Raw genomic sequence first — 281479 nt, forward strand, 5'->3', positions numbered from 1 at the left:
GGATGACTTGGAGGAAGCCGCTCTGACCTATTCCACCAGCCCTTCTGGGCCCCAGGGCTGCCCGGATATTTCTGGCTCTCCCAAAAGAACACAAAACTTTACCCACTAATGTAAGCATACAAATCTCCATCCAACAAAACAAACAAACCTAACAGTTCCTCTAGGACTACCCTGCTTTCCTAATACGGGCATCTGGAATTATACCCTGGGCATCCAATCAACATCACAGTCCCACTCCCAGGAGGGGAAGAGGGACTAACCCCGGGTGGCAGGTAAAGGTCACAGTCTCACTGAGGTGGCTTCAGACGTTGGACATGGGCACAGCTGTCCCTCTCGGGAGCCCGCCTGTGCCTTTTTCCTCCCCCAGGCGCGTTACCTGCTAAGCTCCCAGGCCCTTCTTCTGTCTCTGTACCTTGTTCCCTGAGGCCGGGCGCCCAGCCGCTCACTGCTGCTACCTCTGTGACTTTCTAAGTAAACTTTCTTTTATAACTTGAAAACAAACAAGTGCTGGATGGGCCCTTTCAGGGGTAGGTTCACCAGATAAAATACAGGAGGCCCAGTTCCTCTGGAATCTCCCGTAAAGAATAAATACCTCTTACAAAGTTGAAGTATGCTCCACAGCTCATTTAGGATATACTTTTTTTCCCCTCTTTTGACTTTTATTATTATTATTTTCAATTTTATTAATTTTAGAGAGAGAGGAAAGGAGAGACAGAGAGACAGAAACATCTCTCTGTTCCTGTATGTGCCCTGACCCAGGATTAAACTGGGGATCTATGCATATCGGGATAATGCTTTAACTAACCAAGCTATCCTGTCAGGGCTAGGATATACTGATATACCTTTTGTGTGTGTGTGTGTGTGTGAGAGAGAGAGAGAGAGAGAGAGACAGAGAGAGGGACAGATAGGAACAGACAGACAGGCTGGGAGAGAGATGAGAAACATCAATTTTTTGTTGCGGTTCCTTAGTTGTTCATTGATTTCTCATATGTGCCTTGACTGGGGGGCTACAGCAGACCGAGTGACTCCTTGCTCAAGCCAGCGACCTTGGGCTCAAGCTGGTGAGCCTTGCTCAAGCCAGATGAGCCTGCGCTCAAGCTGGCAACCTCGGGGTCTCAAACCTGGGTCCTCCGTGTCCCAGTCCAACGCTCTATTCACTGCACCACCGCCTGGTCAGGCTATGCTGATATACTTATGCTAAAAAAAATTTTGTTGTTTTTCAGAGATTTAGACTGAACTGGCCTCCCAATTTGTTTATTTTAATTTTTATTTATTGATTTTGGAAATAGAGGAAGGGAGAGAGAGAGAGAGAGAGGCAGGAACATCGAGCTGCTCCCAGATGTGCCCTGACAGGGGATCAAACGGGTAACCTCTGAAGAGGATGCTCTAACCAACTGAGCTCTCTGCCCAGGTCTGGCCTCCTTATTTTTATTTGCTCAATCTGACAACTTTTGGTAAATATGGTAAACAACGAGGAAAGGGGTGCTCATCAGTGTCTTTAAAGGCAGTGACAAGCCCTAGCTGATTGGCTCAGCGGTTGAGTGTCAGCGCGGTGTGTAGAAGTCCTGGGTTTGATTTCCCGCCAGGGCACACAGGAGAAGCACCCATCTGCTTCTCCCCCCTTCCCCCCTTCCTCTCTGTCTCTCTCTTCCCCTCCTGCAGCCAAGGCTCCATTGGAGCAAAGTTGGCCTGGGTGCTGAGGATGGCTCCATGGCCTCCGCCTCAGGGGCTAGAATGGCTCCGGTTGTAATGGAGCAACACCCCAGATGGGCAGAGCATCGCCCCCTGGTGGGCATGCCGGGTGGATCCTGGTCAGGCGCATGCGGGAATCTGTCTCTCCGCATCTCCGCTTCTCACTTCAGAAAACAAAATAAAAAAAAATAAATAAAAAATAAAGGCAGTGACATCTGTCAGGGAAGGGCAGTGCTGCTGATTCAAAGCATTGGAACGATGTCATTTACATGTGAATACTCAGCTGCATTTGTACTCAGAACACATGAAACTGAAATGGCTGCTGATCAGTAGTATCAACCTTTAAAAAGCTACCTGGGAAGCTGAAGTCAGGTTCAGCCTTTGGAAAACACCTCTGCCTGGACTTTTTGTTCTGAAGGAGTTTGACCTGGTGATTTCCCCTCCAAGGAGTCATTTGCAAGAACAAAAATTGTAAGTAAGCTTTAGGGATCAAGATGTTCATTCAGCACTGCCTATAATAACTGCTATCTCTCTAGATATAGATAAAGATGACTGTATCTGTCATAATTGCTAACACTCACATGGCAGTGTTGTAAGCGAATTGCCGAGTCCTTATGGTAAGACTAAAAGCCAGGGAATAACTATCCAATATCAGAATAGTTAGTGAGCTGATGGTCTACCACCAGGCAAGGCATAAGGCGGTCATTAAAACTAATGATTATTACAACACAGAGGATCCTTAAGGTATGATGATGACATGGGGGAAAGCAGGATATAAAATTAAAATTAAATCTTCTTACCTATGTATAGAGAAGACACTAGAAGGGAAAAATTGCTCTGATTGTTAGGTAATTTTGTCTTCCATAGTTTCTTTTTTCTAAAATCCTTAAGTGCCTTTAGTGAGTGTAAGTTAATTTTTTCATTTAAAAAAAAAATCATCCAGAATCTTCCTTTTCTTCCCAGGTATAAAGATAGTATTTAATAAGCGCCAGGCACAGACCCACCACAGAGCAGTCGGAATGCAGAGATGAGAAACACACAAAGCCTGCCCTCCAGGGTCATAGAACCACAGCACTTTCATGTAGCACCCACTAATTAGCCGCTCAAGACTCCCCTCCTCAGGATGCTCTTGAGGGTACCTTCTCTATACCTACCTACCTGATTTCTCCACTAGACCATGAGTTTCTTTTGTCTTTTTTTTTTTTTGTGAATGAAGGGGAGATAGTGAGGCAGAATCCTGCCAGGGGTCGTCAAACTTTTTATAAAAACTGCCCACTTTTGCAGTGCTGGTCAACCTGGTCCCTACCGTGCAACCAAACAGCACTGGATTAGCCCATCATGAAAGCTGGAACGCCCACTAGTGGGCGGTAGGGACCAGGTCTACCAAGCACTGCAAAAGTGGGCGGTTTTTATAAAAAGTTTGACGACCCCTGGACAGGATCCATCCAATAACCCCAGCTGGGGCTAATGCTCAAATACCGAGCTATTTTTAGTGCCTAAGGCTTATGTGCTCTAGGGAGCTATCCTCAGTGCCCAGGGTCACACTGGAACCAACCAAGCCATGGGCTATGGGAGGAGAAGAGGGAGAGAAGGGAAAGAGGGGTGGGGGAGAAGCAGATGGTTGCTTCTCTGGGGATCAAACCTGGGATGTCCATGTGCCAGGCCAACACTCTATCCACTGAGCCACCAGCCAGGGCCAATTTTCTTAAGGTAAAAAACTGTGACTCTTTCCCTCGATTCCCCAGAACATGTGATTGGCTTCAAGAGATGGAGGGTCCCTCACCCTCTTTAGTTTGTCGTTTTGATTTTCTTGCCTTTCTTTCTTGCCTTTTCCGGGTCTGGCCCAGCCTCCAGGAGACTTGACAGATGCCACATACAAGAAAGAGGAGGATTCCTTTGCTGTGGATGTCATTGTGGTTGCACGCATCTGACCTGTCAATACGTGTGCGTGCAGGGACTTGAGCTGATCCACCAGAAATCTTGGACAAGCAGTCACTGGTTTATTGTTAAGTGACCCTATAAAAGCAACTTTATGCATGCTGGAATTGAGCAGTTTGGGGGTAAAAACTGTACTCATTTAAGTGTAAAAAGAAGAAAAAGAAAAGAAAAGTGGTGCATTTATAAACTGTGTAGCCGGTTAGAGCAGGGATCAGCAAGCCTTTTCCAGAAAGGGCCAGCTGTATATGTTTTAGGCTTCGCCGGCCATATGGTCTCTGTCACCATGACTCGACCCCGCCCTAGAGCAGGAGAGCAGCCACAGACAAGAAGGAGAAGGGTGGGTGTGGCTGCGTGCCAATAGAGCTTGATTTGTGGACGCCGGAGTCGGAATTTCAAATCATTTTCATATGACATCAATTATTATTTTTTGGATTTTTTCCCCCAACCACTGAAACATGGAAGGTCTTGCCCTGGCCAGGCAGTTTGGTTGGTAGAGCATCCTTTCAATACTCCCAAGTTTGCGGGTTCGATCGCCGATCAGGGCACATAAAAAAAAAAAATCAACCAATGAATGCGTAAGTAAGGGGAACAACAAATTAATATTTCTTTCCCTTCTTCTCTCTCTAAAATCAATTAAAACTTTTTTTAAATAGAAGAAACATTCCTAGCTTACAGGCTGTTCAAAAACCAGTGACGTGTAGGGTTTGGCCTGGCTGTTTGCAGAATCCCCCATTACAGCATGGGTTGGGGGCAGGCTCACCTGCCTGAGCTCACCTGCAGCCTTGCCAGCCACTTACTGGGGCCCTGGGGGAGTTCCTAACCTCTCGGCCCTCCGGTTTCCTCGGGTGGAAGGTGGGAAATCACTGTGGCCCGAGCACAGGGCCTATGAAGCTTGAACTGATGCTGTGTGCACACTGTAGGAGCCCTATAATGCAAATGCATGCATGGCCAGAGAGAGAGAGAGAGAGAGACAGAGAGACATGGATTTCTTGTTCCACCCATCCATGCATTCTTTGTTGATTCTTGTGTGTGACCTAACTGGGGATCAAACCTATGACCTTGGTGTATCAAGACAATGTTCCAACCAACTGAGCTAGGGGAAGTCATGATTGTTTCCAATTGTAAAGAATATTGGGAAATAGCCCTGACTGAACAGCTCAGGTGGCAAAAGTGTCATCCTGATGTGCAGAGGTTGCTGGTTCGATTCCCGGTCAGGGCACATGCAGGAGCAGATTAATGTCTCTCTCTCTCTTTTCCTCTTCCCCTCCCTCTCTCTCTAAAATCAACTTCTAAAACAATTTAAAAAGGAATATTGGCTACCTGGTTATAAGGGATGGTGAGAATCCGTGATTTGCTTCTCCCATATACTTGTGCAGTATGACAGCCCTCAATTCCCACATGCACCAACATCCCAGGGAAGACTTTTTTTTTTTTTTTTTTTTTTTGTATTTTTCTGAAGTTGGAAGGGAGGCAGTCAGACAGACTCCCGCATGTGCCCGACCGGGATCCACCCGGCACGCCCACCAGGGGATGATGCTCTGCCCCTCCGGGCGTCGCTCTGTCGCGACCAGAGCCACTCTAGCGCCTGGGGCAGAGGCCAAGGAGCCATCCCCAGTGCCCGGGCCATCTTTGCTCCAATGGAGCCTCACTGCGGGAGGGGAAGAGAGAGACAGAGAGGAAGGAGAGGGGGAGGGGTCGAGAAGCAGATGAGCGCTTCTCCTGTGTGTCCTGGCCGGGAATCGAACCCAGGACTCCTGCACGCCAGGCCGACGCTCTACCACTGAGCCAACCGGCCAGGGCTCCAGGGAAGACTTTTATTTCCTGCATTTCTTTTTGTGGTCCTGGAGACAGAGGAATTGTATTCCCTTTCATTTGGTGCATGCAAAGTGCTGCCCTTGTTTATTTTTTGTTTGAATTTTTTCTCCGCACGCCTTCTTCTCTCCGAGAAGTCTGATCCATTGGTCTGGGCTGGGGCACTGACAGAGGTATGTGTTTTCAAAAGTTCTTCAGTGAGTCTAATCTGTGCCAGGGAACCACTAACCTAAGGTGTTATTTCAGCATCTAGTATCTTTCGGCTCAAAGTGGCCCATGGGCCAGCAGCCCGGGCACTGCCTGCTAGAAACGAAAGGTCTCAGGCCCCGCCCCAGGCCCCCGAACCAGAACACACACTTGAACAGAGTCCAAGTGACCTGTGCGCTCATTTCTGCTGCGGAAGCGCACACCTCTTGTGCTTGGAAGTGAGTTTGGAGACCTGCTGCTATCGATGGGCTCTTATTTAAGACCCAAGGTGCAGTGAGCTTGTTTTTTCTTTTTCTTTCTTAATCTAGGGCTCTCACAAAGCAAGGATCCTCTGCAGTTTTCCATCTGGCACAGCCCAGAGGGCCAGACTGTGCCAGGAAAAACAATTTAGGACCTGAAAGGCCACCCGGGACCTCTTTCCCCATGACCCCGGAGGGTGGACGTCACTGGTACTCATGGGGCTGCCAGCGGTGGGCTGTGGATGGCATTTCTTAATATAGTTAGTCAACAGCTATGTTTTCTGAGTGCCACAGAGGACTAAAGGAATGTCAGTAAATGTTTGGAATGGAGGGAACGGATGGCTTTGAGAAGGACATTTCCCAGGCCTTGGAAGGAGACTGGATATTACAGAGGGGAGCTAGCATGGACACAAATCCCCATACACAGGTCTGCTCAATGCTTTTTCACCGCGTAGATATAGTGGTGTGAGCAGAGAGCTAGCATTGCCTGAAGAAGCTCTGGCCTTGTGGTCCTAGGAGCCTGGTCTTGTTCAGGCCACAGGCAGCGCTAGCCGCTGCTGGAGTTTGCCCTTTGTCTTGGTTTACTGGCCTGTACAAAGGGCGCATTGCTGCAGCGAGCTGCATTTCAAAACTCGGTTGCGCTGCCTTGTCGCTCCGAGCACTTCCTTCCTTCTTTCCTCCGGAGAGCTCAAGAAGTGGTTCTGTCCTCAGCCCTCCTTTGTCTCATCCCTTAGAAACAAGGACGGTAGGAGAGCCCGGCCCCAGGGGTCAGGCCCCACTTGGCCATCACCGGTAGGAGAGCCTGGCCCCAGGGGTCAGGCCCCACTTGGCCATCACCGGTAGGAGAGCCCGGCCCCAGGGGTCAGGCCCCACTTGGCCATCACCGTGTGACCTTCAGCTGAGCATTTCACCAGGGGTCCTCAGCTGGTAAAATGGGAGCACATACCCTTCTCTACAGGGTGGCTGCTGAAACCCTGTAGCAATGTATTGAGGAGTTCTCTGAAAACTAGGTTCAGGGGCTCAGTTGCTGTTTATACTCTAAATCAGGGGTAGTCAACCTTTTTATACCTACCGCCCACTTTCGTATCTCTGTTAGTAGTAAAATTTTCTAACCGCCCACTGGTTCCACAGTCATGGTGATTTATAAAGTAGGGAAGTCACTGTACTTTATAAAATTTATAAAGCAGAGTTACAGCAAGTTAAAGCATATAATAATAATTACTTACCAAGTACTTTATGTCGGATTTTCGCCAAGTTTGGCAGAATAACTCTTTATAAAACAACTTACTATAGTTAAATCTATCTTTTTATTTATACTTTGGTTGCTCCGCTACCGCCCACCATGAAAGCTGGAATGCCCACTAGTGGGCGGTAGGGACCAGGTTGACTACCACTGCTCTAAATTAACATCTCTCTTTCTCTCTTTTTAAGAAAGAGAGAGAGAGAGAGAGAGAGAGAGAGAGAGGAAGAGAAACAGGAAGGGAGAGAGATGAGAAGCATCAACTCATAGTTATGGCACCTTAGTTGTTCATTGATTGCTTTCTTATATGTGCCTTGACCCGGGGGCTCCAGCAGAGCCAGTGACCTCTTTGCTTAAGCCAGTGACCTTGGGTTCAAGCCAGCTACCTTGGGGTCATGTCTATGATCCCACGCTCAAGCCAACGACCCTGCGTTCAAACTGGTGAGCCTGCGCTCAAGCCAGTGACCTCGGGGTTTCGAACCTAGGTCCTCAGCATCCCAGGTTGACTCTCTATCCAGACCTATGTATATAGGCCAGGCCTATAACTTAAAAAAAAAATTAATTTATTGATTTGAGAAGTAAAGAGAGGAAGGGAGAGAGAGAGAGAGAGAGAGAGAGAGAGAGGGGGTCATTGATTTGTTTTTCTACCCACCCATGCACTCATTGGTTGATTCCTGTATATGCCCTGACCTGGATCCCACCTGCGGGGGGGGGGGGGCATCAGGACAATGCTCTAACCAGCTGAGCTACCTGGCCAGCACAGGCTTATAACTTCCACAGTAAAAGGCCTCTCTGTGCCTTAAGCAAGTCCTGTCCATTGTTTTTGTGCATCTAGGTTAACATACCTCTGAAATGGCAAATCACCCTCTTTTTCAGACACTTGGAGGCATAATCATCCTCAGTGGAGCACATGATTTTAGCTATCCTATAATCCAACCTCCATCTTGCCTTCTCCCACCTTCATTTAATCTTAATTCCAAATGCAAGAAAGAAAATGCAAACTGTCAGCAGTGAGCGTGATCGGTCTGGTGAGCCTCGCTTCCTGGTGCATCCTCTGTCTGGCTCAAACGCAGTTTTACAGAAATTCCTGACGGGTTTGGACGTTCTGTTGACACAGCCTACCATCCATGCAAAAACAACAACAACAAAACAAAAACAAACAAAAAATAAAAATACTTGATTGGTTAAAATAATTTTTTTAAACTTATTGATTTTAGAGGGAGGAAGGAAGAGACAGACAGACAGAAATATTGATCTGCTCCTGCATGTGCCATGACCGTGCTCGAACCTACAGTCCCCACGCATCGGGATGGCACTCCAGCCAACGGAGCCATCCAGCTAGGGTTACATTTGACTGTTCTGACTCACACGTATCTGACTCATCCATAGGTGCGCTTCTGAAGGCCCCCAGTGACCTTGCTGGTTGTCAGATCCAAGGCCGCCTGTCAGCCCTCTTCTTACACAATCAGCTGATTGCTCTCTCCTCCTGGAACCTTCCCGGGGGTGGCTTCCGGGGCTGGTACTCTCCTGGCTCTCCCCTATCTCCTCAGCTCTTCTGCTGATGCCTCCTTCCACTCCTCCCTGACCTCTGAACATTGCCATGCCCCCGGGACCCATCCTTGAACTTCTCTCTCCACACCCACAGCCTTGCTGATCTCACCCAGTCTTGTAGTTTAAGGTCTATCTCTATGCTGACAACTCCCGATCTTATATCTCTAGAGTCATGCTCCTCAGCTCCAGGTTCTTTGATCAGATTGCCTACTTGACATCTCTGCTTGGACGTCAAGTAGATGTTTCCGTGTTAACCTGTCCAAGGTAGAGCTCCAGCCCTAAGCCCCCAAACCTCTGCCTCCTGCCGTCTTCCCCATCAGTTTCTGGTGACTCCCTTTTCCAGCTGCCCAGGTGCAAAGCCCAAGACAGCCAGGACTTCTCTCTTGCTCTCAAACCCATACCCACCTACCAGCAGATCCTCTCAACTCTCCCTTCAAGCTGCTGACCGCATTTTGCTGCCTTCACTGCTACCTGGCTCTGGGTTCACCCCTGTTCTTCCCTCCGTAGCTTATTCTGATCTCACCAGACTGGCTTCCTCACTGTCCTGTGTCAGCACCAGGCTGGGACCTACCTTGGGGCATATACTGTTCCTGGGATCCAAAGCTCTCACCCTAGATATCTATTGCAAGACATGCTTGCTCATCTCCGTCACCCTTTTGTTCAAATGTCACCTTCCTGTAGGCTTTACCCTCAGCGCTGGATTAAAATTGCAACCCTGGGGTTATATAATGATGGAAGGAGACTTGACTTTGGATTGTGAGCACACGATACAGTATAGAGATGATGTATTATACTTCAAGTATACAGAACTGTATACTTGAAACGTATCTTTTTTTTTTTTTTTTTTGTATTTCTCTGAAGCTAGAAACGGGGAGAGACAGTCAGACAGACTCCCGCATGCGCCCGACCAGGATCCACCCGGCACGCCCACCAGGGGGCGACGCTCTGCCCACCAGGGGGCGATGCTCTGCCCCTCCGGGGTGTCGCACTGTTGCGACCAGAGCCACTCTAGCGCCTGAGGCAGAGGCCAAGGAGCCATCCCCAGCGCCCAGGCCATCTTTGCTCCAATGGAGCCTTGGCTGCGGGAGGGGAAGAGAGAGACAGAGAGGAAGGAGGGGGGGGGGGTGGAGAAGCAGATGGGCGCTTCTCCTGTGTGTCCTGGCTGGGGATTGAATCCGGGACTTCTGCACCCCAGGCTGACGCTCTACCACTGAGCCAATCGGCCAGGGCCTGGAGAGAATTTTTGAATTTAATTGAATCCAATAGAGGACACGTCTGGAAACAAGATCTCAACAGACTGAGAAAAATGCTTTCAAGAAATGAGTTTGCAGCTTCGTTTATGCATTTGGAATTAGGTTGAGAACTAAGGAAGATTGCATGAAAGTGGGAGAAGGCAAGGCAAGGGCAGGCTTACAGGGTAGTTAACAAGGCTATATGCTATGGTGAGGGCTTGAGAAGGCAAGGTCTGAAAAGAGTCATTTCGAAGGTGTGTTAACCTAGGTGCACAGAAACAGGACTTGTTTAAGATTAACCTTTTACTAGAGAAGTTACACGCCTGGGGTCTGACTACTCACCATGACCTGTCCAGTTAGGAATTTATGACCAGATTAACCTATGAGGTTACTTCCTGTAAAATCCTTTTTTTTTTTGAATCCACAGCCCAATGAGAATATAAATTCCATAGGACAGAGAGTTTGCAGTTTCATCACTGCAGTATCCTAGTGCGTAGAGTAGTGCCTAGCACATAGTAGGTGCTTAATAAATACTTAGTAAATGAATAAATGAACAGATGTTATCCTATTTATTTATTTTTTATATTAAGTGAGAGGCAGGGAGGCAGACAGACAGGCTCCTGCATATGCCCTGACTGGGATCCACCCAGAAAGCCCCCTACTGGGAGAGGCTCTGCCCAGCTGGAGCTGCTGCTCCGTTGCTCAGCAACTGAGCTATTTTAGCACCTGAGGTGAGGTCATGGAGCCATCCTCAGCAGCTTGCCTGGGGCCAATTTGCTCAAACCATTTGAGCCATGGCTGTGGGGGTGAAGGTTGGGGGCGGGGTGTACCTGGGGGCAGGGAGAGAAGGAGGAGGGCTGGAGAAGCAGATGGTGGCTTCTCCTGTGTGCCCTGACTGGAAATTGAACCCAGGACTTCCACGCTCCAGGCCGATGCTCTACCACTGAGCCAACCACCCAGGGCCTCCTATTGATTATTTTAAAGGTGGGTAAGGATCTATTGTATGAATGATGTAATAATAATAGCACAGTGATTGGTAACACTCTTATATGATATAGACATTTATGGATTTAGTTGCTTCACAAATTTATAGTCTTTTATAAATTTAAAGTCCTTTATGAATTTACACTTCACAACAATCTTATGAACTAGGTTTGACAGTCACTCTCACTTATTAGATTATAAAACCAAGGTTTAGATAGATTTATTCCCTCTCCCACAGTCACACAGATAACAGGTCATGGCCATCTGTTGCATCTTGAACTAGTACCTTTCACTACTACTCGTGCCAGACTAGTACAGAATGTGTATATCACGATTTACTTAATCAGTCTCCTACAAATAGACACCATCTTGTGCTTCTCAGATGGGCAAGTAAGGCTCAGAGAGGTCAAGATGCTGTTCAAAATCATATAGCCTGAATTCAACTCCATCAGTCCATCAACTGAATCTGAGGTCTGAATTTTCAACCACTACATCGTCTCACCCGCTAAAGCGTCCTTCTCTCCCAGGAGGACTAGGGTTAGGAGGGCTTTTCAGGTGGCCCACTTCTGCCACTTGGCGATGTCCTTCCTTCCCAAGGCCCTTCCTCGACCACAGTTCCTCTCCCAGTCTGGAACCCTCTCCCAGTGGCCCTAGGCCATGGACATGTATATAATAACCCACTTAACCCTTGAGTGGTTCACCTGCCCGCCAGAGGGAATGTCACTGTGTCCAGGTTCCTATTCGGGAGTGTTCCACCTTTGTATCTCTCTGTCAGAGGTGTCAGGGACCACCTGGGGGACTTAGCTGACATTCATTTATTCAGTCACTTTTATTGAGCACTTCTATGTGTCTGGCACTATTTGGCTTCATCCAAATCCAGACAGAACCTAGATTGGCCACTAGTATATCTACTACTGTCTTAGCAGATACAGCGGTCTTTTTCTCTGTAAACATGGTCCCTGCCTTTGACAGTCTAGTGGTGGGACAAACATTGTTAAATACTCAGCCTAAGTTAGAGACCAAGTGTGATTACCATCGTCACTGAAGGTGCAGAGAGCTAGATGACTTAGATGCCGGGAGGGGACCCCTGATAGCTGATGGATGAGTAATTAGCTAAGAGGACAAAGAACTTTCTAGAAAAAGGGACTGCCTATCTAAAGGCGCTAGGGATAGCAGGGACCACAAAAAGCCAGGATGGCTGGGGCAGGGGAAGGGGAACTTGGTGGGAGATGAGGCTGGAAGGTCTTGGACTTGTCAAGGAGTTTTGGTTTTATCTCAAGTACAGTTGGAAGCTGTCTAAACTGGGAGGTGTGGTAAGAATGTAGCCTGGTAATGCTGTAGCCTGATTGGCCGGATCATAACGGATTTATATTCTGGACAGCTCTGGTTGAAAAGTAGAGACCAGGGTAGCAGGGACTAAAGGAGACACACAAGAAGGGTTGGTGGCCCTGAAAGAAATAAAGTAGTAAATCTGAGAACTATTCGGCCCAACACCATGCCTCTCTCTAGGGTCAGTCCGTGTTCAAAGACTGGGTGATGGGCAGTGGTGGGGTAGGCAAGAAGGCCCATTTCACTGATCAAGGTGGGACACTCTGAAGGCCGGATCTAGCCCTGGAGCTTCCTGTAAGATGACCAAGATCTTAAAAGAGATAAAAAATGTACAAGCACCCCTTCTCATAGTCTTCAGTCTAACGCTCTCCCAACTGAGCTATTTTGGCATGCTCCCCTTCTCATAGTCTTTAAAAAAACTTTTAAAAATTTAATTTAGAGGGAGAAAGGGAGAGGGAAACCTCAGTTTGTTGTTCCATTTATTTATGCATTCATTGGTTGATTCTTATATGTGCCCTGACTAGAGATCGAACCAGCAACCTTGGTGTATTAAGATGATGCTCCAACTAATTGAGCTATCCAGCCAGGGCACACATTCCCATTCTTAGTGGAGAAGAAGCTTGAGGCCGACACTTTCCCAGGGCTCCAGAGAAGTGTGGGTGGGTCCCTCGTCCCAACAATATGCAGGGAGGACTCTGTTCTACCCTGGGCAGGAGTCCCAGTGCTTGGAACCTGCCTTTCCTATCACATCCCTCCCACAGCTCCAGAAGGTTGGTGAGTGTGGGAGGACCTCTTGGCCCCAGGAATGCTGGTCTTAGCTTTCCCGTGTACTTGCTCTGTGACCTTGGGCAAATCTCCTTTCCTCTCTGGGTTCACTTCTTACTGGTAAGACAGGAAGGTGGAGTAATCAGTGACTCAACTTTTGGAGCAGATCACAGAGCCTTTGAGAGTTTGTTGAAAGCTATGACCATTATGTACATAATTTCTGGCAGCTCCAGGGGCTCCTGAAGCCATGGGGTGGGGCGAGGTGGTGAAGTACCTGGGATTCAAGAATCCTTGGATGAGACAGAAAAAGCACCATTTCTGAAAGCCTGCTTGAGGACCAGTGCACCATAGTCCTTTAAGGCCATCATTACTTTCCCGCCTGGAGACAGAACTTAAGTGATTTGCCCAAGCTGGGACAAGCTGAACTAGGACCCTCCCTTGTCTGTCTTTTAGAAGCCAAAGACCATTATTCTCAATAAAATGAGAGACATCTCTATTCTCCTTTCCTGGTCCCCACCACACCTCATAACACCATATAGTTTAGATCGCATAGTTAAGCTCTGTTGCAGTTTGAAGTGCTCTCATGAGGCAGGGTGTATTTGGGAGGTAAGGTGGAGAACCTGCAGCTCAGAGAGGCTAAGTGGCCTGCAAGGTCACACAGCAAGTGTGCAGTCTAGCTGAGAGGTGGAGACAGAGGACAAGTAGGATCTTCCTTAAGTGCCAGAGTGGAAAAGCCTCCCCTAGCTATAACTTGGGAAACCAAGGGAAAAGGTGGGAGGAGGCTGTAATTAAGGCAAGAAGGCAGGCCCCTAGGGTTTGGGTAGGGTAGGCTGGGGTTGTGAATCAAAGGCGCTAAGGCTGAAGGAAATGGTCTCCTGAAAGTGGTACACCCTTACTTAGCCTTGATGCTTCCAGTCCCGCCCTTTCCCACCTCAGTTGAAGGGGACCCAGAGTGTGGGTCAACGTCCTAAGCTTGAGAAGGCCCCTGGATGTTCATGTCCCCACCCCAGTTACCACCATCCTGGGCCTGGGTATGCCTATCCTACAGGGAAAGCAGATGAGCTCACTGTTCGCCTGGATCTCCCACTGCCCGCGGCGGTTCCGATGAAATACCTTGGGGGAGGGGCTGAATACAGCTCAGGGTACAGAAATATTTTTGATGAATGAAACCCAGTGGCTTTTGGGATCACTCCCAAAGGACAGGCAAAAAATGCCCACATCGCCGCATTAAAAATGTAGAACCACTTGGCTAAGGCAGCCCCCAATCCAGTCCGGTGTTCTCAGTCCTCAAGCTCAACAACCTGAGCCCCGGCACAAACAGGCTCCACATTACTAGGCGGGGAAGGCGCGGCGCCTTTAAGAGACTGCGGGCGGTGCTGCCCCCTGGCGGCCGGCGCGGCAGCGCTTCCTCCGCCCCGGCGGGTCCAGCGGGCCGGCCGGCCGGGTCAGCGCGGCCGTGGCGGTGGGGTCGGACTCGGCGAGTGCGCGCGAAGACGGGGCCAAGGAGGAGGAGGAAGTAGCGGCGGCGGGTGAGGACCGTGGGCGGGTCGGAGGCCGCGTGCCGGGGTCCGAGCGCACCGGGAAGGGCACGCGCCCGGCCCGGAACGGCCGTCTGCGCGGCCGGGGCTCGGAGGGTGGGCCGGCCGAGGAGGCAGGGAGGGAGGAGGCACTTGGGGGCGGCGAGCAGCCCGAGCGCGGGGTCGATCCTCCGCCGCCGGCGCCGGAGGGCGGGTTGCTCGGCCCCGGGCCGGAGAGAGGCGGGCCGGGCGGCGCGGGCGGCTCCGGCCCTGCCCTGCCCGGTGCGGCGCTCGCGAACTTGCGCGCCGGCGATCCCGGCGGGCGGGCGGGCGGGCGGTGGGGCGGCCCCGGCGCGGCGGCAGCCAGTGGCACGCCGCGCTGAGCGCCGCTCCCCCGCCCGGCGTCCGCCCCGCCCCGGCCCGCCCCGGCCCGCCCCTCCCGGCAGGACTGCGCGCCCGGAGCCCCGTTCCGCGTCCCCGCCGCCGGGAGGAGGTGCCCGCACGCTCGCGGCGCGCGCCGGGCCGCCAGACTCGGCCTGTGGGCGATTTCCTCCGGACCCGAGCTGCCCGCCCGAGGAGGAAGATGCAGACCTTTCTGAAAGGGAAGAGAGTTGGCTACTGGCTGAGCGAGAAGAAAATCAAGAAGCTCAATTTCCAGGCCTTCGCCGAGCTGTGCAGGTAAGGAGGGACGGGGCTCCGGCGTCCGGGGACCCCTGGCCCGAGCGGCTCAGCCCCAGAGGCTCTTTAGGGAGGTTAGAGCAAAACGGGAAGGAGCGGTGCGCAGGGACACTGAGTCCGGGGAGCCAGGTGGTTGTGGTGGCCGCCGGTTGTGCTCGAGGTAACCGGTGGCCAGTACGGGCGGCGTGGCACTGAGCAGGGCTCTCAGGTGCACTGGGGCCGGGTGGGGAAGCCTCCAGCCGCCTAGGGCGCGGTGGGATCGCTGCTGAAGGTGGCGGAGGGACCTGCGAAATCGGGGAATCCAAGCTCTCTGCCTGTGGCTGGAGGTTACTTTTGTACCGGAGTGTTTTTTCCTCCCGTGGCTCCTTTCCTTTCTCTTCGTGGAGAAGGGCACCAGTGTTCGTATGTTTGCGGATCACCTACTATGTGCCCCGTGAGTGCCGCTCTGGAAGCTGTCATTGCATGTCACTGGGTTACGCTGGTGTGAAGCGAGTAGCAATACTTGGCATATATAAAATACATATGTGGTGATTTGCTGTCTCATTAGAGCCTCGCACCAGCCTTGAGAATTGGCCGGGGTGGTGATTCTGGGCCACGTGTATGAGATGGGGGACGCTCTGCAGTGAGGTTGGGGTACCATGCCAGGGGTCCCAGAGCTAGGGAGTGGCTGGTGCAGAGGCTGGGTAAATGCCTGTGTCATAGCACCGGCCTTCCGCTCTCCACCCCCTTTCTGCTCCCCCCAGTGCTAGTGCTCAATGGTGGAGACCCAAGTGTTTCAATAAGGTGATATTCATAATTCATTACAGAAGCATGCAGTGTTGGGTCAGGTATGCCTTACCTTGCCCCACAGCTATGGCTTTGCCTTTGAGAAGCCGAGTTAAATCCTGTTCTCAGTAAAATCAAATGAGAATTCGGCCCCTCAAGCCTTTTGCAAACTCTGGATGGAAACCTTTTGTTATACGGTGTCTCCACTTGATAGATCAGATTCTTGAAAATTGGCCCCACTTGCATTTCCATCCCTGCAGGGTCTCCAAACACCATGCAGAATCGAACAGTTGTGTTTCTGTATCTTCTGGTGTGAGGAGCAAGCGGCTGGTCAGAGCTAGCTGGGCTTGGAGCACTTCTGTGCCCCTCTTGCCTGTCCCAAGGGCCTGGTGTCCCTTTGCCCCTTGCCAGCCCCGCTGGCGCTCTTCTCCGGGCAGCCAGAGGGGCGCACTCTGCACAGCGCAGCTCCTGGGTCTGCTTCCCTGGGGCTGGGGATGGAGTTGGCTGCCTCCTCGCAGGCCCTCTTTCCCAGGAAAAAGCAAGCTTTCCATGGTCAGTAGGGCATGACGAATACACGAGGAAATGAGGAGAAACTGGAAGCCAGAAGTTTGGAAGTGGGTCTGAGGACTTTTGGAACATTAGAAAGGGGCATTTGAACATTGCCTGCGGGATATACTTGTTGGAAGATGTGCCCTAGCCATTGAAGAAATGTGGAGAAGCCCCTTTGATGTGTTTCTTGAAGTCTAGTTCTGGTATGAGGTGCCAGAGATCCCCTGCAGTCATCTAAGACTTGGGAGATCCCAGTTAAGACCTTGTACCCTGTTCCCTGAAGTCTGGTTGTATTTGTGTCATCTCGTGTCTGCAGCTAAAGCAGGAGGCTTGTCATCTGGTTGGTATGTTTTGCTCTGTAATTAGAAGGCTCTAGCTGAGGCTCGCGGCTATATCCTCCTCCCAGACTTGCAGATTGGCCTTCCCTCCTCGTGGACCCCCTGCCTTTAAACAAGGGGTTCAGGGCAAGCTATGATGTCAACCCTTCAGGGGAAATCCAGCGCGGAGTATTAATTCTCTGAAAGGGTTGCTGTCCTCAAAATAGTGGTTTTGAGGAGAAGAAAGTGTCTAGGTCATCCTAGAATCTCAGGAAGCCCACTTTGTGTTTTCATTAGGAACGTTGTAGGTATTTTGCCGCTGAAGCTTAAGAAGGAAAAGAAAACACCAAAAATAGTTTTTTCTGTTTCTTCTCTCCTTTTTTATTTTCTGCAGCAGTGCCCCCTGGTGGCCACGTTTCTATACTGGGTACAAAATGCTCCCACCCTGCAAAGGGTGGCCAGAGCCCTTGGCTGCTGTTGTGTAGATGGGAAAGCTGGTGCAATGTTAGTGAACCTAGAGGTGATGTGCACGGACCGTGTCATGTTTTCACCGTTCACGATCTGGGGGTACGGCACTACTATTTTGATGGATGATGAGTTGTCTGTGAATTTCCCAATGAAAAAGTCCAGAGATGTTTGAAAATGACTTGAGGCTCTGCTCTGAATGTTTGGGGCGGTGTCCGCGCCAGAGAGGCTGACCCGAACAGACCAGGATGAGTTGTTTAGTTGAATGTCAGGCCATGTAAAAATCTTCGAGCAGGAAGGGATGTTGGATGCGCATTTCATCTAGCGCTTTTTTTTTTTAAACAGATGGGGAACAGGCACGAGAGAGGGCAGGTGCCATCCCTCTCTTCCTCTTCTTTACCGTCTACGGTGGATCCCGTCAGTGCCCTTGAAACCCACACGGAAGGCCAGCCCCTTTTCTCTTTGAGCACCGCTGACAGAAGGGTGGCCTCCCTCATTTTCAGTGGACTCCGGTGGCTGCCACCTTGCCCTGGGGACACTTTTCCTTGTGAGGCTGAGTCGTGCCTTTAGGAAGTATGGTGAATGCCTTGTTCTCCGAGGGGCATGCGTTGATGGCATCAGTGGGTATTTGGGGCCCGGTCCTGCTGGGACACCTGAGGTAGACATAAGGGCCAGCCCTTCAAACTCTTGATGCCCCAGCCTTCTGACTCGTCAACAATGTGCCTTTGACTCAGCTTGTTTTTTAGCGATACGATGTGTTCCTGCGACGCCCGTTTCTTCACCTCTCCCCAGGGGCCTGACTTCTTCCAGTCCACTCCCCTTCTCTTTCCCAACGCTGGAGCAGAGCTTGACGCCACCTCACACTCGCTCTGTGTTTTTTCACTGTGTCCAGAGGGGACTTCAGAGGAACAGCAGGAAATGAAGCTGTTGGTTGGACATGTTGGGTGACTTCTGTTTCAGCTTTCCACAGGGCCCCATTTGGAACTGCTGGCCGAGCCAGCTTCCCTTTGTCCGTCTTTCCTGTGTCCGTCCTCCTGCTCCTCGCCTTCTCCTCTCCTCTCTCCTGTGGCGGGACCTGTGTCGCAGGGGGTAATGGAAAGGCATGTGACTTTGTGGAGTTGGCTGGTGTAAACTGGGAGGGAGCCTCTGGCCACCTTTGCCGTCGTAGTCACTGACTTTCTAGGGTGATCCTTCCAGCTCCCATATCTCTCACCTCATCCTCCCAGCAGCCCAGGGAGAGTGGGGCGGGGAAACTGAGGCTCGGGGAGTGTAAGGAACTTGTACAGCCAGTTGGGCTTCCCTGAGTCCAGTCCTGAGGGATCTGAACCTAAGAACGTGACTTCCTTGTGTGTCTTTTCTTTGCCCAGGTTAACCCGGGGCTTCCTGGAGGTTCCCAAAGCAGAAGAAGGTCTGAGAGGTTCTCGGCCTTGAGAAACTTGGGGGCCAGCTGGGCCGACTGGCTGCCAGGAAATAAGATGCCTGTGATGCACTCTCGGACCATGTTATTGATGCCGCTTTCCCTCAGGGACTCTGTCCAGCTCCCCCAGAAGGAGCGGGCCGCGGTGCCCTGTGGCTCTAGTTCACCAAGTGCCTTCTGGAGTCCGGGTCCGGGGGCAGGGAGTGAGTGGGGGGCAGGGAGCAGAGCCCCGACCTCCGGGAGCTACAGTGCAGTGTTCACAGTGACTGGCCTCGCCTAGGAGGCACGGTGGGGAGCTTGGGGCTCCCTTGTCCCTTCCCCTCAGGGCCTGTGCTCCTTCAAAGGGGCCCTTTTCTGCTGCGATTGCTTACTATTCTTCTTTTTTTTTTTTTTACAGAGACAGTGAGACAGTGAATGAGTCAGAGAGAGGGATAGACAGGGACAGACAGACAGGAACAGAGAGAGATGAGAAGCATCAATCATTAGTTTTTCATTGCGCGCGTTGCAACACCTTAGTTGTTCATTGATTGCTTTCTCATATGTGCCTTGACCGTGGGCCTTCAGCAGACCGAGTAGCCCCTTGTTGGAGCCAGCGACCTTGGGTTCAAGCTAGTGGGCTTTTGCTCAAACCCGTGCTCAAGCTGGTGACCTCGGGGTCTCGAACCTGGGTCCTCTGCATCCCAGTCCAACGCCCTATCAACTGCACCACCTCCTGGTCAGGCATTTTTTCTTTTTTTAAAAAAAATGAATTTATTGATTTTAGAGAGAGAGGAAAAGAGAGAGAGAAACAAACACAGAGAGAAATTTTGATCAGTTTCTGTAAGTGCCCTGACCGGAGATCAGACGGCAACATCTGCATGTCGGGAAGATGCTCCACCTGGCCGACATGGCCAGGGCAGTGGCTCACTGTTCTAAGCTGCAATTCTTTCCGGAGATTCTTAGGGAGGGGAAGGAGGATCTTTCTCAGGATCGAGTGATGCGGGTCTGTTTGTGTTCTGTGCGCATGCGGCCCCTCTGTGGGGGTGTGGGGTGTGAGGAGGACTGGGTCTCCTTTGCAGCAGTGACAGGGACTGTCATGACCCAGCCTTGCGAATGAACACCCCCCACCGGCCCCCGAAGTGAAGTGGGCTCACAGTGGGAGAACGCGGCCATCCGGGCACTGCTGTCTGTTAGTGAGACTGCCTGGGTCCCGGGCCACTTGTGACCCTGGGCACAGGACTTAAGCCCTCTGTGCCTCAGTTTCCTCGTCTGTCAAGTGAGGATAATAAGGAGTCAGTGAGCACATGTGAAGTGCCCGGAACTCTGAACAGTGGTTGCTGCATGTCGCCCCCCCGCCCCGGCCCCCATTGTTGTCCTTACAGAGCGGGCGAGGGGGCTTCTGCCGTGGCTGCCTCTATTCTGGGACCGTTGGCCTGCGTAGATTTCGTGTTCTTGGCTTGAGCAGTTTGTGAGTGACCCTGAAGTCCATGTGGATGCTGACTGGTCATCCTGAGGGGTGTGTGGGGTATGGGGGTGCAGGGCTGGCAGGAACAGCTAAGGAGGGGCTTACCCTGTGGTCTTCTCCTTTTATACATGGCCTGGCCCATCCAAACCTTCCAGCCTCTGGGAGGCAAGGGCGCCGTCCTCACCTATTTAACACATAGGGAACCAGAGAAAATTAGATGTTAATGCAAGATGATATTTTCATTTTCTTTTTAAGTTTGATGATTCAAGAAGAGTTGTGTTGCATTTCCTGAAAATGCCAAGAGTCTCCATGAGCAATCATGTTACTATTATTAGCTAACAGTTACTGTTTTTGTTATGATTTTGAATATTTAATACATTTACATGTTTAAAAAAAATCAGAGGACTCAAAGTACACAGTGAAAAGTCAGTTTTCTTCTTGTTTTCGATTCCGGTCACTCAGGGATAGTGGCTTTTGTCAGTATCTCTCCATAGGTGTCTTGTACAAACAGGGTCACACACGTGCGCAGGTCTGTGCGTGCATACTGTTCTGTTTGTTTCATGGAACACCATGTGTTAGAGAAGTTGCACATTGCTGCGTCATTTGGAGACAGGTCTGTATTATTTGTTTTGTTTCTTTAATGGCTGTGGGGCCCAGCTTTTAAAATGATAGACCGTGTTTTCTTTTTTCTTTCTCTCTCTCTCTCTCTCTCTCTCTCTCTCTCTCTCTCCCCCCCCCCTCCTTCCCTTCCTCCCTCCCTTCCTTTTTTTTTTTGTGAGAGAGAAGGAGAGGGACAGACAGGAAGGGAGAGAGACGAGAAGCATCGGTTCTTCCTTGTGGCATCTTAGTTGTTCATTGATTGCTTTCTCATATGTACCTTGACTTGGGGGACTCCAGCAGGGCGAGTGACCCCTTGCTCAAACCAGTGACCTTTGGGTTGAAGCCAGTGGCCATGAGGTCATGTTGACGATCCCACACTGAAGCTGGATGAGCCCGTCCTCAAGCCGGCGACCTCGGGGTTTCGAAGCTGCGTCCTCAGTATCCCAGGCCGACGTTCTGTCCACTGCGCCGCCACCCGGTCAGGCCAGGCTGTGTTTCTTGCCGTGTGGTTGGCTTCTGCCGGTGCAGACGGTGGGGCAGCGCATGCCCGTCCCGCTGCCTGGATGCTCGCTGCCAGGTGAGTGAGCGCTGAGTCGACGGGCACGGGCAATTTACTTTTTCCTGGAAGTTCTGAAGTGGCCGCAAAGACATGCCATTGCTCACAAGCGCTAGTGAAGGAGGAGGCTGTGACCTACACCCTCCCCAGCATCGTGGAGAAATGGGTTTTGAACTTGGTCACACGAGCAGGTGAGAAAGGGTGCTTCTGAATTGCATTTCTTTTATGACATCGATATTGAGTTCCCATTGTGGGGGCTGAATGCACTAGGCAGGTGCTGGGCAGAGCGGGGCTCCCCTGCATTCAGGCTGGGGCGCCATTTCTAACCTTTGGGAATTCCTGCCCCTACTGGCTGTCTCTCGCACACGATCTAGCAGGTTTGGGTCATTCAGTAAATGCTCAGCGAAAGGCCTCATGAGTGTGATTCCTGAACAGTTGGATGTAAACAGGGTTTTTGTTCCTACTCATACTGTGAATTCAGCTGGTACACTAGTTTTTTATTTTGAAGGAATGTTCCGGGGCTTCCTTCTAAAAAGTAGGATTCATTTTAGAAAGCAGATCCTTCTGGAGCTGGGTAGCTACTCCATCCCTGGCGAGGGCAGGGTCTTAGCCGCCTCCCCGCTTTGTGCATGACCCCCCCTCCCTCCTTCCCTCCGCTGGGCCTGGGCCTGGGTGTGGGCGGCCCTGCTTTGGGGAGAGCACTGGGTTGGATTCCTGGTGGGGAAACCCAGGCTCAGCAGCAGGGGTGGCTTGCCCAAGGTCACAGAGTGGGGTGCGGCCGGGGTGTGCCAGCTCCAAGGCCGGTGCCCCTTCCCTGCCGCCTGTTGAGACCTCCTTTCAAACGGCACTTCCTCGGTACTGTGAGCGGGGTGCCGATCGGAGCCGCCGGGCCAGGCCGTTGCCATCAGGCTGTGTGAAGCCCGCCTCGTGCTGTGTCCTGCCTGCCCCCAGCCGCCCTCAGAAAGCCGCTGTCCTTGTGGCCTGCACCGCCCTAGCCAGACCTCGTGGACTGAATGGACTTGGAGGCCTGTCATGGTGCCAGGCTGAGGATAGTGACAGCTCTTGGGGGAGCCCTCATCCCCCATTTTTAAGGCTCAGGGGGTGACTGTCATCGGTTATGGAATTTGAGAAACACTCCTATAAGGGACCCCCAGACTCCTGTCTTCCCCCCCTTCCAGGGCCCTGGGTGCTGGGTGCCCACTCTTGGTGGCCAGCAACTGTCCCACCCTGTTAATTGCTCTTGGTGTTCCTAGGAAGCCGGCTGTCGGAGCCCAGGTAGACTAGGGCACTGGCCACTCCTGGAGGGAGAAGCAGGACACGCATGGCCAAGTCCCTCCAGAGACGGCTTCTTGGGAGAAGCAGGACACACATGGCCAAGTCCCTCCAGAGACGGCTTCTTGGGAGAAGCAGGACACACATGGCCAAGTCCCTCCAGAGACTGCTTCTTGGGACACCTTGATTTCCCCTTTCACTCAGAATCTTCAGCCCCGGAGATCCCACTGCTGGCTCGTTCTTTCTCTCTCGACACACTGTGGTGTGTTCCTTACCTATCTCTCCTTTGAAAAGCTGGTGGTTCCGTGAGGGTAGAGACTTGGGCAGTTATATTCACTGCTGAAACCCCAGTGCCTGTACTAATGCACATAGTAGGGGCTCAAGATAGCACCTATTAGTGGATGGAGGGATTGACTGGTGGGTTTTGGAAGCCTTTTCCATGCCCCTATGGCTCAGCCAGAAACCACTTGTGACTCTGGAGTGCTCTGTGCCAGGAGGGAAACCTCAGGGGTGAGAGGAGATGGGGGGGGGTAGAGGAAAGTAGGGGAGTCGGGGGAGATGGGAGGGATGCGGGGTGAGGTGATGGGTTCCAGGTCAGGAAGCAGCTCAGTGGCTTATTCACTCGGTGAATTCTGAGCCCCCCCCCCCCCCACACACACACACACTGACCCTGTGCTGGTGCTGGTGCTGATCCATGCCCTTGTGCACCCAGGTGCGAGCTGAGGAAATGCAAGTAAGCCTGCACGTGGGCGTACAAGGTAAGATCAGAGCCAGGAAGCCTGCAAACAGGAGAGAGCTGTGGCCGGGGTGGCTGCAGCCACTGTAGCACTCTGGTCAGAGAAGGGCTCTCTGAGGGGGCGACAGTTCATGAGAGGGTCTGAGAGCCCTTTCTTCTAGAAGTAAAGAGCAACGGGGCGGGTGATGTCAGCTGCCTAGAGGCCACACGCCCTGGCCTGCCTGCTGCAGCCCTGGGTTCTGTGTGGACCCAGGGCAGCCGTCTAGGGAAGGGCAGGCCGGGCTCCACATTAGACAGGTGGGCAGGGGAGACAGCAGGGTGTCCTTCAGTAGTCTTATTCTCTGACTGCGGGGGGCAGGTGGGGGGCCCTCAGATGGCCCTTCACCCGAAGCCGCCATTGTACTCGGGTCCAGGACGGGAGGCCAGACGCTCCACTCTGGTCTGGCCCGGTCCAGCCTTTGTGTTCAGGAGGAGGCAGTTCTGGGCCCTGAGGGCCTGGGGTGAGGGGCTGGATGGGGACCCTGTGGCCCTTGGAGGCCGTAGGCCATGTGTTTTCCCAGAGCTCCGTTTGGGCCTCAGGTGCCCAGGGTGGGAACCACATCAGACGCTGGTTCTCTTTAATAGTCAGTTACCTCTTCCTGGGCCAGTGTTTGCCCAACTTGCTCAACAAAAAAAGCACCTGGAATCACACGTCCCCGGAGACTCCCCTCTACCAAGACGTCTCCGTGGCAGGGGTCTGGGAATCTCTCTTTAATAGGTACCTTTGTGGTTTCTCTGGGAAATGGGAGCTGTCATAACTGGGCCTCCCCCCAAAAATGTCAGGCCTGTTTAACACCAAGTTAAACAGTTGAAAATGAACTCTACTGTGGGGCCTTTGTGGGGACGGGCTCTCCAGGAGGGCGTTGGGGCTGTAACTGGTCCCAGGTTGGTCTGTTTGGGGAGCCCTTGTGTGGACAGCCAGCTGCCTCTGAGCCTTATCCCAGGCGGGGGGCAGGGCGGGAACCCCCGGGTGGTCTGCCCAGCTCCGCCTGTGCTTGCTACCTTGTGGACAATCCACTTTCCCCTTTAAAAAAACGGGGCGCCCTGGAATGTATTTCAGGGTGGATCCTGAGTCTGGACAGGAGCTGGGTTCTGCTCAGGAGGCGTTCCTGGGGGCTGGCCGGCTGCGGGGCCGATCGTCAGGCCCGGCCCGGGCGCACGGGGCAGCGGCTGCGGGGCCGATCGTCAGGCGCGGCCCGGGCGCACGGGGCAGCGGCTGCGGGGCCGATCGTCAGGCGCGGCCGGGGCACACGGGGCAGCGGCTGCGGGGCCGATCGTCAGGCCCGGCCGGGGCACACGGGGCAGCGGCTGCGGGGCCGATCGTCAGGCCCGGCCCGGGCGCGCGGGGCAGCGGCTGCGGGGCCGATCGTCAGGCCCAGCTGGGGTGCACAGAGCAGCGGCTGCGGGGCCGATCGTCAGGCCCAGCCCGGGCGCGTGGGGCAGCGGCTGCGGGGGCCGATCGTCAGGCCCGGCCCGGGCGCGTGGGGCAGCGGCTGCGGGGCTGATCGTCAGGCCCGGCCCGGGCGCGTGGGGCCGATCGTCAGGCCCGGCCCGGGCGCGCGGGGCAGCGGCTGCGGGGCCGATCGTCAGGCCCGGCCCGGGCGCGCGGGGCAGCGGCTGCGGGGCCGATCGTCAGGCCCGGCCCGGGCGCGCGGGGCAGCGGCTGCGGGGCCGATCGTCAGGCCCGGCCCGGGCGCGTGGGGCAGCGGCTGCGGGGCCGATCGTCAGGCCCGGCCCGGGCGCGTGGGGCAGCGGCTGCGGGGCCGATCGTCAGGCCTGCCCCGGGCGCGTGGGGCCGATCGTCAGGCGCAGCCCGGGCGCGTGGGGCAGCGGCTGCGGGGCCGATCGTCAGGCCCGTCCCGGGCGCACGGGGCAGCGGCTGCGGGGCCGATCGTCAGGCCCGGCCCGGGCGCGTGGGGCAGCGGCTGCGGGGCCGATCGTCAGGCCCAGCTGGGGTGCACAGAGCAGCGGCTGCGGGGCTGATCGTCAGGCCCGGCCGGGGCGCGTGGGGCAGCGGCTGCGGGGCTGATCGTCAGGCCCGGCCCGGGCGCGCGGGGCAGCGGCTGCGGGGCCGATCGTCAGGCCCGGCCCGGGCGCGTGGGGCAGCGGCTGCGGGGCCGATCGTCAGGCCCGGCCCGGGCGCGTGGGGCAGCGCAGCCCGCGGACCTCCCTCCGCACTTGGCTCCGCAGACCCCTCGGCTCCCCTCAGCTGCGGCCCGTTCGGGTCTTGGGGTCCGAACCATGAAAGCAGGGCGTGGGCATGTCCAGGAGGCCCTCCACGCCTCAGAAGGCCTGTGTTGAGGCTCGCGCCTCTGCTCGCTCTGAAGTCAGCGGCTCGCACCAGGTTTCAGAGCCCAGCGAGGGCCAGCCCTGTGGCGATGGAAGTCTCCCCTCCACGTCGGGCGGTCTCCATTTGCTGGATGAGAACACCAAGGCCCAGGGTGGGGCCGGGTGACTTGCCGGTCACACAGCGTAGTGGCCGAGCTGGGACTCACCCTTGCGGCTGACTGATGCCTGAAACCGTGCTGTTCCCACCCTGCCAGGTTGCCACCGTCTTGAACTCAACATCCGGGCACTATTGTCTTGATACCCCATTTCAGAAGAAAGTCAAGGTTTTTTTTCTGAGCCTTCTCTGCGTGCAGGTTTTGGGCCCAGAGGGTGGTATGGCTGTCAGCTTGGAGCACAGGACTTGCCCAGCTGGCTGTGGATGACTGACGGCATGACTGATGGGGCCAGCCAGTCCGTCTGTCCAAGCCTCCGCTCCTCCATCTGTACAGTGGGGGAAGGCCACTTACCTCTAGGGCGAGTGAGTATGATGGGTGCTTAATACATGATAGGATTTCCCTTTCCTCCCCAGGGGGCCACCTCCCGTCCCCTCCTAGCCCTGAGCTGGGACATGGGACCTTTGAAATGTTTTTGGCGGGCGCCCCAGGTCCACGCAGACTGGTGGCTTTCCTTCCTCCTCCCCCTGTCCTTTTCTGGTGTGGGGTCTGCCAGAGCTGGTGACCGGGACACGACCCGCATCCTGGCTCTCCGCTCCCTGGGACAGCCTGGAGGGGGTAGGAGGGGACGGGGAGGGTGCCCCTGTAGGAGTTTCGCTTTCATTTCTGCCTCGCCCGGGGTGTGGAGGTGAGGAAACATCCGGTCCCCACCCTGGCGCTCTCGTCCTGGTGCAGGTTCCTGGGCCACCCCGTCCCCCTGCAGCATCTGGGGTGGGCCTAGCCTTCTCCTGTGAAGAGCACCCTCATTGTTCCTTCGTGCAGTCTCACAACGTGTATTATTATTTTTTCTGCTTTTTTTAGAGAGAGAGGGGAGGAGGAGAGAGATGAGAAACATCAACTAGTAGTTGCTTCACTTTAGTTGTTTGTTGATTGCTCCTCATCTGTGCCTTGATGGGGGGAGGGGCTCCAGCAGGCGAGTGACCCCTTGCTCAAGTCAGGGATCTTGGGCTCAAGCCAGCGACCTTGGGCTTTAAGTCAGTGACCTTGGGATTATGTCAGTGATCCCATGCTCAAGCCAGTGACCCGGCGCTCAAGCTGATGACCTCAGGGTTTTGAACCAGAGACCTCTGTGTTCCGGGTTGATGCTCTATCCACTGCACTACCACTGGACAGGCCTGACATGTTGTATTATTGGGGGCCTGCTGTGTGGCCAGTCCCTCTGGGTTCTGGGGACCCAGTGAGCACTGCAGGTCTCCTCTGGTCCCAAGAACACAGCCTGAGGGCTCCGCCCTGCAGTGCACAAAGGTACAGGTTGTGTAGGGTGCTCTGTTCTCTCAGAAGGGTTGGGGGGACTCTTGGGAGAGGAGGGGACGCATTGCGAGTCCCTGGAAGCTGGTTTGGAAGGGAAGCTCCTCCCTCTAGGACCCTGGGCTCGTGGGCATCTCTGAGAGGGATGTTCAGTGCTGTGGGACAATTGGTTTTTTTCTGGATGGAATTTCGTTTTTTATACCCCAGTCTGTATTACAGGTGGGAAAACAAAGACCCAGAAAAAAACGCAGTTAGTCCCATATTGTAGTGCTAGTAGGTAGGGCAGCTTGATTTTGAACTTGGTTTGGCTGACACTAAAGCTTCTTTTCTTTAAGACTTTATTCTTAAAGCCCTAACATTCATCATGGGATCCTTGAAAAGAAGAGGTGTTACGACCATTCTGTCAGATGTTTCCACCTCCCTGTGGGCATGTCTGGGCAGGAGCTTCAGGATCCTGTTGGGAAGGAGTTCTGTTTCCCGCGGAACTGGCCCCCAGGCCTCCGGTCCTCTCGCGTTGACCTGCACTTGCGGTTAAGGTTTGGTCACTGGGTCCAGGCCTTAGCCTCTGGGCCTCACGGAGGCTTCCCTGCTGGTGAGTGAGGCTTTGTTCCCTTGCAGGGGGACTGATGTGGCTGCCCTGGTGTGGAGAGGGCAATGGGGTCCTCCTCCACATGGGCACACCAGCCTTTGCTGGGGATTACAATGTGGTCCCTGCAGGTGTTATTTTCAGAGGTACAAGAGCAGTTCCGCCCCAGAAATCCCGGTTGCTCCGTTTCTGGAGCTCCAGCTGTGGGCCTGACGCCTTGCTGGAAGCCTCCCAGTCCATGTGTGGAAACTGAGGCTCAGAGAGCCTAAGACCTTCTAGGGAAGGGGTCTCCAAACTTTTTACACAGGGGGCCAGTGCACTGTCCCTCAGACCATTGGAGGGACGGACTATAAAAAAAACTATGAACAAATCCCTGTGCACACTGCACATATCTTATTTTAAATTAAAAAAACAAAACGAGAACAAATACAATATTTAAAATAAAGAACAAGTAAATTTAAATCAAGAAACTGACCAAGGCATATATGAGAAAGCTCATATATGAGAAAGTTCAATGGGAACTATGGGCCTGCCTTTGGCTAATGAGATGGTCAATGTCCGGTTCCATATTTGTCACTGCTAGCCGTAACAAGTGATATGGCACGCTTCCGGAGCTGTGACATGTGCGTCCCGCATCACCGGAAATAGTACTATACCTGAGCAACGCAGCGCTTTGCGGCGCCGTCACATACAGTACTCCAGGAGCACAGGATGCGGATGCATCTTCTGCTCCTCTCATTGAACACCAATGAAAGAGGTGCCCCTTCCCGAAGTGCAGCGGGGCCATATGGCCTCAGGGGGCCGCATGCGGCTCCCGGGCAGTAGTTTGGGGACCCCTGTTCTAGGGTGTCGTGGCTGGCCCCTCCTGGGCTGGGGTTTGCACAGCAGCCTGTGTGGGTTCTAAGCTCATACTCTGACCATTACAGAGTGTTTTTTCTTTGTAAGCGAAGGCAGACGACAGGAGGGCTTGATGGCTTTCTTTTTGTCTGAACTCTTCTCTAATGACCTGTCCTCGGTGTTTCTTAGTCTCTTGCTTTTCCCCTTTTCCTTTCAAGTTCAATCGGGTGCCTTGCTAGCCTGGACCTGGGAGAGGTAGGTGCCGACCCAGTTGATACCCACTCAGGCCGGGGAGGCAGGCCATGGCTCTGCCCAGCCCCAGCCGCCGTTCAGGCTGAGTGGGCTGCCCGGTTGGCGAAGTGCTGTGCTCCAGACAGCTGGTCAGCGTCCCAGGGCCCTGCCGTTCTCACCTCATCCTGCTCTTTCCTTGAGATGCCCTGGGCTGCCGTGGATGAGGCTGTGTGGCCCACTCTTCCCTTTAAACTGCCACTCATGTTTGTTCCTGGGGGTCACCTTCGGGACCTTGCTGCTTTATCTACTGAAGTTAGAGGCCTAGAGGTCTTGGAAGCTCCTTGGAAAGACCCCCGAAAAGCCTGGGCGCTGACTCTCAGCTTCAGAAGTGGGGGATGCTTGCTGCATTCTGGCTGTGTGACTTTGGGCCAAGTGACTTAACCTCTCTGAGCCTTTATTTTATTTATTTTATTTTTTTTTGCATTTTTCCGAAGCTAGAAACAGGGAGGCAGTCAGACAGACTCCCGCATGCGCCCGACTGGGATCCACGCGGCACGCCCACTAGGGGACTATGCTCTGCCCATCTGGGGCGTTGCTCTATTGCATCCAGAGCTATTCTAGCGCCTGAGGCAGAGGCCACAGAGCCATCCTCAGCGCCTGGGCCATCTTTGCTCCAATGGAGCCTTGGCTGCGGGAGGCGAAGAGAGAGACAGAGAGGAAGGAGAGGGGGAGGGGTGGAGAAGCAGATGGGCGCTTCTCCTGTGTGCCCTGGCCAGGAATTGAATCCAGGACTCCTGCACGCCAGGCCGATGCTCTACCACTGAGCCAACCGGCCAGGGCTTATCTGAGCCTTTATTTTAATTTTATTGTTTATTTATTTACTTGAGAGGAAGAGAGATCAATTTACTCTTTCATTTATTTATGCATTCATTAATTGATGCTTGTATGTGCTCTGCTCGGGGATTGAACCTAAAACCTTAGTGTATCGAGGTTGATGCTCTAACCAACTGAGCTACCTGACCAGGGCTCTGAGCCTTTAGTTTCTGTCTCTGAAGTGGGCATTTTAAACATTTCTATCTTTTTTTTTTTTTTTTTTAATTTTATTTATTCATTTTTAGAGAGGAGAAAGACAGAGAGGGAGAAGGGGGGAGGAGCTGGAAGCATCAACTCCCATATGTGCCTTGACCAGGCAAGCCCAGGGTTTCAAACCGGCAACCTCAGCATTTCCAGGTCGACGCTTTATCCACTGCGCCACCACAGGTCTGAAGTGGGCATTTTAATACCAGCCTGCAGCTGGATAGTTCTGCAGACTGGGTGAGCTGTGGCAGCCTGAGTCGCTAGCACAGAGCTGGCCCTTGCTGAGTGCTCAGTTAAGGTAACTCAGTAACTCGTGTCTGGAATCCGTCATGAAAGGCTGATGAGCTGTTTACCAGGAGCTTGTGTCTGACCATCCATCTCTGGGCAAGTTAGGAATGTAGTTCCCGGCTTTGGGGTAGGGCAGTACTGGGTTCTGCGGGGTGTCCTGTGGACAGCGTGTGGCTTGGTCAGTGGTGGGATCCAAATCCTGACTCAGCCTCTTACTGGATGGGTGACTGGTGGGTTTTGGCTCCTTTCTTTGGGCCATGATTTCCTCCTTGGTAAGAGCCGGGGCGTGGGGGGGGGGGCTCGGCACACAAACGTCCTCCTTTCTGGTGAGGGCCAGAGACTAGTGCTGAAGGAAGACGGGAGGACCGTCCCCCACTCCCCCAACCTGCAGTCACACTGTCATGTCCGCAGGCGGTGGCAGAGTAACCCCTCTGCTGGTGAGTGCAGCGGTCCACCATCTTTGAGCCGGAAGGGGTCTTTCCAGGCGAGGCCCTGCAGCTCCGAGCGGCGGGCCTTGCTGGGCCGAGCACCTGGCGCTGGCCCCTGATGGGCTGGGCTGGAGCTCCCGAGCCCACAGGCTTCTCTGGGGAACCTCAGATCAAATGCAAGGCCAGGGTCTGTACTGCTTGGGGCCACTGTCCGCGGATCCTGCCCCCCGGGTGATTTTGGTCCATGGGCTCGGGCAGTCAGGAGCCCCTGCCCCCCCTGAAGGGACAAGCTCTGTGGACTTGGGATGCTCCCCCAGGAGGGTGGGGAGGAGGTGGGCGGCCATCTGGGATGTGGGCAGTTCTGGTCTCTGCACCAGCAATGAACTGGACCGCCCTGAGAGTGAGACCAGGGGACTAGGCCCAGTGTCTCCAAGTCTGTCCCCATTGCTGGAGGACACCGTGGGGCAGGCATGTCCTGTGTCTCTCTCACCCAGTCAGCTGACAGATGTGGAGAGCTGTCAGGATGAAGTTGATCTGAGCGGAGAAGCCATGTGTGGCTGATTCCTGCACGTCGCCGGGGGGTTTCGGTTCCGACAGAAACTTGGTGCCAGCGGGGTCAGTAGTGAAGGGGCCCCTGTAAGTGGAGAGTCCAGGCTTCAGGCATAGGTGGGCTCAGGGCCTCAGTAGCTGTTCTCAGGACTTGGGCTCCCGTCTCCCTGGTCTCTGTGAGCTGGCTTCACTTTCCGGCCCGCGTCGTGCGAGGTGAGTGCTCACAAACGGACCTTTCTTCTGAGCCAGGCATGCGCTGATGAGTTCTTTGTATGTTGCCTCATTTGATCTGCATGACAACCTGTCCAGGGGGCGTGTTGAGTGCCCTTGTTTTCTAACTGCAGGAGGCCCAGAGGGGTCAGGTAACTTGCCCGGAGTCACACACTTGGTGGGTAGCGGGGCATGGGGCCAGACCTGGGCAGGCTGGCTGCACGGCAGGGGCGTGTCCCGAGGGACCCGAGATTCGTTCTGCTCGCCCTGATCGGTCAGCCTGAGCCACACACTTGTCTGTGAACCAGTGGCGAGGGACTGCCCCGTTCCCCAGCACGTGGCCTGGGTGTGGGCAAGGGGCACCTCACGCAGGAATCTGAGACTTCTCCCTACAGGTAGTGGGATGGCTGTAGGGCAGCGAGCGAAAGGTGAGTGCCTCTGCCACCCTGAAGCTTTGCCCACAGCCCCAGGGCCAGGGCCTAAAGAAGGTGGTGAAGAGTGCCCCCCACAAGCTGGAACCCAGCACTGGGCCCCTGGTTCCGTCTTCCTGCTCAGACAAACCTGATCCTGGTTCATGCTCACGGCCCGTCTGACGCAGGCAGGTCTGCGGGCTCTGGGCAGGGCCTGGTCCGGAGCAGAGGCTCCTGGGATTCTGCCTCGAGGGAAGGGGCTAGGAGCCCCGGGGAAGGCTGCCAGGAATCTGGGCTGAAGGCTGATGAGTCCCTGCCGCGGCGCTCTGCAGAACCTCCGTGTCTTGACATGGTGTTTTGTGGGTAACAGTCCTGTGTTAGCATTGCCACTTGCTGTGCATTCCTGCCCCGTGTGGGGACTCTTTATTATTTTTTAAAATTTAATTTATTGATTTTAGAGAGAGGAGCAAGAGAAAGGGGGGAGAGAGGAGCCGGAATTATCAACTCAAGGTAGCTGCTATTCACACGTGGCTTGACCGGGCAAGCCCAGGGTTGTGAACCCACGACCCCAGCATTCCAGGTCAACGATCTGTCCACTGTGCCAGCACAGGCCAGGCTGCGGGGAGCCTTTAGAAGGTGTCTTCCGTATGCAACATAATTGAACGACAAAATAACCTGAACATGTTATCTTTGAATATATGTATCTTGATTTATTGATGTCGCCCCATTAAAAAAATAAAATTATTAAAAAAAAAAAAAGAAGGTGTCTTCCTCTAAGAGCCTGCAGGATTCTGCAGCTGTGAACCGATGGTGCTGTGGCACTGGAGGGGGGAGCGTGTGTGCAGGACGTTCGGTGCCCCTGTCCTGGCCCTCCCATCCAAGCAGGCCTGGGGGGCAGCACCCTGGGAACAGTTCCACCTGGAGGGGGGGGAAGAATGGCGAGGGGCTGACTCCCCCCCCCCCCGCCCTGCACTCCTGAGGGCTTCAGGTGGAGGGGGTGGGCAGGGAGCTGGGAGAGGGCTCAGGGGGCTGGGGCCCCATGAGGAGCCCCTTTCTGGAGCCAGCGGGAGGTGAGGCCCCTTGAGAAGCCGGGGCTGCCTGCCCGTTGCCCTGGCCCTGGCTGCTGGTGCCTCTGCTCAGGTGCTCCCGAATTCTCATAGGCCAGTGGCTCTTCCTAGTGTGTGGCCTTTGGTGGCAGGTGGGAGGTGGTGCCGGTAGGAAGGCTCTCCTGGGCCCTCTCCTCTTTGCTGTGGACACCATGGACAGCAGGCGGGACTGGCCTGCCGGGTGTCAGTCCCCAGGTAGCCTCCTGGGCCCTCTGAGGCTGTACGCAGTGGCGAGAGCTGGGGCCAGGGGGCTCAAGCCTCTCTCCACCGTGGAGAGGTGTGGCCTTCATCGGAGCCCCCAGCTCCGAGGCCCGGGAAGCACATTGGTGACCCACTGCTTCTGGTCTAGCCGTGGGACTGCCGTGAGGAGCTGAGCTGCCGGGCTGTGCGGTCTGCTGTGGGATGCTGAGAGGATGGGTCACTTCAGTTTATCAGATGATGAGAACAGAGTGCTTGAAAACAACAACCAAGCTCAGGGCCTTTGGTGACCTGTCTGCGTGCAGTTCCAGCGTCTCTCTTGGGTAGACTCATATCTGATTTGTGAATACCACTGAAAAACTTAGGTCAAAAAGTAATAGGCCCTGGCCAGGTGGCTCAGTGGATGGAGTGTCATCTCAGCACACCGAGGTCTCGGGTTCAATTCCCGGTCAGGGCACACACATGAGAAGCAACCAGTGAGTTCACAGCTAAATGGAACAACTTAGTGGAACAAACCAGTTGATTCTCCCCCCCCCCCCATTCAAATCAGTGGGAAAAAAAAGTAATAATATACATGGTCAAAAATTAAGCAGTGCCAGAGAGTATACAGTGAACTTTCGTCTGCCTCACACTCGCCCCCAGTCCCTGGAGGCAGCCGCGTGACCACGGACCTGACACACATGCTGTGTCTGTACAGCCAGTGTGTACGGACACACGGAACACCGTGACGGCCCATCATCTGTGCGCTCCTACGCTTCACCTTTCTTTGTTTAATAAAGCTTAGGGATGATTTGTCCCTATGACTTCGACCATCATTGTCTAAAAAGTGATATTTCATCTGACCTGTGGTAGCGCAGTGGGTGAAACATCGACCTGGAATGCTGAGGTCGCTGGTTCGAAACGCCAGGCTTGTCTGGTCAAGGCCCATGTGGGAAACAACTGTGAGTTGATGCTTCCTGCCCTTCCCGTCTTCCCTCTCTCTCTCTCTCTCTCTCTCTCTCTCTCTCTCCTCCCTCTTTCTAAAATCAATAAATAAAATCTTTAAAAAATAGTGATATGTAAATACAGCTCCACTTTCCTGTTCTAGGGCAACCTCAGCCTTGAAAAAGGCCTTTGTCGGTCTCTGTCTGGGGTCCTAGGCTGGCCCCTGGCTCATGGTTTTCCTTCCCCCAGTCTGCCTGGGCTGCCGTCACGAACACCATGCGCGCTCTGCACTTGGCCTTGTGCCTCTTTGGGCATCCAAAGCAAGGTTCTCAACAGAGGTTGGGTGGTTGAGGGAGACTGTGTATACCAGGGAAATGTTATTTTGTTATTTTTGAGAGAATGTAAATGTTGTGGAATAGTTAGTACAGCCAGCATCGTTCAATATCAAAAGACAAGAAAGAACTTACAGTGAAAGGAGTCCTGTCCCAGCTGTTTCACCCCCTCCGAATCAGTCCCTGTGTGCATATCTATATGACCACTTTTACATAAACACATGTGTACATATATGCTCACATGCAAGCATGTTTACTTGAACTTTTTTTTGTTGCAGTTTTATAACTTTATTTGACAGTAGTTCGCAGTCACATGAACTATTTGTAGATTTTTGAAAGTGGTGACAGGTATGTAGGTAACCAAGGGATAGAGCTGGGGTCAGGAACCTATGGCTCGCGAGCCAGATGTGGCTCATTTGATGGCTGCATCTGGCTCGCAGACAAATCTTTATAAAAATGTTAAAAATATAAAACATTCTCATGTATTACAATCCATTCATTTCCTACCACTCATGTTCATGGTTGTGGGTGGCTGGAGCCAATCACAGCTGTCCTCCGGGACAACAACAAATTTTTATTGGATAATGCGTATGGCTCTCACAGAATTACATTTTAAAATATGTGGTGTTCATGGCTCTCTCAGCCATAAAGGTTCCGACCCCTGGGATAGAGCTTGTTTGGTGAATCACCACCCTCATTACCTTTTCTGGACAATGCCACCTGGATACGTATGGGACATTCCTTATTCCTCCGGCCCAGACAGCTGTATTGGGCCTGGTGCCCATGCGCACATCTGGAGTTACCATCTCTTTCATGGCAAATTCCTGGATCTCCTTGACTGCCCGAGGGGCATGCTTCTTGAAACCCACTCTGGATGCATCTGTGAATGTTGATGGTGTGTTCTCTGGTCATGACCTGTTGATGGCAAAATGTCCCTTCTTCTCGCCTCCCTTCTTTGTGGGAGCCAGTATGCTGGACGCCTGGACCTTTGTGGTATTTATTTATTTATTTATTTATTTATTTATTTATTTATTGTATTTTTCTGAAGTTAGAAGCGGGGAGGCAGTCAGACAGACTCCCGTATGTGCCTGACCAGGATCCACCTGGCATGCTCACCAGGGGCGATGCTCTGCCCATCTAGGCATTGCTCCCTTGCAGCTGGGGCCATTCTAGCGCCTGAGGCAGAGGCCATAGAGCCATCCTCAGTGCCTGGGCCAACTTTGTTCCAATGGAGCCTTGGATGCGAGAGGGATAGAGACAGAAAGGAAGGAGAGGGGAAAGGGTGGAGAAACAGATGGGCGCTTCTCCTGTGTGCCCTGGCTGGGAATCGAACCCCGGACTTCCACACGCTGGTTCGATGTTTTACCACTGACCCAACCAGCCAGGGCCCTTTGTGATTTGAACCAGCCCCACGCTCAGGCAGACCCAGATCCCTGTATGCAGCTTCCCGTAGCTCAGGGTTCCTCGGCCGCTGCTCTGTTGACCTGTTGCGCTGGATCCTTTTGTCTTGTTAGGACGTTTGGCAGCGTCCCTGGCCTCCACCCACTCCTCCACCAGTGTGACAACCAAAAATGTCTCCAGGGATCGCCAGATGTCCCCCAGGGCACTCAGCCAGAACCGCTGTAGGTCCCGTTACAGCCCTTTCTGTTCCCAGCCTGGCTTTGTTACCACCCACCCACTCTGGTGGCTGGCTCACTCCTCACACTCCGGCTGAGGCCTGTGTGGCAGTGTGCTCGTGGGCGTTGGGCACTGGGTATGGCTTGTTCTCTGGCCTGGGGGTCAGGAGGCCTGGATGGAAGATCATGGCTCCTATTTCTCTGAACCTTGATTTTTCTCATCTTTAAAATGGGGCTGCATAGCCCTTGCTTTGGGGCTGGGCGGATTTGAGATGCCAGTATGTGGAGCCTCCCCACCCCCAGTGCTGGCCTAGTCACAGAGTGCCTGGTGACAGTGTGTTGATCTGTTGACTTTCCTCTCAGTCTGCACCTTGGTTGTGTTGAGTATAAACTGTAGGGACCCTGGGGGCAGAGGCTCCAGAGCTAGAAGGCAGCCACCGGGGCAGAGGAAAGCCACGGAGGCCAGCCACCCGGCTAGAGCCTGTGACATTTCAAAACCCGGAGAGCTGAACAGGGTCACGTGCCAAGGCTGGGCGGGCCAGCCTGCCAGCTGCTTGGTGCGTGCACGTGGGTCTGTCGGCTCTGCCAGGAGCGGTGTACGGAGAAGCGAAGAGCGGCACCTTTCCCACCATCCCCTGAGCCCAGCAGGGACCAGTGTGACACGAGGGTGGGGTTTAGACTGCTCTTCAGCCTCTAGTTGAATGGCTTGTGCTCTTCTCTGAGCTTCAGGTTCCGCACCTGTACACGGGGGCAGTGCGGTCCGAGGGCTGAGGGACGCTGGGCACGGGCTGGGCGCCCGCGGCGTGCCAGGCAACACTCGGTCCCCCAGCGTGCATTCCACTGTCATGCCCATTCCTGCACAGGCGGGGAAACTGAGGCACGGGTGCGACCTGGCCGTGGGAGGCCTTGTCGGGAAGGGTCCTGAGCTCGGTCGGGGTGGGGGGCAGTGAGGCTGGGCCTGAGGCTGGTGCTTTCCCCGGTGTGCTTTGTCCCTCTCCCCTCCCCGCGGGGACTTGAACGATAAAACACTCGTGGGGCGGACGCTGTAATCACGCTGCAAGGGACACTTGAAATGATATCTGCGTTTAGAAAGCTCATTTTAAAGCGCGTTTCCCCCTTCTTAATTACCTGCAATCAGCCAGCTCGTGTTCAGGGGCTTCTCTCTCTCCCTCAGCTGAGCGGCCATCTGCTGTGCTTCCTGCATCTCTGTTCAGCATGCAGTAGCCCATCTCCTTGGCCGAGGTACCACTGTCCTTGGCTGCCTAGAGGCCCAGACGCCACCTTTCTGTGGAGACTGATGGGACAGGGACAAGGGAGAAAAGTGGAGTGTGATGCCAGGCTCTGGCTGGGCGACTGGTTGGGTGGTGGCGGTAACTTTCAAGATTGAGGCGCAGGTTGGAGATGGTAGAATATGATGTTTTGGTTTAGATATTCTAGTAGCCAGAATTCTTGTGGATGCAGGTAAGAGAAGACCCAAATCAGATGAACTTAAGCAAAAAGAGAAATTCTTGGCTCAGTTTACCAAATGGCACAAGAAGGGTCCCTCAGGAAGCGGAGGCATGCTTCCTGCCCCCTCACTCCCCGCTGGGACTCTGCCACCAGGATCTTTTCTCAGTTCTTCATCTGTTTCTCTTTCTTACCTCAGGACCTTTGCATATGCTGTTGCTGCTGCCTGGCAGTCTCTTTCCCCTGATCATGTCCTTAGATCTTAGCACAGTTCCCGCTTTTGTGTCTCAGCCTCTCGAGTGATGATTCAGAACATATCTCACGTACTCCTCTGTTGTTTGCTTGTTCACCCTCCTCTCTATGCTGTAAGCTCCTGGAGGACCAGTACCCTTTCTGTCATATTCACTGTTGTGTTCCCAGTAGTGAAACTGTGATGGGCATATAATAATTGGTGCTCAAGAAGTGTGCACGAGGCCCGGGCTGGATGGCTCAGTTGGCTGGAGCATCCTCCCAAAGTGCAGAGGTCGACGGTTTGATCCCATCAGGGCACATACAAGAGCAGATTGATGTTCCTTTTTCCCTCTCTCCCCCTCTCCTTCCCCTTCTTCCTCCCCCTCTCCCTCTTTCTTCTCTCTTTCTCTCTTAGATCAATACAATAAACATTAAAAACAATAACAACAAAAAGGTGTGTAGTTCCTTCGGTTTTTAAAAAAAGAAGTGTAGCCTGACCAGGCGGTGGCGCAGTGGATGGAGCATCGGGCTGGGACGCGGAGGACCCAGATTTGAGACCCCAAGGTCGCCAGCTTGAGCGCGGGCTCATCTGGTTTGAGCAAAAGCTCACCAGCTTGGAACCAAGGTCGCTGGCTCGAGCAAGGGGTTACTCAGTCTGCTGAAGGCCCGCGGTCAAGGCACATATGAGAAAGCAGTCAATGAACAACTAAAGTGTTGCAATGAAAAACTGATGATTGATGGTTCTCATCTCTCTCTGTTCCTGTCTGTCTGTCCCTATCTATCCCTCTCTCTGACTCTCTGTCTCTGTAAAAAAAAAAAAAAAAAAAAAAGTGTACATGAAAAAAATGAATGGATAGAAGAACACCTTGGATAGTGAGAAAGCAAGTCATCAGGAAGAATTTAGTTCAAGAAAACCTGACAAAAGAAAACAAAAAAGTAAGCCCCTTCTGCACAGCCCGGTGTTGTGGATGTTAGGATCACTCCGGAGAGTTGTCCAGCAGATAACATCCTGAGTCAGGGATGCGGGCTGGATGTTCAGAGAGCCCTCCCCCCAGTACGTAAGGGTAAGGGCGTAAGGGCCGGAACAGAGAGGGCTGTGTGCCTTCTCCTTCTGCCAGGAGGACTTGTGTTCAGAAGGAGGCGTGGCCTGCGGGCCCTTCCAGCTTTCCCTCTGACCCTTGGGCTCCTCAGTGGCCGTCTTCTTGGGTGGCCTTCTGGCAGGGTCATGCAAGGAAGAGCCTGCCAGGGTTGTGGGTGATGGGCAGCAGTGGGGTGTTGCAGATGAGGTGCCAACAGGGTGGGCAGATGTTGGGAAGTGTGGAGGAATCAGCCTTGGGGGGCGGGCATGGAGCCGGCTGTGCTGGGAGGAGAGGGGTGGAGTGTGGAGGAATCAGCCTCGGGGGGCGGGCATGGAGCCGGCTGTGCTGGGAGCAGAGGGGTGAAGTGTGGAGGAATCAGCCTCGGGGGGCGGGCATGGAGCCGGCTGTGCTGGGAGCAGAGGGGTGAAGTGTGGAGGAATCAGCCTCGGGGGGCGGGCATGGAGCCGGCTGTGCTGGGAGCAGAGGGGTGGAGTGTGGAGGAATCAGCCTCGGGGGGCGGGCATGGAGCCGGCTGTGCTGGGAGCAGAGGGGTGGAGTGTGGAGGAATCAGCCTCGGGGGGCGGGCATGGAGCCGGCTGTGCTGGGAGCAGAGGGGTGAAGTGTGGAGGAATCAGCCTCAGGGGGCGGGCATGGAGCCGGCTGTGCTGGGAGCAGAGGGGTGAAGTGTGGAAGACTCAGCCTCGGGGGGCGGGCATGGAGCCGGCTGTGCTGGGAGCAGAGGGGTGAAGTGTGGAGGAATCAGCCTCGGGGGGCGGGCATGGAGCCGGCTGTGCTGGGAGCAGAGGGGTGAAGTGTGGAGGAATCAGCCTCGGGGGGCGGGCATGGAGCCGGCTGTGCGGGGAGCAGAGGGGTGAAGTGTGGAGGAATCCGCCTCGGGGGGCGGGCATGGAGCCGGCTGTGCGGGGAGCAGAGGGGTGAAGTGTGGAGGAATCAGCCTCGGGGGGCGGGCATGGAGCCGGCTGTGCTGGGAGCAGAGGGGTGGAGTGTGGAGGAATCAGCCTCGGGGGGCGGGCATGGAGCCGGCTGTGCTGGGAGCAGAGGGGTGGAGTGTGGAAGACTCAGCCTCGGGGGGCGGGCATGGAGCCGGCTGTGCGGGGAGCAGAGGGGTGCAGACTGATGCTGAGGAGGTGGGCAGACCAGTGTCACCGAGGCTGTGATGGCAGGGTGGACCAGGGAAGCCGCAGGAAGACTTTGGGTGGCAGTGAGGTTAAGAGTCATGCCTTAGATGCAGGGGGTTACTGGCTGGGAAGGGGGGTGCAGGGACAGTAGGGTGGTGGCCTGGTAGCCCTCAGGACAGCAGTCTGTGTCTCTTGGGGCAGGGAGGCTGTCCTTTGTCACACTCAAGCATTCCTCTCTTCTGGCTGGAATCAGGGCTTCCTCTTTGATATTTCTCACTTCTGCCCAGGGCCCTGGCTCTCGGCTTTGGGTTGGTGACTGCTGTGACACCCCGCGTGGGGCTCACTGAAGGATTTCTTGAGCTGTTTGGGGCCTGTTACCATGGCTCCCAGCTGCAGAGCCTGGCAGGGCTTGAGGCTGGGCGGGAAGGAGCAGGGGCCTGTGCCCGCCTGTGCCCGCCTGTGCCGAGCAGGCCCCGGGCCCTCGGCAGCCTGGGGCTCACGCTCCCCCAGCCCCTGGCCTGTGCTCTGCAGCCCCTTTGCTCTTCTGAGTCCTGTGACCTGCCGATGGCTCTTTCTCATTGCTGGTGCAGAAAGCTTAGAGATGGGGAGGGCTCCAAAGACACGAGCCCTGCCACCTTCCCCGTGTACCAGTCTGCCCTCCCTGCCCGCCAGCCCTCAGCACGGGCAGTCTCCCCTGCCGGGTAGCCTTCCTTAAGGACCTGGCACCTTCCTCCTGCCATGGAGCTGGAACCTGCTTTCTTGCCCTTCTGCTTTGTGGAAGGGTGCCTTCTGCTTGGGGAGTGTGGATTCGGGTCACGTTGTCCTCGGCAGGCGCTGTCAGCTCTGTGGGAGGGAGACAGGCATGCCAGCTCCTCCTGCTTCTGGGTCTTAAGTGACCCAGGGCGTGTTCTGTCCCCACTCTGTCTGAGGCCAGTCACACTTCCCAGAAAGTGCCTTCTGGGCTCTGCTGCAGGCCGCATGGGCGTGGCACCCCTCTCCCAGCCTCCTGGGGCCACAGGTCTGGGAGGGAGGTCAGCCCATGCCGGTGGCGGGTGGGCTGGGGGGAGCCCCAGCCCTGTCTAGAGCAGTTTGTCCTCAGAAACTTCAGAAGCCTCACCCCCAGCCGGCGTGGCTGGGCCCCCAGCCTCAGAGGTCGGTGGTCATTTGCTGTGTCTTTGGGTGCCTTTCTTTCTTCCTCTCTTTCTTTTGTTCTGTCTTTCGATTTATTGATTTTAGAGATTGGAGATGGAGGGAGGGAGGGAGGGGGGGAGGGAGGGAGGGAGAGAGAGAGAGAGAAAAGAGGGGAAGAGCAGGAAGCATCAACTCGCTTCTCTTGTGCGTGCCTTGAATTAGGCAGGCCTGGGGTTATGAACCAGGGATGCCAGCATTCCAGGTTGATGCTTTATTCACCCCCCGCACAGGCCAGGAGGGTGCCGCTCTTTGATTTGTGTGTGTGTGTGTGTGTGTACGTTATATGCATACTTATGTATATACGTGTGTGTGTGTATTTTCCAGCTTTATGGAGGTATAATTAACAAATAAAATTGTAAGCTGTTTAAAATGTGCGGAGTGATGATTTGATACAATGTATACACATCATGGAGGGATTTTCACCACAGAGGTCATTAAAACACCTATCACCTCACATATTTACCTTTAAAATTTTTTTTGGAGAAACACTTCTCTTAGCAAATTTCAATTGTATCACACAGTGTTACCAGCTAGGGTCAGCATGCTGTGCACGAGATGCTGAGGCGTTGTTCATCTTAGAGCCGGCAGTCTGCACCCTTTACCAGCCCCTTCCCCTTGGCCCCCAGCCCTAGCCCTGGGCAGCCACCATTCTACTCTATTTCTGTCAGCTCGACTCTTTTTTATTTTAAGATTCCACATGCAAGTGTTACCATGCACTATTTGTGTTTCTGTATTCTTAATTTCTCTGAATTTCATTCCTTGAAAAAATAGGACAGTCACACTCGCTAAGGCAGCTGTTAAAATGAATGCTAAGTTGACCTTTGGAGGGCCAGCTCATAGGACCCGTGGCTCCACCTCCTCCTCTGTCCCCTCTCGCCCTGCCTGAGGAGAGCTGGTGGGCCCAGCAAATACTGCTGTTGCCTCTCGTGTGTTTGGGTTGTGACAGGGCCTTTGGAAGCCTCCCTGCAGTCGAAGGTCTCGGGCACCAGATAAAGCCGCTGCCTGTCTCTCAGTACTTACCTCCGCGCCTTGGGAGGGGGCGGGGCCTGTTGGTGAGGGCCGAGTGGACCTCCTTGATGCTAGTGTTACCTGGGTGCTGAGTTCAGGCTCCCCTTGCCTCGGTGTCTGGGGGTCTTTGTAGCTGGACAGAGCCACCTGGCAGGGTCTGAGGGACATGGCCTTCAGTGTAGCCCTGTGGCCTTGGAGTGGGGGGTGGGAAGGTGTGGCTGCTCTGGGCATCTCTCATGGTCCTCCGGTCGGACCAAAGGGTCAGCAATTATGACCCCTTCCCACAACTTATGGCCACGACTTCCAGGCCTCGGGCCTCAGGTCTCCATCACCCAGGCACCCTCTTCCCTGGCCCCGGGTGCCTCTTCCCCTGGGGGGCCCCATGCTGGTGTCTGGTAATACCCATGTGCCTTTGGAACCCTGTGGGCACCGTGGGGGGTGAGGTCCAGCCTTCTCCTTGTTGACTGTCGAGGCTCCCACCAAACCACTGCACGAATCCTCATCTGCCCACGGCCCACATGTGGACATTGCGAAGGAGCGCGCAAGACTCGTGGGGTCGCAGAGCGGCAAGAGCCTTAGTTTTGAGGTTGACAGGAAAAAGTCACTCTCCCTTTTCCAGTGTGCCCTCAGAACCCGAATACGGTACTTTACATGGCAAAAGAGACTTTGCAGATGTGATTGAGGTTAAGGATCTTGAGATGAGAGGCCATCCCAGGTTATCTGAGAGGGCCTCCTATAACCACAAGGGTCCTCAGGAGAAATAGACAGGAAAGTCCGAGTTAGAGATGATATGATAATAGAAGCAGAGATCGAAGTGATGTGGCCACAAGCCGAGGAATGCAGACAGCTTCTAGAACTGGAAAAGGCAAAAGGCACAGTTTGTCCCCAAGGCCCCAGAAGGAGCCCGTGGTGCTGACTTGTGTCGGACTCCTCACCTCCAGAACTGGAAGAGAATACATTGTATTGTTCAGCCAGTGTGTTGGTGTTGATTTGTTACAGTAGCAATAGGAAATGAATACAGCATTCATATACTGTACAGGTATATATATATGGGGCCTGAACGGGAAGCGACTGAGTCAAGGTCGGAGCCAGGCTCCCTCCCCGAATCATAGGCCTCGGCCCTGCCTTCGCCCTGGCTTTCCATAAAGAGCTGAGGGTTTGGGAAAATATTTGAATAAGGTGCTTCAGGGTTTCAGTTTTCTGAGTTTGGGGTGGGGGTAACTTGAGGCCCAGGTAACCCCAAATGCCCAGAGGCCCTGACTTTTCCCCAGCTGTGCCTGGTACTCGGCCGGCCCTCTGCTGATGACCTATCTGGTGACATCCTTCCTGGTCACCTGCAGGAGCAAAGCTCAAAGAGCAGTCTTCATTTTTTTTGCTTTTTAAAACTTCTCTATCTTCCCAACATTACAACAGTTTTTCCCTTCTTTTACTTTTTCTTTTTAAAGATTTTATTTATTAATTTTTTAGAGAGAGGAGAGCGAGATGGGGGCAGGTAAGTAGCAGGAAGCATGTAGTAGTTGCTTCTTGTATGTGCCTTGACCGAGCAAGCCCGGGGTTTCGAACCAGCGACCTCAGCGTTCCAGGTCGATGCTTCATCCACTGTGCCACCATGGGTCCGGCTCAAAAGGCCGTCTGTCTTCTGTCACCTTCCTCTGCCCCTGCCACCCCCAGATCCTTGCTGTATTCAGGGGACTGTGATTCACACACCGGTTTGCTGACTTTGTTTTCCTGGCCTCCTGCTTCTCTAGGCAGGGCTTATGGCTTGGAGGTCCATGTTTCCGGGCCAGCCGGGATCTGGACAGAGACGCCCAGCGAATGTCTGCTGACAGAGAACTCGCGCTTGTCTGGTTGGAGACCCAGCGCAGGGAGGAGACTCCCCTCCCCGCAGGAGCCGCAGGGGCGCAAAGAACCCTTTCTGTGGTCTTGTAACCCACCCTCAGCCCAGGAGGGAGCTTTCAGTTGTGAGGGAGTGTTAGCAGCAGGAACGGGATGGAGATGCTCACTTTCCCGTGGGGCACAGACGTCAGAACGCAGGCGCGGACACACACCTGTGTAATACTTGTGTTACTTTGAAGATAAGTGCTTAAAAAACAACAGCAAACAGATTCAGACCTTCTTGGGCAGTCTTCTCCCTCCCCCGTGGGTCCTGAGGGGGAAGTGTCAGCACAGGAATTCTTGTCGTTCCCCTTCCTGCCGTAGCTTACCTCGCTCTTCAGGCTGATGTCACAGCTGCTTACAGACTGAGTCATTAGCCTTGAGGCAGAGGCTGACAGCTGGTGGTGGGGGTGGTGGGAGCCTGGAACCAGCCGTTCCTGCAGCCCCTGTGACCCCCCCCCCCCAATCCAGGGCCTGTCCCTAATTAGGAGAAAGAAAAATTACAGCACCTGCAAGGGCATAGTGAAAGCCTTAAAGAGACATCCAAGTAGAGAGTTTTTATATTAAGAGGTGGCAGTGTGTCAGGTGGCATCGGGGGAACTTCAGCATTTGTTTTCAGATGAAAATCTGGGGTGATTTGCAGTCGGAAAAGCCGACACTTTGGATGCAGAAGAACTAACTCATCCTTGGATGATCTTCAACCCAGCCCTGCCTCAGTTTCCCCGTCCTGAGCGTCGAGGGTTGTTTAAAGCCGCCTCAGCAGCCGAGGCCCCTCAGTCCTGGCGGTTCTGCCTTCCTCCAGGAGGTGCCTGGAAGGTGACTCACTGTCTCTGGCTTCAGCCCACATCCTGGGTTCCTGAGAAGCCACGTCCCGACCCTGTGGGCTCCATACGGTTCTGAGGGAACACACTGACTCATGCCGCGTCTGCGCTGCGGGCACCCCGTGGCCCACCCTCCCCCTGCCTCCTCCAGGTGGGACACCTGGTGTAGGGGAAGGTCCTCAGTCACAGGATCTGGTGACTCTCCAATCAGGGGAAGGGTGTCACACCCCCCCCCCCATAAAAAGACATATGGTAGCTTCTAGTTTATCTAGTGCTTTCCTGGAGCTGTCCAAACAATTCAATATTTGTGCTGGCTTTAAAATTCTGTTCGTACGTTGCATTTATATCGAGTCACCATTTCAGTCGCGGCACTGTTAATAGGAGGAAAATCCAGATTCTGAAACTAACAGCCAGTGAACCAGACAGGCAGGGACGGCTCGGGAGGCTGGGACACTCGCTCGCTCAGAAAGTGCTTGCAGTTTTTCTGTGGCTAACCAGTGAGATAGATGCCCACCCCTCAGCGCCCCTCCAGACTGGGCTCTGCAAGCCACGCCGGACACTCCCCTAGAGCTTGGACCAACAAGCGCCTTCTCCACACCTTCCCCATCCTCTCCACCCGCTCCGCTCCCTCAGCCATGGCTCCAGCGAATTGGCTCCAGGAGGGAGCTGGGAGCTGAGGACACAAGGGAGGACGGGCGGGCGGGCGGGTGGCTGGCTCCTTGTCCTCTGCCTCAGGCACTAAGATTTGCTGCTCAGCTGACAAGCAATACCCCAGATGGGCAGCCAGTGCGGTGCCCCACAAGGGGCTGGCCAAGTGGATCCTGTCACTCTGTCGATGGGGGGGGGCATGTGAACACATGCGGAATTCTGTCTCTCTGCCTCCCACTCCCCCCCCCCCACGCTTAATTTAAGAGAGAGAGAGAGAGAGAGAAAGAGAGAGAGATGCCTGACCGGGCGGTGGCGCAGTGGGATGCGGAGGACCCAGGTTCGAGACCCCGTGGTCGCCAGCTTGAGCGCGGGCTCATCGGCTTTGAGTACAGCTCACCAACTTGGACCCGAGGTCGCTGGCTTGAGCCAGGGGTTACTCGGTCGGCTGTAGACCCCCCCACCCCCACCCCCTTCCTGGGGTCAAGGCACTCACGAGAAAGCAATCAATGAACAGCTAAGGTGTCGGAACGAAAAAACTGATGATTGATGCTTCTCATCTCTCTCCATTCCTGTCTGTCTGTCTGTCCCTATCTATCCCTCTCTCTGACTCTCTCTCTGTCTCTGTAAAAATAAAAAAAAACAAAACAAAAAAACAAACAACAAAAAAAAGAAAGTGCTTGCAGGGCACCGGCCAGGTTCAGGGTCTGCAGTGGGCACAGGATGTGTAATAAAGAACACAGTCTCTGGGGCACAGAGCCGTCTTAAGTGTCGACGGCTGAAGGGCTTAAGAGCCATCACTGCCGCCCTGGGAAAGGACAGGCAACAGCCTCCCTGTGCATATGACGTTTGAGCTGTTCTTGATGGACTAGCAAGGGTTTGCTGGAGAGGAAGGACTCCTTAGCAGAGGGAACAGCTTGTGCAAGTGCACACACTGTCTGGCCTCGGTTCCTCACCGGAGGGTTTGATGCGAGGAGGGACGGTACTACCTTCCCCCAATGCCTTGGATGCTGTACCGCCATATGCCACGTGCCAAGTCTTATGATAAGAATTTGGGGTACAGATGGGGCACAAGCCCTGTTTCCTCAAGGAGAGTTTGTCCGTCAGGATCAGCCCGGTTAGGCTGCAATAACAAGCAGCCCTGAGAGGTTTGCAACAAAGGTTTATTACAGCTTGTTGGGCGTTCACTCTGGAGCTGGGCAACTCTCTAGGACTGGTGTCCTCCCTCTGGTGGCTCAGTGCTCGTCCTCCCTGTCCCGCATTTCTTAACCTCAGCACTGTGGACAGTTTATATAATTCTTTGTCCATGGGGCTGTCCTGTGCATTGTAGGGCCTTGACCTTCTGGATGCCACTAGGACTTTTCCCTAGTTGTGACCATCAAAAATGTCTTCAGGTTTTACTACATGTTCTCTGGCGGCAGTCCAGAACCACGACTCGCCGAAGGTCCTCTTAGTAGTTTCTGTCTGGTTCCCAGCCCGGCTTCATTGCCACCCAGCCAGGTTTCTTTCCAGGAATGGGCCAGAGCCGGCTGGGGAGTCCTCCGTGGCCACGTGCTCCCACGGTCGCTGAGGTCCGGGAGCGCTGGGCACATAGATCTGCCTAACCTGGGGTTGGGGGTGTCCAGGGGAACGCCCAGGAGGAGGAGAGCTGCCAGGACGGTGGCCACTGCCATGTCCGCCGCAGAGATGTCCAGGGGAATGCCCAGGAGGAGGGGAGCTGCCAGGACGGTGGCCACTGTCATGTCCGCCGCAGAGATGTCCAGGGGAATGCCCAGGAGGAGGGGAGCTGCCAGGACGGTGGCCACTGTCATGTCCGCCGCAGAGATGTCCAGGGGAATGCCCAGGAGGAGGGGAGCTGCCAGGACGGTGGCCACTGCCATGTCCGCCGCAGAGATTTGATCTCGGCAGCCTCCGGACCTGCGTCGGCTGCTGGGGTGCTGCGGCGGGGGGTGCGGTGGGGGGCGGCTCCTGAGGAGCTGACCTCGCGTGTGTGCGGGCGGTGATGCCGGCCGGGCACCTGAGGCAGCGGGAACGGTGCGCTTCTCTGCACACACATGTTTAGGGAACCCTGAGTCCTTTTGAAGGCAGCGAGAGGCAGGGGGAGGTTGCCTGCAGGCCTTGTGGATGCTAAAGGGACCCATATTGGGGTCTCGGAAACCGGCTGATGACCAAAGTGTGCTACAAATGGCTGGATGAGGATGCGCTGGCTCCCTGCTGGCGTAATTACACCGCCTCGGAGTGGGTTTGAGCTCTGGGTGCAGGTGCAGCTTCTGTCTCCTTGCCCATTGGTGGGAGGGAGTCTGTGTTTCCGGTTGATTCCCGCTACTGTGACATTGTTCCTTGGAGGCCTGGCTTCCCTCCACAGCTGGGTAGCCCGGTGGGCCCCCTTTTCCATGGTGGCTCGCCTCTGCTGTGGCTAGCCCTCCACTGTGCCTGAGTGGGAGGAGGTGGCTGTGGCCTGCATATTACAGGAAAGCAGTTCTTGATGAAGGGCCCTGGTTTTACAAACTTTTCTCTGGTCGCTGCTCTGCCTTCTCAGAGCTCCTTGAATTCTCCCTGCTGTCACTGGACTTACTCTCCTCGTTGGTCCGAGGGGGCCTCTGTGTCTCTGCTTGCTCTGCTTCCCCTTCTGATTCACCATTTCTCAGGCTTTTCTTGTCAGTAACCCTGGGGTCTCAGACCTGCCCAGGGAGGTCCTATTGGATACCAAAGTTCATACCCATTTAACAGATGTGAAAGCTGAGACCCAAGGTGGCTCAGCAACATGTCCTGTTCCTGCTGCTGGTTTCACGAGGTCCTGCAGGCCTGCTGCTCAATGGGGGTCATAATCCCAAGGTGTCCAGTGATAACCTTCCTGATGTCATATCCAGTGGCCTGCACTTGGGGCCTTACGTGGCCTTGTGGCGTGGGCACGTGATGCTTCTCCCTCTTGACGGCCCTGGGGAGCTCTTCTGGAGCTCCCCTGCTTTGGGTCCTCTTCATTGGGTTCCTGCGCCAGGTCACTCAGAGTAATTTCTGTCATCTTCAGGAAGTGGTAGCTGCTGCCTGTCACTGAGAACCTGCTGTCGTAAGCAAGACAGCGGCAGTGATGGAAACCCAGTGTCACCTGGCTTCAGCAGAGCCCCGCAGCTGCCAGTCCAGAGGAGTGGGCGCTGGCCGGCTGGGCGGGCTTTGCCTTCTGGCGAGAGAACACGGGCCTTTCCTCCTGGCGTGGCCTCGAGAGTCAGGGCACACAGAGACGGTGGTGGCTGTGCCCCTTGTGCTGCTGACAGCCCCCGGGACTCTTCCCGGGAAGGGTCAGGGCTGTCCTGGCTCGGTCTCACACACATCCTACCACGATGCGAGGTGCCAGACCGCGGACGTACCCACCTCTGGAGGGAGCGCAGTCCCTCGCTCGTTGGCTTACCCGTCAGAACCACCCAAATGGGCAAAGGAGGGTAGTTTGGAACAACAGTAGCGGAAGCCCACAGTCCCAGTGTGGGCCTGGCAGCCCCGTAGACTGGGTTCTAGGGGTCTCCTCACTTGTAAGGAAACTGAGGCACCAGGTACCGTTGTGCTGGCTCCGGGTCCTCCTTTGGGGACTACCCGCCTCTTCCATTTCTGTGGGTTGCTCAGACGGCTCCTGAACTGGGTGCTGAGTCAGCCCTGGGCTCTCTCCCGCCTCCTGGCACCTCCACGGCCGGAGAAACGGCAGCCTGGCCGCTCCTTGGGGGATGCGCTTTCCTGTCCTCTCCCGGTGCTGGTGTGTGGTGTGTGAGCTCCTGGACGCTCCTGGTGTGTGAGCGTCACGGCTATTTCTGGTCCCTTTGTGCCCTTTGCTCCTGTTCCCAGACCTGGGAGGGGGCCCCGCCTGAACGAAACCAGCCCCTCTCCCCCTTTCTGTGGGCGGATCCGGTCCTGTTACCAGCAGCATGAGGACTTGCTCCTGGTGGGCGGGCAGCTGTTCCCACACCTGCGGCCCCTGAGCAGCACCGGGGGGCCTGACAAACCCTGAATTACCCACTGCCACCCCCCCCCCCCCCCGCCCCTAGACCTCCGGAATCATAGGCTTCAGGACTGGACGTTAAATTACTAATTTTGACAAGCTCTAGTGGTGACTCTTAGTCATCTGGCCTGGCGTTTGGGACCCACAGGCAGGGGGGCGAAGGCCAGGCCTGCTGTGATATTCCAGCCCCTGCAGCATGGCCAGCCTGCACCTACTGTCCCATCTCCCACGCCCCTGCCTGCCCTCAGCGCGTGCTCTGCTCCCACACCCCAGGACAGGCATCTTTCAGGAAGCAGGCGCTCCTCATGTTACTCAGCTTCTAGTTTCCCTTCAGTTTTTGTTCAAATGGCAAATGCTGCCTCCTCCACGAAGCCTTCTTTGATTGTTCTCCCTCCTTTCCTGAAAGGATAGTTTATTTGTTTGTAAATGAGTATTTTATATTCCCCATGGCTGTGCTCTCCTTGGATTTGGTGGGGGGGGGGGGGAGGAAGGAGGGTCCTTGTTTAAAATGGATCCACATTTTGGTGGTTATCCAGTTTTGGGAAAAATAGATTTATAAATATGAGTTGTGGGTAGACTGTTCTAAATTTTTTTTTCTTAAGTGAAAAGTGGGAGGCAGAGTGACAGACTCCCGCATGTGCCCCAACCAGGACCTACCTGGCAAGCCCCCTACCAGGCAATGCTCTGCCCACCTGGGGCCTTCACTCCGTTGCTTGGCAACTGAGCTATTTTAATGCCTAAGGCAAGGCCATGGAGCCATCTTTAGTGCCTGGGGTCAGCTTGCTCCAACTGAGCCATGGCTGCAGTAGGGAAAGAGAAAGAGAAAGAGGGGGGGGGGAGGGAGGTGAGAGGAGAAGGGGTGGAGAAGCAGATGGCTTCTCCTGTGTGCCCTGACTAAGAATTGAACCCAGGACTTCTACACACTGGGCCGACGCTCTACTGCTGAGCCAGCCAGCCAGGGCTGACTGTTCTAAACTTATTAATGCAATATTTATCAAGAAAACAAGAGCTTTAGAGCCTGTAGAATTCTTCTCCAGGTGCAGGTTTTAAATACACTTCTTTAATTACTTTAACTTTTATTGTTCCTTTTTGTTATTTTGGGAATAATATCTATATTTATTGTAGAAAACTAGAAAATACAAGAAAGTATAAGGGGGAAAAACTCGTCACTGGACTGCTGCAGCCCCAGTTAACACTGCAGTGGGGTCCCTTCCGTCTGTTTTCTTGGTACCGTGTCTTTAAATGGGCTTAGAATCCGAATCAAATGTTCCCATGGCTGACAGTCTGATGGCCCCAGAGCTGGTGCTATTTTGGCTGCTCTTAGAGAATTTGGAAGCTTTCCTAGATACATCCTGAGCTCTCTGCTTCACTTCATCAATCAGTCGATTGAGTCATGTCATTACTGGGCACTGGGAATGCTGGCAACTGGAGTTTTACCTGTCATTTAAAAGATAATTCAAAAAAAACGTTATTTCTCCAGTTTTGGAGATTACGTTAGAAGTACGCGGCACAAGACTCAAGAGATGTGTGAGAATGTACAGTGAAAAGGAAGTCTTGCGCCCTCCCCGGCCACACTTGCTATTGACCAGAGACTACCAAGCATCCCCAAACTACGGCCCATGGGCTGCATGCAGCCCCCTGAGGCCATTTATCTGCCCCCCCCCCCACTTCCGGAAGGAGCACCTCTTTCATTGGTGGTCAGTGAGAGGAGCACTGTATGTGGCGGCCCTCCAAAGGTCTGAGGGACAGTGAACTGGACCCCTGTGTAAAAAGTTTGGAGACCCCCGGGCTACCCTGTGACCATTTTCTCGGAGAACTTTTAGATTCGTTGTGTGTACTAGATGTTGTGCTTAAATTAACCCAAGTCATGGTGAGCTGCACACAGGGTTTTCCCACCTTGCATTTTCACATAGCGGTGTCTTAGCGATGACTCATGCCTTCTGTGTGTGTGCCTGGAGTACTTCCTCATTCATTTTAACTGCCACCTGGTATTCCTTCCATGAGCCTGCTCCCGCTTGGGGGATTTCGATCATTTGCTGATCATCTGCTATCGCAGACAGTGTGGCAGTTAACAGCCACAGCCTGAAACACTTTGCACATATTTGCCTGTCTGTGGGGTGGGATCTGGGATCCTGGAATTGGGGTATCCAGGAGGAGTGGTTAGCGTCACTTGACAACAAGCTCTGGTTTCTCTTACACACCCCCCCTTTCTTCCTCACCCCCTCTCCCTCTTCCCCTTTGGTGTTATGATTCAACTTCTACACTTTCTGGTCATGGCTGGATTTCAGGAGCCTGCTGCTTGGGAAAAGAAGATTGTGGGGACCTCTGTCTTGCTGGAGTCCCTGATGAAGAAAGGTGCCCAGCAGGTTTGCATTGTCTTTCCTGAGTAGGTTGCGGTCCTGAGTGGGACCCCACAGCCAGGGAAGGAGCTTTTCACCTGCCCCCTCCCAGTCTTCCCCGTTACACCACGGCCCGGCCCGGCCCTGCTCCGGGTCTCTCTCAGCTGGCTCCTCCGAGCAATGGGCTGTCATTGCCCCTCCCTCAGTGCAGGGGGCACTCGGGGTGCCTTAGCTCCCGAACCATCCATCCAGGGGGTCTAATGCACGAGGTGTGGTTCCCTCTTTTCTGCCAGAGTTGCAGTTTCTCCTGTTTTGGGAGCTCTGAGCTAGAGAACTTGTTCTTTCCTGGGAATTCAGCCCTACTTAAGGTTTTCAGCCTGTCTGTTCTCAGGATTACTTTGTTTCTTTTATGTTACTGGTTCCATCTGTTTTCAAAGTTAGAGACCTGTTTGTTTTTAGGACTGGGGGAGGGAGAGCTGTCTGGGATGATGTCACATATGGAAAGGAGCGCTGGCTTTGGGAGGAGAGTGACAGGCACCCTGGGCTAATCTGGATGCGGCAGGATTAGCTCGCTGGGTGAACCCAGTGGAAGCTCGCTGCACATGGTGTGGGTCACGTACACACGCCCTCTGTCTCCTTCAGTGTCCTTCTCTCTCCCATCAGGCGGACCCAGTCCCGTCATTTGGAGTTCTCCTGGGGACTGCTCCCCCGGCTGTTTCAGATTTCTGTCCAGAAGCAGGGGCAGTGGTGAGGAGGTACACTGAGCCCAGCCTGGCTAGTTACAGTCGTGTGCCAAGTGACCGGCGCTTGACCGTCACGGTTGCTCGGCGGGCCAGGACTCAGAAATGGTGAGGGTTGTGAGCTGCTGACTGGGCGTGGCACACGTTTCTGGTGATGCTGTCCCGGGCTCTGGGGGCCCAGGGCTCTGCTGTTGTGCGCACTTTGTCCCCTCATAAGGTTGTGGAAGCAGATGGGAAGTGGCCACCATTCCTTCCAGTAGTGCAGAGGAGCTGCATGGTGGTGTGGACTCCTGGACCAGCCGCTGGTTCTCAGGTTGGGTTCCTCGGCACTGGGGGTTCTGTGGAGGTGTTGGGGCTGAGGAGCAGGAGGCTGGCACTGCCAGCAGTGTGGCCTGGTGAGTGCTCTTGCTCAGCCTTGCTGTCTCAGGGGGTGGCTTCTGAGGAGCAGGAGGCTGGCACTGCCAGCAGTGTGGCCTGGTGAGTGCTCTTGCTCAGTCTTGCTGTCTCAGGGGGTGGCTTCTGAGGAGCAGGAGGCTGGCACTGGCACTGCCAGCAGTGTGACCTGGTGAGTGCCCTTGCTCAGTCTTGCTGTCTCAGGGGGTGGCTTCTGAGGAGCAGGAGGCTGGCACTGCCAGCAGTGTGACCTGGTGAGTGCCCTTGCTCAGTCTTGCTGTCTCAGGGGGTGGCTTCTGAGGAGCAGGAGGCTGGCACTGGCACTGCCAGCAGTGTGGCCTGGTGAGTGCTCTTGCTTAGCCTTGCTGTCTCACAGGGTGGCTTCTGAGGAGCAGGAGCCTGGCACTGCCAGCAGTGTGACCTGGTGAGTGCTCTTGCTCAGCCTTGCTGTCTCACGGGGTGGCTTCCTCGTGAGGCTCTGCTCCTTGCTCTTGGAAGGCGCTGGGAAGCCCTTGTTGAATGAGTTAACCAACAAGTGTAAGACTGGTAGGTGTCCCCTCAGCTGTGCTGTGTGAGGTGACGGTGTCTGCTCACTGTCACCCAGATAGTGACAAGCTGAGAGAGGCCTGGAGGCATTGGGCTGTCCCCTGTCCCCTCCCTTAGATGGTGAGCCCCTCAAGGGCCTGAGTCTTGGCTGTTGCATTTGTTGTGCCCTGTGAGTGCCAGGCTGGGCTGGTTGTGGGAACCGAGCTGTGGTTGACATATTTAGGTATACGGAGCATCCGTATGCCAGGTGAGCACCATGGCTAGGCATGGGGGACTCACAGTTGTTGAATCTGCCACAGTTCCTGCTTCAGGGAAGGAAGTTGGGCGAGTCAACTCAGTTCCTGACCTCTGCTGGTCATGGCGCCCCGAGCACCCACAGGAGGCCAGCCTTCTTCCAGGAAGACGCTCCTGGGTGTGGTGGTCGGCATGCCACCTACGGTCCATACAGACCCCTGTGCCTTCTCCAGTCCCTGCCCCCCGAGTGACAGCCCATCAGTACTCCGGAACAAAGGGCCCGGGGGGTGGCACCCAGAGTTCTCAGGAGCATTCTGGCTCTCAGGTGGGGTGAAGGCATGGTGTGGCAGGGCTGGCTTCCTGGGGGGTGTTTCTGTCTGAGCCCAGTCCTGAAGGCTGGGGTGGAAGGTGGGCACCGAGGCCTGGAGATGTGGCTCAGCCCTGTAGCCCTGTGTGCCTGCACTCACTGTCAGCAGAAGTTTGGGGTGGGGGAGGTCAAGGTGTGCTCTGTGGAGATGCCACCCCAGGCTCTGTAATGGGGTTGGGCGAGTCAGGGCACTGGTATGGGAGACCAGAGGCCAGGGGATTGTGGGCGGGGGGCATGGGAAGAGACAAGGCCGAGGCTCGGGGGACATTGTGGAGGGCCGAGATGGTTGAACTGGTTCAGAGGCCGGGCCGGGTGTCAGTGGGAGCCAGAGATGGCCAGGGTGGCCAGGCAGCCGGGGAAGGACCGAAGGTTCTGGGGCCTCCTGCGTGAGGGCGGGTGGACGGGCTGGAGCGTGGCGGGCTGGGGCTGACCTGGGAGGCCAGGCAGCCGGGGAAGGACCGAAGGTTCTGGGGCCTCCTGCGTGAGGGCGGGTGGACGGGCTGGAGCGTGGCGGGCTGGGGCTGACCTGGGAGGCCAGGCAGAGGTGTGTGATCAGCTGTTGGTGGTGGGCAGTCTTGGGCAGGGTCTTGGGCAGCCTGGGCTGAAGCTAAGCCAACAGAGGCCTGGCTCCGGGATTAAAGAAGGAGACAGCTGGCTGTGAGGAAGACAAAGTGGGGTCTCGGTAGGACTCTGGCCAAGTCCTTCTGAGGAACCAACCCTCTCTTTCTGCCAGAGGTGGTTTTGAAGACTTTGAAGGTGGCCAGCAGTTCATAGACCTCCCCCTGACAATGAGGCCATTCTGGGAATCATGGCCTGAGAGGGGCAGCTGCCTGCTCTCCTTGCTTTCTTTCCTTCAGCTGGCTGCAGAGAACATTCTGGAAGGATGCTCCCTGCCTGCTGAGTAACCTTTGTTCTCTTTGTTTTCCTCCACAGGAAGCGAGGGATAGAAGTCGTCCAGGTGAGTACAGACCTTGCCTTCACCACCATTCAGGCCAGGGCCTGTCCGTCCGCGCCCACCTTCCTCTCCCCCCGGGGGGTGGCCGCCCGCCTCCCTTCACAGGCACTGTGTCTTTCACTTCTCCCCTGGGCCCGCTGGCTTCTCCCCTGGGCAGGGCGCTGGCTGGGCTGGTAGTCGCTCAGGTTCGTGGGGTTGCTGTGGCTTTGTCCGTGGAAGGCACTGGTGGGGGGGACAGGGTGGCGTGCGCCGTCCCGATGCCCCCACGTTTTGTCCTTGTCTGTCCTCGGGCTCTGCTGAGGAGCAGGAAGGAGCCCCCTCCACCATGGTTATTCAGCCCGCTGCGGATGAGCCCACTTCCGTCTCAGACCTTCTTGTGCGTAGTGTCATCTCCAAGACCACGCCTGTCCCCCCCTTCCCAAGCCAGGGTATGTCCCTTCCCCCATGTCACCCCTTGTCTGCTGTCAGGCCACAGCTGCCTTCCCTAGGGGCCCCTGGCTCCTGTGGGTGGACTGTCAGTGGGCGCTGTCCAACCCCCATGTTGTCTCACCTGCTGCGGTGGACCTGGGTCAGGTGCTCATTGGCTGAAGGAGGGAGGAAGGAAGGACAGATGAAGAGAAGCCCTCCCAGGTGCTGGGGCTGGCTCTGTGGCTCGGAAATAAGTGTGCAGGCCTGACAGCGCCCATGGGGGGCTGGCGAAGTGGGGTGAACTGTCTGGCAGCCCCAGTGGAGGGCTGCCGAATTCTTCCTTCCGCCCTCCCTTTTCTGCAGCTGGTGGCTTGAACTTGTCACCCGGAGGCTGAGGTTTGTTTTGGGGGAGGAGCCAATTCCTGGAAGCCTTATCGTCAGCTCTAGTTTTCATCCAGGCTCATCTGGTCTCTCCAAAGCTGTATGATCGGCCCTGAGCTTTTTCTGACCTTTAATTTCACCATACATCAAAACGGGGAGGTCCTAATTCAGGAATAGCCAAGCAGTTTGCCTTCAGTGCCCTTTCTGATTGATTGGCAGTAGTTGCCTGGGGTATTCTGAATCTGTGAAGGGCTGAGGCAGGGATTGATTGGTAATGCCTGCTGGGGTCTGCAGTGGGTGGAGGGCACGCAGTCGTCTAGCTGTCATTCTGGGGCCAGGTGTCTCCGAGATTGTTCCTGCCCCAGGATGCTTGGCTTGCTTTGTCTGTTAGTCCAGAAAGGTGGTTACCTTGGAGTGCCTGGATCCTTTGCAGATGTGCTGTTCCCACCACTGAGGCCTGGACCTGTAGTCAGAGTTACAGTTGGAGCTTAGTATGCGAAGGGCCAGGTGCTTCCCCGAGGTTAGCTCCAGCCTCTCTTCGGGGCCCACGAGGAAATTTCTTGTGGGAGCCATTTTTAGAGGAAGTAACTTTACGTGCTCACCAACAAACACACTGCTTAAGAGGGGAAGAAATGTGCCCTTCCCCCAACACCTGATCTTTCCGAGACACAGTGGGGTGCCATCCCCACCATAGGGGGACAAGGGGCCTTGGGGCCTCAGGGTGTGAGGGGCCACTCAGGGGTCAGTGTTTCACGGCTTCCTCAGAAAGATGTAGGCTAAAACCTGTAATCCACCTAGTCTGAGAGTGGAGCTCGAGACTGGAGCCGTTGTTTTAGAACGTACCAGGCAGAGTTGTGAAATCTTTCTGCACGTATCTGGCTGTTCATTTCGGTGGTGTCTTGCTGGAGGAAGTGGTGGCTGGGGCCAGCACGAAGCCAAACTGGACGCCTTCCCCACCAGCATCTAAAAATACAACCCACCGCGCCGCCGCTCTGTTCACCTCCTCCTGGCATCCTGCGTGTCTGGAGAACTTGAAATTTCAGGACATAGAGGAACATTGGAAGTGAATCCACTCAGCTGGTTTTTCAGAATCAGCCAGGCTTCCATGTGCCAGGTCCCCAGGCTGGTGGCCGCCAGCTGCTGGGGATGAGCTTTGCCATCATAGGCACCGGTGATTCATGACGAGGGGGAAATAGGCATGCCACCACCCACCACCCCATGTTTCCCGTGCCAGGTGCCCTGGTGGGCATTCTCCCGTTTGTACAGCCACCCACTGATGTGAGTGGTCGTTGTCTTCATCTCTGTCCTAGAAGATGAGGACGCTGAGGCCCAGGTGTTGTGACTTCTCATGAGGAACTCAGCTGGTAAGTGGTCAGAGCTGGGATTTGAATGCGGTCCGTTGTCACCAAGGCCTGCACAGTGACAGACTGCTCCATTTACCAGATGCTTACAGGCCTGTTATTGCCTCGGGGTTGGCTACCATTTTAAAAGGGGATGTCGGGAATGAAGACAAAGGCTGGTAAGATCTGCGGTGTTTGTCCCTGTCGTGGGAGTTACGTCTCTTCCTGCTATTAAATGGCAGTGGTGACAGTATGAATGTTTCACATTAATGGGGTACTTTGGGGTGCTAGGCAGTGATGGCTTTTACTTAAAAGAAGCATGTGGATGTGACCTCTCCAAGGTGGTGGTGGGAGCACATTTAAGAAGTTAATCCTGCAGCTCCCCAGCCTCCCTGTCCTCATTGTCACAGCTGAGCCACCGGGGACGGAGCCTGTAGACTGTCCTTCCCAGCCACCCCTTGCACCTCGGCCCTCCTCCCATCTCCACGGAGACAGAGCACCAAATGGTGAGACGCAAGACGCCCGGCTTCACAGTTCTGGCTATATGACCTTGGGTCAGTTGCCTAGCCTCTCAGCACCTTCGTCTCCCCATCTGTAAAACGGGAATGATGGACTCTGTCCCCTGGGATCGCTGTGAGGACTAATGCCGATAATTCGGGTAAAGCAATAGCTACGCCACCTGGCACGTGAGATGCTGGTCATCTACACAAGAACCGCAAACTCTTGTTATCAGATGCGAATCTGGTGTGAGACATGGGCATAAAACCCCTGGGCACCACGTGGCTGGTCCTTGTGATCCTGGGGCATGCGAGGGACTTTCAGTTCTTTGCTTGCAGTGAAACTGAGAGAAGACCTGAGCAGGTTGTCAGCTGACAGAACCTTAGCAATGATTTCTGATAATTAAGTACTGTAATTTGTGGCATATAATTCTGAAGGAACTCAGACGGTGCTGTGGAAAATCTCTTTCCACTTCATCTCATTTACTTGAATGTGCGGTCTCAGCACTTGTAGCGATAAAAATGGAAAAATAGAGATAGAATCGATACACGCAGTCTTATTCTAACAATAGGTATCATCTGTCCATCTGTGGTGTATGAATCAGTTAAAATGTCCATTCATCTCTTCTAAGATGTATTTCTAACAAGGCTTAATATTTTGTGCTTACTACTTATACAAATTTGTTATATGTTTCTGTCGTGTTGGTCAATTATGTACTATTAGTAATTTTGATAGCAAATCTGTCCAGAAGAAAATTTTTGACACTTAGAGCTTTATGGTCACATGAACTTAAAAGAATTTAAAACATTTACATCCTTTTTTTTTTTTTTTTTTTGGCTTTGTAGTATAATCATCAGTTAAAGGCCTTTGAACATTAAACACACTGATACTAGAAACATCTCTGAGGGATGTGAACGGGAAACCAGAGGAGGCAGAAGGAACATTGCTAACTTTCCAGGTGTTTGAGAAGAATTTGATTTTGTAATTTTAAGATGGATGATGGTCACTCTCAAATTGCTATATTTAGATTCCATTAGATCCATTTAAAAGAGAAACAATAACAGTTTTATTTTGAAATGTTAATATTTATAATATGTTGGAAATTACATCCTCTACAAGTATTTAAACTTATGATGAGAAATTTTAGATGTCAACTTGAAAATGTGCAAATAGAAACATCGCATTAAACATTTATTTTGGGGGTTTGGTTTGAAGGCCACTACTTGTGACATTATCCCATTTACTTCTCAAAATCAGGCTCTTAGGCAAACAGTGCCTCAGAGAGGGCCAGCGCCTGCTCTCAGGCTGTCCTGCAGAGGCCCTAGGGGGCTGGGCCGCTCAGCCTCTGGGCCTGTGTGCCTACGGAGACCCAGAAAGGCCTTGGCAGCGGGCTGGTCTGCAGGCTGACTGGCCTCCCTAACCTGGGTCTGTTAGGCCAAGGGATGCTGATAGTAAGGAAAACGTGCAGTTCTCCGCTCACCTAGTATGAGAAACCCTAGGTGAGACCGGGGCAGGGAGGGCCAGGAGCGTGACGGCAGTGGTCTCGGGGACCTGTCCTGACGGCGATGGTCTCGGGGACCTGTCCTGACGGCGATGGTCACGGGCACCTGTCCTGACGGCGGTGGTCTCGGGGACCTGTCCTGACGGCGGTGGTCACGGGCACCTGTCATGACGGCGATGGTCACGGGCACCTGTCATGACGGCGGTGGTCTCGGGGACCTGTCCTGACGGCGATGGTCACGGGCACCTGTCCTGACGGCGGTGGTCTCGGGCACCTGTCATGACGGCGATGGTCTCGGGGACCTGTCATGACGGCGATGACCTGTCATGACGGCGGTGGTCTCGGGGACCTGTCATGACGGCGGTGGTCTCGGGCACCTGTCCTGACGGCGGTGGTCTCGGGCACCTGTCCTGACGGCGGTGGTCTCGGGGACCTGTCCTGACGGCGATGGTCTCGGGGACCTGTCCTGACGGCAGTGGTCACGGGCACCTGTCCTGACGGCGATGGTCTCGGGGACCTGTCCTGACGGCGATGGTCACGGGCACCTGTCATGACGGCGATGGTCTCGGGGACCTGTCCTGACGGCGATGGTCACGGGCACCTGTCCTGACGGCGATGGTCTCGGGGACCTGTCATGACGGCGATGGTCACGGGCACCTGTCATGACGGCGATGGTCTCGGGGACCTGTCATGACGGCGATGGTCACGGGCACCTGTCCTGACGGCGATGGTCTCGGGGACCTGTCATGACGGCAGTGGTCACGGGCACCTGTCCTGACGGCAGTGGTCACGGGCACCTGTCATGACGGCGATGGTCTCGGGCACCTGTCCTGACGGCGATGGTCTCGGGGACCTGTCATGACGGCGATGGTCATGGGCACCTGTCATGACGGCGATGGTCTCGGGCACCTGTCATGACGGCGATGGTCTCGGGGACCTGTCATGACGGCGATGGTCACGGGCACCTGTCATGACGGCGATGGTCACGGGCACCTGTCCTGACGGCGATGGTCTCGGGGACCTGTCCTGACGGCAGTGGTCACAGACGCCTGTCTCGATGGTGACGGTCTGCAGGCACTCTGCCTCGGTTTCTCCTCCGTACCCCTGTGATGAGGATGCTGGCTGCACAGCTTCCCACCTCAGGCCCCTCTGCTCCCCCTGCCCCGGAAACAGCTAGCTGCTAAAATGACCAGTGCCAAGTGTAGCACAGTCTTCCCTGCCCCTCCGCCCAGTGAGCCTTTTCTGGAAGGGGGAAGCATTCTCTGGCCACTGGGTCATCTGTGGCCTGGGGGGCTGGAGGGGTGGTCCTGGGCCTCTGCTGCCGGTCGGGCAGGAGACCCGCGTCAGCCTTGCAGGACGTGTCATCTGGGAGCATTTTCCACTCACACCTGATCTGTGGGAAGGCCTGTGAGGTTCCTTCATCCCTGGTCATCATCGGCCCTTTCTAGAACAGCCCTGAACTTGGCGGGAGAAGAGCCCAGGAGAACACGTACCCGCTGCCCCGCCCGCCCCTCCTCTGCCCCGCCCGCCCCTCCTCTGCCCGGCCAGCTCTCCAGCTCTCGTGCTGCCTCTCCCCGGGTGTTTGCGAAGTGCAGGGGGAGAAGAAGATGACTCTCAGCACCTGAGGAGTTGGCCTTTTAGTTTTATTTTAAAATGCAAATGAGCAAGCTATCAGTGTGAGAAGGGCTGTCGCTGATTACAGGTTCGCCGTCCTCCTTCCAAATCCCTTGAGAATCCAGACGTTAGGAAACGCAGCGTTCGGAGCAGCTGCTCTCTCAGACGGGCACGGAAGCACGTTCTCCCAGCCTGCCAGAGCGCCCACGTGGGCGGCGTGCCCTGCTGGGGGTCTCTGCAGAATTGTTGCTTGCCTGAAGGAGATGTTGGGGTCCTTTGTCTCTGCGTTTGCCCTCTTTCTGCCCAGACAGTTCAGGGATGGAGTTGGGTGGTGGATGACCAAGGAGGAAGGGAAACATCGAGGGAGACGCTGAGAGCAGGCCGTGGGCCCGGGGCTGAGGGACTGGGTGCTGGACCTCTGATGGCTGCCCCCAGCTCCTGCGCGTGCCCAGAGGGCTGGGAGGCCTTGTGCGTGCTGTGGTGCGGGCCTGCGAGGACATGGGGACATGGGGACATGGGGGCCGGCGTTTAAAGGGGGGAGTGGGCAGAGGGCTGGGAAGCCCTCGTAGGGAAATGAATGCCTCGTGGCAGAGAATACATTGGGTGCAGGTGTGGGTGGTGTGGTGAAGTGTTTGAACGTCATTTCAGCAGGGAGTAAATATCACGTGAAGAAGGACCCAGAGGCTGAGCAAGGGGGTCTGTTGACCTGGAGTCACTTGGAGGCTCTGGGGCCTTGGCCATGAGGGAGTTGGCAAGTGACCAGGTCAGACTGGGTGGCAGGGCCGGACCACAACAGGCCCCAGTGAGTTGTTCCTGGGGCCCTGGGTGAGGGGGCACTGAGGGGCTTTTATGGGGGACAGGTGCCTGCTCTAGTTGGGGGCATGGGCAAGGTCCCCCTGGGAGGCACAGAGGTGGCGATTGGACGGGGCTGGACTGGAGGGCGAGGAGCTGCTGGGTTTTCTGGTAGGAGGCTGGGGCCGCAGCCGAGCGGGCGTGTTGGGGTCCGGTAGGAGTTAATGCGGTCGTGGAGGGCCGAGGAGATAGATGGATGGCAGGGTGTGGTGCCTGCGTAGATGTGGGGGGTGATGGGGAAAGGGGTCCGTTCCCAGACTCGGGGTGCAGACAAGCGGCGGGGAGAGAAAGCTGGTTCGGGCAGGTACGTTGAATGAAGGTGAGGTAATCTCAGCAGCTGCCTTCTGCCTTTAGAGCCAGAGGGAGAGTCACGGGCCGAGAAGGATGCTTCTCTCCGAGGATTATAAATGCTGAGTTCTCTGTTAAACTTTAGAAGATGATTTTGGCGCATATCCCACATAGGTGGGTTATAATACTGAGACTTGTGGACACAGATAAAAGTGAAGTGGTTACCAGGGGGAGGGGAGTAAAGAGGGTCAAGTATATGATGACGGAAAATGATTTGACTTTGGGTGACGGGCATACAACACAATCAACCGTTCAAATGCTATGGAGATGTTCTCCTGAAACCTATGTACGTACTTTTTTTTTTTTTTTTTTGGTATTTTCCCAAAGTTAGAAGCGGGGAGGCAGTCAGACAGACTCCCGCCTGCGCCCGACCGGGATCCACCCGGCAGCCCACCGGGGGCAATGCTCTGCCCATCTGGGGCGTCGCTCTGTTGCAGCTGGAGCCATTCTAGCACCTGAGGCAGAGGCCACAGAGCCTTCCTCAGCACCTGGGCCAACTTTGCTCCAATGGAGCCTTGGCTGCAGGAGGGGAAGAGAGAGATAGAGAGAAAGGAGAGGGGGAGGGGTGGAGAAGCAGATGGACGCTTTTCCTGTGTGCCCTGACTAGGAATCAAGCTCGGGACTTCCACACGCTGGGCCGATGCTCTACTGCTGATATGTACTCTAATTGATCAGTGTCACCCCATTAAGTTTAATTTCTAAATTAAAAATAAATAAATAAATACACTTGTTATTTGGGTAATATTTTCACACGGTTCAAAAATTGTTTATACGACATGCAGTTAAAGGTGTCAAGTGGTTACTTTCCCGCTGGGTTCCCTCTGCCGTCCACACTCCCCAGGGTGTCCCAGCGGGCTGACCCCAGTGGCCTCACTGGATTGTATTTCCAGGTAATTGAAGTCCAGGTAGAGCTGGGCGCCTGTGAGCATTTCTTCCTTCCCTGTGCTCCCTCTGCCCGGTGCACTCTGGGGGCAGGTGTACGGGGATTTGAGAATCTCTGTTGCTTTGGTGTCTACAGGAGACTTGGCATCTCTGCCGCTGAAAGAGCCCACAGACCCCTCCCTCCTCATGGGCGGGTGCTCCCCGAAGGCCACCAACATGTGCCTCTGATCCTGACCCCTGACAGGAGGCCCGGCACCCACAGGATGGGGAAGTTGGCTCTGCACCAGACTTTCCCACGTGACCATTTGGGACCATTATTGAGATACAGCTTGTTCTTGGCTTTGCCTGACCTTCCGCGGAGCCCAGGGGTCTGGGCTTGAGTTCTGATGGTCTCTGTGTCATCTTACTTTCCTCATTTTAAAAAATGGGGTGACCCTCACCACACAGGACCTCCGACACCTAATAGAAGCTTAAGGAATGAGTTTGTTTTTCCGAATGCTTTGTTATGAGCAGAGTGGCTCATGGCTGGGGTGAGGGGAGGGGCACAGCTGTGGGCGAACCGCTGCTGCTTAGAAACGTTGTAGCCACTGCGGAGAACGTCGTTCCCCCACCCCCCACAGGAGCGCTGCTGCGCTTCCGGTGTGGATTTTAGCGTAATCCCTTTTTAAAAGGTAGGTTTTATTTTGTTTAAAATTTTAAATACAGATTTAAAACATTGAAAATTATTTCCATTCTCAGTCATTTACTGAGGATATGTATTTAACAAAAAGTGTTAAGAGAAATTTATGTGTAAGGAGGGCCATCATAGAGTTTTTTGAATAACATACACAGGGCAGAAGAAGGAGCTGTGTAAATTAGGGTCTCCTCATTCAGATGAGGGTCTAGCCATTCACAGAGATCACGTTCTGGAGGACCAGCATGGAAAGATGCCCGTGAGATGACGTCAAGTGCTGCTGACGTCCGCTGGATGGTTTCCGCTCCGTCCGTTTTAGTTTTACTCTTGAGCTTTGTAGGCTGACCGTTGCAATGGGACGGCCTCTGGCGTTGGTGCGGCCCTGCATGCCTCGGGGGGCCGTGCCTCTCGGTTCGGGGTGTCCTTTCCCCCCCTTGGACTCGCTGAGTCGACTTGAGCAAGTCCTTAAAACAAAGCGCTCCTGCTGGGGGAGCTGGGGGCCGAGCTCCCAGGCCCGTGCTGGCTCCCCACGGAGCCGGGACCCCATCTCCCCAGGCTCAGCGGCCTCACTGGAGCGTCTATAGCACGTAAGCAGTTCCCATGGAAGCCAGGACGGGAGGAGAGGAGGAACGGGGGAGAGCGGGATGGCACGGGGAGGGCCAGGGGCACAGGGGATGAGCCAGAATCTTTCAGAGGCTCATTGCGACCTATTTGGAGGTTCTGCTGGGGCGAGGTTGTCCAGAGTGGTCTGCCAATGTCGGCATCGCCGCTGCCCTCACCGGGCGCTGGGTACAGTGCCAGCCCCAGTCACGGGGTCAGGCCCCCCGTTAGGCCTGGTGCACACTGGAGCAGCAGAGGCTCCCGTGCAAACAGTGGGCGCTCGTTGGAGTTGGGGGCCACCGCCTGGGGCGTGCTCAGGTCCCGGGGCAGAGACTTGGGCGAGATGGTGCGTTGATGGGTGGTCCTGGCACCGAGTTCCGGGCCCATGGCCGCCCAGCTGGCGCCGTGGGAAGCAGCGTTGGGACAGGCGCTGCCTTCAGCTTCAGCTCAGTATGCCGACCACGAAGCCTCCTTGAAGCTTTCGGTTGGCTAAGAAGCTGGCATCTCCCTCTCCAGCCCCTCCCCATCTAATGTTTCCATGGGTGCTGTTAGACCCGCTCAGATGCCACCTTGCCTGACACCTTCCTGCTGCCCCAGCGGGCCCTGCCGCCAAGCTCGGCTGCCTGTTCCCTTGTTCTCCCGGGCCGGAACCTCCCTGTGTCCGAGGGGTGCCAGGCCCAGCCCTGGGGCGCTCTGTTTGCTGGGAGAGAGCCAGTTCCCCGGGCCAGCCGTGAGGGTCTGTTTGTTAGACTCCTGATCATTCTTTCCTCGGTGACTCCTATGGGCTCATTTTTGCAATCTTGGGAAATAAAGATCGGCCTAAATGTGAAAACCCAGAGATAATTATTAAAACAATTATTTTGGTATATTTTTCTCAATTAATTTTCTCATATCTTTACCCAAAACAGGCTATTTGTTACATAGTGTACGAATCCCAGTTGGGCTGTTCCTTGCGACCTGCATTTAGGGCAGGGGTCGGACCCCTTTTTGGCTGAGAGAGCCATGAACGCCACATATTTTAAAATGTAATTCCATGAGAGCCATACAGCGACCCGTGTACGTTAGGCATTATCCAATAAAAATTTGTTGTTGTCCCGGAGGACAGCTGTGATTGGCTCCAGCCACCCACAACCATGAACATGAGCAGTAGGAAATAAATGGATTGTAATACATGAGAATGTTTTATATTTTTAACATTATTATTTTTTTTATTAAAGATTTGTCTGCGAGCCAGATGCAGCCATCAAAAGAGCCCCATCTGGCTCGTGAGCCATAGGTTCCCGATCCCAGATTTAGGGGATGGGCAGTCGTTGAAACGACGAAGTTCCTGGTGTGCTGTTTCGACTGGCGCTGCCCGGGGTGTCTTTGGACCTCAGTGTTTGTTCCCATCTCAGGTTCTCTCTTTGGATTGACCTCTAGAAGTGACATTACTGAGTCTAAGGATCCAGGACTTCATAGGTGGCCGTGCCCATGGCTTGATGGCTGTCTCTCTGCATTCCCACCTGCTCTGCTTGCATGGGTGCGTCCCAGGCCGGTGACTCAGTGGTTATTTGTCACAATGTCCCCATACCTGGTCCAGTGTTAGACGCGGAGGGTAGGAGGCCTAGGGATGTCCAAGCAGTGTTGGCAGCAGCCGACGCCTCTGTGGGGATGAGGGTGTGGCCATCATTCCGTCAACTGGCTCGTGATTAGAGCGGCTGACGTTGATCGAACACTTGCTGCATGCCATCCAAGTTCATAGGATTTACTTGTATTAATTCATCTGTTTCTTGCAACAACCTGTGAGCTGTGCGATGTTGTTGTCCTGTATTACAGAGGAGGAGGGAACAGAGAAAGGTGAGGTGGTCTGCCCAAGCTTGCAGATGCTGAGTGGAGGGACTGGGATTGGGATCAGGGCAGCTTGGCTCCAGAGGGCTTATTTACTGTTGTTATTTTTACTTTCTATTACGGAAAAGGAGTCACATGACGCACCAACTTAGGGAGCACAGCCTGATGAGCCCTTGCGTGCCGGTCCCTCAGCGTGATGGACGTCAGCACGTGGTCATTGTATGGAGACCCTGGTCCCCACTGACGGTCTGCAGGCAGGTCTCCGTTCTGTCGGCTGCTGCGTGGAGGTTTCGGTGTGTGCCCCGCAGGGAGGACGAGCCCTCCACCCTCACTTCAGGCCGGGCCGTTTGCTGGCCCCCGGGCGATGGGACTGGCCCCCTGCTCTGCCCCTGCCCTGCGGGAGTTTCCAGTCCCTGAGGGGGGAACGAAGGACCGCACTGGCCAGGGGCAGGTCCTCGGAACCCCGGCTGTCATCTTGTCAGCCTCAGGTTCTCGGGGAGACTGAGAGGAAGCCGAGACGCGTGTGACTTGATGGGGTCCTGAGGAATTGTTCAGATGGGAACCCCTTTAAGAGTGGTCAGCATAACGGTGTCAGGGCGGGGATGCCAGGGGTGCGGGTTCAGCCTTCCTGTGTTTGGGGACTTCTCCAGGCGCTTCCATGTGTTAGCTAATTTAATCCTCGCCCCAATCCTGGGAAGTACTGTTATTAGCACTCTAACTAGCTCTGTTTAGTGGATACACTTGTATCACCCCCACTTCACAGATGAGGACACAGAATCAGAAGGAGCTCCCCTTGCTCCCTCAGCCAGCACAGGAGGCGGAGCTGGCGTTCGAGCCGTTGGCGTTCCTCTCTTGACCGCCACACCCCTGCTGATTTTGCAGAATTTCCCGAAACCAGTGCTGGGGTGTCTTGATGTGTCTCCTGGCCTGGGCCCGGCTGCTGTCCGAGTGCTCTTTCTCAAACAACCCCCCCCTTGTCACGGCTTGGCTGCAGCGCCTGGGTGCAGGGTGAAGACCCATTGGGAGGGGTCCACGAAGCCCTTGATAGCTGGTTCCTGCTCTGCAGAACCAGCCCAGACCACACTGTCCAGGGCATCCTCAGAGCACCTCCACGCAGCCTGTCCAAGCAGCCATCACACCCCACTTCCTGTCCCACCCGGACACTCATCAACCTGCCCGACCAAGCTTGTGGCCACTGGAAGCCTGGCCCTCCTGTCCCAGAGAGCCCCTGCCTTGTCTGGGCCCCCAGCCTCAGAGGCATGGATGCTGCCAGTTCACGGCATAGTTCCGTACTGGGGGGTCTCGTCCCCTCCGCTTAAGCTCCTTAGGATCATGGACCATGTCCCGTTCCTCTGGGGGCTATGCCCACCTCATGTGCATTCTGGTTTATAGCTGTATCTTATCAAGAAATCTTTGGAAATCAGTGGAAAATAATGAAATACTACAGAAATATATGATTGGAAAAGTTTCCCCATCATCTCATCATCTCGTTCTTCAGAAGTGACTACCGTTAATGTCTCCATTGTTTTCCTCTGCCTATACTCCCCCTCCCCTGTTCTCTAACACCTATTTAAATACCTTTTAATACTTTTTTTTTTGAGAGAGAGAAGAGAGACAGAGGAAGAGACAGGAAGGGAGAGAGATGAGAAGCATCAATTCTTAGTTGTGTCACTAGAATTATTCATTGATTGCTTCTCATAATGTGATTTGACCAGGGGCTCTCCAGCCAAGCCAGTGGCCCCTTGTTCAAGCCAACGACCTTGGGCTTCAAGTCTGTGGCCTTTGGGCTCAAACCAGTGACCATGGGGTCATTTCAGTGATCCCATGCTCAAGCCAGTGAGTGACCCTGCGCTCAAGCCAGTGAGCCTGAGCTCAAGCCGGAGGAGCCCATGCTCAAGCTGGTGACCTTGGCGTTTCAAACCTGGGACCTCAGCATCCCAGGTTGACACTCTGTCCACGGTGCCACCACTTGTCAGGCAATACATTTTAATACCTTTGAAATTGAGAGGTGAACATTTAATGTGATAGGTCTGACTAGTGGTGCCTTTGAACATAGGACAGAATGATGGCACGTTTGAATACTGTGACAGGCTCGGTCTGCTCTCCACAGCGTGTGAGGCTGAGGCTGGGGGAGGAGTCTTGGCCCCATATTTTCTGTATCAGGTTGGTTTATTGTGTAGCACCATTTTGAGAGGTCAGAAAGTACTCATGAACTGAACTGGAGTTTCCCTTATTCTTGGGAAGAGCTAATTTGTTAGATAAGTTGCCATTTTAACTATTCTCAGAAGAGATAAATTAGTTGCTTTCACTAACTTTATAGTCCAGGCATGTTTCTGGCTTTTAGTGTTCTGTATGCTTTTTTTTTGAGAGAGAGAGAGAGAGAGAGAGAGAGAGAGGGAGGAAGGGAGACAGGAGGGAGAGGAAGGGGAAAGAGAGAGAGAGAGAGATAAAGAAAGGGAAGCATCAATTTTTGTTCCACTTAGTTGTGCATTGATTGCTTCTCATATATGCCTTGTCTGGGGATCGAACTGGTGACTCAGGTTTAAGCCAGCAGCCTCGGGGTCAAGCCTGAGACCCTGTGATTGTGCCAGCAACCATGGTCTCAAGCCAGCCACCTCAGATTTCTAACTGGTTAGCTCAGGCTCAAGCCAGAGAGCCCAGGCTCGAGGCTGTGATCCTGGGCTCATGCCAGCAATCCCAGGCTCAAGCTGACCTTGGGTTCCAAACTGGACCTCGGTGTTCCAGGTCGGCACTCTGTCCATTGTGCCACGACCGGTCAGGCTGTGTGCTTTTTTACGCTCTCTTCCCCAGAGGATAGGTTAGTAAAATAGAGCAGCATCAAGGCCGAGTAACAGAAGGAGATACAATGTGCACAGACAGACCCGCTGCTGGGAGGGAACGCCAGGTGCTCTGAGCTTCCCAGTAGCCAGTGCGTGCGGGAGAGGAGAACTCTGAGTCCTCAAAGGGAGTAAAGACAGGAGAGGATTGAACCTTCCTCCCATAAATGTTGAAGAATGTATCAATGTCAAATAGGAAATCTTTGTCTTGGCCTGGATTAAAGGGAGAATTACAAGAAGCAGTAGTATGGTGGCCATGAGTCTCTCATGCAAGGACACTGTACTTTGCAGGGACCTCTCCTGACCCCAACGCCCAGCCCTCTGCCTGACCAGCTCCCCTTCTCCAGCACCCTGTCCACCTGGGGCTGGACTCTGGAGCCATCAGGATTTGCATTCAGCTGCCAGTGGCTGATTGGAAACAACAATGTCCTAAGTAACAGCACGTTTATTTCTGTCCGTGTCAGGGGGCCGGGCGCAGGCACCCAGGGCCGGGGCTGCATGAAGTCATGCGGACAACCCTTTTCTCTGTGTGTGTGCCGCTCTGCCCTCCACACTGGCTTCCAGGCTCCGGGGCCCCTCCTTGCTGAAGACGGCTGCTGAGGTTTGGCCATCATGTTCACATTCTAGGGAGCAGGAGGGCAGTGAGGAAGTAGGGCACCCTCATGTCTGTTCTCATTGGGTGACCTCCCTAGAAGTCCCAGCTTACACTGCTGCCTGCCTTGCCTTGGTCAGACTGAGCATTCTTTTTTTTTTTTCTTTTTTAAGCGAGATAGAGAGAGAGAGAGAGACAGACAGACAGACAGTAAGGGAGAGAGATGAGAAGCATCAACTCATAATTGCAGCACCTTAGTTGTTTATTGATTGCTTTCTCCTATGTGCCTTGACTGGGTGGCTCCAGGCAAACCAGTGACCCCTTGTTTAAGCCAGTGACCATGCTGTCATGTCTATGATTCCACGCTCAAGCTGGTGAGCCCACGCTCAAGCCAGGTGAGCCCGTGTTCCAGCCAGCGACCTCGGGGTTTTGAACCTGGGTCCTCAGTGTCCCAGGTCAACACTTTCTCCATTGCACCACCGCCTGGTCAGGCAGAACCGAGCATTCTAACATCAGGCACCAGCAAGCTGGCAACTGTGGCCTTTTTGCTGGACACGCTGTCACCTCACATGAACTTGGGGTTCTGTTACTAAAGAAGAGGATGGGTGTGGGCCTACCGCCGGCCATGTGCAGCTCCGGTCTTAGAACTGGACAGGTTGCATGGGTCTAAATGGGGTGTTGTGTCAGTGAATGACTGGGTCGGTAGATGAGCCAAAATGAAAGGATCTCTCTTGTTTGATTGGTTGTCACAAGTAAAGAGAAAGTCAAGAAGCCAGAGCTGTCTGCACTAGAAATTCCATCCATCTGGTTTGCTTAGAGCAGGGCTGACCGGGCTGCTTTTCCTGCCGTGGGGCAGCGAGGTCGCAGCTTGGGTGTTCCCGTGTCCCCTCCTGGTTTGGCACCCCGGGGCCCTCTCCTGGGCACAGTGCCTGCTGGGGTGGGAGCCCCGTGTGCCCTCGCTGGGTATGTTTGAGGCCACAGCTTGATTTATGTCCCACTCTTTCCTGGGTCTCCCCAAGTCCAGCCAGGATCAGGTGAAGGCATTGCCTCCGAGGGGTGCTGACCTCCGGCCCTGACCGCACCCCCGGCGTGCCAGCTCACCGTTCGCTGGGGGAGGCCTGGGGAGTCTTGCTGCGCTGCTGAGCTTACATGGCTTTCCCAGAAGCTTGTGAACCCAGAGCTGTAACTTGGCTCCGTCTGTCCACCCATTCAGCCCCCCTCACTGTGAGAACTCCCCTGGGAAGCACCATGGCCCCCACCTCTCTCCCGAGTGCCCTGATGTCCTGTGCTCGTGGCAGGCACGGGCAGCCTTTTCAGGGACCCAGTGGCTCCCCTTCCACGTGGGCCTGTTTTCCAGCACGGCCGTCAGTCTGAGTGTTCCCTTTTGAACTTTCCGTGATGGCCTCGGAGCATACCCTAAAAGGAGATCCCGGCTCGCGCTGTGTCTGGGAACTTGGCGGTGGTGTGGGGCTCCGTCATCACGTCCACAGAAGCCACTCGGGAGGCGCTCAGCTGTCCAGTGGGCATGGGGGTTGTGGGCAGGTGTCCTGGGGGGCATTTAGGGCTTCCCAGCTCTCAGGATGACTGTCTGGGCAACAGTCAGTAAAATTGCATCAGAGCTCTGAGATGCCCACGGGACAGTTCAGAGCGTTTGGGTGTCCCAGCCCAGGTGACTGGTGTCTGTGCCTTGCCTGCACGCCCCGCGTCAGGTGAGAGCACCGAGGTGAGACAGGCGGTGTCTCTGCCTGGGGCCTCCCGGCGAGCCAGCTGCAGAGCTGGGGCTGGGTCCGTGGTGTGCAGGGGCAACGCTGGTGCCTTCCCTGCCCAGGAGGCTGCCTCCCTGGGCTGAGGCTGGTGACTCGACCCCTGGGTCGCTGTGCGACCTCTCTCAGACTCCTCTCCCCGGAAAGGCTGGGATTGGTGAGGGAGTTGAAGTGGGAGCAGGTGGGAAGGCCTCCCTGGGCACAGGTGGTGGGGTGGTCAGGCCCTTTCAGCAGCTTGCTGGTTTTCTTGTTCCTGAGTTCACTTGAGGGGTCTTGTGAAGCCCACCCGCTTGTCTCATTTGGCAGGTATTAGGCCTCAGAGCCTCTTCCATCCCTGCTGGGTGGGGCCCCTGGGTCCCGGCCAGGAGGGATGGGTTCCCTGGGTGCACTCCCTTCTCCCTGCCAACTGGAAGGAAGTTATTTGCGGTGTTTTGACAGGATCGTCAAAAACCTGGATGGGAAAGGATGCTTTTAGGACTGAGCCCGTGGGCAGGGGAGCCTGCCCCGGAGAGAGAAAGGGCATACTGCGTGGGGGCATATTTGTTGAACTTTATAAAGGGAGGTCTGGCCCTCCTTTAAGCCCAGGACTTGATAAAATTGTATGCAGACTGAATATTCTGGGGTGACTCTTTTGAGCTATCACTTCATTAGAAATGTGGGTGCCCCAGGCCAGCTCTGGGCCTCCGCCTCTTTACTCTGCTGTCTGGGGTCTCAGTGCCCGCATTTGTCTGATGGAGACGGTGACCCTGGACAAGGAGGAGATAAAAACCCCTGAGGTGTGACGCGGCCAGGCCTCGACCTTGACAGTGAGCCAGTCTGTTCCCAGCGCAGCCCAGGGACCCTCCAGCTGGGTTGTGGACCCGTTCACCGCTGCAAACAGCACGGAGCTGTCAAGGGGCCAGGGCCGCTGGCCAGAGCTCACCTCGGGCCTGTGGGATTCTGTGATCCTCTTGGACGGGTGTGGAATGTCTTTCCAGAACGTCTGAAGAGTCCTGTGTAGCTGGTGGGAGCCAGTGTGTTTACACGCAGCCCAGAGGTCACCAGCAGGCACACTTAGTGTTCTTTGAGTTGTTCTCTGTGTGTAGAAATAGAACATGTATTTATATTTTTTAAACAAAATTGTTAGCCTTTTGTAATCTCCCCACAAACACACTTAGCATATCAGTAGCATTTCCCCTTTTGTTAAACGTTCTAAGCTCCTTTCCTTCCTTTCTTCCTTCCTTCCTTCCTTTCTTTCATCTTAGAGAGAGAGAAAAGTTGGGGAGGGAGGGAGAAACATCAATTTGTTGTTCCACTCATTTATGCATTTATTGGTTGATTCTTGCACGTGTCTCGACTCGGGATCGACCTGCAGCCCCGGCATGCCGGGACGACGCTCTTAACCAGCTGAGCCACCTGGCCAGAGTCAGCCTGTTTTCTTCATGGCTGCGTGATACTCCCTCTGTAACCGAAGTTGATGGATTCTCTTGGAGAATGTCGGTGACGGTTCTGTTTTGTCACTGTAGTAAACAGTGTTGCGATGAGTGTCTGGCTCTGCTGTCATTGAGGCAAGCCTGTGATTACTTTTTGGAGTTACGCAAATAATAAGGCATATTTATAGCTTTTGAAGTTTATAAAAGTAGTATGTACTTCTTGGGGGGAGAACCCCCAAACGTTATAGAGAATTTTGGAGAAGGACCATGGCTTTGGAGTTTTTCGTTCTGGTCTCTGGATGCATTCAGGTATGTGAGTGGCATCTGTTTCTCCCTCTTGTGTCCCCCTCCCTCCTTTCTTTCTGGCTCTGGCCCCAGACCCCTTCTCTCTGCCCTTGGTTTTGTTCTGTGTGTGTTCCTGACGCAGGGAAGGGGACGGGGAGTGTGGACTGATTGGGTCCCGGGTGCTCTCGGGTCCTGCTTCTCGCCAGCACCCCTGGGATGCAGGCCACTTCCTGGGCTGGTCCATCTGCATGGTGGCCCTGCGTCTCCTCTGCGGAGGCCCCTCCTGCTCTCAGGCCTGTGAGCCAAGGAGAAGAATCAGACTACACGAGACACCTTGGGGGCTGGGGAGCTGCCACCCCCCTACTCCACATCCCTCAGAGACAGCAAGTGTCAGGTAGTGGCCTGGGACCAGCCCTATCCCCACACGAGTGTTGGTGGCCTGTTTACCAGCAGGGCAAGTTATTTGCCCTTTGGGCTGCAGCTTCCTCACCTGGAAAAAGGTTGTCATGGCACCGACCTCTAAGGTCAGGAAGACCAGTGCAGTAGAGCATCGAGTCCCCTACCTCTGTCCCGTCCCAGGGTCCGTGTGCAGTAGTCTGTAGCTGCTCCTGCGTTGGGAGTCATCCCTGCCCTCTGGTCACCAGTACAGACTGGGGGGGGGGGGGAGTAAATACACCAGCCCCTCTCTCCTCCTGCCCTCTGGTCACCAGTACAGACTGGGGGGGGGGGTAAATACACCAGCCCCTCTCTCCTCCTGCCCTCTGGTCACCAGTACAGACTGGGGGGGGGGGAGTAAATACACCAGCCCCTCTCTCCTCCTGCCCTCTGATCTCATCCTGGTGGCCCCCCTGGTGGCCCCCCTGGTGGCTGAACGGAGCTGGGAGCTGGGGACCCTGAGTAATTCAGTCCTCCGAGGTCAACCTCCTGCACACAGCAGGGTGGAGAATGGGCGGAGGTCAGCGGGGAGTGACCAACATCCCTCTCCCCCTGCCTTGTCACTCTGTGGAGCAGCATTGTGTCCTGTGTCCCCTGAAGTGCCAGCCTTGAGCAGTCAGGAGGAGGACCCAGGGTTCTCTGTCCCTCCCCAGACTCCAACATGGCACCCCAGCTCCGACTTTCCCGTTTGGCTCCCCCAGGTGACCCTGTGGCTGTCACCCCACGGAGTTTGTTTTCTGGCTGTGACTGATTGTTGGAGGGAATCATACCCGCAGGACTGGGGCCCCCAGGCTGGGCCCCTAGTTCTTTCCACCTCTGGGTGTTCACCCAGGCCTCCAGCAGCAGCCCTCCCCGTCCCCTGGGGGCACTCAGGGGCCACGTTGGTGCCTGTGTCTCGGGGAGACAGGAAGCCGACAGCCTGGTCAGCAGAGTGGGGGTGGAAGGAGCCGCCTCCCTGGAAGCTGAGGCTCCTGCTGACACATATTCCCAGAGCTGATGACTCTCCCGCTCGGTTGTAGCCACTCGAGACACCGTTAGTATATTTCTCACCTGGAAACTCGGGCCATGGAGCCTGCAAGCCCGGAGAGAATGACCTGTCGGTGTTCTCAACTGTGGGACACTTGTGAGAGGAGAGGGCATTGAGTCAAGGCCGCTGGCGTGGGAGGCCCCAGGGCTGGACAGCAGGAGCCCTGGCATCAGGGCCTGGCTCTGGTCCCTTCTCTGTGAAGTGGGCTGGTGGCCCTGCTGGGGTCTCTGGGGTCCCACCCGACTGCCCCCACCTGCCAGCCTCTGACTCTTCAGAAAGCAGAAGTGGAGAGCTCCCACCCGGTATTCTCTCCATCGCTGTCCCATTTCTTCCCCTTTCATCTTTGCATTTATTTTTTTTGACAGAGACAGAGTCAGAGGGACAGACAGGAAGGGAGAGAGATGAGAAGCATCAATTCTTTGTTGTAGTATCTTAGTTGTTTATTGATTGCTTTCTCATGTGCCTTGATGGGGGGGGGGGCTACAGCAGAGTGAGTGACCTTGTGCTCAAGCCAGTGACCATGGGGTAGTGTCTATGATCCCACACTCAAGCCGGTGACCCTGCACTGAAGTTGGTGAGCCCGTGCTCAAACCGGTGACCTTGGGGTTTCGAACCTGGGTCTTGGTGTCCCAGTTCGACGCTCTATCCACTGCGCCACCGCCTGGTCAGGCCCCTTTCATCTTGAAGACGGCCTGGTGAGTTGTCACACTCTCACTGATAAGTCTGGGATCTGAGCCCCCCTGTCCCCTTGGGTGGTGAGTGAGTGCGTGTGGGCGTGAGAATTTGTTGATCCAGTTGAAGGAGGCCCCTTTGATGCTTTAAAATTATTTATTTATTTATTGACTTTTTGAGAGAGGGAAGAAGGGAGAGAGAGAAAGAAACATCGATTCTCTGTCACACTTACTCATGCCGCCGTTACTGACTCTTGCATGTGCTGTGACTGGGGGTTGAACGCGCAACATCAGCATGTCAGGATGATGCTCCATCCGAGTTACCTGGCCAGGACCTGATGCTTTTTAAACAGGGCAGATTTCTCGAGAATTCAGCCAGCTCCCCACTTTGTACTTCATTCGGGTGCGATTTCTGTGTGTTACAGCAAATGCACATGTGGCTGCCTGTGTGTGCACAGTGGTTGCCAGCAGTTTTGGAGTTGGACCCACCTGGGTTTGTGTCCTGTCTCTGACCTTGACCAGCTATGTGACCTTGGGCAAGCCTGTGGTGCAGTCTAGTTACAAGGGTCATCGTCATAACGGCGTGAACCATACCTGCCCCACTGTCTCCGCGGTGGCATTTGGGAAGACCGGATAGGTGGACCCAGGCGTAAGCGCGTTACACACTGTAGAGCGACCGGTGAGGTAAGCCGCCGTGCGGGGGTGCTCTCTCCAGCAGTACCCAGCCGTGGAGGCGCGGGACGCGTTCCTGGCAAGCCCCATTTTGTAGCCTTGCAGCATCATGCTGAAAAAATGCTCACATGCGGTTTATTTAAGTTTAAGTGGGGCAGATTCTGAAATGGGTTTGTTTATTGTCCAAGTTGAATTTTTAATTTCTCATAAATTCCCCATAAATTGCTGTAGTACATTTGTATTTATTGAACCTGTCAGGGTTGTTTATGGCACTGAGGCCTGGGCTCCCGTGTTTGTGGGCTGTTGCCATGGCGATGCAAGGGTCTGAGGCTCTGCAGGAGAGGCCCTTCGCGGAAGCCTTGTGGAAGGTTCTGGAATGGGCTGGTGGAGTGAAGTAGAGCTGTGGGAGCTGCACTGAGGTCTGGCCTTGGCGAGCTATTTAAGACTGGATTCCAGCACTTGCCAGTTGGCTCAGCAGTAGAGCGTCAGCCTGGCTTGTGGAAGTCCCAGGCTCAATTCCCATTCAGGGCACACAGGAGAAGTGACCATCTGCTTCTCCACCCCTCCCCCAGTCCCTTCTCTCTCTTTCTGTCTCTCTCTCTTCCCCTCCTGCAGCCTTGGCTCAGTTGGAGCACGTTGGCTCCGGAGGCTGAGGATGGCTCCATGGCCTCACTTCAGGCACTAAAATAGGTTGGTTGCTGAGCAACAGAACAATGGCCCCAGATGGGCAGAGCATCACCTGTTAGGGGGCTTGGCAGGTGGATCCCGGTTGGGGCACATGCGGGAATCTGTCTCTCTGCCTCCCTGCTTTTCTCACTTATGGAAAAAAAGACTGGATTCTATTCCAGCTTTACCACATCTCAGTCGGTCCCCCTTCCCTCAGGGACCCACAGCGACATCCTTCTCTAATGCTCCCACAATCCCTTGCTGCTCCAGCATGGTCTGGGAACTAGCAGCCACTGCACTCAGGGGCACCTGTGGGAAATGCACCCACTCCCAAGGCCTGCTGGGTCGGAGTCAGTAGCTCAGAAAGATGGCAGTGCCTCCTTGCGTGTGCCTGCTACACTGCGGTCAGCTGACCTGTGTGGGGCACCCCTGAGGCTCCCTCACCCCAGGACAGGGCCCAGAGGCCTTGGCTTGGTTCATTTTTGTCCCTACTACCATCCTACCCTGTGATCTTTCTTACTCCATTTCCCTCATCTCCCTCTGCCTTGCCAGCAGTGAGCATCACCCCACAACCCTGCCTCACGTGGCCTGTTCCCCTGCTTTGCACATGCCAGACTTAGCTTGCGCTGTCCACCCTAGCCTTCTTTCTCTGGGGAACTATAGTCATCTTAGAAGAAGTAATGCCTGAGACACCTCTTCCTTGAAGCCCTCTCTGCTTTCCCTGACTAGGGCAGGTCCAGCTTCACCAGTGTTTCCCTGTCACCCTAGGGTCTCACCTGCCTCAGCCCCATGGAACTGTTAGACCCACCGCTCTGGCTCTCCCCACTGACCGTAAGTTCACTGGGTACTGACTGCCTCGCCTTCTCTTGGGCCCTGGCCTGCCACCAGCACTCGGGAATGCCACTTCAGGCAGCTAGTCTTCTCAGGGCCAGGACTCAAGGCCGGACTTTTCCCAGGAGCCGGGACACTCCGTCCTGTGGAAGGGACATTGTTTGGTAGTAATGGCACCTGGGCTGGGGACTGGATGAAGACGGGGCTTCAGGCGTTGGGAAGGCACCTGGGAGGAAGGGACCACAGGGGACACTGAGAGGTGTCCCGAGCTCCCGTGCGCAGGTGGGAATGCTGAAGCTCACCTGGCCTGCGGGTGTTCATTGAGTGTCTGCTCCGTGCTGTAGGAGTTCTTTCTACTCTCGGGGAGCGCTTGCATCTGAAGGGCGGGAGACAGGAAATGTACGAAGTGGGATGGCAGAGAGGGACCCGGAGAAAGAAAACGGGGTGGGGCTGGAGATTGACAGGGCATTCTGGAACATCAGTTGGCTAAAGCCAAGCACATGATACCCTTTAACCCCCAGTTCTGCCCCTGGGTACACACCCAAGAGAAAGGAGTGTCCGTGTCCACCAAAACACAGGCACAGAGTGTTGCGGGAGTGTTCACAATAGCCTCTGAGTGGAAACAGGCCAGATGTCCATCAGCTGCCGACGGGGTACGTACGTTGTGCTGTGCTCACACGACAGAACCCTGAGCCGCAGTGAGAAGGAACCAGCAGCCGCCACGCCCAAAGCGAGGCCGAGTCCCAGAGAAGCCGGACCCAGAAGAGCCCTCAGCGTACGATCCCGTTTCCGTGAAGTTCCGGACAGGCAGGACTGTTCTGCGGGGACAGAGGCAGGCTGTGGTTACCTCTGGGGAGGGGCCCAGAGAGGCCGGGCGGAGCCTGCGGGGGTCCTGTCGACTTCTCTTCCCAGTCTTGCTCTTGGGTGTCAGTTTATGAATATGTGCTTTTTCCCCTCATTGTATGTTACACTCCCATAAAAGGCCTACAAAGCATAAATAAAAGGCAAAAAAAAGCCAGAGGAGGCAGAGAGTGTGCTGTGTCTGGTCATGTGCACCATTGGCTTCTCTCTAGAATGTCGGTGCTCAGGCAGCAGGGCCTGTAGGGACGTGGTGTCCCCTCCCTGGACTCCCCTCTGAGGTGAGGCTCCCTTTCCCATGGGCGATTCAGGCTCCACAGAGAGGCCACCCTGGCGGGAAGCCAGCACTCCGGGGACACCCTTCTTGCCCTTCACGGGACTGGGGCCTTCCTGTGATCAAAGGTGTGCAGGCCCTGTGCTCACAGCCCCTGGACCAGGCACCCAGTGACGTTTGAGGAATGAAGGGCGCTCTGTCCGGGGCTTCCAGCCTGTCTTAGGGAGCGTGGGCGTGGAGGTACAGGGTTCCTTCTCCTGTTCTGTTCTCTCACTCTGCCCTCCAAGCCGGAGAGCTGGCGCTGGCGGGAGACACGAGCACACACGGTAAGGTGCTGTTTTCTACATAGCAGACGCGGGCTCCGGGCTGCACCAGCCTGCGTTTATGGTGTGTTAACCTTGTGCCAGGCCCTGTGTCCCATTCATGACTCCTAATATTTTCCGTTTACAGGTGAGGACACTGAGGTCAAAGCAGGTACATGCAGTGACTTGTTCAAGTTCACCGGCTAGAAAGTGGGGACTGGTTGACTCCACGTGGAGTGCCTCTCGGGCCAGCACCTGACTCGCTGACACACCGGGGGCGGGGGGGGGGGGGGTGAAGGCAGATGTGGGAAGGAAGGTCTTAGAAGCCGAGTTGGAGTGAATGGATTGTTGGATGGGCTACAAGAAAGTGCTTTTAAAGAAAGCCCTTCCTATCCCATTTCCTTCGCCAGCCCGTCTCTTCCTCTTTCAAGAGTCATGAGTATGACTTCCCTCCTTCTAACATCTCTGGTTGCTCCAGACTTGTGTGGTCTCAGCTGCTGACTGAAGCCTGGCTGTCCTGCTTGTCTGCCTTCTGAGCCATCAGCCCAGGCTCCACAGACCACCTGAATTATAGTCACCTGGGACCCCCCCCCCCCCCCCCCGCCGTTTAACAGATTGTGTTACTTAGAGCGGTTTTAGGTTCACAGCAGAATTAAGCAGAAGGTGGAGAGGTCCCGTGCACCCCCTGCCCCTCCACAGGCATAGCCTCCCCCACTGTCACCAGCCCTCACTGAGTGGGACAGTTCCCTCTCCGCGTGTGGGCTTTGACAGACGTGATGACATGTATCCATCATTATGGTATCACGTTATACTATTACATCCTGGCATCGTCACCTTGAGGTATCATAGTTTCGCTGCCCTAAAACTCCTCTGTGCTCCTTGTATTCTTTTTAATGTGTTTAAAACAACCACCCTTGGGCAGCATTAATCAGATCAAGATTTCAGGGTATGGGGACGATCCTGAGCATTGCTTGATGTTGATGTTGCCTTGGAGATTGTGACAGGCAGCCAGGGTGGGCTCACTGATTAGAGCCTTGGTGCTCTGCCTGGAGTGTGACCAGAACCCCCAGGAGGGCCTCTTCAACCAGGGGGAGGCCTCGCTCCAGACTCTCTGAGCCATTAGGTCAGAGGAGGCTGAGAATTCGCATCTCTGACGTCGTTCTGGTCATGTTGCTGCTGGGCTGAGGACCCCGTCCTTGGACTACCGGTTTTAACCATGGTGGGGAAGAGGTGATGGGGTCACACGGGCCCCACTCAGAAAGCCGTCGAGGCTCTTTCCAAGCGTTTCAGGTGTCTGGACGATTGTGTCCTGCTCCTTTTCCTGGGTGGCACTGTTTGGTCTCTGAGTGGGGGACAGGGCTGGGTGCGGGAGACACAGGGAACCGCTCTGTGCCTGGGCCACCAGCTGCGTGGGGATCCCGGGTTTGGGAGCAGGGTAGTGGTACAGGCTGGTATTGTCCTGAATGCAGGGTGCGCCTGCTGAGGTAGGCGGGTCGGGTCAGTCACCGGCCAGAGGCCAGGTGAACGTTCAGCCCACTGAACCCTTCTCAGGCGGTCTCTGGGGGTTCCCTGAGTACTTCCTTCAGGACAGACTGAGCCCCCATGTTAAGAGGGTGTCAGCCAGGTCTGGAGCCCAGAATCCTGGGAGCCTGCTGGGAGAAGCAGGCTGCCCTCCATGCCTGGCATCTGTAATCAAAGACCTTCAGTGGAAACTGCATCTGCTGTGCGCGGTCTTCCAGAAACTGGTAATTAAGCCAGTGTAAATACAGCTAGCATTGGGGAGTGGTTTATAAAGCACTTGAAGAGATCCCTCAGGTAAACCCCGAGACAGTGTACGAGCTGTAGGGTGATTAATTATTCTGCCTTTCAGCTGTGGAAATTTTAGAGGCACAGAGCTACTAATTGGCAGGGCTGGGATTTGAACCCGGTGCTTTCTGTTTCTGCTCTCTCGACCTTCTACCCCCATGTCAGCCCCCCGGCAGAGCCTGTGGCTCCTCCCAGGCACGCTCTGGCTGGTGCCCTCAGGAGTGGAATGTGCTGGCATTTCTTATAACAGTGTTGCTCTTGAAGTGGGCGGTGGTTCCTGACATTTCTCAGGCCAAGGTGTGTGGGTGCCCCCCCCGAACAGTGGCAGGGACCCCCCCCTGCCTCGGAACAGTGGCGGGGACCCCCCCTCCTCGGAACAGTGGCGGGGACCCCCCCGGAACAGTGGTGGGGAACCCCCCGGAACAGTGGCGGGGACCCCCCCCTGCCTCGGAACAGTGGCGGGGACCCCCCTCCTCGGAACAGTGACGGGGACCCCCCCTCCTCGGAACAGTGGCGGGGACCCCCCCCTTGGAACAGTGGCGGGGACCCCCCCTCCTCGGAACAGTGGCGGGGACTGGCCGGTGATGCAGCTCTCAGGCTGGAAGACCTCCCGTCTGCGGTTTCCCGTTCCCCACGCCGAGGCACAGGGGCTTTTCCTCGTCACTGGACTGGCGCTGGCCGGCGGGGCTAGCGCAGGTGTCCAAACTGGGCGCTGTGAGGGACCTAGGGAGTCTTCAGGAGGGCGTGTCACTGGGGGTGTGTGGCTTGCTGACTCCTCTACACGCAGTAGGCTCCCCTCAACGACAGCAGCAACTTATATCTATTTTTTATTTTGAGGGTCTCCATGTTAGATTTCTTTTCAAGCAAGACATCTGCGGTCAGAGAATGTTTAAAGACCACTGGCGTTGGGGGGCAGAGCCAGGGCCTTGGGCCCGCCCCCTCCCCCGGGCCCCGGTCATTGCAGTTCTGTGTGTGCAGAGCGCTGTGAGCTGTGGTGAGCGGGGTGGTCCTGGGCGGTGGAGTCGGGCCGTCACTGGCTGGCTTGACTCACGGACTGCCCATCAGGCCGTCGGCTGTGTGCGGGGCCAGCCGGGTCCCGTGCCGGGGGCACGGCGGTCCCAGTCCTCAGTGGGAGACGTGCTCGGGCCATGGTCCACTCTGAAACGTTCAGCACGTTCTGGGCACGGTGGTCAGAGCCGCCCGAGGACCGAGCATGTTCATCTGCACAGCTGCCTCTGCAGGTCTCGTGTCCGCCGACCGGTCAGCATCGCTCACTTCCGCCCCAGACCCGGAGGGCGTGCCGCCGACTGGGCACTGCCGGTCATGGCGGACCCTGCGGCAGGGTCCCTGTGGCGCCTGGGTCTCCAACCCGTCTCCGTCTGACCCCATCTTTCCAGAGCTATGCTTGCTGAACCTCTCGCCCTCCAGGACTTTGATTTGCCACCTTTCTGAGGGGGCGAAGGGGATGGAAGGGAGAAATGTCACTCGTGAGGAGGGGCACAGGATGGACGGCGTGCTCTCAAGGGCCAGCTGCAGGAGACCCCAGCTTGCAGCCCCTGGCCTCTGGTGTCCGCCCTTGTTCCTTTCTCTCTCGCAGCGGACAGGGCCGAAGTTGCTGTTTGGGGCTTTCAGAGAACTGTCTGGAACGTGTGGAGTTCAAAAGTGAAGGGCCTCCGTGTGCAGAATGGGGACAGCTGACGGTTTCCTGGGGCAGTGGGGGTGGAAGTACCCGCCCCCCACCTCCTCCGCGCGGGGGTGGCTGAGCCAGGCGGGCCACATCCTGCCCACCTGAGGCTCTTGGAAGACGAGGCCTTTACAAATGGAGGCTCAGTTCCGATCTTGCAGACGGTCGGCACCGACAGGAGAATGGGTGTAACTACTGGGCTTTCCCGAGCCGGCAGGCAGCCCATCCTCCTTGTGTAAACTCTGCGGACCATCCGGGCGTCTGCTTCTGTTTAAGGCAGGAAGTGATAGGCTCCCCGGCCTCCAGCCTCCTGCCCTTGGTTTGCGCCAGAAAGGCTGTTCCTCACACGCTCTTTTGCCGCTGAGTGGAACAGAGCGGGCAGCATGCTTCCCGGTGGGAGGGGTCGTCGGCCCCCACCCTACAGCCAGCAGCCCCGTAGGTGTGGGAGGCACCACGTTCTGGAACTTGACTCGCCACCCTCCCTTTCAAACCGCTTCTGTTCCTGGTTTCTTGGGTCAGAATGAAGGTGCTGCCCCTTCTCTGCCCGGCCGGCCAGCGCGGGTGCTTCCAGCCTTCCACATCCCTACCTCTTCAGGCCCTGGGTCCGGTTGAGTCTCCCTTTGGATGCAGCCCTGACATTCCCACCTACATTCTTTTGTCATTGGTCCCCTGTCCTCTCTGACCTAGTGTTGCCAGTCCTCTGGCTGGCACCCCTGCCTCGTGACCCACCCCCTCCTTGTGGAGCGGTCTTTCGTCAGCATGATCCGAGTCACTCTCCTGGTTTCCGTGGCCTCAGGTGAAAGTCTTAGCCCTTCAGAGAGCTGACTGCACTCTTCTCCTTTTGCTCGGCCCCTCCCCAAGTCAAACGCCAGCCAACCCTGGACTGACCCATCTCTGTGCCTCTGCACGCTCTTGTGACCAGCCTCGGCCCCCTGCGGACCCCGGTCAGGTGTTACTCCCAGGGGCAGCGGTCTCGACCTCCCCTTTGCCCCTCCTCCCTCTGCGCTGCCTCTAGGCTCTGCCCGGGCTCCTGGCTCCCCCACCCCGGGGGTTGGGGCAACAGTTCTCAGCTGTCTCAGGTTGACCGTCCTCCCTCCCTGTTACCTCTGAGGTCCTCGAGAGCCCTCAGCTCATTGCCTAGCAAAGAACATGGTACGTGAGAGGCCCTTGATAAACGATTCTTCTCTATTTGTTGACTTGACCCTAAAGGTCAGCTCACAAGCCCCAGAAGTGGTGTTTCAGGACTTTGAAGGGGGCATGTGGACTAAGTTATTCCTTAATACTGGGAAGTGGCCGTCTCAGCGTCTCTCCCCTCTGCCTCTCCCGCACGGCCCGCTTGGCTGAGTGGCCGTGGCGATCGGCCTGCCATGCCGACACAGTTCCCTTTGCCAGAGACTTGCATCCCAAGCCCCTTGTGGGCCAGTGCCCGAGCTGCGCAGTTCTGCTCATTCCCACGTGAGGAAACGGCGTCTCCTCCGTTACAAAAGGCAGCGCTGTGCCTCTTTTGCCTGCGTCCAGGTACCCTCGGGGCTCTGGTGCCTGGACCCGTGGCAGACAGTTTCTGACCAAGAGGACAGAACCCCGTCACAGTACGCAGACAGTTAAAGACACGAGAAGAGCCTGGGTCTGGGTTCTTGCTGACGGCAAGCTTTAACACCCCCGGGGCCCACCTCTGACGTAAGCCAATAGTCAGCATTTCTTATAGTCTGAAACATCTTTGCTATCTGAGTGTGGCTGAGCTGTTCTTGTTATTAAAGATTAAGTGCAACTTTGGGACACAGACTGGCCACCGTTGAATCAAAACCCTGGAGGCTGGAGGCATGTGTCTGAGAGGCGTGTGCCAAGGCTTTGAGTGTTGTTACTGTCATATGGAAAGTTTAGGTGCCCAGGGGGACAGCTGTTAGGGATCCTATTCAGTTGGACGTATGTGACGTTAAAGGAACAAATTGTACTTTACGTGTGATAAAACCTATAGGCTCTTTAGCTTGTAAGCAACGGATTTTCAGCATGAAATGACTTAAGGAAATATGAATACATAGAACTTATGAGCGTGTATGCCTCAGAAAGCCCAGAGGTAGGGGTGACAGCGCCAGGCCACCAAGGACTCAACCTGGTGTCATTGGAACTGTTTCTTCGCCTGTGAGGCCCCTTGGGTAGGCCGTCCCGGGGCAGGCTTGGCCGAGTCGGGTGGAGACAGTGGCCGGCCTCTCCATGCCATCTGCCTGACGACCTCCCAGGATGCAGGCCTGACTCTCCGTTTGTGTCAAGTTCCGTCCAGCGCAAGTCCCAGGGCTGGTACTTGTTGACTCTGATTGGCCTGGCTGGGGTTATATACCTATTATATTCGTTGTCTAGGCTGCCACAACAAAGTAAAACCACAGAAGTGTAGTCCCAGTTCTGGAAGCTCGGAGTTGGAACTCAAGGTGTTGGAAATCAAGCAGAACCAGCCACGCCCCCTCTGACCCTTCGTCCAGCGTCTGGTGGCCCCAGGTGGCCCTTGACTGTGGCAGCATCACTCCAGCCTCTCTCTTCATCCTGACAGGGCCACCCTCTTCCTCTGCGTCTCTGTCTTTGTGTGGCACTTTCCTCCGCTCACGAGAGCACGAGTTACCCGAGTGACCTCGCGTCTCAGCTTGACTGCATCGGCCGAGACCCTGTTTACAGGTGAGGCCACATTTGTCGGTAGGGGGCTTAGGACTTTAAACTGTCCTGTTGTGGGTCACAGTTCAACCCGTGGCACCTGTTCTTGCACCAGTCACTTAGTTCTGGATGACGTGCTGTTCTAACTGGCCAGGCCTCAGTCACTTCCCACCCCGAGAGTGAGTAGGGTGTCAGCCCGCTGGGATTATGTGTCTTAAAAGTGCTGGCCCGGGATGTGAGGCTGGCAACAACGGGTAGTGACGGCCACCGGCAGCCTGACTCACTGCCGGGCCCCGACCGTTCGGTTCCGAGGGGTCCGTCTTCCTGATGCTTCACTCCCAGTTCAGCCCCCTTCCCCACGTCCGCTCTTGGGGAGGGGCAGTTGGTTCCGTTGGGAGGTGGATGGAGAGAGGAAGACAAGCCACAGCAAGAACACAGGCCTTTGTGACTCACCTGTTCTCTGCGCACCTGGGGCCGAGGTTGGCAGTGGACTTGACGGCCGGTTGTACGTTCGGCCCTTGTCCGTTTATCTTTCAAGCAGTTCCATTGACAAGAGCCGCTGGTGGGGACGCAGCCTGGGTAGGTTATTTAGTAACATGAGCAACCGGTTTGCTGTTTTGTTCCTTGGGGGTGTTCCTCAGCTGCTGTGGGAGGCAGTCATGATTGTCGTGGTGGCAGGAAACTTGTCGGAGTTTTCAGGCCATAGAGAAATGGAAAAATATCAATTCTGTGATTCTGTCCCTTGTTTTCCAAGTGCCCACTCGTTTGGAGATTTTTTGTTTGTTTGTTTGCACCCCCCCCCCCCCCCCCCCCGCATTGGGCCGCCCCTCCCTCCCTGTGCCTTCCCCCTGAGTCCAGCATCTCCAAAGCACTCGGGAACCTCTGCGCCCCAGTTGGTTCAGGCAGTTCACCGTTTCCTGTGTGCTGGTCTTATCTCTTTTACGGCAGGGACAGGGTTCATGGTTTTCTTTTATCGAGAGCACTTGGGGGACACGTGGGACAGGAGGTTTCAGCCGGACAGACTCAGCACAGATCCCGGGGCCCTGGGTTAGTGCTGGTTCTCTGAGCCTCGGTTTCCTCCTCTACAACAGAGAAAATGCAACTAGCCTGTGACCTGCTCCCTGGTGTGGCTTTTCTGTGCACAATTTCCTGTAAGCAAGTCTGTGCGTATCTGAGACCCTGAGCACAGCCCACAAAAATGTCTTAAGTTGAGCTTAAGGTTATCCTGGGAGGTGAGATCAAGATGTTCTGGGAGTTAAGATAGAGGAGCATGGTGTGCTTCCAACCACACACGGGGGCATTTGCAGAAGAAAAGAGCATGGTGGGGTGGGGGCACAGAGAGGGCAGGGCTCTGCATGTGTATCTGAGGGCCTGGGGCCAGCTTCCAGGACCAGGAGTGGACCAGTTCAACCAGAGTAGTGAGCTGCTTTGGGAGGCACTGAGCGGTGAGTGTAGAATGTGAGCTGGAGACAGTGTGTGTCCTTGGTTAGGAGCAATGGGGATCCACTGAAGATTTTTGAATGGGTGAGAACATTTTTAGGAAGGGTACTCTGGCCCTGGCCGGTTGGCTCAGCTGGAGAGCATCGGCCTGGTGTGTAGAAGTCCCGGGTTCGATTCCTGGTCAGGGCACACAGGAGAAGCCACCATCTGCTTCTCTACCCCTCCCCCTTCTCTCTCTCTTTCTGTCTCTCTCTCTCTCTTCTCCCAAAGCTATAGCTCAAGTGGTTTGAGCGAGTTGGCCCCAGGTGCTGAGGATGGCTCCATGGCCTCTGCCTTGGGTGCTAAGAAGAGGTTGGTTGCTGAGTAATGGAGCAATGTCCCAGATGGGCAGAGCATCTCCCCCTAGTGAGCTTGCCGGGTGGATCCCTGTTGAGGACGAATGCAGGAGTCTGTCTCTGCCTCCCCGCCTCTCACATTTAAAAAAAAAAGAAAAAGGAAGGGTGCTCTGGCAGTTCTGGCCCAGGGTGGATTGGGTTTCACCCAGGCTAGAGACTGGACTCGAAGATTAGTTCTGAAGCAGAAAAAATTCCACATCAGAGAGTTCAAAGTACAGTTTAATTTTTATTACTGGTCCTTAGTCACTTCTCTGATTTGCTTGTACGCAGTGTCTCTAATTGGCTTCTAAGTGCTGTAATATCTTCTAAGTAGGCACACCATCTCCTTCCCTTTTAGCAGCCCCATTGAAGAGCCTTTGTCAAAGGGGAGGCGGCAGACTTCAGGCCTGCGGTCTGCAGCAGTGCTCTTTGGGGTCGTTAGAGCAGCTGAATATTAAAAGGCTGCACTCACCTGGCCCCCTGCGCTCCTCTGGCTGGCCAAGTGACCCAGCCCAGAGCTGCATAGGAGGCTGACTGCTGGCCCCGAGAGGTCACTGGCCTCTGCTTGTTTCTGAGAGGTGAGGCTGGAAGGTTTGATTGGGTCGTGAAACGCTGTGCGTGGATGGGCGAGGACAGTGCCGCTGGTGACTTGTCATCAGACCTGGAGCTTCAGACACAGGCTTCCTCTCAGGCTGCAAGGGCAGCGTTCCGGTTCTGGCTCTTTAGGGTCCATCTTACAGGGTTGGGGGCCCGAGATGCCCTGTTCCCCTCTGCCTCCCTGGCTCCAGAGTCAGACTGGTTCTGGCCCTGGAGCCCACCCTGACCATGGTCCCTGGGGGGTCACAATGCCTTTGGGTTTTCTTGCTTCTTCTTCCTTAATCAACTGGGTGCTTGAGGCAGCCCCTCCCGTTAGGGCTGTGCAGAGGGCCACACCCCTCTCCCTGCCTCCTGGGGCTGTGGGCCCCGTCTCCAGGATGAGACCCCCACGGAGTTGGGCGATGGTCGGCCTTGGTCTCCCGGGCTCCCATGTGGACAGCTCTCAGTCCTTTACCTGGAGAGCCCTGTGCAGGCTCATCCACAGCCGAGGGTCCGTCTGCCGCCAGCCACATGCCGCAGTGCTCCCAAGGGCCTCGGCTTGGCAGGTGCCGGAAGGGGGCCAGTTAGCACTGAGCTTGGGGCTGAATTTTGTCCTCGACTTACTCAGTAATTACCAGCATGACTTTTGTCATGTTCCCCTTTCTCGTGGCTAAGCCTCAGCTGTCTGTCCTCTCTGTGCAGAGGGGTGTGGACCAGATCACAAACTGGTGACTTGTATAGTATCTGGCCTGCATATGCCTTACCTGGCCTATACAAGATTCGCACGCTCTTTCCTTTGAGTTAGTTGCCAATATTTAAACCAGTTGCCCACAGTCCCCACTATTCCCTATTGCCCCACACCAGCCTCCTCAACATTTACATTTCCTCTGTGGGCATTTCTTCTGTGCTTCTCCATTTGCCTCTAGCCCCTCCCCACCGGATTCCCCTGCAGCCACCGTCTCTGGCCTCCCTCCTGACGGGCTCTGGCCTCCCTGGGTGACGGCAGAAGAGGAGAGAGGCTGGAGGCTGGTCTTTTACAGGCCGGATTCCAGAATGATGACAGTTGAGAGTTCTGGGGAAGGAGGAAGGCTTCCCGTGTGCTCAGAACCCAGGGTGGGGATGGTGCCTGAATAGTGGACTTTGAGGCTGTAAATGTTCCAGGGACAAAGGTGAAACTAGAGCTGCAGAAAGGTGTGGGTGGGCTGTACGTGGACCAGGGCACGTGGTGTGGGAAGGGCTGGGGGCCGCTCCCTGGGGGGACCTGGGCAGGCTGCCAGGCCCTCTGCTGACAGGTCATGAAGAGATTGTGGTCTGAGCATGACCTCAGAGCCCTGATGTGCTCCAGTAACACGCACCTGATTACAACACCTCCCGCCTTGGTAATCGAGTCTGGCTATCATCGGGGCCAGATAAGAATTCGCCTCCTCCCGGGCTGGCCCGGGCTGGCCGAGGCCGGGTACACATTCCTGACTGGCGTACTTTGTTCCGCAGGCGGGCAGGGCTAGGTGGGGTGGGGCCGCCCTGTGGTGTGGCATTTCTCTGCCTGACAGGGTCGCATGGAATTTCCTGTTGGTAACAGCCCTGAAGGAAGTACCAGTTGGGGTTGACCCCTACCTGTGTTATTGCAGTGACTCCAGGGGGCAGCCAGGCTTTTGCAGTTTCCATTCCTGCTTGCCTTCTGTGTTCTTCCTTTTTTTAATTAAAAGGTTTTTATTTTTTATTTTACAGAGACAGAGAGACAGACAGACAGGAAGGGAGAGAGTTGAGAAGCATCTGTTCTTCGTTGTACACCTCAGTTGTTCGTTGATTGATTTCTCATATGTGCCTTGACTGGGGGGTGGGGGTGGGGGGTTCCAGCAGAGCGAGTGACCCCTTTCTCAGGCCAGCGACCTTGGGCTTCAAGTCAGGGACTTTAGGCCTCAAGCTGGTGAGCCCACACTCAAGCTGGATGAGCCCACGCTCAAGCTGGTGACCTTGGGATTACGAATCTGGGTCCTCTGAGACCCAGTCCGACGCTCTATCCACTGCACCACCGCCTGGTCAGGCGTTTCTCCTTGTTTTCCTGCCTTTAGAAACCCACTTGCTCTCCTTCTCCACGACTGCCCCCGGGGAACCTTTCTCTCTTCTCCGCGCACACGGGGTGGACTTCAGCCCTGGCCTCCCTTCGCTGTGCGATCTCCAGCGAGTCGTTTTACCTCTGAGCCCCCCTTTAGATCTGTGTGTGCCGTGACCCCTCCTGTGGCCCAGATGGCCAGCTGCGTCGGCACTTTGTGCCAGTGCTAAGTGTGGGCCGTGGGGGGCGCCTGGTTTTCTTATGCTGGCAGCAGCTGGACGAGAAAGGGTTTGGACCTCAAATCAATGTGGGGATAGGTAGAGACTTTAATTTTCTTTTCTTTGTCTGAGGCTTCTCTCCCTTTCTCTGGCCACGGGTATGTCCCTCTATTCCTGGGCCCCAACCTGGCATCCTGAAGCCAGCTTCTGGGTCACCCACAAGCCCCAGTTCCCCCAGAAAGGCAGACAGAGCACAGGCCAAGTTGCAGAACTTTTCTTCAAGTTAGAAAAGGTCACAGCTCGCCTGACCAGGCGGTGGCGCAGTGGATAGAGCGTCGGACTGGGATGCGGAGGACCCAGGTTTGAGACCCCGAGGTCGCCAGCTTGAATGCGGGCTCATCTGGCTTGAGCAAAGCTCACCAGCTTGGACCCAAGGTCGCTGGCTCAAGCAAGGGGTTGCTCGGTCTGCTGAAGGTACACGGTCAAGGCACATATGAGAGCAATCAATGAACAACTAAGGTGTCACAACGAAAAACTGATGATTGATGCTTCTCGTCTCTCTCCATTCCTGTCTGTCTGTCTGTCCCTGTCTATCCCTCTCTCTGACTCTGTCTCTGTAAAAAAAAAAAAAAAAAAAAAAAAGATCACAGCTCAGCCCTGGTCCCAGCCTTGTCTGTGTTAAGAGGGCTTGATCAATACCCTGAAAACAGGTGAGATCTCAGCCTCAAGCGAATCCTTTGCCAGTTGGCTACACGTCAGGGGGTTTCAGGCATTTTTGAAAACCCCAGCCCCCAGGCCCAGCCAGGCACTGGGTGGACGCTCCCTGGCTGAGGAGGCGGGACTGTTGTTCTCAGCAGCTGTTTCTGTTCGTAGGTGGCTGTCATTCATTCAGTGAACATATATGAGAACATTGGGGCCGCAGAGTAGGAAAAGACATGTTTCAAGTTTGTCAGACCTGTGTTTGAGTCCGGAGTCTGATACTGTGAGATCTGGGGCATATGGTAATTGTACTCTAGAAGGTTAGTGCCCTTAACTTACAAAGTAACTTTAGTTGCTTCCACTGTGGTGCGTGTCATGAGGATTGAGCCGGGATACAGGGTCCCTGTACATGGCAGATGTGTGACAGGCTGTCACTACTGTTGTCATTTCATAGGGCCATGGCCAAGGGTGATGTTCCTAGGCACAGGCCTGGCTGTTGTAACGTGGATCAAGCCTTGCTTCGCAGGCTCCAGCAATGGGCCTGGGCTCGCTCCTCTTTGCCCTCACACAGACCCTCAGTCTTTGGATCGCTGGTCTGTAAAATGGGTATGAAATCACCTGATTGTTCTCTCCTCCCAAGGAAATGCTGAGGATGGGGAGCTTGCCTAGTTTTAAAATTAAGGCAGTTTTACTAAAAAAGAACAGAATGTTGCCTGATTCAGAAGATGTACCGGGCATGCCTTCGGTAGCCTGCATGGGAGGTGGGGTACCTCCTCCTGTGGGTGGGGATGCGGGGACACCCGCATATGCTCTGACCTCCTCCTGAGAGCGTTTGGAGTGTGCGGAGCAAGGGTGAGGCCAGCGGGGCCTGGGAGGTCCTGGAAGACAAGTGAAAGTGTCCCTCATCCCCCTCCTAGTCCTGGACTCTGTAGCCTGCAACTGCACAAGCGCAGGAGATCTGGGGTCAGCACATGGAGACCACACCCACCTGGCGCACTGCTGGCCGCGGTGGGGGGAGGGGCCAAGCTGGAGGGCAGGGTCAGACCCCGAGCTGCCACCATCTGTCAGGAGTGACTCACAGCCCCCTTTGGGGGTTTGGTGCCTCCTCTCTCTCCATTTGGTGGCCACTGGAGCACGGCGGGGTTAAGTGGTCTCCCAGGAATGGTCTGTGGGTCTGACACCAGCGTCTTAGGTTTATGAAATGCAGGCTCAGAGCGAAGGACGGGGATTCCTGCAGAAGTTGATCGATCCTAGAAAGCCTGTTTGAACCAAGGAGATGGGGGCACAGGGCACTTTTAGGGAGTCAGAGTCTTGCTTGGCCGGCAGGAGTATGGAGTAGAGTGGGGGGAGGCAAAGGCAGGTCTACAGTGTGTCTGTACGCTGCATCGTGAGGCTGCCGCCCCAGTCAGTCTCCTTCCATCAGTGTGTCTGTACACTGTACTGTGAGGCCACCGCCCCAGTCAGTCTCCTTCCATCACCGTTTAGCCCCCTTTCCTCCCTTGTACAGTTAGAGACCGCCAAACGTTAAATGGTAGGAAGTTGGTTAAATAAATTATGCTTTATTGATCTTTAAATACAGTGATTTAGAAGAATAGGCAATGCTATAGGAAAATGTTCATTATAGCATGTTTAATTAAAAAGTAGGATCCAAATCTGTTTAGCATGATTCCAGTTGGGGGAAAAATACATGTAAACATTGGAGGGATGTATAGCAAATATTATGGGTTCTCTGAGATCCGGGAAGAATTATCTATTGTGCGTCAGTGATTCGGGATTTAAACATCTCTGACAATGAATGAGCAGATAATAACTTAATCGGGATTTTTTTTTTAAGCTGTGTCACTCTGTAGCCACATCTGGTATTGTTCCGGTCTGCCCGATTTTCGCTGTCTCCACTGTGGGACACTGTAGGGTCCGAGCCCCCGGTGAGCGGGGTCAGCCGTGTCCCATTTGGGGTTCATGGGACGCCAAGAGGAATTACACCGTCTCGGGCTTTCAGATGGCACCCTTCTGGAAGCCGGGTTTTGGTCCCAGCCTGGCGATCTTTAGCTGGATGTTCTTGAGGCCCAGGCTGGCTCCCGTGTGAAGTAGAGCCGACAGGTGGTTGTAGGGTTCAGGCTGCTCTGATCCGGGGTCGGGTCTGGGCACGTAGACCGAAGCCTCGCTGGTCCTTCGCCAATGGCGACCATTGTACTCCAGCAGCGAGGCCCGTCCCTCATGGTGCTTGAAACAGCTAATGATCCTTTGTTAGACACTCGTGTGGATCTGACCCGTGGCCCTGTCTGACACACGAGCAGACGCCCCTCTCCGCCCTGGGCAGAGCAGGCCGGTGGGATCTGACCTCCTTCCTGTTGACTGCAGTGCAGGGGACCCAGAGGTAGCTTTGCCCCTGGGTCAGGGGACTGGCAGGGAGGTTTACTCAGGTCAGAGGCTTCCTGTGCGGCCCAGGGATTGGGACTGTCCCCGCTGGGCTGTGTCGCTGAGCCAGGAGTTCACCCAGGAGGCAGGGAATGTCCCTAAGGGCCAGACTTGTCTCAGAACAGCCCTGACAAGTGAGTCAGTATCCAAGCAAAGAGGAGCATTGTTGAGTGGGTGGGGGAGCAGCAGGGTCCTCACTGGCAGGAACGTTCAGCAGGGTCCTCACTGGCAGGAACGTTCAGCAGGGTCCTCACTGGCAGGAACGTTCAGCAGGGTCCTCACTGGCAGGAACGTTCAGCAGGGTCCTCACTGGCAGGAACGTTCAGCAGGGTCCTCACTGGCAGGAACGTTCAGGAGGGTCCTCACTGGCAGGAACGTTCAGCAGGGTCCTCACTGGCAGGAACGTTCAGCAGGGTCCTCACTGGCAGGAACGTTCAGGAGGGTCCTCACTGGCAGGAACGTTCAGCAGGGTCCTCACTGGCAGGAACGTTCAGCAGGGTCCTCACTGGCAGGAACGTTCAGCAGGGTCCTCACTGGCAGGAACGTTCAGGAGGGTCCTCACTGGCAGGAACGTTCAGCAGGGTCCTCACTGGCAGGAACGTTCAGGAGGGTCCTCACTGGCAGGATCATTCTGTTCCTTTCCTAGCTCTCTAACAGCCACAGGACACAGTGACCTGGGGGCTGCCCCACCCCCACGGCAGGTGGTCCTTATTCTTCCTTCACGGTCACCTTTCCTGTGGCAGCTACTGGTCTCTCCCAGCCTCTCCTTGCTCTGCTTCTGTGAGATTTTTCTTAGCATTTCCTGGTTCTTGGAGCCGTGTCCTCCCTGCCCGGGCGGGAAAGGAGGCCGCTCGTGGTTTTAGTCGTGATCCCGGAGCTGAGAGAATAGGGTCAGTGTTCCCGGGCGCTGGGTCTGCACCTCGGGGAGTAATTCCCGGAGCCAGATGGGAGAACCCTCCACCCAGCCGGAGGGGGGGGGGCGAAGCCAGCGAGTCAGACTCCTCCCTTTCTGGGCAGGTGAGGGCTCAGGAAGCTGCTGAGCTGGGGGGGGGGGTAATGGAGCTACCAGCAAGCAGAACGAGACCCTCGAGGGTCATCTGGACCATGTGTCCCCTGCTAATGCCTGGAGGGGTCACACTTATTCATTGCTGGAGATGCCAGCAGAATGTGAAGTCCACTGTATATACTGAGGGGTGTAACCCAGCCACAGCCCTGTGTGGCCTCTCAGTGTCTTTGGTTTTATCGTAAACCTCAGTGAGATGTTGCAGCTTTTTTCATACTGACGCAGAGGCTGACCATTGTGACCTTGTCCGTGTGCCCTTAGGACACTTCAGTCCCCTGCACCCCTGTGGACATCCTGGGGCCAGCTCGATGCTAAAAGGAGTGTACCCAGCAGAAAGGAAACGGCGTTCGTCTGGCTGTCTCTACTCTCCCTGGCCTCCAGGTTGCCCATGGTGGGCTCCTTGGGAAGGGGCCAGGTTTTGCTGATCACATAATTGATGCTTTTTTTTGCCATGCCTGTTTCTTGGGAAGGGGTGGCCTTGATGACCAGTTCTCCCACCCGTTTCTGCCCTCTCTAAGGTTCCTTAGGAATAAGAAAACCATGCATTAGTCATCAAAGTGCTCAGGTCGAGGCCGGGAGAGGGCCGCCTGGCACCACACACGCCCCTCCCACCAAGTCTTGTCTGGACCGTCCAGGCCCGCAGTCCAAAGCCCTGGGCCTCAGCCCTTTATGGACCCCTGGCCAACCCACACACAGTCCCAGCCGGCGTTCATGCCCCAGGTCGACCCAGGGTGGGTTGAATCCTGGCTCTGACATCCGCTGGTCCTGCGGTATAGAGAGGCCCTGCCAGGGCACCTGTCCCTGGTCAGCCAGAGAGGGCTGCTGCCCTGGATGGCACCCGCGGGGCCCAAGGGCCTCTGCTTCCCATCTGCCAGTGGGGGGACCAGCCAGGCCGGTTTCTGCTGCCCCGAGTCGCCCCCCTTCCCAGAGTCCTGCTCGCCAAGCCTTGTTTGTGGGCAGCGCTGCCTGTTAGACTGTCTGCTGGCCTCCCGTTGCCCCTGGACTCAAGGTGCGGAATCCCCATAGCGCTGTAGTCTGCAGGGGTTGACGGGACATCCCTGAGTATGTTTGCGGACATGAGCACCCACGTCTTCACTGCGTACACACTGGCTACCGTTTCTGAGTCCACCTCCTGGCCCCACGCCCGAGTCACCAGACCTTCCCTTGCGTCCCTGCGGCCCCCACGTGGTCATCCTGGAGCAGCCCCTTTGCCTCGGGCAATGGTGACAGCATCTGCCCCCAGAGGGCCCTCCCCTCGGCCCTGGCGGGGGGTCAGGCGGACACGGTTGCTTGGTTTCTCTGTGTGGAGCGAATGCCTGTGAAGTGGGGTGACCAGGGTCCCAGACGCCACCGGCAGCAGAGTCGAGGCATCTGTTTGAAAGGGGATGAGGAGTGGGGGAGGGCAGCGTGTTGTCCTGGGAGACGGCCAAGCCCGGGGAGGGGGGGGGGCCTGAGAGAGGGGTGTGTGCTCTCCACGGGGCTGGCGTGCAGGCTGTGGGAGCCTGGAGTGGGGTGGGCAGGAGAAGGCTGCCACGGCGATGCCAGGCGGGAGAGGTGAGGGGGGCAGCGGGAGGCTCAGGGCATCAGGGCGGAGGGAGGCACTGCCGCCTGGGCTCAAGGGGCAGGAGCCTCCCAGCCTCCTCTCTGCCCTCAGTGGGTGCCCTCCTTTGGGTCTCATCTCGGCTTCCCAACTCAGCCAGCCACAGAAATTCCTAGTCCCCCCCTCAGGGTCAAGGTCTCAGGGGCACCCAGGTGACGAGGACACTCCCTGCCCTCTGACTGGGGGGGGGGGGAGCACGGCAGACAGATCGTGCCGACCATGATGATCAGAGCTGTGGCTGCACTCACCTCCGTTTCCATTCCTTGTGGAGTGTTCTGGAAAAGCACAGAAACAGATGAGTGAAGGCGTAACTGGGCAGGGGACTGGAGTCACCCTCTGAGGGTCCTACAGGTCTCCTCAGAGGGCAGGAGAGTTTTCTGGGTCAGAATCAAGGAACTTGGGCACCTCTCTGCATTCCCATAAACCCACTGGTTTTACCTTGGGTCAGTGTGGGATTTGTAGGGAGGGGGAGGGGTGGTTGCCGTAGGAACCACGGGTTGCTGCAGGCACCTGTGTGCGGGAAGCTACCTCCGAATTCAGCCAGACTGTGGGGCTGTGCTGAGCAGGATGCAGGGAGGGCACTGGGAGGAGGGTGCCGGCTTGGGGGGGAGGGGAGACCTTGGAAGCCTTTGACTGCCTTTGGGCGCTGTCTTCTCCCCATTTCTGGCTTTGGAGAGAGGCAGCCAGCCAGCCCCCCTCACCCTACCCCTGAGGGGCTTCTGTCCTGTGTGTGCAGCCCACCCCATCCTTGGTCCCGCCACTCACTCGCTCACTCCATGTCTGTCTGTCTCTCCCCTCCTCCTCGTACTGCCCTCGTTCTAGACCTTCCTATACCCTGTTTGTCCCTGTGCTGCCCAGGAGCCGTCCTGTGCGCTGGTCTCATCCTGTTACACACACACGGGGCCAGCCTCTGTCATTCTGCCCTCCCTGGCCCCTGGGGACCTGTGTGACCCTCTCTCCAGCTCTTCTCCTGCCCTGGCAGGCTCCCACCAAGGTCTGACCTGAGGTTCTTTACACGTGGAGCCCCCTGCATGGCCACCCCAGTGGTCCCTGTCTGCTGGCGACTGGTCGGTGTCTGTGTCCAGCCTGGTGCTTCCGCCTGGGCCCAGCACGGGGCCTGGCCCAGAGGAGGAGCTGGGCACGTGGGACGGGTAGGTGGGGTTGGCCCCTGCCCTGGGACATTACGAAGGCTCCTGCTGTCAGTCAAGGTGGTTCTACCAGTTGACACAGTGGCTGTTTCTTTTTTTTTTTGTGTGTGTGTATTTTTCTGAAGCTGGAAACGGGGAGGCAGTCAGACAGACTCCTGCATGCGCCCGACCACGATCCACCCAGCATGCCCACCAGAGGGCGATGCTCTGCCCATCTTGGGGTGTCGCTTTACCGTAATCAGAGCCATTCTAGCGCCTGAAGCAGAGGCCACAGAGCCATCCTCAGCGCCCGGGCCATCTTTGGCTGCAGGAGGGGAAGAGAGAGACAGAGAGGAAGGAGAGGGGGAGGGGTGGAGAAGCAGATGGGCGCTTCTCCTGTGTGCCCTGGCCGGGAATTGAACCCGGGACTTCTGCATGCCAGGCCTACGCTCTACCACTGAGCCAACCGGCCAGGGCCAGTGGCTGTTTCTTTGCGTTCCTCTGTGGTGCAGGCTGCTGAGCCCACGCTTGAGTTTACATCCCCACTCCAGGGGACCTTCCTCAACCCTGGTCTTCTCTCACCTGCAGCATTGCAGTAATAGACAAATTACACTTCCTACAGCCCTCTGAACAGAAGCTGTGATACAACGAATTTGAATTTGCTGATGAATTTGCCGACGCCGGGGAAAACCCACGCCTGGTTTCATCCCGCCGTCCGCTTTCACCGGCAGCGCCTCCCGCGAGCCGGGTGGGCGTTCTCACGTCTCTGCTTTCATTCTGAGTCTCCCGGGCGTCTCTGTGGCGAGGCTTTCTGAGCAGCTGCTGCCCCAGTGACACGAAACCAACCAGGCTTTGCAGAAGTCCCGGGGCCTCCCTCACACCCCCAGAGAGAGGGGCTGGCTTCACAGGGTCCACGAGCTTTCTGGGCCCTTGTCTCCCATTGACCTGAGTTAAAAGCCGAGCTTAGCAAGCAGCTGCTCAGCAGCACAGGATGCATGACAGTCCTCAGAATATGCTCTTCCCATCGCGGGTCACCACTTACTATTCCGAGACATGGCTACCCTGGAGATCTGCAAGGGTATCCGGTGTACACGAGCGACCTAAACCCCTGAGAAGCCCTTAGCGCAGTCTTACCTGTGCTGAGGACGCCTGTTTCCCTTGACACACCCCAGTGCCTTGGCAAGGGGTGTGGGCCTCTGAAGGTTTCTCTTTCCTGGATTGAGTTGGACATTTGGAAAACAAAACAAAACAAAACAAAACAAAACTCCTTCATTAACATTGTATCAAATACCAGTTTGGATACTGCCCCAAGGAATGTTCTCTTTGGACTGGAAAAAAATGAATATAGAAAGAGTATTTTTAAGCTTTGGGGCTTAAGAAATAATCTATGCAGGCTTTGTAGACTTTTGACTCAAAAGTTTCCCTTCCTTATTGTTAAAGAGGATACACGGAGAGGATGTATTTTTGGCTGGGAGAATTCCTAGCCGTTTGTGGGCTGGGCTGCCGGTTGCCTTTCTGGAGCAATATGGAGATGAAGGAAACAGTGAGATATGTGTTCCGTTGTCAACAGAGAGAAACACCCCGGGTGGGAGCCAGGGAGGGCAGGGGAGGAAATCTGGGACCCGGAGAGGACATCCCCGTCCAGGGGGTGTGCTCTGCTCACACCAGGAGCCCTCGGCGCCATCCCGGGCCACTCGGGTCTGTGGTCCTCATGGTAAGGGCTAGCAGGACCCCGAGGTTGCAGACAAGGAGGCCGACGGCTTCGTGTCCCAGGGTGTCAGTGCCTGTCGGTGCCAGGCCCCCGACCCATGGCCCCCGCTGTCTTCAAAGCATCGTCATTTTGAAGTTCTCCCCTAAGCCCTCTTCTGTGGAGCCATAAAAGTGACAGCTGCCAGGTGTTAAGTGCTTATAGCGTGTGCTAGGCAGGGTGTTGACGCCTCTCACGTGTTAGCTTCCGGAGTGGTCTCTTCAAAGGGAACGGAAGCGTAACTCCCTGCCCAGGCCGGGGAGCGCCTTCCCATCTGGCCCGGCCGTGGAGGCGCTGCACCGCCCACCCCACCTTGTGTCCCCCGCGCCCTGAGATCCACCCAGCGCAGCTCCGCCCGCGGCCCCTTGCTGGCTTTCCTTGTTCCTCAGAACTGGGGTCCCCCAGTGTGGGGTCCCCCGTCCGGTCTCGGCTCCCGCCCCGGCTCCGATGGCCCTGCCCTAGGGAGGCCCGGCCCCGGTTCCCTGGGCTGCTGGGATAGATTTCCCCAGCCTGGGGGCCGTCAGCCACAGAATTAACTTCCTCACGGCTGTGGGGGCTGGAAGTCAAAGATGGAGGGGTCAGCAGGGCCGGTTCCTTCTGAGGAGGAGAGGGGGAATCCGGCCTCTGCTGCTGCCGCTGCTGCTGGTGTCGCCGGTCAGCTCTGGCATTCCTCAGCTGTGGAGCCCCCAGGCCTCCCTGCGGAGTGCTGCCCTGGGCAGGGCTAGGTGCCTGGGGCCTCGCAGGTCCTGGCTGCTCCTCGGCCCAGAGGCTCCCGGGACTTCCTGATACCGAAGGCTCAGAGTGTCTGCAGCTTTTCCTGGGGCCACTTGGAACTTCTGTAGATGCTGGCTGGGTGCTTCTCCAGTGGGAGTGCTCCCACTCTGAGCCCAACGTAGGTACACTAATCTGGGAAGCCTGAGGGGTCCAGCCTAGGCCCTGGTGGGTGGGGTGTAGGGACAGTTTGCTGAGGACAGATGAGGGGGAAAGAGCAGGCAGGAGTGTGGTCGGAAGTCTCTCGGGCCTGCCTGCTGCTGGCAGTGACCTTGACTGAGTTACCTAATCTGTATTCATTTTCTTAATGGAGAGTGGGGGTAACATTTACTGGGGGGTGGTTGTGTAAATACTCGGTAAATACTGTGTGGCTGACTGGGTGAGTGGAGTGTCTGGTTTGTGTGAGCCTCCAGCTTCGGGGGATGAATTCAGCGCAGGTTTGCTGGTCCCTGGCATAGCCGGGCACTGTGCCAGGCCTCGCGTGGGTCACGGGAAGGAACAGGACACAGTCACCGACCTTGGTGAACTCATCTTCTGCAACTCACCAGAGGTATAAGCGTCATGCCTGGGAGCCAGGGTGTTCAGAAAAGTCCAGTCTGAACCCGGACAGCAGTTACTAGTTGGCATCAGAGATAAGATCCAGCGAGAATGGTGACAGATGAGGTCTGGAGGGACCTGGAGCAGAGAAGGCTCCAGAAAGGAGAGCTGGTGCCCTGCTTCTGGGAATGACATCTGCTGGAGGGCCTGCTGTGGGCCTGGCAGCAGCGAAGCCTTCACCAGCACTGTCTCGTCAAAGGCGGGAGGCACGTGTCCTTGGCTCCATTTTACAGAAAGGAAACAGAGGCCCCCAAAGGGGTGGAGGCCCCTGACTGAAGGCCCAGGCTTTGTCTGGAACTCTGCTTTCTGCCGTGTTCCCGGTAGCGGAGGCCTGGCACTGGGCACATGGTGACAGATGCCCTGGGCAGAGATCCCCTGGCTGGGCGTGTTCGTCAGCACGGGCTAAGCTGAGGCACAGGAGCAGACAGCCCCGATACCTCAGAGACTGCCACAGCAGAGGCTGTGCTCCCGTCACATCCCGAGGGAGTCTGTGGCCTCTCCAGCTCACCGCCCATCCCTCCCCACGCCTCCAGCTCACCCCCTACCTCTCTAGTTTTGCATCCCCCAAATGCCAGCTGCCTCTGCCTCCCAGGGACATTATGAGGATTAGATAAAATAAGGTGTGTACTCTGCCCAGCACGGCACCTGGGGACATCCTCCACATCTCGGTTGTCCTGGTGGAGGGGATTATTAGGATCGTGTTGTCAGGGAGCCAAAGAGGGCAGGAGACGCTGACGTTGATGCTCGAGAAAACTCAGCCTCTCCTAAGGAAGAAACTCGGAGTCTCTGAGGAAGAATATCGGAGTCTCTGACGTCTCTGCAGTGTGCATGGCTCCGAGCACGTGGGACCCGGCACCTGTCCCCTCGCTGCCTGCTGGTGACGACTGTAGGAAGGCTGTCTTATTGCCCTTGCTCTGCAAGTGCTTCTCTGTAAAATCAATAAATAAAATCTTAAAAAAACCCCAAAAAGACCACGGAAGGGCTGGCAGATCTAGGCATGGCCATGTTTATCCCTTTAATCTGCCCTCGAACCTGGCTCCCCCGCGCTGGCTGCAGCCCAGGGTTCTCTTAGCTCCTGGGAATTCCAGCTAGATCCTGGTCTTAAGGAGCCACGTGTTTAAGTAGACGAGTGCTGTATCCCACGCTTGTTGAGCAGGTTTGATTTTTCTGGCTCTGTGGAGTAGTAAAGTCAGCTTGCAGATTGCCAGAGCTTTGGAGCTGCAAGGTGCCTTCACTGTGAGACCATTGCGTCCACTGGGCCTCTCGTCTTCTAGGGGAGAAAGGTTATCCACTCTTCTGCCGTAACCAGATGGCTGTTTGCTCTCATCCGCCCAGTAATTAGACACTGAGAAATTAGGGAACCGGGTGAGGGAGCGTTGGCAACACTCCCGTCCCGCCTGGGGCAGAGGCTGCCGGGTGGCAGCCCCGCGGTGACCCTTCAGTGTCTGACCTCTCTGAGGGCCACTTGGAAGTCCTTTGGACGTGAGAGTTGCTTTCGCCACGGCAGAGCCTCCGGTGTCCCCGGGCGGCCTTTTGGGGCCAGCCGCTCTGAAAAGCACGCGACTCGTGCCATGTCCTCTGAGGCCACGCTCCCTTTTGAAGTCTGTCCATGAGGCACCAGATCGACTTTTCAAAAGAGACCTGCTTCTGCTTAGCAAGGCCTTTAAACATCGGAGGTGGCAGCTCTGTCCCCGAGCCTCGGCTCCCGAGAGAGTGCAGGGGAATACCTCAGACCCACACCACCCGCCTTTCATCTGGGCCGTTCTGTCTGGACCTTGGTTGAGACAAAACTTTTGATCTTAGTGACTTCTATTTGAAGTTACAACTGAAAACACGCCACTCCATGGGTGTGAATTGAGGGGGAAAAGGATGGAAAGAAAGTCCCAGGCGCCCGGGACACCTATTGGTTTAGAGGTTAATTGGTTTAGAGGTTAGGGACAGACCTGAGTTCCCACACAGCCATCGCTCCCTATGACTGTGGGCTCTGTGTCTCGGTGTCCTCATCTGCACCTCACGTGTTTGTTAGAGTTGTCTTGGCCCAAACTAAGAAAGTGCCGTAAATGTTAATCATCAGTAACTGATGAGAAATCTTATTGTGGCAACAAATCCTTTCGAGGAGTCTAACGTGAGTCAGTACGAGTGACCTAACTTTTGCAGAATTCAAATTCTGGCCTGCCCGTGAGCTCTTGACAGAAAGGCAGGGAGGTTTCCACTGGTCAGTCGGAACGGGAATGGTAAGAATAGGGAAGCGTAGCTGACCTTGATGGAGTAGCTGACCTTGATGGAGTAGCTGACCTTGATGGAGTGCACTAGTCCGGGGACGCACACCGCCTCTGTTTCTCCCTGACTCTCTTTTACACATTCAACCCTTCTGGTTCCAGATCGGGGAGTTTTTCTCATACCAAGCAATTCTGGGACACCATCCTGGTGTCCTGCAGTCTAACTCAATTTTGACACTGCCTGCCTGCAGAGAGCATCAGATCCCACAGGTTAAAAGGCCCGGCCCACACGACTGCCTCCCACTCTCCCCCCACCCCCAGACCCTTCAGACTCCAGCCTCAAGTCCAGGCTGTAACCTGCGCTCCTGACCAGTTGGCTAAAAATCGAAGGCTCCCACGACCCCATCCTTGGTTCAGTTAATTTGCTCGAGCGGCTCACAGATTCAGGAAACGGATTCCCGAACTCTGTACCTGCTCGTTCTGAAAGGAGCCAAGAAAGGGTGCAGCTGAACATCCAGATGGAAGAGAGGTGTGGGGCAGGGGGTGTGGAGAGGGGCACGGAGCTTCCTGCTCGTGGAGCGAGCCACCTACCAACACCTCCCTGAGGTCAGCCACCCAGAAGTTCCCCGTACCCCCGTACCCTTGGTATTTTTCTGAAATCATCATCACAGGCATGATCCATTGCTTTAGTTCATTTCCAGCCCCTCCCCCCTTCCTGGAGAGTGGGGGTGGGGCCGAAAGCTTCTAATGAGGGCGTGGTCTCTCCGGTGACCAGCCCTCACCCCCCGAGCTCCCCAAGCTTCCCCTCACTAGAGCAAGACTTTCCGGTCCCCCAGGAAGTTCCGAGGGGTGGCTATTTCACAACGATGCTTGTTGAGAGTAGCTGTGAGCGCTGAGCCCGCGGCTGCTTATATAACCTCTGTGCCTCTCTCTCGGGCCCCCGTCTCAGGCTGCAGTGAGAATTGAATAAATCGATGTATGTGAAGTGTTGAGAACAGAGCCCAGCACAGAGCAGGTGCACGAGGGCTGCGACCTAGTGCCGGGGTTAAAATCGAAGTTCCCAGAGCGTGAGGACCCCACGCCTGGCCCGGCCCCTGCCTTACTGCTGTGCTGGCTTCACCTGCCGTCTTCCGAGCCTGGACGTCGGTTGCAGCCTGTTCGGGCTGCTCAGAGAAGCGCAGACTGTTTTCAGGTCATAGCACACATTGTGTTTTGCATCCAGAGAGGATGAGCCGCCCGCACATGGGGGTGGGAGCCGGGTTTCCTGAGTCCCCAGTCTGCCCGATGAGCCCCTGGGGTGGTTTTCTGTTTCTTTCATGTCTAGCTGGTTATTGATCATGTCAGGGACGCATATGGGAAAGTGGGAGAGAAGGGAGAGCTGGGAATACAGCCTGGAGACCCCCTGCCTTTGATCTCATCTTGATGTTGTTCCCCCCCCCCGCCATGTTCTCCCCTTTGGAGACTGTATCAGGGTAGGCTAATGGCTAGAGCATATACACCCCAAATTTTGGCTTAACACTCTAAAGATTTATTAGTTGTTCATAGCACAGCAGAATCACGCTCACGCTCGGGCCTTGGCAGCTTTTATCGGATCTTCCGCCTCCTGCCTGCAGAGGAGGCGTGAGAGGGGAAGGTCATGGGCCGCTGCTCCCAAGGTGCCCGTCTGAGGTCACTGCTGTAGGACGAGCTCTTTCCTGCAGAGGTGGTGGCCGGGGCACCCGAGGTGCTTGGGAGTATTCAATGTGGGCGAGTTCTGTGTCCCGTAGCTGCCCTTCTCCTTGGGGCACACCTCCTCCCCCGTCTCTGGAGGTGCTCTTCTTCCCTCTCCTGCCTCTCCTCCCTTCGGGGCTTGGCCTAGACACCTCCCCCCCCCCCAGGAGGCCGTCTGTCACTGCCAGAGCAGGAGGAGTCACCCTGCTTCGTGGAGCGCCCCTCCTAGAGCGGGAGGAATCACCTGCTTCGTGGAGCGCCCCTCCTAGAGCGGGAGGAGTCACCCTGCTTCGTGGAGCGCCCCTCCTAGAGCGGGAGGAATCACCTGCTTCGTGGAGCGCCCCGCCTAGTCTGCAGTGTCACTTTTTCTCTAAAGTGGGGGTTGCGTTTAGCACACACTTGCGAAGCTCTGACCTTGAACCAGTCACTGTCCTAGGTCCTCAGGATGTCAGATTTCATCAAGGTCACTGGGGACCTCGGGGTCTGGTAGAGGACTCTTAGTGTGAAAGAAGTGACTTTGTAATGGGAAGTTATGGTACAATCCTGGGGGGGATGTCAGGGGTGCTGGGGATATGGAAGAGACCAGGGAGCCACTGGCTCTGCCTCCTTGGAGTGGGGCGCGTCGGCAAGTCTGAAAAAGGATTGAACTGTTGAGCTGGGACTCGGAAAACAAGAGCTCACTGTGTGGACAAGGGGGTGGGGGTGGGGGTGGGGTGGGACATTCCCTGCAGAGGGGTACATGTCCCCGTAGGACGTGGAGCGGCATGTGGCTGCTTCTGTCACCTGAGCTGGCTTCTGCCGTGAGCCAGCGTGCTCAGACGACCACCTGAGAGCCCCGAGAGGAGGGGGTAGGGCCTGGCACCCAGGAGGTGCCCAGAAATGCTTGTCAAAGTAAGGAGCGAGCAAGCAGAAGTGTTGTCTTGAGCACTCGGAGTGGTGGTAACACCTGCATGTGCTGAACATCACCCTGTGCCTCATCCATAAATGGAATGTTCTTTTTTTAAGTCAGAGACAGAGTCAGGAAGGGAGAGAGATGAGAAGCGTCAACTCGTAGTTGCATCACTTTAGTTTTTCTTGTTTGCTTTCTCATATGTGCTTGACTGGGGGGCTCCAGCTGAGCCAGTGACCCCTTGCTCAAGCCAGCGACCTTGGGCTTCAAGACAGTGACCTTGGGCTTCAAGACAGTGACTTTGGGGCTCAAGCCAGTGACTATGGGATCATGTTGACGATCCCACACTCAAGCCAGCGACCTCAGTGTTTCAAACCTGGGACCTCAGTTTCCCAGGTCAGTGCTCTGTCCACTGTGCCACCACCAGTCAGGCAAACGGAATGTTCTGATCCATTTACACAGCCCTGTGCAGCATCGGGGAAAACGTGGTTGCACCCTCATTTTATGAATGGGGAAACCAAGGCAGAGAGCAGCTGAGTGACCTGCTCCAGCCCAGGAGCCAGCTGAGCTGTGATGGGTTTCCCGGGGTCCGCGGGCCCATCCTTCTCCCCACCAGGTGCCGGGAAGGTGGAGAGTCGGAGCCCCCTGCCGAGGCTGCCTGGCTGGGCAGGTGCCTGGAAGGTGGGGAGAGTCGGAACCCCCTGCCGAGGCTGCCTGGCTGGGCAGGTGCCGGGAAGGGGGGGAGAGTCAGAGCCCCCTGCCGAGGCTGCCTGGCTGGGTAGGTGCCGGGAAGGTGGGGAGAGTCGGAGCCCCCTGCCGAGGCTGCCTGGCTGGGTAGGTGCCGGGAAGGTGGGGAGAGTCGGAGCCCCCTGCCGAGGCTGCCTGGCTGGGTAGGTGCCGGGAAGGTGGGGAGAGCCGGAGCCCCCTGCCGAGGCTGCCTGGCTGGGCATGGTTGGGTGGCCTGTTCTGAGGTGACTTTTCAGCCACTGGGGTTTGCAGGCCTTTGTTTCGTGTCCTGCAGCCCTCCCCCGCCTCTGGTCCGCCTCGCTGCTTAGTGGCTGAGGGAACAGTGGGTCCTTGTTCCTCTGGATTCTGAGTGCCACAGAGACCGCATCCAGCATTGGCCTCCCGGGATGGCGTGACTGGGGAGCGTGGTGCCTGCAGACCTCTGGCCACCGCGGCGGTCCTTTCATTACGACACCTTGTTCCTCGCCGAGGGAGGCCAATCAGCTCCCTTCCGCGCAACAGAACAACAAGCCCTGGGAAAGTTCCCTTCCTGGAGGCAGGGTGTGCTCAGAAAGACAAAATGACACAACTGAGATGATTTCCCATCCACCTGAGCCCCGACTCCCACCCCACCTGGAAAATAGAGCCTCTGAGGTGTGTCCCCTTCTGAGAGTCCCCTCCCCTGGCATCTCCGCTCCCTGAGGGTCCCGTCCTCCGAGGGTCCCATCCCGGGGGTCCTGGGTTCTCAGGACGCACCTGGCCCCCCATGGTGCCCCTAAGCCCGGTTGAGGGAGCGACCTGCTCCTCCCTCCCAGCGGTGGGGCCAGACGGAAGCCCCCCTGGGGCACTTTCAGGGGGCGCGAGGCTTGTCTGGCCGCCTGAGGCAGCGCGCTGCTGGAGAGCCTTCGGGGGACACGGACAGCCCCGCGCAGGCCTGGGCAGGGGCGGCGCGCGCACAAGGGCGCGCGGGAAGCAGACCAGGCTGCTGTGTGTCCCGAGCGGCTGTTATCGCGAAAGGGTGATCCTGGCATAGAAGTGCTTGGAAAATACACAAAGGAAGGTGGCCGGTGTCCAGAGCTCAGCTGTTTACCTTCAGCGGAGAAGCCGGGAATGCAGAAAGCGTATTTTCGAAACAGCCCGTGGTTGTCAGGTCTACGGGCCGAGGCCGGTGCCGGGCGGGCGAGGATGAGCCCGGGGCATCTCCTCTGCCTCCGCCTTCCCCAAACCCACGGGGACCCCACGGCTCCTCCCGGGCTGGCGTCCGCCCCTCCTGGTGCTCGGCAGACCCGGGAGGCTCTCGTGGGGATGCAGTTTCTGGGGGACCCCGGCCGCACGCCCAGCGTCCCCCGTGTGAGCCGGTTCTCTCCCGTGTGAGGCCCTCTGGGCCTGAACATCCTGGCCTGTCTGTCGTCCCTGGTGCTCGTCCCAGGGGAGCCCCGGGATACGGCCAACGTGGGGCTTGTGTCTGTGGCCCCTTTTGAGAATTTGCTAGTCTTTGCCCATAATAACCACCTCCCACTGACTTCTTCAAATTTCTGGGAAGTGGGGTTGAAGGGAAGTGGAACACCGAATCTGCAGACCCCGGTGGGCCCTGCAGGGCCCGGTTCTGACTGAAGGGGGACCCGAGGCCCAGGGATGTGAGCTGCTCTTTGCACAGGCAGCTCGGCTGGGGCCTGAGCCCGCGGGTGTTGCTCTTTGGCTTCTGTCCAGGCCTCCGCTGGGCCACTGCCCAGCTGCGTGGCCACTGCCCAGCTGCGTGGCCTCGCCCGTCATCTTCCCCTCTGGGCTCTTGGCGTCCTGGTATGTGAAGGTAGGAACGTCAGCCAGCTCCTGGGCTGGCCGTGGGGACAGACAGGTGCCTCTTCCCCATCCGGGAGCCCCAGGAGAGGGGCCGGCCTCTCAGCGGCTCCGTGCTGTGTTTTGTCTTGTTTTGTTTTGTTTGCACACCGCTAGTCACCATAGGGAGGGGAGTCTTCATCATTTTCTTACTTGAGATTCGTGGCTTTATTTTTTGAGTAGGGGAAATCCCTTAACATCTTTCCTGGCAGAGAGTGGAAAAGAGGGCTTAAGGGTATCGGCAAGAAAGTGCTGGCAGGATCTGGGGGTTTAACTGGAAAAGAGTTTAAATAAGGGAGGACGACGGGGTCTGGGCAGGGTCACAGGAGCCACCAGGAGGCGGGGAGGCGCCCTGGGCGCGGTGAACTGTCACCACCCCAGGCCTTAGGGGACAGAGGGAGGGAGGACGGTACGGGAACCCTAGAAATGGCCGTGGTCTTCGAGAGGGGGGCAGCCCTGCCCACGGGGACAGTGGCCGCTGCCAGAAATAGGGTGGGTGTGAGGACAGTTAACGAACCCCCAGACTTCTCCCTCTTTCTCCTTCCCATCTTCTGTTGGTGCCTCCAATTGGCCAGACTTGGCCCTCAGCCAGAGGACAAGGCAGCCAGGGGCTTGTGGCCCTGGAGGACAGCTTCCCTGGGCATGGCGAGGGCCGGGGGCCCGGGTGGGGGCCGTGAGTGGCATGCTCAGGCCCGGATCTGAGTGTGCGTCCTGTCCCCACCGCGTTCTCACTGTGAGATCCTGGGCAGGTTTCAGAAGCCTATGTTCTCCACCCATCTGTGAAATTGCTTCTCACCACGTGGTTGGAAAATAAAATGAATACACGTTAAGTTTTTAGCACGGGGCCTCCCAGAGCTATCATTCGTACTGTCATTGTGATTTCTCTACTAACGACTCTGGAACAGTCAGCCTTGAGTCCTGGAGGGAGGCCCACTTGGGGACGGGCTGAGGGAAGGGGAGGGGCTCGTGGCCTCATCTGGCTTCTGCTGAGGCCGTCCAGGGGGTCAGCCAGGTGCCTCCAGAGGACCTGGCCTTGCAGGTGTGGTGTCCGCATGCCAGGCAGCGGACCTCTGGCGGGTCAGGTAGCCTGGTGTCAGGCTGCCCTGGCTGTTGGCAGGAGCTCCTGCCTCGGGGTCAGGTGATGCCAACTGTCAGCCAGAGGGCTCCTGGGGGCCCGATCTTCGGGACCTTGTGCTCTTGAAAAAATAATCATGTCTCCAGCGGAGCAGGGCGAGCAGTGCCCCGCAGATCACAGGCAGCCCCGCGCGCCTCCACTTTGTCATGATCAGCCCCCATCCCAGTGGGACGAGCAAGCAGCCGGTCGCTCGCAGCAGCGGCTCTCGGGGTTAGGGAGATCACAGCTTTGCTGAGACTTTGTGTCCTTTCCTGGAGTGTCTTCTTGGGTCTCAGCACACATCTGGCTGTGTGACTTCAGAAAAACCTAGGTTGTCGGGCAGATGGGATGCGCACAGTAAATGCTCTCTCTCTATAAAGTGATTTCACAGTGATGCTCGCTTGACCTGTTCCTTGTCACCTTGATTCCATGTGTGTGTGGTCTGTACCCTGGGTAGCATGGGGCTCGGGGACAGAAGTACAAACACAGGGCCGGACCTGGCGGAGTTCTGGGACCTCAGTGGGTCATCCTGTTTGACCTGTTTCCTCGGGTGCCAGCCCTCCTGCCCCCCCTGTCCATGCAGCTCTCCTGCCCCCCCTCTGTCCATGCTGCAGGGACATACATGTAGAGGGCGGGGGACAGCATAGGGTGGTAGGCTCAGGTGCTGATGTTCTTCTCTGTGTTGTCTCCTCCCCCCACCACCCCCCTGCAGCTGAACCTTAGCCGGCCAATCGAAGAGCAGGGCCCCTTGGACGTCATCATCCACAAGCTGACCGACGTCATCCTCGAAGCCGACCAGAATGACAGCCAGTCCCTGGAGCTGGTGCACAGGTTCCAGGTGAGTGAGGGCGGGAAGGAGGGAGATCCCAGGAGTGGCCCATGCATTTCTGCAGCTCTCTGGCCGTGCGCTCCGAAGAAGTGGTTCTGCTGCAGCCCAGACTTGTGGTCAGGCGCTTCCCTGCCAGGGCCTCTGTCTGGTTGGGTGTGAAATGGGCCTGAACCAGGGCAGGTTGGCACCCCTCCATCCTGTACCTGTGTAGATGTGACCGCCTGGTCAGAGACTGCTGAGTCCAGGTGCAGCCTGCACATCGTCCGGACACGCACGCGCACAGACCAGCCGCTGCGGGGATTCTGGGCTGGCGCAGGGATGGGACCTCTTGCCCTCGAGGTCTCCGAGCTGGGACAGCTGCACTTGGCCCCTGAGTCCTGCCTTGGGGGAGAACTCCCTCCTGCTCGTTACCTTGACCCTGTCTGCGTGGCTCTGAGCACAGACCACATCCTTCTGGCTGCTCTCTCCTCCCTGACCCGTTTCCCCAGCGCCCGGGTCCTGACCCCACGCTGACCTGCCCGCCACCTCAGGAGGTGCTGCCTCCGCCCCCACTGCTTGTCCCGGGCTCTCTCTGTGATGGACAAGAACGTGATTCATTCCTCTGGAAAGTGGCTCGGGGGTCGTGTAAAACAAGGTCATATAATCAGTGAGAACGCAACCGAAGCAGAGGGCCTCCCTGGTGGGAGGGGGCGCTTGAGCTAGCGCTTGTCAGTTGTGATAATTGGAGCGGTGACCTCCTGTCTGTCTTTATCAGGACAAAGGGGACTCTCATGGCAGCACAGTAGCCCTCCTGCTGACAGCGTTTTCTTTCTCCCGTGTTAAGGGGCTGTGACCTCAGCCTCCCCCTCCTCCCTGGGACTCTCGCCTCCTCCCTGGCTGACTTTGCTTCCTGTGTGCAAGTGGCCCCAGATGTAGTTGTGGCCCTACTGGCAGTGGGGGAGGGGTGCTGTCCCCATGGGGTGCCCACCAGGGCCTTCTCCTTGCTAATGGCCTGAAATATTTCCTGAAGGCTGGAGGCCCCCAGGAAAGGCATGTCAGCACCAGGAAAACCTCACACGGTGTTGGGAGGAGGAGGTGACACGCTGCATATCAGTGCTCAGGCTGGCCCCGGGAGTCCAGGTCGATGTCATTTGAGCCCATAACCACTCTGAGTCTTAGTTTCCTCTTCTGTAAAATGGGGATGATGTAGGATGGCCGTTCCAACTTCTCAAGGTGGCCAGGCTGCCGTGAGGAGTAATGTTCACGTACGTTCAAGTTCCTACTGTTTGCTAGATGCTTCCACCATTGTGTGTGCGTGTATGCACGGGTACTGAGGGCGTGCCTGTGTTCCTACTGCCCTCCGGGATACAGGGCTACAGCCCCACCCACCCCGTGCCCCGGCACTTAGAGGACAACCACCCCTAGGGGGCCTCACACCCCCGGCTCCCCCAGACCCATGCTAAGCTCACACCCAGGGCCGGTGACCACAGAACCGTCAAGGAGAACAGGGTCCCGGGTTCCTTCCCTTGATAGAAAAGGAGGTTACAGAGGGAGGGCGTCGAGAGGAGGTGGGGACGTGCAGCTTAAGGGTTTCAGCCCCCGGGTGCGTTTCCCGGAGAGGTCTTGCTGTGTCCCTGGAGTCTGGCCCGCCCAGGGCACACACACCCAGCCAGCCCTCAGATGACTGAGGTGACCTCAGGCTAACCTCGCAGCCTTGGGATTTCTGGGATAAATTTTCACTGCAATCTGTTCCTCTGCATGAAGCCGGATATCTGATAAGGCCAGGACGTTTCCTCCTTTGTGAGGAGAACAATCCTTTGGGGAAAAGGGTGACAGGCTGCACTTTCCAGAGGCCCCAGGAAGAGAGGAGACAGGCGGAGGCTGGCGGAGAGGAGGACCAGAGGCAGGAGTGCGGGCCAGGGAAGAGGCCGGCAGCTGCAGGCCTCCTGCCACCGGGCCCGGCGCTGTCGGGGACGACCTGTTGTCCCCCCTGCATGCAACGATCGTTCCAGAGCCAGACCAGATAGGCTGACGTTTGACCTTGATCACATGTTGTTTGCAGATTCCTGTTTTAATATTTTTGAGACGTTAGCAAAAGAGACATTGGCTTAGGTGGGAGGAGGGGCACAGGGTCTGTGAAGGAAGTCGGTTTCAGAGGCAGGAAGCAGAGCCCAGGGACCAGGTTTGCAGAGCTGGCCTTTCCACACTTTGCTGTGAGTAAGAAAACAGTAAGATGGTTTGCTCCGGAAGGGGCTCATCTCGAAAGGCCTCCTCCTGGGCCGTTCGGGTCCCCGGGGAGGCGGGGTGGGGTGTCGGCTGAGATACAGGAGTTTCTGCGACGGTCCTGGCAGCCCTCTGGGATGCTCCCATTAAGCCTGCATGGCCCGGGATGGGGAGGACTCCGCAGAGCTGAGCGTTTGAGCTTTTTTTCTGGCTGCCCTTGTGGACGGGTTGGAGAGTGTAGGCCTGGGGCTTATGGCAGATCACTCAAGCGGGTTGCCATGGAAACCACCTCTAAGCTTTTTTTTTTTTTTTTTTAAATATTGGCCCTGAGGGCTTGGCTTGGATAGCGGTTGAGATGATTCAGTTGTTTTCTGTGCCAAGTTCATGTGGAGCCAGCAGCCCGGTGCCGCCAGGGCTCTGCTGGGGCTGCAGTTATCAGCGAACAGACCTGAGCAAAGGTCCCTCGCGGGCTGTGCCCACGTGGCCGGTGAGGCTGGGGTGGTGGCAGGGTCCCTGTCCCAGGGCTCAAGGGCCTCTTGGCCTCAGCGGGGGCAAGGAGGATTTCTCCCTGTGGCGTCCTGGCCCCCCTGTGAGGTGTGGCTGGGGGCTGGCCCTCCCCCTTGCAGCCCCACGATTGCCCAGAAGGGTTGTGGTGATCATGTGCTAAGAGGCACGTGGAGCGGCCTGGGTGGATCTTCGTGGGATTTTCCCTGCATGTGCCCAGAAGGGGAGGTTTGAGTCTAAAAGTCTAAACTGTCATCTCTTCTCCCCATCTTGATTAGCTGGAAGGATGTCAGGTGTCCCCCTCATGGCCCCTGGATCCTTGGTCTGAACACAAGGACAGCTTCTTCTGCAGTGGCGCATCCTTGACGGAGCCCCAGCGTGGAGGGTAGGCCGTGAGGGACCCTGGCCCACCGTGATGAGCTGGGAGAGGTGCAGACCGGGCCCTGTGTGGCCTGCCGTAAGCCCACGCCGTGCCCGCACAGACGTGACGGTCAAGACTCAAGATGTGGTTTCCAGCCCGGCCTGCGGGGGCTGCCAGTCCTGCTCTGCGCTCTAGCCCACCACAGTGCCTTTCCACAAGCCGTTCCCTTGCTTGGATCCGTGCCCCTCCCTGGTCCTGGCTCAGGTACCCCTCCCTCCGGGAGGTCTCCCTGGTCATCTGACTGAGGGCCTATCTCCCATCCTAGAGTCTCAGAACGCTGCACTTTTCCTTCCCTCCTTTTGTAAGGTTGTGTTTGTTTGTTTTTTTGAGAGAGAAACAGAAAGGGAGAGAGATGAGAAGCATCAACTCGTAGTTGCGTCACTTTAGTTGTTCATTGATTGCTTTCTCATATGTGCCTTGATCAGGGGGCTGCAGCTGAACCAGTGAGCCCTTGCTCAAGCCAGCAACCTTGGGCTTCAAGCCAGCGACCGTAATGATCATAGACATGATCCCATGCTCAGGCCGGCAACCTTGGGGTTTTGAACCTGGGTCTGCAGCATCCCAGGCCCATGCTCTATCCACTCTGTCACCCCCTGGTCCGGCTGGGAGGTTGTAATTCTTTATCAGTTGCTACTGCTGTTCTCTCCATTTGGGCGTTAGCTCCACAGGGGCGGGGTTGCGTCTGCTTCATGCACACCTGGCATTCCCGTTGCCTCACATGGGCCTCCACATCTGTGGAGTGGAAGGGCATTGTTGGTGCTGGCCTTGTGCAGGGCGCCCTGGCAGCTCAGTGGAGGGAATAAGCGGTTGCAGTGGGCAGCCGGGCACAGGCACCAGAGGGAGGAGGCCAGGAGGGTCCCTGCGGCCACGGCTCTGCCTGTTGGGTGCGTGTGGCATGCCTCCAGTGTCAGGGTGGCAGGACGATGAGGTTGGAGATAAGGTTGGCTTTTTCACTCCAGGCTGTGGAGCTTGGACTTGATCCTGCAGGCTGGGGGTGGGGAGCATACGATCGGATTAAATGGGAGTGAGAGAGGCCCTGTGGGGGGGCTGGGGGTGGGGGGAACTGCCTGTGCAAGATGAGCCCTGGCCACGAGGACAGCATGGTCCTCGGAGCCCGGAGCCCAGTGGGTTCTGAGATGCGGAGGGAGCGCGGGCCGCTGGAGGCTCCGCAGGGCCCCCCCCCTCGCCTCAGGCCCTGGTCTTGGGCGCTCCCCCCTCAGCTGTGGCAGGCCAGCCTGCGTCTTGCTCCCACGGGACAGCGTCCCCCTCGCCTCCCAGGCCCCTGCTAGCTGTTTGATGACATGAGGTGGATCTTCTGGGTGAGAAGCCTTTCATCACAGTCGTGGTGCCGGCAGGGAACGCACGCTGTCCCTGTGGTTCTCTGTCACCGTCTCACCTGAGAGGACACAGCACTGACTCGTCCTTACTAGCCCAGTGCCCCGCCCCCCCCCCCACCCCTTAGTTTCAAACTAGGTTTATTGAGAGATACCTCGCGTACCATACGGTTCTCTTGTTTAAAGCACACAGTCCAGGGGTGGTTGGTGTACTCAGATGTGTGTAACCATCACCACAGTTTCAGGACATTTCCATCACCTCCAAATGCACCCTCTACTCCTTAACTGTCACTGTCACCTGCTCCCAGCCCTGAGCAACCCACTTGCTGCCTGTAGATCACCCTGCTCTGGACTTTCACATGAGTGGAATCACGTAATACGGGATGTTTTGTTTCCGGCTTCTTTTGCTCAGCACGTGTCCAGGGCCCATCCATGTGGTAGCGTGAACCAGTGCTTCATCCCCGTCACGCCTGAACACGCCGTTGTGTCAGCGCATCACGCGTTACCCGGTCATCGCCCGATGGACATCTGGCGGTCCCGTCCGGTGGCTGTTCTGGATAACAGTGCTACAAACACGCCTGCACTTGTTTTGCATGCACGTGTGTTTCACTTCTCGGGGTAAATACCCAGGAGTGGAATTGCTGGGTCACGGGGTCAGTCGAGGAGCAGCCAGACTTTTCCCTTCTCACCGCAGTGTATAAAGGCTCCGCTCTCTCCATGCCCTCCCCAGCACTTCCCTGACTTTGACCTTAGCCATCTCAGTGGGTATGAAGTGGTATCTTGTGGTGTTTTGTTTTGTTTTCTTAATTGATTTGAGAGAGAAAGAGAAACATTGATCTGTTCCTGTATGTGCAGTGACTGGGGATCGAACCTACAACCTTTGCGTATGGAGACAACAGTCTACCCAGCTGAGTTATCTGGCCAGGGCTTGTGGTGTTGATTTAAATGCCCCTGACAGCTAACGATGTCAAGCATCTTTCTGCGTGCTTATTAGTCATCTGTTTATCTTCGTCCTTGGCGCCCTCCTATCCTTTCTGTGTAGATATCTAGAGCCCACTGGTCCGCCTTCTCCCCCCAGTAGACTGTTGGGCCCCCCTAGCAGCATGGTTAGGAACACTGACTGGAGCCCACCGCCTGGCTTAGAGCTCTCCCACCACGTCCTGCTGGCTGGCCTTTGGCATGCCTTTTAACTTACTCTGTATTTCAGTTCCTCATCTCTAAACTGTGGCCAGCTGTAGTCCCCACCTCCCAGGGCTGTGGGCGGACTGAGTGTTTTAGCACGTGTCAAGCACCCAGAACACTCAGGCTTGATGATCCCGGAGGAGTGAGGCAGACATCTGCTGGGCCTGGCCCCGGGCAGGAAGCGGGCCACGAGTGACCTGTCTCTCCCTAGAAGTGCAGCTGCAGGCTCCATTTCCCCTTGAGGACAGTGGAGGGGATGGCTTCCGGCCCTTCCTGCCCATCTCTCAGGTGGGCTTGGCCACACTGCAGTAACAGGTGGCTCCCGGCACCCAGCGCAGGCTTATTTCTGCCTTGTGGGGAGGTTGCCTGAGCTCTGCTGTGTGTCGGGGACTTGGGACGATGGGGCAGCTGTGCACGGGCCATCGTGGTAAGGGAGGAGAACTCAGTGAAGCTCGTTCTGGATCTTGTGTCTGCCCTGAAGTGACACTGGCCGTGGACTCTCGCATTTCAGTGGCTGCACCGACCCTGAGGCTATGACTGCCTGCAGGAGGTCAGGGAAGAAGGTCCCCTGCAGGTCAGGGGGCCAAACATGAGCAATGACACAGCAGCCCTGCAGGGCTCGTCTAAAAATAACAAAAAAGGCAATTAAAGCGCCAGGTAGGGTTGGTGTAAGGATTAAATGAATGAAAACTCTTGGTGTAAGCCCTCACCATTCTGTTAGTGCCCGGGGCGCAATGACACAGGGAAGCACTCGGCCAGTCGGAGTAGCACTTGGTGACACTCAGTTATGTCAGCTCATTCTCGTCAGTATTGTTACACCATTATCTGTGGCTGGGCCCAGCCAACGTGAGAGCTCCTAGTCATAACTGGAGTCAATGAGGCAGTGGAAAGCCAGTGGCCACGGCCACCATCACAGCAGCCCGGCCCATACAGGTTTGCACTGGATTTGAACAGTCGGCAAAGAAACAATAGAGCCAAAAACTGATGAGCCATCATTTTTAATCCTAGCTTGCACCCGGCAGGCAAGTAAAAACACACACTGGGCTCCAAAACCCACTCACATTCAGTGCTCACAAAGCTACTGACTTATCCGAGTTTCCTAGAATCAAAGGTTTCCAGACTTATTCACCTCTGTTCCCCATCTCTTTCCTTCTCCCTGCACAAACTCTGCACAAACTGGCTTCTCACTCAACACTCCACCATCTTGGCTGCTTCTCCTGGCCTCCTCCACGTGGCCTTTCTCTGCTCTCCTCTCTCTAATACTAATCTCAGGAACCAAGAGCGCAAGCTCCTGTTCTGCCCTCATTTTATAGTGTAGATTCAAAACCTTTAATCCAATATACAAAATAAGGAAGTCTCTAATACAAAGTCACTTATCTGAGGCATGATGGGATTGTACCACCCCACATCAAAAAGGGTGGGAAAGGCTTAGTCCTAAAACTAAGCCCCAGGCTACAAGGATCCTGCCTGCCCACAGCCTGCCCCCAACACACATTAATATCACCTGGGTGATGGCTTCCACGTGGGCATTGCTATCTTTAACAAAGTGAGCATAATACATTTTTTTTTTTGCATAATATATTTTATCTGCCCAACAGGCAGTGATTATGAAGGTGTCCCCAAACGAGAGCTGTGCTCTGTGACAGCGGAGTGGAAAATGCAAACTGAGTTTAGCTTAACAGGCAGGACAGGGGAGGGGAGGCACCAGGGGTCCCGGGCACCCCTCACCTGGGCTGTGCTTGCCCCAACTGCCACATGAGGAGCACGCCAGGGTGGCAACGTCAGACTGTGGCCGTGGGAGCTGTGGTCCCAGTGCAGAAGGCGGTTGCTGGTAGCGATGGTGGTCACCCTCAAGGCCGTGGTTCCGTTCTGCTCCTGACCTCTTGGCCTCAGACACACTGTCACGGCCATGCCACATCAGACCCTGTCACCCTGAGGTGGGATGACGGAGGGGTGCAGGGGGAGGGGAAGGAAGGAACGTGTTTCTTGTTCCAGGCCTCCTCCTCCGACTTAGAAGATGACATCTAAACCTATCAAAAGTTGTGAGTTTCTGGCCCTTGGGGGGCAGAACCTGGCGGCAGGTGGGCCTCTTGTTTGGGTGGTCAGAGTGAGAACCGAGGGCGCCAGTGAAGGATGCAGGTGGGCACCTTGGAGCCACGGAGAGGCCCCTGTTCCCGGAGCGCATCCAGGTCGCCGTCTCTGCTTTGGGCTCTTCAGTCTCTTACCTCGTTCAGTCCTTATCTCAACCCTGGGAAGAGGGAATTACTTCCCCATATTTGGGGTGCGGAAACTGAGGCCCGAGGATATTAAGCCACTGGCCTGGGTTTACTCAGTTAAAACTCCACCCGCGCTTTTTCCAGATATGCCTCAGAGAGGCTTTGGCTGGCAGCTGACAGACGTGGGAGGGGTGAGGGCCGATGACTTGGGGTCACCTGAGGAGGAGGTTGCCGTCTGGGATAACCTCTGGCACAGCTGATGCCACATGATGAAACACTGGCTGGCAGATGCCAGGGGAGGCAGAGCTGGGCGCATCTGGTGGTGCGGCCCAGAGGAGGGATCCTGTCCTGGGGTGGCCGTGAGGTCAGCCTCATCGGGTGGTGTGGCCCAGAGGAGAGAGCCTGTCCTGGGGTGGCCGTGAGGTCAGCCTCGTCGGGTGGTGTGGCCCAGAGGAGAGATCCTGTCCTGGGGTGGCCGTGAGGTCAGCCTTGTCGGGTGGTGTGGCCCAGAGGAGGGATCCTGTCCTGGGGTGGCCGTGAGGTCAGCCTTGTCGGGTGGTGTGGCCCAGAGGAGAGAGTCTGTCCTGGGGTGGCCGTGAGGTCAGCCTCGTCGGGTGGTGTGGCCCAGAGGAGAGAGCCTGTCCTGGGGTGGCCGTGAGGTCAGCCTCGTCGGGTGGTGTGGCCCAGAGGGGAGATCCTGTCCTGGGGTGGCCGTGAGGTCAGCCTCGTCGGGTGGTGTGGCCCAGAGGAGAGATCCGTCCTGTGGTGGCCGTGAGGTCAGCCTCGTCGGGTGGTGTGGCCCAGAGGGGAGATCCTGTCCTGGGGTGGCCATGAGGTCAGCCTCGTCGGGTGGTGTGGCCCAGAGGGGAGATCCTGTCCTGGGGTGGCCATGAGGTCAGCCTCGCCGCGATGGCTGCCCTGGGTCACAAGGCCGCTTCTCCCATGGAGGAGACGGTGCACAATCTGTCCATTGTGCGCCCCGGCCCGGCTGGCGGTGGCTGTGAATCCTTCTTTTCTGCCCTGGGGATGCTGGTGCCATTTAGTGCCATTAGCCGTCTGTAGGGCCTTTCCTGTGTGGACAGGAAGCGCCCCCCACCCCGCCCCAGGGAGATCCGTGACCTTGTGACCCTGTTACCAGCCTGGCGCAGAGCTGGACTTTGTACAGCACTGGGTGGTATGGGGGGGGGGGGGGCAGCCTCCCGGAAGCCCGCGCTCTGGCCCAGCGTGCTGGCCGTGGTCCCACTGTGTGTGGGTAGGTGGTCAGTGCTTTGCAGTACTGGGTCTGAGGTGTGCTGGACTCCAGAAACACTAATGTTTATTAACAATCCGTTTTTCCCAAGTTGTGGAAAGAACTTGTACGCACATTGTCTTAGGGTTCTGTAGCCTCGGCCCTGTGGACACGTTGGCTGATCAGTCTGTGCTGTGGGGGGCTGTCCATGCACAGCAGGGTGTTCAGAAGCGTCCTGGCCCCCACCCACTAGATGCCCAGTAGCACCACTGCCAATTGTGACAACCAAAAGCCTCTCCAACGTTGCTGAACGTCTCCCGGGGGGAGATTCCCCCTGGTTGAGGCCCCTGCATCACTCTGAGCACTCTGAGCGGCTCAGAGAGCCCTATGGGGTCAGCAGAGCCATTCCCGCTGCGGGTCTGGGGCCCCGGAGGCCTCCCCGGGTGCCGGGCCTGGGCTGCGGATCTGGGATCCCGGAGGCCTCCCCGGGTGCCGGGCCTGGGCTGTGGATCTGGGATCCCGGAGGCCTCCCCGGGTGCCGGGCCCGGGCTGTGGATCTGGGGCCCCGGAGGCCTCCCCGGGTGCCGGGCCCGGGCTGTGGGTCTGGGGTCCCGGAGGCCTCCCCGGGTGCCGGGCCCGGGCTGTGGATCTGGGGCCCCGGAGGCCTCCCCGGGTGCCGGGCCCGGGCTGTGGATCTGGAGCCCCGGAGGCCTCCCCGGGTGCCAGGCCTGGGCTGCGGATCTGGGATCCCGGAGGCCTCCCCGGGTGCCATGCCCGGGCTGTGGGTCTGGGGCCCCGGAGACCTCCCCGGGTGCCGGGCCCGGGCTGTGGGTCTGGGGTCCCGGAGGCCTCCCCGGGTGCCGGGCCCGGGCTGTGGGTCTGGGGTCCCGGAGGCCTCCCCGGGTGCCGGGCCCGGGCTGTGGGTCTGGGGTCCCGGAGGCCTCCCCGGGTGCCGGGCCCGGGCTGTGGGTCTGGGGTCCCGGAGGCCTCCCCGGGTGCCGGGCCCGGGCTGTGGGTCTGGGGCCCAGAGGCTTGTGTTCTCGTGGGCTCTTTACTTCAGTCACCCCTGCAGCAGGGAGCTCGCCCTGTTGCCTTCTCCTCCTGCTTTGTTTTGGGACTGTGACTCCCTGACTCGCTTCTGTCCCGCCCGTGCGGGCCACATGCCCAGGATAAAGCGCGGTGCGGCCCCCTTTGACCTCGTGTGATCCACCACAGAGCCTCTCTCTGGCCAAGAACAAAGCTGCTCAGGTAGGGCATATGCGGGTCCGGGCCGAGCCAGGCACAGGGCCCTTCCCTGAGCCCCTCCCTGCGTAGTCCACGCTCGTGGGGGGGTCTGTGTCCCACACTGCCTGGCTTCCAGCCCCTGGCCTGTCCCCTGGCTCTCGGTGTCCACTGATGAGTGAGAGCTCTTCCTGTGCTCCAGGAATCCCAGAAGACATTGCGGATGCAGCCCTTGCCTGGCGAGTGGTATGTGTGTGTGTGCGGTGGAGGGGGGCAGGGCTGGGGCAGGGGCAGGCAATGCAAACGGAACACAAGTAAATAGAGGAAAAGGTAACGCAGCCTCCAATTATGTTAAGTTCTAGGAAGAAGAAAAACCCAGGCCTGGGAAAATGGAGTTACTTCCCCATTTCTTGGGTGAGGAAAGTGAGGCCCGAGGATGTTAAGTCACTTGCCCGGGTTCACTCAGAACTCTCTGGTGCCTTTCCAAATATGCCTCGCAGGGACTTTGGCCAGCAGCTGATGAACCCCCGGGGGTGAGGCCGGTGATGCAGGGTCACCCGAGGAAGAGGTCACCACCTGTGATTGAACCAACAGGGAGGTTCTTAGAACCAAGTCTCTCTGAGGAGCTGACACTTGAGCTCAGAGGCCTAAGAGTCCTGGGAAGCCAGGGGAGAGTGTGGAGCAGGCCAGGGGGCAGCATCTGTCCAGGCCGCTGAGCAGGACAGACACAGAGGTCTGGGAGCCTGGAGTAAGCTGGTGCAACCAGAGCACAGTGGCCAGGGGAGCATGTGCGAACTGAGCATGCTCGGTGGCCTTGGCTAGACGAGGGCTGAAATGTGCAGCCGGAAGTGAAGACAGTGGCCTGTGGCACCGAGGTCATGGCCGGGGTCGCCTCGGACAGCGGTAGCTCCCACTGTGCTCACGCAGCCAGGAGCGGGGTGGCTGAGTGCGGATGTGAGGGGCCAGATGGCCGCTGGCCAGGGCGACGCTCGGTTTTTGCAGAGCTCAGCAGCCCACTGCAGACGCTGCTGTGGTTCCGGAAGTCCCCTCTCGCTCTGCTGACAGCAGGGCGGGTGCCTGAGGCCGGCCGTCACACTCGCACACCCATGAGGCCGGCTGTCACACTCGCACACCCCCTCAAGCAGGCAGGAGCCGTGAGGGGGACCCTGGCGGCAGGGCGGGCCGAGCCGAGCAGGCCTTCGTCTGGGCACTGGGAAGCCACCTGGGGCTGGGGCTGCCCCACAGGTACCTGAGCGCATGTGGAGAAGGTGCGTTGGGGTGGGGACAGGCGCTTCAGGAGCCAGGGGGCCGCTGCTGAGCCGGTGTGGAACTGAGCTGTTGTGACCTGGGCCCAGGCAGCCCCTTTCTGGTCCTCTCTGTGCTCAGTGGTCAGCAGTGACAGTCGGCCCAATGACCCAGGGAACCCCTCCAGCCCCAGCGGTGATCCCGAGTGGAAAGGCGGCCTGTCCTGGTTTAGCGCCAGCCTGGGAGATGCCTTCTCGGCCAGCCCCCAGCCCCGCCCATCCCAGCTCCCCAGGCTCTGTGTGGCCCTGGTGGCTCTGTTTGCCCGAGGACCTGAGTAGTGGTGTGGCACTGTGACAGTGCATGTGACATTTGTGAGATGAGCAATCCGACTGGGCACCTTGCCGGCCTCCCATTGATGGGAGATGGGGAACGCTCTAAGTTTGGCACTGAAATTCGGGGACAGAAAGGGAGGCACTGTTTTCAGCAGGGGGTCTGGCAGAGAAGGGGGAGAAGGTATTTGTCGTCTCAAGTCATAAAGTGTTCAGTTTCCTTCCCACCCTCTGCCACAGCCTCTTGGTTATACTTTGACAAGAGCTACAAACCTGGACTTCCCTGTCACCTCTGTGAGCTGCAGAGTCTGTCCCCTGCTGGGGCCGTGGTTTCTCCCAGGCCTGTGCACGCCACTTGCCAGGTGGCGGAGCAAGGTGCGGGACACCTGAGGCGCTCTGGGAAGATGACCCAGGGGGATGAGAGTGTCTGCCTTCAGATGTGGCTGCCTCTGGCCCGGGGGCCACTGCAGGCGCACCGGGCGTGTGTGCAGAGCCACACACCCGGGGAACCCGGGCACTCTCTTTGTACCTTCCTCGAGTCCGGGGAAGGGTTCCTTTGCGCCATGCGTGGTATGCGTCTTGTACAGTTCACTCCGGAGGCTGGGTCTGGACACGCTGACCTGGCCTTGTCCTTCCCGAACCCCTGCTCTGTGTGACCCTTCTGTTCACCAGCAGAGGTGGGGGAGGGTGGTTGTTGCTGGCATTCTACCCTGTAAGCTTCCTCTGCCCTCCTGGAATGCCCCACTGTTTTGCCAGCCCCAGCCAGGCCTAGGACAGTGAATTTCACCAGTCTCCTCGTGGACGTGCTTCCGGTGGATCCTGTAGGTGCAGCTGTCTCTGTGTCGTCGCTGTGCGGCTGCCAGCAATCCCAGCCGACTTGTTTTGGTAATGGGTTACCCGTGCATGGAGAACAGATTCGAGAGTAGTCTCCTCCTGGTTCTTGTCCTGGGGCAGCCATTGGTTCCAGTGGCCTTGAACCTCTTCAGGGGGTTCTGTATATGCAAACAAAGATGGCTTCCCTTACCCACACAGAGCCGTTGTTCTGTACGATACATCTTGGAAATGATGCGTATTGGTCAGGCGGCTTCGTTCATTTGAATGGCTGCATGGTATTCCATAAAATGATCTTAACCTTTTCTTAACTGGTTCTCTTCTAATAGACATTTAGGACATTCTGATCATGCATTACAAACTTTCCTCGGCGGTGGAAATACCCTTGTATGTTTATCTTTGTGTGCACAGCTCTGTGGTGTCAGTACCTAGAAAGAGAAATGCTGAGTTTATGCAGTCTTAATCTTGTCTGTTGCCTGTTTCTTTCCTAGAAGTGGTACCAGTTAAACTCCCACCAACCGAGTGCTGGTCCGTGTTCCACCATGGCTGGCAGTGTTTCCGGTCAGGGTCACTTGGCACGGAGTCGCAGAGTGTGGGAGAGGGCCCGGATCCTCGCGGTCACCTCCTCATCCTGTTGTGTCAGGGCCCGGGGCGGGGCCGGGTCCATGCCAGATACACACAGTCTGTTCAGACTTTGGACCTGAATGTCCCTGCCTCTGCCCGGTGCCCCGTGCTCACATTTCCCCTTTGTCTTCTCCATCCCTGTGCTGAGGCCCTGACCCGTGCCGGCCTGAGCTCGCGGGTGTAAAGAGTGCCTGAGGAGCCACTAGGGCGATGGGCAGATTGCACTGTAATTCCCTTACACCGGCTCTGCGGAATCATGGAGGGGGTGTCGTGCCCAAGGTGTGGCAGCGTCTCACTTCTTCCTGAACGGGGGTCCTGTGCATGTTTGCCCCCAAGGCCAGCGCTGCGTCTGACACGCTAGGGCCCTTACCCTTCTAGACGCAGCCTCTGAGACGGGTCACTGCAACACTCAGAGCTGGCCCTGTCACTTCCTGCTCAGAACCCTATTGCTTTAGGATCAAACCAAAATGCCTTGGCTGGTCTGTCTCCAGCTGTCTCTTCTGTGTCCTCTGCGTTAACGTAACCTTCCCGGGAGACCTACATCCATCAGGCCGTGCTGAGCTCCACCCCCCTCACCCCCGCCGCCTTCGCTTCTGCTGTCCCCTCTGCTTGGAATGCCTCCTCAGCCCACACCTGTGACCCTTTGTGGCTCAGTGTCCCTGGCCTCTAGAAACCCTGTCTTTCCCCCTTACCAACGCACCCTTGGGCAACACTCCCCTCCTCTCTTACCACCGGTCACCCACGTCCCCCCCTGCCAGGAGCCCCAGCGAGGGTGGGCAGCGTGGGGCTGCTCTGCCGCTGAAGAGGTGATGTCCCCCGTGTACACACTGCTGGCGGGGGTCTCCTGCTCCCCGGGAGACATCCGGCTGAATGCTCAGACACTAGAGAGCTCTCTAGAATACAAAGATTGATTAAGACCAAGGTGTCTGCTGTTAGGGAAGCCTGTGCTCCCAGGGAGCGGTTTTAGAAGCGTGAGAGAAGCAGCAGCTGGCGAGGAGATGCCCTCTGCATGCCAGGGCTGAGTGTGCAGCACACGGAGGGTCACATTAGTGCCTGCACAGAAGGACAGGCTGGTCTCGCTGGTAAGCAGGTATCTGTCCCTGGATGGAGCCGTTGTCTGCCTGTCCTTGTGTGCCTGGCCTGCTTACTCCCTTCTAGTGTGGTGGGCACATACTCGTTGCCCTGCTGGGTCTGGCGTAGCTTCTGCGCTGTGCACATGAGCAAGGGCACAGGCCTCAGGCCTCGGGCGGCACTCTGGCCCCACGCAGGAGCCTCAGAGCTTTTGTTCACTGATCACATTGCAGAATGAAAGACTCCTAGGCCTTCACAGTTAGAAAGAGTGTTGTAAATATAAACACATGCATTATCTTATACATGGTAAGACTGAGATACAAATAACCTAGTGACTTTCAGGAAGTGCACAAGTCCATGGTGGTCCGAAGGACTTGAACCCCAGTGTCTTGACTCTGCCTTTGCCTTAACGTCCACAGTGCCTCAGGGTCCTTGTGCTGGGATTGGGACCGGCCAGGTGGCTGAGCTGAAAGGGTGACCTGCCAGTGATCGGAGGGCAAAAGCCTTGTGGACTGTCGGGGACTGGTGCCCAGGTGGTACACTGCCCCGCTCAGTGCTAGACTCTGCAGATGGCACCTGCCCGGCTGGACTGGGCAGTCCTGCCCCTGGAATGGACTGGACGTTGCTGCAACCTCCCCTTGGCCTCTGGGAGCCCAATCCCAAGGTGTAGCTGCACGCATTTCCAGCCCCAGCTCTCTACCAGACCTGACTGCCTCTTCAGACCCCTGGCCTGTCATCCTTGAATGGCCATGCGTGTTAGGGTTTAGCTGGGCCATGGTCAGCCGCCCGGCACACTGTCACGTCAAGGCAGCCGGGCCTGGCGCGGATTCTCAGGACTGTCTGTGGTGTGTGGCTCTCTGGAGGCTCTCATGAGCAGGCAGGGCTTCCTGGTGATGCCAGGGAGGCTTGGCCCGGGGGACGTTTGGCCCCGGCCTCAGCTGATTGTATGTCCACGCACGCACAGTGGTTGATTGCACGGTTTCAGTGGTCTGCCCGGAGGATTCCGTAGCTGTTTTCCCTGGAAAGCCATGCCCAGCACGGCTCACGACCTCGTCACGTGGAGCTGACCTCCAGAGCAGGTTTCACTCGGCAGAAGTGAGCTGTGCCTCTGAAGCTGCGACTGCTGGTGGCACCGCTGTGTTCGGTCAGTGCTCCCTCTGCGGGGACCCTCCGTCGTCCAACAGGGGTCCACTGTGACCCTCCCGTGCGTCCAGCTTGTGCCCGCCCCGAGATCCTGCGTGTGCTTCCCTTGGTGCCACGTGGACCCCCCTCCCGGAGGCCACTGTGAACGCTGACACCCAGCATGTCACTTGTCCGCTCTGCGAAGCGGTGTCTGTTTTCCAGTGTGTTAGATTTCTCGATCTGGGGTTGGGAACCGACGTAGAGACTCTGGCCCAGTGAGGTGGCTCCCGGGGGTGGCAGGAGCAGCAGGTGGGCCGCAGTCTCAGCTCCGCCCTGTGCTGTGTGACTTGGTCTAGTTTCCACTTCCTTTCTCCTTTTTGAAACAGCAGGCTAGCCTGAGGGACCCTTAGCCTTGCAAGGTCTGACCGTCTGAGGCTCTGCCCCGGGAGAGGAAGTTGCAAACTCTGTGCCGTCTTCTCTTGCTGTGTCTCGTGTTGACATCCAGTGCCACGTGCCAGGTCTCCCGGCTGAACCAGCAGGCTAAAGGCCTAGGCTTGGGCTAGCAGGACGTGAGAGAGGCTTCCTTTCTCCTCCTCACATAAACCCTGGGAGCATGCAGTGGGTAGTCCTAGCCATGGTAGAATGGACGCTGTTCCTCTGGCCAGGCCTCCCCATGCCTTGTTTCGCTCTAGAGGGTTCTGGAATCTAATAGCTTGGGTTCTAAGTCCCATTCTGGCTTCTTCCTAGCTGGGAGATCCTGGGCAAGGTACTGAGGTGCTCTGAGCCTCAGTTTCTGTGTCCGTCAAATGGGCTGCTAATAGAACCTGCTGCATAGGGTTGTTTTGGGGAATAAATGCGTCAGTTCCTGCAAAGTATGTAGAACGCTGTCCTGTGCTTTGTGGGGGAAAGTTAGCTGCTGTCATCGCCATTATTGTAATTATTAATAATAAAATAACAATACTCTATCTTAGAATCTTGCCAGGAACCCCCCATCATAGTGTCCAGACTCTAGGGACTGGAAGCTTCCTGGCTTTCACCCACCACCTGGTGTGGAAAAAGCCAGGCTTTGTGGCCATCACCTGGGCTTGGGCTGTGCTCCCAGGAAGAAGCAGGAGCAAGATTATGCTGAGTAAGCCCAAGGTCACTTCTTTTCTTGTAAAAGCCCCCGTGGGTAGCTTTTAACAGCCACAAGGAGGTAATTTCAAGCATCCGAGTGGTGGGTGAGTTAGCACACACAAGCCTGACTCGTGGGCTCCCGGGAACCCCGGAAGAGGTACTTCTGCGCACAGCATGTGGGGCCCACCGTGAGTGCTGGGCTCATCGACCTCCGGGACCGAGTGCTCATCGGGATTCTGGAGTCTCACTGGGCTCAGCACAAAACATTGTTACGATCCCCCAGTGGCCGCTGCCGTGGTCAGCAGCGATGGCTGCCACGGCCACAGGGGAGGCGTGGTGGAATTCCGCCTGCTTCTCTCCTCGGTCCCGTAGAAGGCTGGAGCCCAGAGAGAGTGAAGGCAAGGCGGCCACTCTGCAGAGCACAGCTGGAACCCGGGGCCTTGCTGTTTAGTCCAGAGCTTGCTTTTTTTTTAAATTGAAGTATAACATAGACATAAAGAAATGGTACATGTCATACACGAGCAGCTTGAAGACCTTTTGCAAACCAGACAGACGAGTCCGTAGCACCAGGCCGAGCAGTGGGCAGTCCTGTTCTCAGAGGCGCTCAAAGCTCCCTGCAGAGCGGCTGTCCTCTCCCATGCTGTCCTCTGCCCAGGGTGGCTGTCCTCTCCCATGCTGTCCTCTTCCTGCAGGGCGGCTGTCCTCTCCCATGCTGTCCTCTTCCTGCAGAGCGACTGGCCTCTCCCATGCTGTCCTCTTTCTGCAGAGCGGCTGTCCCCTTCCCAGGGTGGCAGACAAGGGAGCCATAGCTCCCTGCAGAGCGGCTGTCCTCTCCCATGCTGTCCTCTTCCCAGGGTGGCTGTCCTCTCCCATGCCGTCCTCTTCCTGCAGAGCGGCTGTCCTCTCCCATGCCGTCCTCTTCCCAGGGTGGCTGTCCTCTCCCATGCCGTCCTCTTCCTGCAGAGCGGCTGTCCTCTCCCATGCCGTCCTCTTCCTGCAGAGCGGCTGTCCTCTCCCATGCTGTCCTCTTCCCAGGGACAAGGGAGCTAGAAGGAAGAAGGCTGGTTATCAAAGCAGACAACGGGCTTTCCCCAACAAACTGGATGGTCTCAGGTCCCTGCTCCGTGAGTGGCTTCCAGCCGAGCCTCCCCCACTGCTCCCGACCAGCAGGACCTTCCTGACTCCTCTCCAGTGCTGGGATTCCCCTCTGAGGAAGCCCCCCTCCTCTCCCTCCAGCCTGGTGTGAGCATGTAGAGTGCCGGCTAGCTCGCCCAGCCCTGCACCTGACTCCTTTCCAGCAGCTGCTGTGCTGTTCCCTGCCCCCCCCCCTCCTGGAGAGTGAGAAGTTTCTCCAACAGCAGCCTCGGGCTCGCTGTCACTGTGGTGCTCGCTGTCACTGTGGTGCTCGCTTCAGAGTTGCTCCGTGAGTGTTACCTCCGAGACTCGAGGGTGAGGACCTGTGGGTGGGCACCTCTCCTTCTGAGTACGGAGCAGGCTGGCTGGCTGCAGCCGGCACCGGGGACTTGTCAGGCCCTGGGCTGTCTGCAGAGGGGCGCTGCCATGGGGTGGGCCTCGTGCCCTGGGCCCGGCCCGACCGCCCAGCCGCCCTCCCAGGTGCTGAGCTGGCGTGCGCCTCGTGTCTGCTGCCCACGCCCGGCAGGATGAGCTCAGAGGCCTTGGGCCAGGTTTGGCCCCGCGAGTCCACGTGTTACAGAATCACGAGAACCCTTTCCTATTCGTGATCTCCTTGTTGCCCACCGCACCTCCCTGAGGGAATTTTTGCTCAAAAGACACGTTTTCTCTACAGGGACACAAACTCAGAGGTGAGCTGCAGTTTCTTTCTCACAGACATAGAGGCAGGATTTGAACTTAGGAGTTTTGCCTGCATTCTCCTATTAGATGAGAGCAATCCTTGCATCTCAGCCCCTGCTCGCTGCCTGGCCATAAATGGAACTGCAGAGGAAACAGTGTCTGATGCTCGCCCAGCCCTCTGCCTTGGCTCCGAGTCTCAGCGGGGAAACCTCGCCGCTCCAGCACCGCAGAGAGACGGGGGCACCTCTTGGCTCCATTATCCTATGGTGTCCAACGGGCTTGGGCTGTGGGGGCATCTGGCTGGTTGCTGCCCCTTTGCCCCTCAACAAAGTCTGCATTCTCTAGACCTCCTCCTGGCCCTGCTGACCCAAGGCTGTGTATTTCTGCTTTCCCGAACCCTTTTCAGTCTGCTTAGGCCGGCTGCCCCTCCAGAGCCTCCGGGGTCCCTTCCTAGGTGTTCTGGGGCCGGCCCTCGAGGGAACATGTGTTTACCGTTTGCCATGGGGACAGTTTGGGCCTCTTCCCCTCTGCGCGGTGAAAAAATGGTCCAGGGCGCTCACCCTTCCAGCAATTTGTTTGGTAATCCTAAGAGACTTGTGAAAAATGCATGAGGCCTCGGATACAATAGATAAGCTGGAAAGCTTGGAACAAAATCCACTTGTGGATAGTGGGGTGATTGGAAAAGCTCTTTCTTTGCCCACCCTGTCCTTGTCCCGAAAGAGATCAAGTTCAGGAATGACTCCTCTATTAATGCCGACGCTTTCATCCTGGGTCAAAAGCTTGTTGGCGCCTGCTTGTCAGATACTTGCCCTTTTTCTTCTGCTTTCTTCCCCTCTTGGGTTTGACTTAAATTCCTGTCTTAATGATTCTGAGTTCCCTCTTTAGAGGTCACTGCCCTAATGCATAAAAGTGGAACCAGAACCAGTAATTGCATGGTTGCTCTTCTTGGGACCGGGGGCGGGGGGGGGGGGTTGAGGGGGCGGCAGTGTGAGGGCTGTGTCTTATCTGACTCAGTTGTTGGGGAGAGCTGGGCCAGCTCATCGAAGTGAGCGTCTCTGCTCCCGCCTCCTTTCTGAAGGGAGGCAGCGGGGTGTGTGTGTCCCTGCTGGCACCTGCGATGCCTCTGGCAAGTGGCTGTCTGTCCTTTCCACACAGAACAGCCCCCGTGGGTGGTCGTGAAGTTTGCCCTGGTGAACACTGGTCCTCCCTTTTCTCCAGTTCAGATTCAAGTCAGGGATGAGAAAACTGAGACCCAGATAAACCAAGTGGCTTGCCGACAGTGACACCAGGAGGTGACTCTGGTAGGAGCCTGGTTTTCCTGATTTCTGGTCCCTTCCCCTCCCACTGCAGCAGGCTGCTTCCAGCTCAGTGCTTGTAGTTCACAGCCCAGAGCACGGCCTCGTCGGCCGGCCCTGTGGGGCAGCAGAGCGAAGGCCGGAGGGCTTGTGCTCACCCACCCGCCTGCCGCACGCCACACGACACCCGAGTGCTGTCGATGTGAAGTTTGCTGAGTGGCTGGCCTTTCAACATGGGGACATTAATGTGATCTCGTACGCACCCGTACATCTTGGTGTAGACCCGGTTCAAAGGAGCGGGATCTGATGAAGGAATGGTGCCAGCAGGTAGGTGCCGGAGGGTAGCTGCCCGCGGGGAGCCGCGGTGTGGAGGCGCAGGCACCCCGGTGAGCCGCACTCCGGCGAGGCCGTGCTGTGGACCAGAGGAACCGGGCCCGGCCCCTTGACCTGATAAACCTTCCTTAAGGACACCTCTCGGCTTGTCCCCATGTGCCCTCGGGTGGCACATGGGGTTCGCCTGCATCGGCCGCTGGCTGATTCTGTCAGTGCAGGGCAGTGGGCCAGGGGCTGAGCTGACACGCCGGCAGGCCGTCTCCCGGGGGGAGGGATGGGGGGCGTGGAGGGGGCCGCTGTCCTGCACGTACACCCACAGGACGTCTGCGGGTGAGAGTGCGTGGGCCCGCGGGGCCCGTTGCTGTGGGGATGGGAAGAGGCCTCCCCAAACGTGTGTGCTGGCTACCCCTTAGGGACAGAGGCCTTTTTTAAACATTTGGAGAAAAAAACACAAATGAGCCCATAACCAGATCCTCTGGTATGAGACAGTGGGGAGCAGATTTCAGAGAAGTAGATACGAATCTCTGGCTTTTGTGTTTGAGAGCTTTTTAAAAATGATTACTAGCAACCAAAATTGGGTCACTGAAAAGAAGAGTAATTCTAAATGGAGCCTTCTCTTTGCTGATAAGGTTTACCAGAGAGGGAGCATTATGGCTCTTGCCCCTTGCCTTCGCTGACCTCACAGGCCCATCCTGTAGACGGGGCGGGGGGGCGGGTGGATTCAGGGCTCTCTTCATTCCTTGGGGCGGCCATTACAGAGAGCTACGAACCGAGCGCCTTGAAGTGAGGGAGCTGACCCTCACGGGCAGGGCGTCGGCGGGGTCGGCTCCTTCCGGGGCACTCGGAGCCCCTGCTCTGCACCCGTCTCCTGGCTGCGGGTGGCCAGGGGCCCCTGCCTGTCCTTGCCTCGCAGCTGCGTGACGTTCACCGGGGTCTTCGCAGGGCCTCCTCCCTGTGTCTCCGGGTCCCCGTTTTCCTTGTCTAAGGACACCAGTCCATGGATCGGGACCCATCCGAATCCACTATGCACTCATCTTCATTTGATTACATATCGAAAGACACTGTTTCCAAATAAGGTCACATTCACAGGGACTGGGGTTTAGGATTTGAACAAACCTGTTGGGGGTAGGGGTGGGGACACGTTTCGGCCCACGGTAACGACAACTGCTGAGCGGCTGGCCTCACACCCAGTCTTCCCTCGGTGCCCTTCTCTTGTTACTCCAGCATTCCACGTTTCTATCCTTAGACTTGTTGGGCTTCAGAGCCAGAGGGATGGTCTCGTGTTCTGTGTGTGTCTGCCTGACAGGCGCGTGCTAGCCCACGAATGTGGCCCGGGGCTCCCGCGGTCCCGGGGCTCCTGCGGTCTCCTGTGGTCCCGAAGGTGACGGGTGGCAGGGCCAGGGTCCCCGGGCTCTTTTCCTAGAGACATTCTGCTCTGTCTTTTGTTGAGTCCCGTTATAGATGGTAGTTTCTGGTTCCTCGTGTGCGCTGCTGTTCTGTCCCCGGGAAGATCGCAGCTTCCTCAGAGAGCAGTTTTGTCACGGTTCCTCTCACAGTTGCATGATCTGCCATGAAGCTCATAGGTTAGAGAAACACTCACTGGAGTGAGCACTGAGGGCCAGGGGGTCGCCCACGGCCAGTGCCTCATTGGCAGGCCTGCCTCCCCCAGGCCTTCTACCACAGGCTGGCGTTTCGTGCCCCTGCCCTGTCTCAGAGCCCTTGTCAGTGCAGGGTGCTGGGCCACTCACGGACGGTGAGGCTTCAGGTGAGGCTCGATCCAGGGGTCAGGCGAGCTGACCAGCAGCACCCTGTTGCTCTGCCGTTCTCGGCTCCATTTTCTCAGTTTGGGCTCCACTTTGAATTTTGATGTCATCAGGCCTCCTTCAGACCCCAAGGTGACTGCTCCCAGCTGCCACTTTCTCCACTTCCTCTTCTCAGGGAGGAGAGCTTCCTTTCCCAGAATTCTCAGCTCTGAGCGTGCCTCTGATTGGACGGACTCGGGTCACGTCCTCTCCTGAGCCAGTGGCCCAGGGTGGCAGAATGCCTGGATTGGTCAAACCAAAGTCATGTGATCTGTGGGACTGACAGGTGGAGGCCCCAGACAGAAGTGAGGGCTGGTGGGGGGAGTGGGAAGACAGGGATGGATGTGGGGGGGGTTGTATAGGATGAAGTCTTGCTGTCACCTGCCTTTCAGCATCAGCTTCCCCTCTCTAACCGGAAGGTGTGTGTTCTCCTTTCAGGAATACATCGACGCCCACCCTGAGACCATTGTCCTGGACCCCCTTCCTGCCATCAGGACCCTGCTCGACCGCTCCAAGTCCTACGAGCTCATCCGGAAGATTGAGGCCTACATGAAAGGTACGGGCACTGTGGCTCTGCACGCGTGGCAGGTGGCCCACCTCTGTAGTCGTAAGGCAGTCATTGCATGGGGCAGGGGGGCACTTTGATGTCTTTAAGCACTTTGGGACCAAAGCAGTCGAGTTCCAGGGACCACACATGCTAGGGAGGGCCCCCTCCCCCTCCCCCTTCCCCTCCCCCTCCTTTCCCTCCCCCTCCCCTCCCCCTCCCTTCCCTCTCCCCCTTCCCTTCCCCTCTCCCCCTCCCCCTCCCCCTCCCTCCCTTCTCCCCCTCCCCCTCCCCTCTCCCCCTCCCCCTCCCCCTTGCCCTCCTCCTCCCTCCCCTCCCCCTCCCCTTTCTCCCTCCCCCTTCCCCTCCCCCTCCCTCCCCTCTCCCCCTCCCCTCTCCACTCTCCCCCTCCCCCCTCCACTCTCCCCCTCTCCCCCTCCCCTCTCCCCCTCCCCCCCCTCCCCTCCCCCTCCCCTCTCCCCATCCCCCTCCCCCTCCCCTCTCCCCCTCCTCCTCCCCTCTCCCCCTCCCCTCTCCACTCTCCCCCTCCCTCCCCTCCCCTCCCCCTCCCCTCTCCACTCTCCCCCTCCCCTCTCCCCCTCCCCTCTCCCCTCCCTCCCCTCCCCTCTCCCTCCCCTCTCCCCTCCCCCTCCCCTCTCCCCCTCCCCCCTCCCCCTCCCCTCTCCTCCTCCCCTCTCCCCATCCCCCTCCCCTCTCCCCATCCCCCTCCCCCTCCCCTCTCCCCCTCCCTCCCCTCCCCTCCCCCTCCCCCTCCCCCTCCCCTCTCCCCCTCCCCTCTCCTCCTCCCCTCCCCTCTCCCCCTCCCCTCTCCCCTCCCCCTCCTCCCCTCCCCCTCCCCTCTCTCCCTCCCCTCTCCCCTCCCTCCCCTCCCCTCCCCCTCCCCTCTCCCCCTCCCCTCTCCCCCTCCCCTCTCCCCCTCCCCTCCCCCTCCTCCCCTCCCCCTCCCCTCTCCCCCTCCCCTCTCCCCCTCCCCTCTCCCCTCCCCCTCCTCCCCTCCCCCTCCCCTCTCTCCCTCCCCTCTCCCCTCCCTCCCCTCCCCTCCCCCTCCCCTCTCCCCCTCCCCTCTCCTCCTCCCCTCCCCCCTCCCCTCTCCCCATCCCCCTCCCCCTCCCCTCTCCCCCTCCCCCCTCCCCCCACCCTGACCAGCACAGCTGGGAAGGGAAAGCCCGGTGCTCTTTGGGAGAGTGGCTCCAACCACTTCAGCACAGTTTTGTTTAGTTGCTTTGAAGCCACGGAGTGGCGATGAAGTGTCCCCTAGCACAGCGCAGAGAGGAGTGTGTGTAGAGGAGCTCAGTGGCTGGCGGCGAGGCAGTTATGTAACGAGGCGAAGGAGACAAACAGAAATTAAAGGGCCTTTTATCAAACACACAGAGAGATGTGATGCGGCGGCTAGACCTCGCAGGAACTCCGTGTCCTCCCGGCAGGAGCCTCCCTGTTCGCGGCAGGGGTTTCTGCTGCCAGCTGCAGCCTCCTGCCCCTGGGGGCCCCCTCCCCTGTCCCCTCCCCCTCCGCCTCCCAGGCAGGGCAGCTCCAGAGGAGTCAAGGCCTTTCTGAGGTGTTTGTTTATGCATTTTGGAAAGATTCATGTGAACAGTAAACCCCTCGTCCTCTTTGCCGGGTCCAAGAATTCTCTGCCGAGGGCTCTTGTTTCATTTTAAGTGGGTGTGCTTTGCCTGCACCCGGGGACTTCGTGGGGCTCCACCGTAGGGGTAGGAGAGGCAGCCCCATCCAGGCCGTGAGCGTGGTCCGCACGCGCTGCCTGGAGCCCCGACCTGGGTGGCGGCTTGGCCCCAGGCATTGTTGATGTGAAGGAGGGACCGGTGGGTGGTGTGCCTCACAGGACCCTCACGGGAGTGATGACAGCGGCGTCTCCTGGGCCTGTGCCAGGCCTGGTGTTGGGTTGAGCCTTCTCCTTACATTCTTTCTCCCTGTGCTCGTGTGGAGGGCACATCTTCTCTCTGATTTTACATGTAAGTACCGGAGGCTCGGAGAGGTTAGCAGACACACCGACATCACACAGCCTGTAACTAGCAGAGCCAGCGGTCAGCCAGGTCTCTGACCAGGCTCCCTAGCTCCTGACCCCCGAGCTGGACTTCCGTGTCCATGGCCAGAGGACCCTGGGTCTAGCAAGCACCCCGCGCCGGTGCAGCACGGGCCCTGGCTGGGAGACTTGGTGCGTTTCCTGCTTCTTTAAGGAGCGTGCCCTGCAGCAGAGCTGGGTGCTGGGCTGGCCATGGTGTGAGGGGTCTCGTAGCCCGTTTCCCCTGCTGCCTGGCACTCATCAGGTGGGGTAGAGCATGGCCCGGACGGCCAGGGAGCGGGCAGGCTTTTCCCGCACGCCAGCCTCCTGTCCTCCTTGGACCTGGAGTGGTCAGTGCCGACGTCAACGCCCTTTCCCTTTGTGTTCTATTCCTGGGCCCTCCCAGAGTCCCCAGGTGAGCAGGCAGATCGAGTGATGTTCTGCTGGATGTGGGTCTGGGGAGGAAATCCGGCTCTTCCCCGGAGGTGTGAGTGTGGGACACCGACTGTGTGTGAAGGGACAGGCGATCCTGTCCAGCGATGACAAGTCCCGAGGACTGGGGGGAGGTGCAGGTCGGCGGCCATGGCTCATGTCCTCGACAGGCCACTAGTCGGGGCCTGGTTCCGATGGGACTAGGGAGAGCGCCTCAAAGAAGACTCTCTGAGCCTGGAGGACACAGACTGAGCTTGTGTCCAGATCTGGGCTTTTGCTGCTGTGTGGTCTTGGCCAAGTCCCTGCTGATATTTTGTAAGACGTAGATAATAAGTGGGCTCCGGGGTTGGGACAATTGGGATGATGTCTGACGGGCATTTAGCACGGGCCCAGCCCATTGGGTCACCGGGAATGGCAGCTGCTCCCTGACTGTGCAAGGGGGTGAGGCGTCAGGGTGGGACCCTGGAGGCCTGACTTTACAGGCAGGCAGGCCGGGCTGTGGGTCACTGGTGCCCAGGCTTGGCGCACGCACAATCTGGGGACCAGTGGGGGGCTAGACTGCAGGGTACACAGGGCGCAGGGCTGTCCCTGGTGAGCAGGTGCTGAGAGTGACAGCCTGGGCCTCCCACAGGGCAGGGGTGTGAGCTGAGCAGGGAGAGCGCTGAAGTGTGGGTGCTGGTGAGGGACTTGCAGACCACAGGGTCGGAGTGGAGGGCTTGGACCGCCTCGTGCTGCTGGGGGGACTTCATCTGTAGGCCGCCGCTGAAGGCGTGTGACCTACTGAGGGAGGAGATGAGAAGACATGTTAGATCAGCGCGGCCGCAGCCTGGAGACAGGTTCTGATGGTCACTGCCCGGCCGGTTGTGAGGGTGACTGCCCCCAGCCACAGGCCTGAGGACTGGCGACCGGCTCCCAGCAGGGAGAGAATCAGAGCCAGATGCCCTCCGCTCAGGAGCTGCCCACTGGGTGGACACCGCCTCCAGCCCCAGCAAGAACTTCTGGACCGAACCCTAAAGATGGGCATGGTTTGAGAGCAGCAGGAGCTGTGTGGCGGGTGGGCCGTGGCCGCTGCGCCCTGGGCTTTCCTTGTCGTGCACGCCATGCGCCCCGGCACTCTCCCAGGACGGCGGTCAGAGGCTGGGACTCCCTAGAGGCCTTTCCTGCCCCCCGGGGGGGCTGTTCATGGGGAAGACTGCCCCCCCCCCAGGAGAGGCAGGCTGCTCTGCTGTGCGGAGGAGGACCTTCTTGGGGAAGCACATCCCTGGCTCTCCTCTGTCCCGCCCACTCCTCTATTCCTGGAGGCATGCAGCTCTGTTAGGCGTGCTGTAAACGGCCATCATTACCCTTTCACATTCCTCAGACAATTACAACAATCCAAGTGACACCACTTTTGTGTTGGGGAGCAGGGGCTTTGCAGAGACTTCCAGCCCCCATGCCAGAGCTGCTCCCCCTGTCCTCAGGAGCTGGGGCGGCGCAGGGCTGGCGGGCCAGGCAGGAGGCGGCGCTGCGGTGGGCTGGGCTGGGGCGGGCCGGGGGCTGTGGCACAGGCAGAGCGCTTAGGCTGGGGCCCACGCTCGGCAGCCTGGCCTTCTTCACGCAGAGCACCAGCTGGGAGACAGGTGAGGCCTGCTGCCCGGAGGTCCTGGCCCCGCCTTTCTGAGGACCGGGGCGGCCCCAGAGTGGTCGGCGCCATCTCCGTCCTGTGCTCCCTGCATTCTTCTCATCTCGACTCTGGAGACAAAGGTCCTGTCTCTACCCCAGTCCCGTCCGTTCAGTGAGTGATGAAGTTGTTATAGCAACAGAGACCTGAAGTTGTGGTGGCTTACACGAGATAGAACTAAGTATCTCTCTCATGTACCAGCCCACAGGGAGGTCACCGGGTACTGGGTGGGACAGCAGGGACCCAGGCTTCTCTGTTCACTGTGCGGTAGGGCCCTCCTGATCCGAGGTGGTGCTGAAAGTCCAGCGGTCACTTCCGTGACCTGGACGTGAGGGTGGAGAGGGGGACAAGGAGAGGAAGCAGAGGGACGCAGCCCTGGTCTTCTTTAGGAAAGGTTCTGGAGGCTACACTGTGATGTTCTCTTCACACATCACTGACCAGAACATGGGTCTCAAACAGCTGCAAGGCGGTGCGGGAATGTGGTCTTTATTCTGGGCAGCTGTATATGCCCAACTTAAACGCTAAAATTTAGGAGCTTTGTCACCTTGCAAGAAGGGGGAGAATGAGTTTTGGGGGACAGCTAGCAGTCTGCCATGCCACGCTCTGAGAACGGGGCTCCTGCCTGCAGAACCCCACGGGTGAATGACTTAGAACACCAGCCCCCCTCCTGCTGGCCCCACCTGTGACCTCAGCAGGAAGTTCTTGCACAGAGCAGCTCAGGACAGCGTGAGGTCGGCGGGTTTGGAGGCTGAGTCACTTCGGAGCACCTGGGCCTCAGGTTTCCCTAACAGACCGCAGCATCTTGGCAGGGCTGCACCGCCCCCCCTCAGCCAGAGGCACAGATGGCACTGAACCTGGCTCCAATTCAAGCCAAGGGCAGGAGCCTCCCAGAAATTAAACACTGCCCGGGGTCGGCAGGGGGCAGAGAGGAGGGGGCAAGATGGCTGTGCACGCGCATTTGCAGGTTTTTTCCCTTCAGTGGCACCCACTTGGTCACAGGGGCCTGGGACTTCGAGATGGAAGCCCCAAGACCAAAGCCTGGCCCTGCTACCCCGAGCCGCACGGTTCTGGGCCAGGCTGTAGCCAGCTCCTGAACTGACTTTGATCCGAGCACCTGGGCTGTGATTGGATGGATGACCCAAGTTTGTCCCCGCAGCTGGGGAAGTGTCTGAGACCACAAGGCAGAAGGCTCGAGAGGCCCTTCCGAGCTGCTGACAGCTGCGGCTGCGGGGTGACTTTCCGGTCTCCTTTTCCCGGAGCCTCCCACACATATGCTCCGGAGGTGACAGATGGCCACTGGACGCCAGGCCTCTCTGGGGAGGGCATGCACACCACAGACGGAGCGGTGCTGCCTGTGGTTTTATGGGAATTTAATCAGGGCTCATCTTGGAGGCTGTTTGGAGGCTGGATATTGAAATGGAGTAATCTAGACACAAGTGAAGAGAAAACAACATTCCTCACGGCCCAGGAGAAGTAATTCCCCACAGAGCGTCTGCTGCGGAGGGGGGCGGGCTGCTGGGGGGGCAGGGGTGTGTTCATTTGGGGGGCCTTTCATTCGGAATGGGGGTCGGCTGTCCAAGGGCTTTGGGTAGCAGAGGGGAGGCAAGGCGAGGATGGGGAGGGGCTTGGGGTCCGGGGGCCCAGGCTCACCCATGTCCTCTGCCTTGTGTGGCCCTGCAGGTCCACTTTCCTCTCTGAGCCTCTGTCAGCCTGCCATTGGGCCCTGTGAGAGTCACTTTAGCTGATTGAATTCTCGCGATGACCCTGGGAGAAAGGCACTGCTGTCACCCCAGAGCGGTGAGGACACTGAAGTGCACCGAGCTTAGGTTGGTTGAGACCATGGAGCTACCGGGGCAGAGCTGGGATTTGAACCCACACCTCTGGCTCTGCTGTTAGCCAGTGGTTTCTGAATGCGACTCCCAGTCCTCCTGTGTCTGGCAGGGTGCAGGGGGAGCTGAGGCCATGACGGATACAGTTGGGGCTCTTCTGCTGGGTAACAATGCTCTCAGAGCCGCCTGGTACCTTCCTCACTGGCAGCTGGCACTGCTCCCCGGCGCCCTCTGGTGTCCAGGCAGTGACACTGACCCGAGAAGTCCCTGGTGTCCTTGACCCTGGCAGCTCTGCTTCACCCCCTCATGGAGCCTCTGCCCCAAATGGGTGCGGAGGAAACGAATCCTGCCTGTTCCTTTTGAGGGCAGCAGCACACACGGAGTGGGAAAGAGCAGGGCTTTGGTGCTTACGGTCTGGGCTCACGCCTCAGCCCCCTCCCGTGGCCTGGCCAGTCACTGCCGTCTCTGAGTGGTCTGCTCATCTGTAAGGCAAGGTTGTGATCACCTCGTGGGCGGAGGGGTGTGGAAGGTCTGGTCCCATTCCCTGCAGCAAGTGCAGCCCCGAGTTAGAGCTGTCGGCTCCCCCTCCCTGGTCCTGCTGGGAACCTGGGGATCGGGTGGCAGACACGGGGCAGAAGCTGGTGGGTGGCGGAGCCTAGAGCCCAGGAGGGCAGAGGGGACGGGTGTGTGCCCTCCAAGGACTGCCACTCCCGAGTCAGGGCCAGCTTGCAGCCCTGCTGTTGTGTAGGAGGCTGGAGATTGGGGTCAGCCCACTAGGAAGTCTTCACACCTGGCGTGGGTTTCTGAGGAGTTGGCTCTGTGGCACCCACCCGCCGTGCCTCCACCAGCGTCAGCCTGCCCGACCTGTGGGGCAGAGCTGAGGGGACACTGTGCCCCTCCCAGCGGTCTGGGGTGAGGGAGGACCGGGTGCCCGGCCAGGCCGGGTCAGACTCTGGAGCAGAAGGCCATGGGCATGGCACGGGTCCCCTAGGCTGACGGGGAGGGGCGGTGCGCCTCTGGGTGGGCGCTGGGCTCCTGGTTCCTCCCCCAGACCTCGGGTGTGGGGAGAAGCACCGTCCCTGTTCTCCTGTCGGCCACTTCCCGCCGTGCCAGCAGAGACCCGCGTTCGAGCCGGGGAGGTGGCGGAGGGTGTGCGGGAGAAGCACCGGCCCTGTTCTCCTGTCGGCCACTTCCCGCCGTGCCGGCAGAGACCCGCGTTCGAGCCGGGGAGGTGGCGGAGGGTGTGCGGGAGAAGCACCGTCCCTGTTCTCGTGTCGGCCACTTCCCCCCATGCCGGCAGAGACCCGCGTTCGAGCTGGGGGAGGTGGCGGAGGGTCTGCAGAGCAGGACCCTGCTTTGAACCCGGGGTCAGCCACCCCGTGCTGGGGCTGACCGAGCACCCGCTGTGGGCACAGCCCAGGGAGGCTCCTCCTCCACACGGGGAGGCTTCTGTGACCCCAGCCCTCTTCTGGGAGAAAATACTCGGTCAATTGTGACACATCTCAACTTCAGTGATGGAAAAATGAAAAACAAAACAACAACCACTGTCTTAGAATCAGTGGAACAGAGCAGTATTTATCCTCTTCCACCAAATCGGTTTGGGGTCCCCTCCCCTTTTGCAGGGCTTCTGGGAAAGCCGGCCCCCCAGCCCACGGGAGTGCCGGGCCTGCAGGCCCCCACGGCCGCCCACTGCCAGCGGCACAGACCCCGTCGGAAGCCCCTCCGTCAACAGGCAGGGCCCTGGTTGCTGCCGACTCAAACCTGTTAAGCCTTGATCTTGCTTCCCAGAGGCAGCCGTTCCTAACAGTGTGGAATCCATCTTTCTAGAACCTTCTCACACAAATACCTTTGTTTTTTGTTTTTTTTTTAAATAGAAACAGTGTCATATTACATATGTTCTCATAAAACTTGTTTTCTTCTCATTTAGTAGATATCTTGGCTTCTCTCCACATCAGCCCATGAAGACAATGGGGAGATCAAGTCTGCTGTCCTTTTGTGTGTGTGTGTGTGTGTGTGTGTGTGTGTGTGACAGAAACAGATAGAGGGACAGATAGGAACAGACAGGAAGGGAGACAAATGAGAAGCATGAATTCTTTGTTGCATGCAGCACCTTAGTTGTTCATTGATTGCTTTCTCATACGTGCCTTGACTGAGGAGGTGGGGGACCTACAGCAGACCCACTGCTCAAGCCAGTGACTTTGGGCTCAAGCTGCTGAGCCTTGCTCAAGACAGAGGAGCCCGCGCTCAAGCCGGCGACCTCGGGGTCTCGAACCTGGGTCCTCCGCGTCCCAGTCTGACGCTCTATCCACTGCGCCGCCGCCTGGTCAGGCCGCCGTCCGTTTGGAGCAGCAGCGCGTATCTCAGCGCGTGAATGAACGAATCGTAGTTCACTCCCTGGTGCTGGGCTTGTTAGGTCATTCCAGTTTGTGGTTTTTTTAAAAAAATAAATGGGGCTGCTGTGAACATAGATCTTTGCGTGTTTCTGTAAGATGAACCCTAGAAGTGGAATTTCTCAGTAAAACATCATTGTGCACGTTTCCCATGCTGGCAGATGCTGTTCGATTGTTCTTCCGAAGGTTTGAACCAGTTTTACTCCGAAGCGTGCCTGCCTGCCAGGGACACCGTGCCAACCTTCACCCGCGTTTCTTCCATTGTTTGCACAATTGAGCGCCCCTTCACGTGTTGATGAGCCTTTTACGCTTCTCTGCGTGGATCTTGTCCTCTCCCTTGCCGTTTTCCTGTTGGGTGCTGGTTCTTTTTCCTGTGGGTTGGCCAGAGAGCCCTTTAAGGCTTGTCTCCTCGTTTCAGAGCAGGGACCGTGTCTTTGATGGGCGCTGCACCTTTCCACTGGGGCCACGCTCACGTGGTCCCACTCTGCTTTTAGAGCATGTCCTGCCAGACAGAGCGCTTCACACACTGTTTTTAAAATGTCTTGAAAACCAGTCTGCTGCGTTTGGGAGGGAGAGCTGTGTGGGGGCAGCCGGGGTCGCTCGTGTCTGGGTGGGGCCGTACATCACGGGGGACCGCTGCCACGGAGTTCATCCGCGTTTCCGCAGCTGGGTCGGGGCTCGGACTGTCCATGTGTCCACCTGGGCCCGCGTCTGGCTGCTCTGCTTCAGCACGTGGGGTGCAACAGCGCTCTGTCCCCCTCGGGGTGAAACAGGTCACTGGCTGAGTCAGACGGGAGTCACCAGCTGACTAGGGTAGTGTCTGACCGGAAGTCAGACGGGATTATGACAGGGTGTGCACAGCAGGGGGCAGTCTTGGGGCCCATTTTAGGATTCTTCCCATAACACTGAGCCAACAGAATCGCTTTTCCTCCCATGCTTCTAAGTTAAGTTGAAGTTAATTGTCTGTGAAGTAGTCTCTGTATTTGCAGCCAGTGCTGGGCATCTTGTGGCCTCTGCCCACGTGTCCCCAGGTGACACCTCTTGCTGTAGCGACCCCCTCATTGCAGTCGTGCTAGACCTCTGGCTGCTCCCTCTTGGCCCTTGATTTTTATCCTGGGTTTCTTCTTCCTGGAACACCCTCACTAATTCTAATTTTAAAATTTGGCTCAGGCAGCCTCCTCCAGGTAGCCCTCCTGACTTCATCCTTCCTTCCCTGTGCGGGCCTCAGTGCCCTCACTCTCTGTTCCCACAGGCCCCTGCTGCCCTCGGTCACAGCAGCAGTTCCCACGGTGTTGGCAGTCTGCTCACTTCTCTCTTCTCCACCTGAGGGCCTTAGGGACAGGAAGTGTGTCTTTGGGGACCTTGATCTCCCAGGGCAGGGCCTGGAACACAGCTGGTGTCAGTAAAGGTGCAAACGAAGAAGGGTCTCTTCAAGAATCAGATACAGCTGACCAGGCGGTGGCACAGTGAATAGAGCGTCGGACTGGGATGCGGAGGACCCAGGTTCGAGACCCTGAGGTCGCCAGCTTGAGCATGGGCTCATCTGGTTTGAGCAAAAGGTCACTGGCTCCAGCAAGGGGTTACTTGGTCTGTTGAAGGCCCGCGGTCAAGGCACATATAAGAAAGCGATCGCCTGACCTGTGGTGGCGCAGTGGATAAAGCGTCGACCTGGAATGCTGAGGCCGCCGGTTCAAAACCCTGGGCTTGCCCAGTCAAGGCACATATAGAAGCTGATGCTTCCTGCTCCTCCCCCCCTCCCCCTTCTCTAAAATGAATAAATAAAACCTTAAAAAAAAAAAAAAAGAAAGCGATCAGTGAACAACTAAGGTGTTGCAACGCGCAATGAAAAACTAATGATTGATGCTTCTCATCTCTCTCCGTCCCTGTCTATCCCTCTCTCTGACTCACTCTCTGTCTCTGTAAAAAATAAATTAAAAAAATAAATTAAAAAAAAATCAGGTACATAGGAAGCAGACCCAGTGGGGAAAGCCCTGCGGCGGAGGTTCCTGCGTGGGGACCGGAGGGGGGTGTCCCTGGTGTCTGTGGTGACAGGCCGTTGTGGTGACAGCCCATTGTGGGGTGACGTTTGAGATGGATCGGCTGCCATTCCAGAGAGCGAGCAGGCGGTCAGGAGGAACGGGCTGTCTGTGCTGCTGGCGGGCCCCACGCTGGGTCCCCAAGGCCCCCCGATGTCAGTGCGTGGAGGCAGGGAGGCTGCTGCAGAGTTGGGAGAGAGACGCCGAGGGCCTGGTGAGGGCGAGGATGGTGGCGGTGGGCCGGGGCAGAGGGACAGGGCCCAGAGCAGCTGGAGAGATGATGCCAACAGGCACCGGGGACAGGCACCATGTCTGCGGTGGGTGGAGGGTGAGCAAAGGAGGGGAACAAGGTGCCAGCCACAGCCGTGGGGCATACAAGCCGAAAGGGCAGGGCAGGGCAGGGCTGTGGGCTCAGGTAAGCGGGTGCCCCCCGTGGGTACCGGGGAAGGCCTCCGTGGGCACTGGGGAAGACCAGGGTGGAGGGGGCTCTGGTAAGCCTCCAGCCCAGAGGGTTCCTTAGAGCAGGAGAGGTGAGAAGGCAGGAAGGCTGTCCTGGCTGGGTACAGCAGAGACCAAGGCGGGCAGGTGAGAGAGAACAGCTTCCCAGCAGGAACGGAGCAGTCCGTCCTGGGGAGAGTGCTGCTGGTACTGGCCCTCTCACCAGCCCAGCTGCCACACTGGGGGGTCCGGGACCTGGGTCTGAGCCCCCCTCCCCCTCCCATCCCCATCCCCCCTCCCCCCTCCCCCCTCCCCTCCCCTCCTCTCCCCTCCCCTCCCCCCTCCCCTCCCCTCCCCTCCCCTCCTCTCCCCTCCTCTCCCCTCCCCTCCTCTCCCCTCCTCTCCCCTCCCCTCCCCCTCCTCTCCCCTCCCCTCCCCTCCCCCTCCCCCCTCCCCTCCCCTCCCCCTCCCCCCTCCCCTCCCCCCTCCCCTCCCCTCCCCCCTCCCCTCCCCTCCCCCCTCCCTCCTCCCCTCCCCTCCTCTCCTCTCCCCTGAGCGTTTGGAGGAGAGTGCTGTGGAGCTCTCAGCCTGATGCCTGGGGCTCAGGCTGGGCCAAGCACCCCCATGGGGCTGGCAGACCTTTGTCCCGATGTTTTTTCTCACCCATCACTGCCATCTCCGTCTCTGGCCCTGCTGTGCACTGATGGACCAGACCCAACTTTGTATTCTAAGCACAGGGTGCTCTCAGTCATGTGCTCTGCCAACAAGTGAGCGATGGCCCTCGGGGTGGCGTGGCCGCTTGCTGCTGATCTGCTTGGAGTCCGAGTTCTGTCCTGGCAGATAGACGGACAGGCGGTCTCCGCCTCCCTCCTTCTTGCTTAAAGTCGGGAGCCTTGTCTCCGGGCGGGAGAAGGCTCTCTTGATTCCTCCTGTCTCCATGCAGAGCGCCGGGGCTCTCTGAGACGATCCTGGACTCTGGCGATGGTGGCAATGGAGGGGACGGGGAATCGACCCCCTAGCCCGCTACACACTGGTTCCGGTTGCGCTTAGTGTATGAACCCACCTGACCCTTACAGAAGCCCGCTGGCCGGGCTGCTCATCTCCCCGTCTTACACGTCGGGAAGCTGAGGCCTGAGAGGGGAGGTCGCTTTCTCAAGGTCACACAAGCCCAGGCAGCCTGGAGTGTCTGGCCACCAGTGTTGGGGACACACAGCCAGCTTGATGCCCTTGTCTCCTGGTCTCTGAGCCAGGAGTGGACTGGCCCTAACCCCTTCCAGGCCCAGCGTTGTCAGAGGAGTTTGCGAGTAGGGAGAAGCGAGCTCCAGCCTCGGGGTGAAGGGCAGGGCCGTGGAGCCCGCTGCCTGCGTGGGACGCCCACTCGGCCCCGGGCTGGCTTTTGACCTTGCAGGATGACTGACCCTCCAGCCCCAGTTCCTGCCGTGGATGAGCAGAGCCCAGTCCTGCCTGTAAGTCCAGCTTGCCCCGGGCGGCCTGTCGGGAGCCCGGTTCCCTGTGGCTGCTCTGCTCGCCTAGATCGCACCGCGCCCCACTCTGAGCCCATCCGTGCCCGGGCAGTGCGGCGGGCCTCTTCCCGTGCTGCTCCCGCAGGGGTGCCGGGCAGTCCTAGCTCCTGGGAGGCCCTGGCCCCGCTGTAGGTACTAAGTGGACCCCTGGGTTGTTGGTGGACCTCCGTGAATATGGGGAGCAGACCCGACTTGGACCGATAGCAGCACGGCTTTACTTGGTGCTTGTGCTGCATACCCACGGGCCCGGCGTGCAGGCGCGCGGTGACCCCAGGGAGTGGGTGATGCTGTTGTCCCCATGTTGCAGAGGTGGCCGCTGAGGCACAGAGAGGCAGCGGACCCCGGCCTGGAACCGGGCACTGACCCACACCTGCCACGCCCGTACCCTGTGAGGGGCGAGGGCTGGGAGGGCCAGGAGGAGGAGCTGCGTCCCCTGGGGCCGACCTGAGGGGCGAGGGCTGGGAGGGCCAGGAGGAGGGGCTGGGAGGGCCAGGAGGAGGAGCTGCGTCCCGGGACCGACCTGAGGGGCGAGGGCTGGGAGGGCCAGGAGGAGGGGCTGGGAGGGCCAGGAGGAGGAGCTGCGTCCCCGGGACCGACCTGAGGGGCGAGGGCTGGGAGGGCCAGGAGGAGGAGCTGCGTCCCCGGGACCGACCTGAGGGGCGAGGGCTGGGAGGGCCAGGAGGAGGAGCTACGTCCCTGGACCGACCCCGAGCCCTGGCACCTCTCCCAGTGGTTCCCAGGAGTCAGGCTCCCAGGCCCCGTGTCCCCAGGGCATGCTGGCTGCAGGGCTGGGACTTCTGTCTTTAACAGAACAAAATGTGCTGTTTCCATTTCAACTCATCTGGGGCTCCGAATGGGTGTGAAGATATATTCTTGTCATCCAGTTGTTTTCACCCTTTGAAGCCGAACAACTTCCCCCCGCCCCCCACATTCAGGCACCCAGCCTCCAGGGGCCCTCGCCTCCAGGGAGACATGAGTCACCTACTGTGGAGAGAATGCGGAATGACTGTGGAAGTCGGTATTAAGGGACATGTGGGGACAGAGCAAAGGACAATTGCTAAGCGTAACGGGGGGAGTCAGTATTCTGACATACCTGGAGGAGGCGTGGGGGAGTGGAGACCGGGAAGTGAGGGTGTCCCGGGAGAGGTCACCCCCAGGAGAGCGAGGCGGTGAGGGTGGAGCATCGCGTGGGGCCTGGCTTGTGGCTTGCTCTGATGGGATGCTGGGCCCTTCCTGGCCGGGCCAGTGGACGGGACGTTACACTGGTCAGTGGGCGCGGGGAGCCGTGGTGAAGACAGGGAATGCCCTCCACGGTCTCAGGCCCGGCTGCAGGTCGGGGACCAGTTCCAGTGGCACTTCCTGCCGTCCGTAGGCCTCTGAGCCAGGCCCTTCCTGGCCTCCTCCTCCTGGCCCGGGCCTGCGGCTGCTCTCCCACTCTTTCTTGATTATTCTGAATGACTGGGTGGCTGCCATTGTTGTGAGCCAGAAAGCCACTGGGGTGGTTCTCAGAGCTGCTGTCAGGCTATGACTTGGTTCACCCAGAAAACACGGGGTGCTTTTTCCTGTCTGGGATTCAAGAGCACATGGCTCCTGCCCCCTCACAGTGAACAGCAGAGGGGAGGTGACTTTGGACAATCAGGCACTGAGTCGTACACACTGGAGCCTGGTTGGTGGGCCAGGCTGTCTGGGCTTTGTGCATTCAAGTCTATGGCCACTGTCATCAGGGCTGTGCCAGGCCTACAGCACCACCTGGCGGCCAGTTGGGGAGTTGCAGATGCCCTTTCCCTGTGCAGGTCTGTCATGCCAGCTCCAGGCTCCCCCCTCATCTCTCACTTCATCTCACACATGGACACTTGCCCAAGAGATGTCTCTCCTCTCTCTCTCTCTCTCTTTCTTTAGAGAGAGAGACAGGAAGGGGGAGAGATGAGAAGCATCAACTCATAGTTGCATCACTTGAGTTCATTGATTGATTGCTGCTTATACGTGTTTTGACTGGAGGACTCAAGCCAAGCCAGTGACCCCTTTCTCAGGTCAGCGACCGACCTTGGGCTTCAAGCTGGTGACTTTGGGGGTTCAAACCTGGGACCTCAGCACCCCAGATCGATGCTCTATTGGCTGTGCCACCACCTGTCAGGCCCGAGAGATGTCTCTGGCTGATGCCTCCCTCCTCTCAGCAGTGCTGGGCCAGGTGCAAGGTCTGGTCCTGACCTTAAAAAATTCACTCTCTGGTTGCTGACTCAGAGCCCAAATGTGGAAGGTTAAAAGGCTACAAGAGCTGAGCCACCAGAGTAGGTAGCACCGTGCGAGAAAGATGCGCTGGAAGAAGCAGACTGCTCACAGCAGAGGCCTGGCCAGGGGCCGCTGGGAGGGGCATTGGCATGACGCGGCTGTGCTGAGCAGCTCCGGGGACTTGAGGTTGCTGGGACGAGTGGGTTGTTGCCTTGGAGGAGGGGCGTCCCAGGGGAGAGCTGGTGAGGAGGGATGGAGTGAAGACATTCCACGTGGAGCCAGGGTGTCGCGGGAATGACCTCAGGTTCTGCATTCTGAGAGGAGCTGGGAGGAGTATTAACCGCTTGGGCTGGATAGACCGCTCAGGCTGTGTAGACCGCTCAGGCTGTGTAGACCGCTCAGGCTGTGTAGACCGCTCGGGCTGTGTAGACCGCTCAGGCTGTGTAGACCGCTCGGGCTGTATAGACCGCTCAGGCTGTGTAGACCGCTCAGGCTGTGTAGACCGGTGACTTGCACCATAGAAGTTAATGCTCTGGAGGCCAGGAGGCCAAAGTCAGGCGGGGCCTGTTTGACCTAGGACCCCTCTCCTCCCTGTCTTCTCACGGCTGTCCCTCTGTATGGCTCTGTGTCCCGGACTCTTCTTACAAGGACCCTCCTCAGATTGGATTCGGCTCCACCCTAGAGCCTCATCACCACTTTAAAGGCCCTTTCTCCAAATACAGCCACACTCTGAGGCCCTGGGGATTGGGACTCCGGCCTGAGGGTTTTGGGGACACAGTGCGGGCCGTGACGGGAAGGTGAGCGGGGGCAGGTCGCAGAGGCCCGGAAAGCTTTCCCTTGCGTTGCCCGTGGACAGTTCTGAGCTGAGCTGCCTCATCTTACAGGTGTGATCCAACGGCTGTGTGCAGTGTGGGTGAGGGCGTGGAGGAGGGGGCGGGACTCCCGGGATCTGGTGGTTTGTGGGGGAGAAGGTGGCTACTGGAGGAGCGAGCCAGAAAGGGGATTGTTTGCTTAACCTCCAGGAGCATCCTGCAGTGGCAAGAACAAGGCCCCGTGTGGGGCCTCGGTGCCGTCCTGTCTGCGCCCCAGGGGGGCGGCGGGCGTGACAAGGGGCCCTGCTGGGCAGGCTGGTGCTGCAGCTGCCCAGACCCTGGGGAGGAGCTGTAGTTAGGAACTTTCGTAATTTAAAAATACACTTCCCAAATGTGGGGGAGAGGACGACCCTATGAAGTAGCTGCTGTTGTCTTTATTTTCCAGCGAGGAAACCGAGGCAGGCAAAGTTACTTGGCCTGGCTCGTGTCGCTGGTGAGCGGTGGAGCTGGGACTCGAAGCCAGGCAGCCCACGTTCCCCGCAGACCCTGCAGGCGTACCCAGTCTGGGCAGAGGGGCCCTGCCAGTCCCTGAGATGAGCAGCAGGGGCCTGGGCGGGCCTCCGCCTGGGCGTGCAGGAGGGAGGGCCGCGCTCGGGAGGGAGGCGGCCGGCCCGCGCTGGGAGGAGAGCAGGGTTTCCCGGCCAAGGCGAGGCTGGGAGAACGGGCTCGCTGGGCCCGGGACCAGCGTGTGCCAAGGCGCAGGGCTTGCAAATCGGCCTCTGTTTCCCCCCAGCTCTTGGAAGATTGACTGAGAACCTGAATCCTGCCCCCTCCCACCCTTTAAGTGACACAATGGCCCTCCCCCCCTCCTGCGTAAGGCTGTTTCCTGCCATACAACATGGGACCTTGGGAATGGGGAGTAGCCCAGGAAAGCAGGCCCAACCCAGCTCCAAGTGACGGCCTCTGGGTGCCTTGGGCCAAGAGAGGTGGGAGCCCAGGCTTTGGTTCATGGTGGACGAGGCCCCTGCTCCATGGTGGACAAAGCCCCTGCTCCACGGCGGACGAGGCCCCTGCTCCACGGAGCCCACGCTCTGCCTGAACAGAGAGACCCCGGTGGTTGCAGCAGCTGTCTGGCTCAGGGCGGGGGGTTGGATGGATGTAAACTTTCCGCCCCCACCAAGGCCTGCTAGATGTTGCCTCCTCCTGCAGAGCCTCCCTGGTCTTTCCAGGGTGCAGTTAGGGTTCTGCCTTCCTGAGCCGTGCACCCCCTAGCGTCAGGGCGGGGGCTGCCGCCACTCAGCGCCCCGGGGTTCTCCCGGGACCGGGAGCCACACGTTCTGTTCCAGCCCTCTTCTGGCATGCACGGGGTTGGCTTGCTCCACTCTTGCCCCTGGTGGGAGCTGGAGAGGGCAAAGGGCCCGTTGCCACTGCCCAGACAGGTGGCACTTGGACCCAGAGCCTCCCCTCGCCTTACGAGGAAAGTGAGAGCAGGTGGCGGCACCAGGCCCTCTCCTGCCGCCCCAGAAGGGGCTGGCCACTTAGTCTGGCATTATGCAGATTCCGCAACACTTTTCCCTTGTCCCAGAGTCTCCTTGCAATTCCAGCAGGTGGACAGGTCTGGCTTTTTATGAGCCCCATCCTCCTGGTCCGGAGCCCAAGACCTGAAAGGCCGCCTAGACAGCCTGGCGGGCCGCTGGAGCTGCATGCGGGTCTCGGGCCACATCCAGGGTGTCAGCTCACGGTCACACACGCGCCCCCAGGCCCTGGGCTGGCCTCAGCGTCTTCCTGCTCTGCGAGGGGCCCACTGGCGGCGAGAGTGACATCATGTGCCAGATGGGATCATTCACCTGTCACCTGTCATTCTCCCTCCTAGCTACTGCCCAGATTGCTGAAGGTGGGACCCAGGGCTGGGAGGTATGGTGCCCCGCAAAGTCTTGCAGTCCCCCTGGGAAACACAACACTGCTGCAAGAACTGTAGAAATGTCAATTCCCACGGACTCCAAAACCCGCTTCTGGGAACCAGGTCTGTGGAAATAATTTACCGCAAGCATAAGAGACCTCTGCTCAAGAGATGTGCATCAGAGTCCTGTCTACGGAGGAGGAGAATTGGCACAAACGTCAATGTCTGACTCTAGGGAAAAGGTCGCCAGCCGGTGACCGGGGCATGCGGGATCATGGGAACGTGCCGATGGCAGCGCTCAGTGTGAGCCGAGTTAGGCAGGAAAGTCCAGTCGCAGTCCAGCGGAGCGGATAAATGAGACGCTTGTGCCAGAGGAAGTTCTTCGGGGACATGAGAGGCCAGGCGGAGGGGACGGCAGTGACTACTGTCTCATTTCCAGATGGAATAAAGCCCGGGCAGGGCTGGCCTCGGGAGCAGGTGGACGGCATGCCGGTGGTGCGAGGGCCGTGCCGCGGGTGGGCCTGGCGCCGAGACACGCTGCCCACGGGTCCTGCACCTGCCAGATGTGGCCCCGACCCCAGAGGCACCGTCAGCCCCTTCGCCTAGCAGGCGCTTGCTGAGCCACGTGCCGGGCAGCGCTCTCGGCACTGGGCCTGTAGTGAGGACGAAAGCTGCAAACTGTGCCCCCACGGAACTGCCGTCCCGGCGAGGGAGACAGCCTGCGGTGTACTCGGTCCTCGAGACACATTCCGGGGGATGAGCTGTCGCCCCGCGGCCAGGACCTCGCGTGGGCTCCCGGCCACCCGGCCCCTCCCCCGGGGGCCCCAGCTCCTCTCCCCTCAGCACGGCCCTAACCCTTGGCTGTCATTCTCCCCTCGGGCCTGCCCGTCACAGAAGCCTCGGAGGAGCCCTGCCCTGCCCGTCTTCGGGGACTGTCCCTACCCTAGGTCTTGTTTTCATCAGGTTTTGTCTGGGGGAAGAAATTCAACCTGTCCAAGAGAAGGGACCTGCGGCATCGTCTCATCACAGCTGTCCCCAGGCCCAGCGCCATCAGTGCCCTCCGAGGCTTCCATCACCGCTGTGTGTGGAGTACCGTACCAGCACCATGCTAGACACGGGGGCGGGGGGGTGCCAGCCAGGACGAGGGTGAGGCCGGCAGCTGACACACCCCAGGAAGCTGGATGTGGACCCGTGGCCACGACTCAGAATCTGCTGCTTTCCTGTGGCTGTCCCCTGGCTGTCCCCAGCTGGCCTGGCCCAGCTTGGCACCAGAAGTAGCAGCTGCCACTGCTGGGTGCCCATGGGGTATACCGGGCTGCCCAGCAACCCGCCAAGGAGGCATGGCTCCCAGTTCGCAGATGCGGAGAGCAAGGCCCAGCAGAGTTCAGCCATTTCCCAATGCTCACGGCCAGCACACGGTTCACCGGGGCTCAAAGTCAGGCTTCGAAGCCGCACCTTCAGAGTGCCGTCTGCCCTCTCTCCCACCCAGTATTCTCTGGTCTAGTAGCCGCCTGTTTGTCATTGGGCTTTTGTCTTCTTGCCAGTTTGGTAGCAGCTGCCACCAGTCAGATGAGCGTGGGGTCACCTGGCAGAGAATACAGGGAGGGCAGCGGTGTGTGACTTGACACCTGGTTCTCACCCGGGGCCTGCCAGTAACTTGTGTGTGGCCGTGAGCTATTCTCTTCCCCTCTGGACTCGTGGGCGTGGCTGGACCTGCCCATCTCCCTCCAAGGGCGTCCAGCCTGAAGGGCGTCCTCTGGTGACGGTAGCAGGGAGGGAAGACGGGGCTGTTGGTTTCCCAGGGGTTGATGTTTCAGCCCTTCACAGAACACAACCCACCTTCTCACCAAAAAAAGCCTCTTTCCAGCTCCAATCCAGAAATAAAGACAGTAGATAAATAAGCAGCAGCAGCCTTTTTTGGGGAACCAGAAATAGCCCCCCCGGGCCCCCAGTGCTGCCTGTCAGGTCTTCATTCTGTCTCTATTTGGGGCAAGGCGCTGCTGGCTGGCGGTGTTGCGAGTTTCCCATGGTTGAGCTGGAGGAGCCTCTGCCACCACCTTTGTCACGTGGGACGGGCCAGTGTGTCTGCTGCCACCAAGGTGCTGGTTTTGCTGCCGCAGGGCCTGGTTCCTTCACCAGCCCTCCCACTCAGCCAGGCGCCCTGTGCCCACAAGCTGGACTGACGTCACCGTCCTCATCTCAGGCTGGGCCCAGTCTGTGCGGGCAGACGGCGGCATGTGCTCGAGCGGGGCCTTAGCATCAGCTGCCCCCTCGGCCGTCACTGTGCCAGCCCCAGGTGCCTCCTGATTGCACCCCCCACACACACACTCCCCAGCACCCCCGGCACTCCCTGTTTGCCGCCTGCCCTGTCCCCCTACTCCATTTACCCGTCAGTAGGTTAGTCCACTCTGGCGTCAGCACCCCGCCCCCTGGAGGGTGAGCCCCGCGAGGGCTCCCCTGTGCTTTTCCGTGACTGTCTCCGCCCCAGGGTTCAGTTCAGTCCCGGCACGGTTTTTTGTTGTTGAAAGCGAAGCAGGAACAGCAGTCGTTTCCCATGGGCTGTGATTTCACAGACTCGTCAGGATGGTTTTGGCCACAAGCGGCAGTCAACGCTTCGTGGTCTCTGTACCGGAGTGTGCAGAGGGGGCAGGCCGAGCAAGGGGCCTGGTCCCTCCCAGCCTCTGCCCGTGGGCTCAGGACTGCCTTCGCCCAAGGCTGGGGGACTGAGCTTGGACTGGGGGCCCTTCCCAGCAGTGTGATCAGGTGGTCTCAGCTCAGGCCCACCCCTGGAGCAGGAGTGGGGTCGGCAGCCAGTGGTGCCTGCTCCCCAGGGTGTGGTCAGCAAGCTCCAAATTAGGAGAAAGGAAGACTGCGGTCAGTGTGCACGGGCCTCTGCCTTGGCACGCTCGGTCCTCTGGCACCTTTGCTGGGTTCTGCGACCACCTAGGCTGCCCCCTCAGACACCAGAGACTAAGGTTTCAGAAAGGTGGGGGTGTCTGACCTAATGCTGGTTGTGGCCCATTCATTGGGTGTGTCTTGTCTCTGCATTTCATCTGGGCCCCTGGCATTTCTAGGAGGCATTCCCCTTGTCCTTCTCTGACTGCATCCTGGATCTGGCGAGTGGTGAGGCAGGGGACAGAACTGCAGTTTCATTGTAGGATTGAAGGTCACGCCTTATGTGAAGCATTTACTTCACGTAAATGAAGGCGCCACCATAGAGGGACCTCTCTTTCTTTTTTTTATTGATATAATTCACATATTATAAAACCCACCTTTTAATTTTTATTTAGTTATATTTTTTAGCGAGCAGAGAGAGAGGGGGGTTGGACAGGGACAGACAGACAGGAAGGAAGAGAGATGAAAAGCATCAATTCTTCGTTGCAGTGCCTTAGTTGTTCATTGATTGCTTTCTTATATGTGCCTTGACCAGGGGTGGGGAGGGGGCTCCAGCTGAGCCAGTGACCCCTTGCTCAAGCCAGCGCTCTTGGGCTTCAAGCCATCGACTTTTGGGCTCAAGCCAGCACCCTTGGGGTTTCGAACCTGAGTCCTCAGCATCCCAAGGTGACGCTCTATCCACTCTGCCACCGCCTGGTCAGGCTAAAGTGCACATACAAATCATTCGTTCTGAGTTGCAAGTGATGCAGCCATCACCACCATCTAATTGCGAACATTTTCATCAGCCCAGAAAGAAATGTACCAGTTGACAGTCACTCCCTATTCCCACCCTCCCCCAGTTCCTGGCAACCATCAGTCCCCTTTCTGTCTCTATGGATTTGCCTACTCCAGGCTTTTCAGGTAATTGAAGTCATAGAATACATGGCTTTTGTGACTGGCTACCTTCACTTAACGTAACGCTTTCAAAGTTCATCTATGTTGCAGCACGCCTCAATGCTTCATTGCTTTCTGTGGCCAAACAGTATCTCTTCATATGGATAGACCACATTTTGTTTATCTATTCAGCAGTTGACAGACATTTGGGTTGTTGCTGCTTTTTGACTGTTGTGAATCATGTTTGCATGAACATTCCTGGACAGGCTTTCCTGAGGACAAATGTTTCCATTCTCTTGGGTATGTATCTAGAAGTGGAATCGCTGGGTCACACTGTAACTATGTTGAACTGAGGAACTGCCAGACTGTTTCCCAAAGCAGCTGCACCCTTTTACATTCCCACCAGCAGTATCAACACTTGTTATTTATCGTCTGTCTATCCGATGCTAGCCATACTAGTGGGCGGGAAGTAATGGCTCAATGTGGTTCTGATGTGTGTTCCCCTGAAGGCTAATGATTCTGAGCATCTTTTCCCATGTTTTCTTTGGCCTTTCATATGTCTTATTTTGAGAACTCTATTCTAACCCTTTGCCCATTTAAAATTTGGGATGTCTCTTTATTACTGAGTTATTAATAGTTCTTTATATATTTTGGATACTAGACCCTTATCAGATATGTGATTTGCAAATATTTTCCCCCATTATGTGGGTTGCTTTTTCACTGTCTTACACTGTCCTTTGAAGCACAAAAGTTTTTAATTTTGATGATGTCCAGTTTATTTTTACTGTGATTGCTTATGCTTTTAGGGTTTAAGAAAACATTGCCTAGTCCAAGATCATGAAGATTTACACCTCTGTTTTTCTCTGAGCGTGTTACTGTTTTAGATCTTTATTTATTTATTTTTAAACATGGTTATGTGCTTTATTTATTTTTTATTGATTGTTTTTGGGAGGGAGAGACAGAGGCATGGTCCACTTATTTATGCATTCATTGGTTGATTCTTGTATTGTGCCCTGACCGGGAATTGAACCCACAGCCTTGGCATATTGGGACAACACTCTGACCAATTGAGCCATCCACCCAGGGCTAGATCTCATATTTAGATCATGATCCATCTTTTTCTTTATATAAAAAAAAAAGTTTTAAAATTGAATTTATTGGAGTGACTTTGGTTAATAAAATTATACAGGTTTCAGATAGACACTTTATCGTCTGTATGGTGTATCGGGTGTTCTTGTGTTCACCACCCCAAGACATGTTTCCTCCATCACCGTCTGTAGACCCTCCTCTACCCTCCTCTACCTTCCCCACCTCCTTCCTCTCTGCAGGCTCTACACTGGTGTTTGTGTCTGTAACCTCTTTGCTTTACTTACTCCTTTCCCCTCTTTCACCCAGCCTCCAGCCCCCAGCCCCTGACAGCTGTCTGTTCTCAGTAGCGATGAGTCTGTTTCTATTTTGCTTGTCAGTTCACTTTGTGCATTAGATTCCACATATGAGTGAAATCATATGGTGCTTGTCTTTCTCTCACTGGCTTATTTCACTTAGTGTAACACTCTCCAGGTCCATCCATGCTGTCACAGAAGGTCAAATTTCCCTTCTTTATAGCTGAATAGTATTCCATTGTGTAAATGTACCACAGCTTTTTTATACAATAATGAGCACTTGGGCTAGTTCTAAATTTTGGTAAATAATGCTGCAGTTAACATAGGGGTACAGTTATTCTTTCAAATTAGTGTTTTGGGTTCCTTCAGATTAGTTCCCAGAAGTGGGATTGCTGGGTCATAAGGCAGTTTCATTTTTAATTGTCTGAGGAAACTCCATACTGTTTTCCACAGTGGCTGCACCAGTCTGCATTCCCACCAGCAGTGCAGGAGGGTTCCCTTTTCTCCACATCCTCGCCAGCACTTGCTGTTTGTTGATTTATTGATGGTGGCTATTCTGACGAGAGTGAGATGATATCTCATTGTGGTTCTAATTTGCATTTCTGTGGTGATTAGTGATGTTGAGCATCTTTTCATTCTGTTGGCCATCTGGATATCTTCTTTAGAGAAGTGTCTATTCAGGTCCTTTGCCCATTTCTACTGCTTGATTGAGAGAAAGAGAGAGAGAGGGTGCCAGGAAGGGAGAGAGAAGAGAAGCATCAACTCATAGTTGTGGCACTTTAGTTGTTCATTGATTGCTTCTCATACGTGCCTTGACTGGGGGGTTCAAGCCAAGCCAGTGACCCCTTGCTCAAGCTAGCGACCTTGGGATCATGCTGATGATCCCACTCTCAAGCTGGCGACCCCAGGGTTTTGAACCCGGGACCTCAGCATCCCACGTCAATGCTTAATCCACTGCACTACCACCGGTCAGGCCCATTCCTTAATTAGATTGTTTGTTTTTTGGTTTTGAGTTTTACAAGTTCCTTGTAAATTTTGGTATTAAGCCCTTACCAGAAGTATTGGTGACTGTGTTCTCCCATCCAGTGGGTTTCCTGTTCGTTTTGTTGATTGTTTCCTTTGCTGTGCAGAACCTTTTTAGTTTGATGTAGTCCTGTTTGTTTGTTGTTTCTTTTATTTCTCTTGCTCAGGGTGATATATCAGAAAAAATATTGCTGCAAAAACGTCCAAGATTTTGCTACCTATGTTTTCTTCTAGAATTTTTATGGTTTTGAGTCTTAACATTTAAGTCTTTAATTCATTTTGAGTTTATTCTTGTGTGTGGTGTAAGAAGGTGGTCTAGTTTTATTTATTTATTTTTTGCATGTATTTGTCCAGTTTTCCCAGCACCACGTATTGAATAGATTATCTTTACCCCATTGTATGTTTTTGCCTTCTTTGTCAAAATCAACTGTAAAGGTGTGGATTTATTTCTAGGCCCTCTATTCTGTTCCATTGATCCATATGCCTTTTTTTATGCCAGCACCATGCATTTTTGGTTACTATGGCCAAAATATATGTATCAAACTATACTATGTAGTATAGTAGGTAGTGTCATTCCCCCAACTTTGTTCTTATTTCCCCAGATTGCTGTTCCTATTCAGGATCTGTTGTGATCCCATATAAATTGTTGGATGTTTGTTCTAATTCTGTGAAATATACTATTGGTATCTTGATAGGAATTGTGTTGAATCTATAGATTGCTTTAGGTCATGTGGACATTTTAATGATGTTAATTCTTCCTATCCACAAACACAGTATATGCTTCCACTTATGTGTATCATCTTCAATTTCTTTCTTCAGTGTCTTACAATTTTCCAAGTATAGGTCTTTTAAATCCTTGGTTAAATTTATTCCTAGGTATTTTATTCTTTCTGAAGCAGTTGTGAAGGGGATTGTTTTCTTAGTTTCCTTTTCTGATAGTTCATAATTGGTGTATAAAAATGTAACTGATTTCTGGGTATTTATTTTGTACGCTGCTGCTTTATTCTGAATTCATTTATCAGTTCTGCTAGTTTTTTTGGTGGAATCTGTAGGGTTCTCTATATACAGTATTATTCCGTCTGCAATATGGCAGCTTTTCTTCTTCCTTTCCAATTTGGATATTTTTAATTTCTTCTTTTTGTGTGGTTGCTGTGGCTAGAACTTCCAGTGCTGTGTTGAATAGATCAGGATTCATTCTGAATCTATTTTTGTGTGCAGTATGGTGTAGGGTTCCAACTCAGGTGTTTGCATGTGGATATCCAGTGAGTTGTTCTAGCACCGTTTGTTGACAGGAATACGTGTCCCCTTGTCTTGGTGCCCTGGTGAAAAATTAGTTGACTGTAGATGTATGATCTGTTTTTTGGACTCTCAAGTCTATTTCATCAATCTATCTGTCTCTATGCCCGTTCCACACTGTCTTGATTACTGTAGTTTTATAGGAAGTTTTGAAAGTGGCAAGTATGAGTCCTCCAACTTTGTTTACTTTTTCAGGGTTGTTTTGGATTTTTATATGAATTTTGGGATCATCTGGTCAATTCCTACAAAAAGGAAGCTGGGATTTGGATGGGGATTGCAGTGAATCGGTAGACCCAGTGTGGGAGTGCTGCCAGCTTTATCATTCTAAATCTCCCATCTGTGAACGTAGCTTGTCTTTCCATTTGTTTAGGCCTTCTCTAATTTCTTTCAACATTTTTTTGTTTGTTTTCAATATTAAGTCTTTGTTAAATGGATTTCTAAGTATTTTTTTGATGCTATTGTAGTGGGATTATTTTCTTAAGATCTCATTTGGGTTGCTCATTGCTAGGGTATAGAAATGCAATCACTCTGTGGATATTGATCTTGTACCCTGCAATCTTGCTGAACTTGTTTATTATTTCTAATCGCTTGGGGTTTTGTGTGTAGCGTCTCTGTGCTTTGCTTTACACGAGATTGTGTTACTGCAAACAGAGGTGGTTTTACTCCTCCCTTTCCAGCGCTGGTGCTCCTTATTTCATGATCTCACCCAGCTGCCCTGGCTCGAACCTCCGCACGGTGTTGAGTCGGAACGGCGGGAGCAGATGTCCTTGTCTTGTTCCTGATCCTGGGGCGGGGAGCCCGTCTTTCCCCACGAGGAGGATGTCTCTGTGGGTTTTTGCAGATGCTCTTTAATCAGGTTGAGGAAGGTCCCTTCTGTTACTAGTTTGTTGAGTGTTTTTGTCATGAGGGGGTGTTAGATTTTGTCAAATGCTTTTCCCTGCGTCTATTGATAGGATCGTGGGGTTTTTCTCCTCTTCATTCTATTCAGATGGAGTGGGTTCTTTTTCTACCAGGGAGGCAGTGGTCAGTGGCATGGACTCGGGAGCCAACTGCCCAGGTACGCGCCCTCCCAGCTGCACCACTCTCTGTGCCCATTTTCCTCATCCGTGAAGTGGGGGTGTCTGCTTCCTCCCGGGGCTCACGTGAGGGTGAACGAGAGGCTTCGTAGACTGGAGCAGTGTCGGACGTAAAGCAAGTGCAGTGTACTGAGGTACTGGCCATTATCAGGGATGCTGTGTGCAAGTTCTGATGGGCCGGCGTGGAAGGGGACATTGGGAGGGCATTGCAGGACACATCTGAAGGCCAGGCTGATTCAGTGGGTAGTCTAGAAGCTCTTACAGGAGGTGGCCTGTTTGCCTCCAGCCGTCTCTGAATCTTCCCGTGTGACAGGATGGGCCAGGGGGCCCCCGCCAGGCCAGGTGAGCGCCTGTCCTGCCCCTGCCCCGTGCCTGCCCCGTCCGTTAGGGGGACCACGGGGCCTGTGCACGCAGCCCTGCCCCTTTGCCCAGCTGCCTCGTCCCTCCCCAGCTGTGGCAGGGCCTGCCAACCCTCACCGTGTGTGCGCCCCGCACTGACTGGGCTGGGGCTGCAGGAACAGGCCTGGTTTAGATCATGGCTGAGGGCCAGGATGTGTCCCCACCCTGATTTTCCTGACTTTCCTTGTCCTGGCCTGCCACATGAGTCTGGCATTGTCCATCAGGTGACCTCGGGCAAAGACTGCCTCTTGGGCCTCTGGTTCAGCGCGGGGACACCGCCCAGCACTTGGAGGACCAGTGAGTGCTCAGTGTGGAGGGCCTGGGAGCGTGAGCCAGGGCTCGGCCAGCATCGGCTCCAGACCACCCTCCTGGGGCCCCTCAGGGGGAGGGGCATTTAGATACCTTGAATGCGCCCGTGTGATTCTTGGCCTTTGTGTTTATGAGCTCTGTGAGGCTGGACCTTGCCTTGGGTTAATGTACTGACCTCCTCTCCAAGTAGCTGAGAGCTGTCGGAGACTAGCTGTGTTGCTTTGTTTACTTTGGTTTGGTTTCCAAGTTTGAGGGGGGCCCACCCCACCCCACTAATGCTCAGCTTGTCCTGGTCCCTGTGCCCAGAAGCACAGGGTCGTCTCACCTCCTGAGGAGCTGGTGGTCTGATGGGGAAGGGGACTAGACGAGCAGTCCTAATAATAAACCAGCAGTGTAGTTTCACAGTCAGTGACAGAGTCAGAATACACCGACGAGGCCACAGATTTGCCCTCAGAGCCTGGCACTGAGGGGTGTCCTGATGGCCAGGGCCGGCTCAGCCTCCAGAGCTTTCCAGAAAAGCAGTGGGTGGGCAGCGGAGGAGGTGGGCGCTCCTGAAAGGGGGCTCAGCAGAGCCCGGGAGTCCGTGGTGAGAAGGAAGGCCTGGAAGGGTTGCTGGGCTGGGCGGGCAGGAGAAGCCCACCAGTGGGTGGGCGGCCTGGAGAGGAGTTAGTTAGGAAGCCAGGCCGTCCCGTTAGGTGGTGAGAGGGTGAGGGCGGCTTGGCCACGCAGCCTCGGGCACGCCCTTGAATCTCCCAGCCTCGGCTTCCTCCTCAGGGCTTAGTCTGCAGACCTCAGAGGTGAGGCCTGCAGAGCAGCCTGAGCACAGAGCTAGACACGTGCTCGGAGCTGGGGAGCAGCCTCGGTCCTGGGATTATCGTTAAGCCGATACAGCATGTGCTGGGGAAAATCTTTAATGAGCCAGAAAAATGTTCGTCGGTTATTGAGTGGAAACGCAGGGTTTGTGTGCAACAGGGTTCTTGTTGTAAAGCTCCGGGTGTAATTAATGTGTGCTGCCGGAATTAAGGCTAAGGAGGCGGGGGGAATGTGTGTGGTTTTTACTTTTCTTTGACCTGTTTGTTGTACAGGTATATACTGGCTTTATAATTATAGACGTGTCATTAGAATAGGTAATTTAAAATGTGCTGTTCTGTGCACGTGTGTGCGTTCCCGCATGACTGGCGTCTAAGACGTCCAGTTAGGAGAGCAGGGGGGTTGAAGGCGGCCCCTGGGGAGGCGGGTCTGCCCCAGGGAGCGGGCCCCGGGTGGCTAGCGGGCAGGCGGCTGACTCGGTGTCTCCTCTGTCCGCAGATGACAGGATCTGCTCGCCGCCCTTCATGGAGCTGACGAGCCTGTGCGGGGACGACACCCTGCGGCTCCTGGAGAAGAACGGCCTGGCGTTCCCATTCAGTGTGTACCGCATCAGGGGCTCCGCGGGTGGGCGGGTGGGCGGGCGGCCGTGGACCCGAGGGGTTGTCTGTGGCCCCCTGGCCTGAACCCTGGGGTGGTGGATAAAGGCCTTGGGTCCTCAGGCGGTGGGGACAGAAGGTGCTCTCCTGGCTGGCAGCAGTGGTCCAGACCACCACAGTGCAGGTGCTGGCTTCTGTTGAGTCAGCGAGTCTCCCCCAGCCCACCTGTCCCGCCCCGCCCCGCCCCCAGGGGCCACAGCAGTGTTGAGACCCGCCCTGCACCTGCCTGATCGGGCTTTGTGGATGAAGGACCTCACTGATCTCTCTGCTTTTCTCCCCCCCCCCCCCCACAGTTTGCAAAACCAGAGTGGCTCATGGCACCAACTCTCATGAGGTGAGTGGAGGGTTTGACGACTGGACAGTCTCCCTGGGCCCCGCGGGAGTCTGTGTGCTGCCCCCACTCCCTGTCCTGCTTCTGGTGGCTTTGTCTTCTGTCTCCAGCCTCGCCCCTGTGCCTGTCCTTGTCCCCAAGGCCAGGGTGGGTGCGCCGGCGCCCACGGAGCCCGTGCGGGTCACACTCCAGTCGGACTGCCCCGGCTTTCCGTCCTTCGGCCCATCAGTGTCCTCACTCCCTGGGTGCCTGGTCTGTGCCGGCCCCGGGCTGCGCGCCGAGAAGCAAGGAACGGCCGGTCCTGCTAAATGTGGGGGGGGCACCCTACCTGCACCCACTCATCTGTCCTTTATTCGCCCAGCGGTCGTTCCCGACCCCGCCTCGGGTGCCGACCCGACCCGGTGTGGAGACCGGGTCCCTGAGGCAGGCGGCGCAGTGAGGCGTGGTGCAGCGGGCACATGAGGGGCCCTCTGGGGACAGGAGCGGACAGCCAGGCTGTGCTCACCGCCCTCAGCAGCCACGCCCGGGACTGGCCCTTAGCCCTCCACAGCCCCTTGTGTTTTATACCCGCAGGGGCCCGGCCTGCGAGGCACATGGGAGGGTGCACCGGGCAGGGGACATTGGGGCCACAGAGAAGGCCTTTGGGGGCAGCCTGAGTCTGGCAGCCCCAGCCGCAGAAATGCTCCCCAGGACTTGATGACCAAACAAGGGTGACCCCGGCAGCCGTGCCCTTTCCCCCGGCATGTGCTTATGGGGAAACATCTGCAGACAGACCTTGTCGCTGTGCTGTGGTGCGTGCCATGACGGGGGCCGCGGGGCCAAGGGCACCTCTGCTCGTGGGAAGGAACGGGGGGGCAGGAAGTCGTGGCCTGCTGCAAAGGTCAGCTGTCTCCTCAGGTTGGGAGCCCTCGTGGAGCCTTCCCCGTCTGGGCCTGCCTGGGCTCCGTGCCAGGCCCCGGGAGGGAGCAGGAAGGCTTCGGGGCAGCCAGCTTGTGTCCCCAGAGCCCACGCTGCCCTCACACAGAGCTGGGGCCAGGCATTTCACTGCTGCTGTGTGACTCTGACAGGTCACCCGGCCTCCCTGTCTGTCCCACACTTGTAACTGGGGACGTGACGGTGGTTGTGAAGGGTGAGGGTGTTGCTGCGTGTGGCCTGGCACAGGAAGTGTTCAATACACCTGCTGGGCCAGTGCAGAAAGGGCAGTGGTTCTGGACCAGGTCCTCTGAGCCCCCTGCCCCGCCCCGCCCCGCCCCGGGCAGCGGGTTATTTTCGACCCTCGGGCATGGGGCCAGTGCCGGTCACCCTGAGCCCAGCAGTTCCGAGCCTGGCCTCCAGTCTATATGTGTGCCTCTAGTACCCCGCTCCACCGCACGGGTGCTGTTTCTGGGAGGGGCTCCTCTCCCCCCAGTGGAGGATCTTGAGGTGTTTTCTGGGAGGTTCTTAGCATTAGAGGGGCGCCACCTCGTTAGTGGGGTGCTCCTCACAGCGTGAGCCTAGGGGTCGAGGGAGCAGACTCCTCACCTGAGCAGGGACGCCTGGAGCTTGTGGGGAGCAGTGAGGAGCCCCTGGTGCGGACTGTCAGCCTCCGGAGGAGCCTCTGCCCGGGTGGGTGCATTTGGCTTTGTGTTTTGTTTTTAAGCCAAGGTGTGCGAACTGGTTTGTCCCACAGTGGACATGCCCTCTCTCATTTTTATTGATTGATTGATTTGAGAGAGAGAGAGAGGGAGAGGGAAGCATTCGTTTTTTTACTCAACTTAGTTGTGCATTTGCTGGTTGCTTCGACCGGGGGTCATACCTACCACCTTGGCATTTCAGGAAGATGCTCTTACCCACCGAGTTAACCTGCCAGGGCCTTCGCTTGTTCATTTTTAATCCACTGAGCCAAAGCCCAAAGCACCCCCACCCTGAACCTGCCCCACGGAGGGTTCAGGTACCAGATAAGTGAGGAAAGTGGAGCTTGAACAGGGCGAGTCCGTGCCCGCACATCTGCAGCGAGGGCGGGCGGGGACTTGAACCCACGACTGGCCCTCCTCCCGTCTCTTACTCTCATCGGGAGGCCGAGGAGACAGTCACTGCAGGGCACACACGTTTCGTTCCCCCTGCGGCCTGGATCTCTACCTCTGCCCCGTCCCGTCACGCTTTATGTGAGGGACAGCAGCAGGGTGGACAGCCAGCTGCCGGCTGTGACCCCTCCCAGCAGCCTCCCGCCCCTGGCGGCTCCTTCCCGTGCTCCTGGGCTGAGGGATTCGCTGCAGCCCAGAGCTGTGGGCTGGCTCGGGGGGACCCTGGGCAGACCCTGTCTCAGCCAAAGCAGAGCGGTTTTCTCTAGCTAGCTGTCCCTCCATCCTCCCTCCCTCCCTCCCTCCCTCCCTCCGTCCTCCCTCTTTCCTCCCTCCCTCCATCCTCCCTCCCTCCCTCCCTCCCTCCGTCCTCCCTCCCTCCCTCCCTCCATCCTCCCTCCCTCCCTCCCTCCCTCCGTCCTCCCTCTTTCCTCCCTTCCTCCCTCCCTCCCTCCCTCCATCCTCCCTCCATCCTCCCTCCCTCCCTCCCTCCCTCCGTCCTCCCTCCCTCCCTCCCTCCATCCTCCCTCCCTCCCTCCCTCCCTCCGTCCTCCCTCTTTCCTCCCTTCCTCCCTCCCTCCCTCCCTCCATCCTCCCTCCATCCTCCCTCCCTCCCTTCCTCCCTCCCTCCCTCCCTCCGTCCTCCCTCCCTCTATTCTGCACCCAGCCCTCCCACTGGAGACCTTTGTCCTCAGAGGTCGGGCTGGGAGCAGCACGTCCCCGTGTCTTAAGCGCTGGTGTGACTCAGTCTGAGAGGGTGAGGCTGTGTGTGGCAGACCCAGTCGCACTCCAGGCTCCACTGAGCTTCTGCGGTGGCTGTTTCCTCATCTGTGAAAGGGGTACCATCACAGTGCCCCCCTTGGAGCGCGAGGGAGGACGACACCAGCGGACTCACGCTGTGGCTGGAACAGGCGTGTCGTGTGCGGTGACTGTCAGCCCTTGTCATCGCTCAGGCCGCCCAGCTGTTCCAGTCTTCTGTTTTCTGCCCCCCCCCCCGGCTTTTGTGGAGGGTCCTGTAAGAATGTCACAGGGTCGAGTAGCCCACAGCCAGCGGTCCCTCCTGGCCTGCAGTGTGACCAGGGGACCACGCGGAACGGCCAGCTCGGCCCTAAGTGGTGGCCCTGATGGTGCAGGGGGTCCCGCCCCCCACAGGAGGGGTCCCACTCCACTCACCCTGGCCTGAGATTCTTCCTAGCGAGTCGTCACGCCATGGGTAGGCCTCGGGGACAGTGGCAGGGGACGCACTGCTGTGTCCGGGCTGGAGGGAGAGGTGGTGTGCTGACGCAGCCCTGGGCCCCTGTCTCCCCAGATGGCCATCGTGTTCAACCAGGAGGGCCTGAGTGCCGTCCAGCCGCCCTGTGTGGTCCAGAATTTCATCAACCACAACGCCGTCCTGTACAAGGTGTTTGTGGTCGGCGAGTCCTACACCGTGGTCCAGAGGCCCTCGCTGAAGAACTTCTCCGCGGGCATATCAGGTAACCAGACCTAACGCCTCCTCACTCTGCCCTGAGCTCAAGGGCCCGGCCTGGACACAGCAGCAGCCGTCTGTCCTTGAGCACTAACCCCCACCCCTGTGTTGTCTTGGAGGGGATGGGATGTTTGAGCGAATCGTGTACAGCAGATTACGAGATCTTGGAAAAGCAGTGGACAGCTTCTGTCCCAGCAGCTCACCATCCGGGTTCCATCCATCTGAATCATTGTAAACTCCAGGAAGCCCCTGAAAGGGTTATGGACCCAAGTTGCTTCCGGGGACCCCGTGCAGTGAGACTCAGGAGGGACCTGCTGGAATGAAGGACTGCCCGTCGGGGAAGGCAGGGAGGGAGGGGCCCTTGTGTTTTGAGGGCCAGACCACTGACTGTTTTATCCCGTCTCCTGTTCCAAGTGGGGAGACACCGAGTTCCTGGCTGTTGTGCCGCTGCCGAGGTGCACGCGCGTCCCGTTGGAGGCCAGCACGCAGGGCCCACGCTCCTGGCGGCGGCACCTCAGGCAGGCAGGCCTGCACGGGCCGGGGTGCCCGGTGCCCCCTCACAGTGTGAGGACCGAATCGCTGGTGGTTTTGGCTCAGTGGCTGATGGTCTTAAGTGCCGCTCAGCTGTCACGTGGCAGTGGCATTTGCAAGGTGCTGCCATCATTTGGGGAGTCTGAGAGGTCTTCTAAGGAGGCTGGGGCTCCACAAGCTCGGCTTTTCTGCAGCTGCCCACAGCGGCCCACCTGACAGCGCTGACGCATGGCCAGCTCACACCCTGACACGAGATAAGGGTTTTGCTGGTATTGGGGCCGCTCAAAAGAGTGTCCTAAGTGGGGCTGAAGGCATCTCCAAGGCGGGTGGGACCTCTGGGACAGAGCGGCACCTGTGGAACAAGCGCGGCTCCCGGAGGCCGCGGGGAGGACGTCAGTCGCCATGGTGTGGTTGGCTCGAGCACTCAGAGCGTGCTGCGCGCTGGGCTGTGCCAGGGACCGCCATCACACTGTGGGACACCCAGGCTGTGTTATCTCCGTCTGAGCAGACAGATGGGTCTTCCCAAGTCCCTCTGCTGGGTCTGCCTTCCGAGCCCGCTCCGGTGGCTTCAGGCCACTCTCCTGAGTGGAGCTCAGCTGTGCCCGTCTTCCCTTCCGCTCCTTCCCATTAACACAACACAGACAGCGGCACTTTGGAAATGTTTCTTCTCACTTCCCTTCCGAGTGTAAGTGGCCTTCCCAGCCAGGCCCGGGCTCCAGGACATCGCTGTCCTCACCCTGGTCCCAGCCCCCACCCACTGGGATGGGTGACCTGGGGGTGGCCGGACAGGTATCCACAGGGGTCCTTTTGTGTGTCACTGTGTGCTGGCAGGTGTGTTCCTACAAACAGGATCTGAAGGGGCTGGGATTTTTTAACCCTCTTTATTATTTTCTTTATTTAAAAAAAAAACGTGCTTTAAATCTTTGGAAAATGTATTAAGAGTAGTTATATAGTCTTCTTTTTCTTTTTTAATAAAATCACTCTATCTGTTAGAGAAATTTCCCACTATTTCCATTCTTTCCACAGAGAAAATGTTCCCCCTTTTTCTGCTGGTTGCACGGTGCTGGGCCAGTGTCCGGAGGAGCGCAGGCTCCGTGTCCTGGGTAGGGGACGAGGGCTCCACGCCCGTGTGTCTTCCTGTGGCCAATTCTGGTTGCCAGTGTGCTGTAAAATGCAGACGGGGCCGGATGAGTGAGCCGATAACCACGCTAAGCTGATGGAGAAACGTTTATCACGCTGAGGCTAGCAGCACACCGTCTAGCATGTCCAGCACCCGTCCCCAAAGCTGATTCCATGTCCACTGTCCTCAGGGCATCGCCCGGAAGCTGGCGTGGGCTCTGTTCTTTTTTGTTTTCAGTGAGAGGTGGGGAGGCAGAGACAGACTGTTGCATATGTCTTGACCGGGATCTGCCTAGCAAACCCACGAGGGGGCGATGCTCTGTTGCCCAGCAACTGAGCTCTTAGTGCCCAAGGCAGAGGCCATGGAGCCATCCTCAGCACCTTGAGCCAACTCGCTCCAGTCAAGCCATGGCTGCAGGAGGGGAAGAGAGAGAATGGGGGGAGGGTGGAGAAGCAGATGGTTGCTTCTCTTATGTGCCCTGACTGGGAATTGAACCTGGGACTTCTACACATGGGGCTGGCACGCTAGTACTGACTCAACCGGCCAGGGCCAGGCTCTGTTCTCTTCACATGCCTGCTCTCTTTCCGGATGAGCAGCTCAGCCTGATGGTGGCCCTTCCACTGGCTGAGGGGGGGCTCGGGCTCTGGGCTCCTTCCAGCCCTCACCCCTGCTCTCTGGCCAGGTTGCCCCATGTGTGGCCCCAGGTCTCCCTGTGACGCCAGTAGCTGGGAGTAACTTGAGCAGAGTTCTCCAGGACGTGGGATGTAGGGGACACTGTGCTTCCCTCCACACATGCCCTGCTCCAGACTCTCAGGTGCACTTTGGTTTTCATATTTTCACATCTCTGAAGTCAGGTGTGTCCAACAGCCAGTGGCATCTTGCAAGTTGCGTCAGTTGAAACTGAAGTCAGGTTCCTATGCAGGGCGTTGACGTTAGCCTGTGCCAGCCACCAGGAACACTCCCGTTCTCTGCCTGTGGTTCGCAGTCCCGGGGAGACCACTCCCTCTCTCCACCCAGCGCCAGGGGCAGAAAGGCGTGTTCCCTGCTCCTCCTCTGTGCAGTGGGCTTATCTCCTTTCTTTTAGTCTGCGGACACAGCGCCTCGATTATACTCGCCATCCTGGGCCTTCTTCCCTTGAGGGGAGGTACATAAAATAATGGTGCCACTTAACATATAGAGGTGGGTCAGCAGCGTTCTTTCTGCAAAAGGCCAGATAGCAAATACTTCCAGCTCCATCATAGTGGTCTAATGCTACCACTGTAGCCACTATGTAAATGAATGGACATGGCTGTGTTCCCATAAAACTTTATTTACAAACGCAGGTAGCCATCCAGATTTGGCTCACAGTCTGTAGTTTGCTGGTCTCTCATCTAGAGCCTCTGAGGTCTGCTGGAGGCCGTATTTCCTTGAACTTGCTGTGTACCCAGCCCCAGACAGGCAAGGGGCCAACAGTCAGCCACACTCTTGCTCTCACACACTTATATTTTGGTGGGAGAAACCACACACCAGGAAGGAAAGAAAAGGGTTAAGTGTGGCATCAGATGAGTGGGTGCCAGGCCGTCACTGGGTGAAGGGACACAGAGGTGACAGTGTATGGGAACTGGAACAAGACCTGGGCAGCTCTGTGACAGCCCCCCCGCCCCCAGAGAGACATGAAGATGAAGCAGAAGCAGCTGAGGAAAGCCGGGCTGCAGCCGCGGCCGCCCCAGTGGGGTCCTGGGCGTGTGGGGGCTGGTCTCGTCATTTACTCTTCTCATTTTGAGCCTGTTGTTTTCATCTGTAAATCGGGGACAAAAACACGTCTGTTCCTCTCCTTGCCCTCCCTCCCCTGCAGGGAGGTGTGAGGGCCCTTCACCAGGGCTCTTTGTCCCCGGAATAGTCCAGGAACGTAGACTATTTGTTGGGGCTCCCCAAATCCAAGGTGTTTTGCGATCAGCGTGCAAGGCCTGGCCAGGTGCACCTCTAGAGGGACTGGGTACCCTGAAGCTACTCAAGAAACTGGCCCAGGGGTCACTCCTACCCCTTCTGACCTGTCTCGGCTTCTCACAGTCCCCAAAGTTAGCTTCCCGACACCCCCGGCCCCTGTGGCCCCTGCGCAGGCCCACCCTTCAGAGCACTCGAGGACCATGGGGAAGGTCTGCGCAGAGGGCCGCCCCCGCCCAGCAACGAGCAGTCCTCTGGCCAGGTCCCCAGGTCAGAGTTAGCCAGGAGGAGACGTGTGTCCCTTTCAAAATAAGCCACGCTCTGGGTTAATTTTCACGCCACCAGAAGCGGTTGGGTGACAGGGTCTGTCCAGTCAAGGGCGCTGAGTAGGCCCCTCTGAGTGCCCACTGTGGTGCAGCCAGGCCCCGTGGTGTCCTTGTGGCTCCTGCAGGCTTTCCAGCCTGCTTCCACTTGTGTCCACCTGCCCTGGGTGCCCCCCAGGCCTGCTCTGCCATCCTGCTTACTGCCCGTGGACACCCAGGGCGTGGGTGGGAGGTGCCCTGAGCTCAGGGGGGCTGGGCCAGGCTGGGGTGCAGGGTAAGAAGGTGGGCACTGCCTGCAGGTGGCCAGACGGCTCAGCCCGGCCCAGCCTCTGGCCCCGGGGGCTCCCTATCCCCAAGGCTCACCCTTCTTGGCTGCCGGTGCTTAGGAGTGGAGACGGGCGCAGCCGTTGGCACAAGCCCTGCAGGGTGTCTGTTTTCCCCAGGCTCCTCCCCAGGACCGTCTCTCATACCCCCGGTCGGGACAGGCTCTGGTCGGAGCGGCGGGAGGACTGTCGGGCACACCGGGGCGGCAGGGGGCCTGTGTGCCTCGCTAGCGGGAAGGACGCCAGGTACATCTCAGCGCCTGCCTGCGTGGCCTCCGCCCAGATCACGTCCTCGTGCATGACTGTCGCATTGCGTGGTCCTGGAGCTGTGGGGTCGTTGGCAGACAGAGCCGGGGCCCCTTCGCCTGGGCCCTGGTGCGCATGGGAGCTCATCCTGCCTGACCTGCGTTGAGGGGCCTGGGTCCCAGGGATCAGCCAAGTGTCCTGGGCCCAGGGGCCACACGGGGCCTCGGGGCCCATGCCGTGCTTGGGGGTCATTCAGGGGAAGCGACAGGCAGCCTTTTCCAGAACCTGGCCCGAGCTAGGCTCGTGGGTGTGTGATTCCTGTATTCATACGCCTGCTCTTCTGTGTGCTCAGGACCATGTTTCTGCCCGACCAGCCGACCTTCCTTCCCTCTCCGGGGACGAATGAGCCGACTTCATCGCTCCCATTACCCTGGGGGTCGGTCTGCCTGTCTGGGTGCCCCGTGAGAGTGAGGGGCATGGGATGCAGTGGAAGTGGGCATAGATCGGGGGTTGTGGCCGGTAGGAGGTGGGGGGTGTGTCGGGCTGTGCCAGCTTCCAGGGCCAGGCAGAACTGTGTGCCTCTCGAATGTCTCTATGGAAGTCCGTGTTCGGACTTCCTGTCTTTCCCTAAGTTGTTGGGAAACAGCTGCACCCTTTGTATTTTAAACACTCACGTGCCCAGTGGCAGCCTGGCCGTGTCTCAAGTGCCCCAGGAAAAGGAGTTCCGTGGGCAGCGACCGGGAGGACTGGGAAGGCTGGGTTGGATGGCGTTCCTGGACCTCCTCACCCCAGGCGTTTGACACTCAGGTGTGTCCCCCGTCCGGACCTGCTCGAGTCAGAGCAGCTGCACACGCCCGGCCCCCTTTCTGATGCTCTGGCTGTGAAACACACGACCCACTGTGGGAACGGGGCCTCGGGCTGGGGAAGGCCAGTCCTGATCCTGGCTGACAGCAGCCGAGTGGGGCTCGTTAGGCCAGTCGTTTTTGTGTGGGAAGAGATGCTTGAAACAGGAGCCCTGAATAGGGATGTGTGTGTCCGTGGTATAGTGTCTCCTTGGGGTAAAGGGGTGCCTGGCTCGCTGGGACCCCAGCTGGCTGCTGCCAGACGCTGAGCCTGAACGCTGTTGCGGCCACCATTTCTCGTGGCTGGGGTGGTGCTGCCCCCTCGTGTCGGGCAGTGGAGTCTCCATCCCTGCTTTGAGCTTCTCACTGGCTTCTTCCTGTGTTTGCTTTTTCAGACCGCGAGTCCATCTTCTTCAACAGCCACAACGTGTCCAAGCCGGAGTCGTCATCAGTCCTGACCGAGGTGTGTACATACCTCCCGCCGTGGCGGCCTGGTGCCAGCCTGGTGTGGGCCTGCTCTTGGCTGGGGGCCCCGGGCTGAGCTCTCCAATGGAGCCGGGTGGGAGGGACCCTCCTCCTTGCTAGGGGCCCGAGTAGGATCCCGAGGCCCCTCTTGCTGGCTGGCTTCAGGCCTCCGTGCTAGTGACCTTCACGCCCGTGCCCGCCTGGCGCTAGGTTCCTCCAGATGGAAGGTTTCTAACTTCTCCCTGCATGAGAAAATCCCCCCGGTCAGTGGGAATTTGGTTACCCAATTTTCACTGATTTTTAAAAAGGGGTGGGCGGCAGTGCCCTCTCCTTATCTCCTTTTTTTTTGCCTTGTCACAACCCAGGTGAGATTTTATTTTTAATTAATTTTAATGGGATGACGTTGATAAATCAGGGCACATATGTTCAGAGGAAACATCTCTAGGTTATTTTGACATTTGATTATGCTGCATTCCCATCACCCAAAGTCCAGTCGTTCCTTATCTCCTTTTATTTTCCTTGTCCATGCGACTTCCGTGGGTGCTAAGAGCCCATTGTTACTTCTGTGGGTGCCGGCTGGTTCCGTGGGTGGCGGGCTCGGGCTGCTGGTCAGAGAAGGCTGTGTCCTGCAGCGCTGCAGCCAGGCCCCAGACTGGCCTCCAGGGGCGGGGTAGGGTGGGGCGGGGCAGGGCGGGGCTGTGCTCCGCCAGGCCACCGACTCCTCCAAGCTCCCAGCTGCCCCCTCAGGGGCAGAGCCGCGATTCACCCCAGGTCGGGTCTTCCAAGAATTTAGGACTTTTTATCTCAGGAGAGACCGCGAAGCAGTTAGAAATTGCCCTGGGGCCACCCTCTGCTGTCCCTCCAAGCTCATGGAGCTAGAAGGCTCTGTAGCCACTTCCTCTGAACTGGGAGCCCTCTGCTGCGTGGGCTGCTCCCCTGAATCATAGCTGTCCCGCTGTTCTAGGAGGACCTGCCTGTGTCCCCTTCCCTGTCCTGGGCTGGCCCACCAACAAGGTCCAGAGCAGCCCCCGCCCGGGCTCCACCCCTCCATCCCTGTCAGGTGTCGGCCTCTGCTTGCCTCGCCAGCTCCTGCCCCGGCCCAGGCCGCCTGCCCCTTTCCGGTTTGTTTCTGGTTCCTCTGAGGGTGGACAGCACAGGCGTGGAAGGACCTGGGGAACACCGGCGCCCTTCAAGAGGCTGACAGTCAGGGAAGCTTGGGGAACAGCCGGATTTTAAACAGTGCCTCTCGGCGCCCGGCTGTGCGCATTGTAACATGTAGATAGTCGTGCAAGAAGGGCTTCTGGCCTCCTAAGCTTCAGACACTTCATGAGCCCAGTGCCGCAGGGCGCTTCCCTGCGAGGCTGTCAGACGCTGCTCGGCCAGGGCAGAGGAAGTTGGCATGCCGCAGACTTCCCAAGGCGCTATCCCTGCCCATCCCTTACGCAGTCTGTGGGGCTAGTGGCCACTGGGGCTAACTGGTGCCAGAGGGCCCCTGGGACGGCCATAGTGTGACCCACCCAAAAATGAGCTATCTCCCACTCAGCCTGCTTCTTTGTCTGTAAAATGGGAGAGTCGGCCTCAGAACACTGCGGGGCCGTCTGTGTACCTGCGGGCTCTGCCATTGTCCCCTCCCAGCTCAGAACTGCTGGTCAGGAATCCCGCAGAACTGAGGGGGATGCAGTCAGCCCTCCCCTTTCCGTCTAGGACAGAGCCTCTCCGGCACACCTGCAGGCTGGTCAGCAAGGACAGCTCCATGCCAGACACGCCCCTTCTTGTCCTCCTGCCCGCCGAGGGGCCCTCCATCCCCTGCTCCTGCAGGGGGCGCTGCCCTGGCCTTGAGGCCCCCCTCCATCCCCTTCTCCTGCAGGGGGCGCTGCCCTGGCCTTGAGGGTCCCCTCCATCCCCTTCTCCTGCAGGGGGCGCTGCCCTGGCCTTGAGGCCCCCCTCCATCCCCTGCTCCTGCAGGGGGTGCTGCCCTGGCCTTGAGGCCCCCCTCCATCCCCTGCTCCTGCAGGGGGCGCTGCCCTGGCCTTGAGGGCCCCCCTCCATCCCCTTCTCCTGCAGGGGGGCTGCCCTGGCCTTGCGGCCCCCCTCCATCCCCTTCTCCTGCAGGGGGCGCTGCCCTGGCCTTGAGGCCCCCCTCCATCCCCTTCTCCTGCAGGGGGTGCTGCCCTGGCCTTGCGGCCCCCCTCCATCCCCTGCTCCTGCAGGGGGCGCTGCCCTGGTCTTGGGGCCCCTCCATCCATCCCCTTCTCCTGCATGGGGTGCTGCCCTGGCCTTGAGGCCCCCCTCCATCCCCTTCTCCTGCAGGGGGCGCTGCCCTGGCCTTGAGGCCCCCCTCCATCCCCTTCTCCTGCAGGGGGCGCTGCCCTGGCCTTGAGGCCCCCCTCCATCCCCTTCTCCTGCAAGGGGCGCTGCCCTGGCCTTGCGGCCCCCCTCCATCCCCTGCTCCTGCAGGGGGCGCTGCCCTGGCCTTGAGGCCCCCCTCCATCCCCTTCTCCTGCAGGGGGCGCTGCCCTGGTCTTGAGGCCCCCTCTCCATCCCCTTCTCCTGCAGGGGGCGCTGCCCTGGCCTTGAGGCCCCCCCTCCATCCCCTTCTCCTGCAGGGGGCGCTGCCCTGGCCTTGAGGCCCCCTTCCATCCCCTGCTCCTGCAGGGGGCGCTGCCCTGGCCTTGAGGCCCCCCTCCATCCACAGCTGGCTGCCCGGAGGGTGCACCCAGCCCCCACACCCAGCCTGCAGGCCCAAAGCAGCAGTACAGGGTTACGAGTGTGGGCACTGGCCCAGCTGCCTGGGGTCAGACCCTGCTCCCCTGTGTGGCCTCAAGGAGTTGCGGTGCCTCTCTGAGCCTTGGGCTCCCCGTCGTGGGACTCGGGGAGCTCCTGAGACAGTGCCCGGTGCACAGTAAGTGCCCAGGCAGTGTCGCTGTGACGGGCGACCCACAGGAACACCGCCCACTTCCTCCAGCGCGGCCTCGTTTTCCAGAACACCATTGGCTCCTCTCTGTTAATGCCCATGGGCAGGACTTCCATGACTTTATCTGGTTCTAGGTGGCTATTTGGTCTCAGATCATCGAAGGGCTTTGGAGGATTTCTGAGATTCTATGGCTGAGCTGAGAAAGTGCTTTTATAAACAGGGTGTCACGAGACTTGGTTCTATGCAGCCCCCGAGCTCCGTTGCTGCCGGGCCTGCGCTGTGAGCCTTCAACATCAGCTCAGTCCTCACCACAGTCCCCTGTGTGGGTGTCTCTGTCATGCAGCCCCCGAGCTCCCGTTGCTGCCGGGCCTGCGCTGTGAGCCTTCAACATCAGCTCAGTCCTCACCACAGTCCCCTGTGTGGGTGTCTCTCTCACCCCACTTACTGGGGTGAGAGAACAAGAGCCAGAAGGGTCCCTTATGGTGCAGAGCAGGCAGCGGGCGGGACCAGTAGCGAGCCGTCGTGTTGGGCTGAGCCTCTGATGTCACTGTGAGAGTGACGGGAGGTAGGCAGGTGCTGAGTGACGTGTGCCTGTCACAGCCCCTTAGAAAGTATTTCCTTCATAAGATGCCAAGGCAGCAGGGTCTGGGCAGGAGGGCCCCGCCTTTGTGGTAGAGCCGGCGGGGGAAGGAGGTTCACATCAGGGCCCAGACGCTGCCCAAATGTGGGGGTCCCTGCTGTGCGCGGGTTTGGAAGTTCCCCATCTGCCATCACGGTTTCCTGTGCCGGGGGACAAGGACCACTCGTCCTCGGTGCCCAGAGCTCTGTCCCCAGCCCTCCTGACCCAGCCTCACTTTTTTAAAAGTGACCGAGTCGGTGGTGTTACGTACATTTACCGCGTGTGCAGTCACCCCCTCTATCCAATTCCAAAACATGTTCGTCCCCCAAGAAGCCCCTTCCCCTATAGCGTCCCTCCCCAGCCCCTCTCCTGGCCCCGGGCACCGACCTGTCTGCTGCTTGTCTCTGTGGATTTAGCTCTTCCAGGCCTTTTACCTGAAGGGGATCGTGCAGTGTGCAGCCCACTGTGTCTGGCCCTTTCCCTTAGGCTGCTGTCAGGGCTCACCCACGTCGTAGCGCTGTATGGCAGTGCTCTGCTGTGTGGACGACACAGTCTGCTCATCTGCTGAGGGCGTTCCGGCTGTTCTGCCTGTTGGCTCTTACGAATAACGCTGCGGTGAACATCAGCATACAACACCTACTTCCAGTCCTTTGGGTCCACACCTCGGAGTGGACCTACAGGGTCACGTGGCCATTCCGTTTAACTTCCTGACCCAGCCTCACTTTTCTTTCTGGTAGATCAGCCCCCCTCCTTCCTTCGGCCCCTGAGCCCACAATCCTCAAGACGCCAGCATTCATTGAGCACGTCTTGTGAGCCCTGCTCTGGCTGACTTAGAGGGGACACCATGCTGCCCCTGCCCCAGAATCAGGTGGAAGCGTCACTGGCCCTGTTTTGAGGCTCAGAGAGCTCGAGTCCTTTTCCCTAAGGCCACAGAGCGGTCACGTCACTGTTGGGGTTCCGATCCAGGTCCGTCTGACTCTGAACCCTTTCAGTGCAGCCCTGCCCTTCCCCGCAGGCCCGGGCCGGGGGAACGGCCGAGCCGTGAAGACTCGTGCACCTGTCGCAGGCCTGGGCCGGGGCCGGCCGAGCCGTGAAGACTCGTGCACCTGTCGCAGGCCTGGGCCGGGGCCGGCCGAGCCGTGAAGACTCGTGCACCTGTCGCAGGCCCAGGCCGGGGCCGGCCGAGCCGTGAAGACTCGTGCACCTGTCGCAGGCCTGGGCCGGGGCCGGCCGAGCCGTGAAGACTCGTGCACCTGTCGCAGGCCCAGGCTGGGGAATGGCCGAGCCGTGAAGACTCGTGCACCTGTCCCAGGCCAGCTGTGTCCGGGCAGTGGTGGTGTTGGGACAGTGGACTGCCACTGGCCCCATGGAAGCTTTACTGAAAGCTGGACTCGGACCTAGGGGTCTGGTTGGAGTAGCAGAGTAGCCTTTTGGGGGGAAGCCCCTTCACATAGGCTGTGAGTCAGTGTGGGAACCCCATAATTAGCTGCTGTCGTGAAGGGGAGCTTGGTAAGCCCTGCTCAGGGGCCCTGTGAGCACCCCCCCACCCCGGTCGTGGGCAATAAATGAAGGCTGGTCCACAGAACCCACTGCCCGAGGCTGTGGCCAGTGCGGAGATGCGGACAGTGCCCACCCTGCACCCAGCTCTGCCCTGACTGCCAGCCGCTCGCCACGCGCTCCTGCAGGTCCCTGCCCTGCGCCTCTGCGTCCAGCACCTCTGTGTCCAGCGTGCCCTCGCCGGGCCTTCCTGCTCCCACGGCCCCCCACCTTTACGGTCACTCATGCTCCCTGCCCCGTGAAGTCTGCCTGGGTTTTAGAGGCTCACAAACCTGGGTGCGAACTCAGGCCTGGATTTCTGTACTGCGTGGCCCTAGGACAGCCCTGACCGGGTCTGGGCGTCAGCTTCCCGTGTGTAAAATGCTGACGATGACACGCACCTCCAGGTTGCTCTAAGGACTAGAGAGGCAGTGGGCACTATGCACTTAGGGCCTGCCCAGTTGGCAGGACTTTGGAAATGGCTGTCCTGGCACTGACCGAGGTGGGTCTGCCCTGCCTCCTTGCCCGAGGGTCTCTGTGGTGGGGCATTGCCGCCCCCACCCATGGCTGACCCCTGCGCGTGTGCGTGGTGTGTTGGCAGCTGGACAAGATCGAGGGCGTGTTCGAGCGGCCGAGTGACGAGGTCATCCGGGAGCTGTCCCGGGCCCTGCGGCAGGCGCTGGGCGTGTCGCTCTTCGGGATCGACATCATCATCAACAACCAGACAGGACAGCACGCCGTCATCGACATCAACGCCTTCCCAGGTGAGCCGCAGGGACGGGTGTCCTCAGGCAGGTGACGGGGGCAGGCTTCCTCCCTCGCTGTAGGGCCTGCCCCCACCTGCTAATGGGGCGGCAGGGTGTGGGCAGGAGCGAAGGAGGTCAGGCCTGACATCCAGCCCAGGAGCGCACAGTGGGTCTGCACGAGCACGTGCTCTCTCACCCCCTCTCCTGCGCCTGCGCCTGCGCCGTCGGCGTTGGCTAGCCTTTATTGGTCAAATCCCAGCCGATCTCTTGGGCCCATGTAGATTTAAAGAGCTGAGAGGACGCTGGAAGGAATACAGCCCTTAGGTCACATGTAGGGCACTGTGTCCCGCAGACAGGGAGAAACTGTCCCGGTCACACTGTAGGTTGGTGACAAGGCTGTGCCCCTGACCCTTCTGAGAGCCACGGTGCCCCTGGAGTGGGGCATACGCTCCCTGCTGCCTGCGGAGCCCCCCCGCATGTGTGGGGGAAGCACGTGGCCGGCTCAGTGCCTCTCGAGTCTCTCTCAGCAAGGGTCCCAGCGGGACACACCACCACATGGGGCCTGTTCAGGGGCGTTTACAGGGTACAAGGGAGCCCTCGCGCACAGGGAGAGCTCACGGGGCGTCAGACCCCGCGCCGGCTCCTCGGGCCATGGGTGTCCAGCAGCGCCCCGTCCGAGGGGACTGCGTGCTAGGCTCTGGGAAGGAGTAACAGCAGTAGCTTCAGGTGTCATCGACACGCCACCCCGGGCCTGCCCTGAGAGCTTTGCTACGGCACCTCCTTTACCGATGGGACGTGGAGGCTCGGGGACGGCACCTCCTTTACCGATGGGACGTGGGGGCTCGGGGACGGCACCTCCTTTACCGATGGGACGTGGGGGCTCGGGGACGGCACCTCCTTTACCGATGGGACGTGGAGGCTCGGGGACGGCACCTCCTTTACCGATGGGACGTGGGGGCTCGGGGACGGCACCTCCTTTACCGATGGGACGTGGGGGCTCGGGGACGGCACCTCCTTTACCGATGGGACGTGGAGGCTCGGGGACGGCACCTCCTTTACCGATGGGACGTGGGGGCTCGGGGACGGCACCTCCTTTACCGGTGGGACGTGGAGGCTCGGGGACGGCACCTCCTTTACCGGTGGGACGTGGGGGCTCGGGGACGGCACCTCCTTTACCGGTGGGACGTGGGGGCTCGGGGACGGCACCTCCTTTACCGGTGGGACGTGGGGGCTCGGGGACGGCACCTCCTTTACCGATGGGACGTGGGGGCTCGGGGACGGCACCTCCTTTACCGGTGGAACGTGGAGGCTCGGGGACGGCACCTCCTTTACCGGTGGGACGTGGAGGCTCGGGGACGGCACCTCCTTTACCGGTGGGACGTGGAGGCTCAGGGCTGGATGATGTCCAGTCACCGGGCCACCAAGTAGAGCCGGGATAGGGGCCCCGTGACCACAAGGCTTCCTGTCTGTCGGCTCCAGCTGTGTCCAGGCCACTGGTGGGCAGTGTCAGTACTCACTCCTGCACAGCAGGAGCAGTGTTCCCCACAGAGACAGAGGAGGTGGCGTCTGCACAGCCTGGCACGGAGCTGGTGCCCCACGGTGCTGGCTCGCCTCTCAGCGGGAGAGCTGTGTGCCCAGCGTGGCCTGCACGGCCTCTGGCCAGGTGGCGCAGGCCTGATGGGCCCTCCCTGGCCTGCTGTCTACCCTCAGGCCTCCGCCCCCCCCCCCCCCCCAGGACATGCACACACCCTGCCCTAAGCCTCCAGCCTGTCTGGGGACAGCAGAGCAGTTGCTGAGGGAGCTAACGGCCTCTGCAGCGCCCCTCCCTGCTTGCGTCTCTACCCTGGAAACGCAGCAGCACGCTTGCTGGTGGCCCCCTCAGGCCGGGGTCAGCCCTGCCCTTCTCCCTCAGCCCAGGGCTGAAAGCCCCCCGTCCTAGCGGGATCCCAGGCCACCTGGTATTCAAGGCACAGGTGGGACCAAAGGGCCTGGGTCAGATCCTGGCACTGCCACTGAGGGGTGTTGTGTCCTCGTCTGGAAAACAGGGCGGCTCTGGGCCCGGGGCTGGTGCTCTGTGAGCCTGGATGAACGCCAGCTGTGGGTGTGAACATCACCTTCATCCTCATGGTGGACAGTCACACGTCCACCTGCTGATGGTGCTTTTTGTCTTTGGGGCCCATCACTTCACTCATGTTTCTTCACCTGTAAAATGGGGACAGAGTTGTGAAGATCAAGTGTGGGACGTGGTGCCGGGAAGCACTGTGCGGACCAGTCCCTTTACCCGTTTTTATTTTTACTGCGGGCACGTCTGCCTGCCCCTCGGTCCCGGTTCCATCAGACCACAGCGATTGTCTGCTGCCCGGCTGAGGCAGCCCTGCCCTCGGCACTGGGCAGGCTTCCTGTGAGGGTTCACGTGCCCCTCGTCCTCTCCGGGGTGGTGGCCTCGCAGCCGCGTGGGGTGGGGTGCGGTGTGGGCAGTGCCCAGGGCCCTCCGAAGCTGGCACACTGGTTTTCAGGGACATGCTTCCTGTCCTTGTTTTTTTACAGCCGTGCGCCTGGTCTCATCCTGCCAACTTGGTTTAGGAAGGCGGGGCACCCGCCCCATGTTGCATGTCTTTCGAAGCAGTTTTTGGGAGTCAGCAAAAACCTTGCCCTAGATTCTCATTCTGCCTGGTGGGCAGCTCCCGAGGTCTGGTTTGCTGACATTGGCATTCACGCCCGTGGTAGGAAATGCAGGCCCAGCAGTTTCTGGTCAGGAGACGTGGGCCCCGCTTCGTTAGGGGAGCTGGCGTCTGTGTAGTGGCCTTGTGGGTGCTCAGTCTTTGCCCCTCGGCTCTGATGCTCAGGGCGTGTGACACATGCGACACCCGCAGGGTTCTTGGGGGTGAGGGCTCACTTCTGGGAGCTGCTGCTGTGGCTCAGGCATCACCCATGTTCTAGCCCGCCTCGGTCGTGCCCACCCCGGGGGTCCTCAGCTGCCTGCTAGGAGGCTGAGCCTGGGCCACGTGGTGGGAGGGGTGTTTATGGTTCGGAAGGTGAGGAGGAGTGGGCCTTCAGTCCTGCCACCTCCAGCCCAGCCTCGTGATTAAACAAGCCCTGAGGCCGTGCCCGAGGGGAGCAGGGCCACTGGGTGTGTTCTTGTCAGCTCAAGTCCTATAGCTTCTCGCACTCTGGGGGCGGTGAGTTCAATGACCTGCCCTTTGGGGCCACACGCACCCGGCTTTGAGTCAGGCTGTGTACGTGCCATCGGGCTGTTACCTGCTGGGCCCCTCCCTCCCCCGCCCCTCCCCCGTGCCTGCGCCTGTCTCCAGTTCCACCTGGCTAAGTGCCACACTGTCTATCTTCCCCCCCCCCCCCCAGGCTACGAGGGCGTGAGCGAGTTCTTCACGGACCTCCTGAACCACATCACCACCGTCCTGCAGGGCCAGAGCACAGCGCCAGCCGCCGCGGGGGACGTGGCCCCACTGAGGCACAGCCTGGCGGGCGAGCGGACGTGCAGTGCCAGCCCGGGCTGCTGCGGCAGCGTGATGGGCCAGGACCCGCCCTGGACGGCGGAGGCCGGCGCGGGCAGCGCGGGCGGCGTGGGTGCCAGCAGCGCCACCAAGCTGCCGCACCAGAGACTCGGCTGCACTGCCGCCGTGTCGCCCAGCTTCCAGCAGCATTGTGTGGCCTCCCTGGCCACCAAGGCCTCCTCCCAGTAGCCACGGGGCCCAGGACCCAGAGGGCGGCGTGGGCCACGGAGCACAGCCACTGGGCGAGCGGCTCCCACTGGTGACAGCCTACTAAGAGTTCCCAACGGTCTGATCTTTTTGTTTTTTAATTTTTAACCTGATTTTTCTGATGTCGTTATCTAAATGAGGGGTGGGGGGAGACGGAAGAGAGCCCCAGTGGTCCAGCCTCCTGGAAAAGGGACACCCTGCCTAATTCCTGCTGTGCAGATCTCTTCACTGAGTTTACACACGCTTGTGTTTTCAACACTAGATCTGAGTGTGAGGAGGGGTGTGTGTGCGTGTGTGGTTGCGGTGCGTGTGTGAGTGTGTGCACATCCATGTCTTGGTCTCAATGGCTGCTGCGGACCAGGCCTTGGGGACCCTGGAGGGGGCCACTCGTGGTCAGGCTGTGCACGCTGAGCAGAGCAAGTGGACGCTCCCTGTTCTCTCTCCTCTCTCTGCGCCCCAGCCCCAGGCCTGCGCAGCTCCGGGAGGCGGGGCCTGCACAGCTCCGGGAGGCGGGGCCTGAGCAGCTCCGGGAGGCGGGGCCTGCACAGCTCCGGGAGGCGGGGCCTGACACCTACCGGCTGTGCCGCTGCCCTTCCGGAAGGCATGAGCCCAGGCGGCGAGAGGCCGCAGCTGCCGTGTCCTGCGGGGGTCCTGCTGGGGGTCTGGGCTATTGCCGCCTGCCTCCTCCCGGAAGGGAAGAGGAAGAAAGCTGCCCAGGGGAGGCCAAGGCCCTGGAATGCACCCGGCCCCACGCCGCGTGCCCCACGCAGCCCTGCAAGGGGCCTCGTTCCTTGCCCAAGCACTGCTGCTCGTCTGGACCCGGGAGGAGGCTGTCTGGGTGGGGGCCCCCAGGCCGATCCTGCCTGTGCCAAGGATTTGTGCCACCAAGGACTTTGGGCAAATCATTCTGAGAGTCGCCGGGCCGCCATGCCCGCAGCCAAGACCAGAACTCCGAAGGGCGGGCCTGACGCCTCGGCCCCTGCGGTGCGGCCTGCTTTTCCGAGAAGTCCGCCTGGATGAGCCTCCCCTCGGCACTGAGGCGATTTGGGGTGCTCCTCCCAGGCAGGGGGCGGCCGCCACACGCGTCAGTTCCTGTTCACGTCTGCCTGTCCCCCCGCCCCGTACCCAGCGGGCCCGATCCCCTTCCTACTCACTGCACGCCCCAGCACTGAGCCCGCCGGGTGTGGGGAGCAGCAGCCCAGGGTGAGAACACAATGCCCCCTCCCCGGTTACGGTCCTCCGCGGGCCAGCCGGGCTGTCAGCCCCTCAGAGAGGGGGCAGCGAGGGTCTCGGCCTGTCCTGGAACAAGGTGAGCAGGGGGAGAGAGGCGTGGGACCCCTGAGTGGATGGTATGTCTGGGATGCCCGTTGACTGAGGAGGAGCAGAAGGCCTCTGGCTGCCCTGCGTGGTCCAGGCAGGGTGGCCCGAGAGGGGCTGCTGAGCTGGGTGCCTGGAGGCCCCGGGCCTGGCCCAGCGGGGCGGGGCGTTGCCCGCCTCCGGGCCTGGGGTGAGGGGTGGGTGCCCCGGAGACCGAGGGCGGGCCGCTGACTCACCGCGTTTACACGACCTGAGTGTAGAACCCCGATTATACTGTCTGTACGTTGCCTCCCCTGGGTCAGCCTGAGCCCCGGGGAGTGGGGGAGTGTGACTGGCCTCTCGCACTGCTTTGTCCCCAAAATAAACTACTGAAATCAAACTGCATTTCACACGTGTTTACACAATGTTGCTAAAAGTTTGTCACCCAGTCTTTTAATAAAATGGCTTTACCTTTTTGAACAAAACTTCAATCCCAGTTTGCATCGAGAACGGGTGGGGAATGCGATGGGACCCCTGCTGCCAGGACGGGACCCCGTTTAATACATGTCATCCCTCCGTGTCACGCACGTTAGTGTCCAGGCCCCAGATATCAAATAACCGTTTTCGGCGACGTGGCGTGTTCCACTGGCCCCAGTGCGGGTGGCAGACGTGGTGATGGCTTTTTCCAGGAGTGGAGACCGAGGGGTCAGTGGCTTCACACAGGCGGGGGAGCTGCCAGCGGTGGGCAGGGCTCAGCCACACCCAGGCACGTGCCAGCCTCGCTTCCCCTGGACTCGTGACCACCGCGCGGCAGACGGCGGCCATCTCTAAAGGGGGTCGGGAGCGTCGAGGACAGGGACTGGGTGGTGAGGAGCACTGCCCTCCCACCCCCATGTCACTTGAGTGCACACTGACCCTGTCCACGGAGTTGGTTTCCCTCAGGCCTCCTTGTCATTGACCTGTATTTACCAGTTGGTGGTCATGTTGCTGTCTGTGGCCTTGCAGCATCTGGTGACATTTGGCCACATTTTGGCCGGGGCCTTGGGTAGATATGGAGGTCACATGTGAGGTCCCTGCCTGGGCCAAGTTCTGCTTGTGGACGTTTGATTATGTAATAATGTGGGACCAGGCGTGTAGCCAACTTTGTGCAGGTGCTGGATATCTGTCCCCACCAGGGGCCCCTCCTAGAGCAGGGTCCTTGCCTTTGGCATCATGGAGGTGCCAGGTTTGTAGCACTTGGCTCGGGCTGGGCTGAAGCCATCCCGTGTCACCTGCAGAGGGCAGACCCTGCTGATGCCCCCGAGGGGTCGGCAGAGCATCCTTGAAGCGGGCCTGCCTGCAGCTTTAGTCCTGTCTTTGAAGGAGAACACCATGACAAAGATCGCCTCTTGACCCAGAGGACTGGGCTTCATGGAAGGCTGAGGAACCTTGGCAGGAAGCCGTAGTTTTTAAGCCAACTGGGGAAGGCAGCTGTTGTCTGTCCTTGTCCTAGACTGGAAGACTGGCCCTCACACTGGTTGCTGGCCATGAGAGCCATTGAATAGCTTCCCTCGTGTCCCTGGGGTTTGCACCTGCTCTGACCTCTGTCCCCGAAAAACTGATCCTTCACCCATGAGATCCCTGGAAAACCCCACTCCCTTCTTGGGTCAAAGCCCAAGGGCCCTGAGCCGCAGAGACCTTGAGCTGGGAGCTGGCTGTCCTGCGGGAGCCTGGCCCCTCACCCTGGCTCACCACGAGGCCGAGAAGTGCCTCGATCCCTGACAGAAGTTCTGGGCTTCTCCCTTCTCGGTCAGCCTGGCCGCGCCCTGATGCCACTGAAATCTGCCGGGTGTGTCTGAGCCTGAGCCCCAGTCCGAGATGATGTGGTGTTCAGACGGGCAATTCTCCCCTCGGTCCTGTGCTTCATGACAAAGGGTCCGTGCCTGTGCCCCTAAACACACGCACACACGCACACTGTTGAGAGGGGAGCTGACCGTTACGGAACAGCCTGGGCCCTTGTAATGCGGGTGGCCGAGGTCAGGCAGGTCCACACTGGATTCGGGCGGACGGTAGAGAAACTGCAGAGCCAGCAGGCGTTGGGCCATTCCCGTTGAATAGATTCTCACAACAGCAGACGAGAAAACTGGAGGGGAAACTTCTCACGGCAGCAAGCGAACAAACTTGCAGAAAAACAGACCCTCCCTGTGGCGGCCAAGCACTCTGCAATCCGCACCGCCCTGAGGGCAGGCACCTGTAGCCTGACACGGACTACCCACACGTGGCGCTGTCCCCTGCTCACGCACTAATTGTGCTGAGTGCTTGCAGCTGGTAAACCAGCGAGCCAGCCTAACCCGCTGTTTTCCCACAGGCCTCGTCCTGTTCTGACCGCCAGGCCTCACCAGACCACTGGGGCCGTTCCCAGAGATGGCTGCATTTCCCCTTCCCGAGTTGTCAATGACCTGGCAGCTTAGAGGGACAGTCCCTTTGCCACAGCCGAGCGACCTCTTCTTCCGAGGCTGTGCGTGGGGTCAGACCCTCTGGAGCTTGCTTTCTCTCAAAGGCCCCGTGCGTGGTGGTTTCACGCCCTCCGGCCGTTTTGGTTTTAGTGCAGACACCTGTGCTGTGTGGCAGGTGCTACTTGCTTCAACCCTGTTCACAAGCGGCGTTTACCAGGACCCCGAGCTGGCTTCTGTTTCCTCTGTACACACACGTACATGTTTATAGGAATATGAATACTACATATAAAAGCAAACCCAGAAGCTTTGTCGGCTGGCCCTTTTGAATGGGTGGCGTGTTTGCTAGGTGGGATTGGGATCACGCCCGTCTTGGGGACGGCTTCTTTCAGGGACAAGGTGCAAGGTGACCCGTGTTCTCTCCATTTGCTAACCAGCCCTGACAGTGGGTGTTTGACCCTTGACCAACTCGTGGCAGGTAGCGTTTGTTTCTGTAACTGATGGGGATGGAGGGAATACCTGGCTCTGAAACGCGTGAAGAAATAAACCGCTTACAGCACAAGGTCCTTGGAGGTGTCCGCTGCGCTCCGGACTGCGGGCGTTAGCAGCAGGAGGCAACCCCCATGCCCACCTCACACAGGAAGCCCAGAGATGCCGAGACCCCTCAGAGGACTTGCATTGTCATCATAATGGTTTTCTTCAGGCTAAGCCTCTTGAATCCTCACCAGATCATGGTGGTGATGACTAGTGAGCTAGTAAGTACTAACCACATTTTATAAATGAGGAAACTGAGGCTGAGAGGGCCAGGAACACTTGCCCAAGCTAGGCTGATGTCAAAACCCATATTTCCGGGCAGTGGCTTTTTTTTTTCTTTTTTTTTTTTTTTTTAAGTGAACAGAGGGGAGATAGTGAGACAGACTCCTGCATACGCCCAGACTGGGACCCACTCAGCAAGTCCCATCTGGGACCGATGCTCGAGTCAACTAAGCTATCCTCAGTCCCCAGGGCTGACGCTCGGACCAACCAAGCTATCCGAGGCTGACACTCAAACCCACTGAGCCACTGGCTGCGAGAGGGGAAAAGAGAAGGGAAGAGAAGCAGATGGTCACTTCTCATGTGGGCCCTGACCAGGGATCAAACCTAGAACGTCCGCGTGCCAAGCCGACGCTCCACCACTGAGCCAACCGACCAGGGCCCGGCAGTGGCTTTTTTAAGCCAGGGCTTGTTATCTGCAAGCCTAGGTCTCCCTAGGCAGTGCAGTGGTCCCCAACCTTTTCTGTGCCACGGCCCGGTTTAATGTCAGAAAATATTTTCACAGACCAGCCTTTAGGGTGGGACGGATAAATGTAACACGTGACCTAGACAAGCATCAAGAGTGAGTCTTAGACGGATGTAACAAAGGGCCCAAGGCAGCCACTCACAGATGTGTGCTCGATAACTGAACGGTCCACACTGGTCCAGCGCACCAGCCCAATCCATTCTGATGTTTAACTTTGCAGTCCCCACGGTTAAATGTTTTAGGCATCACCCTTGCCTGTGACTTTGATGAGTCATTTTACTTGTGAGCCTCAGTTTCCTCATTCTCAAAACAGACGGAGACTTGCTGTGCTCTAGTGCAGTGGTCCCCAACCTTTTCTGTGCCACGGCCCGGTTTAATGTCAGAAAATATTTTCACAGACCGGCCTTTAGGGTGGGACGGATAAATGTATCACGTGACCGAGACAAGCATCAAGAGTGAGTCTTAGACGGATGTAACAAAGGGAATCTGGTCATTTTTTAAAAATAAAACATTGTTCAGACTTAAATATAAATAAAATGGAAATAATGTAAGCTATTTATTCTTTCTCTGCAGACTGGTACCAAATGGCCCATGGACCGGTACCGGTCCGCGGCCCAGGGGTTGGGGACCACTGCTCTAGTGAACTAAGTGTGTAGGAACTTGACCTGACCAAGTGGTGGCGCAGTGGATACAGCGTCGGCATGGGGTGATGAGGACCCAGATTCAAAACCCAGAGGTCACTGGCTTGAGCACAGGCTCACCCAGCTTGAACACGGGGTCGCCGGCTTGAGCCCAAAGGTCACTGGCTTGAGCAAGGGGTCACTGGCTCGACTAGAGCCCCCCAGTCAAGGCACGTATGAGAAAGCAATCAATGAACAACTAAATGACGTAACTACAAGTTGATGTTTATCATCTCCCTTCCTGTGTCTGTCTGTCTCTAAAAAAAAGGTACAGGAACTTTATACGCCCAGATCATCATGCAGGTACCAGGTCAGAGAGGCTGGCATTCATGCCAAGGGGACCTATGGCCTTGGGAGCAGGCACTGTCCTGGGCTTCAGGGCCTCTCCCCAGCACTTTGGAGAGCATAGGCTGCTACCCAAGCTGACCCCACCTTCGCATGGCCCAGCTCCGGTGCGGCTGGGAAGTGGGGAGAGGAAGGAACTGGGGAGCCCCTGGCATGTGGTATTTAATGCCCACGCACTTTGAGCAGATGTCCGCACTCCATTATATACAAAAGATGAGACAGCTGATGCTCAGAGTCCCTTGGCCAGGAAGCTGCCCAGAAAGGAGTCGCCCCAGGCGACCGAACCTCCCCCTCCTCAGAACCAGATCCGTTCTACCCCACTCAGAGTCAAGAGGGGGAGGAGTCCAAGGAAACAGGAGAGAGCCCAGAGCAGATTTATTTCTCCTCCGATAAGTTTTGTACAGAATACATTAGTCAGGAGTTTTCAGATTTCACCCACAGGTCAGAAGTTATTGCGTTGTGCCCAGGGGCTCTGACGTGGAAGCAAACCTGCAGAAAGCTTCCTGTGTTCAGAGAGGGGTCTGCCCTGCAGAGGGGGCACTGGGTGGAGGGCAGGAGGAGAGGGGCGTAGGGGCGACAGGGCGGTCTGGGCACGGGCGGCCTGGGGCCGCCTCCCTACTGGAAGCAGCGTGCAGCGCGGCTGTCCAGGACCTGTGAAGGGGACCGCAGAGCCAGGCCCACAGGGTGCCTTGGGGCCCTGGCTGGTGGGGCCGGCTGGTACCTCACCCCCGCCGCAGCGCCTGCAGCTGGTGGGCCACCTTCTCCAGCTCTGCCTCGATGGCCGACAGGCTCTCCAGCTCCTGGTCCTAGGAGAGAATGTCGGGGTCAAGCAGGGACTGGCCCAGCGAGCCCGTGCCAGCACGGTGGAGTGTGCAGACTGGTTGTGCCGCTGGCTAGCTGTGTGACTTTGCCTCTCTGAGCCTTGGGGACATCTGTGTACCATGGGGACAGTGAAGCCCCGCTACAGGGCTGCTGTGAGGAGTATTATGCACAAGAGTGTGGGGGACAGGGGTCCTGACCCCACACTGCCCCTGGTGGCCTCTTATTCAGGCCTGCTGCCTCCTGAATGTCCCGGGTGGGAAAGGAAGCCTCCACGAATCCCCCATCCAGAGTTCCTTCCAGCTCCCCCCACTCCAGGCCTAGACTGTGACGAGGGCTCCCAGGGGGAGTCCAGGCCTGGGTTTCCTGTCTGCTGCAGGCCTCCCTACCTGGTGGCCATGGGCCTGTGACACAGCTAGAGGTTGTGAGAGCTGCCCCCGGTCTACCTGCCTAGACCTGGGCCTTGATCCCTGGTCAGGGCCTTGATCAGGGAGGTCCTGAGCTCCGGTTGACAGGGTGGCTCAAAGGCATGTTCTGTGAGCCCTAATCTTGGGCCTTCCAGGACCCCCCAGCCAGGTCTGATGCCTGTGAGACCATGCTCTTGGACTTGGAGCAGAGTCAGGGAAGGCCACTGCCTGACCTTGTCCTGGGAGGGGTATACTTCCCGGAGTCCCTACCAGATGCCAGACCGTAGGGGGTACCCTCCCCACCTTCCTGCCTGAGGACAGCACTGACAGCCCCACCAGACGCCCACTGGGAACAAATGAACAATGGCTGCCCCAGGAGCCCTCAGTCTTGGGGTAGCCCCTGGGGCATGAGTTCTGTGATGCTGGGGCCATTTCTAAGAAGACCCTTGGGCTGGGCAGTGTGGTCCCAGTTCTCCCTGCATCCAGGGCACCCCCTGCCTGTGGAGAAGGAAGCTAGCGGACACCTCAGGGCCCCTCGCTCCAGCTCCTGTGGGCAGGGGGGAGAAGAGTCAATCCAAGGTACCCAGGCTTGTCCCAGGCCCAAAAGCTAGGGGCAGGAAGCAAGCTGCTATTTCCTGTAGCCCCGTGCCCTCAGGCTCCTGGGGACACAGGCAGGAAACCTCTGCTGGCATCAGCTGCCAAGAGCGAGCCTTCTTCCTCTCAGGCTGCCAAGACCTGGTCCCAGACCCAGAGACAGAGCGGAGACCTGGGGACGGTCCCAATCCCCGTTAAAGGTCCTGTTTACCACCTGGGCCCTCTAAGGCTCGAACCACCGACCCCAAGACCTCCCAAGACCTCCTCTAGGTCCAAGGCTGCATCACCGCCCACCAGGGACCCCAGTGTCCCCCCATCCCCTCCTGTGGGGCTGCGTCTCTGCCCCCCACGTAGCTCCTCAAGTAGCCCTGGGCACGGCCAGACTTTCAAAGCCCATGTGTGTTCTGATCATGATAATGAGGTGAGCAGAAAGGACTCCTTCCCCCCTTTTCACAGATGGGGTAACCGCTGAGGTTCAGGGGAGAGTGACCTGCCCCAGGTCACACAGCTAGGAGGCAGAACCCAGGGTTTCGTCACACACCTGCTTCCCTGACTCGCTCACCACCAGGCAGGAGGTCCAAGGGCCCGCCCCACCCCACCCCCTGCTCTCCAGGGATAGGAGGTGGGTCCTGAACCTGGGGGAGGAGGGTGTGGCTGGGCGGCCTGGAGTCCAGGAGAGGACCTGGCTGGACCAACCTCAGGGCCGTCACCCGAAACCAGCTGTCCCTTAGTGTCCCATCCTCTGCTGCCCTCCCAGCGCTTGGGACCAATGGTGCCCTAGGCTAGGAGCCCCCAGGCAGCAAATGGCCGTCCTCAGGCCAGTCCCCGCTGGGTCCTTTAGTTTCCAAGCTCTCCCCACCAAAGTGCCAAGCTCCACCGTCTCCTACACACTCCAAACCTGCAGAGCCCCCCTGCTGTCTGCAGGACAGGGGCCACCCAGTGCCTCTGGAGGTCGCTCAACTCACCAGCTCCCCACACGCTGACTGGAATGAACACGTCCCGCTCCTGCCCGCCACCCGCCACCCGCCACACCGCGAGCCTGCCTGACACGCCTGTCCGTGCCCTTCCGGGGCTGCCCTGAGCCCAGGCCTCTGCAGTCCGAGGGCCCCCGTCTGAGCTCTCCAGGCCCACACTCCGAGGGGCAGGTCCCCTCAGGGGGGCCGCAGCCACACATCTGGGCGCAGCTGCCCCGAGCTGGGCCCGCCCCCGTACACACCTCTGGCCTGCGGTTGGCGCTGCCCTCCTCCTCTTTCTTCTCCTCCGGGTAGCCGCGCAGCTGCAGGGGCAGGCCCGCCTCGGCCGCATCCTCCTGGGAGGACGGCCTCCAGCCTCGGCGCAGCGGCAGCCCGGGGCCCCTGAAGCCGTGGCCCCGGGCCTGGAAGGAGAGCCTCATGGAGCGGTCGGGGTCGTCCTCCTCCTCGTCCTCCCCCTCCAGCCGCTTCTCAGCCGTCAGCTCTTTGGCCAGTTGGTCCATTTTGCTCCATCGCTTGGCGTCCTCCCACTCCTTGGAGAGGTGCTCCTCCTCCTGCTCCAGCTCCCTGCTCTTCCCGCCTCGGAAGAGACCTGGAGGGACCGCTGCCTTCTCCTCTTCCGCCTGCCGGGGCCGCTCCCGTTCCCCCTTGCCCTCGGGGGACCGAGCTTCCTCAGCCCCGGTCTTCCCCACTCCATCCACAGCCAGAGCCTGGGGCCAACCTGGAGCAGGTGGTGGACAAGAGCAGGAGATGAGGGAGGGTCCACCCCCTTCCCGGTCCCTGCCACTCCCCGGAGGCCTTTCTGTGGCCACCACACTCGGGGTCCGGCTCAGCCTCTCCACAAGATTCTACTTAGAGGAAAAAAGCCGTCTGAACACCATACTCTGCAAGAGCCTCGCAAAGCCCAGAGGGGTGGCTGGCCTCTCCCTTTACCCTATCGCCCTAGAAGGCCTTGCCTCAGGGGTCAGCTAGCTGGGCGGGAGGAAAGACTGCACAAGGGTCTTTCCTAAACCCTGACTGAAGCTGACAACTGTCCCCAGAGAAGCCTGTTCCCACCTGTCATGCTGTCCGTCTGTCCCCTACCCACCCACCCTGCAAAGTCCCTCTAGCCTCCTGGGTTGGGAGTGGCGAGGATCTATGTGGAATAGTGGAGGTGCATGGTTTTGGGGTCAGACAAACCTGGGTTAGAATCTCAGATTTTACTACAAATTAGCTGTGTGACCTTGGGCAAATTACTTGACCTCTCTGAGCCTTAGTTTCCCATCTAGAAAATGGTTTCAGGACTGTTGCGAAGGTGGAATGAGATCGTGGAAGAGGTCCCCTCCCCTCTGTCCACTCTCCCCTACACATCGGTTGGTCTCAGCATACATACTCTCACCCCTCTGGACCTCCTTGTAGCCGGGACTCGGGTAGGGGTTCAGAGCTGCAGTAGGGCCTTCTTCTTCTGAGACAGCCTTCTCTCTGGCCTCTGTGTCCTCCTCCTCCTCTTCTCTCTCTGCCTGCTGCCCTTGCTCTGTGCCCAAGCCGTTCTCTTTGTCCACCAGACCTTGGGAGGAGCCCTCGCTGTCCCCCTCAGTCTGTGGGCCTGGGTGTTTCTGGCTGGGGAGGCTGGCTGGGGTGTGAGTGTTGGCGACCTCCTCCTCCCCTGGGGCCTGGTTGTCCTCCTCAAACTTGGACCCCTGTCCAGGCTCGGGGGAGGCCTGGGGCCCAGCTCCATCCGTGTCTTGACCATTCTTCTCCACTTCGTCAGAATCCCCCCTCTTCTCCACGGCCTCATTGGAGGACAGCTCTCCTCTCCCCTCTGCAGAAAGAACAGAGCAGAGTCAGGCCCCGAGCACCAGGCTGTACTCAGGGCCTGCCCAGAGCCCAATTTCAGATCTTAGTCTTTGTAGCTTTCTGATTCCAATAAGCCCAGCCCAAGACACCCAGGACAGAATTAGGGTTACCCTCTCCGGTCTGAGTTTGACCTGAGTGCAGATGGGTTGTATTTCTTTGTAACTCTACCTCTTAAAAAAGGATGTGAGTTAAAACCAAACCAAACCAAACAAAATCTTGAAAATTACCCCAGAAGACAGAGTCCTGAATTGAAACTTAGGACGTCAACTGAATTACTACGTGATATTGGGAAAGTCCCCTAACCTCGCTGTGTAAGAGGTGCCATTACTGCGACTCCTTCTCCCCGCCACATGGGGCTTCTCTGTTTGGAGCATCCTGTGAAACGCTAGATTCCTCGGTATTTGTAGTTTTCAGGGAAAGCTGTGTTTGTGTGGCTGCTCTGAAGACAGCCTTTTAACAGTGGAAGTCCCTCCCATCACCAGCCGGCGGCTGTTGCACAAAGCACTACCTAGTACCTGCCACCGCCAGGCTCCAGGACTCCGGGGGAAAGTGCCCCCGTCCCGGTTACAGAAACTCGGAAGTCGTCTGTAGGCAGCAGAGCTGAGCCTTGAATCCAAGCTTCCAGATGCCACATACAGGGTGCTCTTTGCACTGACACATGGCTGCTTCCTTTATCAAAGCTTCCAGACACACGTGCGCACGTGCATACGCACATGAACGCAACCCATGCACACTCACACCCACACACGCTCACACGCACACACGCACACACACACCATTGCACTATCCCCCCCTTAAGCCCTTGCAGACATCCATCATTACCCCAACATTCTCTCCCACAGATCCAGCATGTGGGGGTCCATGCCGCACCCCAAGCAGCGACTAGGGAGACAGCGCTGGCCAATGCAAGGGCACTTGGGCCACCCAGCAGGCTTGCAGAGGGAAGGCCACTGACAACCTGACCCCTAGAAACGAGCCTCATTCACCCGCCCTCCACACGCAAAGGGGGGGACCTGAGGGACAGTTTGTGGGTACACGCAGGAGGAGGATGAGTCACAGAGAGTCACCTTGACCTAAGCCATGATCTCTGACCCCTAAAAGCTCCCTGGCTTCAAGAAACATTTACTGTTTCAAGCCTACTCCTCTGGGACCTGCCTACACCTTGGCTATGCCAAGGTACCGCCTAGTGCCAGGAGGGCAGGTACTGGGCCAGGGCTGTGCCGCGGAGGCCACTGGGGAAAGCCGGAGTCCAAGCTGCTCACCGGTCAGGCCAGAGGCTTTCTGCTCTGGAGGGCGGCCTCCGGGGTGGGCAGGCGGGATGGACAGAGGGCCTTGGGGTGGGCAGGCGGGACGGACGGAGGACCTCCGGGGTGGGCAGGCGGGACGGACGGAGGACCGGCCTCCGGGGTGGGCAGGCGGGACGGACGGAGGACCGGCCTCCGGGGTGGGCAGGCGGGACGGACGGAGGACCTTGGGGTGGGACAGACCCAGAGTCCCATCTCCAGTATGCCTCAGACAAGGTACTTAACCTCTCTGGGCCTCGTTTGTAGAAGGAAGAAAGTCACGGCCCCCTCACTGGGTGCAGACGGGGGCTCTGCCCCCCAGGAACCCTCGCTCTGCCCTGACCACTGTGGCACCGCCTCCCGCCCCTGGTCCCCGGCAGGCTGGCCGGCACTGACCCTTCAGCTCAGCCTGGCCGTTCTGCTTCTCAAGAACCTCCGAGAGTTCATCCTCAACATCGCTGTGCTGCTTCTGCTGGTGTGCCCTCTCCTGGGCACCTGGAAGGAGAGAGGGAGAAAAAGGGCCCGTTTGATCTGGGCCGGCACATTAGTCCTGGAAGTGCAGGCCCCCGTCTCCTCATCCCGTGTTCCAGGCCTGCCCAGCGAGAGACTGACAGGGTGAGCACTTAGGTTGGGGGAAGGGTTGGCTGCCCCTGTCCCCTCCCAGCTGGGTCCCATCAGGTGGCCACACCACCTCCAGACTGTTTCTCACCTAGAAATGAGAGTGAGCCCTGCCCGCTACTTCAGCAAGCAACAAAGACGCAGATGGAACAGAGGGTCCCAGGGTCAGAAAGTCCCAGGTCAGAGAGTGAGGCCCCCTCAGGACCCGGCTGGTAGCTAGGGGACCCCGCAGCATGAGGTAGCAGAGACTATTACCTCGACTCGGGCAAACCCTGCTTCCCCTGGACCCCGTAAGCCCAGGCCCATGGGAGAAAGCCAAGTGTGTGCCTGTGTCCAAGCCCAGGGTTGGCACCTGTTACCATGATCCCGAGACCCCTCTCCCTGCATCAGCCTGAGGCTGCTGCTGCCACCCGGGACTGTCCCTGCCTGTGCCCGGTCCTGATGATGGCTCGCTGCCCAGGCCATCTCTGCAGCTGGCCATGATTCCCCCCCCCCCCCCATGATAGGGGTTTCTGGGATGGCCAGAGGAGCCCGACACACTGGCACACTGGTTGTGGGCAAGGAAGTATTCCCAGAGAAAGGTGGTCCTCTCTGCCACCTTATCTTGCAAGTGCCCCCACTGCAATGGCTGACCTCCTGAGACCATGGGTATTAGGGAGAGCTGCATCTGGTCTTGGCATATTCCTAACTCACTGTGCAACCTTGGGCAATACACTCAACCTCTCTGGGCTTTGATCTCTTCAATTATATCAATGGCAGGCTGGACCAGGTGGCATGGAGGGCCCCACCGTTCCACTCTTTTGTTGAAGGGAAATAACTGCGTGTCAGAGAGAAGCAGGACCTGCTGTACCTACCACCCTGATTTCCTGACTCACAGTCGCTGGAATTTACCCAGATTCAGGTGCGGGGTGGAAATACCTTGGAGAGCAAGGTCCTGGAGCTCTTTCAGCAAATTCTGATGTCGCAGGATTGAGAGGATCCGTTCATCTGCAAGGAAGGAAAGTCGTTATGGGCCGTTGCCAGAGAACAGCCGAGAGAGATTGCTATCAATAGTTTCAGCTGAGCACAAGGACTTTATTCTGGGAACTGGAAGCCCGGGTGGCAGCAGCAGCAAGATTGGGTCTGGAGATAACACTTTTAAAAAGACCTCCTTTCCAAGCTGTTGATCAGTTTTCTCCTACAATAGAAAGGTCAGCCAGTGTCCCAGCACCCCGCCGTTGGCCAAGAGGTGGCGCCCTGAGGGAGGTGGGCGTGTCTTCACACAGTATGTCTCCCCATCTCCATGCCTTTGCTCGAGCAGGCTGACCTTCCTGGGGTGCCCTTTCTTCACTGTTCTACCTGTGGGTTTCCGACTCTTCCCTTAACCCCCAACGCCAAATGCTAATGCTGGCTCTGTTCAATAGCTAATCAAAACTTTCTCCTTGTCATGCCCACCCACAGGCCTCTCTACTCCTCACATATTGAGGAGGAGTCTACCAGGTGTCAGCAGCTATCCCTGTGCAAGAACTCCTGTCCACGGGGAGCGCACAGTCTGGTGGCTTACTGTTCCAGCCCAGATCTTTTCTGCTTTTTTTTTCCGGCTGTACAATGTTTGTAAACTTTAATGCTCAGACAAGTTTTCAGCAAGCAACCTGGTATACAGGTGGCCAACAATGGGCCCATACCTGCTAGTGCCCCAGCTCTAGAATATTTAAATCGCAGACGCTCTGCCCAATGTGTACATGAAAACTGTCTCATCTATTACCAGAAACATCTAAGGTCAGTCATGGGAAACAATTTTGTTTAGTAGTTCATGTGATGACACAGATTCTAGTAAGTGAAAGTTTTACTGGAGTTAGTGTGTTTTGATTTTAAAAGAGTATAGATATCACACATTGCCACTCTCGGGACATTTGCAGAATTCCTGAATAGACGATGCCGGAAGACAGCACGGAGCAGAGTCAACTGTAAGACGGGCTGCGCCCACGTGATATGGAGATGGTCTGCTATTGCGGCAATTTTAACAACATCCAGCCCTGGTTTCCTTCTGCCCAGAATCCTAACTATTCGTGTTCATATTTCTCCTCTCTGCTAGTCTGCAAGCTCCAGGTGTGCAGGGCCTGTGCGTCCTTCATCTCACTGGACCACGCAGCCTGCAGCCCAGCCTGGACAAGGCAGGCACTTGGTCAGTGACTGTTGAATTAAATCACTGAATTCCCTCAAAAGCTGCACACCCAGGGCCTGGCCTCCCGGCCAGCAGGCAGCGGCCCCTTACCCCTAGCCTGGCCCATACCTCCTCGGAGGGTCTCAAAACACTCCTGGCTCACAGGCATGGGGCTGGGCTTGGACAGCGTGTCAGAGATGACCTCAACGATGCACTTCAACACCTGGAAAGAGAGTGGGGCAAGTTGGGGCTGGTTTGGGCAATGGGCTCAGCCCCTAGCGGCTCCAGGGCAAATTTCTAATGAGGACATAAGAACATTTGCTTTTGTCATCAGGAGTCCATGGACGCCTGGCTCAGGGGCCCAGCTCTGCTTCCTCATCAGACAAGAATAGCAATGACAAGAGGAAACCCTTCTATGGTACTTATCATGCGCCAGGCACTCCAGTCACCTGGCCAGCAGGTGCCCTTTTAAGGTAGGGGTGGGTGCCTGGTACCTTCTTATCCGCAAGGGTTTCTCTAAAGATGGGGGAGCTGCCCCCGGGCATCAGACACAGGTCTTATAAAAGTGTGTTAGTCTTGTAGGTGCCCAGAAGGTCGGCTCCCTTCAGGAAGCCTTTCTGGACTACCCACAGGAGAACAAAGACCTCCCCTAGCTCTACCCTGTCTGGAAACGGGACTTGGATCACTGTCTCCCAACATCCATGGTGTTGTCGCATGCAGGAAGTGACAGCCTCATGGTCTGACTCCATATTCACCCATGTTATGAATCTGTTGGATGGAGGGAGACACACATCAGTTACACCTGGGTTCCCATCCCAGACTAACAGCAGCCATATCTCTGAAAGTTTTGTCCAGTGCCTAGCAAGGTGCTGTGGATATTCAGGCACCTGATAAATGGCATCTGAAAAAGGTGCCAACTATAGTGTGGCATCCTAGCTGTGTTGTCTTGGGTATGTGACTTGGCCTCTCTGAGCCTCAGTTTCCTCATTTGTAAAATGAAAGCAAAAAAACCCCTCCCAGCTCCCCTTGGGGGGTGACAAGGCTCAGATGGGAAAACACTATAGAGTGTGAAGTGCCACATACACCCAGGGAGGTATATGCAACTCCCAACCTGCTTCAGCTGTCTAGAGCCAGGAGGAGGGGCAGGAGGCATCAGACATGCATCAGGCAATGCTGGTAGGGAGTGGGGGGGGGGGGGAGCTGTGTCTACAGGATGCCAAGGCAACCCGTACCAAGGATCCAGGATGGCAAACTGGCAAACAGGCTGTACAATTGTCACAGCATCCTAGGATAGAACATTCAGGTCTCCACCAGCTGTTCCAGTGTCCCTGACCCCAGGCTCCTGAGTACAAGATGGTGACCTAAATGTCTCCCAAAAGGGACCTTCAGCCTGTCCCTGGTATCTCCCCTGCAACCCCAGACCTTGCACTGGGAATAACACATGACCAACAGTCCCCGAGGACAGATTCTGAGACAGAGGAATTGGGTACGGATCCCAAGAACAGTGGGGAGATTGAGAAAGAAAGGCCTATACATAACAGTGTTCCTTTACTGAGGACCTACTATGTGCCAGGCACCTCACATCCGATTCCTACTCCTCACAACTCCCCTCATGGGAAATGTTCTCACAGATGGGAAAAGGAAAAGCTCAGAGAAGTTAAGAAATTTCCCCAAGGCCACAGAGCTATGAAGAGTGGTAGAAGTTTAAATACAGGCCTGTCTGCAACTAAAGAATAGGGAACATCAATCAGCAAATTGATGCTTTGGGTTTTATCCACAGGCTCTCTGGAATGGAAGAAAACAGCTCCCGGGAAGGTGGGGAGCAGGAACTGGTCTGACTCTCCAGTGGAGGCACCAGACTGGAGAAAACAGCCCAGCTCAGACATGAATGAATTTCAAGTATACACTGAACATGGAGTCTCTCTTGCTGGCTACAGAATCCCCCTACCATTGTCTGCCATCCCTTTCCTGGGTGACATCCACCATCAGCCCTAAATGGCCAGGACCCTGGGTGCAGAAGCCATGACTAAGAATGTTTTTATTGTGGCCCTTGGAGTGGGGGGAGCTAAGGGGGTGTGAAGGCCTGGTTCTCAAATGCCTGTGGACAACCACAACCACAGAACAGAGAAGCCACCCCAGCAGCCCTCAGTGGGTCTGCCAGATTCGGAATGTTCAAGGCAGTGGGTCTGGCTACTCTGCCCAGCGGGCAGGACGCAGGCCCCACTGGGCTGCGCACTCGGCTCAGAAGCCGGGGAAGTCCTCACAGCAGGATGGCAAGGCAATCCAGCAGTCTTTGATATCTTCTTTTGCAAGCTGTCCCCAGGCTCAGCAGCCGCAGTGCTGGCTCTTGGCTTTATGCCAGACTCACTTCTGCAGCTGCCCAAGAACTGGCTATAAGGTGTCCACTGGGGCTTCTTACCCCTCCTGGGGCATCCCCACACCCCTTCTTACCTCTGTGTCCTCTTTATTCATAGGGCTGTTCACAGGGAGGGCAATGGCTGGGAAGAGAAAGAGAGAGCTGGGGTCACTCCTCTGCTCTGAGCGGAGAGCCCAGTCCTTCCTGATGGGGTTCAGCTGGGGTCCATTCACCTCTGTGCTCCCCGTTAGAACCGCCCCCACCCAAATGAGATGCTAGGGCTGATTTTGTTTTCCTTCCCTGGCTGCTGCCCCAAGGGGGGGGGGGTGTCTCCCAGCGGCTGCACGGAAAGCCTTCACCCTTCCCTTTGGGAAAGCTCCCGCTCTGGAGGGGGTGGGAGCTGAAGGCAAGTGTGAGAACAAGGCCAAGGGCTGAGCGGGAGTGGGGTGGGAGGGGAGTGCAGGGAGAGCGGGCGACCCCAGAGGTGAGAGGAAAGAGATGGAGGGGGACCCAGAGAGTACACACAGGTAAGAGTCAAGGGCAGGAAGCCTGGGAGAGCGGGAGAGGAGAGAGGAGAGAGGAGAGAGGAGGGGGGAGCCCTGGCAGCCCTCCCCTCTCCCCCAGTGACCTTGGCCGGCCACGGCACGGAGCTGGAGCAGGCCCTGGGGCAGCCTGGACGCCCAACCCAGGATGGAGTGGGGCACAGAGGGCCCTGCCTCGCAGAGTAGGGAGTCGTGTCCAAAGAGTTCGGTTTGTGGGTTCCGGACAGAGGCCACTTTGCGGGGTCAGGAGGGAGGCGAGGCGCTGTCCGTGGTGCTGAACAGTCGCGCGCGGTCGGGGAAGCATGGAGGGACGTCGGGCGGGCAGGGGCGCCCAGGGCTCTCTCCCCCGGGACCCCGACTCTCTCACCTTGCCCGGCGCAGAGCAGAAGCGCCAGGACAGCGGAGGAGCGCATGGCGAGCCCGGGGCGCCGAGCAGCTGGAGGTCTGGGGCCGGGCACGGTGGGCACCCGGGCGAGGGGTGGCAGGACGGGCGCTGCGGGGCGGGCTACCGCGGCGCTGGCGCAGGGATGGGGGTGGCAGCGTCTCTCGGTGCGTCCGTCTGTCGGTCCGCCCAGCAGCCTCGCAGCGCAGAGTTCGGATACTGCAGTAGCAGCAGCAGCGGCGGCAGCGCTCGCGCGCCCGTTTATATAACCCCGACCTCGGAAATGACGTCATCGGGCCGCCCCCTGCCCTCTTTCTCCACCCTTCTGGGGGTCCGGCAGCAGTTCGCTCCACCCCAAGCCTCACCTCTCTAGCCTCTGGCCCTCGTCGCTCAAAGCTCCCAGCTCGTGAGTCAGGCTATGAGGCAGGCATCTGGTTTCTAGGGGATGGCACAGGGGCACTGGGCTGATCCACCACTCGACAGCTCCACCGACTTGCTGTGTGTCCTTGGGCAAAGCTTTCTGGGTCTCTGGGCCTCGTGCTCCTCCAATGTGCGCTGAGTCCCTGCCAATCCTAGCCTGCCACTCCATTCTTCCTCTGCCTCTGGGCGCGCTCCCTCGGTCTCACTGGCTGAGGGATGCCCACCATTCTGGCCTCCCTCAAGTTCTAGGAGGCCCTAGAGAGGCTTCCCAAACACTGCAAGAGGCACCCCTCTCTCTCTCTCTCTCTCTCTCTCTCTCTCTCTCTCTCTCTCTCGCAACCCAGTTTTGTGCCTTCACGATTTCTAATTGTACCGTATATGTATTTATTTATTTCAATACTGTTTAGTCTCCATTGCTTTCACAGCGCTCAGCAGGGCACCCGGCACAGAGTAAACGCAGTTAATAGATAATTGTTGGATATACTGAGTGGGAGTCCAACCCATGCCTGAGTGAACCCTGGGCTCTGGCCATCGTTGGACAGCTCTTACAGGGGATGGTGAGGGAGGACTGGGGGACAGTTCTTGATATCAAACCAAACAGGTGTCCTTGCAGCTTCTACACCTAGTGCAACCCCTTAAGATCACCTTCTTGCCGCTGACGCATCGTGCATTTGAGAACAGCTCTCACCTCTTCCTGAGTGCTCTAAAAACCTGGGTGTTTTGTGTGTAAGGCTGGTTCCCTGGTTTGTTTCTCTCTGCCCTGGGGCCCTCATGCACTGCCACATTGTCACTCTCAGCCTAGGGCCACAGCAGAAATCCTTTGCCACCTGACCCCAACATCATAGCAAAGCTGGTGTCTGAGCTACTATCTGGCATCAGCTGGCATCGTCCAGAGCCCCTCTTTCTTGGGACTCCCCCATCTCCGTTGTTGTTTCCTACATCCTGCCCCACACCTCTGCCCATTTGGCCCCTAAGAAAGAACCTGGCAGGAGCTCAGAGGAGATGAAATAGTCTTGCTCATGCATTTCTTCATTTCTTCAACTATTTGCTAAGCACCTACGATGTACTTAAAACACCTTGGAACAGCACTCAGTTGTTGTAGGTGCTGAGGATACAGCAATGAACAAAACAGACAAAAACTCGGTCCTTATGGGGTTTACATTCTAAAAGGTCCACCTTAAAAGCTTGGACATGCACTGAAATACCGGAAGAGCACCTGTACTCACGCCATCCAGAGATAAGCATCAATCACGGTCAAGTATGTATTCTGTAGTCTTTGTTGAGGTGGCTGCCTTTGTAAAGGGCAGTTCTCAGTGCAGGACCTCAGCTGAGCGCTGAAGGATCATGAGCCTCGGGTCCTTGTGATGCGGGGCCATCCTGAATGTCCCGCACAGATTTCCATGCTGCGCCCTCTCCAGCATCATGCCATAAAGGTTTATCTATGGCATAGTATACAGGGCACCACAATGCATGTGTGCCACATTCTGCCACACACGGATGGCTTCCCTAGTTATTTGTTGTAGTTATCAAGAACAATCTTGTCCACAAACTTCTGTAGCATTCGCAGTGATTTCATTTAATAGTAGGTGAACGCCATGTCCGAAGGTCAAAAAAATGGACATTTTTAAGGTGCCTTGACATGCACCGCCCAACTGGTGTGAAGAAGGTTGGACCACTTTCCAAGGGGAGTGGGGTTTCCTCAGGGAAAGTTTCAGAGCCAATGCCACCCTCTCGGGAACACCTGCTCTCTGGGAGCCTGGCCCTGTTTGTCATGAAACTGAGCATAACCAACCAGCAAAAGTGTCCCAAAGTCAGCTTTACAAGTGACAATGCCTGTAACTAGCATTTGTGGTGTGCTTCATGGCTCTTCAATATGGCCCATCACTGACCCGCTACAGTACCCCGAGGCCTAAATTAGAGAGGGATTTTGATTCTTCTTGGCAGATTTGGAAACTGTAAAGAGACCTGGGATGTTTTTTCTCGTTTTTGTTTTTTTGTGGGGTTTTTTTTTTTACCTCACAAGTGTATTGTACTAAGTGAAGTAAGCCAGAAAAAGACAAACACAGTGTCATTTAACTTTTGTGTGGAATCTAAAAAACTGAACCAATGAACAAACAAAACAAACGGACTCATAAACACAGAACAACTGATGGTTCAGAGGGTTGGGCGGCCAGGGTATGGGCAAAATGGTGAAGGGGATCGAGAGGCACAAACTTATAGTGATGACAAGGGTAGAAAGCGCAGCCCAGGGAGTACGGTCAGCAATGACACAATAACTTTGTGCCGTGACCTGTGGATAGCGGCCCAGCTTGTGAAGGCAAACACCCACGGTGCCACATGCAAGTCAATGGGGAGGTTGGACCTAGAGCTTGTTTTGCCCAATTGCCCCAAGTTCTCTGCCATCTCTTGACTTCCGACATGTTGTTACCTCTCCCTGGAAAACCTACCGATCACCATCCCACGCCCTCCCACAGGCCTGACAAACTGCCGTGCCTTTGAGGACCTGAGGTCCTTGTTTCCTTTTCTCTCCCGCCACACCCTTATTTGAGCATTTGTCACACAAGGCTGGAAATCTCATTATATGTTGCGCTGCTTGGTGTTTGGTCTGCATCCTGCCCATCTTGGGACTTCCGTTCCTGGCCTAGTGCTGGGCACAATGGTGGGCACAATGGAAAAACAAAAGAAGTAAGAAACTCACAGTCCTTGGTCCCATCTCTGGGCTTTGGGCTGGACCAGTTAAGGAAGGATAAGTTTCTGGAACAAAAGACCCTAAAATACAGTGCGATAAGATGGGTCTCATTTCTTTGTTACACAATAGCTCTGAAGTGAACAGTGTGACTCACTCACGGAGTGGCTCATACTCATGAGATTTCCGTCTTTGATAGCAAGGCAGCTGCTCGAGTTGCCACCACTTATCAATCATCACATAGGGGACAGAGGGTGGATGGAGGCCAAGCAGCTCCTTTGTAAGGATATGATGCAGAACGTGCATGCATCACTTCTCACAACCCATTGGTTAGAACTCAAGTCAGGGACACACTTAGTTGTAAGGGAGGGAAGACAGCCACTGGGAGTGGTTTTGATCACCGAAGGAAGAGGTGACACTAGAGGACAGTAAACATTCTCTACTACACAACCCATGGGGATGGTGACAGTAACTAACCCTTGTGGAAAACTAACTATGAACCTGGCACTGTTCTAAGAGTTTACACCAGCCCTGTGAGATGGGTGACATTGTTATACTTGTTTACAGATGGAGTTCTGCAAGAGAATTAAGCCCAGATGCCTTAAGGCATTCATCACATGTAATGAATTAATTTCTCTTGCATCTAGAATGGTACTAATTATGCACCATCCTTGGGAAAATTGATAACATTGTCTCTCAAAACAACCTCTGGGTTGTGCGGTTCTGATGAGGACCCCTGTACGGTGCTGTTGATGGGTCAAGGAGCCAGGCACTGGGTGGGATTCTTGTCTTTGTGCGGTTCCCCAAGAGCAGGTGCCAAGACAAGGATGCGGGAGTGCAGAGAGTTCATTCGGAAGTGACTCCGGGAGGCACAATGGGAGAGTAGGACCTGAGACGAGGGAAAGAGAAAAGCCACCGGAGGGTGTGCTGGTGAGCGAGTGACCACTGAGGGCAGCAGAGACTCAGTCCAGCTGGGACTTGTTGAGAAACCGTGTAGAACACAACTCAGAATCGTCCCACTGGGGCGAGGACGCTGGGGACTTACCTCTCAATCCCTTTCCCTTGTGGGGGTGGGGGGGGGTCTCTCCTGGTGGCATGGATTGAGCAGCACTTATAGTCTGGTCTGGAAAAGGACTCCTAGTAGACTCCTAGTACTAGAGAACACTCCTGGGCAGAGAACGCCGGGAGCTGTTGATGTGTTTGGGGACTGTCCACAGGTAACCTCCACGGTGGCCCAAGGGACTGAAGGTGGAACACTACAGGCAGGGCTCGTCTCAAGTTTACAATAAACCTATGGCTGGGTTGTCAACATTTCCGCTTCCCATTTGCAGAAGCCAAAGCTCAGAGAGATGGAGTAACTTCGCCAAGGTCACACAGCTGGGAAATGGAGTCTGGGGGCCACACATCTGTCTTCTGTCACTCCACACCCACCTTCCTGGGTCTTAAACCTTCTGTCAGCCTAATGTTTTAACTGGTCCCCATCAGCAACTCCCACCAAAAACTACTACTACCTTTGGGATTTGGGGAGCTTCTCATTTTTTGAGCAAGACAGTTGATGCTTTTTCCAGCCAACACGGATGAAGCGTGGAGAAAGGCTATTTTTATTACTCTAAGCCTACACACACAATCTCCATCAAAGCCACATCCTTGCTTTGTATATGCAAGAACTTCAAGCCCTGGCCGGTTGGCTCAGTGGTAGAGTGTCGGCCTGGCGTGCGAAGGTCCCGGGTTCGATTCCCGGCCAGGGCACACAAGAGAGGCGCCCATCTGCTTCTCCACCTCTCCCCCTCTCCTTCCTCTCTGTCTCTCTCTTCCCCTCCCGCAGCCAAGGCTCCATTGGAGCAAAGATGGCCCAGGTGCTGGGGATGGCTCCTTGGCCTCTGCCCCAGGCGCTAGAGTGGCTCTGGTAGTGACAGAGCGAAGCCCCGGATGGGCAGAGCACCGCCCCCTGGTGGGCATGCCGGGTGGAGGAGCATGCGGGAGTCTGTCTGACTGCCTCCCCATTTCCAGCTTCAGAAAAATACAAAAAAAAAAAAAAAAAAAACTTCAGACAAATTCTCTAGCCCCCACTTCTTTTCAGGTTGCTGCCCCTAAACTTCCCTTAGCTTGACGTTCTAGAACTACTTCTGTTTAAAACAGGTACCTCGCATTTGGTGCACATGGTCGGGAAAAGAAAGCCACGGCGTTCTTTAACGCTACCTCTGCGTTAATCATGCAGTAAGAGGGAACCGGGAGTATGGTCTGCTCGGACAATGGGCTCAGCTGCCCATCTCGGGGTCATGTTAGAGTGCCAAGGCGCCAGCACGTCTTGGCCTGCTCACTGCTCACTTGTTCCCCAAGATCTGCTGCCAAATTTTTATCCACGTGTGAAGTGTTTTGACTGTTGCTGTGTATGCATACTGGTTTCACCTGTCAAATGACACACTGAGCTAAATGGGTGGTGGAGCTGTAAACGTAGCCCAGCGGGAGGAGGAAACGGGGCAAGGCAGAGCCAGGGAGCTCTTTGCATTGTGGGCATGTGGAGGGCATTGTGGATTAGACGGCTCGGACTTCATCCCAACTCTCTCGTGAGCGGAAGTAGGAAAGCTAAAAACTACATTTCCCAGACCTCACTGCAGCCAAGGACCTGGATGTGATTTAGGTTCTACCAGTCAGAAGAACTCATGCAGGAAATGGATTTGGAGTTATGTATGCAGAGAGACAGAGTGCTGAGCCACCATGTTGCCAGTGTGGATATGACTGAACTGAACCCCAGCTGAAACAAGGAGATAGCCAGTGAGGACAGCCAGCAGTTCTGACCACAAACAGCAGCACTGGGGTGGGGGTGGCTGGTGAATAAGGTGCTGACAGTGGGTGTGTTTATAGACCCCTTGTCACTATGTTGAAGGAAAGGGACGTCAGGCACCATTCAGTTCCATATCCCAGACAACACTGCTCCTATGCGTCCAAACCCCACAGGGTTTCCTCGTGGGGATAGAAACCCCCTGGTTAACGGGGAATTGTCCGAATGAACGCCATAGAATGATCAGTTTCTGGGTCCGTAAGAAATTCAGGGAATCTTGGTGTTGTCAAGATGCTAGTCTCACCCCTGAGGCTCAGAGACGCAAAGGGACTCACCCAGGGTCACACAGCAAATTGCAAGAGCCAGAACCAGTTCTGACCCTCACCCTAAACTCCTCTCCTCCAGCAAATGGAAAAAAAAAAAAAAAAAAAGAAAGAATGAAGAAATGAGGGAAGGAGGGAATGGAACTGGGAGCCATAATACAAGTTCCCAACGCCAGAGTCTAAGGGCCAGTCCTGGGCGGGGGCGGGGGGGGGGGGCAGAAAAGAGAAGGTATATTTGTGCAGTGAGGGCTACTCTGAAATACTTTTTTTTAAATTTTTTCTTTTTTTTTTTACAAGGACAAAGAGAGAGAGTCAGAGAGAGAGGGATAGACAGACAGAAACGGAGGGAGATGAGAAGCATCCATCATCAGTTTTTCGTTGTGACACCTTAGTCATTCATTAATTGCTCCCTCATATGTGCCTTGACCACGGGCCTTCAGCAGACCAAGCAACCCCTTGCTTGAGCCAGCAACCTTGGATCCAAGCTGGTGAACTTGTTTTTGGTTTTGTTTTTTTTTTTTTTTTTTTTGCTCAAGCCAGATGAGCTCACGCTCAAGCTGGCGACCTCGGGGTCTCGAACCTGGGTCTTCTGTATCCCAGTCCGACGCTCCATCCACTGCACCACCGCCTGGTCAGGCTGAAACACTTTTTAAAAATCACTCTTTAGTGAAATTCATACAGACAGAAAATGGAATGGTGGGTGCCAAGAGCAGGTGGGAGGGGGTGAGAGTCACTGCTTCCTGGGAACAGCCTTCCATTTAGGGACGAGGAAGAGTTATGGAGATGATGTTGGTGATGGTTGCACAACAATGTGAATGTCCTTAAAGCCACTGAACAATGCACCTAAAAATGGTTTAAATGGTACATTTTAGATTATGTATATGTTACCACAATGATAAAAAGAGCGCTCTCCCTGCCCACTACCATGTGGGATGCCGGCTGCCCCCTAGCCTGAAGGAGGCAGAGCCGGGGCCAGAACCAGAGTCCAAGCCTTTCTGCGGAGCAGAGCTCTCCACCGAGCCCGCCCACCTGGGAGCACTGCAGGCCGGGGTGGGCAGGGGTCCAGCTGGTGGTGCCCACTGGGGGAGGGCACCAGAGCCCCGCCAGAGCAGGTCTCCTAGGACCCCAGAGGGGGTTCTCCCAGACATGCTGACACAGAGAGAGCCCAGAGGGAGCCCACCTGCACCCTCAGGGAGCTGCAGGCTCAGGGTGCCAGGGATCCCAGCGGCTCCCCACAGGCCAGCGCAGGCCAGCTCCATCAGACGCAGTGTGCGCCCGGCCAGTGGCTCCGGGACCTTTCAGGGTCTTGGCCCACTGGGGGTCCAAGGCTTTTTATAGAAACCCAGAGCCTGCTCTGCTCCCATTCACTGGAAAGTTCAGGGTCGGGCCCTTAGCCAGCGGGTCTGAGACACTCATTTAGAACCTTCCTACCCTGGGTGTGGGGACTCCGAGGAGGGTGTCCAGGTGCCATTTCCCAGCGGCTCCCTGAGGAACCAATCTCAGTCTCTCACGTGGTGTCCAGCTTGACAGTGCACACTGTTGCCAAAGCAGTTACTGACTTCCTGCCCTCCTCACTCCCACTCCTCCCCTTTCCCCCTCCCCCACATCTCTCCCCACTGCTCTGCCCCGAACTCCTGATGAACCAGGTCCGCTGCGGTGGACTCCGGGAACCGAGCCACGATGCTGACCCCCCCAGCTCTGCCTGGGGCGGGGGTGGTCTGACAGCACCGTGCTCCCTCAAGGGTCCTCGGTCCTGCAGCCACATGGAGCTCTGTGCTCTTCAAGCTTCAGCCCTTCTCAGGCCTTGACAGACTTCCCTCCACTCTGGGGCCTGATCGTCTTTTTCGTTGTTGTTGTCAATTACTGTTTACATTCAGTATTCTTTTGTATTAGTTTCAGGTGAACAGCACAGTGGTTAGACAATCCTATACTTTACAAAGTGTTCCCCTGATATTTTCACAACCCACCTGCCACCATACAGAGTTATTACATTACCGACTCCATTCCCTGTGCTGCGCCTGACATCCCTGTGACTACATTGTAGCCACCATTCTGTGCTTCTCAACCCCTTCATGTTTCTCACCCAGACGCCCCACCCCCTCCCCTCTGGCAGCCACCTCTCTGCTCTCTGTATCTCGGAGTCTGGTTTTGTTGTGTCTGGTCGTTTATATTGTTCTTCAAGTTTCACATACAAGTGAAATCTTGATTTCCTTTTAATTAATTCGGAAGGTGGCTCTTCAGACGCCTGTCCTCCTGAGGAGGTGTCTTGTCAAGCCCTCTTCAGGGCCTCTGACCTAGGTGAGGCCCAGATGGTGACAGCGCCCTGGGCTGGCGGATGAGCGGGGTCAGATCCGCCGAACGGAAGTGAGGGGTGGGGAGAGCCCCGGACCCAGCGTCAGCGGACACGGAACTTCCGCAGAGCTACCCTCGACCCACCGAGTGACCCTGGCTAGCCGCTTTCCCACTCTGTGCCTCAGTGTCCCCACCTCGAACACGGCTGTGGGGACACACGGTGCGCATGGTGCTCAGAGAGTGTCACCGGGATCTGAGCCATGTGGTATGTTGACCGCTTCACTCCTACCACACCTGTGGTGAAGTGGATTAGGGAGCGGAGGCTTAGAGAAGTCGCCTAAACCGCTTAGTCGCCACACAGCCCAAGTGGCAGAGGCAGGATTTGACCTCGAGCTGCCGTGTGGAAAGCGTAATGTAGAAGCTTATTGCTTTCAGATGAAGAGGGTAAATGCTGATATCATCTGATGAAAGAGGAAGTTGAGACTCAGAGATGAACAGTGTGCCTTGTCCCCCATCACACAGCAAACCAATAGCAAGGCCATGATGGGGGCCACACTCTCCGAGTGCCTGGTCATAGGTCCCCCTTCCCAGATAAGGCTGCCTTCCTTGGGCAGGGGGGTGGCCAGGGGCGGGGGGACAGCCGCCCAGGCCTTTCCCAGGGCTTGCAGAGGTGGGTTCCAGAGACGGTCACACTCTGGCCTCTCTGGACCCAGCCTCTCTTACACCCGCTCTACCAGAGCGGTTAGAGGGCTGGGAAGGAGACAGCCCTTCATTCAACAAACGAGTATTGAGCACCAGAGCTGGATTAAGGTTGGTTGAGGCCCTGGGTGCAGAAGAAAATATTGGGCCCCTTAAAAAAGAGAGAGAGACAGGGGAAATAAAAATATATGTTAACCATTTTAAATAAATAAAAAATATTATGTACTATTAATGTTAAAATTGCACATATGAAACCAAACTCGGGGTCATTAGAAAAAAGTGTCAAGTTGGGGTTTTGCGGGGCCCTTCAGAAGTCAGGGCCCAGGGTGCATGCCCCGTGCACCCGCTGTTAAGTCTGCCTCTGTTGAGCACTACTGTGTGGCAGGCTCTTTTCTGGATCCTTGTGAGTAACTGACTGTGAATAATCAATTGAGATAACTCACTACCTTTGGACCAGCCTGGATCCTTGTGAGTAAAAGAGTTCCTGGGAGCTCATACTCTCGGCTGGGGAAACAGGCAGTAAACAACAAGGTATTCTAACCAGGCCGGCTGTCCAGTGGTTAGAAGGGGGCAACATTGTGGAAAACGCAGAGCAGGGTGAGGGGTTTGGGGACAGTGGGCCGGGGGGGGGAGGGAGGTGGCCTCAACCAACAGGTGATCAGGGCAGGCCTCACTGAGACCGTCACCTGAATGAGGACTTGGCAGAGAGAGCCATGTGGACATCAGAGAGAACATTCCAGGCAGAATGAGTGGCCAGTGCAAAGGCCCTGGGGCTGGAGTACACCTGGAGGTCCGAGGTAGATCAGAAGTCCAGGGCGGCTGGGAGATAGTCAGGAGTGGGTGGTAGTGAGGGAGACAGAGCTGGGTCGGATGCTTCAGGGCCTCACGGTCTGGGAGGACTGGGGCTTCTTCTCAGAGGCAGACGGGAGTCACTGGGAGAAGAGGGGCAGCGGAAGGCCAGGGATGGGGGCATGCTCGAAGGCTCGATGTGTGCCCACAGACCTCGCTGGCTCCCAGCTGCCCCACACCCAGCCCACCCCAGGGGGCCTGCAGAGGGGCTTCTGAACCAGGAGAGCCAGTTCTGCCCCAGGTGGCCAGAAATGTCCCTTCGGTGAGCACCAGATCCCAGGGAGGGACTGACTAGTCAGGACATCTCTATGTGCGGAGTCCCTGCCCGGCGTCCTTGGGAGTAGCTTTCTCCGCATCCCCCAGGGAAAGTGGCAGGTGCTAATCTAATGAGGGAGCCCAGGGCCCCTGACAGAAGAGTCAACGTGCCCTCGGCCTCGCTTACAAAGTCATATTTTCCAAACACACAGCTCCTCCAAGCTCCTTATCAGGCCTCCAGGCTGCCAAGCCCGTTGCCTGGCAATGTCGTTTTATCTGCGAGGTCTGCGGGCAGGGGCCAGCACGAGGTGATTGCATTAGGTCCTCTCCCACCTGTCTCCGCAAACATCCCCGGGGGACTCTAATTAAGGTTTTGCTTTTCTTCTTTGGCAGATGTTTGTTTTAATCCAATAAAGCGGTTTACAGGCCTCAGTGGGTGAACGAGGGCTTCAGTGGGCCCCAGCCCAGGAGGGCGGTGGGAGAGGTGGAGGAGTGGGCCCCAAGCCCTGGGCGCGAGGCTAGCTCACTCGAGACACGAGGCACAGCAGGTCGGAAAGAACGGCCACCAGGCCCGGGCCAAACGGAGACGTGAGAAGTCTGCCCCATCTGCCTGTGCCTCACCTCCCTTCCTGCGTCCCGCCCCCTCTTCCCACAGGGGTCCCACAGCGCCTCACTTCTGCTCCGTGCAGGATGTCTGCTAGGGAGACTCCACGGGGTCAGAAACATCTGTATGGGGGTGGGGGGTGCTGGGAGGTGGGTGTGCAGGACTCCACAGAGTGGTGCCGTGGAAGAACTGCTCAGCAGTGTGCAAATCCCAGTCATGCCAAGTAGACCAGGAAACGGAAACCAGAGTCTGGGAGACGGGGCGGTGAGCGTAAGGTTCAGGCTGGCGGAGACCAGAGAGCCGGTCTGACCACCAACCAAGTCGTGTGTGTGTGTGGCGGGGCTCCCCTTCCCTGAGGACAGGGTCAGAGCAGTGTGTGCGTGTGTGGGGGGGGCTCCCCTTCCCTGAGGACAGGGTCAGAGCAGTGCAGGGGGGCTTCTAGGGTGGGAACAGGCCGCTGGGACTCTGAGGGTGAGACAATGCCGTTTCCAGGCCCCTGCCTCTCAACTCCTTCGGCCCCCAAAGGTTGAGTTTTAGGGGCTCCCAGAGAAGAGTCTTCAGGGGACTTCAGGGCCATCCTGGTCCCTAGAGTCAACTCGCCAACTGGCAGAAGCAGCTGACGGTAGTGGGAGGAGCTATACTTTGGCAGCGGGAGACCTGGACTTGAGTACTGCAGTGTCACCTTGCAAAAGTCACTCACCCTTTCTGAGCCTCTGTTTCCTAGTCTACACGATGACCAGAATAATTCCTTGTGTGAATTCTAGGCGTTTAACTGAGAAAATTCAGTCACTAACATCCGTCAGTGCTTACTATGTCTGGGGCAGCTCAGGCGTGCTGATAAGAAAAGGGGACAGGCCTGACCTGTGGTGGCACAGTGGATAAAGCGTCAACCTGGAAATGCTGAGGTCGCCGGTTTGAAACCCTGGGCTTGCCTGGTCAAGGCACATATGGGAGTTGATGCTTCCAGCTCCTCCCCCCCCCCTCCTCTCTAAAATGAAAAAAAAGAAAAGGGGACAATCCTGGGTGCTCACCCCATGAGACGGCCTCTCCCGTGTCTCGGGGGCTGTCCTAGGTCCCTCCCTCCCTCTCTCCCTCGGGCTCTGCCTCTGGTGGAGCATCTGGTCGGTGTGGTTCCATTTGGACTTGAGACTAAATGAGCCACTTCCTTCACCTTCAGCACCATCCAGCCAGGCCCCCGCCTTCTGGGAGAGCCTCGGCCCCCCACCTGTGGAATGGGGATGTGGATGAGCGCACCTGCCGGCCAGGGCTCTCGTTAGGGCTCACGGGGTCGCGTGTATCAGGCTCTTTGACCCAGGGCCTGGCCCAGGAGGAGTGCTGAGGCAAGTCAGCACCTGTCTGCTTACAGCGGCTTTCAGACGTGGTTTTCCTTCCGGTGGCTGAGCCGCTCTGAAGTTCAAGACCAGCGAGCTCCCCACGCTGTATCTGGTGCCAAGCTGAGCCCTGGGAAAGGCATGTTGTCGGGGGCCCTGGAGATCGGAGGTTGGGCTGATTCTGCTCACCACAGCAGGCGGGTGCTGAGCTGAGGCCCCAGCCCTCAGGCCCGGCCACGGCTGGGGGCAGGGGTGCAGGTGGGGGGGCCTTTGGGGGCTCTGGCCCACTGGGAGGCTCAGGGAGGCCCGCACGTTCTGTTCGGGGCTGCAAGGCAGTGCATGAGCCTCTTAGCTCCTGACAGATGGTATCTCAGAGCCAATTAGCCAAGCAGCCTCTGCCCCAAAGAGCAAGCTGTCTCTCACCCCTCCCTCGGTCCCCCGGCACACTCAGCAGCCTGGGTCCCTTATTCTCCTCACCCTGCAGGAGCCGGCAGAGAACCCCGGAACTCCCCCGGACAGAGACCCAGGTGAGTCCAGGTGCCGACCTGGTGTCCTCAGCTCCGTCCACCTGCCCAAGAAGACCTGCCAGCCGGGGGCCCTCTGCAGCCCCAGTGAGGACGCGCTGACGAAGCCAGGCCCCTCCGCCCCGGCTCCTGGGCCTGCTGGCTCCCAGCTTCTGGCAGGCAGCTCAGGCTGGCTCGGGTGACGCTCCAGCTTAGGCCAGGCCCGTCCCCGGCTACTCGGGTGCCTCCTCCCAGGTTCCGGTGACGGACCTCATTCCCTGGGCACTGAGTACCAGTAGTAAACAGTCACTGCCAAAACAGACACAGGACCAGGACACTTCAAGGCCAGAGAAGTGTCACCGAAGGTGAGAGCTGAACCCAAGTGCTCTGTGCTAGAATCACAGTCTGGTCAAGTCCTTGGGAGGTCACCTCGTGTCCCCACAGTCTCTCCAGCAGCAGGAGGGGAGGAGGAGAGATGCACCCAGGGAACCCCGGGGCTCCGAGCTCCGCTGGCTGAGAACGACGCCTGGCCCTGGGCAGGGGGCCGGGGTGGGGGCCGGGTGTCCTGCTGCGCAGTGAGCTGCACCACGCGACTAGCAGGACGTCTGAACCACCAAGGCTCTTGTGCCAAGTGTCGTGAAGACGTGGAGGAACTTGAACTCATCCACTGCTGGTGGGGATGTAAAACAATACGATTACTTTGGGAAACAATTTGTCATTTCTTTAAAAATGAAACGTATACCTACCCTATGACCCGGCCATTCGACTCCCTGTATCTACCCCAAAGGACAACATTCAGCACTTGGGTTGTGAACATGCACAGCAGCTCTATTCGTAACAGCCCCAACCTGGAAACAACTCAAATATCTATCAACAGATAAATGGACAAAAAAGTTGTAGCATCTCGTCTGACCAGGGGTGATGCGGTGCATAGAGCAACAACCTGGAACTCATAGGTCCCAGGTTCGAAACCCTGAGGTCGCCAGCTTGAATGTGGGGACATCAAAACGATCCCATGGTCACTGGCTTGAGCAAGGGGTCACTGGCTCGGCTGGAGCCCCTGGTCAAGGCACGTATGAGAAGCAATCAATGAACAACTGAGGTGCCACAACTATGAGTTGATGCTTCTCATCTCTCCCCCTTCCTGTCTGTCTCTCTCTCTCAAAAAATAAATAACTAGAAATACAAATAAAATAGCATCTCCATGGAATGATCTAGGATTTAGCAATAAAAAGAAGTGAACTCGCCCTGGCTGGTTGGCTCAGCGGTAGAGCGTCGGCCTGGCGTGCGGAGGACCCGGGTTCGATTCCCGGCCAGGGCACACGGGAGGGGCGCCCATTTACTTCTCCACACCTCCGCTGTGCTTTCCTCTCTGTCTCTCTCTTCCCCTCCCGCAGCCGAGGCTCCATTGGAGCAAGGATGACCCGGGCGCTGGGGATGGCTCCTTGGCCTCTGCCCCAGGCGCTAGAGTGGCTCTGGTCGCAACATGGCGACGCCCAGGATGGGCAAGCATCCCCCCCTGGTGGGCAGAGCATCGCCCCCTGGTGGGCGTGCCGGGTGGATCCCGGTCGGGCGCATGCGGGAGTCTGTCTGACTGTCTCTCCCTGTTTCCAGCTTCAGAAAAATTAAAAAAAAAAAAACTAAAACTAAAAAAAAAAAAAAAAAAAAAAAGAAGTGAACTCCTGATATGCACATCAATATGGGTGACTCATACTAGACAGACAAAAAGAGTACATACTGTATCATCCCGTTTGTGTAAAGTTCTAGGACATGCAAATGCATCCACAGTGACTGAGAGCAGATTGGTGGTTGCCTGGGATGTGGCGGTGGGAGGGGAAGGAGGGGCCTTGGGCCCAGAGGAAACTTTGGGAGGTGGCGAATGTGTGCCCGGCCTTGACTGCAGTGATGGATGGCTTCACAGGGTTTTGCAGACACTAACGCTTGTCAAATGTATACTTTAAATATGTGCACGTGTATGTCAATAAAGCTCTTTTTTGAAAAAAGAGCTGCCACTATGTTGAATCACTATGTTGTACGCCTAAAACTAATATAATATTGTGTGACTACTGTTAATAAAACACACACACACACGCACGCACACACACACATATACCTTAAAAAAAAAAGCTGCCCCAGAACCCAGAATACATGGAGAACACACATTGTGGATGTCTGCCAGTCCCAAGCTGGCTGGGTTATCATGGGGGAAGGAGTTACTGTGCCCGTCTGACCCATGAGAACCCAGACAGGTTAAGTGTTGGCCCTGAGGTCACACAGCAGGCCCAGGGCACAGCCCAAGACACGATCCCTGCTTCCTCCTCTGGATCCAGCACGTTTTCTGCGGGCGCTGGCTGTGTTCCCAGGAGTCACCCAGGGCCTGTCAGCTGCCCTGAGCTGAGGGACAAGTGTCCCTGCCACCTGAAGATGTAATCTCTCCCCCACACCACACTCTCCCCTGACAGCGGTCCCCTGGTTTGTGCCTGTAGCCAGGAGACTGGCTTAGTTTGCAGAGAGAGGCCATGGTTACAGCATCTCCCCAGGAAAGTAATAAAGAGTGAGCAGGAGATAAGGGACAAATGCAATTGTCTAATGACACGCTTATCTGTGGCAGAGAAGGACACAGGCCAAGTTGGTGGTCCGTGCCCCTATCCCAGCATCCTGAAGAGGCAGACAGGGCCACCTACCCCAGGAGAGTGCCCCCGGGTGGGGTCCTAGTCAGGGAGTGGAAGGTGTGGGGAGTAGGAGTCAGGGATGGAGGCGTGGGGCTGGGCCAAGCACCCACTTGGTTTCTGGCCACACTCCCCCACCCTCACCCCGCCCCAGGGGCCCACAGTGTCCGGAGTCAGGGAGCCTGGGCGAGGAAACGAGCACCGGCTTTGTGTCACCCGCCTGGGAAACGGGGTAATGATGCTCCCTGCCTCATGATAATGTCCTGTCCCGTAAGGCTGGGCCGCCCTGCTTCCTCTCTCCTTTCGTCCTTCTGGTCTGTTTTCTCATCATACCGTGCCAACCAGAGCCCGGCCGAGCTGAGGAAGGACTCGCTGTCCCTGGGAGCGGCGGGGGGAGCGTGGAGCCGTGGAGACAGCCACACGTACTGCGTGTGAACTCCTCGGCAATCCTGTGACTCACTGCCACACCACTGCACCAGCAGGAATCCTGAGGCCCCGCGAGACGGCCGCCTGCCCAGGGCCACGGAGGCAGAGGCAGGCCTGAACCAAGGAGTCTGACTCCTAAGCCATGGCCTTGGGAAGCTCTCCACTGGGTTTCTCGGGGGAGTCCCTTTCCTGAGTCCTGTCCCCACCCCCATCCCCGACCTCCCCACTGGGACGCTTGCTCCTGCAGGGATCCAGGTTCAGCCTTCCTCTGCTACTCAAGCCACCCTCATAATCCTGCACATGTGCATAGCACCCTACAGTTTACAAAGGACTCTCCACCCCTTATGCCATCAGTATTCTCTTAGGAAAGGAGAGGTCTGCTGTCAGCCCCACTTCACAGTCTACAAAATGCAGACAGGATGGCCCCTTCACGGGGAGCAAATGGCTTTGCACACACTGGACGCTGCACATCCTCCCTGAGAATTACGTGTCATCGGGCCAGTGGACGGGGGCTGAAGCCGAGGCCCAGGGAAATGCAATCATCTGCCACCATGTGCAAAGCTGAGTCAATGCTTTCTCCCAGATTTCAGGGTCCCCAACACCCAGCTCTTCACTGGGAACTGAACTTGAACAGGGTCTAATCTTATTTCAATGAATGGTGTTAATCATTCTAACACAGAATATAATGTAATCGAATGCAAGGTGATAGTTAACCCTGCCTTCTCCAACCCCTCCCAGAGGAAGGATCTGCGGTCCTCTGTGGAAGGTCCAGTCCTGCCATTTTCTGAGCCAATCAGACAACACTGATTTCATTCAGCCACTCATTCATTCAACAGAAATGCACGAGCACTTGCTGCGCCCCAGCCGCCATGGAGACGCTGGTTTCTGAGCGTTCATACGTCACGGGTCCGGTCCTGGAAGAGTTCGTCACTGGGCAGGGAGCGAGATGAGCCGGTCGGTTAGAAACCTGCACCCCCCTTTGGGTGGCAAAGTGCAGAAGCCCACGTGTACCTGGTGCACTCAGTACAGAGGAAAACTGTCTGTCTGAGTCTTGCTAGTCAGCAGTTTCCATGGATACCAGATCATAATAACTAATTAGACCGAATCAAGTGCAAACCAAGAGTCTGCTTCAATCTTTGATGTCATCCACTTCCAGCCGTTTAACCCTCTCTGTGTGGATTTCAATTGCTCATTCAACATTAACTAAATACCAATAAGGCTCTATACTTGAATGATTAAGTTAATAATATTTGTAACAACCAACACCCTCCAAAACAACTAACATTTATTGAAAATTTGCCTGACCTATGGTGGCGCAGTGGGTAGGTAAAGCATCGACCTAGAACACTGAGGTCCCGGGTTCGAAACCTAGGGCTTGTCCCGGTCAAGGTGCATACAGCAAACAGCAACACAATGCTTCGCACTCCTTCCCCCAACCCCTGCCTTCCTCTTCTCTCTCTCTCTCTCTCTCTCTCTCTCTCTATCTATCTCTCTCTCCTCTATCTAAAATGAATAAATAAAATCTTTTAAAAATGAAAAGTTATTGTGTGCCAGGCACTGTGCTAATCAATTCACACACGCTCATTCATTGACCCCATAGCAGCCCTTGGAGGAAGGAACTGCTGTTGTTGCCCGTTCAGGATGAGGAAACTGAGACAGAGAAAGAATAAGGGTTTTGCCCACTGCGAGTGGCGCTGGGCAGATACCAGTCATCGCCCCATTTCTGGGTCAGCCACACACAGTCAGGTCGAGAGTTCAGCCCTCCCCCTGAGGCAGCAGGACGCCTCTTCCTCTCCCCGGCGCCTGATTTCAGCATCGATCTTGCACACGCTTGTGCTTTTAATGTAAGGCTCCATGAGAATAAACACAGCCCTGACCTGGCCAAGTGGCTCGGCAGCTCGAGTGTTGCCCTCGTGCACCACGGTCGTGGGTTCGGTCCCCAGTCAGGGCGTGCACAGAAGCCATCGATGGGGCACAGCTACGTGCAGCAACGAGCTGATGCTTCTTTTTCACTCTCTTCTCTCAAATCAATGGAAAACTTAGAAAAGAAAAGGAAAGGTAAGAAAAAAGAAAAGAAACATAGACCCACAGGCTTGGGGCCCGCATCCTGGCTCCAAGACATTGTCCTTGGTGGGCTAAATTCGGGATTGAGGCACGTGGGACGCGCCCAATGGCTCCAGGAACAGGAGGTCTTTGGGGAACACTGGGGGTGGGCGTGTGACTCCTCGCCCCCTTCGGCCTCTTCCCCACCCACTCCACCCGCCCCTCCTCGCCCCCTTCGGCCTCTTCCCCACCCACTCCACCCGCCCCTCCTCGCCCCCTTCGGCCTCTTCCCCACCCACTCCACCCGCCCCTCCCCTCATACACAATTGTTCGGAAGGCAGGTGCAGTGTCAGGATGGTCGAGCGGTTTAAGGCGCTGCGTTCAGGAAGGCAGGTGCTGAGCTGATGGGCTCTCGGGGGTCTGAGCAGGACAGGGTGCCAGCAAGCCTGCTTCTCACCCAGAGTAGCAGACGTTAGGGGACAGAGGCGGAGGGTTCCCCTTGCTGAAATAGCCATGTGTTATAGTTCCACTCGAGTCCTGGCGACAGGGACGCCCTTCTTCCCGCCCTCTGTGCAACGTCAGAGGTCAGCTCCCCAGGAAACCTTCCGACTCTCCTGCCCTCACTGACCTCTCAGACCATGGTGACCATAGACCATGGGTTCCAAAGAGAGCCTACAGATTCCCTCCATGGGAAAACCAAGACCAGCCCAAGGACAGAGTGCTCAGCAAGTGGCCCCTCATCCCCTGTGGCCCTGGCCTCCACTCCCTGGCTCCTCTGATTCCCTGCGCGTTTTCTACTCACCCGGACCGTGGGCTGGTCCCGTGGTCCCTCACCTGCCCGCCTTTCCCTGCCCCCTCACCTCCTCAGGAAGCCAGATTGCCAGCGGAGAGGCGTTCCGAGGGTGTCTTCACATGGAGATCCGCCTCTGGGTTCTTCCAGAGACGCAGGATCAGAGGGCCCCGTTCCAAGTCTGGGGTCTGACGCTTCGAGGGGAAGACCTGGAACTTACCTCTGCTTCCAGGTGCAGTGGGGACTCTGAGGGGAAGACCTGGAACTTACCTCTGCTTCCAGCGCAGTGGGGACTCCGAGGGGAAGACCTGGAACTTACCTCTGCTTCCAGCGCAGTGGGGACTCCGAGGGGAAGACCTGGAACTTACCTCTGCTTCCAGGCGCAGTGGGGACTCCGAGGGGAAGACCTGGAACTTACCTCTGCTTCCAGCGCAGTGGGGACTCCGAGGGGAAGACCTGGAACTTACCTCTGCTTCCAGGTGCAGTGGGGACTCCGCACAGCGGGAGGGAGCCCAGCTCCGGCGAGGTCAGGGTCAACACCAACGCCGGCGGAGGCTCTCGGCTGGGCATTCACACCCAGTGCCCTGATCCCTGTGCCAGCCGGGCAGATGTGCAGTTAGTGGCAGTGACAGGACCCGAACCCTGGCCACATGCTCCCAGGGCTGGGACTCTGCCTCTGGCCGTGGGAGGTTCTCCGAGAGGCTGGAGGTTCTGAACACAGGGCGATCGATGTCCTCCGTCTTAGCACCCTGGACGTGCTGACCACAGGAGGAGCTCCACTAGACCTGTTTCCGTGTCCCTGTGCGTCCCATTCACATTTTCCTGACGCCTGGACAGGCTGTGCCCAAACCCGCACAAAGCCCACCCTCCTGGCACCTGTGGCTGCTCACCACCCTGTTCCGGCACCTGAATCAGCTGGCACCACGATGCTGTTGTATTCTCTCATTGCCACGCAGAGCGCCTACCTCCGTCCCCCAAGTCGGGAAAGGGGGACAGGAGAAAACAGCACGCAGCTGCCCAAGGCACTCACCTCCTTGGTTTGGCCAATGCAGGACTGTGCGTGTTGGGTTTCCACGTGGCTTCGTGACAGGCGCGGCTTTCCCTTCAGCCTCCACAGTGGATGCTGCTGGCACTCCGCACCTCCTGTCCCCAGCCCTCCTCGGGCACCAGCTGCAGCTCTGCGCGCAGTGAGGAGTGGGGAGTGCACTTCTGCAGGAACAGCCCTTCGTCAGTACGAGACAGTGGTCAGTGGAGCTCGCTCCAGCCTCCCACTCCTCCGGGCAGTTCTGAGCTGCATTGTACGTCTCCTGGGAGGGTCCCTGGGGGGAGGGAGTCTACTGGCCCACGCCGGTGACCAGCCCACGAATGCACACGGGGTAGGCGTCCCCTCCTTGCCTGTTTCATGCGTTGGGTCCCTCACTGTAGTCTCTTGGGCTCAACTTCCAAGCAAACACTGTTGCACCTAAGTCCTTGTCTCAGGCTCTGCTTTAAGGAGAAGCCAAATTAAGACAGAAACGTGAGTGGGGCTGGTGGAGAGCGTGGATAAGAGGAGGGCAAAGCCTGGGTTTAGGCATCAGAAGAGCTGAGTTCTAATCCTACCTCACTGCTTCTCCAGCACCTTGCATAATAAAAGTCAGTGAGTTGAATATGCAAATGAGTGAGAGCAAAGGAAGAATGGCAGATACTGTTCTGGTTACTTTGCAGACTTGGAAACTGTGGTTGGCATTTTTAGGGCTCACCTAAACAATTTCTAGACAAACACTTCCATCCTCTGAAGATACCAGCTTCCACCTCTTGAATTAAGTGTGACCATCTGTGCTTTGGCAATGAAATGTGAGTGGAAGCAGTGTGTTTCACTTCCGGATGGGAGCAGCTTGGAGCCAGATACTTCCTGCCCGCTTCCTGTCCTGGCCAGCTAGTGCCAGAGATGGAAGCAGCTTGAGTGTTGAGTCATGTCACAGGGGACAGTGACACTGGAGTTTCCCAAACAAACAGGGAGGTGTGAGTGTGTGTGTGTGTGTGTGTGTGTGTGTGTGTGTGTGTGAGAAATAAACCCAGAGCCTCCCCTTGGGCTGCCCACTTCACCCCTCCCCGGGTGCAGTGTGAAGGGCGTGGGGTGGGGTTCTGGAGACGTGGTCTCTATCTCTCCCTGAGTGTCAGTTACCTTTTCTATAAAAGAATAACACCAAACAGCTGAGAGCCAGGCTGGCATTGTGCTATGCAGGTGACAGGCCATGATAAAGACTGTGCCACATGAGAGGTAAAAGAGGGAAGTCAGTCAGAGGGGCAGGAGATCTGGCTTCAAAACTCCACGAGACTCTACCGAGAGGGCTGGCTAGACGTCATTTTTCATATAGCCATTATCACTACAAAACGATGTTTCCTGTGTGTTTATCTACAACCCCGGTCCCATGAGGACAGACAGGGACCTCCACCGTCTTGTTCACCATGTGGAGAACAGAGGTGGTACACAGTAGTTGCTCACTAACTGTTCATGGAATAATTAAAGCTGTCTTGCATGGCTTCCAAGGGACAAAAGTTCCAGGGAGGCCCCCGAGGTTTCTCTGCTCGCCCCGCAACACCTGTCCCTCCTGGGCCCTGTCCCTGCGCCCCCTGCCGAGACAGCCGCTGCCTCTCTAAACTGGATCCCGGTCAGACTCCCCGCTGCTCAGGGCCGCGTCTGGGAGGGGTCTACGCAGGGCTTAGGGAATGCGGGTGGTGAAGTAGCTGCGGGGGCTGGGGTTGCCGAGCTGCACAGAGCAGAGACATGAAAGGAAGTTATCCTCAGGGAGGGAAGAGCGCCCACCCCGCCCCCCAGCCGTCCTCTGCCAGCACAAGCTAGGACAGGGGTGGTCAGCCTTTCTATACCTACCGCCCACTTCTGTATCTCTGTTAGTAGTAAAATTTTCTAACCGCCCACCGGTTCCACAGTAATGGCGATTTATAAAGTAGGGAAGCAGCTTTACTTTATAAAATTTATAAAGCAGAGTTACAGCAAGTTAAAGCATATAATAATAATTACTTACCAAGTACTTTATGTCATATTTTTGCTAAGTTTGGCAGAATAAATCTTTATAAAACAACTTACTCTAGGCCCTGGCCGGTTGGCTCAGCGGTAGAGCGTCGGCCTGGCGTGCGGGGGACCCGGGTTCGATTCCAGGCCAGGGCACATAGGAGAAGCGCCCATTTGCTTCTCCACCCCCACCCCCTTCCTTCCTCTCTGTCTCTCTCTTCCCCTCCTGCAGCTGAGTCTCCATTGGAGCAAAGATGGCCCGGGCGCTGAGGATGGCTCCTTGGCCTCTGCCCCAGGCGCTAGAGTGGCTCTGGTCGCAACAGAGCGACGCCCCGGAGGGCAGAGCATCACCCCCATGTGGGCAGAGCGTCGCCCCTGGTGGGCGTGCCGGGTGGATCCCGGTCGGGCGCTTGCGGGAGTCTGTCTGACTGTCTCTCCCCGTTTCCAGCTTCAGAAAAATAGAAAAAAAAAAACAACAAAAAAAAACAATTTACTCTAGTTAAATCTATCTTTTTATTTATACTTTGGTTGCTCCACTACCGCCCACCGTGAAAGCTGGAACGCCCACTAGTGGGCGGTAGGGACCAGGTTGACTACCACTGATCTAGGAGCTCTTGGCTGTGGCAATTCTGATGTTGGTACCAGCCCGAGGAGGAGGATGAACTGGGAATCGCTGCCGATACAAGATAATTTTAAGGTATAATATGGAGGGTGGGCTTGGAGTGGGGGGAGGTGTCCTTCCTGCTTTGAACTAGAGGCAAGCAGGATTGAACTGACCCCACAGCTGGAAAGAGGAACCCCAAACCAGAACCATCCCAGGTTCTATGACTAGAAGCCTATCACCCAACACGAGGGGAGGGATTGTGCGCCGTGGGCCAGGCTGACGAAGCCCTTGTGTTGCCCCCAGGAGACCTGGTGCAGGGTCTGCACAGACCCTGCGTGCCCGAGCAGAGAGGCGTCAGAGTCCGACAGGCACAGGGTTCGGGTCCTGCCTCCATCTCTCGTGACCGTGTGACCCTGGGCAAGTCGCACAAAGTCCCCGAGCTTCACTTTCTAAATGTGTAAAAATCTGGCCAATCATACTCACCTCCTGTTGCAAAGATGAAGTGTGGTAATAGAGACAGAGAGTCTAGCCCCGTGCCTGGCACAGGGGGGTGCTCCACAAATGTGCCAGGCTCCCTCCCCAGCTACAGCTGCCTGCCTGTCTCTCTCTCTGCTGCCCAGCCACGCCCCCGATGGACACCAGGGCTGCTGACCCACCATCAATCCTTCCACTTCCTTGATGGAGAGGTGCTAAGTTACAGGTTTGTTCTGCTCCGCCCCTGCTGGAAACCCTTCCTGGCGCCCCCTGGCTGAAGGCATCCCCTGCCCCAGGGAGCCCTGCCACACCCCCAGCAGTGGGCATGGGGTCGGGGCATGGGGCCTCAGTCAAACCCCATTGCCCCCTCAGAGATTCTCATCTTCCCACTCCATGCCCCCCACACCTGCCCCTCTGACTCCCTATTACTGGCGGGGTGGGGGCGGGGGCGGGGGGTGTCCTATCTACCAGGTAACCTGAGACAGGAAAAGGAAACGGCAAATAAGTTGAAAACCGCAGCTGTGCAGTGCAGTTCTGCATATCACTGCCCCGATTCCCTAATTCCTGAACTCCCTTCCTCAAGAGCGCGTGTATGGCCTCCGACCGGGACACGGGCTGATGCAGGGTCCCTGCAGCCCCTGCCCATGTAGCCTGGGACACGGGATGGTCTCAACAGTCATTTGCTGACCCAGTGGAGTTGCTTTGGAAGGGAATCCAGAACTGGCTGAGTCCTTGGCCTCATCTGTCCGGGGGCAGGGAAGGCAGCGGGGCAGGAGGAAGCTGGGCAGCTCTGTCCCAGGAACAGGTCGTGGTGGGGGTAGGGGGGGTGGCTGGGGCTGGGCACTTTGGGGAGGGGAGAAAGGGGGTGCTGCTACCTACACTGGGGGCCCGAGAGGCTCTGGGTTCCCAGGGTGAGGGCAGAGGCTGCTGTTTGCTCTGGCCTCCACTCTGAATCCCCATTCACAGGTTGCCTGGCAACCATTGTTCATTTAATCGCCATTGACTATGAAAATAAAAATCAATTTCCCTTATGACGTGAGCCAGAGGCCTTATTAACCCCTAGGTTTAAACAGTACGATTTTATCGCTCAGAGGTTTATGAACAAGGATGTACACAGAGCATTGTTTATCGCGGGAAAAGTTTCCTAGAGGGGCTGACCCCCGGCCTGTGCCAGGAAGGTGTGACCAGTGAAGGCTCTGGTTCCCCGGAAGGTTCTCCAGCTAATACAGCTGAGGGAGGGGGCCAGGTGTGCCGACAGGGCCACCTTCCCCCAGAGCACGTGGAGAATGACAAGCTGGCCACGGAACACTGTGGATAGTGCCTTGCCGTTGGTATTGAACCAAAAAGGGTGCGTGGGCACAATGCAAACATTCTGGAAGGCTACACAGTCAAACGGTCACAGTCATTCTCTCCAGGGAATGGGTTGTAAGTGATTTTAATTTTCTTTCTTTCTTTCTGGATTATCTGATTTAAAAAAGAAAACAAGCATGTGTTCCTTTTTCAGCTGCAGAACAATAATGTCATTGTTTTTGGCAAATGGAGAATTCTAACTCTGGGGGCCCAGGGGCCCTGGAGGGGTCAGCAAGGACCCGGCTGGGGCCCAGGAAGGGAGCAGAGGAGGAAGACGACACTTCCCCTGGGCAAGGAGAGCCCTCCCAGGGAGAGGGTCTCTCCTCCGGTCTGGATGCTGGGGGGACCCCATGTGGTGGAGGCTGGGCCAGATGCCTGCTGGGTTCCAGGCAGTGGGGAGGCTTGAGCCAGTTCCCTGAGAAAGAGGGGGAAGGAAGCAGGGCATGGACACCGTGCTGACACCAGCCCAGAGCAGCAGAGGGGCCCTCCTCCTGTGACCACGCCCCTTCCTCTCCAGGCTGGTGTCCTCTTAGGCTCCCGCTTAGCCGGACACTCTTGTATACGCCCCTCTGGGTGGTCTCACGCCCACTCATTGCTTTCACCACCTTGTGGACATGGACCATACCCTGCTCTCCACACCTGGGCCCATCCTTCCGAAAGCTATGCTTGACCGTGTTACTCCCTTGTCCAAGATCTTACGCAGGCCTCTTCATGTCTGCAAAGAAAGGATGGAAGGTCCTTTAAACCTGCCTCCATCCAAGTCCTCCCCACTTCCATACACTTCTGTCTCTGCACATGGGTCCCTCTCTCTCTCCACAACGCTATCCTTCCTTTGTCTACAAGACAAACTCCTAGGTTTCCTTTAAGACCCAGCCCAAAGATCCACCTCCACTGTGAAACCTTCCTAAATTCTCCACATACTCCATATTTTTTTGCTCCCATGATCCTTTGTACATTATTGGTCCCAGCACTTGTTGTACCCCATGAGTACGAATATTGACTGTCTGTGCCTATTCTCAGCTTGTGAGTTCTTAACAGGAGATGGTGTCTCTCTCCCGGCTCAGGGCTGGCACATGGAGGCACTCAGGAAGTGCTGGTGAAATGGATGGGTAGGTGTGGGTGAGAGCGTGGAGGGAGGGATGGATGGATGGATGGATGGATGATGGTTGGAGGGATGGATGGATGGATGGATGGATGGATGGATGATGGTTGGAGGGATGGATGGATGGAGGGATGGATGGATGGATGGATGGACGATGGTTGGATGGATGGATAGAAGGATGAATGGATGGATGATGGATGGATGGATGGATGATGGTTGGAGGGATGGATGGATGGATGGATGGATGATGGTTGGAGGGATGGATGGATGAATGGATGGACGATGGTTGGATGGATGGATAGAAGGATGAATGGATGGATGATGGATGAGTGTACAAGTGAGTAAGTAGATGGATGAACAGATGAGGGAATGCACTGTTCCTCTCAACATATGAACATGTAACTTCGCTCATCTTAAAAACAAAACAAGCCCCGGGCAGTGGTGTGGTGGATAAAGCACAGCCCTGGAGCTGAGGTCCTCAGTTCAAGCCTGGGATTGCTGGCTCGATACTGGGGTCAACACCTCGATCCCAAGGGTGCCAGCTTGATCCCAAGGTCGCCGGTTTGAGCCCCATCGGGACACATGAGGAGCAATCAGTGGCACACCTAACGGGAAACAATGATGCTTCTCTCTCTCTCAAAAACAAACAAACAAAAACAAAAACCCTCCCTTAATCCTACTCATCCTTCTTCCTTTTATAGCGAAGCTCCACGGAACAGCTGTCCTCACAGTGTCCTGTGCCCACTCTAAGCAGGCTTTCCCTGCTCTGCCGAAACCCGGCCGGGCAGGGCAGCCAAGGGCCTCCCCACTGCTAAGCCCAGCGCTCAGCTCTCCAAACCCTCCCGCACTGGACACACTCCTTTCTTTACCATGTGTCTTCTTGGAACCTTCTTGTCCTGGCTTTCCTCTTACTGCGCGTGACGGCCCCTCTCAGTCTCCACTGGAGTTCCTCCCTATCCCCCCAACCTTGACCTGGGGCCCTTCTCTCTCTCTCTCTCTCTCTCTTGTATTCCTCCCCAGATCATTCATTTGTTTCATGGCCAACTCACTGGCTTCCCCCTAAAATGGGACCCTCTCACAACCCTCCCCCTCTGAAGAAAAGGCAGCTTCATCCTGCCAGGTGCTCGGGCCAAGCATCTCGGACTCGGCCTTGACTATTCGCTCTTACTCGCCCACGTCCAACTTGTCAGAATCCCACTGTCTCTCCATTCAGAATGCGTTCTGAATCCAGCCACGTCCCACCTCCTCCGCAGCCACCCTCCGCTCTTACGACTGTCCTTAACGCCCCCGGGTCTGTGTCCCACCCAACAGCCAGAGTGATCCACTTAACACTTAATTCAGAGCATGTCATTTCTCTGTGCGAAACCTTCCAATGCCTCTTATCCGACTCTGTTGTAGCTGAGGTCTTCACAGTGGCCTTCAAGGCCCGGCGTGACCTGTGTCGTCACCCCCCCCCCTTTAATTCTCTGATTTCATTCCTACCAGTCTGTCCTCGCTGCCGCCATTCTGTCCCTCAGACACCAGGTCCACTCCTGGTCACAGAATTCACACTTACAGTTTCTCCTGCTTGGAACGCGATGCTGTCAGACGCCCCCCTGGGCGGTTCCTTCACCGCCTCAGGGCTAGGCTCAGATGCCCCCTTCGTAGTGACGCCTACCCTGGCTACCCCTACAACTGCAGCTCCAGCCCCGCTGACAACACTCCCTCTTCTGCTTCCCCAGGTCGCGGGTCTCCAAAGCACCCACCACAGCTGTCACGCTTTATAGCTTACTGATACACATACTGCTGTGTCCCTCCAATAGAATATTAGTTCCATGGGGGTAGGGTTTGGCATTTTTGTTCCCTGCTGCACCTTCAGTGCTAAAATAGGGTGCAGCATATGGTAGACTCCTTATAAACGCAAATGAGCGAATAATGAGGAAGAAGCAGAGAGGTTAGCTCATCAGTGCTCACGCCCATCCAGCATGAGTTGAATGTATGCAGCCCGACTCCAGAGTAGGCAGTCTTTTTTTTTTTTTTTAATTTTCCATTCATTGATTAGTGAGAGAGAGGGAGAGAGAGAGAAGCATCAACTTGTTGTTCCATTAATTGTTCCATTTAGTTGGTCACTCATTGATTGCTTCTCATATGTTCCCTGACCGGGGATTGAACCTGTGACTTTGGTATGCCGGGGTGATGCTCTGTCCACAGAGCCACCCGGCTAGGGCCCAGGTGTTCTTTATACCATGTGCTACTAATGGGGAAGATAAGATAGCCGCTGTGCAGCTCTCACAGGTTGTTCGAGGCTCACATGAAATGATGTTTGTGAGCGAGTGTCCTTTCAAACTGTAAATGTTGACTCTTGTCACTTTCCCTCTACTTTTATGAACCAACGTCCCACATGGACCAGAACTGAAATGAAGACTTCAGAGCTCAGCTAGTCTAACCCATTTTTCTACAGGTAGGGACTCGTGACACTTAGGTTTAGGACCCCTGAGTCACTTCTAAACACAAGTGGGATGGCTTTGAATAAAAAAGACTGGGTGGGCCTGACCTGTGGTGGCGCAGTGGATAAAGCGTCAGCCTGGAACACAGGTCGCTGGTCTGAAGCCCTGGGCTTGCCTGGTCAAGGCTCATCCAGGAAGCAACTACTATGAGTGGATGCTTCCCGCTTCTCCCCCCTCTTTCTCTCTCTCCCTCTCTTTCTCTCTCTCTTAGTTCTTTCTCCAAAAATCAATAAATTAAATCTAAAAATACATATATATATATATTGGGTTGACCTCTCCGACTGGTACCTCCAGGAAAGAACAGTCTGCAAGGCATCCATCCATCTTTCAGTCCATTCATCCTTTTACCCACTATCCATTCATCCTTTTATTCTGTATTCACTGATGCTTCTTTCCCTTGTCAATCCATCCATCCTTCCACTCACCTATTCATCCTCTATCCTGTCATTCATCCATCTATCCATCCAATCTATTCCGCAACTATTCATCTTTCCGCACCTCCACCATGTTACGAAAATCATATCCTGAGGGCCTCCGTGTGCCAGGCTCTGGGCTTGGAGCTGGGAACACGGAGATCAACAAGACACCTCCCTCCTGGGGCCCCTGGGAGCCTCGAGGAAGGAAGGGGTGTGTGAAGGGATAATGAGGGAGAGCACCCAGCCTGGCTCGTGGTGCGTGCAAGCGCCTAGGACCTGGAACTCCATCTGAGATGAACTTTCCAGAGGTTCCACACTAGTAAGTGGGGGCGCGCGCCCCAGAGCTCAGACTTTGAATAAGTATTCTGCTGACCCCACCCTGCTGCCCCCTCCCTGAGAGACTAGCTGATCGTCAGCAGCTGCAGGTAGGAAAATGCTAAGAGTGGGAATGCCAGGGCCAGGACTTCACACAGTGAGGACACCATGCCGGCCGTCCATCCTCATGCTGATCCATGACCCCAGTGACCTCCGCCAGGGAGCAGGCAAGCAGACTGGAGAAGAGAACAGTTAAGTTATTAGTCTTGCAGGCCAGCCAAGCTTTTCACATTAAGCCCCTTTATCTCCTCACAATTGCATTCAATCAAAGCAATGGAAAGCACTTTGGTTAAGTGGCGAATGCAATCACACCGCAGCCGTTCAGAAACCGCTTAATGCCTTGGGCCACTGCCGTCCCTTTCTGCTTACCTGGGAGGCACGCCCCCTCCATCCAGCTCTGGGCTTCGTCCTGCCCGCTCCGGATGCAGGGTGATGAACCCTGGAGCGGCAGAGCTGAAAGGCAGCTCCGGGAACGTCTGGGGGCCAACCCGTGGGACCATGAGGACTCATTTCTCGTCCATTCCCCACCCCACCCCACGGGCTTTCACACACCTGCAGGTTGTGGAGGCCAAAACGGCCACCCAGAGCAGTGAGCTCACTCACCTGAGTTCAAACCCAGGGCGTCTGATGCTCAAGCCCTTGTTTTCTATTCGTTTGAACCATTTCTAAATAACCATATTGTTGCATATTATTACTTTTGTAAATAAATTTTTTCCAGTAGACTGCCCAGCCTCCTGAGTGTTCTCCACCTTACCTCCTAATCTCTCTCTGTATCTTGCTCCCCTCCTCACCCCACGGCCACCAAGTTCAAGCCCACATAACCTGATGCCAGAACCCCGCCACCCCCACGCCGCCCCTATGATCTCTCAGTCCCCAATCTTGATGTCCTCTACTTTTCCGTTGCTGCGTAACTGCCCGAGGGATCTTTTTCTAAAGCAGATCTGGCCAAGCCTCTGCCCTGCTGGAAACCCCAGTGGCTGTGGTCACCCCCCAGCTCTGGAGCCCTTCCCAAGAGTCTCAAAGAGTAGAGAAGTGGCAGTGACCAGGGAGGCACCCAGGCTGCCGTTCTGTTCGATTTGCTCTAGAACTCAGCCCCCAGGTTCACCGTGTAGATTACAGGCCTTGTTCTGCTCTCTTCTGCTCAGAGTCCTTCCTCAACTCCCCATACCTGCAAAATAAAAATCTCAGGATGATGGTACTGAGTCAAAGCCCTTCACTCTTCAACTCTGCCCTGTCTTCCCTCCACACAGCATTTCCCAAACAAAATGCACACTTGAAAGCCTCAAATTTAGCAAGCCTCTTTCTGCCTCAGGACCTTTGCACATACTACCCCCCCCCCAAACCTAACCCCTCAGCCTAATCTTCTCCGGCTTTTCCCATGACCATATACTTTAGGTTTTGGCTTTAGGATAAACTCTTCACAGGGGTTATCCTAAGTCAGGTTCCTGTAAAGCAAACCCTGTGGTCAGGGCTGGTTGGTTCAGTGGATATAGCATCAGCCTGGCATGAAGAAATCCCCTGTTCGATCCATGGTCAGGGCACACATGAGAAACAACCATCAACTTCTACCCTCCCCCCCCCCCCCTTTTCTCTCTCCTCCCCTCTCGCAGCCAGTGGCTCGATTGGTTTGAGCATCAGCGGGTGCTGAGGATAGCTCAGCTGATTCGAGCATTGGCCCTAGATGGAGCTGCCAGGTGGATCCCAGTCGGGCTGCATGCGGGAGTCCGTCTCTCTTTCTCTTTTCCTCTCACTTAAAAAAAAAAAAGAAAGTCTTTCATTCCAGTTGTTTTTATGGATTAATTATTTCAAATTGTCAAGGGACAAATAATCCCATGGAATATACACACTTTTGGGGGACAGAAAAGTATAGAGAGCTACCCAATTCATTTTATAAAGTCAACAGTCCTGGGTGATATCTGGAATAGAGCAAGAACTACAGGCTGTTCATGAACACAGACAAAACTAGAGAATTTCCCCTCGCCTATTCACAGTAGAGCTCTGATTTTAGATGAGCACGTTGCTATCTGGAACAAATGTCTACGTTTCTCAGTAGTTAGGATTCAGTTGTATATGAAAAGGATAATATGACATAACCAAGGAGGACTTATTCCAAGAATGGAGCTCTACCAAGTATATCAAGTATAATATAAATTTATATATGAAAAAGCATACAATGATCTCAGTAGATACTCCACAAGCATTCAATAAAATTCAAGCCTTTATTTTTAGAAATTCTAAAAATTAAATACAAGGAGATTGCCTTAATACACTAAAGATAAAAGTGTCTCAATTTATATGCTCATATCGTATTTTAGGGCGGAACACTAGAGGGATTCACATTAAAATCAAGATTCAAAGGAGATGGTCTATATCCCTGTATCAAGTATTAAGCATATCAATCAAAGACCCGATAAATAATGTCTTATGCAAGATAGAAATTTTTCCCTCAAGCAAAAGAAGTTTGGAGGTCGGGAATCCAGTGTAACCCCCTCGTCTTCAGGGAGCAAATCCCTTTGTGTATTTCTTTCCCTCCTAGGCTTGCCTTCCATCCTCGGGCCTGTATCATTCCCTGTGGCTGCTTTAGTGGCTTAAATCCACACACATGGATCATCTCACCGTTCTGGAGGTCAGAATTCTGAGAGTTCTCCCTGGGCTTAAATCCAGGGGTCCACGGGAAGACGCTAGAGCAGCGGTTCTCAACCTGTGGGTCGCGACCCCGGCGGGGGTCGAACGACCAAAACACAGGGGTCACCTAAAGCCATCGGAAAATACATATTTTTAAAATGTATTGTATAATAAATATGTATTTTCCGATGGCTTTAGGCAACCCCTGTGTTTTGGTCGTTTGACCCACAGGTTGAGAACCGCTGCCCTAGAGCAAGAGAGAAGACCCCTCCCTCAAGCTGCCTCGAACCCGGGCCTAGGGGTGGGCTCAGCAGGTGTCAGCCACAGCAGAGACGGGAAATATTTCCCTGGTCATGACAAAGGCTACCCGACACTAATGAAAACACCCAGCACCCATTTGCCAAGACCCGGAGGGTCACGGCTGTCGTCCCCCAACACGGGCCCTCACCCTCACCTGGAGGAGCTCACGAGCACCCCACATCCAGGCGCTCCAAGCAGCCTGGAAACTACCCTGCCTCCCTAACACTCGGGGCTGGGGCCGTGACTGGGATGTCATCACTGGGCCCTGTCCATCTGCTCACGGCCCTCCTCCATTGCTGGAAGGACCGAGGCCAAGGTCATGCTGAGAGGTCACTGTGGAGTGAGGCCTGAGACAACCCTCCATCCAACATAATGTGAGAGCCACCTGTGGGCCACTAGGCCCATCACCTGGGGACAGGGCACGTCACTTACTGGGGAAAATGCAACCTTGGCACACAACACGACCACAGCCCCAACCGTGAGCGCCGACGGGTTGCAGACGTCACATGGGGAGACAGCACCCTCCAGACTCCGAGCTGACTGGGGGCACCCCCTGGGCCAACCTTGTCTCTATAAACAATCCTGGGGGAGGGCTCCCGGGCTCTGTGCTGAGAGCTACCTCTTCTGCCCCTGTGACAGTGACATGGGCGAGCGCCTCACTTACTCGCGAGGAAAGCTCAGAAAGGCCGGACAGCTGGCCCAGGTCGGCACAGCGGATAGGTCGCAGCAGGGTCGGGGTTTGGAACTTGCCCCCAGACCTCCGACCCGCTCCCCTGTGTCATGGGGGTAACGAGGCCGATCCCACAGAGGTGGCTCTGCTTTCTACTGCTGTGCTGTCCCCCAGTCCCTCGCTCCGGCGGCCCGAGGCCCCAGGGCTGCTCCTCAGCTGGGAGACGGCCCTCCCTGCGGGTTTCGTTACATTGTAGCTCCCCCTAGTGCACTGAAAAATGCCTAGGTTGATTATTAAAGAAGGGGGGAAACAAAGAAAAGGGAGGGGGGAGAGAAGAAAGGAAGAAAGGAAACAGAAAGGAAAGAGGAAAATGAAGAGACCTTTATAACCGGTTCTGGGAGCAGCGCTGGGGCCCAGGAAGTCCAGCTGGTGCCGGCTCAGGGGTTATTTAAGAGAGGAGCCAGCATTCCGTGGGGTCTTTGGGAATACACATCCCAGAATTTGTGACCAGGAGGCAGGTGCATCTAATCACCAGTGGGAGCGTCCACCCTTGGGCACCCTGGTCAAGGGTCTAACAGAGGCGCACAGGGAGCTGGGTCTCCTATAGCAGGCGAGCCAGCCGCCTTCAGTTCCTGGACGGGGGAAGCTGGTCGAGCTCATCGCTGCCAATCACAGATGCCCTACCTCTGGAGACCTGCTTACCTGATTCCAAAAAGCCAGCACCCCGGAGGAGGAGCTGTGGGACCCCACAACCACCTCCCCGACTGATGAGACCCACAGAAGATGTACGTGTCCACCCCACACGCTTACCCAGTGGGTCAGGAGCAGAGTTGGGGCTGTCGACTCCCAACACGATTGTCCCAATCAGGCTAGTCCTTTCTAACTCTTTCCCAAGCCCTCCTTATAGGAAATTCACACGGGCTGGGAGAGGCACCTTGGATACAGTGTCTCTACCCATTGTCAAAACAACTCTACCTACCAGTTTGCAGGAAATACGGGGACAGAGCAATACTAAATGACACTATAAAAATGCCATCAGAAAAATCTAAAATGCAAAATCTCTACAGCGCAAATGACCCCCAAATAAACTGCGAAGAGGGTAAACGAGGGAAGGGAACATAGAGAGCTCAGAGATATAAGCCAAATGCCTCGCCTGGCTCCTGATTTCACCAAAACAACTGTAGAAAAATAGGGACATTTAACATTGACTCGGTATTTTCCTGGAACTAAGAAATCATTGTTGTTTTTCAGTACGATCTATTAGGATTGTGTTTTTTTAAAAAAATAAAGGAACCTTGTGTTTTACCCACAAACTGAACTGCTTATAGAGGAAATGACACGGTGTCCGAAGTTTCTTCTCCGGTAACCATGGGGGGACCGGCTGGTGGAGGGGAGGGAAGGGATGGGCCAGAGCTCAGCTAGGTCCCGGCGGTGGGGGGGGGACGGGGGGGACGACACAAAACGTATCAACTCATAGTTGCTTCACTTTAGTTGTTCATTGACTGCTTGTCTATGTGCCTTGACCCGGCAAGCCCAGGTTTCGAACTAGTGACCTCAGCGCTGCAGGCCAACACTCTATTCCCTGAGCCAGCACAGGCCAGGCTAAAGTTTCTTTTTTTTAATAGTTTCCTTTATATGACTGCACAAAAGAGTGATAACTGATTTAATAAAAATCTACACATAAAATAACAACTGTAAGTCACAACATTGTGTCACGGCGGCAATGGCAGTTCAGTGGCTCCCCTGCCGGCGTCTCCAAGTCCATGAGCCTCGGCCTTGGCGGTCTTTTCGGAAGAGGAAGCAGGCCCAGCGGGGTCGTCGGTTGGTTCAGGCCGGGCAGGTGAAGCCCAGTGTAGGTGCAGTCCGGTGCCTGCAGAGCCAGCCCCCTGCAGAGCCCTGGGGAGCTTTCCGTTGTGTCCAGTCCCCGCTTAGGGGACACAGACCCGCCCCAGATGCCAGGAGCCATTGATCAGCGGCAGCCTGGGGGCTGCTGACACTCAGCAGGCGGCCTCCAGGAAACCAAACCGGGCTGGCGGAGGGAAAGGCCCCACAGGAAACGTCAAAGCCAAACAGGAATCGCGTTCATCCTCCCCAGGGTTCGGGAGGATGGATGGGGTGTCCTTGCACAGAACAGACAACTGTGCTTTTTCAAAACTCTGGCCGAGAGGCTGAGCCGGGGACAAGGCTCCTGGAGGATCCAGATCGTTTCTTTTTCCAGGTCAGGGGCAGCTTGTAAAAGGTCACGTCTGGTTCCTAAAAGGCTGGTATAAATTCACGAGATAAAGAGGGACACCCAGTGGGCACAAGAAACGGGGAAACCAACAGGTAGTGCACAGAAGAATATACAGAGGAATAATTAACACCTCAAGAAACGTGCAGCTTCAGCAGACATCAGAGAAATGAAGATAATAGCCCAATGCCATTGGGGGCCTATCAAGTTGGCCAACAGTTTTTTGTTTTCTTTTCCTTCTTTCCCAAGTGAGAGGAGGAGAGATAGAGAGACAGACTCCCGCATGCGCCCCACCTGGATTCACCTGGCAACCCCTGTCTGAGGCCAGTGCTCTGCCCATCTGGGGCCATGCTTGCAACCAAGCTATTTTTAGTGCCTGAGGCAGAGGCTCCATAGGGCCATCCTCAGTGCCCAGGGCCAGTGTGCTCAAACCAATCGATCCATGGCTATGGGAGAAAAACGAGAGAGGGAGAAAGAGAAGGGGAAGGGGAAGAGGAAGGGGAGGGGTGGAGAAGCAGATGGTCGCCTCTCCTGTGTGCCCTAACTGGGAATTGAACCCAGGACATCCACATGCTGGGCCAATGCTCTATCACTGAGCCAACCGGCCAGGGCTGGCCAGTGTCTTAAAAAACATATAATCCTCTGGATTAGAGATGACCAAAGGGGCTTGACAGCTCAACCATGTGCAGCCTGCATTGGGGTAGGCAGAGGGGTGATTATAGGGGACACTTTGGGAATAAATGGTAAATTTGAAATTAGAGGAAGAGTAAGAAGAAGAAGCTTACAATGGTCAGTGCCAGCAGGGAGCAGGGACATGAGAACTCTTGTCCTGCCTAAGGGAGAGAAACCCAGCATATGTGCTCTGAAGGAGAACTAGGCAATAAATTACACAACCTTTGACCCAGCAATTCCACTTCTATGTAGTTAGCCCAAGGCAAGAACCAGAGATGAGCACAAAGATTGCACTACAGAGGTTATCACTGAAGCACTAAATGTTCAACAATGGCTAGGTTAAATAAATGATGGCACACATTGGCAGAAAGGAACACTGTGTACTTATTGAAACGATTGTTTTCATAACACACGGAGAAAGGCTCCAAGACTGTTCAGTCCGACTGTTGCTGGTGGAAATGGTGTTCTTTTACAGAGTCTGGGGCAAAGCATTTCGTAGGGCTCACACGTGGCGAGAACGAGGCTTCCGCAGTAAGATGTGTTCAGGGTTGAAATAGAAGGCTGCCCGTCGGTTTCCAGTGTCCCGTTTCTGTCTATCCTGCCAAGGAAAAAGTCCAGTCTAGTCTTCATCAGGCCCAGGGAAAAAGATAAGGGCCCAGAGAGTTTTGTGCCATGGTCCAATCATACCAAAGCTCAGTCCAGTCTGGGCACCGCGTTGCTGTACCCAGGTCGTACTCAGAGCCTCAGAGCCTGGGCTTGGGAGACTGTGCAGCTGCTGGACCAGAGGGGGCTGCCAGGCCACACAGCATGGCTTCCTGGAGAACTCCCGAGTGAGAGAATGGCTGTGTGTGTTCCCAAAGGAAAGAAGGCAGAGAGAGGCAGAGAGAGGCAGAGAGAGAGAGAGAGAGAGAGAGAGAGAGCTTTCTTTGTTAGGCCTGTGCTTATATATATGGCTGGGAAGGACTAGCTTTTCTTTAAGCCAACCAATCAGAGTCTTAATGTTTTGCGGACTTGCGTTGGTTCCTCTGCTAACCAATCAGATTCTTCTTCTAAGCTGGACTGACAGGCCTCTATGGCCACCATCCTGGCTTCTACTGAGCATGCTTCAAAGAGGAAGCACCTTCTCCCAGAGTCTGGGGGGTGGACAGGTTGTACCCAAGGGAGCTGGAAAAACAGAAAGACTGTGGAGGGAGGGAGTGTTAATCCCTTTAGCTGAGTGATCCCTGGGGCATCCAGAATCGTAAATGCTATAGCTTCCTAGCAGAAGGAGTGCTGCAACTTCCTACTGAGGCAGGCTTTCCAATTTTATTCAATTTAATGACTGATTTCCTTTGCTTCTTAATATTCAGGTACCTACCTACGTTAACAGGACCATTATGTTGAGTACCAGTCAAAACCAAACCAGACTGTGAGTGTATACCTTCTTTTCAAGCTCCCTGAGGTTGGGAATCGGTCTTTCTTCTCACTGTAGTCCCAGTGTCTAGGTCAGTGCCTGACCTCCCACTAAGTGATAATAAAGGGTTTTTTTAAAGTGAATGTGTGAAGAGCCACAGTATAAAGGACCAGGAAGAAGTCCTCCAAAGTGTGCACAGCAGTATTTCTAGGCTGTGTGACTATAGGTGATCTTAATTTTCTTCTTTCTGGCTATCTGCACAAAGCTCTCTACATAGAATGTTGACCAATTATCCAGGAAATTCAGGGGTGGATTTAACAGTGGGTGTACCGGGCATGCACCCTGGGCTCCAACTTCTGAAGGACCCTGCAAAACCCCAACTTTACACTTTTTTCTAATGACACCAAGTTTGGTTTCATATGTGCAATTTTAACATTAATAGCACATAATATTTTTTTATTTATTTAAAATTATGATTAACCTGTATTTTTATTTTCCCTCTCTCTCTTTTTTAAAAGGGGTTCAATATTTTCTTCTGTGCCCGAGGCCTCAACCGACCTTAATCTGCCTCTCAGGAAATTATTTAAAACAATAAATGCTGCCCTGGCCGGTTGGCTCAGTGGTAGAGCGTCGGCCTGGCGTGCGGGGGACCCGGGTTCGATTCCCGACCAGGGCACATAAGAGAAGCGCCCATTTGCTTCTCCACCCCCCCTCCTTCTTCTCTGTCTCTCTCTTCCCCTCCCGCAGCCAAGGCTCCATTGGAGCAAAGATGGCCCGGGCGCTGGGGATGGCTCCTTGGCCTCTGCCCCAGGCGCTAGAGTGGCTCTGGTCGCAGCAGAGCGACGCCCCGGAGGGGCAGAGCATCGCCCCCTGGTGGGCAGAGCGTCGCCCCTGGTGGGCGTGCCGGGTGGATCCTGGTCGGGCGCATGCGGGAGTCTGTCTGACTGTCTCTCCCCATTTCCAGTTTCAGAAAAATACAAAAAATAATAATAATAATAAATGCTGGTACTTAAAAACAATGGGAATTATTTTAAAACAATTGTAGAGCCTGACCAGGCAGTGGCACAGTGGCTGGAGCATTGACCTAGGACCCAGGGGACCCAGGTTCGAAACCCTGAGGTCACTGGCTTGAGCACAGGCTCACCAGTTTGAGCATGGGGTCACTGGCTTGAGCGTGGGATCACAGACATGACCCCATGGTCGCTGGCTTGAACCCAAAGGTCGCTGGCTTCAGCCCAACGCTGGCTTCAACAAGGGGTCACTGGCTCAGCTGGAGCCCCCTGGTCAAGGCACATGAGAAAGCAATCAATGAACAACTAAGATGCCACAACTACGAGTTGATGCTTCTTGTCTCTCTCCCTTCCTATCTGTCCCTATCTGTCTTTCACTCTCTCTCTCACTAAAAAAGCAGCAAACAAAAAACAAAAACAAAAAAACAATTGTAGATTATTTAAAAAGTAAATGCAAGTCAGGAAAAAGGTAACCTTAATCCTTAATCTTAGGGTCATTTGGGAAAAGGTTCACAGCTACCTTAAACACTCTGGAAATTATTCCAGCCAATCCAAAGTGCATCAGTATTCCCTAAACCCAGTGACAGGGAGGGGCTGTGACTGAAGCAAGTCCTGAATCTCCCCAAGGCCTTTCCCCCTGTGCAGCAGGGTGAGGGTCCGTGTGGCATGCAGCTCAGAGCCGTGCCATGCAGTCCGCGCCCCCTCCGAGCACGCCCCGGAGAATGGGCGGGGGTGGGAGCAGATCATTCATTGTCCCACTTGAAGACGAGGTGACTGAGGTCGGGGGCTGGAACCCGAGCCCCAGTGTGGCTGATGTGTATGGCATCTGTCCGCCGCCCCTGGGCTGACGTGCAGGACCCCTGCTGAGCCCACTCTGCCACTAAGAACCGGCCTGCTCAGGAGAGGTGAAACCCACACGTGTCCCCTGTTCCCTGAGCGTCCCTGGACAGAGCAGAGTGCCCGCCACGGTGATAAACTGCTGTTCTCAAGCTCTGGCTGAGACGTGTCACCTCTCTGACCCGAGGAATGATTCACAGCTGACCCCTCTCTCTCCAGCATAAGAGCCTGTCCAGACCCGTCGGGATGACACGCAGCCTGTGCTTTGCTTATTGCAAGATGGTTGTTGACAAAACCCAGGTTTCATTCTTAATAAGAAGCAAAGAGGACTTTAAAAAATTAATGGACCTTGTTCTTTTAGAACCATTTGAAGTTTACAGAAAAGCAGCGGAAAGCAGAGTTCCCACACACACACACACCCCCCCCCCCCCCCAGGCTCCCTCTTGACGGCCGGCTTTGTTCGGCACATTTGTTAACAATCAGCAAGCCAGTGAGGTTCCATTATTGTTACTTAAAGTCTGTAGTTTATAGAGGTCACTCTGAGTTTTGTTTTGTTTTTAGAGAGAAGGACAGATAAGGATGGACAGGCAGGAAGGGAGAGAGATGAGAAGTATCAGGCACCTCAATTGTTCATTGATCACTTTCTCATATGTGTCTTGACCAGGGGGTTACAGCAGAGTGAGTGACCCCTTGCTCAAGCCAACAACCTTTGAGCTCAAGCCAGTGACCATAGGGTCATGTCTATGATCCCATGCTCAAGCCAGAGACCCCACGCTCAAGCAGGTGAGCCTGTGCTCAAGCCAGATGAGCTGCGCTTAAGCCGGCGACCTCGGGGATTTGAACCTGGGTCCTCTGCATCCCAGTCTGACGCTCTATCCACAGCGCCACTGCCTGGTCAGGCTGTTTTAACCATTTTTAAGTGTGCAGCTCAGTAACATAAAGCACTTTCAGACTGTTGTGCAACCATCACCACCACCCAACTCCCAAACCAAAACTCTGCACCCATTAACACGAGCTCCCCGTAGGCTCACTGTCGGAGGGGCACCCTCTGTGTGTTTGGACAAATGTTCAGTGACTCATAGCCAGCGACCCGGCAGTGGACAGAGGAGTCCCACTGCTCCAAACAACCCCTGCGCTCCACGGAGCTGGCGATCCTCCCTCCTAACCCTTGGCAACCACAGTCTTTTCACAGTCTGCACAATTTTGCCTTTTCCAGAACGTCAGAGAGTTGGAACCCTATAGCACGCAGCGTTGCCAGACTGGCTCCCTTCATTCACCATGTGCACGTAAGAGTCCTCCGTGTCATTTCCCGGCTTGGTAAGTCATTCCTCTTTGGCACTGAATAATATTCCCCTGTCTGGATGTTCTACAGGGTGGATTTTTCTTTCTTTCTTTAAAAAAAAAATTAAACGTATTGGAGTGGCACTGGTTAACAAAATTATAGCAGTTTCAGGTGCACAATTCTACAGTTTGTTTAATCCCCAAATGAGGAATTTCTCATGATATAAATAAATAAATAAATAAATAAATGTTAACTTTGGGAAGCTGAGAAAAACCTGGGGAAAAGCCACCTCGTGGCCACTGTGGCTGGTCCCGCTGTGAGCACGTGGCAAGGACTATATGAATGAGATCGGCTCGAGTCCCCGCTCTCAGCTCTTTCAGATGCACATCTAGCAGTGGGTTCCTGGGTCACTGGTAGTTCTATCTTAAACGTTTGGAGGACCCACCATACTGTGTTCTCCCCGAGCACTGTTGCACATTTCCACCACCAACAGTGATTTCTCCACATCCTTGCCAACACTTGCCATTTTCTGGGAGTTTGTTTGCTAGTTTGTTTGTAGATTTCTCTTTAAAAGCTAGAAGGGATCATGTGGTCAGTGGCTGCCAAATTTCCTGACTCTCTTTCAAGCTCCTGCATCAGGAGATGTTTGCTTATCCAACACATTTTACCGAGAATTCCTTGTTTTCCTCCCTCTACCCTTTGGTCCAGCGTGCCCGGGTCTGGAGGTGTCCCTTGGGGTCAACGGCTGGCTGTGGTCCCAGGTCTCTGCCTCCTCCTTCCTGACACGCCTCCAGCTGGACGTGTTCCTGGCAGCTGGCTGAGCTGTCAGAACGGGCACAGAAGCGACCCACGCAACTTCTGCCCTCAGTTGTCAAAGGGACGCGTTTGCTCCGGGCGTTCTGTTTCTCCAGCCTGCCAACAAAGTACAGGACAGTGGCCGAGGGGATGGGCTCTTTGTTCCAGCCTTTGGTCTGCTCCCCAACTAATACACCCTACAGACACACCCACGCAGAAGGCCTGTGGTAGTCACTGCTCCTTCCACATCCTTCCTGGGGACGTTGTTCGGAATAGCAGAAGGTTGGAAGCAGCCTAAATGTTTGCTGGCATCTAACTGGTTAAAGAAATGCAGCTACATCTGTCCAGTGGAATTCTATGAAGCTATGTTAAAATATGAGGAAAATTTTTAAAAAATTTTACGAGACTTTATTTTTAGGAGCAGTTTTGGGTTCACAGCAAAACTGAGCCAAAGGGATGGGGATTTTCCATCTGCCCTCTGCCCCACGCACGGCCACCTCACTGTCACTGCACCTATTTCCATCTGCCCTCTGCCCCACGCACGGTCACCTCACTGTCAATGCCCCTGCTCCCCCTGGGAGTGGGACCAATAAACCCACACTGACACGCCACCCAAAGTCCACGGTTCTACATTAGGGTTCACTCTTTGTGTTGCATATTCTGTGGTCTGCATACATTTATAATGAATGCACCCACCATTATAATATCATACAAAGTAGTTTCACTGCCCTAAAAAGCTTTATTATTTTTTTTTTAAAAAAGCAAGAATCAAAACCATATATTTACTGCTAACATTCAGGTTTTTAAGAAGAAGCGGGGCAGCGGGTGTTTGGATTTGCTTGTACACGGATGTGTAGCAGGGCTTCCGGAAGGGATCCAGAGAAACCCGGGGTCCGTAGTTTCCTGGTTCACCCTTGGGTGGGGGTGGCGCACACTGGGCAGATGGGGGCCAGGGAGACTTCCACCGTCTGTCTCTTTGTATATTTTGCTGTTACAGTCATGCAGAAGTATTACCTATTCAAAGACTTCAATAATCCCTGTCTCCATTTTATTGTAACTCAAAGCTCACCTGTGCCCCTATCCAGGCTTCTGAGGTCGCTGCTCCGGTCTGAAAGCTGCCCGCTGGAGGCAGAGCTGCTCAGGGTTGGAGCTGTCCGTGGCCTCCATGCGCAGAGGGCCCCTGGGCCAAACCCCTCTGGGACGCCTGCCTGTGCTCAGGCGCGGCCCAGCCCTCCATCTGCCGCCCAGACAGACAAGCTGCTCACCCCTGCTGCCAACTGAGCGTCCTGATTACACGGGGAATGCTAATTGCCTGTGACTAGGATCCTCCACAGTCAGAGACATCAACCCGAGTCCCGCCTAACGAGCCTCACGGTTAATTATCTGTGTTCGCTGCTCCAACTTTAATTAAGCCTTGCCAGGAAATAGCAATCGGCAGAGCTCGGGCGAGGAAACGGAGTTTGCGAAGATGCCCTCTTCTCCTCAGGTGGCCTGGCAAAGCCGCCCCGTGTCCTCCTTCCAAGACGCCGGGGTTTCCCCGTGAGCAGAAGGAGACTCCGGGGACGGGAGCCAGCATTTCCCCGGTGCCTGCTGGACGCCAGGTGGAACCAGACAGGCTGCCCGCTCCATCTCCTCCAATCCCCGCCATCACCGCGGGAGCTCGGCCTCTGCTTTGCAGGGGAGGAAACGAGGCTCAGAGAGGACCAGTCACCTGCCAGGCAGTTGGCAGAGCCAGGGCCGTCGGAGTCGCAGGCCCATACACCTCCCCTCCTCACGCTGGAAGAATGGTCCTAAGGATAGTTTTTTTACTCTAACATTGAACTTACGGTTTATTTTTCCCCCGACGCATTTCTAAGCAACATTTCACTTTAGTCTCCCATTTGCTTATTAAGAACAAAAAAAGCTGAAGTTTCTGGAGCCTAGAGAAACTGTGATGTACTCACAGCCCCACACTGGCCCCCGGGGTCAGACTGCCCGGTTCCAGTTCCGGCCCAGCCTTCTGGGGTCCCTTAAACGTCCTGAATCTAAGGCTTGATGTCTGTGTCAGTTAGAATAAATCATCTAGCTGCTACAACAAACATCTTCCAAACCTCAGTGGCCTAGTAGAATAAGAGGTCACTCATTGTTCACTCCAAGCAAGCGGGAGATCCCGGGTGGCCTGCCGAGAGCAGGGCCCGCTCCCCGGGGCTCCACTGTGGCACCCTTGAGATAAAGTTCAGGGGGCCTGTTAACTTAAATGGGGGGAAACACATAATTATTCTCTTTATTCCCTCACTAAAACCTAGCATTCTTCTTTAAGGATGAGTATCGACAACAAGCCAGTTTTATACTCGTGAACTTGGTACCCATGGAAGTCACCGGTAGTTTTACAGCCCATGACGGTTGTTGCTGACAGCCGGAACTACTGACCCTCGTTCAGGACTTTGAAACGGGCAGCGTCAAACCTGCCCCTCGACGGCACGTGATCAGAGACTTTCTGTAGACGCTTGGTTCAAAGGAGCTGGCCTGTTGTTCCGGAACCGTGTGCGGAATCACCGTTCAGCCCCAGAACGGCGGCCCTCGGGTGGGTGACCCGGCCCTCTGCCTGGCTTCCCATCGCGCCCTGTTGATGACTGTGTGTTGGTCAGTACACGGAAGGCAGTCAAAACCCAGGTGGGATGCCGCTTCCTCCTGACAGCGCCCTGAGCCTCTCGGAACGAAGCACTCGTACTACTCGGGTGAGGCGGGTGGGTGTGAGGCGGGTGGGTGGGGGCCCCACTCCTGTGGCTCACGGGGCTATTCAGGGAACCAGTGGGTCCTCTGTGGCTGTGTCCTCACTGGCTGTGCCCTCCGTCCCCTCCCGCCAACCCCCACCAATCACCACACTGTTGGCTGTGTCCATAAGACTTCTTTTTGTTCGATCCCTCTGCCCCCCTCACCCAGCCCCCCCCCCAAAGCTGTCTGCGTGCTCTCTGTGAGTCTGTCGTATTCGGCTGGTTAGTTCACTTCGTGCATTAGATTCCACGTATGAGTGAAATCATATGGTGCTTGTCTTTCTCTGACTGGCTTATTTCACTTAGTGTAACTCTCCAGGTCCATCCATGCTGTCACAAAAGGGTAAGATTTCCCTCTTTTTTATGTTCGAGTAGTATTCCACTGTGTAAATCAGGGGTAGTCAACCTTTTTATACCTACCGCCCACTTTTGTATCTCTGTTAGTAGTAAAATTTTCTAACCGCCCACCAGTTCCACAGAAATGGTGATTTATAAAGTAGGGAATTAACTATTAAATTTATAAAGCAGAGTTACAGCAAGTTAAAGCACATAATAATAATAATTACTTACCAAGTATTTTATGTCAGATTTTCGCTAAATTTGGCAGAATAAATCTTTTTTTTTTTTTTTTTCAAATCCAAGTTAAGTATTTATTTATTTATTTTATTTATTCATTTTTAGAGAGGAGAGGGAGAGAGGGAGGAGAGACAGAGAGAGAGAAGGGGGGGAGGAGCTGGAAGCTTCAACTCCCATATGTGCCTTGACCAGGTAAGCCCAGGGTTTCGAACCGGCGACCTCAGCATTTCCAGGTCGACGCTTTATCCACTGCGCCACCACAGGTCAGGCCTGGCAGAATAAATCTTTATAAAACAACTTACTATAGTTAAATCTATCTTTTTATTTATACTTTGGTTGCTCCGCTACCACCCACCATGAAAGCTGGAATGCCCACTAGTGGGCGGTAGGGACCAGGTTGACTACCACTGGTATAAATGTACCACAGCTTTTTTATTCACTCATCTACTGATGGGCACTTGGGCTGCTTCCAGATCTTGGCTACTGTAAATAACGCTATATTGCACATAGGAGTGCATACAGAGTTTTCAGTTAGTGTTTTGGGTTTCTTTGGATATATTCCCAGAAGTGGAAAATTGCTGGGTCATCAGGCAGTTCCATGTTTAATTATTTGAGGTAACTCTGTACTGCTTTCCACAGTGGCTGCACCTGTCCGCCTTCCCACCAACAGCGCATGAGTGATCCCGTTTCTCCGCATCCTCGCCAGCACTTGCTGTTTGTTGATTTATTGGTGATAGCCATTTTGACAGGTGTGAGGTGGTATTTCATTGTGGTTTTAATTTGTGTTTCTATGATGATTAAGATGTTGAGCATATTTTTATATGTCTATCGGCCCTCTGTATGTCCTGTTTGGAGAAATGTCTGTTCAGGTCCTTTGCCCATTTTTTAATTGAATTGTGTGGGGTTTTTTGGTGTTGAGTTGTATAAGTTCTTTATAAAGTATAGATATTAACCCCTTATCAGATATATTGGCGAGTATATTCTCCCATTTAGTGGGCTGTCTTTTCATTTTGTTATGGTCGTTTGCTATGTAAAAGCTTTTTAGTCTGATGTAGTCTCATTTGTTTATTTTTTTCTTCTGTTTCCCTTGCCCAAGAAGGAATATCAGAAAAAATATTGCTACGAGAAAGGTCTGAGATATTACTGCCTGTGGAACCAGGGGGCTTGTTGCAGACACGGCTGATTCTAGGTCCTGGGAAGAGGAAGTCCCGGGTAGACTGGGACGTCGTGGTGTTCCGGAACACAAAGATCTGCCCCTAGACAATGCGGACAGGCGGAGAGCACACAGCCGCTGGCTTCCGGGGCTCCTGTCGGCCGAATCTGGGCCAGGACAAGAATCCACAGAGTAATGATGACGGTGGACTTTAACATATTGAATTTTTAAAAAGAGAATCCATAACCACACAGTGGTCGTATTTTTCAAAAAGAGTGGAGGGGCAGAAAAAGGCCAGCTGACAAGGGTGGAGGAGATAATGACAGAATTAGAAAATCACCACTTTGTACCGACCAATACATAATTCAGGCAAGGGTGGCCAGTGTGTTCTAAAACCACTGAAAGCTTGTTGGGGAACAGGATGTTTGCATGGTCTCAAGGTATCACCACACAAAACATTTGTTAACAACAAAAAAGGGGGCAATATACCTTTATGATGGAGCGCTCTGGCAGGAACCATTTTAACCAAGTGATCAAACTTAATGTTGCTGACATTGTGTGCCTCCTGCATTGAAGTATTGACCTGACATCACTTATATCGTATTCTTTCCCAACGTACTAAACCTGAATCTAATCATTAGGAATCAGAAAAGTCCAGATTGTGGGTCTTTCTACAAGATAACTGGCCCACACTCTTAAAAATGTCAATGCATGAAGGACCATAAAAGGGAAGGGAGGTCTGTGCTAGGTGAAAGGGGTCAGGGAGACAGGATAACCCAATGCACTTTTTGACTGGATCTTGGATTGGACCCTGGATCAGAAAAATATTTCAAATGGCTTACAAAGGACTTGTTTTGGACTATTAGAGAAACATGACTATGCCTGGGTATTAGGCAGTCTCCTTGCACGAGGTTAACTTTATCGGATGTGGTAATGGTACAGTTGTTATGACTGCCTTTCTTCCCAGATCCCAGTTGGGGTGAAGTGTCACAAGTCTGCAACTTACTTACTTGAAGTCCTTCAGAAACAAAGAGAGAACAGATTGGGTACAATGCTAAGCTAGGTGAAGGGCGTATGGGTACTCATTGTATTATCTTTTCAGCTTTCATGTGAGTAAAACATTTTCATGTTTGTTTTCATAAACATTGGCAAAAGTTAGGTGGGCGCCATTTATTACAATGCTGTTAGGTGCTGTTAAGTCATCCAAGTAGGACATAACGTTGCGTGTCCATCTGGATACACAAACATGGCACGTACGCTGTGGGTGGCTGTGGTTCTGTCATTAGCTTTTAGCTTCCGTTCCACCTTCAACTAGCAGAGCCCTCGTTTTTGCGGGGCACCCACACTTCCATCCTTTGGTTCATGAGGTTTGGGTGTGGGCGTAGTAGGTCTTTCCTCAGTTAGCCCAGCCAGAGCCAGTGTGACAGCAAGCCCAGGGTTTCCGCTGGAGCCGGGATGACACTGGCTAGACCAGGATACAGGTTTCAGGGATACAGTTCCACAGCACATCGTCTGGATACTGCTTTCTGTGCTCCCCACCCTAAGTCAAGTCTCCTTCCTTTTACCCTCTCCAGCCTCTCCCTTACTCCCCATACTGTCGTCTATAGCTGAGTTTATCATATTTGCTGGTTTGTTGCTTTTTAAAATTTTTTTTAAATTGAATTTATTGGGGTGACTGATTAATAAAATCATTTGTTGCTTTTTGTTGTATATCCCACATATGGGTGAAATCGTATGATTCTTGTCTTTTTCTTGCTTAGCACGATACTCTCAAGGTCCATCCACGTTGTCACAAACAGCCATATTTCATCTTTTCTTCTGGCTGAGTAGTATTTCACTGTCTATAGACAGGTGGGGCAAAAGTAGGTTTACAGTTGTTTGTATGGAACATAATACAGTAATTAACAAACAGTAACACAAGAATAAACTCTGCGTTTCACATATTCACAACTCCTTTTGCCCCACCCTATGGAAAATTGTACACACAGCAGAGCTTCAACTCTGAGCGTTTCGTCTCCACTCCTGGGTCTTTCTGCGTGCATACATACACATACACGTTGGGGAAAGAAGACTGGAAGGAGAACAGGCCAAAATAGGAAGACTTATTCGTTTGCTGGTCTATCAATGCATAATGTTTCCTTCTTTGGACTTCACTGTATTTTTCACAATTAAGGAATATTACTTTCATAATTAAAAAAAAAAAGCCCAAGTGATTTAAAGTGTTTTTTGTTTTGTTTTGTTTTCTTTTGTTTTGAGGTCTCATTTAATGGCTAAAAATAAAGCAAGTCCTCTTGTTTACCTTCTGCAGAAAGGTCACTTCCTGCCCGGGTGGGTGGCTGATGGAGCCCCTGCTCCGGGCTGGAAGGAGTACGTCAGGAAGGCGGCAGGGAGCGAACACCTGCTTCCTCTCGCACTGATATGGAACAATTGGCTCTCATCAGAATGTACCTGGCTTTGCCCCAGGGCTGCGTATTATCTGAAAAAATATATGGCAGGTTTTCTCCAGCGACTGAAAACGACCAGAAGGGTCTAGCCAAATGGGAAATGGAAGACTTTGAGCCAGACAGATTGGGTAAGCTGACATGTTCAGCAGCCAGAGTTCAAGCCCATGGCTATATGAAAACAAACAAAAGATACGTTTTGATCTCATTTTTATAGCTCATTGGAGGACCCAGATGGGTCGCTGAACTTGTTTGCTTGTCTGTAAAATTATGGAATTGAATATGAGGAGCTTCTATCACAACCAACTGACTGGACCATGTCTGTAGGCGAAACAAACAGAACCCAGACTCCACCCCCATGAGGTGTTTCAAGCTTGCTCCAGCAAGGAAAACCATGTACTTAACCCCGGGCACCTCGGTAGGGGGGACTAGAGAGGCTTCTAATGAGGTTTGTGTTGTGGTGGATGATCATGAGGGGCATTATAGAATCGGAGCCAGTTCTGGGTTGGATGCTGTCAAGAAGCGGGCCGGGGCCCTGGCCGTTGGCTCAGTGGTAGAGCCTCGGCCTGGCGTGCAGAAGTCCCAGGTTCGATTCCTGGCCAGGGCACACAGGAGAAGCGCCCATCTGCTTCTCCACCCCTCCCCCTCTCCTTCCTCTCTGTCTCTCTCTTCCCCTCCCGCAGCCAAGGCTTCATTGGAGCAAAGTTGGCCTGGGCGCTGAGGATGGCTCTGTGGCCTCTGCCTCAGGCGCTAGAATGGCTCTGGTTGCAACAGAGCAACGCCCCAGATGGGCAGAGCATCGCCCCCTGGTGGGCGTGCCGGGTGAATCCCAGTCGGGCGCATGCGGGAGTCTGTCTGATTGCCTCCCCATTTCCAGCTTCAGAAAAAAAAAAAAGAAGTGGGCCGGTGTGGCAGCTCAATGACGCATCTAGGGAGTTAAAATGGAGCTGGAGTTGTTACTGGTGAAACAACAGCACTTGCTTAGAAAGGAGTGATGCTTGTTGGAAGAGAGGGTGTTTAGTAACTGTGTTCACAAACATGGCCTTGACAATGTCTTACTCTGAGTACTGTTTATGTTCTGCTGGGAACATGGTTGGTTGTCAGCAGGGCTGTTTTCCACTTTCTTAGTCCATTCAACTCTAAAATAAACATACCACCCAATAAAAAACTAACATTTGAGGCCCTGGCTGGTTGGCTCAGTCGATAGAGTGCCAGCCTGCTATACGGACGTCTCAGGTTGAGTCCCAGTCAGGGCACCCAGGAGAAGCAACCATCTGCTTCTCTCCCTCCCCTCCCGCAGCCAGTGGCTCGATGGGTGTCGGCCCCAGACAGGGGTTGCCAAGTGGATCCTGGTTGGAGTGCATGCGGGAGTCTATCTGCCCACCTCTCACTTAAAAAATAAAAATAAGGTAAATAAACTAACATTTGAATACTTCCCAAATCTTAGGAGCCCGCAACAGCAAAGACCTACTTTTCATTCGAGCTGTACGCCCACTGTGGACACGCTCTGTTTGGTACTGCCCCGTCCTCCAGAAGACGATGCCGCTTCTGTGCCAGGCACTGGTCTGGACACTGAGATAACGGCGGATTAAGAAGTACTGTCTCTGTCCTCTGGAGATCAGAAATGTCCAAAGTCACTTGAGTTCATGAGCTCTGACAGCGTGATGGTGGTGACGCCGCACAGTGCGGAGGCTGCTTAGTCACAGGGTGGGGGGCGTCCACCTTCAGACACGGAGGGCTTTACTAGTGGATTTCATGTGTTTGTCTTTCACTTGAACAAAGATGAGGAGTTAACTGTGAACGTGCAGACCGAGACGTTATGGGGGATGCACAAACCCATGGTTTGGTATTCTCTGTAACCTCACAGGGAAGTTCCTTTCTCAGGTTCAGCCTGCCCTCGCCTCAACAAAATGTCTTCTATCCTATTTAGCAAATGCACGTGGAGCAACCGTAGTCTCTAGATATAGTCTGAAACAGGTTTTTAAAGATTTTCCCTTAAATATATATATTTTTTTTTTTCATTTTTCTGAAGCTGGAAACGGGGAGAGACAGTCAGACAGACTCCCGCATGCGCCCGACCGGGATCCACCCGGCATGCCCACCAGGGGGCGACGCTCTGCCCATCCTGGGCGTCGCCATATTGCGACCAGAGCCACTCTAGCGCCTGGGGCAGAGGCCACAGAGCCATCCCCAGCGCCCGGGCCATCTTTGCTCCAATGGAGCCTTGGCTGCGGGAGGGGAAGAGAGAGACAGAGAGGAAAGTGCGGCGGAGGGGTGGAGAAGCAAATGGGCGCTTCTCCTGTGTGCCCTGGCCGGGAATCAAACCCGGGTCCTCCGCACGCTAGGCCGACGCTCTACCGCTGAGCCAACCGGCCAGGGCCTCCCTTAAATATTTTTTTAGAAAGGTGGTGGGTGGTCCAGAGGCAAAGCACTGCCGAGGAACAAACGGGTTTCAGGTTCCAGCTCACCTCGGCGGCCGCCAGCTCCCCCCGGACCGGCCGCCAGCTCCCACCGGACCGGCCGCCAGCCTCCCCGCTCGCCCGCTCCAGCACGCTGGCCGCCCTGCTTGTTCCTTGAAACAAGCGTGTTCCCGTTTCAGAGGTTCTGCACTTCCTTAACCCACTGCCTAGAAAGCACACTCCACACTTTGCGTGGCCCGTCACTGTGCTCAGTCCCACACAACTGTCACCTCTGCAGAGAGGACATCCCTGCCTCCTCCCCATCATCTCTATCTCCACCTCGCTTGGTTTGGATGCGTTCGCTGTACGTAGCACTGAGTGGCAGTTATAAGTGCCCCCCCACCTGAATGTAGTTCCCTGAGGGCAGGGGCCTCTGCTGCTCACCCGTCCCTGGGTCCCGGGCGGGGCTAGCACACAGGTGCTCCTATCTGAATGAGTGTGGTCTGGTTAGGACACAACTACTTTACCACTCTTTCTGAGACATCTATAAATGAGGCTTCTGTATGTAACACACCTGACCCTCAAGGTGTTCTCACAAAGGAAAGTGTGTTCGTGTCTGTGGAACTTCGGAATCATTTAATCCATATTCTCATTCAGGAAAGAGTTAATAGGAATACTAATCTTAATGTGTCCAGAATAACGGAGACATGTTCCCAACATTTCTTTTGACCAATTGTAGCCTCAAGTGCCTTAGGCTAATAGCCCCGCCCATGCCCTTTGGCTTTTCCAGTCCTTTCCTTCCAGTCCGTCCAGACCAAGATGCCCATACTGTCCGTTCCCAAGGCAGCCCAGCGAGGCTCACCTGAGCAACGCCTTCTTCCCCTGCAGGCTGCGGACTCAGCCTTCGTAGCCCAGGGCTGGACTGCTGGCCACGCGACTCCCGCAGCCCATGTATGTACAAAGGCCCTGCTCTTCCTCTGGTTTTTGTTCTGTAGCAACAGAAATGGCCGTGTCTGGTAAGCGCAGTCTCAAGAAAGGGAAATTGTTTATCATAACCTTCTTTTTAAACTGACACACAGAGCAGTACGAAAGCTCCGATAATACATGCACGTGGACGGGCACATATATAAAATGTCTTCAGATGAATACAGGGGTTGAAAGAAAAAATCTGGCACTCACACAATCCTTTTAACATGTTATCTGAGGATAAGTGAATGCAGCAACCTTAAACATCCCCCAAGAGTCTGTCAGGGGTCAAGAATATTGAAACTGAAACTCAAAGATTTAAGTAACCGTTGAAAAATAGGCTCGGAAACACTTTGTCAAACTATTTCCAAAGCCAAGAACGTGTAAAAACCGCACAGAAGATTTAGAGCCATCCCACCAAAGCCAGGACGCGCAGAGACGGGAAGTCTGGAACACACGATGATGAAGCGCGTGCTGTTTCCATTTTAAGTGTGTAACCTGGTTTTAATCATTCTCCAGAAATGTTTCCAAATGAGAAGAGGAGGGGGAAAAACCTTTAAAAGATATTAAGGAGACTAAACTCTTTACCCTGTTGGATGAGATCTGATGCGCGGCCCAGACTGACAGGCTGGCATACCTGAGGGACCCTGTAGACCGTGACGGGTCTACACCGCGCCCGCCCGCAGAGCCTCACATCCGCTTTCAGACCATGAGGTTCTCTCTGCCTTTTCCAGTCATGCTAAGTTGAAAAAAAGCCCAAACACACCCGGATGACCTTTAAAACTTAATTTTCTGATGAAAGTGAGAAACATGTTCATCTACCAGTGTACCAAAGCTTTTGAGCAATATATAATGAAAGTCACAGGTCAACTGACATCACAGCAGACATCTCCACAGAAACTGTGGTCGGGTTTCCCGGTAAGCACCAGCCGCGCTCCAAAGACACTCCTGACGGGACAGGAAGACCCCCCTCGCACAGCCCCCAGCCCCGGATCTACACAGTGTATTAACTACGTATGAAGACAGACCACCAGACCAAGGGACAGGACAATGCAGACATGTAGATAAAAAGGAAAGCCCAAACAGATATTATATTGGCCTTAAAGCAAATAATGTCTTTCTTCAAAGTATAACATTTCTGCACTGGTTGTTTTACAAAAGCTAAAACACATCTGACTCCTAAATGCTGCAGGCAGGGGCTATGGCTGTCCTGACCTACAGGCTGGAGGTACAGGCTGAAGGGAAGGAACAAGGCGGAGGCAGACAGGGACAGAGACCGCGGGAGTGAGGCTGGAAGGAGGCCGGCGCCGCGGTGGGGGCGGGGGCGGAGCAGTGCATGCTGGGGCAGGCAGCCCCGAGAACCAGCCACTGACGTCAGTGGCTGCTGTCTGGCTCCGTCATCTGGCCACCTGGAAGGGTCTGTTTAAAGAGGATGAAAAATTACTATTTTAAAAAATAAAAATGCACAGTAAATTTTATTTGTTTGTAAAAAGATTTATACCAAGCAGGCCTTTAACATGTAAAAAAAGTAAATCTGTATTTTCAAAATTAAATATAGGAAAATACAAAAGCAGACTGAATTATCAAAAAGAAAACATTTTATTTATATCACTAAATACAATTAGTCTCCCTGATTATAACCCATAATCAGTGTCACCTACAATACAGGCTGGCCTGTGCAGAGGTGAAGCGCCCAGCACGTGTGCACATGTACACACGGAGCCGCCCAGCTTGCTAAGTTACTGTCAGTTTTAGGAACTCTTACCATCTGAAGGAAATTAGAGGGCGATTTAGGTAGCAGAGTACTTGTACAATAACTTAAAAGCTTGTAGTGAGAAATTAATTTGTGCACCCTCCTCCGGAATTTCAGGCATTGACCTGCAGACCCCAAGTCTGGAAAGACGGCGTGATGGAAGCCCGGGGTCCCGCTCACTTGCCGTGTGGCTGGTCATGGTGCATCTCCGGTGTGTAAGTCAACAACACAATCATGACCCAGAGGTGGAGCAAAGCCTGCAGAAAGAGAAAACAATTCGTGGGTCAGTCAACAACCACCTCAGCACAGGCCCGCTGCGGTGCAGCAGGCAGGACTCTTCCTTGCCTCTGGACCCTGTGCTAGCACTGTGGCTGCACCATTCTAGGGCTCCACACATGCTTCCTGGTGGGTAATCGTGAAGAAACCTGTCCAGTCGGTGGAGGGTAACAGAGTGATAATACCTACAAATGTCTCAGTCAAGAGGAGAAGAGTCCTCCAATCATGCATCATAAGCTCATGGACCCACAGCCACTCAGGTGACTGTAAAGCAGAGTAGGCGGCATGATGAAAACTGCTGGGTATGCATGAAGTGGCTGGAAAGGCTGTGAAGCCCAGTTCTGGCTGGTGTTCTGAAAGAGGGTTTGGCCATGGTTGGTGAGGGGGCATGGGAAGACATGCTCGACAGGAATAATGTGTCCGGTTTCAGAGGTGACTTGGGGCCAGCACAGGACCTCCAGTTGACAGTTCCACTAACTCCCTTGTGGCAGTGTGGCAATGACATAGGTTCTCTCCCTCAGCGCCTGGCCTTCTGTAGTGTGCAACATCACATGTCATGCTGACACAGTGCATGTGTTCTCAAACTCTCCACCTGGAAATCAACCCAGATGTGGGCACATTTTGAATCCCTTCTGAAGCCATTCAATCTTGGTTCTTTCATTCTCTCCATCATCCTCTTCTTAAAAACTTTTTATTTAAAGAGCTAACTCTTCCCTCTAGTGGATAACAGAGAAATTTCTTTCTAAGGACACTTTTCTTTTGTGTGTGTATGTGTGTGACAGAGATAGAGAGTGAGGGACAGACAGGAAGGGAGAGAGATGAGGAGCATCAATTCTTCATTACGGCACCTTAGTTGTTCATTGATTGCTTTCTCATATGTGCCTTGATCGGGGGGCTACAGCAGACCGAGTGACCCCTTGCTCAAACCACATGAGCCTGCAGTCAAGCCAGCGATCTCGGGGTCTCGAACCTGGGTCCTCTGCATCCCAGTCCGACACTCTATCCACTGCACCACCGCCTGCTCAGGCTGGGTGCTTTCATTTCTTTTGAAGAAAATAATGCCTGCCTTAATTCAAGTCAACTACTTTTAAGCATCCTCATTCAGAATAGTTTTTTAGGCTCACAGGACACATGAAACAGCATGACTAACTACGGTAACCATTTTATTAGAGATAAGAAATATGAAAGAGCCTGACCAGGCGGTGGCGCAGTGGATAGAGCGTCGGACTGGGATGTGGAGGACCCAGGTTTGAGAACCCCAGGTCGTCAGCTTGAGCATGGGCTCATCTGGCTTGAGCAAAAACAGCTCACCAGCTTGGATCCAAGGTCGCTGGCTCAAGCAAGGGGTCACTCGGTCTCCTGAAGGCCCGTGGTCAAGGCACATATGAGAAAGCAATCAATGAACAACTAAGGTGTCGCAACAAAAAACTGATGATTGATGCTTCTCATCTCTCTCCATTCCTGTCTGTCTGTCCCTGTCTATCCCTCTCTCTGACTCTCTGTCCCTGTAAAAAAAAAAGAAAATAAATCAACCTTGAGACCTTTTTAGAAAATAAAGCAAACACATGAAAGCAACTTTACATCAAGATAAAAATGAAATCAATTGTTTTGTATTGTATTTTTATCATAAGAGGGGCTTACAAATGGAGGTGATGTCACACTGCACTACCGCTGATTTCACTGTGAGAAAAGTTTTGAACAATTTATCTTTTAGACATAATAAATTGTCAACTCCACTTGCATATTTTAAGGAAAAAAAATATTTTTTTTACAGAGACAGAGAGAGAGTCAGAGTGAGGGATAGGTAGGGACAGACAGGAACGGAGAGAGATGAGAAGCATCAATCATCAGTTTTTTGTTGCGACACCTTAGTTGTTCATTGATTGCTTTCTCATATGTGCCTTGACCGTGGGCTACAGCAGACCGAGTAACCCCTTGCTCAAGCCAGCGACCCTGGGTTCAAGCCGGTGAGCCGTGCTCAAACCAGATAAGCCTGCGCTCAAGCTGGTGACCTCGGGGTCTCAAACCTGGGTCCTCTGCATCCTAGTCCGACGCTTTATTCACTGCGCCACCGCCTAGTCAGGCGGAAAAAACATTTTAATTACCAAAAATGAGGTTTATTGATTTACTAGACTTTTAGTAAAAAAAATACCAGCAGCTGAAGCAAACTAGTTATAAATCAAGTGCAGCATTGTTTTTTTAAAACACAAATTCACTTACCATATATATAATTACAAAAACTCGTGCTATGGGGTATCTTCGGAGAAAAATTCCCAGACGAATACTGTGCAAATGGTGGTGGGGTGGAGAGGAGAGGAGAGAAGAGAGTTAGACTGACAACAGATCTATCTGCTGGTAATATTTAATAATGCCTTTTAACATTCATTTAAACTAGTTCTGTGGCCACCTTTGAAAAAATCTATTTATAGTAGATTGTTGAATACCATAATTACTTAAAATAATCACACAGAAATGTCATAGTACAAACATACTTTAACCATTATTTGGGGTGTGGCTATTACACAGCTTGGTCCCTCTCTAAGTCACTTTTCCTTTAGGAACTAAAGTTATCAAACACAAGGCAAATGTGATCACACGAAAAGGAAAAGCTCTGGCTGGAATTAGTCTGAAGATTGCTCATTGGAAGGTTTTCACATGGACACAAGCTTCTAAAAGGCAGAAAACAGGTCAAGTAAACACTTGAACAAGTGAAGTGTGGGGAGCAATATGACGTGCAGACCTTATTCCTCACGCCCCTTCACAACATTCGCCCATCAAGATGGATACGGGTACAAGCCAACACCCCAACACACCTTTCTTCCCTCCCTTTCTGCTTCTTCCGCTGCCGCCATGCAACAATGCTCTGCACATCAGTTCTCTAAAAATTACATAGATTGAATAAACGAATAGTTGAACTAGATGTGCATATTAATTTGGGGATAATGACTATGGCATCCTAAGCCTGTGGCTTCGGGAATCTTAGTAAATCATCCTCCTTATTTTTAACACCATAGCTATATTCTGATACACAAAGGGAGGGAAAGATTGCTCTTTTATACAATCATTCACTGAAACTGTGTTTAATTATGAACACTAAAAGACAAAAGAGTTTAGTAGGATTATTTAGACATGAACTTTATCGAGGCTATATATACACTGTTAAACATTTTTTTCCTTTAAAAGGTAATAAAAAGATCATTAATCTTTTATTATACTGCTTAACAGCAGAATAAATTATTGACGGTTAGTACATGTATGAAAACCCCGACAGTGGTGCTTTAGGTTCAATTTGCAGGACTTTATTTTTTGAGTCCCGCCTCCTCTTCATTCAGAGCAGTCCCGAGCAGCAGTCAATGTTTGGGGTTTCCTCTAGCAAGCCTTTTGTTTGTCCACTTTGGTTGCTGAGTCCGGAGAGCCACTTTTACCTGGGTGATTCACAATCCTGACTTTCCGGTGAGCTGTTCTTATCTCGGCCTTGCCAGCAGATGGGCTTACACCCAAAATAAAACTAGCTTCTTGCCTATTCATTTTCTGTTCAAATCCCCCTTTATAGGAGGACGAAAGGTTAGGCAGGGAAATCTTTGTAGTTTCTGTGGTTACTTGTTCTAGAAGTTTCCAAATCTAAACTACATAGCAACCTATGTAGCAAAGGCTGTAATACCCAGTCCCACAGCTGTCAGGCTTCTTGCCAGTCTCTGCTCGATCACGTCTGGCCATTTAGTCAGGGGATATAGTGCCAGCCCGCGCCAGCGGGGCCACACTGCTAAGGGCAGCCATGGCAATGCAGCCGAAGGACACTGAAATCACTTTCTATTATAGAAGATGGATGTCTGCTAACCTAAAAATGTTTATTTTAGCCCTGGCCAGTTGCCTCAGTGGTAGAGTGTCGGCCTGGCGTGCGGAAGTCCCGGGTTCGATTCCTGGCCAGGGCACACAGGAGAGGCGCCCATCTGCTTCTCCACCCCTCCCTCTCTCCTTCCTCTCTGTCTCTCTCTTCCCCTCCTGCAGCCAAGGCTCCATTGGAGCAGAGATGGCCCGGGCACTGGGGATGGCTCCTTGGCCTCTGCCCCAGGCGCTAGAGTGGCTCTGGTCGTGACAGAGCGATGCCCTGGATGGGCAGAGCATCGCCCCCTGGTGGGCGTGCCGGGTGGATCCCCGTCGGGTGCATGCGGGAGTCTGTCTGACTGCCTCCCCATTTCCAGCTTCAGAAAAAATACAAATAAAATAAAATAAAATAAAAAAGTAAAAATAAAAATGTTTATTTTAAGTATTTGTAATATGTAAATTATGTATGTATGTAATATGTATAAAACATAATGAGTACTGTTCAGTTACATATATAGCATCTTTTATTCTAATCATATGACAAAGTAATGAGATAAAACATTCAAATGAGTGCATTTACATGAGACAGACACTTTCTCAATGAAATTTTTTTTGAGAGAAAGAGACAGGAGATGGGAAGCATCAACTCATAGTTGCGGCACCTTAGCTAGTTGTTCACCGGTTACTTCTCATATGTGCCTTAACGGCATTGGGGAGGATCAGGCTGAGCCAGTGACCCCTTGCTCAAGTCAGCGACCTTGGTTGGGATCAAGGCGAATGAGCCCGCACTCAAGCTAGCGAGTCTGCGGTCAAGCCAGATGAGCCTGCGCTCATGCTGGCGACCGTGGGGTTTCAAACCTGGGTCCTCAGTGTCCCAGGTCAACGCTCTATCCACTGCGCCACTGCCTGGTCAGGCTAATAAGTTTTTAAATAGCATTTATGATAGAAAGAAAAGAAATAGAGTTAACCATCTTCAGTGAAGTACAGGCACTGCAGACCTCTTGAAGCAATTTCATGTCACTGAAATATCACCAAAGGAATACAGTAAATGTCACTTTAAGTATCACCTCTGCCTGACAGGACTCATGATGACTGAAACAACTGGAAAAGGTTATGAAAACAGTTGAAGGCCCATCACTCATCATTACGGGCGTGGCTTACCTAAATTGGTCAATTGAACTAGCAGCTCTGCGAACTTTTCCATACATTCCTGCCAGATTAGTGTCTGTGTCATTAAAAAGAACAGGAACATTTCGCAGACGTGTGCCTATTTAAACAAGAAAATAAAAATTAATGTACAGACACCAAAATGAACTTTCTAACAAAATTTTAGTGGAATATACATTATATTACATATGGAAGAAATTCTCAAGGCCAACTTTCTAAGCATTATATCTGAAGATAAAAACAAAGAAAATAACAGATAAATTTGATCATATAAAATGTTTAAACTTCCATCTCCAAATAATCAAAATGTAACAACTAGGAAAAGAATTTGTCTGAAATTAGCAAAAGTTAGTTTACAGACTAACACTAACTGGTGCCAGTAGTCACCATTAGAGCCACTTGAGTCCTGTGCCAGGAAGAGTGAGGCGACCCCTTTCTACAAAGCCCAGGCCCCCTGCATCTGTGTCTCAGGCCCAGGCCACTCCTAACTCCAGACTCACCCCATTGCCTATTCCACTCCCAATGGAGGCCTAACAGACATCGCAAACTCAGTATGCCCAAGGCCATGGGACTGATTTCCTGCCTCTGCTGCCAGCCTACTCGCCCTGCAGTTTTCCGTCTCAGAACACGACAACTCCATCCTTCCGCCTGCTCAGGCCGAAAAACTTGACTCCTTTCTATCAGACCCCTAAACCTGCCAGCAAATGCTGTCAGCTCACCTTTAAAATAAAGCCTCAGCCTGACCAGGCGGTGGCGCAGTGGGTACAGCATTGGACTGGGATGCGGAGGTTGCCAGCTTGACCATGGGTTCATTTGGTTTGAGCAAGGCTCACCAGCTTGAGCCCAAGGCCGCTGGCTTGAACACGGGGCCACTCAGTCTGCTGTAGCACCCCGGTCAAGGCACAAATGAGAAAGCAATCAATGAAAAACTAAGGTGCCTCAACAAAGAATTGATGCTTCTCATCTCTCTCTCTTCCTGTCTGTCCCCATCTGTTCCTTTCTCTGAATCTCTCTGTCTCTGCCACCAAAAATAAATAAAATAAAATAAAATAAAATAAAGCCTCACAGTCCCCTCACACTCTGGTCTGAACCACCACCACCTCTCACACGGGTCCCCTGCCTCCACTTTAGCTCTCCGCAGTCTCTTCTCCACGCAGCAGCCAGAGAGTTATCTTGTTTCAGTGCAGACCACATCGGCCACCCCTGATAAGGTCTCCCAATGGCTTCCCCTGCAATCAGAGGAAAAGGCCTTAAACAGGCCTGAACAGCTTCCTCCAAGTTCTCTGAGTCACCGTCCTCTTCCTCTTCCCACACTCAGTCTACTCCAGCTGCACTGGCCTCCCTCCTGTTTCCTGCAACAATGTCAGGACCTTTGTACCTGCTCCCTCTGCCTGGATCACTCTTCCTGTAGCTCTCCTCCTGGTCTACTATCTTACCTCCCACAGGGCTTAAGTGGTACCTTTTCAGTGAAGTCATCCTGCCCACACTAGATCACAACCCCATCTCCACACTTGGCCCTGATGTGTCTGCCTTCCCCGCTTGCTCCCCTCCGTGGCACACACCACCACCTCCCGTAATTCCCTCACTGTCCCCATCTCCCTCTCCCCCAGTACCAGGCTGTAAGACCCGCAGGGCAGATTTTGGTCTCTTCTGCTGACCTCTTTTGCCTAGGCGAGTAGCTGGTACAAACTAGGTGCTATTATTTGCCGATTTGGGCAACAAATGTGTATACCTGAAGACCCAGCAATTCCATTTCTAGTCATTTATCCTAATAACAGACATGTACAGAAAATACTTTCCTCAGAACTGCTTGTAATAGTGAAAAAATTGGCAAAAATCTAAATTTCCAACCATAAGGAATTGATTAAAGAAATTATGGTATTTCCATGATAGATGCCTATGAAACAATTTATAAATCATATAATATAATTATGAAAAAAGTAAAAAAATAACCAAATAAAAAGAAATAAATTTTAAAAATTATGGAAATTTATTTGTATGTGAAAGTTAGAAATCAGTAAAACAGATACTATAGTCATATTTAGGAAAAAAATATGAAAGGAATTTCTAAGATGAAGTGTGTTGAAGCTTGTCCTAAAGTCTTTAACATTCTCTCTGAATCCGACTGTGGAAAAACAGATTTCTCTATTACATTATAGAGCATGGATAAACTTACATGGCTACATGTTAGCTTTAATATTCCTCAAAGTCCCTTTCCACTGAACCCCTGCCTGTCAGTGACAGCTTCCTCAGCGTCCTACATACTTCACCATGATTACTGGTCCACGGGCCTCTTTTCTCTAAGTCCCACACTAGGAGGGACAGCCATCATTCACAGTCTAGCTGACCAATGATCACACCAAACAGCACATGGCCCAGACCTCACATCAGGAGAAATGTGGGTGCTTCATTGGATGAAATTTCTTTTCCAATAAAAACGGTCTTTCTTTAACTTCTCAAAATCATGTTTAAATTAGCAAGATTGAAATGAAGACAACAGGAAAACAAAAGGTTCTTTTGAGATTCTTCTGTTTTTACCTTCGCCACTGTCAACGGCAGACATGTTGATGGCAGAGCCGTTCCCGCCCGAGGCAGCTTTCAGCTGCTGCTCCAGGCGCTCCAGCTGGAAGACCAGGGAGTTCTTCTCCGTGCTGAGACCCTCCAGCAGGGTCTGCTTCTGGATGAGCGTCTCTGTCAGCTGGTGGAGGCGACTTTCCAACTCAGACTGACTGCTGTTGCTGAGCGCTTTATTGGTAAGCTGAAAGGCAGTGTTCATAGAATTATTACAGAATAGTCAAGTCACACGACTCAGAAACCACACTACACATTCCCGTAGGTAACATGTAGAATTCACTGGTTTCTCAACACTCTACGATTCGTCATTGTCTACAGAAGCAATGGTCAAACTGTGTTAGTGAATCACAGCATCAATCTGGTGATTCACAATCTGCATTTTAAAAAACACAGAACTGAACGGCCATATCAGAGTACACCTCACGTGGCATGTGAGAGCATTATTTTGTGAAACTTGTTTGTTTTGTATGTTGTAAGAGTGTGTGAGTACTGAGACATGATATAAACCTTACTCCTTACTGTAAACACCATGGTCCAAAATACCTGAAGGCACTGATCCATGGGGCACAGTTCAAACTTTTCGCCCTAGAGAACTCAAGACTAGTGGTCCAGTGCCAAGACCACTCCCGCCCTGAGGTTTTCACCCTGCTCTGCCACTTCCTAGCTGACTGGAGGAGCTGCTAGCCAATCTGAAGCTGTTTCCTCTTGTTACCTGAGGACAACAGCGCCTGCAGCACATGGTGTTTAGCATATTAAGTGCGAATTTTCCTCCTATGGCTTCTCGGCCTTTAAGCTAAGATCAAGTGAAGAATTTTCCTAGTAGTCTGGCTGACGGCTGGTTCTTAGTAACTTCCTTCACTCCACCTCCTCTGTTCTCCTCCGCCCCCACTTCCCCTCCTCCCATTCAGCCTCCGCCCTGCTGTCCCATCTTCCCTATGGGAAATTCAGTCCCTTCTCTCATTCAGGCGCTACCTGCCATGAAAGCCTCTCCCTCGAAGCCCTTTCCAACTACTCTGGCCCAGGGTGACCCCAGCCTGCTTTTAGACTATTGACTGTTTGGGCATTTATCAGTCACTGTGGTAACCTTGTTTAGAGGAGTCAATTTTGCCTCCTCAATGAAACTGTAAGTCAGCTCGTGAGGGCGAGTATCACTCTGCATCAGCACAGTTCTGAGAAGAGGCTACTAGGTCCATCTATGTTTAAAACCCCAGCTCTGCCATTTCCTAGCTACAGCCTGGGGCAAACCACAAATCGGAGCCTGTTTCCCTGTGCATAGGGTGTCGTGACTAAATGAAGGGATATATAAATATCTAACACAGTATCTGCCAGAAGGCAGGGAGCGAAATTAGCCTTCTTCCTTCTGAATCCCTTATAGCACGCCCACAAAGTCAGTGCAGGGATAGGCCCACAACAAGTAACTATTGAAGAGCATTATACTGAGTATAAACAAAGACTGACTTACTATTAAATAGGAATACTCAATTTTAAGATTATACTATGATCCCATACTAAGCAACTTATTCCATACTTCAGTATTTTTTAGTGAGGTAAATTTATATACAAGTGAAACACCCAGATCTTAAGCACATAATGAGTTCTGACAAGTGTGTAACTGTGTAACCAACACCCAAACAACCACTGTTCCATTTCTATCACCAGAATTTTGTTTTGCTCTTTCTTGAATTTCCTATAATAAATAAAAACCTACAGTAAGAACAATGTTGTGTGTAGCTTTTTTTTAAAAAGACTTTTCCAAGTTTTTGTGTCAAGAGTTTGTTTCTTTTTATTGCTGAGTTGTTTGCAATTTGTCTACCCATTTACTTGTTGATAGGCATTTCGACTGTCTCCAGGTTGGGCTATTTGTGAACAAAGCTATTATAAATATTCTTTTTGTTTGTTTGTTTTATAAATTTTTATTAATGTTAATGGGATGACATTAATAATTCAGGGTACATATATTCAAAGAAAACATGTCTAGGTTATCTTGTCATTAAATTATGTTGCATACCCCTCGCCCAGAGTCAGATTGTCCTCCATCACCCTCTATCTAGTTTTCTCTGTGCCCCTCCCCTCCCCCTAACTCTCTCCCTCCCTCCCTCCTGCATCCTCCCTCCCCCCACCCCTGGTAACCACCACACTCTTGTCCATGTCTCTTAGTCTCGTTTTTATTATAAATATTCTTGTACAAATTTTTTGTGGACATATGGCTTCATTTATATTGACTGAGTATCTGGAATTAGAAATCAGACATCTGTTAACCTTATCACAAGTTTCAGAGTGATTGTGCTGCTGTGTAGGGGAATTCCAAGTGCACCATCTCCTCACAGCACTTGCCTTGCCAACCTTTTTAATTCAGCCACTCTAGTGGGTGTGCCGTGCCTATCTCACTGACGTTCTAATTGCATTTCCCAGAGACTGATGGTTCTAAGCACCTATTCGTGTGCTTACTTGGCCACTCATGTATCTTCTTCTGAGAGTTGTCTATCCAAGTCTTTCACGATTAAAAAAAGATCAGTTGTGCATATTCTTATTAGTAGTAGGAGTTCTTATGCTGGTTACAAATGCTTTCTCAATATAAATACAGTGTGTCCGTAAAGTCATGGTGCACTTTTGACGGGTCACAGGAAAGCAACAAAAGACGATAGAAATGTGAAATCTGCACAAAGTAAAAGGAAAACCCTCCCAGTTTCTGTAGGATGATGTGGCAGCATGTGCGCATGCGCAGATGATGATGTAACACTGTGTATACAGCGGAGCAGCCCACGGCCATGCCAGTCGAGATGTGGACGGTACAGAGGAAAGTTCAGTGTGTTCTGTGGCTCGCTAAATTTGAATCCGTGACCAAAGTGCAATGTGAATATCGGCACGTTTATAACGAAGCGCCACCACATAGGAATAACATTACTCAGTGGGATAAGCAGTTGAAGGAAACCGGCAGTTTGGTGGAGAAATCCCATTCTGGTAGGCCATCAGTGACAAATCTATAGAGGCTATACGGGATAGCTACCTAAGGAGCCCTAAAAAAATCTGTGCATGAGCCCACATTGAACTGCACTGAATAGGTATGAAACTGGGAGAGTTTTCCTTTTATTTGGTGCAGATTTCACATTTCTATCGTCTTTTGTTGCTTTCCTGTGACCGGTCAGAAGTGTACCATGACTTTACGGACACACTGTATTGTAAATACCATCTCCCAGGCTGTGGTGAACCTCTTTATTTTTGTAATGGAGTATTTTGATGAGCAGAAAATTTTAATTTTGATGAAGTTAAATTCTATCATTTTTCTTCTATGATTGTTTTTTATGTCTTCTCTAAAAATATCTGTCTTCCCCCAAACTGCAAAAGATTCCCCTTTATTTTCTTCTAGAAACTTTAGAGCTTAGGCCTAGCTCCATCCAAAATTAATCTTTGTTAACTTTACAAGTCTAATTAGGGAATAAAGATCATAGGTCGTCCCCACCCATGTTTTTATCTAGTCCCACACAAGTTTTTGAAGAATAATGTTAAACTGCCTGACCAGGTGGTGGCACAGTGAATGGAGTGTCAGCCTGGGACTCAGAGGACCCAGGTTCGAAACCCCAAGGTCTCCAGCTTGAGCATGGGTTCACCAGCTTGAATGTGGGATCATTAACATGACCCCATGATCGCTGGCCTCAGTCCAAGGTTGCTGGCTTGAGAAAGGAGTCACCGGCTCTACTGGAGCTCCCCGTCCTAGTCAAGGCACATATGAGAAAGCAATCAATGAACAACTAGGGTACTGCAATGAAGAGCTGATGTTTCTGATCTCTCTCCCTTCCTATCTGTCCCTATGTGTCCCTCTCTCTGCCTCTGTCTCTCTCTTGCAAAACAAAAAGTTAGACTGGCAACATATATATATATATATATTTTTAAAGATTTTATTTATTCATTATAGAGAGGGGACGGGGGGGGGGGGGAGGAGCAGGAAGCATCAACTCCCATATGTGCCTTGACCAGGCAAGCCCAGGGTTTCGAACCGGCAACCTCAGCGTTTCCAGGTTGACGCTTTATCCACTGCGCCACCACAGGTCAGGCAACATATATATATTTTTAACCAAGATATTCTCCTTAGAGGCCAAAGGCAGTTAAGATAAACAGGAGCAGCATATTTTATTGCTCACTCAGCATAGATCTCAGCTCACTCTGACTTGGGGATATTTTTTTCTTGTAATGTATTAAAATGCTGATCTCTTTTTAAATTATTTAAGTCAACCTCATTCTGTAAGACAGGTTTTCTCTGTTCTACTTAGATGAAAAATTTTTAAGAGAAATCCTTGTTTGGTTAATTTTTTTTTTCTTTTTGTATTTTTCTGAAGCTGGAAACGGGGAGAGACAGTCAGACAGACTCCCGCATGCACCCGACTGGGATCCACCCGGCACACCCACCAGGGGGCGACGCTCTGCCCACCAGGGGGCGATGCTCTGCCCCGTCGCTCTGTTGCGACCAGAGCCATCCCCAGCGCCCGGGTCATCATTGCTCCAATGGAGCCTCGCTGCGGGAGGGGAAGAGAGAGACAGAGAGGAAGGAGAGGGGGAGGGGTGGAGAAGCAGATGGGCGCTTCTCCTGTGTGCCCTGGCCGGGAATTGAACCCGGGACTCCCGCACGCCAGGCCGACGCTCTACCACTGAGCCAACCGGCCAGGGCTGGTTAATTCTTTTTTCTTTTTTTCTTTTTTTGTATTTTTCTGAAGCTGGAAACAGGGAGAGACAGTCAGACAGACTCCCGCATGCGCCCGACCGGGATCCACCTGGCACGCCCACTAGGGGCGATGCTCTGCCCACCAGGGGGCGATGCTCTGCCCCTCTGGGGCGTCGCTCTGCCATGACCAGAGCCACTCTAGCGCCTGGGGCAGAGGCCAAGGAGCCATCCCCAGCGCCCGGGCCATCTTTGCTCCAATGGAGCCTTGGCTGCAGGAGGGGAAGAGAGAGACAGAGAGGAAGGGGGGGGGTTGGAGAAGCAAATGGGCGCTTCTCCTATGTGCCCTGGCCGGGAATCGAACCCGGGTCCCCCGCACGCCAGGCCGATGCTCTACCGCTGAGCCAACCAGCCAGGGCCTGGTTAATTCTTAATTAACAAAAATAGCACAATTTACCTGAACAGGCGTGGCACAGTGGATAGAGCATTGGCCTGGGATGCCGAGGACCCAGGTTCGAGACCCTGAGGTCGCCAGCTTGAGCACAGGCTCATCTGGTCTGAGCACAGCTCACCAGCATGGACTCAAGGTTGCTGGCTCGAGCAAGGGGTCACTCGGTCTGCTGTAGCCTCCCTTTGGGGCACATATGAGAAAGCAATCAATGAACAACTAGGATAGCGCGAGGAATTGATGCTTCTCGTCTCTTTCCCTTCCTGTCTGTCCCTATCTATCTGTCCTTCTCGCTGACTCCCTTTCTCTCTCTCTGTCTCTGTCACACACATACACAAAAATAGCACAATTTCTTACACAGATTAGGTACCCCATAAATATTTACAAATATTAGGATGTTTATCTAAGGATTAAACCAGATGGTGGTTTATGCTCCTTTCTGTTCTCTGACTTTCTGCTAGCAAGTCATAAAACCATTTGTAAGTATTTCACAGATACGGGCAAGGAAAGAGAAGGGAATGCTCAAGTCAGTTCCTCACTCTAAAAATTAAAATATATATATTAAAAACATTTTAAATGGACTATTATAAAGTCTGAGAACTTTAAAAAACAAAAATTATTGGAGTTTCATGATCAAACTAAGTCATTAACTAACTAAAAAAACTAAAGAATTCCCTGGCCAGTTGGTTCAGTGGTGGAGCGTCGGCCTGGTGTGCAGAAGTCCCGGGTTAGATTCCCGGCCAGGGCACACAGGAGAAGCGCCCATCTGCTTCTCCACCCCTCCCCCTCTCCTTCCTCTCTGTCTCTCTCTTCTCCTCCCGCAGCCGAGGCTCCATTGGACCAAAGATGGCCCGGGCACTGGGGATGGCTCCTTGGCCTCTGCCCCAGGCACTAGAGTGGCTCTGGTCGCAACAGAGCGACGCCCCGGAGGGGCAGAGCATTGCCCCCTGGTGGGCAGAGCTTCTCCCCTGGTGGGCGTGCCAAGTGGATCCCAGTCGGGCGCATGCGGGAGTCTGTCTGACTGTCTCTCCCTGTTTCTAGCTTCAGAAAAATACAAAAAAAACAAACAAACAAACTAAAGAATTAAGCTTTGGGTAAATTATTTACATGATCAATGAGTCTGTTATTTATACATCACTCATCTGCAGCTCAGCGAGGAACAGACACGCTACAGCTACAGGGTAAGTGAATGCATGACCCCATCAGTCAACAAGCAAGACGGAAATTTGGGCGGTGGCGCATGTTGATTTCTGTATGGTTTACATTTTCAGAGTTAAAAAGAGGTCTGGCTGACTTTTTGAAGAACCTATCAGTTGTTAATAGGAAGATTTATCCTTGGGTTTTTCTTAGGAAAGAGAAACCACATTTATGAAACTGGCAGTCGGCACAACCACCACTGAAGCAGAAGGCACAATGTGCTGAAACGATTCACATCTCCTCAGTGACTCTGGCTACAAGATTCTTCTATAAGAAGCAAGCCACAGAAAACAGCAAATGAAACTCAAATGGCACTGGATGGAAATTCTGTATCGGTTGAAAATAACATCTTATTACCACAATAGGAGAACACAGGTGAAGATAAAAACAAAGAAGATCTTACTGTATTCTTTATGAAAAATGTGACTTTGCAATGGTAGCTCTGCCCAAGTTGTGATGCGGATGCATACCTGATTCCTCAGTTTCTGAATTTCTTCTTCTCGATCTGTAATTCTGCTTTGCAATGTGTTCTTTGTTCGGTACAGATCTTCTTCTATGTAATGGAATTCCTACAAAGTAAAGCACAAAGCAAAAGTTAAAACAGCACTCCCTATTCCATCCCCAGTGCCTAAAACAGTGCCTGACACATAGTATATATCTACTGCTGAGTATACCCTGAATGAATAAATGAACAGATTTGGGTGGGTCTGTGAAAAATTAATACTTCACCATGATGTATCACTTTGCATATGGATGTCTCAGCACCAGTCTTTATGTGATCATATGTTTTCACTTTTCTAGAGCTGCTGCTGGATTATATAAGTATATACCTAACTTAAATAAAGAAAGCCTGTACCACTGTGCATTCCACAGCCCTACGAGAGCGTTCCAGTGCTTCCACATCCTTCCCAACAGCTGGTATGGTCAGTCTAAGTGGAGCTAATCTAGTTGGGTATGTCATGCTATCTCATTGAGGTTTCAATCTGCACTTCCCTAATGATCAGTAATGTTGAGCAGTTTTTCATGTGCTTATTTGAATCAGGTAATATCTTATATCTCTTTTGCACTGTCACAGACTGTAAAAATTGAGGAAAGTGAAAAAAGAGAAAACGAGAAAGATAATTAGGGTAAGAGAGTTACAATTTACAGAAGGCTTGCCTAATTTATGAAGCTCTAGGCTAGCACAAAATTTAGGATGGAAATTACCTGAACCAATAAAGAGCACTACAGGACATTTAATCCTAGGATTAAGTGGTTTACTTCTAAAACATCTGATTACTAAGTAAATAGCCTGTAGCTACATTCAGCTCCACTTTCCTCTACTTAACTCCCTCATTTTTAAAAAAGGGCACTGGAAGTGAACATGGTTAAAGCCATAATAAAATGGAAACTATCTCACTAACCATCAAGAACGTCAAATATTTGTTTTTTGATATGTTAATAGCTCCTTAAATAAATTAAAATGCAATTTCTGAAAGGACAGCTAATCTTATAATGAAATTAAGAGTCTCTGATGTACCCTGCAGGTTCCTACTCAGGGAGCTTTTCTCTTGATATGCAGGAAACGAATTTAAGTGCTACTTTCACAATAAAAACAAGTATTTCTCTGAGAACTGAACCAGTTTCAAAAATAATAAATCCTAATGAAAAAAAAAATCCTTAAAGGACATAAATATGCAAAGCTAGAATAGTTTTCTCTTCCATTAAACAGAATAGTAGTTTTTATTGTGAGAATGAAATAATGTAAATGAAGTGATACCACTATGTTGTTACTCAGTAAAATTAGAGATGTCATTAATATTAGATATAGAACCTTATTCTGCAAATGCGGCTGTAACCATGTTTAGCTGTGTTAATACTGAAACTATTACATAAGTATATTAAAGCACAATAATTCAGCTTGGGGAGCTGACGACTGCCAACTGAACAATGAAATCCAATCTGAAAACATGACTTATGAACACAATCCGTACATGCACTTTTTCTAAAGCAGAAAAAGCACTTGTGTGTCTATTTCTAATAACTAGTATTTACTGTTGTTCCCAGAAAGTACAAATGTAATAAAGTTGAAAATCAACTGATGTTTTAAGTTTTCTACACATATTATACTCTGACGAGAGATATAATAAAATACAGAATAGCAGAAAGGACTCGCAACAAGAGTCCATGGATTCTATTCTATTCTGTAATTAATTGTGTGCCTCCCTTTTTCAGCTGTTAAGCAAACAAACAAACGAGCAGTGTGGGTCAGTAACAAGGCAGGAGGGACCTGCGCCCGCCAACTACCAATTCCCCGAGCGCCCCCCCCCCCCCCCCCCCCAGTAAGAATGTCAGGAAGCTGTTTTGCTGGGAAGACTCCTCATGTGACAGTGAGGAGACAGTCTTCTCCCGTCATCATCTCTAACAGCCTCACCTGCTTCTGCCGGTCCAACTCTGCCTCGAGTTCTTGTTTGGATGCTTTATGACCAGCTATCTGGTCTTGCAGGTCTTGTAACTGTTCTCTTGCTGATTCTGCTTCACTAACCTGCTGAGTCTCCATATCCTAAAAAAAGGAATTCTACATGTGAAAGCAATCACTAGCACTCAGTTCAACATGTACTGAGCCCTCACTGTGTGCCATGAACGGGGGTCAGAAGGCACTGGAGGGACCAAGATGAAGGAGACACAGCCTCAGCCTAGCACATACACCGACACTTCATGCCTGGTCTGTGGTGCACAGTGGATGGAGCATCGACCCAGACTGCTGAAGTCGCCAGTTCGAAACCCTGGCTTCCCCAGTCAAGGCATGTATGAAAAGCAATCAATGAACAGGTAAAATGCAGCAACTACAAATTGATGCTTTCTCCCATACTCTCTCTTTCCCTCTAAAAATCAATAAAATCTTTTTTTTTTTTTTTTGACAGAGACAGAGTCAGAGAGGGACAGATAGGGACAGACAGAAAGGGAGAGAGATGAGAAGCATCAATTCTTCATTGAGGCATCTTAGTTGTTCGTTGATGGCTTGTTCATTGATCGCTTTCTCATATGCACCTTGACTGGGGGGCTACAGCAGAGCGAGTGACCCCTTGCTCAAACCAGCTACCTCGGGGTTTCAAACCTGGGTCCTCTGCATCCCAGTTTGACACTCGATCCACTGCCGCCGCCTGGTCAGGCAATAAAATCTTTAATTATATAACATGACAAATGTTGAGAGCAATGAACTGGCTCCCAAGCACATAAGCCATTTGGTTTAATAAGTACGAGTAGACAGTGGCCCACTGGGAGAATTTTATTTATATTCAAAAGCTAACAGTTTGAAAGGAGCTGAAACATAACATCAAAAAGAACTGTATTGCATTAGTCCTCTGCAATTGTAGGTTAGAATTAGCTTTTGTGTTTGTGAGTATAAGTAACCAATATACCAATATACAGTAGAAATATAACTTTTCTCTCTTATCACCTGAGATTAGCATATTATTTTACCCTTTTTAAGCTTTATGACTATTATATTTTTATATCTTCCCCTATTTCTTATTCATACTTCTTCACTTGATGTCACTTAGTTCTTCAAACTCAAAAAACCACCCTCTGGATTTTCTGTGAAACCTTCTGGTGGTAAAGAACACAGCTCTAGGTTTCTATATTTTCTAGGTTCAAGTTAAGCTTCATCCATTCATACAGTACTGCATGAGATGAAAGTCAGTGTCTTATTTTGCTTTTTATCTTTTGACACATTCTGTTTTATACTCATCTCCATTCACCTGATGTTTGAAAGAACTGACAGATTAACAATATTCTCAGATAGTCAGTGTAGTACTCTATATTCATACAATGCTGGGTATTTAGAAGAAAGTAGCAATAAGTATGATTATTTTCCCTTACCACTGAGTTTTCAGGATTAGTAGGAGGCAGATTAATCTTTGCCATCAATTTGACTAAGACAGATTCCTGAAAGGCAGGAAGTATGCGCAGTGGTTGAGAGCGCGTGTTCCAGAATCAGACAGACGAGGGCCGGCTTCCTGGCTCTGCACTTCAGTAGTCACGGGAGGTCCTTCCCTTCTCCACACCTACACTTCTTACAGCTGTGAAGTGAGACTCTATCGTCTCCTTTACAGAGTTAGGTAAGGAATAAACGAAAGGATACAGATTGACAGCTTCATGCAGTGCCTGGCACATAACTAACTGCTCCGTAAATGACAGCTGTTAAAATTATTAACAATCCTCCCATTTCTAGATCTAATACTATAATCTTTATTATAGATTTCACAAACTTCTTGACAAAGAGTAGAAAAATTGGTCAATTCATCAATGAGGCCAGTAAGGATGAGATATCAAATAAACAAATCTAATTTTTCATAATTTCACCCAAAAAACATGAATGAATAAGATTAGCATCTACTCAATTTCTAAGTTCATGAGACTAAATTCTTTGAAATTCAAAATTATTTAGAGGGAAAAAATCCCACTTTACAGGCTAAAATAGCAGCATTCACTGGCTCTTCTATTTAGCTGATAAGAAAAAATCCAGAAATAACAGCAGCTACTATTTACTGAGGGCCTATTTACACAGATCCTATCCTCAAAAGAACCTTTGTGTATCTGCATTTTACAAATGAGAAAGCTAAGGCTCAGTGAGATAAACTGCCTCGTGCAAGGTAACACAGCAATGAAGTGCCCAAGTATCCAGATCTGACATTCAAGACTATGCTCTCCACGAGCGAGCCTCTTCTCACAACTCCCACACTTTCCTTTGCGTCTTATGCATGGCTCACAAATCAGTAACCCTGAGTTAACGCACGGTGACTTTCTCTGTGAACTCTTACAGAACGCCTGTTAACCCACACTTCATTGTTTCTCACCTCAGACTCCTCTGTATTTATATCAAAGACCCTATGTTTAATCTAAATTAATGGCTCAATTCACTCTTAGATTAAATGTAGTAATTACAAATAAACTATAAATTATGCATGAAACTATAATTAAAAGACCATCCCTGAGCCCCTTCTAATATCAGAAAACATCCCAGTTATCTATAAATCTAATTTGTATTTAACCAGTTGGACATAAGACCCAGGAGTAGGAAGATTCAGTCTGGTTCCCAGTTTTAAATCTAAGCCTAGAAGATGCCGGCACATGGCAGGCACATGGTAAGCATCTGCTGAAAAAATGAACCTGGTTACCCATGTTTATCACTCCCATAGGTTGACAGTCAATGGACAAGAAACCTACCACTATAGCCTGACCAGGCAGTGGTGCAGTGGATAGAGCGTTGGACTGGGATGCCGAGGACCCAGATTCGAGACCCCAAGGTCGCCAGCTTGAGCGCGGGCTCATCTGGCTTGAGCAAAAAGCTCACCAGCTTGGACCCAGGGTCGTTGGCTCCAGCAAGGGGTTACTCAGTCTGCTGAAGGCCCACGGTCAAGGCACATATGATAAAGCAATCAATGAACAACTAAGAAGTCACAACGCGCAACGAAAAACTAATGATTGATGCTTCTCATCTGTCTCCATTCCAGTCTGTCTGTCCCTGTCTATCCCTCTGACTCTCTGTCTCTGTAAAAAAAAAAAAAGAAAAAAGAAACCTACCACTATAGATTCTCTTCTATATGGTGACTATTATTCCAGAAGTTCTACATGTTATTTCACTAATACCCTTTCCCCAAATTACAGAATCCAGCAGCTCTTAAACTGTAAACAGTTGGTGGTAAACGGTTGTCTCTGACATGAGCTGTACTGAATCTTACCTGTAATTCAGACCTCAGCTGATGTATCTGACCCATCAACTTCTGTATTTCTTCCCTTTGCATCTCCTTTTCATGTCGAAGTTCTTCTAGCTCCACGCTATTAGCCATGTTGCTGTCTAGGCCTTCAAAACCAGATCCTTCTTTTAAGGTGTTAATCAATTTTTCTTTAGACTATTATTTAAAAGAAAGAAAGAACTTTAAACAAAGCAGAAATTAGCTTGTATACTGAATATCACCTACCATACACCAACTGAACCACTGTGGAAATATTCCAACTATATTTTCCATCAATGAAAGCCCACATATTGTTAAATCCGTTTGGAGAAAAATGCAACAGAGTTTTGCTGTACAATATCCTTGGATTTTAGTCCCCAGGACCATGTTATTATTGAAAACTTATTATTAACAAGATTTTTCTCATGTTCTCATTCTTTCTCATGTTTATTTTCCCCATCACAATCCACTTCACAAACACAGAGCACCTATGCCGGGTTTGGCACTGTGCTAAGTGGTCCGTGTAAGTAATCAAGATCATGTCTCTCACTCGGGACAGAACCCTCTGCCTTATAAACTAAGAGGGAAGTTACAAGTATCCAGTAGAGGGCGATAAATGCAAGCAGAAGAGGCACATGGCAAGCTCACTAGCTGAGTTCTGAGGAGAAAAACCACTTCTGGGAAGAGAAGGCTTCATTTAAAAGACAACAGTTTTGCTGGTCCTGAAAAATGGTTAGGATTTTAACAGGTGTAGAGACAACAAAGTGCAAAGCATAAAATGCACAAGTATGAAGGACCAGGAGAATGTCCTGTTGAGATGCGTTCAGACAGCATGGTAGGACCAATCGGTGAGGCTTTCAGATGCCAGACTAAAACGCTTCCATTTTATTTGGTAGGCTAAAAACAAATGACCAAAAAGTAGACAGGGAAGGGTTATGACTAGACATGCAGTTTAGGAGGGTTAACCTGGCAGTGGTATAAAGCAGGTGTTCACAGACTCTGGTCAGTGGGCCAGATCTGGCCTGTGGCCTATTTCTGTGCAGCCTACAAGCTAAGAGTGGTTTTTACATTTTAAAGGGATTATAAAAGATAAAAACAAAGAATATGTGATAAACACCACACAGGGGCCACAAAGCCTGCAATACGTACTAGTTAGTCCTTTACGGAAAAAGAGTGCAGACTCCTACCGAGTATAGAGGATGCACTAGAAAGAGATTTGATGTAGAAGACCAGTTTAAAAAGTGTAATAAAGGGCCTGACCAAGCGGTGGCACAGTGGATAGAGCGTCGGACTGGGATGCAGAAGAACCCAGGTTGCAGAAGAACCCAGGTTCGAGACCCCGGGGTTGCCAGCTTGAGCACGGGCTCATCTGGCTTGAGCAAAAAGCTCATTAGCATGGACCCAAGGTCACTGGCTCGAGCGGGGGGTTACTCGATCTGCTGTAGCCCCACGGTCATGGCACATATGAGAAAGCAATCAATGAACTAAGGTGTCACAACGAAAAACTGATGATTGATGCTTCTCATCTCTCTCCGTTCCTGTCTGTCCCTGTCTATCCCTCTCTCTGACTTGCTGTCTCTGTAAAAAAATAAATAAATTAATTAAAAAAACAACAACTGTGTTTTAAGTGGTAGAATTATGGGTGACTTCTTCAAAATTTTCTGTAGTTTTCAAAATTCCTATAATAGACGTATTATATAAATATCTCCCCACACGACTGTCAGAGCCTCTGCTGAGCTTCAGGCCTGTATTTCTGATTGCATTCCTGAATTTTCATCTCAATTTCACATCAGTTTTGAAAACTCACCTTAGCTTGTCCTTATGCCCCTCAATCCTAGCCTGCTGTCTTTCCTGTTTTCCCTTTGTAGTACAGGGAACACCATTCATAAACTCAAACCAGAAACCAGGACTCATCCTAGATTCCATCCATATGCCATTCTCCCTTCCTCCAATTAAATCTCCAAGTCTCAGATATCTGACCTCCTACGTTTTTCTTAGCTGTCCCCCGTCTGGCATCCTCACTGCCCCAACTTATCAATAGATCAGGCCCTCATTATTTCTTACCATGACTTCTGAAACTTGCCTCTTTATCATCTACATCTCACCGTGCCAGCCCTCATCCCATCATGTATTCAGAAGTTCACTGAGTACCTTCTGAAGGCCAGGTCCTGTGCTGGGGATACGATAAGACAGCTCCAACTCTCCCCTGACCTCATCATTGTCATAGTTTTTATACTCGAATCTGACCATGCTCCTCAAATTCTTTAACATCTGTCCCACGCCAACCACTATTGAGAGGATAAAATCAAAACTCCTTTGTATGGTATGCAAGGCCCTCCATGATCCGGCTTCTGTCACTGACTTTTCTCTCCAATCTCTGAATCCCTGATACTTTATGCATCAGCAATAAGGAACTAGCTCCGGTCCGTATGCCATGTTCCTCTACGGCCCCTTTCCTTTGTGGCACAGGCTGTTCTATCTGAAATCTCTTTCCTACCACAAGTCTTCCTACTCATCCTTCAAGTTCCTCTTCATACCATACCCAGTGATCCCTGACATCCACAGGCAGATTTTAAGGGCTCGCTGGATCGTAACGGTTACCACAGTGTCTTTCCACTAGACTGAACACTCTTTCAATCAAGAGGACACATCTTTCAAGCTTTGTATCCTCAGCGCCTATCACAGTGCCAGGGAATAGTTAGGGGCTCAATAAGTTCTTTATATAAATTTAAATACAAGAAAAATAATGAGAAAGAAGAGTGGGGGAAATGGACGTGATATTTCATGAAGATGGAATCAAAACCACTGTATACATAATGGTTCTAGCTATTATAACTGTTAGGACGTGGGCTAAAGGGAAGGCGGAGTCCGAACGACTCTGCTGCCTAGAGGACGGCAGTAATATTCACTGAGACAGGAGGGTGAAGGAGAAGCTGGCTGGAGGCTGGGACATCCCGTGGCGGGCATCTGGAAACAGGTTGAAAAGTGAAGATCAGGACACATGCTGAAACCACACTGAGGTAGAAGCAGAGTGAGTATATAAAAATGCAAAGTAAGAAAGAAAAACAAAAGGGGTTTAAGAATCTGGGAGAACTCTTCCTCTTTGGAGATTGGGAAGAGGGCCCGCCCAACAGAGAGAGAAACATCAGACCAACAGAGAAGAAACACCCAATAGAGAAAGAAGCCATAGGCAGTGTAAGCAGCATCAGAAGGCAAGTTTCAACAAGGGAGGAGGGTTAACAGTATCAAATGTTTTAGCAAAATCAAAGTGCATGGAAATTAAGAAAGGGACAGAAAATCTGTATTTAGGTCATTAAAGACTTTTGAGAAGACAATTTCAGAAAGGTAGTGAGGGCGGAAATTACAGGGAGAAGATGAAGTTAGTAACTCTAAAATGAAGACAGCATATATACAATAATGTTGATAAGTCTGACAGTGCAATAAAGGAGAACAGGGAAATGTATCAAAGTGGCCAAAAACGCCAAAAGCATTTCTTCATTCTTCCACAAAGAAAGTGTGTGCTCTTGAGTGAGTTGAGCCAGAAGGGCAGCAAAAGATACAGAGCAAGAGGACAGACCTTGGAAAAAGGCCTTTCTTGCCCTGGCCGGTTGGCTCAGTGGTAGAGCATCGGCCTGGCGTGCAGGAGTCCTGGGTTCGATTCCTGGCCAGGGCACACAGGAGAAGCGCCCATCTACTTCTCCACCCCTCCCCCTCTCCTTCCTCTCTGTCTCTCTCTTTCCCTTCCGCAGCCAAGGCTCCATTGGAGCAAAGTTGGCCCGGGCACTGGGGGTGGCTCTATGGCCTCTGCCTCAGGCACTAGAATGGCTCTGGTTGCAACAGAGCGATGCCCTAGATGGGCAGAGCATCGCCCCCTGGTGGGCATGCTGGGTGGATCCCGGTAGGGCACATGTGGGAGTCCGACTGCCTGCCTCCCTATTTCCAACTTCAGAAAAATACAAAGAAAAAAAAAGGCCTTTCTTATTTTCTTTTTAAGTACTGATTTTAGAGAAAGTGAGGGGGAGAGATAGAGAGAGACAGAAACATCAATCTGTTCCTGTATGTGCCCTGACCGGGAATCGAACCAGCAAACTGTGTATCCGGACAATGCTCTAACCAATCGAACTATCCGGCCAGGGAAAGAAAAGCTTTTATTTTTATTTTTAAGTGAGAGGAGGGGAGATAGTAAGGCAGACTCTCATATGTGCCCCAATCGATCCACCCAGCAATAGCTTGTGGGGCCAATGCTCAAATCAACCAAGCTATCCACAGCACCTGGGACTGATGCTTAGGCTAACTGAGCTATCCTCAGTGCCTGGGGCTGACACTCAAACCAATCCAGCCACTGGCTGCGAGAGGGAGAGAGATAAGGAGGAGAGGGACGGGAAGAGAAGCAGATGGTCATTTCTCATGTGTGCACTGACCAAGAATCGAACCTGGGATGTCTATACCCCGGGCTGACATTCTATCCACTGAGCAAACTGGTCAGGACCGAGAAAGGTCTTTCTTAAACGAGGTGGGAGGAGATGGATTCAGTGTACAGGCAGAAAAACTATCCTAGAAAAAGTTAAAAGGACACATTTTCCCTCTGATGGGAAAGGAAAGAGAAGTTGAAAAGTACATTAGTTAACAGTCTTTCTTAGTAAAGAAGGTAAGGTTACCTTAGATCTAAGGAAGGGGGACAAAGATGGACAAGGCAATTCTGAGGGCTGAATGAGGCCTAGACCAGCTGCTCTGAAAAATGCAAGAGGGTCAACACAGAATAAAACAGCTGTTTAACAACAAACATTAAGAGTCTCCCAATCATTACTGGGATATAACTGGGTGACAGGTTAAAGACCTGAGTTAGGGAATGGCAGAATAAATTTTAAATAAACTGTGGTAGAAACAAGAATATAAGAATATCATATTCTCATAATATTTCTAAGTAGAATACAGCACATGAAGTGAGCCAACCCAGCTAAACACGAACAAATCATCTCACAAATCTACAGGGGCTCAAAGTGCCTCTCAGGTCCTGGGCATGGCTTACCTTTTCAGTGTGTACACTCATGCTTACCTGGAGTATTCGAGTAGCTTTTTGCTTGTAGTCAATTAATTCCTGCTTGGAGGACTCCCAGTTGGACTTACACATCTTAATTTGCTGCTGTAGCTCGTCAGCTTTCTTCTTCTCATCTGAGTATTTTCTTTCTGCCAGAGTAACTGCTTCTGCCAAATTCTGACGTTCTACTTCCATTTTATTCAGGCGTGCAGCAAACTCACTCTGTGGCAAATTTTATATCATCCCTGTAACAGTCTCTTTGAGATATATTTTACAACCATCCATTCAGAAATCTTATGGGATTTAGTAGCTCAGCCGAACAACATAACAGGCAGATAAAAAAAAATTCTTATTTGTTAATAACTGAAGAAGAAGGACTCTAAGGTAGTGGCTCCCAAACATGGCAACGCATCAAAATCTAGTAGGGAGTTTCTTAAAAATACAACCATCCAAGGTTTCCCCAGGCGCACGGAACTGGAATTTCCAGGACTGGGCTTGGAAACTGGTTTTAAAGACTTTCCCAGGTGACTCTGGTCATCTGGAGACTAGATCTGATACTAGGAGTTGCACAACCAAATTAAATGAAACATGTCTATCTTGAGTCAGCGCTCACTGTCTGAAGCACTCTCCCTCTCGGGAGCAGCCTTGTGCCTCTGCCTCCCCCACCCTTCTCCCCCCAGGCAAGCGACCTCTGCCTTTCTCTCTCTTAAGCTCCCAGGGTCCTTCTTCTGCTTCTGTAACTAGTTTCTTGAGTCTATGCAGCCCAAATGGCTCTCTTCTGTTACCTCTGAACTTTCTAAATAAACTTTCTCTTATAATTTTGGGGAAAAAACTAGTTTAATTATATTTCAATATATAAACTTAAATTTAGTAAAGCTCAAACTAAATTTTCAAATATTTGGTTTTTGTCACAGAACACAATTCTCTGAAATGCACTGCAGAATTTTATTAAAGAGGAAATGTTACGAAACGGCATGAAAGTCATTCCTCCTCGTCCACGTAAGAAAAGATTTCCGCTGTCCCCATTCTAACCTGCATTTGTTTATAGCTCTCCTGCTCTCTCTTCAGAGCGGCGTCCGCCTCATGCAGTCTCTCCTGAAGGGTTTGCAAGGCTTGGTTCTGCAGGCTGCTACCTTCGCTGTGATCCTGCATTATTCTACAAAAGAAAAAACACACAAAATCACTTGAAATAATTCATTTCCACAGTGTACAAGTGACAAGGTAGAATAATTTTAGAGCACTGGCTTGTCAGCACAAAAGATGGTTTGACTAAAACATTCTTAAAGAAATCTTGTTCCCTTTAATAAAATGTCATATTTTTAGGCATCCAAGTATAACTACGTAACACTTATCATTGTTGAAAAGATGAAATTCAGAATTTGCTAACAATGGATCTTAAGATTCAAATAGTAAATCCATTTTAATCACGCACATTTCCAACATAACCAAAAGCTAAATTTACCCCCTTGTAAATTTCCAAAAGCTAACTCTTCATTAGGTAGTATGCACGACAGTGTTTATCGTTACTTGTACTGGAAAGGGAGACTCGTTCTAGCTCATTTTTCCGTTATGAATAGAACTGGCTACCGTGACTTTTCACTCTGCAAGGCTTCTAAGGCGTCTGTGCGCGCGCCCAGCAGCTGGTCCGCCTCCTGGAGCCGCACTTTCAGCACAGCCAGCTGCGAGTCCTTGGCGGCCACGGCCTCGGTCAGGTCGTCCACCTGGGCTCGAAGTTCGCGAGTGATTCGGTCACTCTTTGAATGGTCCACATTCCACTGTTCAACTCTTGCCCTTGCTTTGTTTAATTCTAAACAAACAAACAAAATAAATTTCTCTATTCAAGCAGATCTTTTTCAGAGCACACACAGATTCTCCTTTGAGGCCCTTTAGAACTTTACCTCTTGACAAAATTAGGAGTTTACAAATATCTTCAAATTTTATTGCTCCAAACGGGACACCCATTTTTCAAGGCCAATATCCACATCTATATTACCGTTAATAGGTTGGAAAGGGGCATGATGCTAGCTGCTCTTCTACAATTATTTTTTCTGGAGATATATCATAAACACTTGGGAGGCCAAAACCAGTAGATAGCAAAAAGTCTACAACAGTAAAAGTCAGTGGATTTGTAGAGTTCTGCTAGAGACAAGAGAGAATGCAGGTTCAAATCAAGGGTAGGTAACATACACCCCAGGAAGACCAACCAAACAAGAACAAAAGCAACACAGGAAACACTCTGTTTCTTTCAATTACTGTGCAAAGAGATGTTATTCTTTTAACCTAGAAAACAGGCAGATGGTTTCATGCCCTCATATGCTACCTGTAATGGCAGTTTGCCAGCAAAAAAAAAAATGAATACTGAAGCAAACTCTACAGGTGTCAGGAAAAGCTCCATCTCTATGTGTACATTAGTCCGGGTAAAGCGAAGCTTTTCTAGAGTCATCTAATGAGACACTACCTTTACACTGCACTCTTCCGGGCCTTCGTCCAGTCCTGGCAAAACCTTCCCCACGGCCCCCACACTCTGTCTAATCACCCCCAGGAACCAAGGCAGAGACTTCTCTCTCTTTTCCTCCTCAGACACACTGACAGTAATGCTAACATATTCCCCAATCTCTACCTTAATCATGGTATTAATTATTTTTAATTACCCACTTCTGAGAAAATTGAGGGTTTTGTACCCAAGGACCAATGCACCACACAATTCCAAATGAAATATCATGTTCATTTTATGTCCCCTAGAGCAGGGCAATACAGTGACCTTGCCTGCTAGTGGCCCCTACTTTGCTTAATCCCACCTTAGTTCCCCTAAGGTTCAGACTCAATCAGCCAATGAACCAATGACTGCTGATACTCTGTTCTCCTGAGTTCTTAAATTTCAATGTTCCTAAAGAATGACCAGACAAGCCAATGTCTGTTTCAGGGTGAGAGGACGATCGGTCCCATTTCAAAATCTGGGCCCTGATCTCTATGAAAACACTATTTTATAAGTGTCATCTGACATTTCTAGTAGCTTAGTTGTAATCAAGATTTTAGTTTATTTTTGAAATATTAAATTCCTAATCCTAGACAATTTGATTAAGAATCTACCTTCTTGAGTTTCTTTGGCTCTCTGCAGTAGTGAGGCCATTTCTTGATTTAAAGACTGAACTTCATTCCTGAGCAGTTGATTCTCCAGTCGAAGATTAGACAGTTCATGTGATTTGCTGTCATCAGTAGGTACCGGGGTGAGATCAGCGCAGGAAGCACTTGATGATACATTTTCCTTTGAAGAATCCTCTTGGATTTCATGGCCAGAATCGGAATTATGAGAGGCTTCTGTAAAAAAAAGGAGTACACTTTTGTTACACTGGAATGCTCATTACATAATTAGTAACCTACTTAGACAGAATGCCTTTTGGCTCAAGTGACTGCTATAGCTCAACTACCATAAAAAGTAAACTTAAATCTCAGTAGACTTCCCTCTGATGAAATTTCATTCTCATACATGGAGCCTATAGGCCTCTAAGGATCCTAGATACTCTGACTGGTCATAAAGAATAGGTACGAGAATACAGTTGTGTAAAGGATAAAATCAGGGATAATTCAAGTGGTTGGACTTGGTCTCCCTTTTGTCTCCAAATTTGGGGGGGGGGGGAGGAGAAGTCTCAAGATTGAAAATATTGAGCCTGACCTCTGGTGTTATAGCGGATAAAGTGTCCACCTGGAATGCTGAGGACACCGGTTCGAAACCGTGGGCTTGCCCAGTTAAGGCACACATGAGAAGCAACTTACTATGAGTTGATGCTTCCTGCTCCTCCCTTCCCTTCTATCCCTCTCTCTTTCTCCTCTCTAGAGTCAATAAAAAAATAAAATAAAATAAAAAAGAAAATACTGAAAAGGCACAAAAGTACAGCTGTGGGTTCAAGGCAAGGAGAATTAACAGTAGGTCAGAGCAAACAGAAAGAGACTCAGAAATTCAGATTCACGTTGTTTTTAATTTGCTACTAAATATGATGCAAATATAGTGTTACTCTAAAAAATTATATGCTAAAATGAACACCTAAATGCTAAAACTGACTACAACAATGCCAAGGGTAAAACACATTAATATCTTTACAAAGGAAGGTAATCCAATAATCAACAAGCCATTGGGAAAAAATGATCAAAAGACTTGAACAGATACTTCCCAGAAGATAAAACACTAAGTCAAATAGTTGAAAAGATACTCAACCTCATTCAGTAATGAAAGAAGTAAAAAATAGTATTTTCATACCTGATTAGCAACATATTTATATAAAAAGTCACATTGAAAATATCAAATTTTGGTGAGAATGCAGAGCAAAAGGAACTCTTAACCACAGCAGAAGTATTAACCGGTGTAACACGCTGAGAAACAGCTTTGGTGTTCCTCACTCGAGCAGTTGAACGTTGTCACACCCTACAACTCAGCAACTCGATTTGTAGGGATCTTAGGGCTTCTCAACCTGGGGTGATATTGACCCCCAAGGGACATTTAGTCATGTCTGAAGACATATTTGGTGTCAACGTGGGCAGCTTCTGGTACCTAATGGTTTAAGAGGCCAGGGATGCTGCTGAACACCCTGCAAAGGACAGGACAGTTCCTCCCAACGAAGAATTAGTAAGCCCAAATCCCAACAGTCCCAAGATTGAGAGACCCTGCCCCAGAGAAACAAAACTTAATTTTTATAACTCCCATGTAGTAACTGGTTCTAACTAATTTCCCTGTCAACCAGGCTGACCCCTCCTTTATAAATAAAAGGTAAGCTATTCTCCTTAAAGATCAAAAAATAATTCAAGTCCACTTTAGGCTTAAAAGACCTCTGTTAGCGTCACATTGCTCTGCACTCAACTTTCCCTGGCCTAGTAACCCCGTGACAAACCAAAGAATTCAGACCCCTGGCTCCATCCCCAGATCTGAATCAGGAAGTCTGGGGAGGCACCCAATAATTTAGTTTTTACTAATCACACAAGTGATTCTAATGCAGAATGTCCAGGGCCCACTTTGTGACAATGATTTATAGGAATAATGGGTTTAAAGAGTGGCAAACCAGGGCCTTCACAAACAGGTCCCAATTTCCTTTGCTAGCGTCATTTTCTTCATTGCTCTCCATCTCATACTCACTGTGCCCAGAACAACGCTAACAAACTTACAGCATCTGCATGGAAAGCTGTCTCCAACCCCTCTTCTTTTTCATCTGGAAAACTCCTATTCCAGGGCTCCCCAAACTTTTTACACAGGGGGCCAGTTCACTGTCCCTCAGACCGTTGGAGGGCCGGACTAGAAAAAAAAACTATGAACAAATCCCTATGCACACTGCACATATCTTATTTTAAAGTAAAAAAACAAAATGGGAACAAATACAATATTTAAAATAAAGAACAAGTAAATTTAAATCAACAAACTGACCAGTATTTCAATGGAACTATGCTCCTCTCACTGACCACCAATGAAAGAGGTGCCCCTTCAGGAAGTGCGGCGGGGCCGGATAAATGGCCTCGGGGCCGCATGCGGAGGGGCCGTAGTTTAGGGACCCCTGTCCTATTCCTTCTTTAAGACACAGCTCAAATTAGAGACCCTCTAAATCCTGACCTGAAAACAGAGGCAATTAGTTACTTTCTCCTTTAGGTGTTCACAACCCTCTGACCATCCTCAATCACTGCATTTATGACACTGCATGTAAATTATGCTTACATGTCTATCTCACCCACTAGACCCTGACCCGTTGCATCCACTGCTATATCCTGCCACCCGTAAGTTCTCAAGATATGTTTGTATAACCAATGAAAAGATAGCTGAAAAGAGGTTTAGGGGTGTGCATACATAATCAATCAACCGCTATGGCATGCCCTTGTCTTGGAAGCCCCAAACCCTTGCCTCTACTACTTTTATCTTAAAGATACAAGACAGATTTTATTCACTGGCAGCCAAGACTGTGGGAGAAGCTACAACAACATGTAAGAACATAAGAGACTTCCATTAATTATTAACTTTATAAAGAATCCCTGCAGGACCCTATCATGTTTACTGCTATTTAAAAATGGTTAGTAGGTACTTGAATTATCCACATTATCATATTAACCTCATTTTTGCAGATGAGAAGACATACATGTAGAGGCAAGTTTACAGCAAATTAAACAAGTGGAAACCAGAATTCTAAGCTTTTACTTCACTACTAGATCAATACCTTCAACTTGGATCACAGCGCAGTCTCTTAGCTTTACTTCTGGGGGGAATGCAGGAAAAAAATAACCAAGAACCCCATGAAACTGATAATCAAAAATATATGTGTGTCTGAACTGTGGCGACGCAGTGGGTAAAGCATTCGACCTGGAATGCTGAGGTCGCCAGTTCGAAACTGGGCTTGCCCGGTCAAGGCACATATGGGAAGCAACTAGAAGTTGATTTCTCCCTCCATTTCTCCTCCTCCCATTTCTCCCTCTCTCTAAGAATCAACTAAATAAAATCTTAAAAAAATAATATGTGACAGTCTCCTATCATTTTTATAATCCCAATGACAAAAAGAAATGAATATAGTCCCAAATCCAAAATTACATTTTCTTTCAGATTTCAAAATTGTCTTTTGTATCTTCAAATATGTTAGTGAATCATTTTGAATGCAATACAGACAACATAAAGGTCCCTACTATAACTATACGTTGACTGATGGTATTCATGCTACCTCTCATTTCAGAGCGCCTGCTCTCACACCAGTGGGGACAGGCAACAGAACAGAGGATGAGAAACACTAGCAGAATGTGTAGGCTGTAACGACATATCCAATGTGCTCAACTCTGTAAGAAACAGAGGACTGATTAACTACCATGGCTTTGGCTCCCAGAAGGATTTTCTTCATTGGTTTTGATGGTAATTACACCAGTATTCATCGTGCTGACACCTGCTGCCTGAGAACTCTGAATGACAGGTGTCTTGACCTTCTCTTTTTTGATTTCCACCCTCCCAGAAGGTTCCTTCTGTGAACTATTTAGAAAATCAAACAGTAGTTCATCATCCGGTTCTGACTTTTTCCTCCGAACAAACTGGGCTGAAGGCCTAGGAACAGATGAGTTTTCAACAGGATGGGGAGCCTCCACTGATGTCTTCGGCCCTGCTTTCACATTGGTGGTGCCAGCTAAGATGGTGGCTTTTTTATTTCTAATGTTATCAGCTGCTGAGGAAATAAAATTCGCTTTAGGTCCAGTCTCATAAGTCAAATCTGTATTTTGCTGGTGAAGTTCAGGATAGTCAGTGTTTCTGCTATATACGCTGCTACTGATGTTCTCTTTTCTATTGAGAGCTGTTGCAGCCCCTTGATCGACACGGTTTAAAAGGTCTTCTGCCTTTCCAGCCAGATCAGCAAACCAAGACATGATGGTAGCAGAATAATCCTATTAGTGAACCTGTAAGAAGGACATAAAGTGATCAATGTGGAATAACAGCAGAGCGTAACAGTTAGGATCAGGCTCGGGAGTCAGTCTGGATTGAATGCCTAACCCTGCTTCTTACTAGCTATTGTAGCCTTGAGCAAACTACTTCACTGAACCAGAGAAACTTAATCTAGAAAATGAGTAAAATAAGTGTACTTACATTACAGAACATTTAAGATGAAATCTATAAACACTTTGCAGAATGCCTGGCACACAACAGGCATTCATTTTAGTAGTTACTATAACCATAGTTACAACTACCACTATTGTTATTACTCCTATTTCAACAAAGGGTACATGTTAATGTAGCAAAAGCATCCAAAAAGCAAATAATATAGCAAAATTTTAGTACAACCAAATAAAAAAAATTCCCTGATGTTTGAAGGTGCTAAAACTTGAAGAAACTTCTGATTAATACAAAATCTATCTTCTTAAAAGGCAGTACTATGGCCTGACCAGGCGGTGGTGCAGTGGATAGAGAATCGGACTGGGATGCGGAAGACCCAGGTTCGAGACCCCAAGGTCACCAGCTTGAGCGCAGGCTCATTTGGTTTGAGCAAAAGCCCACCAGCTTGAACCCAAGGTCGCTGGCCCCAGCAAGGGGTTACTCGGTCTGCTGAAGGCCCAGGGTCAAGGCACATATGAGAAAGCAAT

General features: G+C 54.7%; 3 protein-coding genes across 4 annotated transcripts in view; 1 reads left to right on the top strand and 2 right to left on the bottom strand.

Moving 5' to 3' along the window:
- The first annotated feature begins 14957 nt into the window (after nt 1–14957).
- Nucleotides 14958–179944, top strand: ITPK1 (inositol-tetrakisphosphate 1-kinase). 2 transcript variants are annotated; one of them, XM_066341650.1, is made up of 11 exons: nt 14958–15184; nt 54858–54882; nt 76932–76994; nt 108448–108573; nt 130891–131008; nt 158848–158946; nt 159299–159339; nt 162706–162871; nt 168568–168635; nt 174308–174470; nt 177813–179944. In XM_066341650.1, the coding sequence occupies exons 1-11, from the start codon at nt 15090–15092 to the stop codon at nt 178151–178153; spliced, it is 1305 nt and encodes a 434-aa protein (XP_066197747.1). In that variant the 5' UTR covers nt 14958–15089; the 3' UTR covers nt 178154–179944. The 2 variants fall into 2 exon arrangements, with proteins under 2 accessions (XP_066197747.1, XP_066197748.1); XM_066341651.1 differs by lacking the exon at nt 76932–76994.
- A 4610-nt stretch (nt 179945–184554) lies between these two features.
- On the bottom strand, nt 184555–196408 carry CHGA (chromogranin A). Its single transcript, XM_066342955.1, has 8 exons — nt 196140–196408; nt 195326–195372; nt 193004–193097; nt 191650–191718; nt 190510–190608; nt 188367–188795; nt 187240–187715; nt 184555–185009 (listed from the first exon to the last, which is right to left on the bottom strand). Exons 1-8 carry the CDS (start codon nt 196183–196185, stop codon nt 184926–184928), a joined length of 1344 nt encoding a protein of 447 aa, XP_066199052.1. The 5' UTR covers nt 196186–196408; the 3' UTR covers nt 184555–184925.
- Nucleotides 196409–248328: 51920 nt separating this feature from the next.
- The window catches only part of GOLGA5 (golgin A5), a 35020-nt gene continuing 1869 nt past the window's right edge, over nt 248329–281479 (bottom strand). Inside the window, exons 2-13 of the mRNA XM_066342258.1 lie at nt 280222–280798; nt 276488–276715; nt 274985–275204; nt 274430–274553; nt 273416–273619; nt 268366–268536; nt 265056–265184; nt 263113–263211; nt 256308–256527; nt 253764–253869; nt 250998–251061; nt 248329–248758 (exon numbers count right to left, since the gene is read on the bottom strand). Of these exons, the coding sequence (XP_066198355.1) occupies nt 248678–248758; nt 250998–251061; nt 253764–253869; nt 256308–256527; nt 263113–263211; nt 265056–265184; nt 268366–268536; nt 273416–273619; nt 274430–274553; nt 274985–275204; nt 276488–276715; nt 280222–280768 (2193 nt within the window). The 5' untranslated portion in view covers nt 280769–280798 and the 3' untranslated portion in view covers nt 248329–248677. The remainder of the gene's footprint in view (nt 248759–250997; nt 251062–253763; nt 253870–256307; nt 256528–263112; nt 263212–265055; nt 265185–268365; nt 268537–273415; nt 273620–274429; nt 274554–274984; nt 275205–276487; nt 276716–280221; nt 280799–281479) is intronic.

Source organism: Saccopteryx leptura, chromosome 6 (genome assembly GCF_036850995.1).
Source record: "Saccopteryx leptura isolate mSacLep1 chromosome 6, mSacLep1_pri_phased_curated, whole genome shotgun sequence".
Lineage (NCBI taxonomy): Eukaryota > Metazoa > Chordata > Mammalia > Chiroptera > Emballonuridae > Saccopteryx > Saccopteryx leptura.

Coding starts and splice junctions, on each gene's coding strand:
- ITPK1 (XM_066341650.1), top strand. CDS start 15,090: ATGCAGACCTTTCTGAAAGGGAAGAGAGTTGGCTACTGGCTGAGCGAG. Junction 108,574..130,890: donor AGCTGGTGCACAGGTTCCAG/GTGAGTGAGGGC, acceptor TTCTCCTTTCAG/GAATACATCGACGCCCACCC. Junction 159,340..162,705: donor ATGGCACCAACTCTCATGAG/GTGAGTGGAGGG, acceptor CTGTCTCCCCAG/ATGGCCATCGTGTTCAACCA.
- CHGA (XM_066342955.1), bottom strand. CDS start 196,185: ATGCGCTCCTCCGCTGTCCTGGCGCTTCTGCTCTGCGCCGGGCAAG. Junction 188,796..190,509: donor CGGCCAGGCTGAGCTGAAGG/GTCAGTGCCGGC, acceptor TTCTTTCTGCAG/AGGGGAGAGGAGAGCTGTCC. Junction 187,716..188,366: donor GGAGGTCCAGAGGGGTGAGA/GTATGTATGCTG, acceptor CACCTGCTCCAG/GTTGGCCCCAGGCTCTGGCT.